Source organism: Bos mutus, chromosome 15 (genome assembly GCF_027580195.1).
Source record: "Bos mutus isolate GX-2022 chromosome 15, NWIPB_WYAK_1.1, whole genome shotgun sequence".
Classification (NCBI taxonomy): Eukaryota; Metazoa; Chordata; class Mammalia; order Artiodactyla; family Bovidae; genus Bos; species Bos mutus.
The window spans coordinates 6,740,306-7,028,663 of record NC_091631.1 but is presented as its reverse complement, the minus strand read 5'-3'; the positions used below and the strand labels follow the sequence as shown (position 1 = coordinate 7,028,663).

The 288,358-nt window shown below is 48.8% G+C and overlaps 2 protein-coding genes across 7 annotated transcripts; one reads left to right on the top strand and one right to left on the bottom strand.

Moving 5' to 3' along the window:
* The first annotated feature begins 64,727 nt into the window (after positions 1-64,727).
* On the top strand, positions 64,728-160,344 carry PRDM11 (PR/SET domain 11). Of its 6 annotated transcripts, none has more exons than XM_070383504.1 (8): positions 64,728-64,848; positions 104,832-104,956; positions 105,304-105,407; positions 105,986-106,248; positions 130,398-130,465; positions 145,640-145,827; positions 149,763-150,389; positions 151,390-160,344. In XM_070383504.1, the coding sequence occupies exons 2-8, from the start codon at positions 104,838-104,840 to the stop codon at positions 153,552-153,554; spliced, it is 3,534 nt and encodes a 1,177-aa protein (XP_070239605.1). In that variant the 5' UTR covers positions 64,728-64,848; positions 104,832-104,837; the 3' UTR covers positions 153,555-160,344. The 6 variants fall into 6 exon arrangements, with proteins under 6 accessions (XP_070239605.1, XP_070239603.1, XP_070239607.1 ...); XM_070383502.1 differs by lacking the exon at positions 64,728-64,848 and adding an exon at positions 64,861-65,167; XM_070383505.1 differs by lacking the exon at positions 64,728-64,848 and adding an exon at positions 72,005-72,114.
* A 6,110-nt stretch (positions 160,345-166,454) lies between these two features.
* SYT13 (synaptotagmin 13) lies at positions 166,455-208,592 on the bottom strand. Its single transcript, XM_070383148.1, has 6 exons — positions 208,316-208,592; positions 181,481-181,706; positions 178,436-178,570; positions 176,649-176,950; positions 172,141-172,270; positions 166,455-170,339 (listed from the first exon to the last, which is right to left on the bottom strand). Exons 1-6 carry the CDS (start codon positions 208,496-208,498, stop codon positions 170,035-170,037), a joined length of 1,281 nt encoding a protein of 426 aa, XP_070239249.1. The 5' UTR covers positions 208,499-208,592; the 3' UTR covers positions 166,455-170,034.
* Between the last annotated feature and the right edge of the window lie 79,766 nt (positions 208,593-288,358).

The following is a 288,358-nucleotide window of genomic DNA, read 5'->3' as shown; positions in this document are numbered from 1 at the left end:
ATCACACATTTCTGACCTGCCTCCATTTCCTCACCTACGGGACAGAATCCTAATAACACTGCTCTCATTAGGGCTATTGTGAGGAATAAAGAAGACAAAGTCGGCAGAGTGCTTCCAGGATCACCACGTATGGGCGTCAAGTTGGGCACTGCACAAACGCAAGGGAGTTGAGCAGTGCCCAGTTGCACAGTTGTGCTTGGCAGCCTTGCTTAGCACGGTGCCTGAGAAAAGATCGCCGCTCCGTAAAAGTGAGCTCTCAGTTCCTGGGAAGCACCCACCACAGGCAGAGAAGAGGATGATAGAAAATACTCTCTGGTCCTTCTCTTCCCTGGGGCCCCAGACCGCCCTGAGGCTGACTCCTCAGTAGTGCTCCCTCCTGCAGCTTCCTGAGAGAGCACTGTCCTGGAGTCTCCAGGAAAGCTGTGCAGAGAGGAAGCAGAAGGGGACGATGAGGAGTGGCTGATGCTCAAAGCGGACACAGGTTGCCCAGGTCAGCTACAGAGGCAGTGGGTTCAGAGGTCGCCAAGCTCTGTCCAGTGGTCCTCAGCCCTCTCAGAGGCGCTGGGGAGAGAGGCTCAGAACAGAGGGGCTGATGGGTGCCCCGAGATCTCGGAAGAGGGGATGGAGGTCAGAAGTTTCCTTTGGAGTCAGGAGCTCTCCTCGGCACAGTGGCCAGAAGCAGAGGTGAAGTCACCCGCTAGTGGGTTCCGTGGTAGGAGCCTGAGGCCAAGCAGGTGCTGAGCGCGCCGCATCTCTGAAAGGCTGGGAAGGCTTAGACTGTTCTCTGTGTGAGTCAGTGGGAGGCAAAATTCAACTGACTATAAGAAAGACTAGGAGACAGTGTTTCCAGGGGATGTGCTGCTCTGAAAGGTGGTGAGTTCTCCATCTCTGCAGGTATGCTAGCAGAGATGCTGAAGAGGGGATGAAGCATCAGGTGAGTGGTTGGCCTAGGTGGTTTTCCAGAGCTGAGGTTCGAGTATCATTCTAATGTCTCCAACCTCCAAGCTCCTCAGCCAGCAAATCAGCCGATGCTCTGAGCAAAGCCTGGGCAGCCCAGGTCAAGGGCGAGTATCAGGCGTCTTGCTTTCAGATGCTGCAGGAGGGAAACCACAGAAGAGGGCTCAGCAGGAAGGGCAGGGAGGCAGCGGGCCACTGGCATTGGGCCCGGCTGCACTTGGACCTGGGCAGTGCCAGCTCCCTCCCCGGGCGCCCGAAGCCTTCCAGGGTTCAGAGCTTTACAAGCCTTGGCTCTGGCTGAGAAAGCACCAGCTTTGGTCAGAGGAGCAAGGTTTAAAGGACCTATTCCCACCCCCCAACTCCGGCACACAGCCCACGGCTCTCAGCCTCACTCTCTCCTCCAGGGATGCTTGCGGCCCTTCAGTGGCTCCCAGCATTAAAAGTAACTCCAAACCCTTTGGCCTGCCAGAGCCCCCGTGACTCTCTGACCATGCACTTTCTCCCCTCTTCCTTCGCAGCACACACACTCCCAAGCCACACTGTTCCCTCTGCCTGGAACATACTTTCCCAAGACCACCACAAGCTGGTCTCCCTCACTTTATTCAGGTCTTTGCTCAAGTGTCAGCCACTCAGAGAGGCCTTTCCCGTCCCTAGAGCCCCTCCCTGGCTCTCTTGCACTTTCACCAGCTATACTTTCCCTGCGAGGATCTTTCACCACCAGACATGACACGTTAATTTGCTTATGGTCTGGCCTCTACTAAGACATACCCTTCAAGATGCCAGGAAACTGCATTCCTTCACTGACGTTTCCCCAGAACCTGAAACAGGGCCTCTACTATACCCAGTGGGTCTCATAAGTACTTGGAGGAAGGTAGGAAAAAAGGAAGGAAGGAAGGCAGAGAGGAAGGGATGGAGGGAGGAAGGAAAGAAATTGCTTCCTCTTTTTGACAAATGTCTACTTGTTCCTCAAAATCTAGGTTAAATGCCACCTCCTTCAAGAAGCCTTCTTTGACTGCACTGGTAGACTGCTCTCTCTGTGTTCCCCAAAATTCAGTGCAAGAAACCCGATTAAATCACTGGTTGCCTACAATGATAAGGACAGCTGTTACTTCTGGTGCAGCTACTGCATGCCAGCTGTCCTCTGCACTTCACATTGGTCAGCTTGACCTCCTCCGCCACCTTCCCTGGCCCTGCCTTACCTGGCCCTTCTCTTGCTCTCCTACCACTCCTTCTTAGCCTTCTCTGCTCTGTGGTCTCCCCATCCTCACCTGAAGGTGGGCTGTGGGACACCCCAGCGCCCTGGGTCCAGCCCTCTGCACTTACTGCCATGATGACCTCTACCTGGACATGTCTTTCCACGCCTCCTACACGCAGGCAACTCAGCACATGCCTCCCTGTCCCTGACTTCTCATCTGATGCCTCAAGCTGTGGATTTGGCATCTCCGCTTCGACATCTAATGGGCATCTCACTCTTGGTTCTCTCAAAACCCTGTACCAGCCCCTAGGCCTTTCCCATCTTCATGGAAGATGGCACCACCCAACCAGTTCTCAAGTTAAAACAGAAACTCTCTCTTTTCTCCATGTCAACATCCAATCACAAGGCTAGTCCTGCTGGCTGAATAAATCTCAAAGCCTACCTTTCCTTGCCGGTTGTACTGGACATCACGGCCCAAGCTCCCACCCTCTCAGGCCTGTATTGCTGCAGCAGCCTCCTAGCTGGCTTCCCTGCCACCACCCAGCACCCCTGAAATTCATCCCCCAAACACCACCACAGTACTACTTACGAAGCTGAACACTGATCTGACGCGCCTGCAGAAAGCCCTCCAGAGCAACCACATCCCACTGCACTGTGATCAGAATGAAATCCACATGCCCCACGGGGCCCAACAAGACCCCATTCGATGTCGCCTGCCACCTCCACCAGGATGCAGTGAGCCCAGGGCTCCTCTGACCTCAGCGGAGCAAAGCTGGTTCACCTCTCAGGACTCTGTCTGGGCCGCCCCTCATTGCCTGGCTGGACTCTGCTCATGCCTTAGGTCCCATCAAAGGCTGCCGCCTCGAAGAACCCTTCCCTGCCTACTAGGACAGCACCTCCCACTCACATCTGCTGCGACACCTGCTGGGCCCTGGGGTTACCATTCAAACCTGAAACTGACTCATTAACGTGCCCGTCTGTTCTGTCTGCCCAGGATGCGTGCATTCTGAGCCTGAGGTCTTTGTCCCACTCACCCTTACCTGCAGGTGCATACCCTGCCCATTACAGGTACTCGCTGAAGAGCACGCTGTGCCTAGCTGGCCAGCTGAATAACTGACCTGTTAGTCTACACAATCCTCGCTGCAGCCTCAAGAGGCAGGCACCCCCACTGAACAGGTGAGAAAAGTCCCAGAGGGCTTCCTAACTGGCCTGAAGAGCTCATAAGTGGGAGAGCAGGTGTGGGATGCCGGGTTCATCTAGCTTCACTCTGCACCCTACACCATCAGGCCACGCTGCCCTGGGCTGGATTTTATTTTTTTATAAGCCTGCATTCTCCACTAGCTGAAGAGGAAGGAATCTGGCACCCGCTGCTCAGAAACAGAACAATTCAGTCGAGTCTATTTCCTGGTGTCTGACTGGCACGGGCGTAGCAAAGTGCAGCAAGGAGCTAGCTGCGCGGGTCTCTCTGAGCAAGAAGCTCTTGTCTGATTGTTTCTGGCAAAGCCCTCCGGAAGGGCTGGGGAGGCAGAGGAGCGGATAGTGTAGGATCAGCAATTCCCAGGCACGAAGAGGCTAATCACAGATAATCACGGTCCCAAAGGGTGGGTTCAGCCCAATTATGGGCCAGAACAACTAATGACAGCTGGTTCAGGAGGGTGGCAGGCCCAGCAGCAATGCTCGGCCCTGCCCCCACTCACCGCGAGGCTCCCTGGGTTGGGCTGCTCCCCACCATGGGGTGGGGACTTGGAGACCTCTTTGCACTCTGGGACTGGGGCCTCCCCAGCTGTAGAAACAGCCTGAAGCGTGGCTGGCAGAATCCACCCTCAGCTGTGCTCCGCCCTGAGGCCCGTGCCTCAGAGCCAGCAGCCGGGCTGACTCACCACGAGCCCTGGGGCCTCTCTACGCCTCTATATCCAGGCAGCCAGAGGAAGCGATCAGAAATTGACCAAAAAACTGATGCTAAGCCCCAGCACAGTTCTGCAAATCTCCGTGTTTCAGATGAGAAAATGGAGGCTCAGAGAGGTTACACGACTCGCCCGAAGTTGCCCAGCTAGTGAGTTCAAGGGACCAGCTTCAGACCCAGGTCTCCCTAAGCTGAGGCTGTCACCCTTCTGAGCCAGATGCCATTAGTTGTCTTGGACACATTCTTTTCAAGATCCAGAATTCTGAAGAAAAAAAAAAGGTTTTGGGTTAAGGAGTTCTTATAGTGCATGACTTGAACAGATGTCAAAGTGCAGAACACTGACCCCCATCTGGATGGGTTAACACGACCCAGTTCCTAGTCAGACTGCAGACGGTGTGGATGTTGTGGGCAAAGCAACTCCTGCTGTTGGAAACTGCCTGCCAGCATGGGCTGTCACTACACCAGGCTGCACGCATAAGAGGCTGAAGGCAGGGGCCGCCCATTGTCACCTCCCAGAGGCAGAGCCAGGGTCCCCGACAGAGGAGAGAATGGCTGGGAGCGGAGGTGGGAGACAGACGACAGGTGGGGTGAGGGGGGAGCCTGCTTTTTCTGCTGGAAGGGCATTGAGTACAAAATAAACTGTCTTTTAACCCCCTTCCCTGTCTGGCTCAGGTACAGTTGTTGACAGAGCCATTTGACACCAGGGCTATCTGACACCATTCCCTTCTGTGTTTCCCCACACGGATCCTAACAACGGGCATATTTACATATTACCTCTAAAAATTGTTCCCAAAATATCACCCACTCCAGGCTCTCTTTCTCCCTCCCCACCCTTCCCCATATCTTGTGAGCTGTGGCTGGGAGCATGGGTGGGAGAAGAGAATGGGAGACAGACGACAGAAGGGGTGAGGGGGAGCCCGCTTATTTTCCTCAAGGTAGCCACAGCTAGGGCCGTGACCTTGATTGGCCAGCTGGGAGGACAAGGGGAGTGGTGGACGATGTGAAGACGATATACTGCCTCCCAGTCCGCTGGGGACCAGGGCTCAGCTGGGTGACACCTTTAGGACACCTGTAGTGTCAGAGCGGAGGCAGTCCTGGGGGGCAGGGGTACCCCGGGAAAGGCTGGAGTGTTCTGGAACCTGCTTGGGCCCTGTGTGCCTGGAGGTTTTGGTAGGAGTGAGGGTGGGGGGTGGTTGTTTACTGTTGGAGTGGTCAGGGGATTGCCTGGAGTGACCTTGAGAGTTTAAACAAATCAGGGCCCCAGTTTGAACTTCTCTGCTGTTGGGAGAAGCTGAGAAGGAAACAAGAAGTGGGGGAAAAAAAAGTCATCCATGTCCTTTAAGGCTGAGCGTGGGACCCAGAGAACTGAGTTACGAAATGTATGCTTGATGGACTTGTACCAAACTTGGGCTTAGAGAGTGCCACACTCAGGATGAAAGAAAGACAGGGAGGGAGGGCAAAGGAAGGAAGAAAGGAAGTGGAGTGGGGCAGGGGGGCATCTGCTAAGTGCCTTTGGTCTCCTTTTCCAGAGAACCATTTCCAGATGACCTCCAAGGAGCACTTCCAAGAGAGGTCACGGACCCTTGAAGGCTGTATGATGTCGTCAGAACAGGCACTTAGCTGTCAAGTGTCAGAGTGGAAAGAGCATCCCACCAGAACCCCAGGCTCCAGTATGAGTAAACCCACCCCACCCTCAAACTTCCATGTCCTGGCGTGCGATTGGTAAGAGGGGAGGCCAGGACTTGCTGGGCAGGCTTTCACAGAGTCTGAGGGAGGTGAGCCCCAGATACTCCTACCCAGAGCTGGAGTAGCCAGGGAGTGGAAGGGCCAGGAACATCCTCACCCAAAGACAGTCCCCCAACCTGCTCCATGGGGTCCCAATCCCCACCCTTCCACCCAAGCCCCACTGCCAGGCTTCTCTACTAAACCAGTTGGGTCATCCACAAATATTGGACTCCCTGCAGTAAACATCATTAGTTTTTGACAGGTGGAGGGAGGGGAGGGCTCATCTCCTTCTCCTCCACAACCTGGTTACCAGGCAGTCAATTACAATAAAAGCAAGCCTCACACCAAATTTAGCCACACAGGCACTCATTTATTAGCAAGCATAATTATATATTACCAAGAGGGCCCCCAAACTTCTGTTTTAGATCTCTGTAAAGTCTTAGCTCTTGTCCTGCTAGAAGTTTCTTGAATGAAAGATTTACCCTAGGCAGATGCGATAGTATTAGTGCTGAATTCAGCTGCGATTCTAGAAGCAGGTCACGCACAAGAGCAGATGGAAATTCTGAACCTAGAGCACATCCCTGATGGCTCAGATGGTAAAAGCGTCTGCCTGCAATGTGGGAGAGCTGGGTTTGATCCCTGGGTCGGGAAGATTAGGAAATGGCAACCTGCTCCAGTACTCTTGCCTGGAAAATCCCATGGACGGAGGAGCCTGGTGGGCTACAGTCCATGGGGTTGCAAAGACTCAGACATGACTGAGTGACTTCACTTCACTTTCAGAACACAACCTGTAGACTGTAGGACCCACTGGATTCTAAGACCTTGTTCTACAAGAGTAACAGTGCCTGGATCGTACCCCCAGCCAATCAACACACTGCTTACACACTGCATTCACCAATGAAAAGTCATTCTATACCCATTATGCAAATGAGCAAGCCCCTGGTGCCGACTGGCGATAAAAGACAACTGAAATGCTCGTGTAATAGTTGCCCCTGTGAATCGTGGACTTTCTTTTGAATACTAACCACTCATCCTGGGAGCATGTACTCCTATTTGCTTCAGCTGACTATCCTTGAGTGTAGATTAAAAGTAGCCTAAAAGACATGTCACAGTGTCTATCTGAAGCATTTTGAAGTAAATTACAGGCAACTAAATGCCATTTAAAGGAGAGTGAGAGCTACAAAGACAAAGATGTGGCTTTGGAAGCAAGCCTTGGGAATAGGGGATGTGCCCTTCCCCTAAGGCAGGCACAGAGCCACAGTGTGCAATTTAAAGAAGATTCCTTTAAGCCTCGGACCATGACTGTGAACCAGGCCTGATGAATGTTCATTTAATTTTTGTGGCGATTTCACAAGTGGCTTTTGTGCCCAAAAAAGACTACTGAGAAATTTATTTCGAGTTTAAATAACTATGGCTCAATTTATTAAACTGACAAGTTCTTAACCCCAGCTCTCTCTTAAGCTTTTAAATCTGCTTACAAACCTTTCTTTGTTTATACTGAGCAGATTTTAGCCACTGCTTCTAAGAAGTCTTTGAATGATATTTGGTCCTGTTTATAAATGGAAGTAATTAATTAGACATGTCTCAAACAATTCATATTGTATTTATAAATGGGGTACTTGGTGTGAGTAGCTTCCCTTGGAGGGGTAGTGACTGAAGGAGATGTGGGATGGGGGGTAGGGGACCTTCTGGGGTTCTAGCAAAGCTAGATTTCTTGACTTGATTCAGGCTCACTTTATGATCTGGGGACTTTTCTGAGTGTATGGTTTATCTCAAAAGAGTTCTTACAGTCATCTGTTAGATTTCTTTTTTAATTCATTTGCCTGTTTTTAGCAAAATCTCCCTAGGTACTCAACTAATTCTTTTACAGCTAGTCAATTAAATGTGCATGTGTGGTGAACCTACAATTCTCTTAAATACTCTATTTCTGAGCTTAGTAAGATTTCAACCTAAATTCACACATCAAAGTTAATTATTCAATTACATTTTTAAATTAAAATGATTAGACTCTCATTTTAATGGGCCAAATTGTTTTCTTTTAAAGATTTTATTGGTGTGGACCTTTTCTTAAGTATTTACTGAATTTCTTACAATATTGCTTCTGTTTTTTATGTTTGGGTTTTTTTTTTTTTTTTTTTTTTTTTGGCCATGAGGCATGTGGGAATCTTAGCTACTGGAGCAGGGACTGAACCCACACCTTCTGCATTGGAAGACATAGTCTCAGCCACTGGACAACCAGGAAAGTCCCGGGCCAAATTATCTTAGCATTACAAGTAGTAAGCAAATAACAGAAAAATAAAATACTATGGTTTTGATTCCCATAAGCCTGTCTAAATGTAACCCTAATTCTTCTGGAGTTCAAAAATGTCCAGCCATGAAAAAAAAAAAAAAACCACTATCCCAGTTAACTGGGGTTGCCTACCCCAAAGCGGGCAGTTATGAGCCAGATAATTGAGGTTGCTTAGGGCAGCATATTTCTCCTGAGATGTTGGTTGAGTTCTTGTTGCCCCAAGGCCTCTCCAAACCCTGTCTCCAGGTTCTCTGTCACGGATTTCAAGAATACAAAACACCAAGGGCTTATCTCTGCAGGTCCCTGGCCGAATCTCCGGATTCTGGCAATATATACACTCCTCTATTCATCTGTCTGTGCCTACAGGAGGTTGATGGCTTGCATACATTTGATTGTATCTTCATGTATTTACATGGGCTTCCCTTGTGGCTCAGCTGGTAAAGAATCCGCCTGCAATGCGGGAGACCTGGGTTCGATCCCTGGGTTGGGAAGATCCCCTGGAGAAGGGAAAGTCTACTCACTCCAGTATTCTGGCCTGGAGAATTCCATGGACTGTATAGTCTATAGGGCCCAAAAGCGTCAGGCACAACTGAGCAACCTTCATTCATGCATTCATGTATTTACACTTTTAAATCAAGATTTGTGAAGTGGATGGAATCTTCTTTCTTTTGCCCTCTTAGGTGTCCCTGGTGGCTCAGGCAGTAATGAATCCTCCTGCGATGCAGGAGACCCGAGTTTGGTCCCTGGGTCAGGAAGATCCACTGGAGGAGGAAATGGCAACCCACTCTAGTATTCTTGCCTTGGAAATCCCATAGACACAGGAGCTTGGTGGCTATCGTCCAAGGGGTTGCAGAGTCAGACAAGAACACTTTCTTTCTTTCTGCTTTTTCTTAGGATGCCACAACTCTTAAAGATATTTACATAAAATGCTATTGGATTGAATTTTCTCTTCTGCTTGGCCATGACAAAATCACTTTTCTGAGGGCGGTGGAGAGAGGAGAGGGAAGTAGGGGAGGGGGAAGGATCCTAACGCCCCACAGCTCAGATCAGTCTGCTCCAGCCATCACACAGCTTCTGCTCCTCCTCTCTGCTGGCTAGAATCCATCTTGAGCTGCTCTTCCTTGCTCCAGCCTTGTGCAGAGGAAACTTCCCTCCGGAATCCAGCTCCTGGCAGGCTCACCGGACAGGCCCCAGAGGCCCCAGGTCCGTATACACTGCAAACTTCTCAGAAGTGTCAGTGAGCTGCTCATTCCATGAGACCCTGCAGGTCCACGACAGCTGAAGACATCCAGACAGGCTCTCCCTGGACGCCTCCCCTCTTGCCTTTCCAGGGGAACTTCTACGTGACCACATGCTCACAAGGCTCCTTCTCCTTATTCACTCCTCCAGTTTCCAGCAAGACAGGCAGAGAGACAGCTCTGCTAAAGTTAAGAAAACAGAAGGCCGCCAATAGCGTGTGTGGCTTCAGTCTGAAGAACAGCCAACACGCTGATCAAGTGTTTAGTAAGCGCTGTGCTACAGGCACTTGCTCATTTTCTCTCTCCTTTTTTAAAATTTTGTATTGGCGCATAGCTGATTAACAATGTTGAGACAGTTTCAGGTGAATAGGGAGGGGACCCAGCTATGCATACACATGTACCCATTCTCCCCCAAACTCCCCTCCCATCCCCTCCCACCATACAGCGTTGAGCAGAGTTCCCTGTGCTCTACAGCAGGTTCCTGTCGGCTATCCATTTTAACATGGTAGTGTGCACATGTCCATCCCAAACTCCCCGGCTATCCTCACAAGAACCCTACAGTGTCAGTTCATTAGTCCTTTTTATGGAGGAGGGAGCTAAAGCACAGAGAGGCTAAGTAATTTGTCCCAGATCACACAGCCAGTGAATAGCAGACCACAATTGGAACATGGGTCTCCACTTTCAAACACTGCACACATAACCACATAACCCCTAAACTGTATGCTGCCCAGTTAGGGGAGGGACCAGGCTTAGACCAGGACCAAGTTGCTTGGGGAGAAGCCAGCTGCTACTGAACAAAATGGAATGCCCCAACTGTCTTCAGGGAGTAGATATGGCCGAGAAGGAGAAGGATCAGAAAAGAATCAGAGGGAAACATTAAGGAGAGGAGCTGGGGAGGAGCCAGGAGGCTCCTGGGAAGACCACAGGAGCATCCCACGTTCTGGGCACTGGACTTGCCCCTTCATCCTGGGATTCCTTGACCTCATGCATGCAGTCTTTGATAGAAGTAAGCTTCTCTTTGCTTTTGTACTCTATGCAATCCCTCAAAAAGCAAATATTGTGATTAACAATGAATAAAAGCAAAGGAGAAAACCAGGGCTCTGTTTATGAACCGCATATCGCACACCCCATCCTTGAGTGCCCACCCAGACATCCCCTCCCATGAGTCAGAATTACTGCACCCAATCCTCCTCCCAATGATGCCTGAGATCTGCCCATTCTGCAGATGGGGACACTGACATGAAAGTGATGCAGCTGGCTTTCCCTGGAAGTTTGAGACCCAAATCACAGGGTTTCTAACCATTATCTGATATTGCCTGTTGGGATGATGTCAGACCTCCAGCTGAGTATCTATTCAGATGACCAAGAAGCCAGAGTGTTTGCCCGGTGTCAGGCAAACTTGGTTTGGGTCTGCCGTTTTCCAGGTAGTATCTACGGGGGAGAGCCTCAGTTGGGGGCGGGGAGGAAGACTGACTCAGAGAGGGGTGTTGACTTACCCAAGGCCACACAGCACGTCCGCAGTGGCCTCAGGTCTAGAACTCAAGTCCTGTGTGAGTCCCTGCCTCTCTCCTGCCCCGCTCCACCCCGGCGCCCACGCCACACTCTGAGACAGTTTAGCCCGGGCCGGCTGAGCCAAGCGTGTGCCGCCTGGATTTAGACGAGCGCATCTCGCTCTGCCGGGCGTGCGGCTTAGCGATTGTTCTAAAGCCGTGTGTGGGCTTCTCCACTCCCCCAGTCTTCTATTTCTTTCTACGCCCCCAAATGGTCTCCCTCCCCTCCTCCCCCTCCAGCACCCAGCACAGCGAGCTACACTCAGCAGGTGTTCCACGAACGCTTGCCGAGGGAATGAGACATCGGACCATCTGCAGGGGCCAGAGTGGGTGTCGGGCTCCCCGCCCCCACCCAGCGCCAGCTCCAGCACCCAGCCTGGGCGTCCCTCCGCAGGTGAGCCTCTTGGGTCCCAAGCTGCCAAGGGGATGGATGGGAAAGACTGAGACTTCTAGAGGGAAGGGGCGGTGGGTGGGGCTTCAGTGTGTCCAGAAGGTCAGAGGATGCTCTGGGTCAGGAAACCTCCACACCCTCGAGCCTCGCCCCCGCCCCCCCGCCCCCCCCCCCCAGCTCTGACCTGCAGCAGGGCCCTCGGGTGCCACCCACGTCCCCTGCCCGCAAGCCTCAGAAGAAGAGGCGCACAGACCCCTCCCCAGCGGGCGGCTCCTGACGCAGGCTGCCCAGGGGAGGGGAGTTGATACACAGCTAAAACTGCCCCACTTTGAATTTAGAAATTGCGGGGAACGTGTGAGCAGTGTGGGCAGCTGGGGAAAAAGGAGAGAAGGCTCAGGCTTGCTCATCGGGACCAGCGGAGCCCCTGGAGTCCCCCCGGGGGAGGGAGGTGATGGGGCACGGATGGTACTAAGGATCCCCGGGTACCGAGGCTCCCCACCTCTGCTGTCCCTGGAGCCCGAGGCTCTTCCCGCCTGCGTGTGCGGGATCGTGTGGGGAACGGGCTCACAGGCAGTTTCCTGGGCACCAGCCCTCAGAATCTGGTGGAGAAGGTCTTGGGGGAGGTCCAGGGATTTGCGTTTTCAATGAACCTCCTTTACTCCCGCCATCCCGGTGACTCCGGTGCACTGTGCTTTGAACTCCACCTGGGAAGCACTTCTTTGGGTTTCTCCCTAAAAGCTGGAAGCCCCTGTGCTTATCTGGAAGAGGTTCTGATTGTAAAGTGAGAGGCTCCATTCATTTGCCCGAGGCCCCTCTTACCCAGGTCACTTGGTTCCAGCGTGTCTCTGAAGGCTGGTGCTGGCTACTGGAGTGGACCCCTCTGGGTCCTCGGATGGGGGCTTGGCCCCTCTCCTCAAGGGCCAGCGGAGGGGATACACATTCTTCCCTGAGAAGTCCCAGACCCCTGGCTGGAGCTGGAGCTTTTGCTACTGCTGCTAAGTCGCTTCAGTCGTGTCCGACTCTGTTCGACCCCAGAGACGGCAGCCCACCAGGCTCTGCCGTCCCTGGGATTCTCCAGGCAAGAACACTGGAGTGGGTTGCCATTTCCTTCTCCAATGCATGAAAGTGAAAAGTGAAAGGGAAGTCGCTCAGTTGTGTCCAACTCTTAGCGACCCCATGGACTGCAGCCCACCAGACTTCTCCATCCATGGGATTTTCCAGGCAAGAGTACTGGAGTGGGGTGCCATTGCCTTCTCCAGGAGCTTCTGAGAAGGGTCAAAATAATGGGGCCAGGAAAATGTGCTCAGATGCGAGCTGCAATCAGATGGAGAGGAGCCACCGTGCAGGAGAGGAGGGGGTACTGGCCGGCCCCCAGCCCCAGTGCTGCTCCCCTGGGGTGATGGTCGCAGCCGGCAGGGCTGGGAGGGCCTGGAAATCAGCTAGCCGCTTCACAGATGGAGACTAAGGTTCCAGAAGTTTCCATCTTGAGCACTTACAGGATTCTGTCTGCAAGCACATTCCTATAACTCATTGTGATGCAACCAGTTCTGGTCTCAGATTAGGAAACAATGAACTCCAGCTCTATGTCACTGAGACCCCAGGCAGGGACTTCTCTTGACCCGAACTTAGTTTTTCCCATCGACAGTGAGGAGATTGAGTTAAATCAGGTAAAGCAAGCACTGGTGGACAGTGGCTGCCTGGAGTACGGTCTTCAGAAACACTGGGGTGTGTGGGGCCGAGGGGAGACAGTCGCACCCTTGCAGAGTGTGTGCCTGGTACTGTCCTCAGCATTTTGCATCCATTAGCTCATCATAGAAAAAGCAAGAGAGTTCCAGAAAAACATCTATTTCTGCTTTATTGACTATGCCAAAGCCTTTGACTGTGTGGATCACAATAAACTGTGGAAAATTCTGAAAGAGATGGGAATACCAGACCACCTGATCTGCCTCTTGAGAAACCTGTATGCAGGTCAGGAAGCAACAGAACTGGACATGGAACAACAGACTGGTTCCAAATAGGAAAAGGAGTATGTCAAGGCTGTATATTGTCACCCTGCTTATTTAACTTCTATGCAGAGTACATCATGAGAAATGCTGGGCTGGAAGAAGCACGAGCTGGAATCAAGATTGCCGGGAGAAATATCAATAACCTCAGATATGCAGATGACACCACCCTTATGGCAGAAAGTGAAGAGCAACTAAAGAGCCTCTTGATGAAAGTGAAAGTGGAGACTGAAAAAGTTGGCTTAAAGCTCAACATTCAGAAAACGAAGATCATGGCATCTGGTCCCATCACTTCATGGCAAATAGATGGGGAAACAGTGGAAACAGTGTCAGACTTTTTTTTTTCTGGGCTCCAAAATCACTGCAGATGGTGACTGCAGCCATGAAATTAAAAGACGCTTACTCCTTGGAAGGAAAGTTATGACCAACCTAGATAGCATATTCAAAAGCAGAAACATTACTTTGCCAACAAAGGTCCGTCTAGTCAAGGCTATGGTTTTTCCAGTGGTCATGTATGGATGTGAGAGTTGGACTGTGAAGAAAGCTGAGTGCCGAAGAATTGATGCTTTTGAACTGTGGTGTTGGAGAAGACTCTTGAGAGTCCCTTGGACTGCAAGGAGATCCAACCAGTCCATTCTGAAGGAGATCAGCCCTGGGATTTCCTTGGAAGGAATGATGCTAAAGCTGAAACTCCAGTACTTTGGCCACCTCATGTGAAGAGTTGACTCATTGGAAAAGACTCTGATGCTGGGAGGGATTGGGGCAGGAGGAGAAGGGGACGACAGAGGATGAGATGGCTGGATGGCATCACTGACTCAATGGACGGGAGTCTGAGTGAACTCTGGGAGTTGGTGATGGACAGGGAGGCCTGGCGTGCTGCGATTCATGGGGTCGCTAAGAGTTGGACACGACTGAGCAACTGAACTGAACTGAACTGAGCTCACTCCCCTACAGTGCCACTACAAAGGAGGTTTCCCTCCTGTCCCCACTTTACAGATGAGGAAACTGAGGCACAGAAAGGCTAGGAGGCTTGTCCCAGGACTCACTGAGCTTGTGGGAGCTGGGATTTGACCCTATGTCATCTGATCCTCGAGCCTCTGCCCTTTTGTACCACACTGTGCTTCCTCAAACACAACACACAGAGGAGTGTCCGCCCTGCGCACGGCAGGGGTGCAAGAACCGGCACACGGTTCTGCAGGCACACTTCCTGTCTGTGGTCTGTCACCCATAAAAGCACACACAGGAAGCAAATGAAAACGCCACACAGCAGCCCATGGAGAACCGGGGCCCAGGGCCGGCACTCGGTCCTCACGTTTGAGCTCACTGCCCTTCTCCACGCCTCCCGAGATCTACCAGCATTTGGGTCCAAAGTCAAAGTGTGAACGTCTTAGTCGCTCACTCAACTCTTTGCGACCCCATGGCTTATAGCCTGCCAGGCTCCTCTGTCCATGAGATTTCCCAGGCAAGAATACTGGGGTGGGTAGCCATGTGCCCTTCTCCAGAGGATCTTCCTGACCCAAGGATCGAAGCCGGGTCTCCTGCATTACAGGCAGATTCTTTACCACCTGAGCCACCAGGGAAGTCTAAGTCAAAGGGTGCTGCCATCTTTTGAAAAAATACTTGCCGTTCCCACCTCTAGGCCTTGGCACATGCTGAGCTCTTCCTCGAAAACACCTTTCCTTCTTTGGAGCGTGTCTCAATAGCACCTTCTCCCCTGAAGCTCTTTGAGATTCACCTCCAATCAAAAAAGAAGCTACCCTTGGTCTGCAGAGCCAGGTGGGGGCCTAAGTCATACCCAGTCTCCTCCCTTGCCCTGGGCCATTGCTTCCAGGCTCTGCTCTGGCAGCGTGATCTCTGCTGCGTAATAGATGCTCAATAAGAGACAGAGACACTAAATGGAACTGTAGCCTTCAGAATTCTGGCATGCTTGCCACCTCATTCTCTCAAGCTCTTTTCTTAAATAGAAAAGAAAAAAAAAATATTCTAGGCCTGTCCATGAATAAGGATCTACAGTCACATTCATCACAAGAACCTGATCCTTTCTCTCCCAGAGTCTGTCTGTGGACCAGCTTCCTTTGTCAGCCAGTTTGGGTTTTTTGGTCTACATTTGGCCGTAAAACTGGCAGGTCAGTGCAGCCACACAGGTCTGAACTTCCTACCACCCTGGGCCTGGGTGTGGGGTGAGGAAGAGACTATGGAAAATGCTCCACTGCCCTCCAGGAACTGCCAGGCTAAACAGTCAAGCTGGGCACACAAAATCCATGTCCATCAATACTAGGGCGGAGGGGCACGTGGCCAGGGCCCCTGCGGAAGGAAGTGCCAGGAGCCTTCTCCCTTTCCTCATGGCTGGTTTTCCTAGCACTCCTACCTGGTTAAAATAGCCCTCTTCTCCACAGGGCCTTGCTGGGAGGGTGGACAGAGGGAGGGGGCAGGAAGCAGCAAAGATGGGGATTCCAGCAAACCAGGCTGCACCAGCACCTGGAGGAGAGGCGGGGCCCACCAAGCAGGGAGCCCCAGGCAGGGGTCCGCAGCAGACCTTGGCTGCCCAGGAAAGTCGCTCCAGGAAAGACGCTTGTTGCCAGGCTCAGCTGGGATGGCACCTCCTCTGGGAAGCCTGCTCTGACCCTCAGCTGCATCAGGGCCCCCCTTCGTGCTCCCACATCCCCTGGGTCCCTCTGTCATGGTGTTGATTGCACACTTCCTGGACTGTTTATTGCAGAGCTTCCCTGAGAAAGTCGGGCACTCCTAGAGGGAGGAGGCTTGTCAGATCATGGGCAACCAAAAGGGGCCAGCAGAGTTAGCATCCGTGAGTGAAGGAATGAATGAATGGAGTAGACCCTGGGGATGGGTCTCTGCTGGGAACACCCCTGTGTTCTTGCTGTTTGCACTTGACATCTGACATTCACAAGTTCTGTCTATTCCTCTCCCTCCTACTTCATCTTTCAAACTCTGATGCAACGGTGTATCTACAGACACACACACAGGCACACATCTCCATGCCAACCACAGATACATACATGTTATACACACATAGACTTATCCATAGATTCTAGTCAAAGAACACTTGCACACAGTAATACGATAATACCCATACATCACACACAATAATAATACACACACGTACACACAGCAAGCAACACTGACATTCTTACATGTCTGCACACATACCCTGCAAATAAGACCCATCACACAAATGCAGATGTATTCATGGACATGCTGACACACCCACACCCCCTAAGGACACACGCTCTGAATTATGTGCTCAGCTTCTCTTCCGTCTAAGGATATCTATGCCTTTCCTCTCCAACAGATCTTGCTTTACAATGAACAAAGTACTTTCCTTTGTTCAGCCACCTGCCAACCTTTACTGAGAACCTGTTCTGTGCCAGGTACTATATATAAAGATAAACAGGGCTCAGACCTGCCTTCAGGAGGCTCCCAGTCTAGTGGAGGAAACAGACACAGAGGCAAGCACAAGCTGGTGTGATCATTCGATTCAGGAACTATTGCTTGAGTACTCACTGTGACCTAGACTTGTCTGGGTTTTGGGAATACAGAAATCAGTAAGGTCTAGTCTCCCTGGCCTCAAGGAAGTTCCAGGGACTTCCTTGGAGGCCAAGTGGTTAAGATTCTACACTTTCAATACAAGGGGTGTGTGTTTCATCCCGGGTTGGGAGACTAAGATCCCACATACCATTCGGTGTGGTCAAAAATAAAATAAACAAAAAGGAAAAAAAAAAGGAAGTTCCAGGCTGGAGGGGAAAGAGATGGTCAAAGATATAGGTATAATATCTCACTATAAAGTACACAGAACAGTGGCATCCCAGAAGGAAGAGATTAACTCGTCTGTTGAAAGAGAATCAGGGAGGGTTTCACAGAGAAGGTGGCACTGGGCTTTGTAGGATAAAGAAGAGTTCACGTAATGATCCTGGAGCAGGTTGGCATTCAATGCAGAACAAAGCAGAGACCTCAGAGGAGTCGATCAACAGTTCTGTGGGTCTGGATGGTAATGAGGTGTGTGTGTGTTTGAGAATGGGGTGAGAGGGACTGGGGAGGTCTAAGGTAAAAGATGAGACTGAAAAGATCAACAGAGACAAAGACCAACATCTCCATTTTACAGCTGAGGAAGCCAAGGCTCAAGGACCCCTGTTAGACTCTTTCCTGCCCTTAGGGCCTGCTTCCAACCCCGCTGCCCATTCTCTCCAGATGAGACCAGCTGCTTGTTCTTGCTGGTAGCTGCACAAGTTAAAAGCTCAGAGCAGGTGGGAGGCTTTATTATTGGTTGTGATGATTATTCTCTAAAGTCCAGCTTGGCAGGGTTTCCGCCTCAAATAATTAGCAGCCCAGCAGGCCCCGGCCTGAGGCTATTTGGGCCTTTGAAGCTAAGCTGCCCTCGGCTGGGCCCGGTCCCCTGCCCTGCAGCTGGTTGGGGGCTGTGGGCCTCCTTGGTCCACAGTCAGCTGCGTCCAGGAGTCGGAAACCATCCCCCCTCCCCGTTCGGGGATCCTCATTCTCCCCTGACACCCATGTCGGTTTATTCTGTGATGTGTCCACTCCAGCCGCCCTCTCATTAAGCCGACCACCCCCTCCCATCACCAGTTCTTTCTCGTGGGGTGATTAGCAGTTCCCTGCATCCCTGAGGTTTCTCCTCCCCTCAGTCTGCGCTGGTGGAAGGGGCTGAGTCATTTTCTGATATGAATGTTGCCTGAGGATATGGTCCACCCCTCCCCTGCCCCGCCCCGCCCCCCCAGAGCTGGGTGTTCTCAGCTAAGCCACTTGACCTCTCTGAGACTCAGTCTCCTCCTCTGTAAATGGGGGTGTCCACCCACCTGGGTGACGAGGTACAGGGGGCTCACGCTTGGACAAGTCTCTCGCCCACTCTGTGCCTCAGTATCCCCTCACTTGTGAAACGTGGGGCAGGGGTGAAGCCAGAGATGAAAAATGTGGGGTGCCGCAGGAACCAAGTCAACCAGCCGTTTCTTTTAACCAACATCTCGTTTTCCAAAAGTTCCACCTCAAGGGTGTACCCCAGGGTGACCCCGCCATCTCTCCCTGTCTCACTCCCGAGCACCTTCCTGGCCTCTGAAGTCACCTGAGGTGGAGCACTGGGGCTAGCCAGTCTCGGAGCTGTCCTGAAGCCCCTCTCTGGGTTTCTGTGGCCCTGGGTTCCCGGGGCAGCCCAGGGAGAGACACCTGGGCTGGTGCAGGAGGCCCGGTATTCCTAGCCAGCCACCCAGGGCAGGATGCTCACCCATGGGCACTGCTTCCCCATCCAGACCCTCCTCCTCCCCCCTGGACCTCTGCCCTAGCCTCCTCACACTCTGCTCTCCCAGCCCGAGACCACCCTGCTTCTATCCCGGCTTGTGTCAGTGGCATTGCTTGTGAAAAAAACCTAGACTTGACCATCTGGTTTTTTTTTTTTTTTTTTGCTGGACATCACCATCAATTCACCCCAACTCTCTGCCTGGCATTCCAGGCCCCCACAATCTAGCCCCGCCTACCTTCCCAGCCTCATCACCCTGCCCTCCGCCCTCACTCTCCACTGCCTAGGTGCCGTCCTCCGCGTACATCCAGATCCCTGTACTGTGCATAGTCTGATCTTTCTACCTGGAACTCCTTCCCTGCCTTCATCACTTGTCACGCGGGAAAGCCTCCTCCCACGTTGCCTCCTCTGGGAAGCTGTCCCTGACTGCACTCAGGGGGAGGTAGGGACTGCTCTCTCCAGACATCCCCTCATTTACAACAAAGGCCAGGGGAGAGAGGTGCTCTCAGTATTAGCCCCTACTTATTGCACTGTTTTCAATAAATCGCAAACATCTGCTCATGACTAATGCAGCCCCACCTTCAGCAGGAGGACAGCAGCCTGCCCTTTCTGTACCTCCCGGGCTCGGAAAGGAGGCTGGAAGCGGGGCAGAAGGTGATCAGCTAGTGTTCATTTCAGGAACAAACAACAAATCAGTGTGGTCAGCTCTGCCCTCCCCGACCCTAACTTGTATAAAAGGCAAGAGGCCCGAAGATAAACACTCGTAAAGCCCCCCTCTCAGAATAAAGAGCCCTTCCCGCCCCTCATTTGTAAAGACCTCTTCCCTGATGGCTCAGTTGGTAAAGAAGCTGCCTGCAATGCAAGAGACCCCGTTTCGGGAAGATCCACTGGAAAAGGCATAGGCTACCCCCTCCAGTATTCTTGGGCTTCCCTTGTGGCTCAGCTGTAAAGAATTCGCCTGCAATGAGGGAGACCTGGGTTCAATCCCTGGGTTGGGAAGACCCCCTGGAGAAGGGAACAGCTACCCACTCCAGAATTACCCATTCTGGCCTGGAAAATTCCATGGACTACAGTCCATGGGGTCACAAAGAGTCGGACACGACTGAGAGACTTTCACTTCACTTCACTTCATCATTTATTACTGTTGTAGCCACACGTTCTGAGAAACTCAGAAGAACAATGCAGATGGTGGAGGGCCCAAGGCAGAGTCTCCTCTTGGCCAAGGGCCATGACCGACTTTTGTGAAAACCTTGTATACCTTAAGTGTACTGCTCAAGCCCACATCCCCAAATTCCTTAAACCTAGCCTGGAAAGTGTTAAAGGGAGATGCAATCAAGTTACAGCCATGATTCTTAATCGGAAGGGCCAGCTGGTTATATACTGTAGCCTACACCAATGGGTGCCATCCAGATTACAAAGGCGATTGACCTCCTAGGGGAGTATTACATTCTTTTTGGTGACGGGAAATCTTGGTATGGAATCTGGTGTTTATCAGTCCAGGAGGCCAGTTCGGCTGTAGGTATGTTATCCCCATGGCTACCAGGCACATAGTCCAAAGCTCACTGCAAGTGCAAGACGGAGTTTCCTTCTTTTTCAAGATGGAGTCAGCTTGGCCCATTCCTTTCCTTCCTCATAACAAAACACTTCAACATCCTTGCCAGAACCCCTGCAGAGAGCCCGAACCTGTCATCTGTATTCCCTGTGTCACAATTAGGCCCAGGACACTGGCTGGAGACCCCCCACCCCCACTCCAACCTCCCTGGACCCACCACTCGCCCCATCGCCCTCCTCGAGGTGGCTGGCCATCTCTGTGTTTTGTTCAGTGTGAACAGCAGTCCATCCGGGTCTGTATCTCTCTTTGCCTTTCTGTGTTTCTTTCTCTCTTACCCCAGCGACTTACATCTGCCTTTTGTCTCTCCAGGCGCCCACCCTTTTGTGCTGCTCCCCTCCCCCCACCCCTGTCTCTATCTCCTCTCTGTCTCTGGGTCTCTCCCTTTTCCTTTCTCCTGAGCTGTCTGTCTTGTCTGCCTTTCTCTCCATAATTAGCCTCGCTCCTAGCTTTTACTCACAAGCCCCATGGGGGGAGAGGGGGGGCAGCAAGACCAGGAGGACGCTGTCTTCCCAGCAAGCAGAAAATGGGCCAATTAAAGCCACAAGGCTGCTCAGGCAGCAGAACCAGGAGGAAGCAAAAATAGCCCCAGGCGGGCCTAGCTGGAAAGATAAACAGAGAAAGAGGGAGAAAGGGCAGAATGAAGGCAGAGTCCCGAGTCCCCGGGATTCTTGGCTAGACCAGAGATGGGAGGGGGCGGCCCCTTCCCACCCAAACCCGGGCTGCCGGTTGAGCTTAGGCTGCCGCCTGCCCCACATCCCGGCCTCCTTCTCCAGCGCTGCTGGAAGCTTCCTCCCGCCAGGAGGCAGCCTCCCAGGGCCTCCTCCTGAGTGTGACTGTCCCACTTCACACTTCCCAGTGGTGGCAGCCACGGCCGGCCTTCAGGATGCCGGGAGCTGGGAGGCGGGAGGCGGATGCCCGGCTGAGGCCTGTCTCCTGCCCTCCATCCCCAGGAAAAGCAGGGCCTGCTCTGCCCGGGGCTGCCAAGCTGGGGTCGGAGCGGATGTAGAATGAAGACCACAGTCTGTCTTCTCAGGGGCTCACAGGTCAGCGGGGGAGGCGGGTAAACAGGCAGCAATGACACGTGCGGTCATGTAGGAGTGGGCCCGCGCGTGCGTGTGTGTGTGTGTGTGTGTGTGTGTGTGTATGCGCGCGCGCGCGCGGCCGCCCGCCCGCACATGCTAGCCTCCTCTATAAACTCAAGGAAGTGCCGCGAGGTCTCCAAGGAATCCTTATCTGCCCAGCCCAGGGTGGGCGGTGGGGGCTGCGGACCGGCTCAGACAGGTGAAAACCCGAGGACCATCGGAGGAAATGTAGGAAACCCCACAAGGCCTAAGACTGGGGGGAGGAAGGCTGTCTGCGGGGCGTGGGGTGTGGGGCTGCCTGGAGTCCAGGAAAAGGAGCTTCGAGCTTGTGACTGGCTCTAGGCAGAGAAGGGCACCGTGGCGTGTGCCTGCCTGGCGGGTAGGGTGGACGAGGCTGGAGGCCGTGGAGCAGGCCGGGCGCTACTGCAGCCCCGGGAGGGCAGCAGGCCCCTCAGGCAGTGCAAATGCTCAAGCGGCCTTGTTGGGTGAGTGAGTTCCTCGAATCACTCGTTCCTCGGCCGACCTCCAAGGCTGAGGCTGTGGTCTGGCCCCAAGACCCCTCGCTAACTGTCTCCTTGCTTCTCCTCTTCTTCTCAGTTCCTGCACACACGCGTGCACACACACACACACACACACACCCCGCCGATCGGATTCCCTAGACATGGCTGGATTTTTTCCAGCTCTGTACCTCTGCTCATTTGATTGCTTCCTTCTGGAATGCTCTTCCGTCATATTCACAAATCAAATCCTGTCTATCCATCAAGATTCAGTTCAAATGACTCCTACTCCAAGCAGCCTTCCCTCCTCAGGAAACATTATCTAGGCCTCTCTTAGAGCACAGGCCACTTTGTAATCCTGTAGAGTGTGTGTGTGTGTGTGTGTGTGTGTGTGTCGCGCGCACACCTACTCTGTGAACTCAGAGCATCAGCAGAACTGAAATCCAGGTCTGATTCAACAGTTCTCAGAACTGGCCCTGGCCCAGAGAGAGAGGTCTCCGTGAAAGTTCAATGAAGGAAGGGAGGAGGAAGGGAGGGAAGAAGGGAGGGGAGGGGACCCATTTATTGGGTCACCATATGTGTGAGGCTTGAATTGCTTTAGCTTCTGGTGGGTGATCCGTTTCTCTGCTGTGCCTTGCATTCCCAGCCTAGGTTCTAACTTGCTGACTCTGACCTATATTCTGATGTTAACATCAGAGATCCTGATTTTCTTTTTTTTTCTAAGACTTACTACAACTCCAACCTCCTTGTTTCTGCCTAGTCACAGAAACATATGGCTGGATGGATATACAGATGATTGGATGGAGTGAATAACCAAATTAATGACCAAGGAGAAATCATTTAAGAATGATAAACTACAAGTGATGTGATACCAGCATTTGGTGGATACCAATCAAATTCCAGCCATTTAGACGTTCACGTACCTGGCACTAACTAGACACCTACGATGATCATGGGAGACCCTAGAGGTCAGATAAACACGGTGCCTAACCCCACAGAGCTGACAGTCTAGCAAAGGAGAGAGAAATTGCCAAGAGGACATAGCAGGATAAGCATTATGATAGAGAATGTGTGGGAGGCTGTCCAAGCGAAGAGAAGAGGCATGCATCACTCACTCATTCAGGAGTATCAGGGAAGGCTTCCTGGAAGAAGTGACATCTAAGCTGTACAAGGAAACACTGATGAATAGTGGGTAAGGAGGGTAAGCGAGCCTGGCAGAGGGAACAGTGTGTATAAAGGGCCAGAAGGAAAGCGTACAGGGCAGATTTCGTTTGGGAAACTAGAGCATGCCAATCAGACTGAAGCATAGACACTGGGGCAGCAGAGGAGCAAAGAAGGGCTGTGAATTCCAAATCTGTCTTAAGAGTGGGGGATCCTCTGAAAAGTTCCAAGCAGGGAAGGATCTGACCAGGGATACAGGAAGACTATGAATTCAATAATGTCTCTCGAAATTCCTTCTGTTAATACAGAAAGATTATGTTCTTCTGATGTCTGCCCGTAAATAACATTGCACTAAATCAATAAATCATCTGGGAAGTTAAAAAACAGGAAATCTTGTACTGCTTTTCTTGGCAATGAGAAAACCAAGAAAACAAAAACAGAATTCACCTCCTACCCCCAAATTTGAAATTTCTCATTGACCAAGCCTAACTTGCTCTATTTAAGTTCTATCTAAAAATGACTTCATTTCATACTTCTAACCCAAAAGGTTAAAAGTTCAGAAATTAAAGCTTATGTCTGTTAAAATAACATCAAGCCTCATTGAAGAAAAATAACCGGAATGCCAAAGTGCATTCTTTTGGCTAAATAAAACATTTTCTGGCTTGGATTCAGTTCAGGAACCATTCGTTCTCAAATGTTCACAATAGCTGTGATTAACCTGTTGAGAGGTGTGTGTATAGTTCACATCTAAATAAATGACTGCTTCAAATAGCTTAGGCAAATACAATGGTAAAAGTAGCAGTTGATTTTCAGATGTAGCTGCAAAGGTAAACAGAAAACAGAAAAGAAATCACTGTGTAAAAATATAGTAGGTGGCTGTCAATAGGAAATGTAACACCCGTCTCACCTGTAGTCAGCACACTTCACTCACCCAGGACAGCGTGGCCACCCAGGACCAGGCGTGTAGGATAGTGCCTCCTTTAGACACCATGGGTAAGGAAAGCTGTGTTCAGAAGGTCATTTTTAGACCTGAAGAAGGAAAAGGGGCTTGTCATTAGAAGCGCCAAAGAAGGGATGGCCCAGGCAGAAGGAATAGCAGGTGCCAAGGCCCCAGGGCAGGAAAAGATTTAATGGAAACCTGATGCGAAGAGTTTACTCACTGGAAAAGATCCCGATACTGGGAAAGATTGAGGACAAAAGGAGAAGAGGGCAACAGAGGATGAGATGGTTGGATGGCATCACCAACTCAATGGACTCCAGGAGATGGTGAGGGACAGGGCGTCCTGGCGTGCTGCAGTCCATGGGGTCGCAGAGAGTCACACACGACTTAGCAACTGAACAACAGCAACAACAGAGCGGATGAACTGCCTGGGATCTCCAGGATGTCACTGACCTGCCGGGGGGTGGGGGGCACGCCTTCCCTTCCTGTGCTCCCCAAGCTCTCCTCCCATCTCTCTGGGCAGTGTCTCTTCCTTCCTAAGTCGGGGAATGGGGGTCCCAAGTCTGTCCAGGAGCTGCATCCCCCACCCCCACCTTCTCTCCAGCCTGCCCTCTGGCTGCTGATGCCCTGGCTTTGGGGAGATGAAATTAGCTGCAGGCACATAGATTTAAAAAACAAAACAAAATAAAATAAAAACAAACCCAGCCATTTAAGGACATCAGGTCTCTAAACAGACATTCAAAGGTTTCTCCTCCCTAAGGGAGGTAGCACCAGGGCCCGGGTCAGGGACATGAATGGGTGGGGAGAGTCCTGAATGGGGGGAGAGGGGGGCAGGCAGTTCACTCTGGTCCAGACTCCCTCCCTCCAGGGGATCTTGCCCTCAGGCCCTGAGAACCAGCTTTGAGAATGTTCTGCTGGTCTCAGGCCAAGCAGTGCCCTGAATAAGTCTGTTTATCCTCTGGGCCTTCAACAGGGGCATGGCTTCTGTTTTCCTTTTACACTAACTTTATTTGTACTTTTTATTGTAAAACATTACATACATATAATTTATACAACATACAGATTACTTTTTTAACTGCACGTTCCCGCTGCTTCTGCGTCCCCACTCCCCACTCCCAGCCCATCTTGAGGGAGGGCCCTTGCACTTGGTGCCAAGCCGCTCTCAGCTCCAGAAAGAGGGAGGGGAGCCCGGGGGTGCACCCCTGGGCAGTGATCGCATGTGCAAGGGCGACCACATTGCTTGTTTTAGAGAATAATATACTTACTTATAAAATAATAAACAAATGGAGGCCTGATATTCACCACTAGCCTCAGCGACATTGCCAAGTTCCTCTGAATGCCCCATGTTCCCTGCCCCTGTGCACACCCCCCACCCCCCACCTCATTTGCCCTAGTTACCACTGGGCTGAAGGCTGTGCTATTGAAGCCAGCCAGCCAAAGACCCAGGAACACACTTGTGGTAGGAAAATGTTAGGTTTCTTTAAGCCTGTAGCTGCAAGGGAGCGCAGCCCAGGGAGAGCTCGGGAGTGTCTTGATGAGGGGGCTTTGGAAAAGCCTCTTCATGGTCTGGCCTGGCATTGGATGGTCCCAAAGAGGACTGTGGAAGCTGGTCCAGTCTGGTTACTGAGTAGTCTTCAAAACTTGGCATCTGATCATCTTGAGCTAGGAGGCTGGAGGATGAAAGCAGGGCCAGATTGTCACTGGTGAGGGAGCTGCCCTTGCTCAGAAAGGTGGTGGAGAGGAGAGTGCCACGTCATTTGTGGGGTTGCAGGGTAGCCCTGTCACATCTATGCTGAGCGCAGCTTATGGTTTCTTAAAAATGCCATCCATTTGTCAGCACAGTTTCTCATCAATTAGTAGCAATTATGTCCTTTCTTTTCTTTGTAACATGTAGGTATAATATGTATATTATGTTTTATGTATGGATAAACAAGATGTTCATCACAAGAATCACCATCACCAACACCAACATCATCACCACCTCCATCACAACCATCATCACCACTGTCATCACCGCCTCCATCACCATCTTCACCACCATCATCACCACTTCTATCATCACCTCCATCACCACCATCATCACCCCTCCAAAACCACCTCCATCACCACATTCATCACCACCATCATCACCACCATCATCACACCACCTCCATCACCACCTCCATCACCACCTCCGTCACCACCATCTTCGCTAACACCATCACCACCTCCAAAACCACCTCCATCACCACCATCATCACCACCTCCATCACCACCTCCATCACCACCATCATCACCCCTCCAAAACCACCTCCATCACCACCTCCATCACCACCTCCATCACCACCATCATCAGCACCTCCATCACCACCTCCGTCACCACCATCTTCGCTAACACCATCACCACCTCCAAAACCACCTCCATCACCACATTCATCACCACCATCATCACCACCATCATCACCACCTCCATCACCACCTCCATCACCACCTCCGTCACCACCATCTTCGCTAACACCATCACCACCTCCAAAACCACCTCCATCACCACCATCATCACCCCTCCAAAACCACCTCCATCACCACATTCATCACCACCATCATCACCACCATCATCACCACCTCCATCACCACCTCCATCACCACCATCATCAGCACCTCCATCACCACCTCCGTCACCACCATCTTCGCTAACACCATCACCACCTCCAAAACCACCTCCATCACCACCATCATCAGCACCTCCATCACCACCTCCGTCACCATCTCACCATCACCACCTCCAAACCACCTCCATCACCACCATCATCAGCACCTCCATCACCACCTCTGTCACCACCATCTTCATCACCACCTCCAAAACCACCTCCATCACCACCATCATCAGCACCTCCATCACCACCTCCGTCACCACCATCTTCGCTAACACCATCACCACCTCCAAAACCACCTCCATCACCACATTCATCACCACCATCATCACCACCATCATCACCACCTCCATCACCACCTCCATCACCACCTCCGTCACCACCATCTTCGCTAACACCATCACCACCTCCAAAACCACCTCCATCACCACCATCATCACCCCTCCAAAACCACCTCCATCACCACATCATCACCACCATCATCACCACCATCATCACCACCTCCATCACCACCTCCATCACCACCATCATCAGCACCTCCATCACCACCTCCGTCACCACCATCTTCGCTAACACCATCACCACCTCCAAAACCACCTCCATCACCACCATCATCAGCACCTCCATCACCACCTCCGTCACCACCATCTTCGCTAACACCATCACCACCTCCAAAACCACCTCCATCACCACCATCATCACCACCTCCATCACCACCATCATCACCACCTCCATCACCACCATCATCACCACCTTCATCACCACCATCATCACCACCTCCATCACCAGCATCATCACCACCATCATCTCTACCTCTGTCACCATCATCATCCCCACCTCTATCACCACCTCCAACACCACCTCCATCACCATCACTATCACTGTGTAAAAGCCTTCCCATCTACACAGGCAGCCTGAGTGGGATGTCACATCTGTTATGGAGGTTTCATGTGTGGGGGGGTGCATCTGTGTGTATGATGGAATGGTTGTTGTGGGTGGGGTGGGGGAGGCTATTTAAAGAGTTTGAGGCTGAGCAGCCCTGACAGTCAAGAAGCTGACTATAAAGAACGGGATCCTCCTCACTGAGCAGATACTGTGTTTCTGTCTTCATTTTTCAATCTCAGTAAAGGTTGAGGGGCTGGTCTGCCAAACAGGCGTGGGGACTGAGAGTCAGCCCAGGGCTGGGACTGACAAGAGGCCAGCAATGAGGCTCTAATCCACCATACTCTGGCTCCCAGCAGTTTACTGTGTGGCTTCTAACAACTCTGTCTTGGTCAACCTTAGTTTTCTCATCTCTAAAATGGGAATAATAGTAACCAGCCTCAATGGACTGTGGTGAGGATCAAGTGCCAGGCAAGTGGCTAGCGTGTAGTTGAAACTCAATGAACTTGAGTCCCTTGTCCCCAGCTGTGACAGGTCACCATACTCTCTCCTGACTCCTGATGCTGGACAGGGAACAGGAGGCTCCAGGAAAGCCCAGCAGATGTGACCCCCCCAGCCAGGCTGCTTCTCAGTGTCTTCTGATTTTGTCCCATGACCAGAGGCAGGGAGGACCCTCAGAGAGGAGGGCATGGGCAGTGAGAGGGTGGGGGAGGCCAGGAGAGGGGAGGGAGGAGCCCTGGAAGGGGAAGAAGGAAAAGAGGCAGGAAGAAAGAAAATGTGGGAAGAAGGGAGGGGAAGGGAGTGAAGGGGAAGAAGAAAAGACACTAGGAAGTGGAGAAGATGTCAGAGAAAGGAGAAGGGGAGGGAGTGAGGCAGGAGAAATGGGGGAAAGGGAGGGAGGAGAATGAGCAGGAGGCACCTGATGCTCAGTGTCAAGAGGAGAAAGGCCGCCCAGTCCAGCCACCAGCCCGGGCATAAGCGAGGGGAGGGGGAAGCTAGAGGTGGGGCTGGGCAGGCTGGCCTGACCCCCTGCTTAACAACCCCCGCCCCTCCACCTGCCGCCACAGGGGAATCCTCTCAACCTACCATTTTGTCCACTGGGAACAATAGCGAGCTGTCAGGAGGTGTGCCATCAGCTGCCTCCCCCAGAGGAGATGATGGCAGCGTCTCCCTGTCCTGGGCCTCAGGGCCAGCTGCCAGCCCAGTGGGGGAGGGCCCAGCAGCTGGGCTGCCCTCAGTGTTGGCTCCTCCCTCTTGGTGCCCCTCCCCAACCCTGTAAGTCCTCCAGGCCCCTCTCCCCAAGAGGTTCTCTACACTGGGCTGCTGTTTGCTCAAAATGAGAGAGGGGGCAGGCAGGGGAGGAGTCGTGCAGACAGCACAAGGGTGTCAGGACATGTGTGCTTTGGTCTTTGTCATTATGGCAGAGATGGCCAGCTGTCCCTCACTATCTGTCTTCCCCTTCTTCTGACGAATTGCCACCTTTAATTTGGGGCTGGCTACGTACTATCCTGGTGGATCAGATGGTAAAGAGTCTGCCTGCAATGCAGGACACCTGGGTTCGATCCCCTGGGGAAGAAAACAGCTACCCACTCCAGCATTCTCGCCTGGAAAATCCCATGGGCAGAGGAGCCTGGCGGGCTACAGTTCATGGGGTCACAAAGAGTTGGACATGACTGAGCGAATATCACTTTCACTTTTTTCCTAACTTGTGATATGACATTGGGCAAGTCACCTTCTGCCTCTGGGTCTCAGTTGACTTATTTGAACAAGAGTCTTGCACTATAAAGAACTGATGTTACAGACTACCAGGAGATTCTAGAAAATAGAAAAGTCACCAAGAGCTGAAGGTCCATCAGGACTGGAGAGGGTAACGCAAGGAAGTGCTTCACTAGGGCTTCCAGGCCTTAGCTGCTCGGGCCCTGCCCACCCCTCCCTCCACATCTCCTGTGACCCTCCCCCTTACTGCCTCCGACCCAGCTACACTGGCCTCCTTTCCAGGGCACCAAGCTTGCATCCACCTCAGGACCTTTGCACATGCTGTCCCCTCTGTCTAGAATGCTCTTCCCTCCAGATCTTTATTCAGACTTCTGCTCATTATCTTCTGCTCAGAAAGGTCCATCCCAAATCCCCACCTAACGTTGCCATGTTTCCCTCCCTAGGGCAACAAAGTTTAAAGTCTTTATAGGACTGACTGGTGCCTGAAATGTTCTTGTTCATTATTTGCTTCTGGTTTCTGACTTTCTCAGCAAAATGTGAACTCGTGAGAGCAAGCGCCCACCACATTAACTGCTAGATCATCAGAACCTGAAACAGGGTCTGGCATACATTAAGTGCTCAATGAAAACGCAAAGACTACATATAGGTAAGCTTGGAAGGACAAGAAGGGAATTGGCATTTATCAAGACCCTCCTATGGGCCAGGTGCTGTGCTGGATGCTTCTCGTAAATCATCTCATTCCTTAACACTCTCAGGTAGGACTTGCTGGTTAGTCCCATTTTTCAGATCTACAAACTGAGGTTCTGAGATGATGGTGATTCATTCTCAGGTCCCAGAGCTCTACACACAAGTGCTGCGGTTTGAGCTCAGGTTCCCTGGATAGAGCTCAGTAGGGTTTCATGATTCTGGCCTGGTTACATGCTCTGGGACACACAAGGATCCTCAGAGGTCCCTAATGCCCCCCACCCCATCCCATCCTCTCACCCCACTTGCTAAGTATCTCCCCTTCACCTCCTAGGCAGCTGCTTCACTGGCTCTGATTTTCAGCATCTTTTCTGTTATCTTCTGAGGAGACTGTGCTCTAAGCCTGCGGCATCATAGACATACTGGATTCCACAGAGATGCTTCTCCCAACTCTGACATGTGAAGACTGGTTCCTTCAAGAGGGGAATAAAGCACACTTCCTGCCGGCCCCGCTGCAGGAACTCCTGTCTCATCTTCGTTGCCATCCCTGGCACAGAGGCAGCTGTGTGGTCTTGCTTTCATCTCCTCTGCCCTTTAAGCCTCAGTTTTCTCATCTGGAAAATGGGGATAATGTTGATACCCATCTGGCAGTGTGGTTGAGGAGTAAACGGGATGATGGTAGGGCAAGGGGGTTTGGTTTTAAGGTTTAAATCAAGGACCTTTTCTGTGTCTAAATAAAAACATCTGACCTCCAACCTGTGGGCAACCCCCATACCCCTGACTATGCCTTCCTGATATTATAACACATCAACAGCTCACAAGTTTAAATATCCCCTTCTATCCTGAGTCCTCTCCCTTCCTGGTTATGTGACCTTAAACAACTCCCTTCCCCTAGCTGAGCCTCAGTTTCCTTATATGTAAACTGAAGGAGTTGGATTAGATTCCATTTCAGCTCTAAAATTCTAAAGCTTCTTTATCAAAGAAAAGTATGGGTGGTAATAGCTATCAGGCAATGGCACCCCACTCCAGTACTCTTGCCTGCAAAATCCCAGGGACGGAGGAACCTGGTAGGCTGCAGACCATGGGGTCGTGAAGAGTCAGACACGACTGAGCGACTTCACTTTCACTTTTCCCTTTCATGCATTGGAGAAGGAAATGGCAACCCACTCCAGTGTTCTTGCCTGGAGAATCCCAGGGACTGGGGAGCCTGGTGGGCTGTGGTCCATGGGGTCGCTAAGAGTCGGACACGACTGAGCGACTTCACTTTCACTTTTCACTCTCATACATTGGAGAAGGAAATGGCAACTCACTCCAGTGTTCTTGCCTGGAGAATCCCAGGAACGGTGGTGCCTGGTGGGCTGCCGTCTATGGGGTTGCACAGAGTCGGACACGACTGAAGCGACTTAGCAGCAGCAGCAGCAACAGTGAACATTTATCATTTGCCAGGGAAAACTGTCAGTCCTTTTACCTATATTGTCTAATTTTGTCTTCACAATAACCCTTGAGGAAGGTATTATTATTATTCCCATTTAACAGCTGAGGAAACTGAGGCTCAAGAAAGAGAGAAATCACCCAAGATCCCACAAGGGTGGTGGGACTCTAACTTGGGTGTCTGTCTGAACCATTTTCCTCCACTGTGTGCACAAGATTTGAATTTTATTTTCACCCCATTTTATGACCAGGGCTTTCCTGCTTTGTTTGCTTTTGAGGACATGGCTGTCAGGAGGTTGCCAGGGCTTGGGACAACCCGTAGACGAGACAGGCAGTTTGTAGAGAGTATGGAGTGAACTGGCTGGCAAGTTGGACCACAGCTTGAATTCCAGTCTCTTTATTAGTCCAGGTCTCTGGGTGATACATCTAAGTTCAGAGGTGCCTGCAGTGGTGGTAGGGGATGGGGAAGGGATAGATATGATAGTTCCCCAAGGAATTCTTAAAACAGGGGAAAGAGCTGCATAGGCAACGTCACGTCATTTGCAAAGGTGCCAAGGAAATGTCAGAACAAAATGTGCTGGCTGAGATCTGGAGATGAGAAATCCATTCCTGGCTTCCCTGAAGCAAATCCCTCCACTTCCCAACATCCATCTCAGGCAGAGGAATTAGTCATTTGGCAGTTCTCTTCAGCACCATGGACAGCACCCCCAGATCTGCCTCACATACCCACCAGGCCTCAGAGTGCCAGGCACGGTGACTGGCACCATGGCCAACGGAAGGGACGGTCTTGCTCCCACATCCATGGGAGCCTACCATCTGGTTTCAGGGAGAAGACTTACATCAGAGAAAACCCATTCACACGGTGCTGGGTGCTCACTCATACTGCAAAAGGACCCTCCCAGCCAATGTTGCACTTAACTTCCATTCATGCATTTGGCTGTTATTGAACAGCTGCTGTGTGCCTGGTTCGGCACCAGATACCGAGGAGGAAGATTACAAATGAATAAAGACGGTGCTTGTCCTTGAAAAGCTTGGGGCTAGTGGCGGAGACTGGAAACCAGTGATTATAAGACAGATAAGCAAAATGCCTGCTAACAGCTCACAATAGTGATGAGAATGAGCTAAGTACCGTTCTTAGTACCATTGTACAGGTGGGGAACCAGGTCAGGGGACTTGTCCAAGGTCATAAAGTGATGAAGAGGCAGAGCTGGGATTTGCACCCAGGGGGTCAGGCTCCAGAATCTGTGATTTAAACCACTACCACAGTCGATGAGGTAGTGGCAGGCGGGAGCATTTGGTTAAGCTTAGGAGGAGGCAGTGAAGAATTTCTGGGTGAGATGACACCTGGGCTGAATTTTCCCAGCTGAGGGGAAGTGAGGAAACAGCAGAGGGAATAACACATGTGAAGCCAGAGAAACGTAGCATCCTGTACTGGTTCCTGTGGCTGCAGCAAAGTGGGGTGGGAGCAGGAAAGTGTTGGAAGGAAAGGTTGGACGGGTCCCAGAAGGTGGGACCCTGGGGAGTGTTGTACAGCAAGTTCCCTGCACATGAACCTTCGAGTTGTGAGCTTTCAGCGATGTGGACGTGTGTGTACACGCTCAGTCATGTGAGTTAGTTCACGTGTCTGGTGCACACTGTCACGTGCGTGCGTCTTCTACAAGTGGCTGTGCTTTTGTGTACTTTGCTGCACCGGACTGTATAGAGCACGGCAGTATAGTATCTGTATTTCAAGCCCAGGATATACAGAAGCAAGTATGAAAGCAACAACATAAGCGAATTGTGTTAGTTGGGCCCCTAGGATAACTTTGTTGGACTTAGATAAATTGAACTTAGGAACGTGCTCTTGGAATGGAACTCGTTTGTATGTAGGGGACTTACCGTATTAAGCTAGAGTGTTGGGCTTTAATCTAAACTCTGCAGAGACAGCTAAAGGTTTCAAGGAGTGAAGGCAGGTGATCAGATTTGCCCTCTGGGAAATGGCTGGAGGTGTATTGGGGGGTGGACTGGCCAGGGACCGTGGGTAAGTGGGATGTCCAGCCAGGGGGCTGCTGCAGAACACCAGGTATTTTGCAAGGGGAGGCTGGGGTGGGGGATGGAGTGGATGGTATGACCACACGAGCCCTCGAGGAGGACGTGGTGAAGACCACAGGCTCTGGCCCCATGTCTCTTGGGTTCATAACCAAGGCCAGGAGTGAGGAAGCAGCTGCCGCATAGCCTCCTTCAAGTTCATGTGTCTTACTCATAAGTCCTTCTTGCTCAGGGCCCACTTACTCTTAATTCACATATCATTCTGACAGTCAAGGGCCTGATTCCTAAACCTACAGCAAATTAGAAGTAGAAAGTTTTCCAAGAATAGGTACACTGAGAGCAGTGAAGAATGATACCTGACACTAAGAGGCAAACTTTTTCAAAAATCACAATAGAGATGCATCATTTGGTAGATTTCAAAAACAATACAACTTATGTTAAAGGGTACTCTGTTTAGTAAACTAGGGAAATAGATTATATTTAAAAAAAAAAAACATTTTCATCCAAAGGCTAAAATGAAATTTGAAAGTTTGGTTAAAGGAGCAAACCCTTAGCTGTACAGATCGGCCACTTGCTCCCAGGATCCAGGAAATGAGACCTTTGTGAGCTTTGCATATTCAGAGCGCCTTTCAGAACCCTCTCCTGTCCATCAGCTCACCTGATCCTCACACCCATTCCATGAGGGAGATAAGCAGAGAGGCCACCTCCATGTCACAGATGGAGAAACTCATGCTTGTCTGTCTTTTCACCACCTGTCCAAACAGCTCTTCATCTTTGGGGGTAACACTTGGAGCCCAGGTCTCTGGACTGGCAGCCCAAAACTCCCAGTCAATGGGCCCCATCTGCCTTCCTTTTCCTCCCTCCCCTTCCGGGGTAGTCCACAACCCCCAGCGCCCCCAACCGATACCCCCACCAATACTCGACACCTGCTGCAGCCGGTTGGCTGGTGGGTTGGCTGGTGCGATGCCCTGAGAAGCCGCCCTCTCCTCCCATCTCTGTGGCAACATCACGGGTTCATTTGCATACCCATCAGCCAATCAGCACTCACTTCTCCAGCAGGCAATCCATCTCTGTCGGGTTCCAGCTCCCTCACTGGGACTGAGCTCACGACAACTACAAATGTGACCCTTAAGGTGTGAGGGCTGCACTGTGAGTTCTGCATATGTTCCCTCACTGAACATGCACAGCTGGCTGACGTAGAAACTGTTCTTATTCCCGTTTCTCAGATTAAGAAACATTTGAGGTTTGATAATGTGGCCAAGTTCATGCAGATGACAAGTAGTAGAGAAGGAGTTTGAACCCAAGACTGTCTGACTCTAAATGCTGGGCTCTCCACAGCTCTAGGGTTTCCCACCAGCGGTACAAGTGAGCATTCGCTGGGGCTTGGGTGGGGACCCCCACAACTTCAGTCTGGGAAGGCAGCCTCTCCAGACCCCATTCCACAGCATCCTACAGATTCTTGTTGGTGGGGAGAAGTCCCTGATGAGTCGGCTCCATAGGAGGAGGACACTGGAGAAGAACTTCCAGCCCATGGAGAAGGCCAGGTGGTATGACCAGGTCCTTAAATCTGGGAGGATCCTGTACAGCCTCCAGGGAGCCCTGAGCTGGGGTCTCAAGGCAGTGCTGAGCCAAGGTCTTGTTGCCAAGGTGCTGGGGGACCGGGGCCATTGTACGATGAGCGGGCCCCGAGGGCTCCTTCTGACCTGCCTTCTGCAAGGTTGACTTTCCAGGGGCAAGAGATGGCAAATGCCAGCTGGACACAGATGACATAAGCTGAGCCTTTCAGCATTTCCCCTCGCCTGGCATAGGGCAAAGCAACCCAGCAGGGGCCCAGGCACACCCCTGCCCTCTACCATCCAGCCACCCTCAGAAGGAGGGATAAAAGACCAAGAGCCTCGGGGTGAGACTCCCTCTCACTGAGTCACTGCACAGGGCACACCCGAGATAACCTATTCAGTAACAGTGCAGTCAGGGAAGCCTTCCTGGAGGTAGTGGCCATTGGGGTAGGTTTCTTAAGCTGGCTGATTGGATGGGTAAGTGTAGAGGGGAGACCATGCTGGGTACAGGGAATAACAGAGAGACAAGAGTTTACCTTGTAGAAGGAAAAGACCACCCCTTGAGGTCAAGTAGGCAGATGACTTGAGGGTGTTTGACAGGTTAACCCCTTGTAGCTCAGTTGGTAAAGAATCTGTCTGCAATGCAGGAGACCCAGGTTCAATTCCTGGGTCAGGAAGATCCCCTGCAGAAGGAATGGCAACCCACTCCAGTACTCTTCATGGTCAGAGAAGCCTGGCATGACACAGTCATGGGGTCACAAGAGTCGGACATGACTTAGCGACTAAACCACCGTTACCACCACAGCCTGGGTTGCTTTGCTCGCAGCCCAGGGTTCTAGGAGCCCTAGCTTGCATTTCCACCCTCTTGTTGGTCTTGGTGCCAATGGATTGGGACTGGGTTAGGGTCACCTCTGCCGTGTCTGCGGGGCAGGGCCCAAGATCACCACCAGCGACTTCTCTGCTCTTGACTCCCACTCCCAAAGCTCAGAAACCCTGGCTCGCCAGGCCCAAGGCCTCCAGCTCCTTAGAGGCCAGCCGATTCTGCAGCTGGTCCTTTGCCTCCATCTGGTGGTAAATCTGTGAAATGACAACAGGTGGCCCTTGAGGCTGTTGGGGTGGAGGAGGTAGTCCCTTCTAAAGGGCCACCTGTTGTCAGGCAGAGGGAAACATTTGAGGCAGAGGAAGAGGAGGAAAAGAAGAGGAAGGGTGTGAGAACAGGAAGAAGTAACTGTTTTATAGCCTGTATGGATCACCATGCACTTTGGTGAGAGGCAGACTAATCTTGGTCCCAACCTATAGCAGCTATGCACAGACCCTCCCTGGGCCTCAGTTTATTCATCTGTAAAATGGGTGTAAATAACCCCACCCTTATAGTGTTACCTTTGGTGACGTGTTGACTGAGGAGCTTGAAGGGGCCTTCAAGGGAGCCGGAAATGATCTCTATAACGGTGGTTGTTATGCAGTTTTGAAAGGTCATTTGTTGTCCAGTTGCTCAGTGGTATCCAACTCTTTGCAACCCCTGGACTGCAGCACACCACGCTTCCCTATCCTTCACCACCTCCCAGAGCGTGCTCAAGCTTATGTCCTTTGAGTCGGCAATGCCATCCAACCATCTCGTCCTCTGTTATCCCCTTCTCTTTCTCATAGAGCTGTACATTTAAGGCAGGTTCACTTTAGATAAGTTGTATTTCAATAAAAATACAATATAAACAACAATAACACCAGTCTTACAGGATTTTGGTGAGGACTAAGTGAGATCACGTAGGAAAGGGACTAAGCCTGGAACCTGGCACACACGAAGCAGGCCATGAAGGCTAGCATTATTGTCACCAAAGACTTTCAAGTACAGCTATGTTCCAGTTTTATTGCAGTCCTAAGTTGACTTACATGTTATAGCTGGGGAATTGAGGCTTCGTGAAAAAGTTCTCCAGATTGTCTAATTCCATTTCCTAGATTTTTTCTCCTGGGCCTTGCTCTCAAGCCAGTTTGGGCCGCACAAGGCCCAGGTCATCATAGTTATCTGGGCAGATCCAAGGGCCATTATGCCCAGCAATGCATCAGGTTAAGGTACTGACTGCAGGTTCCCAGAAGACCTGTATTTTCTGGGTCTCAAGGCACCAGAGGGGCCCCTCTCAACAGAGTGGATGAGAAAGAGCCAAGCAGTCCACTGAAGGAACGGGGGAGGAGGGAAAGAACGGGGGAGAAGTGGGAGTATGGGGGAGCGGAGAGAATCAGGGCAGATCTGGGTCTAAATCCAGGCTCTGCTGAGTGATGGAAGATGGGTCGCTTCTCATCCATGGGGATCAGTTTCCTCCTCTGTAAAAAGGGCATAAGAATATAGGCCCTTCCTGGTGCTCGGGATTATTGTGAGAGCAAAGTGACACTGTCGGGGCAAAGACACTTCCGTCCTCCCACTGATCTTGCAGGCGGGGCAAGAATCTTCCCATTTTACAGATGAAGAAACTGAGGCTTACATGCTGCAGACCCTACCCAGCTCCCACCTTAGACCTCAGCCCCAACGTGAGCCATGGCATAAACACAGCCCAGAAAAGTGGAGCGAAGTTCTGGGATTGTGGAGTTCTACGGCCAGTCCAGAAACCTCAGCGCTGCCAATTAAATGGGACGATGTATGCGGCCAAAAGGATGGGTGGGTGGGGCGCCCAGGAACACGTGATGGCCCTTTGATTAATTCAGATCAGGGCAACAGCCTTGGCCTCCACAGCTGCAGTTGAGCCCTTGGAGGAAACTGGGTTCCTGGTCCCAGGAACGGCCTGTCCCAGCAGCCCCGTGTGGCCTTGGCCTGCCATCTGGTGGCCACAGGAAGAATTGCCAGGATGAAGCTTCAGTCGGGCCTTGCCTCCCTCTCCCTCAGGGCTGTGCCAGCCTCTGCTTGCAGGGAGGACGGAGCTCGTGACTCTCCCCAGAAGCCCTCGGCTCTGGTGGGCAGCATCTCTGAGTGCCTGTTGCTGCACCCCCAGGTTACAGAGTAAACAGGACAGGGGTCTCTTCTTGGGTCAGAGTCAGGCATCTCAGACCACAAGGTTGGGTTGGCTCAGGGCAGAACATTCTATCACAATTTCCTTTGGTCAACACAGAGCCCCCGGCACTGCACAGGCTCCTAGTCCACAAACTCAGGTGTCAAGAAATCACCTGTTTCATGTTTTATTCCAAAGTTTCTTCTGAGTTTCTCCTCCTGGGACTGATGGTGGTTTAGCCGCGCAGTCGTGTCTGACTCTGCGACCTTATGGACTGTAGTCTCCCAGGCTTCCCTGTCCATGGGATTTCCCAGGCAAGAATACTGGAGTGGTTTGCCATTTCTTTCTCCAGGAGATCTTCCCAACTCAGGGACTGAACCTGGGTCTCCTGCATGCATTGCAGGAAGATTCTTTACCAACCAAGCCACCGGGGAAATCTTACCCATGGTTGAATAATTCCCACCTAGGATCACACAAAACAGAGGTTTCTGTAGCCCCAAAGATGGAGACAGGGCCTCTGGGGGTTATCACAGGTTGCAGATGCCTGGCCCATGAAGGCAGGAGGCCCTGCGCTCCTGTGTCTACCTGGGTTCAGGAGTGTCTGCCCAGGTTGGCAGCCCCAGGTTGGGGTCCACCTCCATTCGGTGTTCTGTGAAGTCATTCCCTTGGGAGGCCCTGGCATCTCTTGGGGGTACTTCAGGGTACAGGGTACCCTTCCAGCTCCTCTCTTGTCCTGCTTCCTCTGCCCTTTAGCAGGCCAGGGGCAAGAGCTTTTAGCTTTGACTCCTGTCACTTTACGCCTAATTCAGTTAGTATTGCTGTGTTACAAACCAGCCCCAAACTGAGTCATCAGACAGTCACCTATTTATGATCAGAGATTTGGACAGGGCACAGTGGAGACAGCTGTACCTGCTCCATGACACCTGGGGCTTCTGCTGGAAGACTTTGCTTTTAGCTCCTGTCACTTTACACCTGATTCAGTTAGTATTGCTGTGTTACAAACCAGCCCCAAACTGAGTCATCAGACAGTCACCTATTTATGATCAGAGATTTGGACAGGGCACGGTGGAGACAGCTGTACCTGCTCCATGATACCTGGGGCTTCTGCTGGAAGACTTGAAGGCTGGGAATGACTTGATGGCAGAGGCAGGAATCAGCAGAGATGTCTTCGCCCACCGATCAGGTGGCCAGCACTGGCTTTCAGCTGGAACTCTAGGGTGTCCTCTCTATGAGGCCTCTCTGCATGTGTTAGTTTGGACTTTCCCACAATGTGGTGGCTGGATTCCAAGAGTGAGCATCCCAAGGGGCCAAGGCAGACATACACGGCATTATTCAGATCTAACCTCGGAAGCTACACAGCCATCCTTTTTTTTACCCTACCGGTGGAGGCGGTCACAAAGTCTGCCCAGGTCACGGGCCCTACCCCTCAACGGCCGTGGTTTCAGGGTCACCCAGTAAGAACGTCTGGATGGGAGATTCTGTCGTGACTGTCTTTAGAAAGTCCATCTGCCATGTCACCTCACCCAGAGCTGACATTTTCAGAGAACAACCACCGGCCTGTGTATGCCACTGCTGTTCAGTCGCTAAGTTGTGTCCATCTCTTTGTGACCCCAGGGACTGCAGCACACCAGGCTGCCCTGTCCTTTACTGTTTCCCAGAGTTTGCTCAAACTCATGTCCATTGAGTCGGTGATGCCATCCAACCATCTCTGTCACTCCCTTCTCCTCCTGTCCTCAATCTTTCCCAGCATCAGCGTCTTTTCCAATGAATCAGCTCTTTGCATCAGGTGGCCAAAGTATTGGAGCTTCAGCTTCAGCATCAGTCCTTCCAATGAATATTCAGGGTTGATTTCCTTTAGGATTGACTGGTTTGATCTTGCTGTCCAAGGGACTCTCAAGAGTCTTCTCCAGTTCGAAAGCATTGATTCTTTGTCACTCAGCCATCTTTATGGTCCAACTCTCACATCCATACATGACTACTGGAAAAACCATAGCTTTGACTAGATGCAACACTAAACTGCCAGAAGCAAGGCAGGTCAGCACTGGGCTACCTGCTGCTCCTGCGGAGGGGAATGTGAGATAGAGTTCCGAGTGGATGACCGCAAGCAGGAAACCCTGTCCAGAGCAGAGTGCAGGCTCTGGGAATGAGGTCCTAGAGAGGAGAAATGGAGCAGGTCAGTAAAAGTCAAAAGCCAGAACTCTTTCTGTCTCAGGGAGGAAATCAGAGCTGCTGAGTGTGATTGGTTGGTGGGTGGGCCATACCTGGGCTTGTCATTTAGGTCAGCACAGCTGGCAGAAGGTAGTCAGTCACGGGTACCCACCTGGGGAAGGCCTGGGAGCCTCATCTAGGCAGTAACACATACACGTACGCTCCAGGTTAGGAGTGCAGTGCTCCATCAGGCCTGCGCTGGGGCCGCCGGGTGTATCTGGACATCTCAGCAAATAATGCAGCACAGAGGCCAGGCACTGCCGAGATGGCTAGGCATAAGGTCATGGACGCTGGTCTCCACCATCTGTGTGACCTTGGATGGATGACATCTCCAAACCCCACTTTCTCATCTGCAAAATGGGGATAATTCTAAGTCACAGAGCCATGGGCTATTTTAGGGCAAGTTCTAAATCAGTAAGGCAAAAAGCCAATGCTGGCAAAACCATCCTTGAAAACCTCTTAGCTTCCTCCCCACCAACACGTATGCAGGGCTTCCCCGGTAGCTCAGCTGGTAAAGAATCTGCAAGGCTCTGCATCTACAACCGTGTGGAGTGATTCTAAAGAAAACTAAATTTGGAGAACTGATGAGCTAGAACAGGGAGGGGCAAAGGGGAAGCTGGGAACAGATGGCCCAGCTGTCACACCATCTGCCTTTAAGAAAATGTCGAGCCCCTAACTGAGCGCCGGGTGGGGGCCTGGCAGGGTGGAGGCAGAATGCTACCCCTTTAGACCTCAGGAACCTGGATATGTGTTAGTGGATCTGTGTGCTCTTGTTGACATGAAGCTAGGGAATACACATGAAGGCTCGCCGCACTGTTTTTGGTACATAATAGGTGCTCAATAAACGTGGGCTGGATTTGAGTCTTGATCTTGCTGCATCAGATCCATATACGAGGCTTGTTTGCAGCAGGATAGCTGTCTAGGTTGTTAGGATATCAAAACATGTCCCTACCAGTTGGTGAACAGCTGCTGTCCCAGTCCCCCCAGCCCTGAGTGCTCCCCACTGCCCCAGTTGACCTGGTCTCTCTAACCTGGGATTCCCAAATCCCCACTGGATCCAGCACCCTGAGGCGTGAGCCTGGTCCAGGACCCTGCTCAGGTATGAGGCTGGAGTCTGTTCTGTTGGTTGGTCCCATGAGCCTCTAGGGTTAAATGTTTCAGGGGTCACCCTGCCCACGTTCCCACAGCCCTGTGAAAAGCTCTTAGGAGGAGTCAGCAGTGTTTGCTGCACTTCTCAGCTGCCCTGTCCTATAGAGGCCCTGAGGATCCCTCACTCCGCGTGGGCTCTGGCTCCTGCCCTCGGGTAGGGTTCTAGAGGTAGTTATGTCTTCCTGGTGGGCCTGCACATCCAGGGAGCTGAGCATGAGCTAAGCTGGAGCCCAGCCAGGGCCCACCAGCTCAGCTGTCTTTGAAGCCCTCAAGCCCAGTTCCTCTCGGGCCTGCCCTGCAGCTGTGTGGAGACCCAGGCCCAGGGCCCCTCAGACTGTGGGTCCCCAGGCCTCGTCTCCCCAGAATGTCTGCTTGTGCAAGGGTGAAGAAGTTTGCCCAGCAGCGCAGGCAGCCAGCCCAAAGCAGCTGACACAAGTGCGAGATTTCTTCGAAGTCTCGGGTCTTCTTTCAAAATTACAGATTCGGCATTCTGCTCCATGATGTTTCCATTTTCGTGAAAATCTAAAAATAGAGCTTCCACTGAACAAAACTGACTCTCCAGGAAGATGACAGGCTCATCCTGTGACTCTGTAGACACCCAGCTCACTGCCATGGGCCTCTGGGCACTCACGTCTGGAAATTTGAGAAGGTTGCCCCCCCACCCCCCGCATGTCTCAGGTAGACTAAATCTCTGACTTTCCACCTCTGTAAAAGGAGTACACAGACACCCTTTCTGAGCCACCGCCCATTTCGGCCTTTCTGAAACTGTAGTCAACCCTGACCAGTGCCCTATAGCCATCAGGAGAGATATCTCTTTCTGCTTCGGATGGACAGAGGCTGGGCAGTGCCAGGGCCCTGGTTCCCACCCTGCTTGGGGGTGGAAGCAGCACAGCCAGGGAAGGGGAAGCCCAGAGACAAGGCATTCACCCTCCTGGATCCAACAGCTCCTTGGCCGTCCCAGGGTGCTGTGCTTAGTCGCTTCAGTCATGTCCGACTCTTTGCGACCCCATGGACTGTAGTCTGCCATGGAGATTCTCCAGGCAAGAATACTGGAGTGCGTTGCCATGCCCTCCTCCAGGGGACTTTCCCAACCCAAGGATCGAACCCAGGGATGGAACCCAGCTGTCCCGCATTGCCCTGGCTGTCCCTGGGTGGCGCCCATAGGTTCCCCTTGTTTCAATTAAGCTAGTAAGAGCTAAGCTTAATCACTTGCAGAGTCCTGTCAGTCAACCTTCCCTAGGGAGGAGACCACTCGCGGTGGGTCGGGGTGGGGGTGGGGGGCTTTTTCCCTTTCCTCAAACACTTGGAGGCCATCATAGGGAAGGGGGAATGTGGGCCAGAACTGGGGTCGAGACATGGGAGATGGAATGAGGCAGATGAAGGGTGGAAGGAGGAAGTGCTTTCTGAGTCAGATCCTTCCAGAGACAGCAGGACTGGCTTCAACAGAGAGCGAGCTGAAGACCCCCTGCTAGGGAAGGGTGGAGCAATCCAGGCGTGAGATGGGGACAGGTGGACTACAAGCCTATAAAGTTGCTTCCTCTCCTGAGTCTCTGATTCTACGCTACTCTCTAAGCCCTGTCCAAGGATGTCACCTCCCTGCTCCAGCAACCAGGCCTGCTCAAAGTCACCTCTCAGCTGGAAGCATGGGGCGGGCCGGGGGTGGACAGGTGGGTGCTCGGGGCCTGTGAGCCTGTTCTTGGCCCAGGTGTGGTAACTGGCTGTCCACATGTCAGAATTCTAGAACAGGAAAACTCAATGACCCAAAGTGGTGCCTGTCTGAATCTCTCCCTTATTTCAGTGGTTTATGTCCTCTGCCTGCAAACATCCCTGAGGGGCAGGGCAGACGATCTTGGCAAGGCCAAGAATTTCCTGGCCCTTATTCTAGGGGCAGCTTCTTCCCCAGGAAAGATGAGCACTTCGGAGAGGAGACCAGAGCCACGTAGTGGAGGCCAAGTGTTGGAGCCAGAAAAGTACAGGCCTGAGTAAGACGGAAGTACTGACATCCCCTCCTCTCGTGCCAACCCTGACTGGAATCACCAAAAAACATACATTGTGCAGGGCAGGTGGCGGCGGGGGGGGGGGGGTGATGCCAGGGGAAGGGCAGTGAGGACCGCGGGAGGATTAGAAAGGAAAAGAGGTTCACATTCTGCATTTTGAGGCGTTTCTGCACGCCGTGCTGTGCTTAGTCTCTCAGTCGTGTCTGATTCTTTGCGACCCCATGGACTGTAGCCCTCCAGGCTCCTCTGGCCATGAGGTTCTCCACACAAGGATACTGGAGTGGGTTGCCATGCCCGCCTCCCAACCCAAGGCTGGAACCCAGGTCCCCCACATTGCAGGCGGATTCTTTACCACCTGGGGCCCCGGGGGAGCCCTCTACACACCGTAGTGTAGTACCATTAGTCACTCAGTCGCGTCCAACTCTGCGACCCCGTGGACTGTGGCCTGCCAGGCTCCTTTGTCCATGGGATTCTCCAGGCAAGAATCCTGGAGTGGGCTGCCATGCCCTTCTCCACTACGTACTGTAGATGAGGGCAATTTGGGAAAAGCCCCTGAACCCTAGGTGCTCCCTGACCCCAAGCATCTGCTGGGCTAGTGCTCCCTGAACTGTGGGGTGGCAGCACCCAGGCATAGCACAGGTCACATTGCTCTGGTCGCCCGGGCACAACGACCTCACCGGCCCAGTCAAAGTGTCTCAGATCCGCAATGCACTGGCCGCGCATCCTAGCCCAGCGCACCTCATGAACCAGTGGGCGCCTTCAGTCCGAGCTTGGGCGCTGGTTTACACGGGTATTACTTCGGTTCTCCAGCAGAGGGAAGTACTGTGCTCCAAGGAAGAGGCGCTTTTTTCTGAAGAGCAGGGAAACCATTATGTTCTTTAGGCAGCCGGAATCTTGAAAGGACAACCCTCCAGACTCAAACCTGAAAGTCAGATTCTTTTTTCTATTTACAGAGCACTAATTTTAATCAAAGCAATACCTCACTTTTTAAAAGTGTGAAAATGGTCTCTAAGACTCAACAAAAGCCAGCAGCTCCTCTTCTCATCCACACCCCACCTTCAACCACTTCAAATGCTTTCAACCTTTCTTCTGTTAATCTCCAGATTTCTAAAGAACCGGTTCTTGATTTCCTAGTTTTAGACATCATCTTTGACGACTATGATGGAAGATGAGATTTATCTTTCTTAAGCTCAACATTCAGAAAACTAAGATCATGGCATCTGGTCCCATCACTTCATGGCAAATAGATGGGGAAACAGTGGAAACAGTGGCTGGCTTTATTTTTCTGGGCTCCAAAATCACTGCAGATGGTGATTGCAGCCATGAAATTAAAAGATGCTTACTCCTTGGGAGGAAAGTTATGACCAACCTAGACAGCATAATAAAAAGCAGAGATATTACTTTGTCAACAAAGGTCCGTCTAGTCAAGGCTATGGTTTTTCCAGTAGTCATGTACGGATGTGTGAGTTGGACTACAAAGAAAGCTGAGCGCCAAAGAATTGATGCTTTTGAACTGTGGTGTTGGAAAAGACTCTTGAGAGTCCCTTAGACTGCAAGGAGATCCAGCCAGTCCATCCTAAAGGAGATCAGTCCTGGGTGTTCATTGGAAGGTCTGATGTTGAAGCTGAAACTCCAATACTTTGGCCACCTGATGCGAAGAGCTGAACTCATTTGAAAAGACTCTGATGCTGGGAAAGATTGAGGGCAGGAGGAGAGGGCGACGACAGAGGATGAGATGGTTGGATGGCATCACCGGCTCAGTGGACATGGGTTTGGGTGGACTCCGGGAGTTGGTGATGGACAGGGAGGCCTGGCATGCTGCAGTTCATGGGGTCACAAAGATTCGGACATGACTGAGTGACTGAACTGAACTGAACTGAACTGAATCTCCTCAAGCTCTCCTCTCTCAAACATACGCACACATACTTTCTCCTCTTTCCCAGCATGTTTTTCTCTCTGTTGTTGTTATTCAGTCAGTAAGTCGTGTCCAACTCTTTGCCACCTCCACAGACTGCAGCTCACCAGACTTCCCTGTCCTCCACTGTCTCCTGGAGTTTGCTCAAGCTCATGTCCATTGAGTCAGTGATGCCATTCAACCATCTCATCCTCTGTTGTCCCCTTCTCTTCCTGCCCTCAATCTTTCCCAGCATCAGGATCTTTTCCAGTGAGTCGGCTTTTTGCATCAGGTAGCCAAAGTATTGGAGTCTCAACTTCAGCATTAGTCCTTCCAATGAATATTCAAGGTTAATTTCCTTTAGGATTGACTGGTTTGATCTCCTTACTGTCCACAAGACTGTCAAGTCTTCTCCAGCACCACAGTTTGAAAGCATCAGTTCTTGGGCGTTCAGCCTTCTTTATGGTCCAACTCTCACATCCATACATGATTACAGAAAAAAACCTAGCTTTGACTATACTGACCGTTGTCAGTGAAGTAACGTCCCTGCTTTTTAATGCACTGTCTAGGTTTGCCATAGTTTTCCTTCTAAGGAGCAAGCGTCTTAGTTTCATGGATGCGCTCACTGTCCACAGTGATTCTGGAGCCCTAGAAAAGAAAATCTGCTACTGTTTCCACTTTTTCCCCATCTATTTGGCATGAATTGATGGGACCAGATGCCATGATCTTAGTTTTTTGAATGTTGAGTTTTAAGTCAACTTTTTCAATTTCTTCTTTCACCCTCAAGAGGCTTTTTAGTTCCTTTTCACTTTCTGCCAAAAGGGTGGTGTCATCTGCATATCTGAGGTTATTGATATTTCTCCTGGCAATGTTGATTCAGGCTTGTGCTTCATCCAGCCCGGCATTTCGCATGATGTACTCTGCATATAAGTTAAATAAGCAGGGTGACAATACACAGCTTTGACATACTCCTTTCCCAATTTTGAACCAGCCCATGGTTCCATTCCTTGTTCTAACTGTTGCTTTCTGACCTGCATACAGATTTCTCAAGAGGCAGGTCAGGTGGTCTGGTATCCCCGTCTCTTTAAGAGTTTTCCGCAGTTTGTTGTCATTCACACAATCCAAGACTTTAGCAAAGTCAATGAAGCAGAAGGAGATGTTTTTCTGGAATCCTCTTGCTTTTTCTATGATCCAATAGATGATTTGTCTCTCCATTTTGTGTTAAATCAATATTCTGGATATTTACTTGCCTCTTTGCCTGTAATATTTCTGCCATCTCTACACAGATGGAATGCCTTATTTACCATCATGATTTTCCACCCTACATTTCTTCTGACCAAGACACTCATTTCATAGCGAAAGAGTGGCAGTGGGCTTTGGCCCCTCACCATGTACTCCATCGTCTGGAAACCGGGAGCCTAACTGGTAAATGGAAGGACCTTCAAAAGACTCGGGTAATGCTACTTGAGAGAGAACATCCTGAAAGGCTGAGGTTCTGCCTTAACAGCAGGCAGAATGTGCTTCCATTCAGCAATCAATGTGAGGCGTTTCCCCACCCCGGTCCACAGTAACTGGGCCAGGAAACACTGAGCGGAAGTCGCTTTCCCACCACTGTACCTAATAATCACTTGCAGAATTTCTGCTTCTTGTCCCCATGACTTTGAACTCTGCTGATTTGGAAATCTTTGCTCCCAAGGGAAAAACTAAGGAGGAAGAAGCCCATTTCCTTAGGGATCAGCGACCCAGCTATGTGGGATGCCGTCAGCAGCCAGCCAGCACCCTCAGCTCAGAAGTCTCAGTGACAGCCATGCAGAGCACCCTCTTTGAGCTCCAGAGATGCCAGCCCTGGCCGTGCAGCAATCCCTCCAAAGAGATCTGAATCCCAGCCCTGGGCTCACCTCCTCCAAAAAGATCCCTTCCCTTCCCCATCTACCCTGAGGCGGGTAGATGTTTCCCCAGGGACCATCTCTGTGTTTCCTCAGAGTTTCTGCTCTGTCCTCCAGGACCTGTTTAACCAATTCTCTCTGTATTTCTCATTCTGTCATAAACGAGTGTGGTTTCTGTTTCATGGCTGGATCCCAACTGATACAGCCATGAGTAAGTCAATATGGTAAATCCAACTTTTAATGCTTGGGGTTTAAAAAGGAGACAAATTATCCTCCAATTCTTATAAAAATGTTTCTTTTCTTTGCCGAATACGTAAGTACTTTGCGATGAACTTTACAAAATGTGAGTAGAATCTAGATGAAGAAAATTACAAAATGTAGTTTTGTAGTGAGCAACAGAAAACAGGACCTGAACCAATGAAAGCACATATTATTATAGGCAGAAAGTATCAATATTATCGAGATATCAATAATAACCCATAGTAAGTAAGTGTTAGTTGCTTAGTCGTCCCTGGCTCTTTGCGACCCCATGGACTGCAGCCCATCAGGCTCCTCTATCCATGGGATTTTCCAGGCAAGGGTACTGGAGTGGGTGGCCATTGCCTTCTCCAGGGGATCTTCCCAACCCAGAGATCAAACCTAGGTCTCCTGCACTGCAGGCAGATTCTTTACCAACTGAGCTACGAGGGAAGCCCCATATAAATCTACAAATGTAATGAAATTCCAGTAAACATCCTACTGGGCCTTTTTTTTTAAGTACAACAAAGTAAGTCTAAAGTTTACCTGGAAGAATAACTCATCAGCGCTCAAGAAAATATTCTGCAAAGGGGAAGCATGACTGCCAGGTATTAAAATGTCTTACAAAAACTCAGCCAATAAAACAGTGTGATTTGGTTCTATATCCAGTAATGGTGAAATGGCTTTCATTGAATTAAACATTCCTTCAGGTAATAATTAAATACTCTGAACAAAGTGTTTTAAAAATTATTTCATTAGAGATTGAAAAATAATGAATCCAGAGTTGTATATCCAGGAAAAAATATATCCTTTAAACATGGGAAATAGATAGTTCAAATAAATAAAAACTGGGAGAACTCATTGTCAGCAGAGCTGCTTGCTCTACTAGAAATACCAAAGGAAGTTCTTCAGGCTAAAGGGATATTATCCTTAAAGGAAATATGTTTACAGGAAGGAATGGATTCCTCAGATGGTAAACATGTAAGTATTTATTGAAGAAAAAACATATTTTATTCTCTTAATTTATTTAAAAGGCATAAAACCACCATGAACAAGTGGATTTTAAAAATCAAATACTTTAAAAATAGAAACAATGAAAATGTCAAGATATATACACTGAAAACTATAAATCATTGTTGAGAGAAATTAAATAAGATATAAAAATGGATAGACACTCCATATTTATTGATTGGAAGACTCAATACCATTTCTCTCTTAATACCAGTATCTCTCCTAACTGAGATTGAGGGCCATTTCAATCAAACTCCCAGAAAGACGTTGAAAATCTGATTCTAAAATACACAGGGGAATGCAGAGAAACCAGAACAGCCAACATGGTCTTGAAGAAGAACAAAATTGGGGGATTCATACAACTAGATATTACAACTTAAATATAAAGCTACAGTGATTAAGAAATCTGTGTGATTTGGCACAAGGATAAGCAAATAGAAGAATTAAGTAGGACAGAGTCAGCAACAGACCCACATTTATATGGTCAATTGATTTTTGACAATGGGCCACTGCATTTCAGGGGATAAAGTCTGCCTTTAGAATAAATGTTCTAACGTTCCTAAACCATTTGGCTCTCCATATGGGTAAAAATGAGCCTTGATGTATACCTCATATTGTACAAAATTAATTTGAAACAGATCATGGATCTAAGTGCGAAAGACAAAACAGCAAGGCTTTTAGATGAAAACATGGAAGAATATCTTTATGACCTTGGGATGGGCAAATTCCTAACGAGAATGTAACACATGAACCATAAAATAGACTTCATTGAAACGGAGAACTCTGTTCATTAAAAGACACCAGGAGAGTGAAAAAGCAAGTTGCCACATATGGAAGAAGATATTCACAACAGAAATTTATCTGAAAAGTAAATAAAACACCGCCCCCCGCCCCCCGCCAAAATCAGTTAAACACTGGACACAGAACTTAAGCATTTTACAAGACAGGCTCTCCAAATGGCCAGGAAACACACTAGACGGTCCTCAATGTCATTATTCATCAGGAAAAAACCAATATAAAGCCACAAGGAGACACGACTACACATCTAAAATGAGTAAAAACAAAGCTCGACAATACTAAATGTCGTCAGTTATGTGGAACATTTGGGACTCTCTTATACATTGGTTTGGGGAAAGTAAATTGATATGATTAGTTTAGAGAACTCTGAAAATTTTGCACAAAGTTAAACATATACTTACCCTATCATCAAGCACGTTGAATCCTAGGTAACTATGCAAGAGGTATTAGTTTGCGTCCATCAAAAAAGGCACAAAAACATTTACAGCAGCTTTGTTCAAAATAGCCAAGAACTGGACAAAAGTTAAATGCCCATCAGCAGTGAAATGGATCACTGGTGTATCCATACACGTGAACATTGCACACCAATCAGAGGGGCAAACGTCTGTGTTTTCAACAGCATGGGTGAATCTCCGATGTAATGATAATCACAAGGAGTAGACATCAGAATCCACATACTCCAAAGTTCTAGTTGCCTGCAGTTCAAACTGGCAAAACTTACTTGTGATAGAAGCTGAGCGTGGTTGTCTCTCTGGGGCTAGAAATGTCCTATTTCTTGACTCGGGTGTTGGTTATATGGAGGGTACAATTTGTGAGCAAAAATTGGATTTATGCAATTTTCTATGTGTATGTTATACATCGGTGAAAATTTAAAAGATAGAAAAATTAAAAGATAGCACACTACTAAGGAAAGTCAGTTATAATGGGAGGGGGGGAAATGAGCATATTCATACTCTGTTGGTATAATTAAAAATCAATGCAAAGTTTTGGAAGGAAATTTAAGGAAAATCTTAATATTACATATACTATTAATATTTATTCATGAATTCTTCCCTGAGAAAATTATCCCTAAACCAAGTAAATACCCAACGATGTCATCAAAAGGTGCCATCAAAATCATTACACCATCATTTACCATGATAAAAAAGAATTATTAACACCTAAATATCTCACAATACAATGCAGCTATTAAAAGTCCTATTAGGGGCAAAAAATTACTGACTTGTGAAAATGTTCATGGCATATTGCTCAATGAGAAGAGCATGCGCAAAATAATACATACAACATGATGCTATTTACGACAGTTAGAACGCTTTTCAGCTGCAAAGAGAAAACCCCCGCCTAAAACTTGTTCCAACAATAAGGGCAATTTATTACCTCACCTTACAGGAGTCCAAAAATAAGGGTTGGCTCGTTAAGTTGTTCAATAATGTTTCCAGGACCTGAGTTTCTTCCTGGGTGTTGGTTTTTATTCTCAGCCTAGTCCCTTCTTGCTTGGCAAATGGTTACGGTAGCTTCCAGAATTTCCCCCTCACAGAGCCAAGTCTAGGTGGAAAGAGGACCATCACCTCCTGTGGATCTCTTAGAACAAGAGAAACATTTCCTCAAAGTCGTCCCTGCTGTATCTCTCTGGCCAAACTGTATCACACGTCCATGCCTAAACCAATCATGGGAGAGGGACAGGAGAATGGGTTCTCATTACTCAAAGAAAATTCTAAAAGTTATTTTTAAAATAATACTTTAAAAATGAAAATGACCTTGAGAATTATTTAACTACTTCCCTAGAACTTTGTAGACTGGAAAGATATGCTTCTAAAAAGTAGAATGATGGTTTAAGAAGCTGCAGTCATTTCCTATTTTTATTTCCATTTTGCTCCATGACCTTCTCACAATCTGCCCCTGGGCTATTCAAAATCTGGCTTCATAGTGGTGCTCTAGTGGGAAGAACTTCTAAGTACATTGAGGTCAATCTCTTACAGGAAACCCAGAAAGAGAACAACTTACCAAGCTTGTTCAACTTACCAAGGTCACCCAGCTAACTGTGGAGAAGCTCCTAAACACAGCAGTGAATGCTTTGGAAATCCCCTGATGGACACACAGCTCCAGTTCCTGAAGTCATCCAGGAGGCAGCAAAGGCTGAGCAGGAGTTAGACACACCAAAGGCTCAGCCATCTTACTGGGGAGAGAGGAGTAATAGCCTGTCTAGGGATGGGCTACCCGCTCCTCCAAACCACCCCCAAATTAAAGGTAAATTTCTCTCTGTAGTATCATCTCTCTGCTGTACCTTTGACCTTGCCTTCTTCACTGGCTCCAGTCCCATGGGCTGGAAACATGCCCAGATTTCTCCCATCCTTAAACCAAAAACAAAACCTTTAACCCTGCCCTTTCTCTCCACTGCATTTTATCTAAATAGCTCAAAAGATTAATCTACATGTCTTTTTTTTTTCTTCTAATTTCTCACATTCAATTTTCTCAGCTCATTCTTATCTGCTGTCTTCCCTGGCATACCATTGAAATTTCTCTTGCCAAGGACAGTGACCTCCTATCATGAAATCTGAGGATCTCCTTAAGTTCTATCTTACTGCATGTCTTTTTTGCATTTAACTCTATTGGTTACTTTCTCTTTCTGAATGCTCTACCCTTTTTGTTCTCAGGATATCTTATTCTATGTAGTCCTCATAACTTTCTGTCCACAACTTTTTTTTTCATGGGAAAGGAAATGGATAAAGATATATTCCTGGTGACATTGTTTGAACACCTGGATCCTGCCTTGCCTGAAGCCCACACTAGATTTTTTTTTTTTTTTTAGTTACACTAGCCAACATGTTTTTCTTTTCCTCAAACTAGTTTTAGTTGGGTTTTTGAGGCTGGCCAATGGAGCTGAACACAGCAGTGAAATCTCCTCCTTTGATAACTCCTTTCCTTCTGCTACTGGTACTGGCAGCACTAACTATAGTACTAACTACATACACATTCTCAAAGAGCACATAGCTGAGGCTAGGAGTATAATTAATGAGGAGCCATCTAAGAACTGGCAACTTCTCAGGTGCTCCACACAAAGAAACTGGTCTCAGCACACACCCCAATTCTAAGGTCTCATTTGATGCAGGTAGCATGTTAAGTCAAATGGGTATTTGCCACCTGAACACTCCCACAACCACCAAAACTAAGATGGGAATCCTATATCTGCAATACTTTGCAAACATTCAATACATTATTGGCTTTGATATTTCTCAAATCATCTTTGAATTCCTAGAGTAAAATATGTCAAGTAATTCCTTTGATATATTATTGCATTCTTCCCTGGTGTCTCAGACACTAAAGCATCTGCCTACAATGTAGGAGACCCAGATTCAATCCCTGGGTCGGGAGGATCTCCTGAAAAAGAAAATGGCAACCCATGCCAGTATTCTTGCCTGGAAAATCCCATGGACGTGGGAACCTGGTAGGCTACAGTCCATGGAGTCACAGAGTTGCACGCAACTGAGCGACTTCACTTTCGCTGTTGTTGCATTCAAATTGCTCGTATTGAACAGACTTGTGTTTGCCAACGGGGCATGGGTGGCAGAGGGAAGGACTGGGAGTCTGGGGTTAGCAGATGCAAACTATTATATATATAGGATGGATAAACAACAAGGTCCTACTGTATAGAAAAGGGGACCATGGATTATATCAACATTCTGTGATAAAGCATTTGGAAAAGAATACGAGGAAGAATATGTATATATCTGAATTACTTTTCTGTACGGCAGAAATTAACACAACATTGTAAATCAACTATATTTCAATAACATTTTTACAAATTGCTCATGTTATTGACTTTGGTATGAGTGGGTTTTCTTAGTTTTGGAATCAGGTTTGTGTTAACCTCAATAACTTTTTGTTTCCATTTGCTTCTTTTTTGTAACAGCTGGAGATTATTTATCAATGCAATATGCTCATGAATCTTAAAGAACATAGGAGCAGATTGTTTAAAGTTTTCTTCTGTTCCCTGTATTAACTCTTCTTCAGCATGGGCCATTTGGTCTGACTATTCAGTTTAGACTATGGATTCTCTTCACACATCAAAGGAGTTTTCACTATCCGTTCCTGTTTAAAACAAAAGACTGGAATGATCACCATCAGTAGCTGACGTGAGCTCCCTCAACAATTGTGTAGGCAAGTCGTCGTTTGATGTCTATATGTGGCCAGGGGTATAAGGAGACTTAGGTGAGCTGTGCCCCAACTGTATGGCACAAAGGCTGGCAGAGCTCCCTCCAGGAAGCTTGAGCTAGGAAGCACACTGACACCACGAAGGGAAACACAGCAGCTATTAATGTAATTATGGCTGTATGATTACATAAGAGGGTGATGTAGAAAAAAACAGGTACCAATTCTGACATACCAAAAAAAAAGGCATTGATACACTTCAATTTTCATTCCTCATATAAACCCCTACTAAAATAGGAATAGGAGGACATTCCCAAAGGATAAGAAAGAGATTATCAGAAACCTGTAGGCTTCCCAGATGGCGCTAGTAGTAAAGAACCCGCCTGCCAATACAGGAGACACAGAAGACTTGGGTTCGACCCCTGGGTCGGAAAGATCCCCTGGAGGAGGAAATGGAAACCCACTCCAGTATTCTTGCCTGGAGGATCCCACGGACAGAGGAGCCTGGAGGGCTACAGTCTATAGGGTCGCAAAGAGTCTGACACCACTGAAGCAACTTAGCACACGGCACTCATAGAAAACATAAAAGCAGGTGAAAACCTGGCATCAGTAACAAAACACTGTCTCCATCCTAATCATCATTGTTTGAAGCTAATGTGATAATATAAGAAAATTGACTGCTGCTGCTGCTGCTGAGTCGCTTCAGTAGTGTCCCACTCTGTGCGACCCTACAGACGGCAGCCCACCAGGCTCCCCCGTCCCGGGGATTCTCCAGGCAAGAACACTGGAGTGGGTTGCCTAAAATTCACAAATGTTTATAAGAATGAGTCAAAATAATTATTTGCATGAGATCTTGTTTATCAAAAAATTCAAGAGCATCAACTCAAAACTGTTATAAATATTATGTGATGGCTAGTCAGAATATACATTTATACAAGTCAGTGGCTTTCCAATGTAACAGCAAGGACAAATTAGGAAGTAAAAGCAATTGTGGAGATCTTACCCACAAGAGCAGCAAATGCTATAAAATATCTGGGAATAAGCAAGCAGTATGTTAGGTTTATAAGAAGCAAATTATAAAGCCTGCCTGAAGATTGTAAAAGAAGATTTGAATACAAAGGAGAAATGGGCCACATCCCTGAAGGAAAACTCTATATTGTAGAAATGTCAATTCTCCTCCAATTATTCTATCAGTTGAATGGCATTTCACCAAAATCCTGATGGCTTCCTCCCCTAAACCCATCATCCCGCTCTAAACTTGGGAAAGGCATCAGATAAACGATGGTAGAGAGGCATTCTACAGAATGCCTGACCAATGCTCCTCGAAACTGAGGCCATCAAAGAGAAGGAAAGCCAGAGCAACTGTCACACTCAGGAGCAGCCCAGGGAGATGTAGTCTCCTGGGTGGGATCCTGGAACAGAAGAATGGCTCTAGGCAAAAAGTAATGGCATCTCAACAAACTATGAACTTCAGTTAATAATGATGTATCGACGTTGGTTCAGGAATTGCAACCAGTGTGCCACACTGATGGAAGGTGCCAACAGGAGAAACTGACTGAGGAATATATGGAAACGCTCTGATTTTTTTGTAAATCTAAAACTGTTTTCAAAAAATAAAACCTATGTTCTAAAAATAAAAAATCCCAATGAGATATTTTTGAGGGGGTGGAAAGAAGGAGAAACTTTCAACTTTAAAGTTTACTTGAAATGATACCTGGATGATGACAAATTTTCTATTTACAATTAATGAGTGCCTACCAATTAAGGTGAAGTGCAGAGAGTTTCCACCTCCTCTCATCTTGAAGATCAGCCCAAACCAAAAGTAGAAAGAAAAAAAAAAGCAACACTAAATCCACCTTGCATGAGAAGAGGATGCATCGGAAACCTAAGATCTCTAGGTGAGCAGATGGGAGGCAGCTGGAGGAAGAGACACAGAACCAGAGGAGCAAGAACCAAATCTGAGTGTCCGGTGGAGGCCACGGGAAAGCAGGAAGCCACTTTGTTCACCACCACTGAACGGCTCGGGAATAGAAAGGAACAGGTCCCTAAGAAAGTCATGGTGAAGCCTGTGGCTGAAAACAAAGGGAAATTTTTTCAAAACCTTATGCAAGATGCAGTGAGACCGCAAGATCACCGGTCCCAAGCACACCCATGGCAGCCAAGAGGCTATTCTTTTCCTGTTTCTGAAGACTGCTAGAGATTCCTTTTCTAAAGAAATGGACACAGAAAATCTAACTTGGTTTCAGCAGGCACTGAGGAAGGTGGAAAGGTGCTGAATTGAAAACAGATGAGTAAGGAGACATCAGAGACCTCCAGCTTCCTCCTCATTCAGGTCCCAAACTACAGAGAGGTCCCTCTGCTCTGGCATCACTTTGAAGTCAGCCCAGGACTGGACTTACTGCCTCCAACTCCCACCCATGTCCCCTGCACATAAGTCCCCTGGTAGCAGGGTGGAGGAACATTCTTTATAAATGCAGAGAAGACTTGTGCCACCAGGGGCATCAGCCAACTTCAGCTACCAGTAAGCCCTGTGCACAAATCCCACCCTCCCGACACCTCCCAGAGGACACTCGGAGCTTCACTCTTAAATATGAAAGACAGCCAAGGATCATTGGACATTTGAAGACAATCCTACTGTGAAAGAGAATACAATAAATAGGAGAGAAAGAAGTTGAAGAAAGCAGCTAATTCACAGAATAGGAGGGGGAAGAGGATATTTCTAAAAAAAAACACATTGCCTCCATTAAAAAGAAAAGAAGCTATAAGAAACAAAGAACAAGAAATCTTGTTTCTTGATGGAAATTCAGACTATGAAAGATGAATACACACACACACACACACACACACATATATATACACACACACATATATATATATATACTGGCCTCACCCCACACAGCATGCAGGATCTTAGTTCCCAGATCAGGGATCTAACCCATGCCCCCTGCAGTGGAAGCAGGGAGTCTTAACCACTGGGCTGCCAGGGAAGTCCCCAGGCTGAAATTTTTTAAGAAAAAGGTTAAGTATTGAAAGACAAGGTCATGGAAATCTCCCAGAAAGTACACACACACAAAAAAAAAACCCCCAAAAACCTGTGGTATATCAATGGAGTGAAATGCTACTCAATACCAAAAATGGACAAACTGCTGGCTCAAGCAACATAAATGAATCTCAAAACATCCTGAACAAAGAGTTGTAAAAACAAATAAATAATGTAGTAAAAACCAAGAATATGTGGCAGAGACTCCAGGCAGCGCATAAAGCCTATAGTATTCACTATCTGACTCTTCAGAAAGATTTCTGATCCGTCATGTAAGAAAAAAAGTGTAGGAAAAACAAAAGGCTCTGATAGGTAATCTAAAAGGTTTGAGGGTGTTGAAAATTGTAGTGAAAGGCATTCTACAATGTTAGAATAAACCCTTAGATGTTAAAAAAAACTAAGCAAATGCAAAAAAAAAAAAATGGGTCCATTATGAACTCTAGGAAAAACAGAAAGCTGTAAAATCAAGGCAATTTACTAACAGTGTGTTCTTGGCTTAGCAATTCACAACACTGATACACTCATTACAATGAAGACCCTGTGCAGGGACACAAGTCACCATGAAGATGTTAGCAGACTGAGCCCAGGGTGCGGGGCGGGGGGGTGGGGGGCGGGCATCCGCGAATCGGGAGTGTGAATGAGTGGAAGACTCATCTTCCATGTCAGGAAATCGACAGACAACGTTTGAGATTACTTACTCAACAGCTAGCAATATAAACATATAATTTGGAATGTGAAGGCAAATATCATCTAGGAGTTAAAATCTCTGCCTCTGGGAATTAGATCAAGTTAGTTAAAGTGGAGGCTGTGTCCTGTCTAATACTAAAATATACTATAAAGCTATAGCAATGTGAACAGTTTGGTACTGTGCAAATAATCAATGATACATAATAGAGAAGAAGTAGGCTTGTGTGTGATACGGAAATTTAACATGGGATACAGATGGCACTGTAGAACAATGAGAAATGGATGAATGACCCAATAATTGGTGTTAGGACAACTACTTATTCACTAAGGAAAAAAAAATTCGATCTCCATCTTACACTCTGCACCAAAATAAATTCCAGATGGGCCACATTTTTTTTTTTAATGTTAAAATTAGAAGAAAATCTAAGAGAATATTTTTACAATTTCCTGAAGGAGAAAGTCTTTCTGACAGCAGAAAACCAAACCCTTTAAATTTCCATACAGAAAAAAACATCATAAATACATTTACAAATGTTTCTGAATTGAGAAAATAGTGATAAAATTTCAAAGACTTTTGTTATCCTTAATATGTAAATTACATTTATGAATCAATAAAAAAGACACAAGATCCCAACCTTAGACAAAGGATGTGATCAAGCAATTCACAAATGAGACACCACGATTAATAAACACATGAAAATATGCTCATCCTGCTATTAATACCATGTGATTTAAAGAAACAATGAGACAGATATCTCTCACATCAAATTACTGAAGATTAAGCAGATGGATGATGCTCAGTGTAAGGGTTTAGAGAATCAAGCAGGCTCTCACAAAGCCAATGAGAACTGACATTGGTACCACTTTTCTGGAGGGCACTTTGGCAAAATTTTTCAGGATGTGAAGCCTGGCACATGCTTTGTCCACTTCTGGAAATTATTTCAAAGGAATAATGAGAGAAGCACATAAAACATACGTCTAAGTGTGTCTGGAGGCTGAGGGCCGAAGAATTGTTGCTTTCAAATTATGGTGCTGGAGACGACTCTTGAGAGTCCATTGGACAGCAAGGAGATCAAACCAGTCAATCCTTAAGGATATCAACCCTGAATATCCATTGGAAGGACTGATGTTGAAATTGAAGCTCCAATACTTTGGCCACCTGATGCGAAGAACATCTTTTCACTGGAAAAGACCTTGGTGCTGGGAAAGATTGAGGGCAGGAGGAGAAAGGGGGCAACAGAGGATGAGATGGATGGATGGCATCACCGACTCAATGGGCATGAGTTTGAGCAAGCTCCAGAAGATAGTGAAGGACAGGGAAGCCTGGTCTGCTGCAGTTTATGGGGTGGCAAAGAGTCAGACGGGAATTAGCTACTGAATAACAACAAAGACCTCTTCCACCAGTTTCCCTGGAGCACAGACTTGCCTCACTCTCCACCCTGAATTCCCTTCAGGGCATGTTGAAGGTCAGAGCTGCAGCAGCACAGGGATCAATCTCTGCAGAGGCAGATGGCAAATGCCCTTGTTGTTCAGTCACTCAAGAGTCTTCTCCAGCACCACAATTTGAAGGCATCAGTTTTTCGGTGCTCAGCTTTCTTTATGGTCCAATAATCTGTACATGACTACTGGAAAAACAATAGCTTTGACTATACGGACCTTTGTTGGCAAAGTGACGTCTCTTCCTTTCCTTCCAAGGAGCAAGCATCTTTTAATTTTGTGGCTGCAAAATTTGGAGCCCAAGAAAACACAATCTGTCACTGCTTTTACTTTCCCTCTCCTATTTGCCATGAAGTGATGGGACTGATCTTAATTTTTTGAATGCTGAGTTTTCAGCCAGCTTTTTCACTCTCCTCTTTCACCCTCATCAAGAGACTCTTTAGTTTCTCGTCACTTTCTGCCATTAGAGTGATATCATCTGAATATCTGAGGTTGCTGATATTTCTCCTGGCAATCTTGATTCCAGCTTGTGATTCATCCAGCCCAGCGTTTCACATGATGTACTCTGCATATAAGTTAAATAAACAGGGTGACAACATGCAGCCTTGATGTACTCCTTTCCCAATTTTGAACCAGTCAGTTCTTCCAGGTAAGGTTCTAACTGTTGCTTCTTGACCAGCATACAGGTTTCTTTGGAGACAGGTAAGGTGGTCTGGTATTCCCAGCTCTTTAAGAATTTTAAATGCCCTTGAAAAGCAGCAATTTGTAGTTGACGGCAGAATACAGTAGAAGGAATAGTATGCCACTCTGAGGTTAGGTTATAAAAGATGATGACTTTCTTCTGCCTCTCTCTCTCTGATCATTCACTCCAAGGAAGACCAGCTGCCGTATCAGGAGCAGTGATACTGAGACGCCCAAATCAAGAATCTAAGCTCTCTCTTCAACAATCACAGGAATGGGGTGATCAACTTGCCCTGGTTTGCCTGGAGCCAACCTGCTTTTAAAGCTGAAAATCCCATATCCTGGGAATCTTCCTCATTCCCGGCCAAACTTGCATCATGGTTTATCCTACATGTGAGGGAGTTTGGAAGTGGACTCGCCAGCCCCAGGCAAGCCTTCAGCCCAGCTGACAACCTGGCAAGCCCCAGCTGACAACCCGACTGCAACCTCACGAGCAATTCTGGGCCAGAACCACCCAGTTAAGCTGCTTCCAGGATTCCTGGTTCTCAGAGACCGTGAGGTAGGGAAGATCCACTGGAGAAGGGAATGGCTCTCCACTCCAGTATTCTTGCCTGTAGAATTCCATGGACAGAGCTACAGCCCATGGGGTTGCAAAGAGTGGGACATGACTTAACTGAACAAAAACATTGATTTAAGCAACAGGGAACCTATTGAAAGGAGTTCAGGTAGCTCGTGACCCTCTGAAAAGTTGAAGAACCAAGTGCAGGGTGCGCAGAGACAGAGTCACAGCCAAGACCATGCCACAGAGCCCGTGCAGACGCTGCCCGATACTGCCAAGAGGCACTATAGCTTGTACCACCAGCCCCTGCAGCCCTTCCATATCCAGCTACAGGCACTCCTGCCCTCGAGAACTGACTCTAGTGCACCCCGACTCTCACCAGAAAGGACCGTCCATGGTCCCTGTCTCTACATGTCACTAGATTCCAGTCCAAAGGTGGGGGATCTCATCTAATTGGCTGAGGCTCCATCATATGTCTGTACCTTACCTTTGAGCTTCTACAACAAAATACCACTGGCAACTTAGAAACCACAGAAAATTATGCCTCACAGTTCTGGAGGCTGGAAGTCCAAGATCAGATTGGGTCTAGTGAGAATCTGCTTCCTGCTTCTTGAATGGCGGTCTTCTGTTTGTGTTCTATGGTGGGAAGGTCAGGGGAGCTCTCGAGTCTCTTTTCTAAGGGTGCAAATCTTATTTATAAGGACCCCACCTTCATGACCTATGCATCCCCTGAAAGGGAATTTTTGATGTTTTCAGATTCTCTAGTGGGCATGGGGGCGGACACACCCTGGGTCTCTCCAGGGCTCAGAAGGGTGGGAATTTCCCCAGTCACTGGAAGGGATGTCAGACACTAGGTAGCCAGATAAAAGACAGGTCCACATCAACCTCATAAGCAGGAGGGACAGTTAAATAACATGGTTTATGAACATACCTACTGACTCATCTGGCACTTGGTCAGTGTTAGTAGCCACATGGCAGCCAAGGTGATGGTGTGAAAACATAAGTGAGGCCCTGCGTTTCCCCAGCTGTAAAGCATCGATGGCTGCTGCTGATGTTCAAATAATCCAAACCATGGAAAAGCGTCGCCTAGATCCAACCCCTTCTTCTGCTCGTCTCCTTCCCCGTCTCTCCTTCTACACTATGCTCTACACTAGCCTTGGGCCACCCCATACAACAAGCTTAGCTAGCTTCTGCTTCAGGGCCTTTCCCCAGGCTGTGTCCTCTGCTGAGGGGACTCGACTACTCAACCGTGCATGGGGCTGACTCCTTCCCACTGATCAAGACTCCCATGAGATGCCACATCTCTGAGACCTTCCCTGTCCAAGGTTCTAAAGCTGCTCTTTCACCTTCAACCTGCATCCTAATCATCTCACCTTGCCGGGCACGTGGTAGACAGCCCATGAGGGGCAGTAGCTTCTGTAGAAAAGAGGAGTCTATTTCCTGCCAAAACTCAGCAGGAGGTACGAATGAGGGATAGCTTGGTGGGGGCGGGGGCGGGGGTAGGGGATAGAGGTTTGTGCTTCCTGGGCAGTTGACAGGAGAGGCAAGCTGTTTGTCAGCAGAACCAAAAAATAGCCATGATGATCTGACCCAGGGCATTTGATCTTAGTCATCAGCAGCTGAGCGAGGAATCCCTTGGTTATAAGCCAGTCCCTCCTCCCTTCCAAGAGAGGAATCCCTCAGCTGTTGGGCGAGTGGACAAGACAAGACCAAAAGAGAACCATGCCTGGCTTAACACAAGGCCCATGGAATCCAACTCCCTTCAGCAACTCTTCCAAATGTGGATTTATTTTAAATATTTATTTCTTGCCATTAAAGGTGGGGGGGAATCTTTAATAAAAGGCAGAGAAAACAAAGCTGAGTTAGTAGGATTAGAAGTGGGAAAGGAGGAATGAGGAGGGAGCAACTGCCAAAGTTGTTGGGGACGGGGGTGGAATCTGGCCCTGAGCTTCCTGGCAACCTGCGTAAAAAGGGAAACCTGATCAGTTATGCAGCTCTTCTTGTTAGCAAGGGAGATGCTTGCCAGCTCCTCGAGGGAAATGCAGTTGATCTTTGGTCTGTTTTTTACAGGCACTAAATCCTGAATGAAATTTCTCCCTCAAGGCTTTCAGAAGGGTCATTGACTGATGCAATAAACACTGGTCCTTGCTTCACAGCAAATGTGGAAGTGAATCTCTAGTGATCCAGGGGGCATTTAAATCGCAGCTCGTTGCATAAATGTTTTACTTGGGTATCAGTAGCAGATGAGAAAGGTCTCAGATTGGCTTTTCTTTCTGAAGATCTGAGCTTCATTCACTTAGAACATGTCAGTGTCCTCACAGGGACCTGGAAGTGACTGGGATTGTTGGTAAATTTTTTGTAGGGGGCAATCATGAAGAGCCTGACATCCCATCGCACAGTTCTGGTCAGCTCCTATTGTGTGAAATGCACAAAGGAGAAACCAGGGAAATATTTTACCAACTGTTAGGCTAAAAAGTTGTCTTATGGAGAAGGACGACAAACCAATGTCGTCCAAGGGTGGAGAGCATGGAGCAATGGAGTCAGACACATCTGGCTGTGAATCTAGCTGTGCGGCTTCGGGCAAGTTTCTTAACCTCTCTGAGCATGGTGTCCCTGTCTGCAATAACAGCAATGATGCCGATTGCCTTGGATTACTGAGAGGGTCAAATGGTAAGGTCCCTGAAAGTGTGTGTCACGTGCCCTATTCATGTCAACCCCCTTCGTACCGCCTGACCCCCAACTAGTTCTCAGGGGATCTGAGTGGAGCTCCTCTTCATCCTTACTTCTGTGTTTCAGGCCCAACTCAGCCCACAGAGGGAAGAGGCTGAGGCACAGTCTCAAAGGCCTACCTTATCCAGACCTCTTGTCTACAGTGATTACCTTCGGGCCCTGGGATAATCACTTTAGGTAATTACCACTTTCTGCCCTCTGACCCCAGGCATTTGTCCCAGCCCTTGCCTGCCTTGGGCTCCCAGAGAGTCTCCCAGTCTTGTTTCAGATGCCTTCCCAAGCTGTGGTGTTGATCACGTGGCTACAGGGCACTTCTTGAGGGAACAAGGTAGGACCCCTGGTGCAAATTCTGTGTCGCACAGGAAAAAGCTGGAGCTCAGACAGAAGAGTCACGCGCCCCAGGTTCCATGGCAGGGGGTGGCAGGGCGGACCTCAGACCTGGGTCTCTGAACCATGCAGACTCTCTGTGCCCACCAAGCGTGACGACTGGAGACTCCTGGCCTGCAGTGCCCAAGGACCCAGCCTCACTCCAGAGCTGGAGCCTGGAGACCGACTGTTCCTGGCAAAGAGAAGCCAGACTGGGCCAAATGGATGGGGAGATTTAAATAGAAAACCAGCACCACATGGAAAAATTCCCTCTTTGCCTCACTCCTCAGCTCTTTCTCTCAAAGACCATTCTGCTTTTTGGAGGCCGTGACCACCTTCTCTCTTTATCCTCTTGGCTTTCTGGCCTCATCTGGGCTCCTCTGCCCCACCCACTCTTGAGTCATCATAGCTGGCCACATGTTACACACCCTGCCGCTTTGAGACCTGCAGGTCTCTGCCAGTGCTGTTCGCCTGTCTGGAATGCCATCCTATTGCTGGTGGAAATTCCAACCCCGTCAGGGCCGACCTGACACCCTTTCCTTGGTGAATCCTTCTCAAAAGGAATACATGGCTTCCTCCTTGGTGTCCTTTCCTCTCTCTGCCCAAGCACCTGGCCTCCAGTATAAAGCTGTGAATTAATTATTGAATTAATCTGAGTTAACTACCAGTTTCTCCATCTCCTGGCCAGACCAAGACCTCTTAAAAGGACCAGGTCTAACTAACCTCAGTACTCCCCAGTACCCAACACTCTGCCTGGCACTGAGCAGAAAGACACTCAGAAAACTTTTTATAGTTATATTGAAAGTCATATAATTCTGATGTTAATTATCATTACTTGAGCATCTACTGTGAGCAGTCTGGTGCTAGGCTCTTTAAACAGTTTCATGGCTCCTCACATGGAGCTGGCAATGAGGGTTGTTATTCCTGTGTCCCACTTTGCAGATAGGAAACTGAGGCTCAGAGAAGGGAAGTCCTTTACTCAAGATCACACAGGAAGTACAAGATGAAGGACTTCAAGAAGGTGTGTTTGTGATGCCAGACTCAAGGGAAACAGAAGACGTGGTACATACAGAGCTTCTCCCCTCAACCCCCAACTTCCAGACTCCAAGAGCTAGGAGCATGTCCTGGGGTCTGACCATGGATGCCATCTGGGACTCAGGCTCCCAGCCAGCAGGTAAACTGACAGGGACCTCCATCCCCGAGAGGACATCTCCCCGGGGCGGTACCCACTGGAGACCTCCTGCGCCAAGACTTTCAGGGCTTCCACGGATGTCTGAAGGTCGGGAAGCCCCTCCCTAAGCAGCGCCCCGCCCCGGCGCGGTCCTGAGGTCAAATTCCTCCTGACAACCTTCTACTAGAGGTTACACCTCGGTTTTAGAGCCAGAGCAGCATAGCCTCCCCTGACAGGAGAGATCTGGCACTTGGGCCCCTTGCCTTGCAGACAACGCCAGAAGAACACTGTTATTTTGGGAGTAGTTGTCTTGGTTACGCCATCCCGCGGTGTTCTCTGCTGCATCCTAACCCGTCAGGTTTCCAAGCGTGGAGTAAAGCCTTTCAAGCTTTTAAACACCGTCTTTATGAATATTCCGCCCGCTCTTTTCTTTGCTACCTTGTTGCTCTGCGATGTTGAATCCCATTTCACAGATGAAGAAATTGAGGACCTAAGCAAGCGATTTCGGTTTAAACACCTTTACCAAGACAGCCCGGGACCAGCAAGTCCGGTTCTCAGGATCTCAATCCCGGTAAAAAAAATTCCGATTTGAAGAACACGTGCGGCTCGCGACGTGAAAACCGCTGCCCCACGTAAATAGTTAAACGTTTCAAATGAACCCCCAGCCCTCTTCCCCCAGCTTGCAGCGGGATGCACCTGGCGTTTGGAATTCCGAATGGCTGGGCATTCAAAGGGTTAAACCGGATCAAGAGGGGGCCAGTTGCGGGCAGTGGAGCCAAGAAAGGGTTAAAAATATCAACACGTTTACTCCCCAGTTTGGTTCACAAGGGGCAGCAACAGGAGTGGGGGAGCCAGGGAGCCCCCTCAAGGAATGACTTTTTAAAATTCTAGAACTTTTAATTCCGACCAAAAACAAAAAAAAAGTGTCCCAGTTCGAAAGTTCTTTTAACCTTTTCTTTTTTCCAATTTTTTTTTTTTTTCTCGATTTCTCCCGGGCTGGTTTATAAAAGTCGCCCTGTCCTTTTGGGTTCGAGGAACCAGGTTCCCCCACCCCGCTCCCCTCCAGGCAGGGCGCGGGGCGGGGGCGCCGAGAGGACCCCGGCAGTTTTCTCCCGGGGCCGGGTTGGGACGCGCGGCTGGTGAGTCCCGGCTCCGGGCCCCTGAATTGGGGGGTCCGCGTCTGCCCCAAACGCCGCTTTCTTCCGTTTTCCATGTCATTTCCTGTACTAATAAGATGGTGGTCAAAGCAGGGGAGGAGAGCAGCAGCGAGTCGCCGCCGCCGCCGCCGCCGCCGCGCCGAGGCTGGCGCTGAAACTTTGCCGGGGCCCAGCGCGCCCGCAGCGCGGCCGCTCCCGCCGCGGGGGCCGCCAGCCGGGGCCGCGCCGCCTCCGCCGAGCCGCCCGCCCGGGCCCGCCCGCGCCGCCCGGGCCCCGCGGCTGCCGCGGCGCTCCCGGGAAGGTGAGTCAGCCCCGGTAGCCACTGTGGCCATTGAAAATGGCTTCGGAAAGCGCTCGGCAGTTTGCCAGCGCGCGCGCGCGCACGCGGGGGGCCGCCGGGGCAGGGGCTGCGAGCGGCCGCGGGGCCGGAGGGCGGCCGGGGGTGCAGCGCCCGCGGCGCGGGGGGGTCCGGGCGGCGCAGGAGCGGGGTGGTGGCGGTGGGGGTGCGGCTCGCCCCGGCCCGAGGTGGGTTAACCCTTCGGCAGGTAGCTGCCGCCGCCGCCGCCGCCGCCGGCGCGGGACTCGGGGGCCGCCCCTCCGCCTCCTTCCTCCCCGCCCGCGCCCCGCTCGCTCGCTTGCCTGCCTTGTTACAATGTAGCCTTTGCTCTGCGCCGGCGTGCCGCCCGCTGACGGACGTGGCCGCCGACCAATGGCAGCGGCCGCCCGGGCCCGGGGCGTTCGGCCTGAGAACGCTGAGACACCGGCGGGGCGGGGCGAGGCGCCGCAGGCTAGACTGCTCGTCGCGGCCGCCGCAGCCGCTGCTGGCCTAGTTCTCAGGGGGCGGCGCGCTTTGGGCTCGGCCACGGGGGTTGCGGCGGACGTGGGAGGCATGAGTCCTGCCGGGGTGCGGTGGGGGGCCCTCTTTCCAACGGGGTGCACGATTTCCCGGTAAATATGGTCGCGCCGGGGGCATTTCTTTTAGCACGTTTCGTATCCCAGGTGCGGTGTAGACTCTTCGGGAAATCTCTCCGGAGTGTACCCCCCATTCCCACCCCCCACCCCCGCAATCCCCAAGGTAGTCTCCTCTGCAGGCACTTGGAGGCCGATGACCTTTCTCCGGTCAAGGCCAGCACGCCCCAGGCAAGTGGCTGCAAGGAGAATACAGATTGTCTTGAGCGCTGGTCGGTGCCGGTGGAAAAGTTGCTCGTGTCTTGTACGGGGTGTTGTTGGGCGATAGGGGCTTAGACCACCCCCGGGATGGGCTGGGACTTCAGGGAGAAAAATGTTAAACCTCTCTTCTTTCTCAGATGCTTGTTTCATGTGGAGTAAGGCTGTTGTATATAATTTAGAGTGGCTGAAAAGAAACACACCCAGCTCTTTGTCCGCGGGGACAGGGGGAAGAATGAGACAGGGCTCTTGATGCCTGTAAACCTATAAACTGGGGGTTCTGTCTGTGCTGTAGCAAAAGAATTTTCCATGAAGCATGATGCCTGTGGCACCCAAGCTGTCCTTCGCCCTCATTTTCCCTTGAGAGAAAGGAAGGGGTTGGGGCTATGAGGTCCATGGGGCAGATGTAACTCTTCTTCCCTGGGGAGTGGGGCATGATTTTTGCTCATTGACTTTCTCAGAGGTGGGTGAGCAGAGTTCTGTGTAGGCACGTGTCTGTAAACCTTCCTCTCTGGAATAGAGCCCAGGCCGGTTGCTTTAGTTTAATGAAACAGGGCTTCTCCATTGGAGTCCTCCTTCCCCTTCATACTGACCTGGGACTTTGGACTTGGCACGATTGCCTTTGACCTCTCTGGATCTTGCTCCTCCATCCCTAAAGTAGGGCCAACAAAGCCTGTCTGGGCAGGCAGTTGTGAGATGGAATGAGACAGCACAGAGACAGTGCCTAGCCCATAGCCCACAGTGAGTTAAGAAGTATTTTTCTTCCTGGGATTATTGCAGAACACTCTCCAGGGAATATCAGAATTGCCCAACAAGCTCCACCCAGGTCCATTCAGTCCCAAATTTGCTGGGGCCTCCAAGGGGCAACTGAGGCAGAGTCTATGCTGCCTACCCTAATGACGTGCTCAGAGGTGAGGGGCTCCCCTCACTGGTCCCAGGAGTCCTTCACCAGCCCTCACAGCTATCACTTACATACTACTCTGACCTGAGTTACAGTTCTGTCCTCTTGACCCTTTGCATTGATATGTTTCAAAAATTTGTTGTCTTTGGTGTCAAGTAAGACTTCTGAATGTTTCCTCACCTGGACTTAAATGGGGGAGGGGTTTCCCCTGGTTCTAAGTTCTTGGCAAGTGTGAAGGAAGTGAAGACCACTGGACGAGTAGGCAGGAGTCATTCCTGTTTATTCAGCTGCCTCCTCAGCTCGTTCTCTTGACTATCTCATAGTTATGACCCACACACAGAGTCCGAGGCTGTTCCATCATTTTCATCCCTAAACCACCTCCAGGGCTCTCATCTTGTCCAAGGCTGCCACCATCTTGCTAGTCCCTAAGGCAGAAACCTTGGTGTCTCCATTCCCACACTGCAATCCACTGTATCTCCAGATCTAGGGAACTTCAGCCGATTAAATTGACTCCATCCACATCTTCTCTGTCTTCTCTTCCTGAGCGTCTTGGTCAAGCACCACTGTCTATTCCCAAGACAATAGCACGAGCCTCCTAACTCCACCTGTGACCCTCCCCTCCACATCAGTCTTAGGGTGGCAGAGTGATCTGTTCCCAAGAAGATCACAGCAGACTCCCCATTTCCGCATAAAGCATTGAAAAGTCTTCACAGTACTTGTGGGGTAAAGAACCAAACTGTTCCCATGGTTTAGAAGCTTCTGAGTGATGTGGGCCTATCCTTTCCTTGGCCTCGTCTTCCATCTTCCCTGCATCTCTCTGATCTCTCCGGCACATGTCGGTCCCTCCTTCTGGAATACTGAAACAGTTGTGATCTAATGAATGAGTTAAGGTTGGGGGACAGCAAGATGGAGTGAGTGTCTGGTGGTGCTTAATGCCACACCCTAAATATTTCCAGTTCCTCCAGGCAGGCGCGTGTAGCACTGACTGCAGCTCCCCTTGTGCTGGCTGGGCCATGAGTTGTGAACTACAGTGGCCCATGCCACTTCTGATCCAGAGCATCTGGTTGCTGGTGTTGAGACCCTCCTAAGTGCTCTTTTCCTGAGGTGTGGCAACTGGCAGGAGGTAGGGTTGGTGGCTGCTTCTGCTGGCCTGGGTCCCTGTGTCGCTCCCTGAGTGGAACCCCCTTGGTGCCTCATAATGGACGTGCAGCATCAGTGATGGTTAAGCCTTTGTTGTTTCAAACTACTTAGATTTGGGGTTGTTTATTACTGCAGCATAACCTAGCCTGTCCTGACTGATACAGACTGGGGGAGCATTCTAGGCAGAGATACATACACACACACACACACAGGCTTAGAAAAGCTCATCCTCAGTGGCCAGGGTGATCTATTTGACATAAATCTGAGTCTGTCAACCCCTGCCCGAAAAGCCTTCTGGAATACTTCAGTTGCCCTTAGACACTGTGGGGACACCATCTTGAATCCCTCCATTCATCATGTTCAGCCGAACGTAGTACTTTACTCATGTTTCCCTGCCCTGGTGATGTGTTCCATTGCATCTGTGTGGGTCTCCTCATCCTTCATCTTTCAGCTTCAGCATCACCTGTTCAGGGAAGCCCTCCCTGGTTAGGTCAAGCCCTCCACGGCAATCTCTCATGGCCCATGTGCCTTTCCTTTATAGCACTCGTCTTAGTGGTGGTTTTATATTTATTGGTGCATTTACAGATTGCAGGCTTCCCTGGTGGCTCAGTGGTGAAGAACCCACCTGACAATGCAGGAGACTCAGATTCAACCCCAGGGTTGGGAAGATCCCCTGGAGAAGGAAATGCAACCCACTCCAGTATTCTTGCCTAGGAAATCCCATGGACAGGGGAGCTTGGCGGGCTACAGTCCATGGGGTCACAAAACACACAATTTAGCGACTGAAGAACAACAACGTTGATTGAGTCTTACTCTTTGATCAGACCATAAGCTCTGTGAGGGTAGGGCCTGGTTTGGTGTGCACGTGCTGCTGTGTCTCCATTGTCTGTGCACGTGAGTTGCTCAGTAACTATCTTCTGATGAATCTCTGAGCGTTGGCTGCAGGCTCATGGTGTGCTGGGAGCTAAGGACAGGATTCCTTATAAACGTTGCTTCCCTGGGGTGTGGGCAGGTAGTCCAGCAGGAAGGAGGTGTCAGGTGTGGCAGGCACAGTGGCCCTTAGAGTATGGATACCAAGCTTTCCATATTTACAGATGTTCATACCCCCAGAAGGACTGTGTTTCTGGGATGTATGAGAGAAAATTCCAGGAGGGCCAAGAGGGTGAGATTTAGCGGATCGTTGAGGTCTCTGATCTGGAGAGTATATGATTTAGTGAAGGAACTGCACACTAAGAGATCCAGGGCTGATGAAAATGAAGGTCACGGTGATGAAGGCAGCTAATATTTACTGAATGCTTACTGTGTCCTAGGGTATGGTCCTAAGCATGTCACATACCATATGCAGAAAACAGAGATAGGTATTATTATTATTTCCATTTCACAGATGGGGAAACTGAGGCTCCAAGAGGTGATGGAAAGTATCCAGGGCTACCCAATGATGTAGCCAGAATTGGAACCCTGGATCTGATGCCATCTCTCTAGGATGCCCTCTTAGAGTGAGGGCAGAGAACTCCAGACCCATCAAGGAGAAGCCGCTTTGGAAAAGTCACATGGGGCTATAAGGTTTCCCAGAGGTAACCCACCTGACATCGCGTTTGAGCAAAAAGGTTCTTGGCTCAGAGGTGCCTGGTAGCCTTGGTGCCAGAGCTCGTCTAGAACCGTCTGGTGCCTCCTCCATCCCTGTTAGGGCCTAGGAGTCCTTAGAGGCCCCAGAGCCCTGTATTCTTAGAGTGGGCCTGGGAGGGACTTCCCTACAGCTGGTCCAGGGCTGCACTGGAAAAATAAGCCGTGCAGAAAGAAAAAAAAACAATGAAGGAAAAAGAAAAATGTGCTGTTATTTTTAAAAAGCCTGTTTCATATTGCAGATTTATATCTGCGTTGAAAAGGCCAGCATTCACAGAGGCGGTCATTTGTGGTGGCATGCCCAGGGCGAGGGCTCTGTAAGGGGGGAGGCCTGGGGCATCCTTCGTTTCTGCCTTCATTCATCAGGTGGTCAGTGCACAGAACCGCACTGTGCTGTGCTTAGGGGTGCAATGCGAAAGCCAGTCCTATCCCTCCAGAACTCACTGATCCGTCTGGGGAGGTGGGCAGTTAACCATGCAGTTTCAGGTTACAGCAGAAGCGGACAAGAGAGTGGGCCATGGACTCTAAGTCAAGGAAAGCTTCCCTGAGGAGAAGGCCTTTCAGCTGGGTTTTGAAGGATGAGTAGAAGTTGGAGAGAAAGGAAGGCATTCCTGCATGGAGTGTGACTTGTCCGAAGGCATGTGCACACAGAAGGGCTTGGGGAGGCTCTGGTAGTTCATTTGGCTGAAGGGTGCAGGAAAGGGAGGAGGTGAAGGGAGATGAAACTGGAAAGAAAGAATAGTGATGATAAAAGTAATATGACTAACACACCAGTTCTGATCCTGCCTCAGGTCCTTTGCACTGGTGTTCCCACTGCCATAACACTCTTACCCACTGGTAGAGTGGGTGCTCTCCATGGTAGGCTCCCTCACCTGCATTGGGATTTGCTCAAATGTCACCCTCTCGTGGGCACTTGTTTAAAATCGCACCCCCTGTCCCCTTATCCCACTGTTTCCCTGCCTTTTTTTTTCTCCATAGTGCACAGCATGTACAACACACCTTGGATTTTACTTATGTTGGTTTTGTCTGCCTCCCTTAATTATACTATAAGTTCCCAGAGTGGGGAGTTTTGTCAGTTTTGTTCAGGGCTGCATGAGCGGTGCATGGCACATAGTAAGGCCTCGTATTTGTGGAATGAATGAATGAGTTGAGCACTTACTATTAATGGATGCAAAGTCCTTCATGACGTGTTTCCTATTTCATCTTCCCAGCAGCACCCTGACATTGGTGCTGTTATTTCCCTTTAGGAGCCCGAGGCTCAGAGAGGTGGACTAACCTGCCCAAGGTTTCCCATTTGGTTGGCAGCAGCGTTGGGATTTGAACCCAGGTTTTCTGGCTGCTGAACCATCCCACCTAACACGGAGACTCTATCCCAGCCAGATTGTAAAAGGTTATGACCGCTCTGCAGAGGAGTTTATACTCTGTCTGTGGGGCCTCTGGGAGCCACAGAAAGTTTTATTAGGAGAAAGCTGACATGGAGAGCAGGCCCAGGTCCCAGTCGTCAACAGCAGCGGCAGCTTGGGTGTGAGGCTGGAGGCAGGGAGGCCAGTTGGGAGGCTGTTACAGTGTCAGGGTAGGAGAGGGTGAGGATGAGGGCATGGTGGAGGCCATTCCAAAAGGGAGGGTGGGGTCGGGGGGAGAGGACTTGCCCCTCCGCACTGAGAGTCAGTGCAGTTAGGTTGGAGCACAGTTCTGGGGACTGAAGGCTTCCTGGAGTGTGTCTGACTTCACTTCTGAGTAGCCATGGCACCTCCAGATAAGATGCGGCAGAGTCCCTTGGACTGGCCTCTTGGCAGCGGGGTGGGATGGAGAGGGAGTGTGTGGGCGGGGCGCCCTGGAGGGGGCGTGGCCTCAGGTCCAGCCCTGCCCCTGCTCTCGGCAGCTGGGAGATGGCGGTAAGAGGCTGCCCCTTGTGCGTCTGCCTGTCTCCTCATCCGCACAGTCGGGATGATAATGGTGCTGGCCTCACAGGGCTCCCCGGGAAGCAGCACCGAGTACCGGTGCGGCACAGGGCCAGCTCTGGGGGCCAGCTCCGTGGATGTGAGATCGGAACCACAGGGGCGGCATCTCCCAGGGCACTGACATAATCTTGTGCCGGACAGCACTGCCCGGAGATGGGAGGGTGCATAGTCACAGGGGTCTCGACTTAAAGGTGACCTAACCATACCTTCAGACACACTCCCCCAGCGGGCTTGTGTTCAAAGCCAAACATGCTTGGGCCTCAGTCTCCCTTGCTGTAAACAGAGACGGTCATGTCAGTCCTGTATTACCTGCTGTGGAAAAAAACTCCTTCCTCCGTGTTTTTTCAGGACCACATTTTAAGAGGACCATGTATCGAGCATCAGGGCACTTGACATCGGCCCCATAAGGTCTCTTCCTCATCCATTTCTGGATGAGGAAACTTGGGTTCAGAGAGGGTAAGTGACTAGCTTCAGATCACACAGCCGTCATCTGATCTTTCCAAACGCCTGAAGAAACCCACCTTAATGAAGGAGGTTTCCTTGTGTTATGTGATAGTTCCTTGCAGGGCCCCTGGGTGCTTTCAACCCAGGATTTGATTATAAGCTCTTGGCTTCCCTGGTGGCTCAGACAGTCAAGAATCTGCCTATAATGTGGGAGACCTGGGTTTGAACTCTGGGTTGGGAAGATCCCCTGGAGGAGGGAAAGGCTGCCCACTCCAGTATTCTGGCCTGGAGAATTCCATGGCCAAAGGAGTCTGGGGTTACTACAGTCCCTGGGGTCACAAGGAGTCGGACACGACTGAGTGACTTTCAGTTTCACAATTTCCCTGCAGGACCCCTGGGTGCTTTCAACCCAGAGTTTGATAAGCCCTTGGTTTCGGGACCCTCTCCCCACCTGGAACCTCACGAATCAAATCTTACTGGTATATCTGGACCAACTAAGAGTCTCCAGTGAAACGACTCTGGGTGAGGGGAGCAAAGGTGAAGGACAGAGGGCCGCTCGCTGCCTTGCTCCCCAGTACCAGCCCCAGATCAGGGTGGATGCTGACGGATGGGAGCCCTGTTTGCAAAGTGAGGTGCCCCTAGGCCTCTGGAGCCTTCGGCACCTTCTAGGGCTTTCCCTGACACCCCTCTCCCACGTCCCCCAACCTGACCTATAAGGGCAACCCAGACCTCTCCCCAACTTCACACTACTCCCACATCCTTTATCGTTAGCCTCTGAGGTGAGCAGAACCACTCTCGTAACGCCCAGTTTATAGTTGAGAAAACTGAGGCTCAGAGACAGGAAGTGGCTTGCTGGAGGTCCTGCAACTTAGGGAGCGACCAAGCTAACATTCTAACTCCAAATCTAGCATCTCTTCCTCTGCACCCCAGGCCTCCACTTCCTGGAATCAGAGCACAAGGGGGGCCTCTGAGAGCGTTTGGCCCAGTCCTTCCCAAAGGGCAGACTGTCCAGCCCCTGCCTACATATCTGCGGTGGCTGGAGCTCGCCCCGTTCTGGGGGGACCGAGGCAGCAGACCCCAGACGATGTGCGTGAAGGAATGGGGGTGGTCAGCGATGTGCTGACTGGTAGACTGCTTCTTCCAGGCAGGGTTGGGGGCGAGAGGGATCAGCAGGCAGGCTATCAGCTTGTCTTGGGCTGGGCTGCTGTGGACGTCACTGAGCAAGTATATATGGAACCACCCCCACGATGTCAGCTTCCCCAGAGCAGCTTCTCTCACTATCTCGTACTTTCCCCAAGGAAAAGTGCTGAGGGCCGGGGAGGGATCCTGCTGCCCGATGCCCAGGGGATGGACATGGCCGGCTTGGGAGGCTCCGGGACGGCTGCGGGGCGTGGGGAGCGGCCCACCCGACCCACAGCCTCAGCAGGGAGTGAGCCTCTCGTAGGGGCAGCCGACTGGGACCTGGCCGGGCTGGACTCTGCATTGTCGTGGCCCAAGGTACAGGGCGGGTGGGCTCTGGGTGGGTGAGGGAGGAGTTGAAGGCTGGGACCCCACTCAGCCACACAACCCAGCACTTCACTGCTCCAACCCCAGCAAATGGGGCTTTTCCTGGGGTGGGTCAAGGCCCTTCCTCAGACCAGCTGTGTCCCAGAGGAAAAGTCAGAGGGGGCTGATATCTGGGGAGGAGGTGAAGAGATTCAGAGGCTGAAGGTGTCAAGGCAGAAGTCCCTTAGCCTGGGGTGGGGGGAGGGCAGGGCAATGGGATCTGCAGAGGGAATCAGCCAACTCAGCAACTGAGCAGAATTTACCCCCAAGAGGAGATGTTGGGTCTTGCAAAGGGAGGATGAGCAGAAAGGGAAGATCCAGGTCAGAATTTTGGACTGGGCGATCCCAGGTGTTTTATAAACATCGTGCGGGCATGCGTGCAAAGTTGCTTCAGTCATGTTCGGACTCTTTGTAACCCCACGGACTGGAGCCCGCCAGGCTCCTCTGTCCATGGGGTTTCCCAGGCAAGAATACTGAAGTGAGTTGCCGTGCCTTTCTCCAGGGAATCTTCCCGACCCAGGGATCGAACCCACATCTCCTGCGGCTCCTGCGTTGTAGGGAGATTCTTTACCACTGAGCCACTGGGGAAGCCCTTTATAAACATCAGTGACAGCCAAACTTGAATAAAGCTAATCGGTGTATATGGGCCCTGCCTGTAGCAGAGTGCTGCCCAAATCATCTTATCAGCCTCAGTTTACAGAGCAAATATCGAGGCCCAGAGACGTGAGGTGACTTACCCAAGGTCACACAGCTATTAAAGGCTGAACCAGGATTTGCATCCTGGTTAGGTCTGATTCCAGAGGCCGAGCTCTTCATCCCTGTGAGGGGCTGCCTCACTGTTCCTGCAGTGGGCACTGCCGTCAGGAGCCTGTGCTGGAAGGGACAGTGGACTGGAGGGCTTGCAGATTCCAGAAGTGTGCCCTGTGATGCCAGGCAGTAAGAGAAAGAACAGCCTGGACCAGGCATCAGGCCAGTTACCCTCTCTGTGTGTCTACGGGCTCACCTGAGAATGGGGGTGCCTGGCGCAGGTGCTGCCCCTGTTCCTGGGTTGCTGGGACCTTCCCTTGCAGCATTTGGGTCAGCACTTGTTCAGGGAGCACCCCTTTGGGCTCTGGAGGTCCAAACATAAACGTAATTTGAATGGGCCCTGAACTGGAAGCACCAGGGGCAGAGTCCCCCAGGGCCAGGGAGAGGGTGGTCCGCAAACCACTGCCCATCCGTGAGTTTCCTGTTACTGGTCCGTAGCACGGTAGGTTCAGACCTTAGAGTAAGTGTTGGGAAACTCATATCGGCAGCTTGACTTGCATCATTTCTTATTGTAATTTACAAAAGCATCAGTTGGCAACAGATTGGAAAACTTAAAAAAAAAAAGCCTCTTTACCATAAATAGCTTGAGCAGCTCTGGCCCAGATCCTAACTGTGATTGAAGGTAGGAAGTGCCCTGCTGCTCAGAGACAAGGTGGGAAAAGGAGCAAGTATTCTGCCTTGGTGGCGGGGGAGGGGAGAGGGGCGTTAGGCTTCCCAGAAGTGCTGTTGGGCTGGACCTTGAAGGAGGAGTAGGAGTTTGCCAGGTGGAGGAAGAGGGAAGGACGTTGTTGGTGCCGGGAACAGTATGTGCAAAGGCAGGTGACGTGCGGTTCTGAGGGTTCTGGGCATGGCAGGTGATCAGAGTGTTTGGAGAAGAGGTGGTGGATGGGCCCTGGAGAAGCAGGTCAGGGCCAGACCAGGAAAGCCTTGACTGCTCAGCTAAGGAGTTAAGACCTCAAGACTGCCCCGGGGTCAGAGGTCGCGTGGTGGGGGATAAGATCACGGCTGCGCGGGCACTTTAAGGCCCGAAGGGGCCATCTGTGCCGAAGTTCCCTTTGGTCTTCGGCCTTGAGGGAGGCTGCCTCGTGGTCCCCAGAGGGGTGAGTGGCTGGTAAGCAGACTCCAGAGTTTGCCTGGTACCTAGTTGCTCTGGGAGTCAGTCCGGGCTGGACAAGCAGGCTGTTCTCCGGTGTGAGGGGCGGTCCTTCCCAGGCTGTCCTGGTCAGTGGGTGGGTGTCTGGTGTGGTTGGATGGCCGTGGCGGAACCTTTTTGTACCCCCCCCACCCCGCCCTAAGCTGCCAGCGCTGCGAGCTAACGGGGTGTGTCGGCCGCCTGAAGGAGTCCAGGGCCGCATTTGGGAGGGGGAAGGCCTGAGGCCCCGGGCTGAGTTTGGGGGCTTGGCCAGGCCCCAGGAGCCTGGTACGTGAGGAGCCTGGGGTTCGCTTAAGAGGGGAGCCGTGGACGAAAGCCTGAAGCTGCTTCCTGCACGAACCCTTTCTGATGCTTTTGAGGCCTGAGGGCTGGACGCTTGATGGAAGTGGCAAGGCAGGATTGCTGTTCCCACGAGGTCAGCACCCAGGAGCAGTAGGCGCGGTGGCGGGGCAGCAGAGTTCCTGCTGTGGCCCAGCTTCCTGTTCCTAGAGGAGGCAACTGCTCTGTCCCGGGGCCCCTGGGAACAGACCACGGTGCTCCTGGGCCTGCATGTGGCCACAGGTCCTCCCCATCACGTTGCTGCAGGGAGGACCTCTCCCGTCCGCCCCACCTACTCTCTCCTCCTCGGGGCCCTGTGCAGGGTGGCCCAGGCTCTGGCTCCCTCCCTGCAGCTCCCTGTTGGTGGTGGGCCCCACGCAGCAGGCCTGTCTGGCTGCCGTTCAGCGGGGAGTCCAGCAGGCGTTTGCAGGAGTCACGCGGGGTGCTCTGGTTTTGACTGTGGTCTTGGTGGTGCTGGAAGAGATTTCCCTGGTGGCTCAGACAGCAAAAGTATCTGCCTGCAGTGCAGGAGACCCGGGTTCAATCCCTGGGTCGGGAAGATCCCCTGGAGAAGGAAATGGCAACCCACTACAGTATTCTTGCCTGGGAAATCCCATGGACAGAGGAGCCTGGTGGGCTACAGTCCGTGGGGTCGCAAAGAGTAGGACACGACTGAGCAACTTCACTCACTCTGGTGGTACTTGGAGGCTTGCCTCTCCCGAGGCAGGAAAGGGTGACTCTGGGGCAGCTGGACTCCCCTCCTCCCGCTCTCCAGGCTTTGTCCCGCTGCCCCGGCCTCTCTCAGAGCTGGCGCTTCTCTGTGAGCAGTGGGTGGCACCATCTTGCTTCTTGGCCGCCCCTCTCCTCATAGGCGCCCCTCTGAGCCTGTTCTTCATGGGCTGTGTGGCCTTCCTTCCCAGGTGCTCCAAGGCCGGCCCTCTGCTCCAGCGTCCTCTGGCAGGGACTGAGCCCTGCTGTTTCTCCCTCCGGCCTCCCTGTAGCCCTGTCACCTGCCCCAGCTCTGGCTCCCTGGGCTGGTGAGGCCAGGACTTGCTGGCCCATCTCCCAGGGTTCCCTTCCCAAGTTTCAGGTGGAAACCAGGACTCCCCCCGGCACTTCTCGGCGGCTCCCTGATTGCCCTGGCTCTCGGTCAAGGACACTGGCCAAGAAAGGCTCTTTTGCCCCTTTGGATGGACTCACGCCTGTCTTGCAGCAAGTGTGGCTGCTTTTGGCCCTCAGATGTGGCCGCCTCCTTTTCTCATCCGTGGTACGGATGAGGCCTTGTGTTTTGTGGGGAGTCTGTACGGTTCACAAAGGAGCTACATGGATGATGTCTCATTTCATCTTCACGGTAGGCTTGGGAGGTGGATACTGTGAGCCCGTTTTGTGGATGAGGGAGTTGAGACTCCATAGGGTTCAGTCACTTTGCCACGGTCTTGTAGGAAGTCAGGGGCAGAGCTGGAACTTGGACCCATACCTCGCGGCTCTTTTCCTTTTTCTAAAAATATGTGTTTATTTACTTGGCTGTGGCATGTGGGATCTTTAGTTGCGGCATGTGGGATCTAGTTCCCTGACCAGGGATCAAACCCCCGGGCCCCCTGCATTCGAAGCATGGAGTGTTAGCCACTGGACCACAGGGGAGTGGATCCTGGCTCTTTTCTTGGCCCTGTAGCTGTCCTGAAGGTGAGAGCGGCACTGATCTCGGCTTGTTAGTGTCAGGAGCTAGGTGCCTGACCAGGACTAGGGCTCTGCGGGCTGGGGCTCAGGCTGTTGGATTAGGCAGGGCTCTTCGTGTGGCCTGGTGGCCTGGGCCCTTGTCTGGGCTCAGTTTACAGTCAGGTGCGTTCAGCCTGTAAGTCACTTTCTCCTTCCTTCCTGAATTCCTGCCCCCCAGTGTGAGGTCTTCCCAAAGACATGGCCCCGATCCTGGGAGTCTAAGCCTGATACCAGACATGCTGGCCGGGGGCTGAGGGTTGTTGGGACAGAGGGGCCGGGACGGCATTATTGGGGCAAGGAGAACGGGGCGGGGGGGGGAGCTGGTGGCAGGAGGTGGACTCGGAAGCTGGCCTGTGGGCCTCTGACACACCGGTGTCCCTGTGAGGGTCCCCAACTCCTGGCCTCTCCCTCCTCCAGGGCCTGAGATTCCGTGCTGCTTTAAAAACATTCACAGTGCGGGGACAGTAAGGGCTTTTCTCCTCCTCCTCTGGTGAGGCTGTGAGGTTCAGAAGGGCTGGACCCCTCCATCCTTGTGGTAAATCCTTCCACCCCAATGCATGGGCTTGCACACGTCCAGGGACCAGTAGCTCACTGTTCCCAAGACATCTCCTTGTATTTTTATTATGTTGTTTTACTAAATTTCAATTATATAAAGAATATACAGAAAAATTTTTGCTATAAAAAAATCAAGTATTATTTAAAAAGTGAAACATGATTTTCCTCGATAACCGTAGCATTCTAGCCTCCTCCGCAGGGCTTATCATCGCTGTTATTACTTTGGTCTAGATCTCCGTCTGTACGTTGCACACAGAGCCTATGGGAACATGTACCATTATAGCACGTGTATACGCATGTACATACATATGTATGTATGTACATTTCAACAAGTGGTTTCATCTGCAAATTGCTTTTCTCATTTAACTTTGGATCTAGTCATAGTTTTATGTAGTGAGCTTACCATAATTTTTTTCTTTTATCTTTTTTTTTTTTAAACTGATACACAATAGTGTATCACTGTAAATCATTGTAAATCAACAAGTAGTAAATCGTTGGAAAAGACCCCGATGCTGGGAAAGATTGAAGGCAGGAGGAGAAGGGGATGACAAAGGATGAGATGGTTGGATGGCATCACCAACTCGATGGACATGGGTTTGAGTAAGCTCTGGGAGTTGGTGATGGACAGGGAGGCCTGGCGTGCTGCAGTCCATGGGGTCGCAAAGCGTGGGACACAACTGAGAGACTGAACTGAACTGAATACAGTAGTGTGTCAGTGGAGAGGATTATCATTTATCTAGCCATTCTCTTACTGCTGTACATTTAGCTTAATTCTAATTTTATTCTTGTGCTGCCGCTGGGTTATGGGAGCCAGTTGCATTTTTAAAAAATTGCTGTGCAATATTTAAAGTCTGTCCACTGAGGCTTTGCCCAGAACCAAATGTCTCCCTGAGGATCTCCAGCTATTCCTTCATCTCTTCTTTAGCCAGAGAGAAAATCTGCTGCCTTGCCCTCTGCCAGTCCCCAGAGGGCTGGAAACAACAGCCATGGCCCCTGGAGTCTTTCCTCTTTCACACTTGGGTTTTTCTACCCTTACTCAAAAGGTGTGTTTTTCAGTGTCTCCTCCTGGCTGTTGTGATAAGTAAACTTTGGAATCCAAGTGCCTTGGTTCAGATCCTGGTGTTTCTGGGAAATTGACTTAACCCCTCTGTGCCTAGTTTCATCCTTTGTGAAACAGATCACGGCGGCGTGTGTAGCACTTCCATGAGGACCAAGTGAACTAACACGTATAATGTGCACGATGCTGGTAACAGTCCCAAGAATGTTATTATCCTGGGCTCTCTTGTCTGTGTTAGCTCCAGACCCACCTCTGAGGGCAGAGGGCCCGTGTTCCCGTGGGCCGCCTGGGATGGCTCCAGCCTTTGCAACAGCTTCAGCCCGCTGTCCACTGATTTCCCAGAGGAGGCTGCTGCCTGGGAAGGCAGCGGACGATCAGATTTCTGCCTGGCTCGGCCCTGTCGGTTCTGGATGGAGGCCTGCGGGGAGGGAAGGAGGTCAGCCTGACCCTCTGCTTGGTGATGGTGGCCAGGAACCTGGTAATGTAACCCCATACCTTGGGCAGATTTGCCGACTCTCAATGGGGCCTGTTGTGGCCAGGGATTTGATCTCCCTTGGCCTGCAGGGTGAGCAGGAGAAGAAAGCCGCCCAGGGCCAAGCTCTCCCCTGAGAGCCCTGGGGCCCCTCTGGACCACACTGGCTGGTCCAAGCTTGGATTTACCTTTCAGCCCCTGGGGTAAATCTCTGCAGCTCATCATCTAGTTAGTGCTGGAAAGGATGGCCCCTTTGCTCTTTTTCTCACACCTCCATCCCTCTTCCCCTCCTTTTAGGTTTGAAACCACCTTTATGCCACCATCTAACCAGCTCTGCACAGCCACGCTCTGAAGTAGGAAGCCTGATCAAGGCCACTTCACAGATGTGCAGACAGAGGCCCAGAGATGTCAAGTGACTTTCCCAAGGCTGCACAGTTAGGCGCTGGCAGGGTTAAGGGAATATACCCAGGCCAACTGGCTCCTCGTTCAGTTCTTTTTCATGAGGCCACCCAGTGTGATAGTTTGGCAGAAGGTGCCCAGTGGGGCAGCCCTGCCTGTCCTCTTGCCCTCTGGTCCGTGGCATGTGTGGTCAGTGAGCACAGAGGGTTGGAATTATTTCCTGAGAGGCGAGAAGCACCCACGCTGGCCCGGGGCCCGGCCCTTTCCCAGCACCAGCCGCAAACGCTCTCAGCAGCCAGAGGTGGCAGGACAGAGAGTGGCTGCTTCAGCTGAGGCCGTGTGCCCCTGCAGGGGAAGCAGCTTTCTCTCTGGGCCTGTCCTGTGGTGTGGGCGGGGGTCTGCAGCCACCCTGGGGACCCTGGGTGCTTCTCCGGGGAGGCGGGAGAGTAGCCATCATGGGATGCGTTTTAAGACTGGAGGAAGCGAGGCTCTGAAAGGCACAGGGGGCTAGTCTGAACTGGCGGCTGGCAGAGGGGAAACTGGAACCCACTCCCTGATTCTCCCCGTAGACCTTCCGCAGTCATGCTGCAGGTCACACCGAGGACACTGAGCTGGCCCAGCTTTGAGTTAAGAGCACGGATGCTGGTGTCAGAAGAGGAAGATGGGCTGGGTCCTGGCTCCACAGGAACGGTTCATGTTTACTGAGCACTTACTATGTGGCAGGTGCTATGCTGTCTTGACTCATAATATCTCACTCCATCCTCGGAATAGCCTCAGGAGATAGACACCATTATTATCTGCATTTAGTGGGGAACCGGCACAGAGAGGTGGCTTCCCGTGGTCGTATCGGCAGTGGGGTGGGGGTGGGGGCTGAAGCTGAGACTGCACTCCCAGCAGAGGGGCTCAGAGTTGCCCGTTGGACCACGACAAGCCTCTCACAGCCGGGAGAGCGACACCCGCCTGTCTTATCCTGGTAGCTGAGCCATGGCGGACCTCGGTGTGCATCTGTTGGGAATAATTGTGTGAATAGATGTGAGGCTTTGGACAAGTGACTCGGCCTCTCTGAGTGGCAGGAAAGTAAGGGGCCACCTTTTCTCCAGCGTCGAAGGGAAGAGTACCACATGGAGGTGTTTCAAAGTGCTGAGGTCAGGGCTGGTCCATGGCAGCTGCAGTCCCTCTGGGCAGATGGTGCCTCCAAGTGGCTCTGAACCATCCTGGGAGTTGGGGTGCGGCTCTGAGCTGTCTCACTGGGGGGGATGGAGGCAAGTTCTGTCTGCATGGGTGCCTGTGGGGTGTCACCCGTGGCTGGCATTGGGCTTCCTCTGGGCAGAGCCTGGGGCCAGAAGGGCGGAGGGTGAGCCCTGTGAGCGGGTGCGTGCAGACCCCTGCATTCCTCTAGGTCGCTCACAGCCAGCTGGGTAGCTCCCTCCCTCGTTTTTCTTGTCATTTCCCCGTGCCTGTCTTTCATCTAGGCTCCGGGAGGCGAGGTGACTCACCCAGGTTCCCACAGGTGTGGAGCATGATTCCAGGCCTCACCCACCGCCTTCTGAGGGCCCCCTCCAGCTCTTCACTGTGGGTTTCAAAAGTGGGGCAGGTGCCTGGGGCAGAGGCAGATCAAGGGCCCCTGGAGGTCTCCTGCATGGCAGGAGCCCGCATTCTGGTATGCTCCCTTGGTGGGCAGCTCTGACGGTAGGCTCTCTGCAGGGGGACTCCGGGGATGCCGGGGTCCATCCCAGGATCTGCCGTAGATCTGCTGGGTGGCCCTGAGTAAGCTGCTGCCCTTCTCTGGGCCTGGGCGTACAGCCATGTGAAGTGGGACCATAGGGCTCACTGCTGTTCTGCCCTTCCCTTTTAGGGGTATGGTTTATGCCTTAGCACCCAGACTGGCATTTTCTCAACCCCTTTTGAAGACACTAGGCTACTGGGGACTCTCAGCCTTGCCAGTTGGGGGACAACTGGACTTGGAATCAAGGACCAGGTTCTGGTCCCAGACAGTCCTGGGACTGTGAGACGCACATGGCAGCGCGGGGTGGGGCTTGCCAAGGAACTCCACTGGCTGCACTCCCCCGGGTGGGCCCTGGGAAACGGGTTCGGCAGACAGCACCCCCGCATGGGAGGCAAGCACTGATTCTGGAGGCTGCAAGATCTGGGTTTGAATACAAGCTTTCCCACTCACCTCTGGCCACCCACTTGGCCTTTCTGAGCCTCAGTTTCCTCACTGGTGAAACAGGAGGTGACGTGGTCCCCCTAAGTTGAGGTTAGGATGACATGCAGGCATGTCTCCCCAGCTACCTGCTGACACTTAGTTGGTTCCCCAGTGGCATGCACGGATCTGTCGAAGGGTTGGAAAATTGGGGGGAGGGGGGTCAGAGAAAGTTCCGGAAGCCTCTGGAGGCTGAGTCCAGAAATAGAAGACCCCAGAGGCAGAGGCTGCTGAGGGCCAGGCTGGCCTCCGCCAGCCCCCAGGAGGCCACAGTGAGCTGGCAGCGGGGGCCTCCCCTCCCTCCCGGGGCTGCTGGCTGCATAAATTACTCGGCAGCCTCTGGGCTAATTTTACCTTCTTGGTTTTCATGAATCATTTCCCATCCGGGGGCGTGTGCGAGGAATGGAAACGGCTCTGCCAGCTGGGTGCCCGGGCGCCAGCCACAGCGAGGCGCCTGTGCGGAGCCCTGCCTGCGTGCTCAGAAGCAAGGACTGGACACCCTGGAATCCCCCAAAGGGCCCCCGAGGGCCGGCTCCTTCCAGCTGTGTCCCTGGGCCTTTGGGTTATGATTTTGCAGGCCTTGGAGCTGAAACTTGGGCTGAATCTAAATGAATTTAGAATCACATGATTGTACTGTGATGGACATTTGGGTCTATTTTGACCCTTAGCGGTGGAGTGATTCAGCAGAGAGACCCCTGTGACCTGCTGGGGTGCTTCTCTGTGGCCCAGCTCTGGAAGTTTGCAGGAATTTTCATAGTCACAGAATACCAGAGCTGGTCGGCTCTGGCTGAAAGTCCAGCCTAACCACCTTGGGTAAACTGAGGCTCAGAAAGAGGAAGGAATTTAGCTCAGGAAAGTGACTTGTGGAAGAAGTCAGGCTAATGGCTGTTTACTGACTGCTCACCATTTTGCTCACAACACCTCTCTTTGAGTATTATTATCCCCATTTTATGGAGGGGTAACTGGAGGCCCAGAAGGTGAAATAAACTCCCCAGACGGCACAGCTGTATGTGGCAGAGCCATAGTTTGTGGAGCCCGAGTTTTTCCTGACTTCTACACCAAGCTGCCTCTTGGAGTGGGTTTATAAGCTCACTGTGAGTGCTCCTGGAAAGCCCCAGCTCACCCTCACGTTTTCTTCTTCCCTTCACCAAATGTGTATTGAGCCCCTGCTGAGAGCCGTTCTGGGCCATTCCTGGGTGCAGCCAGGCTGGACAGAGGCTGGCGCCGGTGAGGCCCCTCCCCAGCACCCCATCTCACCCGAGGCTGAGTTCCCAGAGGACAGCGTCTACACAGCACTTTGGTCTCTGCCACACACTCAGCGGCCCAGCCCAGGCAGGAGGGACACGGGTCCGCCGGAGGTGTGGAAAGTAAGTGCCCTGCCCATTTGGCCACCACCACCCAGCCCTGGCAAATTGTTGCCATGTGGGACCCCCTGCCTGGCATTGCGAACGCTTCCGATTTTCCAGAGAAGCTGCACATCCGTGTTTTCACACGAAATCTTCTGTTTCTTTAGAGCTGGCACCCAAAGCAAAAATAAAAATTGGAAGAAAGTCAGCCATCCGTTTGTAAGCTGTGGATCCATACTTCTGCTGCCTCTCTCTAAGCCTGTCTCTGGTTAGAGCAAGGTCTTGTTCTAATCATTCCTCAGGGGCCACCTCTCTGAGGAGGTCCCTTCACTCCCTGCCATGGAAGACCCTACCCCACCTGCAATTGCCGTTTATCACCCTCAGCACTGGACTGCCACCCTGGAGTAGTGGAGAGGGGCGTGGGCTTTGACCTGGAGAGTCTCTAGATAGTTGCTTTACATCCTTGTTCAAGCTACTTAACTTCCTGAGCCTCCATTTTTTTAAATTTGAAAAAACAACTACAGTAAAATTGAACTCAGAAGATTGTTGAAAGGAGTAAATACAATCAGACAGAAACCCCAGTTAAGCAGAATTAGGCAGAAGTGGAATTTATGGGCCTAGCAAAGTGAGAAGTTCATGCGTGTCCACAGCTTCAGGCACAGTTGGATCCAGGGCTCACACAGCGTCATCAGGACTCGGCCTGTCTGTCTGACTCTGCTTTCTTCTGTACTGGCTCCACTCACAGGCAGGCTGCTGGACTCGGTGGCACAGTGGCTGGCTGCCAGCAGATCAGTGCTTATGTTCTATTCTTTCAGCGCCTCCTCTTCTCAGCAGGTTCCTCCAAAGCCCCCAGACTGCAGCTCTTGATTAGCTGGGCCCTTTTCCCTTCCCTGCACCGTTCACTCTGCTGGGCAGATACATCTGCTGTGGATCAGTCCTCGGGCCAATCAATCAGAGTGAAGCATTTCAAAACGGGGGCTCTCCTTTTCGAAAAGGACACCCGGGGGCTTGGTGCCAGAAGGGGGAATGGATGCCAGCAGGGAAGCCTACAGACATTCTTTCCGGGCTGCAAGCCTCATGAGGGCAGGGACCTAGTTCAGCCCGGGTTCCCAGCACCTAGGACAGTGCCTGGCACTCCACAGCATGCAAAGGTCAGGAGTGAATGAATGGATCTCCTCCACAGCACGTGTAGGACCCCAGGCACAGCCTGGCATCAGCCACATCCATACCCCTCCTGCTCCTTCCTGGAAAACCAGGATGAAGGTCTTGCATCCTTGGTCCTTGCGATGTTTACCCCTGTGGAGTGTAAGTGCCTCCTCAGTGTGGAGCTTGTCAGCCCAGCCCAGGAAGCCCCAGAACACCGGTTGGTGCAACTTGACATACAGTCATTATAATAATTAGTAATCGCAGCACCTGCCTTCACAGGTGTGCTCTGAAATCAGCTCACTCTTTATTTACTTCTTTACTGTCTGTGTCCAGATCATTTATGCTTTTTACCGTTGCAAGCTTGAGCTGCTGCTAGAGACTCAGTTTCCTCAAGGGTAAGACAGGGATAGAATCCACCCTGCAGGATTGCGGAGAGGGTTAAGTGAGATAAAAAAAACGTGGAGCTTCTGGGCCAAGTCCTGGCACAATGGAGGTGCTCGAGAAGAGCCAGGTTCCCTTTGAATACCCTCAAATCCAGGTCCTAGTGTGTGAATAAACCCACATGTGTAAGCCGTTTCATGGGAATGTGGGAAGATAGTTAATTCTTCACAAGTGGCCACTAATGGTGCACTCATACACATAAATCACACCTGTACACATATTCAGTTAGGAAAGAACCCTGATCTCTTGGCATAGAGGCTACATGTGGCCAAGACTCCGTGGATCAGCCAGACAATTTATTACCCCCAGCACAAGAATCAGCAGACTCATCAGCACGGTGGCACCAGTTATTCTGCCCCCAGGTCTCACGGGGCAATATGATGGGCCCAGGTGGGCACTGTAGGTTACGCCGCACTGGAAGGACTCAGGGCTGAGGACCTGGCACCTTTTGTAGCCAGCAGTAATCAAGTCAGTTCCCCTTCTCTGGGGAGCGAGCAGTTGTGTGGTACTTGTGCTGTGTTGCCACGACTGGCTTAGTTACCTGTGTGACTAGCTACGGAAACGGCTTAGGGTGGGAGGGTGGTGCGGGCTTACAGTATGACAGACTCCGCAGGGGATGCTCAGGGCCCACGGTGGACCGCCCCTCCCATCACACACACACACACACACACACACACACACACACACACACACACACACACACACACACACACACACACACACACACACACACACACACACACACACACACACACACACACACACACACACGCCTTACTTGTCCCAGGATGGAAGGGTGGCCTGGCTACCTGGTTCCCTGTTAGAGGTATCCGTGCGTGCTCAGGGATGATATACACCATGGCTTCCAGCCTCTGGCAATGTAGATTAGTGCTTCTCAGACTCCACTGGGCATACAGGTCACTTGGGGAGCCCCCTGTTTTAAAGCAGACTCTGATTTGGGAGGTCTGGGGGTGGAGTCCCGGACTCCGCATTTCAAACAAGCGCCAGGTAATGGCCCTACTGCAGGTCTGTGGACCACACCTGGAGAAGGAGGGATTTAGGTGACTTGTGAGGTGTCTTGTAATTCTGAAATTCTGGGCAGAATTGGGTAAATAAACTGGGTAAGTGAACAGCCAGAGAATGGCAGGGCGAGATGGAATAGGGAGGAAAGGAGGGAGCAGAAGGGGACGGCAGGAGAAGTAAAGGCTGGGGTCACGCCCACCGGCCCCGCTGGCCCTGCAGCCCGCTCCCTCCACAGCCTTTCCCCCTCCCCGGTCTCGTGGTGCAGACAGTGGTGCCCCTTTCCTTGCGGCCAGAACAGCACACGGTGTTTCATCAGGGTCCTACCCGGTGGTGTAGAGGCTTTAGGGATCGGTGGAGGAGTGTAGCAGCGAGGATGCCAAGGACACCACCGTGGAGAGGGGCAGGGAGAACAGAGCTGGGGGAGGGGCTGCCACGAGCAGGCTGGGTGGTGGTGGGTTTGCATCTCCCAGAGTCTTACTCTGGGAGGTCTTGAGCAAGTCACTGCCTCTGGGCCTCCATTTCCTCGTCTAGAAAGGAGGGCTTTGGGCCGGGTTTCCCTGGTGGCTCAGATGGTCAAGAATCTGCCTGCAGTGCAGGAGACCTGGGTTCGGTCCCTGAGTGGGGAAGATCCCCTGGAGAAGGGAATGGCTACCCACTCCAGTATTCTGACCTGGAGAATTCCATGGACAAAGGACCCTGGTGGGCTACAATTCCTAGAATCCGAGAAGAGTTGAACAGGACTGAGTGACTAACACTTTTGAAGCCTGGGTGCATCCTTTCAGCTCTGACAATCCGTAGGAGGCAGTGAGATGTGAGAGCCAGCACTGGCTCTTAAGAGCCACAGGTGGGACCTAGGGGCAGATTGCTTACAGACTCTCTGCCTTCTGCATTAGCATCATAGAGGTAAGGAGCTGGGGACACCAGAGGACACGTTGGGTCTCCAGCATCTGTCTGCCGCCCAGCCAGCAATCAATGCAGAACATTAAATGGATGTACATATCCAGGCCTTTGCCCATCAAGACCTTGCCTTCCTCCCACTTTGGCCCCTGGTGGCTCAGCCCAGAGGCCCTATGCTGCTTGTAGCCTGACCCCCCCAGCACACACACCCCCTTCTCCCCCAGCCTTATTTGGCTGTGGTTAACTTGGTGCTTGGAATCCTGGGGCCAACTGGGTCTCAGGGAATGGACTTCAGGGTCCCCTTCCATGGGGACAGAGGGGGTCAGAAGGAGTCCCCCACCCCTGTCCACCCTCTGTCTATCAGCAGATACCGCCTCCCGTTCTGCACCACTTGCTGCCATGCTGGAAGTGGCGGGGGTTAGGGCAGCCTGGGACTAATTTTTTAGGCTATAAATACTGATGTGTACTCTGAAACATTTTACTATGCAGAAAAGATAGAAGAATATAATAAACTTCCATGCGTCTGTCAGCCAGCCTCAACAGTTAGTAGCTCTTAGGCATTACTAGGGCTTCCCTGGTGGCTCAGCAGTAAAGAATCCACTTGCAATGCAGGAGACCTGGGTTCAATCCTTGGGTCAGGAAGATCCCCTGGTGGAGGGCATGACAACCCACTCTAGTATTCTTGCCTGAAAAAATCCCATGGACAGAGGAGCCTGGTGGGTTACAGTCCACCCCATGGGGTCACAAACAGTCGGACAGGACTGAGTGACTAAGCATGCACACATGCGTTACTGAGCTATTTTTTTAAGTTAGAAATGCATGGATCTGGTGTACAACTCAGAAGTAAGTCCCGTTCCCCGCTTGAGCCCTCAGTCTCAGGAGCAGTGGCTGTCATAGCCTAGAGCCATTCTGTGCATGCATGAGCACAGATAAATGCATATGCTCTCCTAATTTTATTAAAATGGGGCATGTTTATTTTATAAAACACACATTAATGTAGCTTTCTCATTTTGTATCAGACCCCATTCTGGGTAGATAACAAATATTAATTCATTTAATCCTCATAGTGCTATTAATATCCTCAGGCACAGAGAGGTTAAGGAACTCCTATGACATCACGCTCATTTAGACTGAAGGCAGGAGGAGAAAGGGACGACAGAGGATGAGATGGTTGGATGGCACCACCAACTCAATGGACATGAGGTTGAGTTAACTCCAGGAGTTGGTGATGGACAGGGAAGCCTGGCATGCTGCAGTCCATGGGGTCACAAAGATTCAGACGTGACTGAGTGACTGAACTGAACTGATGACATCACACAGGGGTTGACCTCATTGGGAGTTAAACCTGGGCAGCTTGGTCTCAACCACCATTTTTTTTTTACTGCCTCTCAAATTATATATATAGTCTTCTTTACCTCGGGATTTTGTTTTCACTACGAATTATGTAATCCATCCAACAAATGTGTGCTTAACTTTGCACTAGGCATTCTTCTAGTGGCAGAGGATATAACAATGAACAAAACAGACACACGTCTCTGACCTTCTGGATTTTACATTCTAGTCAGGGAGACAGCCAGCCAGTAATAGAGATAAGTACTGCATATATTTGATGGTGAATGGTGCTCTGGAGGAAAATGAAGCAAGGAAAGAGGGGTAGAAAGCGTAAGGGAACCGCAATTTTATACAAGCGACCGGAGGATGTGATATTGAGCAAAGGGCTGAGGGCATGAAGGGCTGAGCCCTGCGGGTCCCTGGGGGGAAGAGCATGCCAGGCAGAGGGAACAGCCTGTGCAAAAGCTTGAGACGAAATGTGCCTTGCTGCAGGCTGTGCAGGGCAGCCTTTGGGGCTGTGGTGAGAGTGAAGTGGCCTGGGAGGAGATGAGGTCCAGAGTGAGTTGGGGGTGGGTACCGATTGGGTCTGGCTGGCATGCCCCTGAGGAGCTTTGCTGTTTGCTCCGTGTGAGATGGGGCTCCAAGGAGGGTTTTGAGTGGGGGACCATTTGATCTGACTTAGGTGGTCACAGGTTCATCCGGCTGTGGGGTGGAGAATGGACAGTAGGGGCGGAGTGGAAGCAGGGGGTGGAGTTTGTTCCATTGCTTCCTCCTTTGAAGAAACTGCCTGTAGCGTGGATACACTCTCATTTACTTAACCAACCTCCAGATGGACACAGTGGTTGGTCCTTGCCATTCCAGACAGTGCTGCAATGAATACCCTTACCCATGTGTCTTGGAGAAATTCTGAGAAGTGGAATTGCAAGACCAATGGTCATGGGTATTTTTTGAAAGGTCCCCAGTGCCAAATTGCCTTCCCTAGAGGTCCAGTTTATGCTCCCAGCAGCAGTGCATTAGAGAGAGCTCAGGTTAGAGCATCCGGTAAGATCTTGGGCTTGGCGTGCTAAGTTGCTTCAGTCAATTCCAATGCTTTGCGACCCCATGGACTGTACCCTGTCAGGCTTCTCGGTCCAGGGGATTTCCCAGGCAGGAATACTGGAGTGGGTTGCCATGCTCTCCTCCAGGAGATCTTTCTGACCCAGGGATGGAATGACGTCTCTTACGTCTCCTGCTTTGGCAGGTGGGTTCTTTACCTCTAGTGCCACGTGGGAAACTTAGGGAGAGGGTGGCTGGGGGTGCCAGCCTGATTGGACCTGCGGATGGGGGTGGAGCCTGTACCTTTGGTGGGACAGGGTACCAGTGAGGATGGCCAGGGCTGCAGGTAACAGAGACCCCATCCTAGTCAGGCTTGAGTGAAAACATGTGACGGGAAGTGCAGAAGTAGGGGAGATTTTAGGACCATTTGATTTAATACCTTAACCAGGTTGATTAAAGTCTCCACCTCAGGGATGCTTTCCAATACCAAACAAACCACGCTCTGTCCTCTGATTCTTTGGCACCAAGTGAAACGAACGATCCAGAATAAACACAGAATCCCACAGGTTGGGGACCCACTCCCTCATGATTGTCCCCACTCCGAATGCCACTTGCAATTCCTGGGCCACTCATGCAATACTTATGACCAACATAAATCAGGGATTTCCACGACCTCCTCCCCAGATGCTGTAACTCCCAAGAACAATTTGCAGAACTCAGGAAGGTGCTTTACTTACTATTTTTGGTTTACTGTAAAGGATACAACTCAGGAAGAGCCAAATGGAAGAGCGAGGCATGGGGAGAGGGGTGTGGAGCCTCCATGCCCTCCAGGCATGCCACCCTCCCAGCACCTGGTGTGGTCACCAACCAGGAGGCTCTCTGAATCATAAGGATTTTTGTAGGGGACTTCCCCGGCGGTCCAGTAGTTAAGATCTCACCTCCCAACGCAGGGGTTGTAGGTTCAGTCACCAGTCAGGGAGCTAGGATCCCACATGCCTCATGGCCAAAAAAACCAAAACATAGAAATAATATTGTAACAAATTCAATGAAGAGTTTAAAAGTGGTCCACATAAAAACATCTTTAAAAAATAGAATTTTTATAGAGTTCGATCTTTGCCTCCTCTTACCCTTCTCCCCGATCCCTACATCGTGGATGGGACTGAAAGTTATGACTCGAGTTTCTTGGTCTTTCTGGTGATCAGCCCCATCTTAAGTCCATCAAGGGACCCCATTCTATGTTACCTCATTAGCATCGACTCAGGTGTGATAGCAAGGGGCTCCTTGTGACTAACAAGACACTCTTAGTGGGAAATGCCAAGGGTTTTAGGAGCTCAGGTCTTTAAGACAAAGACCAAATATGTTTATTACTATACCACACCTCTCCACTACTTGCTGTGCTAGCTTCATCCTAGGGGGGATTCCTGCTGGGGTCTTCTGCAGGATGTGCCTGCCATTTGCAATAATGGCTTCGTGCTTTCTCCAGAGGGTAGGACAGTCATTCCCATGAGGGAGGTGCAGCATCTGAGCAAAATCTGGTTTCATTAGTGGGAGGAGAGGGGGATCCAGGTAAGCCACCAACAGTAAGAAGCCAGCTCATTAAATAGGTGCCATCCTTCACCAGCTTCTCCACTTGACTCATGAACCTTGACACTGTTTCTTCCAACTCCTTATCAAAGTCTTACCATGAAGGAGTCAACATATTACCTCCAAAAGATTCTTCAGGAGGAACCACCTTGGGAGTACGTGTTCCACAGCCCCCAACCAGCTGCACCGCTGGTGCTCAGTGAAAACTGATGTGTAGATAAAGTCCTGAAGCCAGATCTGTTGTGACTGAGACAGGAGCCTCGACTGGCTGGACCTCAGTTCCTCCAATTGCAAAATCAGAGGCTGGATGGGGTTAGAGGTCTCCCCTTGGGAACTCCTTGCCCTGAGAGCCCCTGCAGAGTTTTTTCTTTGTTTTTATCAACATATAGAAAAGTAAAAGTGTGACAATGTATTTTCACAAACTTAGAAAATGGGACCAATACTCAGATAGGACCAGTCCTCAGATAGACATAGGGCGTGACAAGCATCCTAGAACTGCCTTTCCTGGCCCTTTCTAATTGTTTGCAAGGATAACCAGTTACACCTTTAGTTTTGACTATTTTTAAATTTTATATAAATCGAGCCGCAAAGCATGCACTCTCTGGGGTCACGTTTCTTTCTAAGCATCATGACTCATCTACTCTACAGCGTGCAGTTGTGGCCCAGTTTCATTTCTGCATAGTATTCTATCCACCAAGCTAGTTTTTGAACATAGAGAAGTATAATGAAAATCGCATGGCTCTGTGTAATCAGCAGGACAAGTGACTGAACCATGTTAAATTTCTTTGCTTTTGCTTAGAATGATAGCAATGAACCTATGTGTTCACCCAAGTTCTCACATAACCTATAAGAACATTAGGAAAAGGAATGAATTATTACAGAGTCCATGCAATATGTTTCATGGACAAAACCTTTCAAATGGGAATATAGAAATTAAAACAGAGGTGCTTTGTGGTAACAATATTGGGGCCTTTATTGCTCAATTGGGCGATTGATCGATTCATTGATCCAGTGTGTATCAAGTGGCACATATACGACACTTACATGCCTATCTTTAATCTAGATTCCTCCTTCCTCCCAAAAAGTTGGTTGTGCATGCTTGAGTGCTAAGTCACTTCAGTCGTGTCTGACTCTTTGCGACACCATGGACCTAGCCTGCCAGGCTCCTCTGTCCATGGGATTCTACAGGCAAGAGTACTGGAGTGGGTTGCCATGCCCTCCTCCAGGGGATCTTCCCAACCCAGGGACTGAACCTGTGTCTCTTAGGTGTCCAGCGTTGCAGACAGGCTCTTTACCACTAGCACCGCTGGAAGCCCTAAATAGTTGGTTAGGTCTCAGCATCTAATGACAAGTGGATAAAGATAGAAGAACATTAGTTATCATCTTCTCTGGCAGTTTCTCAACTAAATGAGTAAAAAGAGTTCTTTTACAATTTTTTTAAGTGATGTAGGCAAAAAAGAATGAAAACTCTTTAATGTAAGATCCGAAACTAATCACTAATGATATCCCAAAATATATCCTCCCAGACCTGTGTTGCAAATCCAGTATAGCTAAATACACATTTTACATGCAATTGTTTTGTATCTATCTTTTCACAACTTTCATTTAAAAAATAGACTTTATTTTTTAGAGTAGTTTTACGTTCACTGGAAAATCGAGCAGAAAGTGGAGAGTTTTCCTACGCTCCCTGCCCCCCACCCCTTCCCCACTGTGGACAGCAGTGTCAGTCTTAGGACTAGCCCAGACTCCAAGAGTTGGAAGTGTTTTTTGGACCCATCAGTCCTCAGCTACGTGGCTGGTCCAGGGGCCACCCCAGCAGGCATTCAACTGTTGGTTATACAGTTAAACCCAGAGGCATGTACATTTGTTACGACTGCTGAACCCACACTGACATCATTATCATGCAGAGGCCACAGTTTACATTAAGGCTCACCGGTTTATGCATTCTGTGGGTTTGGACAAATGGATAATGACATGTATCCACCATTATAGTATCGTCCAGGGTGGTTTCACTGCCTTAAAAATCCTCTGTGCTCTACTTATTCACCCCTCCCACCCTCCAACCCCTGGCAACCACGGATCTTTTTGCTGTCTCCATAGTTTTGCCTTTTCCAGAAAGTCATAAGTTGGAATCATACAAGATGTAGCTTTTTCCGACTCGCTTCTTTTACTTCATAACTTTCATTTTTCTTTTAACAGTATATTGAGCATGTGTTTCCATGTCAATAAGTATTCTTCTCAAGCGTTGTTAGTTGCTAATATTTCCTTGTATGTTGTGTATTAACTTCTGTGTTTGAGGTTTAAGTTATTTCCTTTTTTTTTTTTTTACTACTAAAAATAGTGTTGCAGAGGACAGCCTTGTGGGTAAATCTTTGCACACAGCTTAATCATGTCCTTTAGATAAATTATTCGATTTGAGATTGCTCCTACAAAGGTTTTGCTCATTTCAAGGCACTGCCAAATTGCCCTCCAGAAAGGGTACATCAGTTTCTATTCCAGCTGCTAGAGTATGTGGGGTATTTCCCCACATACTTGCCAACTCTGACTGGTATTGAGATTTTTAACCTTTGCCAGTTTAATAAAGGAGAGATGGTATTTATTTGTTTTAATTTATATTTATTTGAGTATTAAAGTTTTGTGGTTTTCCATAAAGCATACTGGCCATTTGTCTTTTTTTTTTCCTTTCTTTTACAACTTTTCCATTTTTTTCTATTGGAATAATCATCTTTATAGCATAGGTTTATTAAAAGTGTTTTTCTATTAAGGGTATTGACTGCTTGTAAAGGCCTTCTTTTAATGTCAAAAAAGGTCACCAACATCACCACCTAATGTGCTGTGGCTGTTTTTTTTTTTTTTTTTTTTCATTTAGTCATTAAGTCATGTCCAACTCTTTGGGACTCCATGGACTGTAGCCCACCAGTCTCCTCCGTCCATGGGATTTTCCAGGCAAGAATACTGGAGTGGGTTGCCATTTCCTTCTCCAGGGGATCTTCCTGACCCAGGGATCAAACCCGCGGCTCCAGCTGCATCTTCTGCATTGCAGGCAGATTCTTTACTGCCGAACCACTGGGGAAGCCCCATACCTAATGTGTGCTACACTTTTAAAATAATGAATAAAATGGATAAGAAGAATATGTATAGAGTACTTATTTCTATGCCAGGCACTGTGCTGTGTAAAACAGCCCTGTGAGATAGGATCTGATATTTGTCCCATTGGACAGATGCGGAAACACAGGCAGGAGTGGGTAGGAATTTTCTCAAGGTTACACAGCTTGTGAATGGCTGTGCTGGTATCAACTGAGTAACAGCACATGTAGTGGCAGAGCTTCTGTGAGTCAATAACACTTTTAAATAAATTTACCTTTTGTTCGTCACAAAAGTATCTACGTATTAATACATTTGCAAATTCATCTGATGTATAGGCGCTAGGTGTATAATTTGTTTTTTCTATAGGCAGTGCTTGCTGGACATATACATCCAACAACTCCCTGTAATAATTTCATGCTTTTTCCTGCTTACCCCCCACGGTCTACGATTAAGAACCATGTCAGACCTTTTATTTTTCAGGAGATGGAAACTGAGACTCAGGGCCAGGCAGGACCTCGCTCAGGGACCCCTAAAAAGTTTATGGCACAGTCAGGACTGAGACCCAGGGCTTGGGACCCAGCCCATGTCACTGTGTGACTCGGGTAGCCCCCTTACTACACGTCCCTTTGTCATCAGAGGAGACAATGCAGGATGCTTCGGGGGTGCGAGGCCCGCCAGATTCTCATGGTGCCAGCTTCTAGGGTACCCCAGTGGGTACAGACTCCCAGTCCCTCTGGCCACACTTGCTGCCGGGCATTCCAGGCCCTTGGCATCCTGCCAAGGGTGAAAACGGAGCTGCAGGCTCCTGAGCTGCATTCTGTCCCCTCCTCTTGGGCCTGCATCTCATTGCTGGGTTTGCAACATGCCTAATCTCCGCGTGTGCAGACTCCGAGGAGCCAGCTGAGAGGGAGCATTGCCAGCAGCTTGGGAGTCCTCCACGAGGCCTGCCGACCACCCCTCCCCCAGGTCCCTCCCCAGGCAAGCAGAGCCAGAACAATCCGCAGAAACGGTTGCTGGAGCTTCACCTGGCTCCGGCCTTACAGTGCCTGCTGACATGGACCCAGTGAAGGACGTACGCCTGTGCTTTCCCTCTCTTCCCAAGGAAGTCCATTCAGTCCTGTCATATCCCATCTTCTCCCTCCCTGCCCCCATGGCCCTTGTTACAGATACAGAGGATTGTAATACATGTGAGTCACATAAGTGAGGCTTAATTCCGCTTCTCCCGGGAGCTGGACCCCTCCAAGAACGAGGAGAACGCAATTGTGTAGTTAGTCAATAGGTATCAGTAGTGAGTGTTATGTAACCCGTTGTGTTTCCCCTTTTGCCTTTGCTGCCAGGAGGCTCAGAACTGAATGGAAAACTAGATCACCAACCATCTTACAACAGATTCTGGGTATAACTAGCATCATTCCTTCTCCACGAGGTCTCTGGTTGTTCAGTTGTCCTGCTGAGTATGGATTTATGTTATAAATCATCACAATTTTTTAAAAAAAAATGGGATGAAGGTGGGATATAAATGAAAAATAAGACCTGAAAGGAAGTGGTCCATAGACATCTCACTTTGAGACTCAAATGAATGCTTTTCTCATAAAAGGATGGTCTCCGCAGGGCCATTTCAGACTTACAGAAGTGTCTGTGGGCCATGTCCCTCCATCTCTCTCTTGGTCTCTCTCTCTCTCTTTCCATCTTTTTTTCTCTGATTTCCTCTCCTCTCCCTCTTCCCCTCCAGCCTTCATTCTCTTACTATTGCCTACTTCTCCCTCCTTTCCTTTCCCCCTTTGTCTCTATAACCTCCCTCCCCTGTCTCCTCCCTCTTCCTGCTCACTCCCTTGCCTCTGGCAGCCAGTTTACTGTTCAGTTCAGTTCAGGTCAGTTCAGTGGCTCAGCCACTCAGTCCTGTCCGACTCTTTGCGACCCCATGAATCGCAGCACGCCAGGCCTCCCTGTCCATTACCAACTCCCGGAGTTTACTCAAACTCATATCCATCGAGTCAGTGATGCCATCCAGCCATCTCATCCTCTCTCGTCCCCTTTTCCTCCTGTCCCCAATCCCTCCCAGCATCAGAGTCTTTTCCAATGAGTCAACTCTTTGCATGAGGTGGCCAAAGTACTGGAGTTTCAGCTTTAGCATCATTCCTTCCAAAGAACACCCAGGGCTGATCTCCTTTAGAACGGACTGGTTGGTCTCCTTGCAGTCCAAGGGACTCTCAAGAGTCTTTTCCAACACCACAGTTCAAAAGCATCAATTCTTCGGCGCTCAGCTTTCTTCACAGTCCAACTCTCACATCCATACATGACCACTGGAAAAACCATAGCCTTGACTAGACGAACCTTTGTTGGCAAAGTAATGTCTCTGCTTTTGAATATGCCACCTAGGTTGGTCATAACTTTCCTTCCAAGGAGTAAGCGTCTTTTAATTTCATGGCTGCAGTCACCATCTGCAGTGATTTTGGAGCCCAAAAAGATAAAGTCTGACACTGTTTCCACTGTTTCCCCATTTCCCATGAAGTGATGGGACCAGATGCTATGATCTTCGTTTTCTGAATGTTGAGCTTTAAGCCAACTTTTTCACTCTCCACTTTCACTTTCATCAAGAGGCTTTTTAGTTCCTCTTCACTTTCTGCCATAAGGGTGGTGTCATCTGCATATCTGAGGTGATTTATATTTCTCCTGGCAATCTTGATTCCAGCTTGTGCTTCTCCCAGCCCAGTGTTTCTCATGATGTACTCTGCATAGAAGTTAGATAAGCAGGATGACAATATACAGCCTTGACGTACTCCTTTTCCTATTTGGAACCAGTCTGTTGTTCCATGTCCAGTTCTAACTGTTGCTTCCTGACCTGCATACAGATTTCTCAAGAGACAGGTCAGGTGGTCTGGTATCGCCATCTCTTTAAAAGAATTTTCCAGTTTATTGTGATCCACACAGTCAAAGGCTGTGGCATAGTCAATAAAGCAGAAATAGATGTTTTTCTGGAACTCTCTTGCTTTTTCCATGATACAGCAGATGTTGGCAATTTGATCTCTGGTTCCTGTGCCTTTTCTAAAACTAGCTTAAACATCTGGAAGTTCACCGTTCACGTATTGCTGAAGCCTGGCTTGGAGAATTTTGAGCATTACTTTACTAGCGTGAGACAGTGCCAAAGAATTGTGGGATCACAATAAACTGTGGAAAATTCTTCAAGAGATGGGAATACCAGACCACCTGATCTGCCTCTGAGAAATTTGTATGCAGGTCAGGAAGCAAATAGTTAGAACTGGACATGGAACAACAGACTGGTTCCAAATAGGAAAAGGAGTACGTCAAGGCTGTATATTGTCACCCTGCTTATTTAACTTATATGCAGAGTACATCATGAGAAACCCTGGGCTGGAAGAAACACAAGCTGGAATCAAGATTGCCAGGAGAAATATAAATCACCTCAGATATGCAGATGACACCACCCTTATGGCAGAAAGTGAAGAGGAACTAAAAAGCCTCTTGATGAAAGTGAAAGTGGAGAGTGAAAAAGTTGGCTTAAAGCTCAACATTCAGAAAACGAAGATCATGGCATCTGGTCCCATCATTTCATGGGAAATAGATGGGGAAACAGTGGAAACAGTGTCAGACTTTATTTTTCTGGGCTCCAAAATCACTGCAGATGGTGACTGCAGCCATGAAATTAAAAGACGCTAACTCCTTGGAAGGAAAGTTATGACCAACCTAGATAGCATATTCAAAAGCAGAGACATTACTTTGCCAACAAAGGTTCGTCCAGTCAAGGCTATGGTTTTTCCAGTGGTCATGTATGGATGTGAGAGTTGGACTGTGAAGAAGGCTGAGCACTGAAAAATTGATGCTTTTGAACTGTGGTGTTAGAGAAGACTCTTGAGAGTCCCTTGGACTGCAAGGAGATCCAACCAGACCATTCTGAAGGTAGATCAGTACTGGGTGTCCTTGGGAAGGAATGATGTTAAAGCTGAAAGTCCAGTACTTTGGCCACCTCATGCAAAGAGCTGACTCATTGGAAAAGACTCTGATGCTGGGAGGGATTGGGGGCAGGAGGAAAAAGGGAGGACAAAGGATGAGATGGCTGGATGGCATCATTGACTCGATAGACATGAGTTTGGGTGAACTCCGGGAGTTGGTGATGGACAGGGAGGCCTGGCGTGCTGCGATTCATGGGGTCGCAGAGTCGGACATGACTGAGCGACTGATCTGATCTGATCTGATTACTAGCGTGTGAGATGAGTGCAATTGTGCAGAAGTTTGAGCATTCTTTGGCATTGCCTTTCTTTGGGATTGGAATGAAAACTGACCTTTTCCAGTCCTGTGGCCACTGCTGTTTTCCAAATTTGCTGGCATATTGAGTGCCACACTTTCACAGCATCATCTTTCAGGATTTTAAATAGCTCAACTGGAATTCCATCACTTCCACTAGCTTTGTTCGTAGTGATGTTTTCTAAGGCCCACTTGACTTCACATTCCAGGATGTCTGGCTCTAGGTGAGTGATCACACCATCGTGATTATCTTGGTCGTGAACATCTTTTTTGTACAGCTCTTCTGTGTATTCCTGCCACCTCTTCTTAATATCTTCTGCTTCTGTTAGGTCCATACCATTTCTCTCCTTTATCGAGCCCATCTTTGCATGAAATGTTCCCTTGGTATCTCTAATTTTCTTGAAGAGATCTCTAGTCTTTCCCATTTTGTTGTTTTCCTCTATTTCTTTGCATTGATTGCTGAGGAAGGCTTTCTTATCTCTTCTTGCTATTCTTTGGAACTCTGCATTCAGATGCTTATATCTTTCCTTTTCTCCTTTGCTTTTCACTTCTCTTCTTTTCACAGCTATATGTAAGCCCTCCCCAGACAGCCATTTTGCTTTTTTGCATTCCTTTTCCATGGGGATGGTCTCGATCCCTGTCTCCTGTATAATGTCATGAACCTCCGTCCATAGTTCATCAAGCAGTCTATCTATCAGATCTAGGCCCTTAAATCTATTTCTCACTTCCACTATATAATTCTAAGGGATTTGATTTAGGTCATACCTGAATGGTCTAGTGGTTTTCCCTTCTTTCTTCAATTTCAGTCTGAATTTGGCTCATGAGTAGCTCATGATCTGAGCCACAGTCAGCTTCCAGTCTTGTTTTTGTTGACTGTATAGAGCTTTTCCATCTTTGGCTGCAAAGAATATAATCAGTCTGATTTCGGTGTTGACCATCTGGTGATGTCCATGTGTAGAGTCTTCTCTTGTGTTGTTGGAAGAGGGTGTTTGTTATGACCAGTGCGTTCTCTTGGAAAAATTCTATTAGCCTTTGCCCTGCTTCATTCTGTATTCCAAGGCCAAATTTGCCTGTTACTCCAGGTTTTTCTTGATTTCCTACTTTTGCATTCCAGTCCCCTATAATGAAAAGGACATCTTTTTTGGGTGTTAGTTCTAAAAGGTCTTGTAGGTCTTCATAGAACTGTTCAACTTCAGCTTCTTCAGCATTACTGGTTGGGGAATAGACTTGGATTACTGTGATATTGAATGGTTTGCCTTGGAAACGAACAGAGATCATTCTGTCATTTTTGAGATTGCATCCAAGTACTGCATTTCAGACTCTTTTGTTGACCATGATGGCTACTCCATTTCTTCTAAGGTATTCCTGCCCACAGTTGTAGATATAATGGTCATCTGATTTAAATTCACCCATTTCAGTCCATTTTAGTTTGGTGATTCCTAGAAGTCGACGTTCACTCTTGCCATCTCCTGTTTGACCACTTCCAATTTGCCTTGATTCATGGACCTAACATTCCAGGTTCCTATGCAATATTGCTCTTTACAGCATCGGACCTTGCTTCTATCACCAGTCACATCCACAGCTGGGTATTGTTTTTGCTTTGTCTCCATCCCTTCATTCTTTCTGGAGTTATTTCTCCACTGATCTCCAGTAGCATATTGGGCACCTACTGACCTGGGGGGTTCCTCTTTCAGTATCCTATCATTTTGCCTTTTCATACTGTTCATGGGGTTCTCAAGACAAGAATACTGAAGTGGTTTGCCATTCCCTTCTCCAGTGGACCACCTTCTGTCAGACCTCTCCACCATGACCCACCTGTCTTGGGTGGTCCCACAGGGCATGGCTTAGTTTCATTGAGTTAGACAAAGCTGTGGTCCTAGTGTGATTAGATTGACTAGTTTTCTATGAGTATGGTTTCAGTGTGTCTGCCCTCTGATGCCCTCTTGCAACACCTGTCGTCTTACTTGGGGTTCTCTTACCTTGAACGAGGGGAATCTCCTCACTGCCACCCCTCTTGACCTTGAATGTGGAGTAGCTGGAGTTTACTGTTAACATCTCTTATAAACCCTCAGCACTTGGCTCTTTCCAGGGCCCTGACCCCGTCTTTGTCTCATTGATTTCTCTGGGCAATTTTGATTATTTCCATTTTGCCAAGGAAGACACTCGGAGAAGGCAGTGGCACCCCACTCCAATACTCTTGCCTGGAAAATCCCATGGATGGAGGAGTCTGGTAGGCTGCAGTCCATGGGGTCGCTGAGAGTCAGACATGACTGAGCAACTTCACTTTCACTTTTCACTTTCATGCATTGGAGAAGGAAATGGCAACCCACTCCAGTGTTCTTGCCTGGAGAATCCCAGGGATGGGGGAGCCTGGTGGGCTGCCATCCATGGGGTTGCACAGAGTCGGACACGACTGAAGTGACTTAGCAGCAACAAGGAAGACACTAAGGCCTAGGGCATTGAAGTCACGTGCCTGTGGTTGCACAGTTTGTGCTTTACACTTATCAAATCCGAGCTCCAGGCCTCAGGAATCTAATTCCCTCACACTCTCACTTTCCCTCACTGCCTCTAGATACCAGCCTCACCCACCTTGTCTAGTAGAGGTCATGAGAAAGTGCCCCAAGAAGAGGGTTCAAAACAATATCCCACCCACCCTGTCACCCCCTTGACATCTCTTATAGGGTTGAGATTCTCAATGGGGACCGAAGGACATATTAGTGGAGGTGGGGTGAGTTATGACATGGTTCATTTGTCCATTTATTCCCTAGACAAATATTTATTGAGAATACGCTGTGTTGCTAGGCCAGGCTGAGACCAGGTAAGGAAAGCCAGTGTAAAATTTAAGGAGGCACTCAGTCTCAGGTACCAATCCTGCAAGTGCATGACCCTGAGAATGAGAGCTTCCTTAACATTTATTTTCTAGTGTCTTGCTTGTCTTTCACTTATTTCTGCTGGGATGTCAGACACTGTTACAAGTGCTGACCATTCAGTGGTGAGCAAAAAGGCCTGCACTCTGCCCTTGGCGAGCTTCTAATCTATTATGGGAAACAGATATCAATCAAACAATCATGTTAAAAAGAGACTGTTCTAAGGATGACAGGGGCCATGAGTAAAGGGACATAGGGCTAGAGAGGATATTATGGGGGGTGGCAGTGAGAGCTGAAGGATGGGTAGGAGTTTTCCAGGTGAAATGCAGATGGAATACAAAGCAAATTCACAGGCTCCCTGGCAAGGTGGAGCATGGGGTACAGGTGGAGGATGCCATACAGGTGTAGCCGGGGGTGGGCCGAGGGGCTAGAACAGGAGAGCTCAATGCAAAATGGTCCCCACCAGTCAGTTCCTAATAGAGTGCTAGAGTTTGCAAATGACTGATTTAAATCCAATCCAATGGAGAGAATTCAAGGCCACTCCTTCATGACATCACTCATACCCACCTGCCCAACGAGCTTTCTACAGTTGATGTGCAGAGATGGTGACCATATCCCTCCAATTTCGTCTCCGTCCATTTAACACAGAGATGTTTGTGATAGAACCTAATACTTGCCACATTTTCCCAATGAAGAAATGGGAGCACAGAGAAGTTAGAAAACCCACTGTCTTAGCTCAGGCTGTTATAACAAAATGTCATAAACTGGTGTCTTAAACAGCAAACATTTATTTCTCACAGTTCAGGAGGCTGGGAAGTCCAAGATCTAGGTGCTGGCTCATTTGGTTCCTGGTGAAGGCTCTCTTCTTGGCTTGCAGACAGTTACCTTCCCACTGCCCTTACCTGGTGCAGAGAGAGAGAAGGAGGGAGCGAGAGGAAGAGCACTCTGGTGTCTCTTCCTCTTCTTAAAGGGCACCAACCCTATTAGATTGGGGCCCCATCCATATGATCTCATTTAAACTTATCACCTCCTTACAGGCCCTCTCTCCAAATATAGGCACGTTGAAGAACATTGAGTCCTTAACACCTGCTCAGGGTCCCACAGCCAGTCACAGGGGTTTGAACACAGGCAGCAGAGAAGGCAATGGCACCCCACTCCAGTACTCTTGCCTGGAAAATCCCATGGATGGAGGAGCCTGGTAGGCTGCAGTCCATGGGGTGACTAAGAGTCGGGCACGGCTGAGCGACTTCACTTTCAGTTTCATGCATTGGAGAAGGAAATGGCAACCCACTCCAGTGTTCTTGCCTGGAGAATCCCAGGGACGGGAGCCTGCCGTCTATGGGGTCGCACAGAGTCGGACACGACTGAAGTGACTTAGCAGCAGCAGCAGCGGTGGATGCTGGGGGCCCAGACTCCTAAACTCTAGACTAACTGGCTCAGAATGTGTTGTGTGTGCATGTTGTCCATCCAGTTGAGAAGTGAGCCTCAGAGCAGGGGTATTCAGGGATCCCTTGAAATTGCATTGGGTTCACCCTGCAGTCCAGAACCCACCTGGGATTGGTGATTTCAATGATCCTTCTGGAAGAATGGGCTGAGGTTGTGGCATAGAAGTGAACCAGTCCAGACAAGACGTTTACCTTTGGGGGTCCTCCTGTTTCCAATGAACTCAGAGGAGGCCCCAGGCTCCAGTGAGGACGTCACCACGAATGGCTTGTGTGACCTTGGGCGAGTCACTTGACACACTTCCAGCCCCAGGTTCCTGCCTCGGTGACCACCGCCCCACCTCCCCCCACAACCCCTGCCACCATCACTGGCGGCTGGGGGCCATTTGGTTGGCCAGCCAAGATCCTGGCGTGAGGCCCTTCGCAGATGCGGGTCGCCACCCGATGCCGCGCAGGTGGGGAAGGGGCGGGCTTGCGGTGCGTGGCTGGCAACTTGAGAGTGTCGGCGGCGTCTCTCTGGCCGTGCCGTAGGCCGTGCAGAGTGGGCTGCGGAGGCTGGGGGTGGGGGGGACCCGCGGCGGGCCACGAGGCGCTCTCGTCCTCCCCAGACGCCCCGCCGGGCGCCCCCCAGCCCGCGTGGGGGCCGAGCCCCGCGGGAGGGGCTGGAATCCCTCCCAGGCGGGGAGTGGCGGGGGGGGCCCTCCCGAGCGCCCGCTTCCTCCCTCTCCCCGCGCGCCCCCCTCCCGGCCGCCAGCCAGCTACGTGCCCCCGGGGCCGGCAAGAAGCCACATGCCCCCGCAAGGAATGCCGGGCCCGGCGGGCGGGCGGGGGGCGGGCGCCGGGCAGGGCCGGGCCGGCCCGGGAGCGCCCCGCCGCGAAGGTTGGTGAGAGGCGGCGGAGGGCGAGCCCGCGCCCTTCCCGGTCCCCAGCGCCGCCCCTGCGCCCGGCCGGTGCGCCGCGCGGGCCAAATCGCAGCGTCTCACACTTTCCCCGCCGGACCCGTTGGTGGGACGACCCGCGAGCTCCGGGGGCGGGGGTGCCCGGGGGACCGGGGGTGGTGGGGGGAGGCTGGGGCGGGGCGGTTCGGCCGGACCCGGGCCGCCCGCGCCCCCCTCCCCGCGGCCCCCCTCCAACACGTCCCCGCCGGCTCGGAGAAGGGGGCAGGCCGGCACGTCTCCCCACACCCCTCCCCGCTGCCGGCGGCTTTGGGGCCCCGGTGGGGAGCAGGGGGCTGATTAGCAGAGGAGCAGGGGTGTGGCCAGCGGGGCCCCGGGTAGTGAGTCACACACGCTGCTCGCCCAGTCCCGGGGCCGAGCGCGCTCGCAGCCCGAGCTGAGCGCTGCCCTGACCCGAAGAGTGTCCCCGGGCTTGGCATGAGGACCCTGGGGTGCCAAGGGAGGGGCTGAAGCCCAGCGCGGTGGTGGAGGAGGGCGGTAAGCTGCGGGCTAGGGAGACTCCCCTAGAGAGAGCTGGGTGGGGCTTGGAGTCAGGGCCGCCCACGCGGGGACCCCCCCACCCCCTCAAACCAGGCCCCGCCTGTACCTGCTCTGAGCTGGCAAAGCGTGCCTGGCTGCATTCCCTGGCAGCCCTGGGTGAGGGGCTCTGCAGCCAGGCGCTCAGGGCCCATTTCATCTGCCTGCCCCGCTTTGGCCCCCACTGGACTTGAGCGGATCCCCCCTGTTTCCCCACGCTGCAAAGTTTTGTGCGGAGGCTCCTATGGGTCCCTCATACCCTTTGCCCTCTGGGCTTGGGGTCCAGGCTGTGCTTCGAAGCCCTGCCTCCTGGCCTGAGCTCCTCCCGGCCCCTGACCCCATGGGGCTGGTGGCTCCAGTCGTCCCCAGGACCAGCCCGGGGTAGAAATGGCATTTCCTCTTGGCCCGGCTACAGCTGTTTTTGTTGTCTGTGTTCTCAAGCGCTTCCTCTAGGGATGGCAGGGAGGGTAACCAGACTCCATGGGACCCCCCGCTTGCCCTCTCGCCACTCACCCCTCTTCCCCTGTCTCTTTGATCCTCTTCCTGCGCTCGTCCTGCCTTCGCGCCCCCAGGACAGAATGACTGAGAACATGAAGGAGTGCTTGGCACAGACCAAGGCGGCGGTGGGGGAGATGGTGACAGTGGTGAAGACGGAGGTCTGCTCTCCGCTCCGGGACCAGGAGTGTGGCCAGCCCTGGTGAGGCCCCAGTGTGGGGACAGGCGAGGGAGGAGGGGGGCATCGCCCGGCTGGGTTGATTGGAGACCCTGGGAAGAGAGCTCTCTCTTGCCTTCCTCTGGGCAACTCCTAGGACCAGGGGTGGGCACGGGCTCTAGAAAAACCCAAGCAGTGACCCAAGAAGGCCTGAACCCAGGTCTCAGGACCCCTGTCTTTCTACTATCTGCTGCATCAGACGAGCAGGCTGCCTGGGGTTCCTCTACCTGCCCCATCCTTGTGGCCTTTGGGCCAAGTTCTTGGCTTCTCTGCCCACCAGCCTCTCACTCTGATGGCTTTGTGCTTTCTCTACTGGCCCCTGTCCTGGCCAGCTCTAGGAGATCAGACCCCTCGGTCATGGAAGTGGAGCCCAGGAAACTGAAGGGAAAACGTGACCTCATCATGCCCAAAAGCTTCCAGCAAGTGGACTTCTGGTGTAAGTGGAGCTTGGGGCTATTCCTGACCACGCTGACCATCGCCCCCACCCCCACCCCATCTCTGCTTAGGGGATTTGCAGAGGCAACTCTGACGATAGGCACTCACCTATTGTGTACATAAGACACAGGTCCTTGCCTCAGTGAATCCTCACCCTTACCGCTGAGCTGTCTATTATTTGGTCCCATTCTCCAGGGGAGGACACTGGTAGGTTTGGTGAGGGTTAAGGATCTCCTGGCTCAGCTCCCCCGGCTCACAGATGCACACCCATCTGACTCCAGTCATGGGCTTTCTTCTGTTGTTTCAAATTTGAAACAAAGGGGGCTAGTGGCTTCCTTGGCATTGACAGGTGTGCCCCTTGAGTCGCCAGGGAGGCGGGTGGGGTATGGCTACTGAAGATGCAGGGGCCTGTGGCTCTGGGGGTGGAGCCAGGGCTGGGACTCGTGAGTCTCACGCTGTGTGCTTGCCACTGGTCTACACTGTGCTCAGGGTGGGTTTCTCATCAGCCCCTCAGCCACCTCATGGGGCTCTCTCCCTCTGCAACAACTGAAGCGCTCTTTCCTCTTTCCATCCCTGCAGTCTGTGAGTCCTGCCAGGAGTACTTTGTGGATGAGTGCCCAAACCACGGTCCCCCAGTGTTTGTGTCTGACACGCCGGTGCCCGTGGGCATCCCAGACCGGGCCGCCCTCACCATCCCCCAGGGCATGGAGGTGGTCAAGGAAGCCAGTGGGGAGAATGATGTGCGTTGCATAAATGAGGTCATCCCCAAGGGCCGCATCTTCGGCCCCTATGAGGGGCAGATCTCCACCCAGGACAAATCAGCTGGCTTCTTCTCGTGGCTGGTGAGTGTCTCCTGGGCTGTGCCTCGGTAAAGGGTGCCGCGAACATGGAAGGAAACCAGCAGGGGGAGCCATATGCTGGCCCAGCCTGGTCCCAGAGCTTTTCTGCCATCACTGCTGGACAAGTGGATGATGGATCTTGCTGTCCCTTTGCCCCTGTGACCCTTGGTGGCTGAGGGCCATTCGGAGGAGCCGCCTCTGTCAGTAGTCTGCAGAATCGTCAGTGGAGCGATTTCTCCCTGAATCCTCCGGTGTGTTTCTGGAGGACCATTGTATGACATTTACAAAGGGTTTCCCCAAGCCCTCCTCTGGAGTGGATGACCTGGGGCTGGGGGCTGTGGGGATGCAGAGCATGACATTCAGCTAAAAAAGCAGTAAAATCCAGAGCTGGAGGTAAAGCCTCCAACAAGACAGGCACAGTCTCTGCCCTCAGTGAGTGGACCGTCTGGTGGGGGGAGCGGGCAGTGAACAAATACATTCACATATGACACTTGCGGCTTAAGAGAGAATACAAGATGTTCTAGGGAGACAGCAGCGTTCACAGTGCTCTGGAATTTGGGGCCTGGAGCCCGCGTTCATTATGTCAGCCAGGTTTGCTAGTTACTATCTAATGTGACCTTGGACCAGTCATTGAACCTCTCTGCGACAGGATAATCGTAACTGATGGTGAAGATGAAATGCGTCGACGCTGCAAAGTTCTTAGAATCGTGCTCGCCTCTAGCAAGCGTGCAGTGAATATCAGCTATTGCTGTTATTGTTCTTGGCCTACTTAAGGGGTTTGGGCAAGAGTTCCTTTGATCTGAGACTTAAAGAATGAGTAGCAGTTAGTCACAGGGGGATGAAAAATTGCTCCCTGTAGACAGAAGAGCTGAGAGAGAGGGACCCCAGGAAGTCTGGTAGGACAGCAGCAGTGAGCCTGAGAGGCAGAGAGGCAAGAATCAGCCGGGGAGGGAGCTGGGGCCAGATCACGCTGCGTTCCATAGACCGTGAAAGTACGCCCTTCATCCTGCGGGCCAGGTAAGCCATCGGAACATTTCAGACAGAAGTGTGACCTGGAAGGTTGCAGAATGGAGAAGTGGGATTCTGGGTCAAAGGCTGGAGTGGAGATTCACATAAGGAAAGATAGCAGCTTAAATTCAGGTGCTAGAGGTGGGGACATTTGAGAGACATTTAAAGAGGAAAATTCCTAAGATTTGTTGATGGACAGGATGTAAAGATGAAGAAGAGGGATTTTCAGATTTGAAAAGGAATTTCAGGCATCAAACTTGGACAGAGATGAGGGGGACATGGGACAAGTAGGAAAATCATTCCTTAACCATTTATGAGGGTCTCCTGTGTTCCAAGTACTGGGCTGACTCTGGGGACACAATGGTGGACCAGATCAGACATGAGTGCTGCCCTCATAGAGTTTACCGTGGGAAGATGAACTAAAGAATAAGATAAGTAAATGTAAAATGATGACTCTGAAAGGTAATGAAGAGACAGGGAGGCTAGGAGAAAAGTGATCAACAAAGGGATTTGATGTGGCCAGAAGTCAGGTAAGGCTTCCTAATAGCTGAGCTGTGATTGAAGGAAGAGAATTCCTACCGAGTGACGATCATGAGGACTGTCAGGATGGACGGGGCAGTATGAGCAACAGTCCTGTGGCAAGAGAGACCGTGGCGTGTGTGCCCACCTGGAAGGCCACTGCGCTTGGAGTGCCGAAAACCCAGGGATCTGGAAGAGACAGACGTGGCCATGTAGGTCCCAGCAGGCCAGACTGGGACTTCTGTTCTCCATTTTAAGAACAATGAGGGACTTTCATTTATGTTTTAAAAAGGTGAGTCTGACTGCAGGCTGCAGAACTGATGGGGTAGGGGCATTGGTCAAGAATGGACATCCAGGGGGCTTCCCTGGTGGTCCAGTGGTTAAGATTCTGCCTTCCAGTGCAGGGGGGCCTGAGTTCAATCCCTGGTCAGGGAATTAAGATGCCACATATTGAGCATTGTGGCCAATAAATAGATAAAAGAATGAGCATCTGCACCCCAGTCAGAGGGATGTGGTCATTCTCTAAGTCAGCGATGGTGGAGGCTTGGGCTTGGGTGGGCAGAGACATAGAGACAAGTGAACTGCTTTGTGGATATTTCCAAGGTGAGGGAGATCTGACTTGGAAAGAGACTGGCCTAAGTAAGGGAGAGGGAAGTATCAAGAACAACTCCTGCGGTGTTCTTCTGCCTCCAGGTCAGGAATGGTGTCTTTCTGTGAGAAATGGAGAACACCAGAAGGAGACTGGGTTGAGGGGAAGATCCTGATTTTGGTTTTGGGGGCTTGTTGAGCTTGGAGTGATGTCAAGATATCCAAGTGGTGATACCAACTAGGAAGTTAGATTATGGGTTGGGATCTTGGAAAGGAGATCTAGAAATGTCACTTCCTGAGTCACCTGTGCCTAAGTGGTCAGTGGGGCCAGAGGGCTGGAGGGCAGCACCCAGGGAGAACGGGCTGAGTGGGAGGTGGAGAAGCCTACGGGCTAAGCTTTGAGGAACTTCAACAGTGAACGGTCCAGAAGGGGAGCTTGATCTGCACGGGAGACACAGCAAGAGCTGCCTGAGAGGTGGGATGGCCGGAATGTCCAGCAGTGTCCAACTGGGCTGAGAAGCCAAGTGAGGAAAGGGCTCAAAAGTACCCACTGGACTTAGTGCCGGGGAAGTCACTGGTGATTTTAGCAAGAGCTGATACTATAAGACCACGGTTGCCAACCTGGGGCAATTTATACCTCCTCACCCCTTTCTGGGATATTTGTAAATATCTGGAGACATTTTTTGGCCATCACAACTTGGGATCTAGAAGGAAGAGGCCAGCAAAAGTGAAAGTCACTCAGTTGTGTCCGACTCTTTGCAACCCCATGGATTGTAGCCCACCAGGCTCCTCTGTTCATGGGATTCTCCAGACAAGAATACTAAAGTGGATTGCCATTTCCTTCTCCAAGGGATCTTCCCGACCCAGGGATCGAACCTGGGTCTCCTGCATTGCAGGCAGATTCTTTACTGTCTGAGCTACCAGGGAAGCCGGGGATGTTGCTAAACCTTTGATAATACACAGGGCAGCCTCCTACAACAAAGAGTGGTGTGGCCTCGCTTGTCAATAGATGGGAGTTGAGAAATCCTGAAGAAGAGTAATGAAATAAGAACCTCATTAGAATGGAGGTGACTGGTTTAGTCACCTTTCAGAAGTTTGATGAGAAGTAAGAAGTGGAGGAGAGACATAGGAAGGGTGATGGCTAAGGGAAGACTGGGGTTAAGGAGGTTTTTGTATTTTTTAAAGTGGGGTGCCCTTTATTCAGACACATGCATCTGAGTTGGCTTCTAAGTCTCAGACACAGGTTAACTTTACTTAGGTTTCCTTGGTTATATTTTAAGTTAATTATTTTTGACTGTGTTGTTCACTGGGTGAATGAATGAACCACATTCACTGCTGCATGTGGGCTTTCTCTAGTTGGGGCGAGCGAGGGCTATTCTCTAGTTGCGATGCACAGGCTTCTCATGACGGTGGCTTGTGGGACACAGGCTCTAGGTGCGTTGGCTTCGTGGTTGTGGTGCACGGGCTTAGTTGCTAGTGACGTGTGGGATCTTCCTGGGCCAGGGATCAAACCCATGTTCCCTGCATTGGTAGATGGATTCTTATCCATTGGATCACCATGGAAGTCCCTAAGGGAGTTTGTTAATGAGACTTTAACTTCCTTAAAAAACCCAGTGGAGGAAGTCTGTCTGAATATACAGTAGAAATAGGCATGATGGGTAAGCTTTTATGTTGCCTGAGAGGGTTCACATGGAGACATTTGATGTGGAGAGGTGGTAGGTCAATGTTTTTTCTGTCCCTTGAGGACTGTCTTAGAGATTTGGAGCTGATGAAGGGAGTTAGCTATAGTTGATCAAATGATGATTCTCCAAAGATGGCCAGGTTCTTCCCCTGGACCCTGTGAATGTGTTATCTTATATGGTAAAAGGGACTGCGCATGTGATCAAGTTAAGGATTTTGAGATGGAGAAATTGTCTTGGGTTACATGGGTGGTACCAGTGCAGTTACAAGCGTCTTTATAAGAGGAGGGCAGGAGAGGCAGCGTCAGAAAGAAGACACTGGAAGATGCTGTCCTGCTGGCCATGAAGATAGGGAAGGAGCCAGGAGCCAAGGCACGCAGGCGCCTCCAGAAACTAGGAAAGGCCAGGAAACAGATTCTTCCCTCATGCCTTTTGAAAAACACTCAGCCCTGCCAACACCTGATTTTAGGATTCCTTACTTCCAGAAAAGCAAAACACATTTGATTGTTTTAGCCATTGTGTTTGTGGCCATTTGTTATAGCAGTCAGTTCAGTTCAGTTCAGTCACTCAGTCGTGTCCGACTCTTTGCGACCCCATGAATTGCAGCACGCCAGGCCTCCATGTCCATCACCAACTCCTGGAGTTCACCCAGACTCACGTCCACTGAGTCAGTGATGCCATCCAGCCATCTCATCCTCTGTCGTCCCCTTCTCCTGCCCCCAATCCCTCCCAGCATCAGAGTCTTTTCCAATGAGTCAACTCTTTGCATGAGGTGGCCAAAGTACTGGAGTTTCAGCTTTAGCATCATTCCTTCCAAAGAACACCCAGGGCTGATCTCCTTTAGAACAGACTGGTTGGATCTCCTTGCAGTCCAAGGGACTCTCAAGAGTCTTCTCCAACATCACAGTTCAAAAGCATCAATTCTTCGGCACTCAGCTTTCTTCACAGTCCAACTTTCATATCCATACATGACCACAGGAAAAACCATAGCCTTGACTAGACGGACCTTTGTTGGCAAAGTAATGTCTCTGCTTTTGAATATGCTATCTAGGTTGGTCATAGCTTTCCTTCCAAGGAGTAAGCATCTTTTAATTTCATGACTGCAATCACCATCTGCAGTGATTTTGGAGACCCAAAAAATAAAGTCTGACACTGTTTCCACTGTTTCCCCATCTATTTCCCATGAAGTGATGGGACCAGATGCCATAATCTTCGTTTTCTGAATGTTGAGCTTTAAGCCAACTTTTTCACTCTGCTCTTTCATTTTCATCAAGAGGCTCTTTAGTTCCTCTTCACTTTCTGCCATGAGGCTGGTGTCATCTGCGTAGCTGAGGTGACTGATATTTCTTCCATTGTAGCAGTAGTGGGACTCTAATCCAGTGAACTTATGTGTTTGGGAGGGGATGGCTGCTAAAGTATGTGGAGAGGTGGAGAGAGGTATCTTGAGACAGAGGAGAAAGTGAGTTCAGGCTGGGGTTGGGGGAGAGGTGGAGGTGCCCAGGAGATGCCCAGATGGAGCTGTCCCAAGGCACATTGGTGTGTGTGGGTCTGCAGCCTAGGGGGGAAAGCCAAGCATATAAACTTATGCAGCCGAAGCCCTGGAAAGGGATGGGCAGAGGGCGAGAAGCTTGAGGCTCGAGAGCCCATTGGCTCTCGGGGCACACAGGTCCTGGTATTCTTGGCAGGGACGGTTGCTGCCACCTTGCTGTGGATTGAGGTGTGAGTAGGAGGAGAGGAGGGGAAGCCAGCAAGGATGATCAGCTTGTTTTCAAAGTCTGGCTGCTCATTGATCAATTATTATATGCCAGGTGTTTACCTCATTCTTCCTCAAGATGGTCCCGCAGGTGGAGGTGGCTGCCCTTCAGATGGAGGGTGCTGGGACTGAAGAGGTTCAGTAAGCGACCCCCAGCTCCTGTAGATAGTACCTGGCAGACCTTGGGTTCCTTCAAAGATAGGATGTGTGATGCCTGGGGCTTTAAGGAGTTCCTTCGTGGGAAGACATGTGTGGTTGTGTGATTAAATTCAATTATTCAATTCAGCCTCATAGAGCAACTCCCATGTACTAGGTACTGCACAGGAAGCTCTAGAGGTAACAGAAATGCACGAAGTTTGCTCTCTGCTCTTACAGAGTCTGTGGTCCCGCCATGGGCAGCAGGGGCCAAGGGAGATGAGGCGGGAGGCCTGTTCCCAGCCCAGGGCGTTGCTGGTAGTCGTGGTGTGCAGTAGACAGGAGGGGCGGGGAGAAGAGGAGTCGGTTTTGGCTGGGCAGATTGGGGATGGGTTTTGAAGGATGGGTAGGAGTTCAGTAGAGGAGGCCGATGCCTTCTCAGCCTGTGGGAAAGTCTCAGGGGAGAAAATCTCATACCCAGGGAAGGGCTAGGGGAGATCCCTTTCTTTCCCACCAGAGTCTACTCCTGGGACGTCCCAGCCAGGCAAGCTTGGGATCTCTAAAGCAGGCATCTTCCCCAGGTTCATGGCCTGGCATGGGTCTTGGGTCTAAAGAAAAGGGAGAATAGCAAGGTCTGGAGTTTGCAGCCTGGTCCTAGACCAGCTCTTCCTGTCAAGGGTGGGCGTGGCCCTCAGTTAGGGGCGTGGCCAGAGGCAGCTATGTTGCTTCCTTGGAGGTTCCTCCCAAGGGCCTCTGAGCTGTGCCACCGGCATGGGTGTAGGGACGGTGTGGCTGGAGGTCACCATACCACATGGAGACTTTGACTTTTGTGATCCAGGGACACGAGAGGTGTTGAAGGCCTGGAGAGAACAGAAGTACAAAATGGCTTGAGCAGTGCCTGTGTGGGTGGGTGTGTGTGTTCTCAACTGGGGCCTCAGCTGGGGCAAAGCAGGAATGAGGAACAGCTTGCTCAAACGATGGGTTGGCTCAGTGGTGTGAGAAAGGACAAATGGCCTGAACCATGGCCCCAATTTTGGACCAGGATCTAGAAGCCCCACTTCCTGAGTAAACTGCATTCACGTGTCAGATCCTGTCCCAAAGCCATACTTGATCTTGTCTGTTCTTGACCTTCTGCCTGCCTTCCAAAGCCCTGGCCTCCATCCAACACAACACATTTCCTCCCATAACTCAGTATGTAGAGTCTCAGTGGAAGCAATGGTGGTGCTCTAAGGATAACCATAGCCGTTTATGTTTATTGAGGGCCCACTATGTATCTGGCTCTGTGCTCGACACTTCACATCATGATCCTATTTGATCCTAGCGATGCCCTTGTGAAGCAGGTATTAGTCTAACCATTACTCTGCTGAGAAGCCTGAGGCCTGGAGAGGAGAAGTCATTCTGCACACAGCTGAACAGCTACTGAGTAACTGAGCTGAGAGTCGAACCTGAGCAGTCTGACTCTAGAACCCACTCTCTCATTCAGCCTCCTGGTCCTCTCCTCCTCCCATACTTGTCTGGCCTATTCCTGCCTCCTGGCCTCGGTTGACTTTCTTCCTCTCATCCTTCCAGCCCAGTACAAGGTTCCTTTCCATCTCACCTCAGCGTGGAGGCAAGCTGGTCCCATTGGCTACAGTGTGATGGAGGTGTGGGGCCTAGATTGAGATGAACCAAATGGCCATCTCCACTTTCTATCTCTCCTTCAAGGCCTGACCTCCTCGGGGGGAGTTTTATTTATTATTTTCGGCTGCACTGGGTCTTCGTTGCTGCTCCAGGCCTCTGTAGTTGCCGGGAGCAGGAGCCACTCTTGGTTGCAGCGTGCGGGCTTATTGTGGTGGCTTATTGTGTAGCACGGACTCTAGGTGCCCAGGCTTCAGTAGTTACAGCGCACAGGCTCAGTAGTTTCAGCGTGTGGGCTCCTGGGCATGCTGGCATCAGTAGCTGTAGTACATAGGCTCAGTAGTCGTGGCACATGGGCCCAGGTGCTGTGCAGTATGTGGAATCCTCCCGTACTAGGGATCAAACCTATGTCCTCTGCACGGGGGTGGGCTCCCATCCACTGCACCACCAGGAAGTCCCTAGGAAGGAGTTTTGCCTTCACTTCTGGATGTTTGGAAAAGAAATGCCCCTTCCTCTACTTTCTCATCTCCCTGGAAATATACAGACTCCATAAATCATTGCCAGGCTTGCCAGGCTGCCCTCAGACACTACAGGCCGGAGACGATGCTGCAGGCATGAGGTGCCTGGGGAGTACCAGGCAGTCATGTGGTTTCGGAAAGAGGCAGAAGAAAGAGGAGTCCAGCACAGGGTTTCTATTTAAATGTTTCACTGAGGCCCAGTCTGGTTCCAGAAGGGATTTAGGGCAGCCTAGCAGGATCTATAAAATATAACACGATAGCATATTAAAACTGGGAGAGAGAGAAGAAAGAAAAACAAGGGTGGAGATCCTAAATGGAGCCAGGAATGAGGCTAAAAATGCATACCATGATGACCTGTGTGTGCACTTTTAGCTATAGAGGTTCCAAATTTGGCGGCCACTGGGAAGAGGCAAGCTGACTCGGCTACCAGTGCTTTCTGGCCATAGCGTAAGAAGTTGCAGGTAGCTCCCGAGGAGGCCTGCTTCTCCGGGTGGATCCTGGGCGGGAGGCTTCCCAGGGCCCCTTTTAAAGAGGACACCGTGCGGTGGGATCGCTCCCCTACTGTCAGCTGGTCTCTCCGCCTGCCAGATTCCTACTGTTCTAGGGAGAAGCAGACGTGAAATGTGACTTCGGGGTTTTCCATTTCAGCTTCCATCATAAAGTGGAGATTTATTTTAAAACTTAAAAGATTGGGTGTGCAAAGGCTTGTGACACGCCCTCCAGAACAGAATCTGAAAACCCCCGGGTTGATGGGAGAGATGAAGTGTGAGCAGATGGTTGCAACAGCGCAAGACGTCAGGGGAGGCAGGCAGGTCTGACCGGGCTTGGGGGTGGGCAGGGCTCAGAGAAGGGAAGAGAAGAGTAACGGGCTGGTCCAGGAACGGAAGAATGCACATTTGAAGCAGGTCGGGCTTCTGGGTGTGTTTGAGAATCTGAGCAACTGAGTTTCATGCTTATTTACTCTTTATTCTGAAATTTCAAGCTCTGCAAAAGCATAAGAATTGTATGATCAGGAGCCACACACCCTGCATCTAGCCCCGCCTGTTGCTAACATTTTATAACAATTGCTTCAGTCTCTCTCTATATGTCCTGACTTCCCTGGTGGCTCAGATGGTAAAGAATCTGCCTGCAGTGCAGGAGACCCAGGTTCGATCCCTGGGTCGGGAAGCTCCCCTGGAGAAGGGAATGGCAACCCACTCCAGTATTCTTGCCTGGACAGAGGAGCCTGGTGGGCTACAGTCTATGGGACTGCAAAGAGTCAGACACAACTGAATGACTAAGCACCACACAGCACAGCATAGCTACCTCCAGGCGCACACACACACACACACACACATTCTTTTTTTTTTTTCCTGAACTATTTGAGACCTAGTTCCAGGTATCAGGCTTCGTGGCCATGCAGCGTCTGTCACCATTATCCAGCTCTGCAGTTGTACTGTGAAAGCATTCACAGACAGTACATGAATGAGCAAGTGTCGCTGGGTTCCAATAAAACTTTATTTATAAACACTGATGTGAATTCTGTATAATTTCAAATGAAATTTGAATTTATATAAGTTCTAAAAATCATACAAATGAAATTATATGGAAAAGGTTTCAGTTATGAAAAACAAGCAGAACCATGCTTAACTCACAGGCTGTGAAAACAGATGAGGGGTTGGATTTGACCTGCCAGCGGTAGTTTGTTGATCCCTGTCCTATGTAATCAGAGTATAGTTATTATACTCAGGATACAGTACTGTCTCAACTATAGTCCTTATTCAGATTTTCCCAATTGCCCTGAGTGGTGGCCCGGATAGTCTTTCCGCCATTCAGGACCCACTCAAGCATCACACATCGCATTTGGTTGTCACGTCTCACTAGTCTGCTTTATTCTGAAACAGCTGCCCAGATTGTGTTTCTCGTTCACAGTATTGCTACTTTGGAAGAGTTCAGGACAGTTCTTTGCAGACCCTTCCACAGTTTAGATTTGCCCGATTGTTTCCTCCCGATCGATTCAGGTTATAGATTTTTGGCACTGGGTATGTTGTGTCTCTCACTGCAGTTAGCGAGAGCCTGTGATGTCCGTTTGTCTTCCCTTTAACTCAGTGCTTTCAGCAACTATTGGTGATTCTTGCCTATATCAATTATTTTTCATGGCTTGAAAGGATTTTTAATCATTCCTTCTACACTTACGACTGAATATTCTTCTGTTTCGAAGAAGTGCTCAACTTTCTCCCCCACCCCATCCCTTAAGGTTATTTTTACTACCAGTATGGACTCACGGATGTTTTTTTCCTTCATTGTGCTATGGTCCATTCCTCTCATTATGCGTTTTGAGCTTTAAATTGCCCTAGAGTTGGCCAGCAAAAACCCATTCAGACTGGCTTCTTGTCCTTTTACTGTTTCCTTACTTTCTCATGCAAAGTTTTGTGTTTTTTTTTTTTTTTTTGCCCCAACACAGGGCATGCAGGATCTTTAGTTCCCTGACCAGGAATTGAACTTTGCCCCCTGCAGCGGAAGCACAGCATTGTAACCATTGGACTGCCAGGAAAGTCCCAAAGAAGATGTTCTAGTCATCTCTCTTAGGAGCTCAAACGTGATTTAGTGAGAAATAGTCTCTAGAAACCAAATCTCTGGCACTAGATGTGCACATTGCTCCTGGGGTGTCCTTGCTTCTAAGCCTGAACTAGGTTTTGAGGGGTGAGTTAAAGTGAGTGGCCAGTAGAGTCAGGAACCGAGGGAACACGGAGTCACAAGCAGTGGGGATAGCATGTACAAGGGTCCAAGGGCACGTGTATAATGTTGAGGTGGGGATGGTAATAGGGCACAGGGTGCCCTGTAATAGGGTGATAGAGGTACAAGGTGTGCTGAGATGGAAAAGTGAAGATGATGCTGGAAAACAGTTGCTTTGCTCACGTTCTAAGATGTTATGGATCTTAGAACACTGTTGAATGACAGTGTCAGCTTTTCTAGGAATGAAAATATGGGCCTCAACCCTAAGGCTCCTCTTAATGTCAGAAGCATTAAATGGCATGACTTGTATAACTTTTGTAAATGCTGGTAGTTTTGTTATTAAATCATGAACCAAACCAAAAATATCCCCACTCTCCACAAAAATACTCTAGTTAACTAGTTTTGGCTGGAACTGTCTCTAATTCTTAAAATCTACTATATGGAACAAAAATAAAACATGAAAAACTATTCTGAATTTTCAATATAAACCAACTGCTAACTTGACCTTCAACTTTCCTTGCCTCCTCAGCACTTCTACTGCAATTGTTTCTCACTTGGGTTATATTGGAGGCTTCCCTGGTGGCTCAGACGGTAAAGCGTCTGCCTGCAATGCGGGAGACCCGGGTTCGATTCCTGGGTGGGGAAGATCCCTTGGAGGAGGAAATGGCAATCCACTCCAGCACTCTTGCCTGGAGAATCCCAGGGACGGGGGAGCCTGGTGGGCTGCCGTCTATGGGGTCGCACAGAGTCGGACACGACTGAGCGACTCAGCAGCAGCAGCAGGAGCTTCCATACTGGTTTCCATAGTGGCTGCAGCAATTTACGTTCCTGAAACAGCGCTCAGGGGTTCCCTTTGGTCCTCATCCTGGTCAGCGCTTGGTATTTCTTGTCTTTTTGATGAAAACCATTCTGACAGGTGTGCAGTGATATCTCATTGTGGTTTTAATTTGCATTTCCATGATGATTGGTGATGCTGAACGTTTTTTCAAGGACGTGTTGGTCAGGTGTCTGACTTTTATCGTTTCAGTTCAGTTAAGTTGCTCAGTCATGTCTGACTTTTGCGTTTATCATTTATGGAGTCCCAATTATTTATGATTATATTAATTTTACTCTAAAGTTACTTTAAAAGGTTTAAACATAGAAACTAAATAAATACAACATTTCACACAGCTTTTAAACAACTATTAAACCAAGACAAACTTACGAATATAAAATGAACAGAACTACACAAACCAACGTAATTCAAATGAACAAAATCAGTGTCCTGTGTTGGATCATGTGTTACTGAAACTAAATCGCAGTTTATAGGGTGAATACGACAGTGACGACTTCGACACAGAATCTTCTGAGTTTGGGGTGCCTCTCTGCTTTTGTGTGCCATGGGACACTTTTATTTTCTTTATTTGTTTGTCTCTATTTAAAACACGGGGTGATGTTTTGTTAATACAACTGCCGCAGTGTTTCTTCGTCTTTGCCAGGATGCATTATTTACATATTAAAGTTTGTTCTTTTGTCATTACCTCATGGCAAGTAGTAACAGTTGTACAGTCAGTCAGCTGTTACAGTGTAACAAGCTACCTCCAAATGCAGTGCAATAGAATGAGGGTCTGTAAATGTTTGTGTAAACGGCCAGATAGTAAGTCTTTTAGGCTTTGTGGCCCATATGTGTCTGTCACACTACTCAACTCTGCCATCCATCAGTGTGAGAGCAACCAGAGGTGTGTGTATTCTAAGACTTTGTTTATGGAGGCTGAAATTTGAATTCCATGTAATTTTCACATGATAAAATAGTCTTCTTTTGAGTTATTTTCAACCATCTAGAAATGTACAAACCATTCTCAGATGGTGGGCTATACAGAACAGGTGGCGGGCTGGATTTAGCCCGCAGGCGCCGGCATATAGAACAGCAATCGTTTATCCTTGCTGGGGTATCTGCTGGTTGATTGCAGCTCCTCACTGATTCTGGTGTGTCCGCTGGTTGCCGGTGGTTGGGCTGGTTTAGCTGCGCTCCTCAGTGCTGCTCAGCCTCCAGGCACAGGGTGAACCCGGCTCTTCACCGAGGGCCAGGTCTGCTCCAAGTGTGTCTGTTCTGGGCCCAGACTCCAGGGACTCCTGGGAAGCTCTTCTTCTGTGGAGGCAGAGGCCCTGCAGGCAGGGCCTCACAAGCCCATGTCAAGCCTGTGTTTGCATCTTGCTTATTACCATCCCATTGGCCAAACAAGTCAGATGACCGAACCCAAAGTCAAGGAGTGAAGAATTAGAGGCCACCTGTAAGACAGAGTGTAGTGCAGAGTCTCATGGCCAGGGTAACAGGGAAGGGCAAGAGCTGGACCAATTCAGTCTCCCACATGTGCCAACTTGGAGAAGGAAATGGCAACCCACTCCAGTTATCTTGCCTGGAGAATCCTGTGGATGGAGGAGCCTGGTGGGCTGCTGTCCATGGGGTTGCACAAGTCAGACACGACTGAAGCGACTTAGCAGCAGCAGCAGGTGCCAACTCAGTCACAAGCCCAGAGCTGCTGCTGTTCTGTTGCTCAGGCGTGCCTCACTCCTCTCGACCCCGTGGACTGACTGCAGCCCGTCGGATTCATCTGTCCATAGGATTCTCCAGGCAAGAATACTGGAATGGGTAGCCATTTCCTTCTCCAGGGGATCTTCCTGACCCAGGGATCGAACCTTCATCTCCTGCATTGACAGGTAGATTCTTTACTGTCTGAACCACAAGGGAAGCCTGTGTCTGTTGGTTCAGTCATGTCCCACTTTTCACGACCCCATGGACGGACTGCAGCCCACCAGGCTCCTCTGTCCATGGTATTTCCCAGGCCAGAATACTGAGTTGGGTTGCCATTTCCTTCTCCAGGGGATCTTCCTGACCCAGGGATCAAACCTGCATGTCCTGCATTGACAGGCAGATTCTTTACCACTGACCCCTTGGGAAGCTTTCCGATCTGTAGCGTGAGGTACACAGTTTGTTTCCAGCTGATTTCTCTCTGGCAACATGCCCATTCTTTTAAAAATAATATTGACTGATTGATTTGTTTTTGGTTGCACTGGCTCTTTGTTGCTCGTGCGGGTTTTCTCTAGTTGAGGAGAGCGGGGCTGCTCTTCGGGTGAGGTGTGTGGACTTCCCATTGCGGTGGTTTCTCTTGTTGCGGAGTGCGGGCTCTAGGCTGCATGGGCTTCAGTAATTGCAGCTCGAGGGCTCTAGAGCGCGGGCTCAGTAATTGTGGTGCAGAGGCTTAACTGCTACAAGGCACGTGGAATCCACCACGACCAGGGATCGAACCCATGTCCCCTGCATTGACAGGCAGGCTGCCATCCATTGTACCACCAGGGAAGTCCAACATGCCCATTCTTATTTGCATTTTTGCTGCCCCCGAGATGGGCAGATTCTCCTGGCTCTCTCCCTAACCCTTGCCCTGAGACCCTCATGTCAGGCATAATGAGGAGACCAGTCTCCTCACACTAGTCCTCAAGTCCTGGCCCGAGGACTCATTTCACCAGTTTCTCCAACAGCCAGATTTATTACCGCAGAGAGTGAGGCCGAGTGTGTGCAGGGTAGGGGGTGGTCCTTTCTGCGGCTGGATCCAGGGCCAGTTCCCTTTCCAGGCAGAGCAGAGGGACTTGGAAAGGGAAGAGGTGTCTGCATTGGTGACAGGGCTCTGGAATCTCTTTCCTCCCACTTGAGGGAAGTGTGTCTTTGGGCTAGTCACCGTTCTCTCTGAGCTCCATTTCTCTGATCCATCAAATGGAGACCCCACCCCCAGTCTAGGGGAACATCCCCCATGAATTGTGAGTGTTCATGCTTGTGGCATGCCCGGTGCATAGCAGGTGATGAGCCCGTTGCAGCCTGATTATCTCTAGTTAGCTTCATGTGGGTCTCAGGACTGACTGGGGGTGATGAGTGAGATTACAGATGTGGAATTTGTGGTTGTGTGTAAGCATACCTCATTTCCCAGGTCCCCAGGGCCTTATGAAATTTGATAATTAGAATAATAAAAGGCAGCATGTAAAGTTTTTCCTCAGAATTGATGGGGATTGGTGCCAGGGACCTCCATTGATACCCAAATCCATGGATGCTCAAGTCCTTTATATAAAATGGTGCAGTGTTTGCAAATGACCTACACGTACCTTCCTGTGTACTTTAAACAGTGTATTTATTTATTTGGCTGTGCCAGGTCTTTTGTGGCATGTGGCAGTCTCTTTAGTTGCAGCATGTGGGATCTAGTTCCCTGACCAGGGATCGAACCAGGTACGTAGATAGGGCCGACTGTACTAATTCCGTTGTTGGTTAAATGGTGGTGGGGAGGTGTGGGGATGGCTTAGATCGTGGTTCTTGAGCCTCCTTAGTCACCGAGGAGGTTATTCTCATATACCAATATTCATAAAATGCTGTACACGTTTTAGGGAATTCATCGACACCAAGTCAGGAATCCATGGCTTGAATAATCTCAGAGGCCCCTTTAAAAGTTCTTCATTCTGTGTTTCTGGGCGTAGCAGAGGTCAGAGTTCAAGTTCACGTCTAGGTTAGCCTCTTTGCATGCTGCTAAGTTGCTTCAGTCGTGTCCAACTCTTTGAGACCCTGTGTGCTGTAGCTGGCCAGGCTTCTCTGTCCGTGGGATTCTCCAGGCAAGAATACTGGAGTGGGTTGCTATGCCCTCCTCCAGGGGATCTTTCCAACCCAGGGACTGAACCCGCATCTCCTATGGTCCTGCGTTGGCAGGCAGGTTCTTTACCACTAGCACCACCTGGGAATGTCACCCTCTCAGTTTGCCATTCTGGGAAGTGACTGAAGGCACTGTGATGCCGTCAACCTCCTGGGCCTGTGGGAGGAGCATCTGTGTGAAAGAGCTTTGTCAACTGTCGATGGCTTCACAAATCATTTTTGTAACTGCTTTGCCCTGAGAGGAGCTGCAGAGCTGAAAATCCGAATTCTTTATGGAATCAATGGGTTCCTGGAAAGTTGCAAGCAAATCAGGTTTTTAAAAATCCAATCTCTGCAGCATCTGGTTATGGAACCATTTAGAGGAACCCAGCAGTGAATCGTCAATGGTGGCAGACGTTCTGCAGCAAAGCAGATTGTTCTTCCCTATTAAACTGCCCATCTTTCTGTAGCAGATTTGCTCAAACCAGCAGCAAAGCCAGGAGTTCAGAGAGGACCCCAGGACGTTCCTGATTAATTCTCATAAGGTCATCCGGGGAAGCCTGGGCTGACATCTGTCACGCGGCCGAGTGCTCAAGAGCATGGGCTATACCTACAGAGTCTGAACTCCAGCTGCCCCACACATTTCCTTTGTGGCCTCAGGCAAGCTGCCTACTGGCTCTAAACCTCAGTTTCCTAGTCTGTAAAATGGGAATAATAGTTGTAGTTACCTTCATTGAGTTGTGAGAATTCATGAAACAGGGTACCAGAGTACTTGGCACAGTGAAGTTGCTCCATCAATGGCAGTGGGTAATGTTTTAAGGCTGATATCTTTGTTATTACCATGGTCAGAAGTAACATTCTAGTCTACATGGACCCATGCCTGTCCCAGGGAGGCAAACCTCATGTTTTTTATATTATTTTCTGAGGGTATGCCCATGTAGAATCACAAAATTCTTAAACAGAATTTTATAGGTCATTTAGGACAGACTTCCACTCAGTGGGAAAATTCTTTTTTCAGTTCTCCTGATAGTGGGTTGTCCTGCTGCTACTGCTGCTAAATCGCTTCAGTCGTGTCCGACTCTGTGCGACCCCGTAGATGGCAGCCTAAACACCCCCAGTGACAAGAAACTCACCTCCTCACAAGGCTGCTTGTACTATTGCAGGACTATTCTGCATGTTAGAACATGTATGTTAGGACTGTTCTGCATGCACATTCTTCATGCCTAGTTCAGGCCTCCATCCCTCAAGTGGTCCTGGTTTTGCCTGCCCTCCCCTACATGAGGGTCCTTCCTACATTTTATGATGTGTCTGCTTACTCCAGCCTCTTCTTCTCCAGCCTAAGGGACCCTCTTCCAAAGGACTAAGGGACCGCCCTTCTCTGGTCAGACCCAGGTTGTCAGAGTCCTTCTCACATCACAGTGTTCAGAGCCTGGGCTGGTCTAAGAAGTGCTGAGTTCAGAGTGGCCAAGGAGTTGACCTTGAGGGATAAGGCAAGGGAGGGTGCTGGTACCCAGTCTCCTGGGGCCTGGTCCTGAGCATGTCTCTGGCCCAGCTGGCCCTTCCTGGACCATCTCAGTCCCAGGACTTGAGGTCTACAGCCTGCTCTCCACTTGGATGATGGGGGCTCATCAGTAGCATGTGATGTGCTCTGAACACCCTCTGTGATCCTGCTCGCCCCCTGCTTCCTCCACTAGAACTCCCTCACCCTATTCTTCTCCAAGACTTCAGCTAAGATTCCACACCTCCCAAGAAAGTCCTCGATGACCACCAGTTACAGGGCTCCAGCTCTGTGCTCCCATGTTCCACAGAATTCCCCACCGTAGTTCTGACCGCAGGACAGCACAGTGGCCTCTTTCCATGTCCGCTGGACTGTGAGTTTTGTGAGAGCAAAGACACTGCATTCCCAAATCACCATTTTATCCCCGGAGCCTGTCCTTGTAGCTGCTCCCTGGGTGATGTTTGTTAAATGAATGAATCCTTGATTGGAGAAAAGCCTGACTGATGGAAAAGAAAGATATGTCAAGAAGCATCCCTCAGCAAACCTGGGATCTGAACCTAGCAACAGAGATCTTAGGGAGCTCCAGAGTCCCTCACAGCTCCCCACCCAGGACTCTCAGCCCAGCTGAGGCTGCAAAAAGTCTGATTATAACTGCTTGTTGTAATACATTTAGCTATACAACAATAATGCATATAGTTTTACAGCTATATGTTGTAATACATGGAGTTTTACGCAAACCTCCCACCACCCAGAATGAATCATAACTGACATTTGGTCCCCTTAATAAACATAATCATGACTGTTTATGGAGTGCCTTCCACATCAATCATTATGGCAGGGCTGCAAGGTTGGTTTCCCCATTTTACAGATGAGGATACTGAAGGCTGGCCAGTGAAGTCACCTGCTCAAGGCCACTTAGCTTGTCAGTGGTGATGCTGAAGTTCCAGCCGATGCCTCAGGCTCCATGGCTCTCACTTCCCACTAGGCATTCTTGCAGCTGGCTTCTGGACCTACAGACACTTCTGTTTCTCCCCCGGAGAGAAAGGAGCAATCAGAAAGTGCTAATGAAGGATGATTAATATTATGATAACGTACATGGTTCCATGAGATTCTTGGGAAGGTCGCTGAAGACTGGGGTGTCATCTGGGGAGACTGGCAGGGGAGGGGAGACCTGGCCTGCATGTTTTCTCTTTTTGTCCATTAATTTTAAACCACGGAGACAGTAAAGTCTCAAAAATAGACAAAGCAAAAGCTGCATCCTCCTTCCCTCTATCTCCCCTCTAGAGGTAATCAGATATGAGAGTTTGAAGTGTATCTCCCAGGCTTTCTGTGCACAGATAAACACACAGAGTGATGTGCTGGCAGATAGTTAACAACCTGCTGGCGATGGTTGTGGTGGGGAATACATGTGCCAGTTTCCTTGGTGTCAAGGCTCCCCGCATGTCTGGTTTCAGACCGCCAACATGAAGGCACTAAATGAGCAGATGGGAAGAGCTGTCTTTAATTAATGACAATTAATCTATAGTATTTCTACTTTACAGATGCCAACATCCTCAAGAACATCCACATTGTGAAATGTAGTAAAGTAATTAGAAAGCTTTGGGCATTTGTTACCTATTAAAAATTAGAATATACTGAATTGTAAGTTCATATAATTTAATTTTTAATAATGACTGTGTTTCACAGCTGGTTCATGAGACTGGAAAATTTCACAGTCAGTTCTCAGTAACCAGGACAAGCCAGTTCTAGCCACTCTTTTCCTTTCCACTCGAGTATGAACCCTATACAATTTTTTTTTCCCCTTTAGCTTGCTTGTTATTTAAAAGGCTCTTCATCAGATCATTCATTCAACTAGGACTCTACTGCATGCCATGGCCTGTGTTAGGGACCAGGGCCAGGCCACCGTCATGAGCAGATAGCCATGTGCTTGGTCTTCATCAGCTTTCGGTGTAATGAAGGAGCAGTCACCGCATTGACAAGTAGACACACCCTGCAGTTAGGCCTCTCAAAGGAAGCAGCAGGACCATGTTTACAGACAGTGTGAGAAGGGCGGGCGTGTGGAGGTCAGGGTGTGGAAGGGGAGAACCTCCTTGAGGTTCAGATCAGGAAAAGCTTCTTCCGAGGAGCAGACAGAAACCAAGACCCCAAAGATAAGATGGGACCAGCCACGCGAAACCTGTTGGGAAAGAGTTGCCCTAGGATAACACATTCATGTGGGTGCCATTTCTGTAAACTTTACAAACATGCACAGCAATTCTGTGTGTTATTTTTTAAGAAAAAGTCCTGGAATAGTAAGAATCAAGAAGGCTCCCTTCCAGCCTCAACAGGATGGTAGTTACCCTTGGAAGGAGGGTGGGAAAGACAGTGAGTTGGAGGCAGAGATGGTCTTCAATGACATCTGTGTATTTTCCTGATGTTAGGGGAGACCGAGGTCTGGGACAGAATTGGCTGGTGGTCGTTTTTGCTGGCTCTTGCTGATGGATACAGAGCGATCAATTGCATTGCTCTTTATAATTTCTCAACACCTGAACTATTTCATGGTTATTATTTTTTAAAGAGTCGCTGCAGAAGAGTGAATGGGGGAGAGGCCTGAGAGAGTTGGGAGGTAGGCAGGGACCACGTTGTAAAGAGTTGAAGATGATGACCTTAAGTATGATTTTTGCTTTAAGTACAGTGAATGCCTTCTTGAGCTGGTGGGCGGCATGTTCTAAAGTTTACATTAATAGGGTTCTCTGGCTGCTATGAGGAGAATCAGAGGAGAGTTAAGAAAGGCACTGGGAGGTTAGTTGGGATCTCTTGTCGTTGTCTTGAGGAGAGCTGATGATGGCTGGAAGCAGTGGAGACAGGAGCAGTTTTGAAATCAGGTTCAGATGACATGCTGAGGGATTAGATACAGGGGATCAAGAGAGGGAGGCATGACCCCTTTGTTCATAGTACCACTGTTTACAATAGCCAGGCCACAGAAGCAACCTAAAAGTCCACTGAGAGATGAAGAAGTAAAGTAAATATGTATGTAGTATATACATATTGACACAATGGAATATTACTCAGCCACAAAAAAGAATGAAATAATGCTATTTGCCGCAACATGGATGGACCTAGAGATTATCATGCTAAGTGAAGTAAGTCAGAAAGAGAAATACAAATATCATATGATACTACTTATACGAGGAAATATGACACAATGAACATATCTACGAAATAAAAACAGACTCATAGAGAACAGGCTTGTGATTTCCAAGGAGGAGGGGATGGAGGAGGGAGGGACTGGGAGTTTTGGATTCGCAGCTGCAAACTATTACCTATAGGATGGATAAGCAACAAGGTCCTACAGTATATGGCACAGAGAACTATATTTGATATCCTGTGATAGACCATAATAGAAAAGAATATGAAAACAGATATATATATATCTGTGTGTGTATATATATGACTCTCTGCTGTGCAGAAGAAATTAGATACAACATTGCAAATCGACTGTACTTCAATACATTAAAAAAAAATAGGGAGGCATGAAGGATGAATTTTTTTAACAGCTTTGTGGAGATATAGTTCACGTACTATACACTTCATTCATTTAAAGTGTACAGTTCACTGGGGTTTGGTGGGGATGGCTTTCTTTCTGAAACCTGAGTGGATGGTGGCTCCAAATGCTGTGAAGGAGAAAAAGGGAGGAATAGGCTGGGGGTAGGGCCTGAGGTGAGTTTGAACTGCCAGTAAGACATCACGTCGTGTGGGAAATTAAATATTCATGCCTGGGGCTTGAGATGAAAATCTGTGAGTAGTGAACAAATTGAGAGTGTGGGAATAGATGTAAATACCCAAAGAAAGAGTATAGTTAGAGAAGGTGTGTGTGGAGGAGGCGGTGAGGCTTCCAGTCCAGATGGACGGAGAGTTCATGCTTTGAGCCCCCTCCCCCCAGATAAAAGGAAGGAGAAGAAAAGAGAGAAGCATAAAGTGACTGCCGGGCTGAAAACAAAGGCCCATAGAGCTGTCATCTGGTACAGGCAGAGACAGCCGTCAGTTTTAGCTCCTGAGGGGCACTAAGAAATAGAAGTGTTTGTGTGAGGTGGAGAGGGGTGCCAGGTTGACTGCTTAAAATGAGAAAAAGCAAGCAATAGGCAGACAGACTCCTATTCAAGATGAGCCTCTGGACCCAACCTCCAAAACTAATGACAATTAATGTTACAAAGAGAGCCTTCAAAAACAATGACAATTGAATTCACTCTAATTAAAATATAAAAACAGTATTTTTTTGAAAATGAATTTAAAACAACTGTTTAGGGTCTGTCAGGAATAGGTTTGACTGTGAGATTCAAAATAACAGTGGCTCATGCAAAACAGGAATTGTGTTCTTCTATGAATAAATTCTGAGCCTGTATTAAGTCCTCAGGAATCTAGCTTGATCCAGCTAGTCACTGTCTCAATGCTTGGATTATAGCCTCATAGTCCAAGGTGATAGCTAGAGCTCCAGCCATTACATCTGCATTCCAGGCCATAGGATGGTAAAAGGGTATATATCAGCTGACTTTTAAAGAAGTTTTCAGGAAGATGATGCATGACACTTCCACCTCCACTCTACTGGCCAGAACTTGGCCAGAGGAGAAGTCAAGAAATGTATTCTGTTATTACAGATAGCTAGGCACTCAGTTATAATCCAGGGGTTCTGTTACTATGGATGAAAGGGATAATATATCATTAACACTCACAGCTTTGGGATCTTCAAAGAAAGAGTAAGGATAACATCCATTAAGAAGAATAAGACTGGCATTTTTTGTTTGAATTTAAAACCTCTCTCTTAGAAAGATGGTGTTAAGAGAGTGAATAAACAAGCCACAGACTAGAAGAAAGTCTTTGTAAGTCATATTCTGATAAAGGAATTATATCCAAAATGCATTAAAAAACAAACAAACTCTTGTGCGCGTGTGCTAAGTTGCTTATTGTGTCTCTTTGTGACTCTGGACCGCCAGGCTTCTCTGTCCATGGGATTCTCTAGGCAATAATAGTGGAGTGGGTTGCCATGCCTTCCTCCAGGGAATCTTCCCAGCCCAGAGATCCAACCCACGTGTCTTATGTGTCCTGCATTGGCAGGTGGGTTTTTTAACACTAGCGCCACCTGGGAAGTCCATTTCAAACTCTCAGAATTCAACCGTAAGAAAAAAAAAAGTCCACTATTTTAAAAATGGGCAAAAGATTTGAATAGACACTTCACCAAACAAGATATGCAGGTGACAAATGAGTGCACAAAAAGATGCTCAAGTGTCATTAGTCATCAGAAGAATGCAAATTAAAACCACAATGAATACTGCCTCATACCTGTCAAAATGGCTAAAACAGAAAAGCCAGTTCATCCAAGTATTGGCAAGGATCTGGATCAACTGGAAATCCCACATACGACTGAGGGGAATATAAAACAGTGTAACCATTTTGGAAAACAGTTCAGCAGTTTCTTAAAAGTTGAACGTATTCTGACCATGTGTCCCAGCAATTCCACTTCTACGTATTTGCCCAACAGAAATAAGTGTATGTATTTATACAAACACCGGTGTAGAGAAGGGATGTGTGGACAAAGTGGGGAAGGGGAGAGAGGGACGAACGGGGAGATCAGGATTGACATACGTACACTGCCATGTGTAAAGCGGCCAGCAGTGGAGGCTGCTGGACAGCACGGGGAGTGCATCTCAGGGCTCTGCGATGACCTAGAGGGGTGGGTGGGGGATGGGAGGAGCGTGCAAGAGGGAGAGAATATATGTATACATATAGCTGACTCACTTCATCGTGCAGCAGAAACTAACAGAATATTGTAAAGCAATTGTACTCCAATAAAAGAAAAAGATTTGCTAGTGATGTCTTTTAGCAGCGTTATTTGTAATAGCCAAAACTAGCCACAACCCAAAAGTCCCGCAATAGGTAGACTAAAAAAATAATGACGCATCCGAGCGATGGAATACCACTCACCAGTACAAAGAAATGAACTCTGGTACACACACCAGGAGGGACGAATCTCAAAATAACTGTGCAGAGTGAAAGAAGGCAGACATGCCTTCCATTTGGTTCTATTTGTATAAAGTTATGGACCACATCTATGGGGCTGCACAGAGTCAGACGCGACTGAAGCGACACAGCAGCAGCAGCAGCAGCAGCATGGACCGTGCAAAGTAATTTGTAGTGACAGAAAGCAGCTCTCTGGCTGCCTGTGGAACTGCGAATGGGAGATATGGAGAGAGGCAAGAGCTGGGGATCACAGAGGCCATAAAGTAGTTCTTAGGGATGATGGATATGTTTATTATCTTGACTATGATATATACATTTGTCAAAATTTATCATGACATACTGTATGTTAATTATATTTCAATAAAGCTGTTAGAAAAAGAAAGAAGGAGCACAGCATTATGAAACAAAATAAGAAAAGATGAGTGTGAAAAAGAACTAATAGAAATAGAAATTTCTGGGAATGAAAAATATTATTTGCATTAAACATCTTTTAAAAAGGAAGGAAAGAAAGGAAAGACATCAATAGTCATAAACTCTGGAATGAACATGGTCAAAGAGAGAATGAGTGAGTTGAAAGAGCATCCCAAGAAATTTTCTGAGAACATCACCCAGAAAGACATAGAGGGAAAATTATGAAAGAGTAGTTGTAAGACCTGGAGAATAGACTGGGTTCCGACCATATGTGTTTAATGGCACTTCTGCAAGAAGAGACTAGAGAAAATGACTGAGAAGCTGTACTCAAAAGCGTAATAGCTCAGAATTTTCCAGAGTTGAAAAGGAGGTATAAATCCTAATCGAGTAATATGCTTGACAACTAATGAAAATTTTAAAAAGTAAATCTCCACTTTAAAACCACATAGTGAACTGCAGAACATCAAGCATAAAGAGGAAGGCTTAGAATTTGCTGTAGACGGATTACCCACAAAAGAACAGCAGAGACTAATAGTAAGTTGCTTAAGAGCCTATGGCAGCCTTTTTGGCAGTCTTTATTTTCTGAAAGAAAATAAACTTCATCTGTCTAGAATTCCATATCCAGCTGAACTGTGATTCAAAAATGGTGATGAAATAAAGACAGTTTTATGGAAGATGAAGGGGTCCACCCCGAACCCTGAGGTTCTTGAATATTTAGAGATTGGGGAGAGGAAGGACCCGCTGGAATCACGTGTGCCCGGTCATCTGGTGTCAGCCTCTATCTCCCGCAGAAACCGTGGAGAGAGAGGAACGCCTGAATTCAACTGCTGTTGCAATGTGATGTTCTTGGCAATGCCGCTTGTTGGCATGTGCTGGGTATTCCTTCAAGGCAGAGAAGGGAGATGGGATCCCTGCCCAGCTCCGGGTCGGTCCTGCAGCAATGGGGGCTTAGTAGGGAGGCCACAGGGAGGGTTCTGGGTGGTGGCCTTGGGCCCTGGTCTGGGGAGGAGGCTGGGGACGCGAGAGCCCACCCCTCAAAGATGCCCATTTCAAGACTGTCTCTTTCTTCCAGATTGTGGACAAAAACAACCGCTACAAGTCCATAGATGGGTCAGATGAGACTAAAGCCAACTGGATGAGGTGAGTCCTGCTCTCTGCTGCTTTCCCAAGAGCCTTGTCCAAACTCTGGAAAGGAGGCCAAGGGAGCACGTTGGCCCTTTAGAGTCTCCAGTGGTGGAAGTCCCTGAAGGCCCTGGGACTGCTCTTGGCAGGAACATGTCTAGCTCCGGGGGACCAATCCTCTGACTCCCCCAGGCTTCCATCAGAGGGTCTGGAGGAGGCCTGTGGCAGACCAGCTGTTTACGGGGACACACATGTCAGTGTCTCTGGAGGCCCCAGGCCCCAGCCTGCTGGCATTCTCGCGTGGAGGTGGGGGTGTCCCTGGACTGTGACACCTCTCGCAGGCAAACTCCGGCTGGATGGGGTGCAGGACACATCAAAGTGCAACTCCCAGCCATTGTTTAAAAGGCCCCCAGGGAAAAGGGCGCAGTCCCTAGATTAGTTTTTGATTGTTAGAGTGATTTTGTCCATTGCTGGGGACAGAAGTTTGCACCAGAAGGATCCTTCACCGCCAGCCAGAGTGAGCAGGAGACTGGCCCAGGGCCACCCCGAGGCAGCTGCGCTGAGCTTTCCTTTGGGTTCTATGCTGCTGGCTTGTGTGGTGTGCCTGGGAGTTGGGAGGCATCAGCGGGCAGTATGGGAGGTCAGTCTTGCCTCATTGCCTCCTTGGTGGCCTGTCTCTGGGATTCAGGAGCTGTGAAGAGGTTAGTAGCTGGGTTGCGAGCTGGGTCTTGGAGGCCTGAACCCGAGGCAGTACCGCACCATGGATCGGGCCCTCTGTCAGTGTCTGTGCCCCGTAGGGCTGGGGGCTGGAGGGTAGAGGAGAGATCATGCTTGGAGGGAGGGCAGTTAGGGCCTCCCTGAGGGGAGTCTGCTGGATTTAAACCCTGAGACTTGCCAAGCAAATGCAGAGAAACTGGTTTGAGGTGGGGAGGCTGCGGTGAGTTGTCTGGTCCCCTTTCCCTGGGCCCCACTGCCCACGGGTCTCCCACCTGAGGCCGGCTGGCAGCCGGGCAGCTGTGGACACTCTCCGGGACACTTAAGGATTCGCCCCCTGATTTGTCGGAGCTGCTGTCCTCATTGTGATTGAACAGGTGCAGAAGCGGAACCGCTGAGAACAGGCAGGCCCAGTCTTGTGCCATGGGGACCTGCCCCGTTTCACACAGTCAGGTCAGCTGTGCCCTGAAAGTGGCTCCAAGAAGGTGGGTGGACATCTCTGGCTGCCCTCTTCTCCCCGATCACTGGGTTCAGGCCAGATGAGCACGTGCAACTCAGCCCTTATTCCTGAGCACCTGCGGTGAGTCAGAGCCTGTACGGGGCGTCCTAGATAGATGGGCCCAGCCCTGCTCCCCGGCCCTCCCAGGACTCACACCTTCTGCTGTGGAAACTGCTTTTTCTAATGAGGCTGTTCCAAGGAAGTGAGGGCGATGTGCTGTGGGGACTCAGATGAAAGCGAGGGTGGGGAGGGCCTTTGAGCTGGGCCTTCAGGGGAGGCATTTGAGGGCACTTGTAAGCAAAGACTCAGAAGTGGGGAGTGGCGACCAGGTGTCCAGCGGGCGATCAGATGGGCTGCATGGCCCAGACCCCTGGCCCGTGGCTCTGGCCTGGCTTTAGGCAAGCAAAGGAAAGTGTGTGTGAGTGTGATCCGCGTCAGGCCTTTCTGCACTGAAGTTTTGGCCAGGAGAGCTGATTCAGTTCCGCTCTTCCATGTATCTCTGATCTTTCCGTTTGGGGACAAGGCTTTGCCATCACTGCAGAGAAGGGGATTCATCACCTGTGCTAACTAAGTGGTCATCTGGCGCTCCCACAATTCTGACTTCATCGGGCTGGGACTGAGCCCAGGGCGTCGGCAGTTTGTAAAGCTCTCCAGAGTGATTCTGATGCACTGCTGGGGTTGAGAACCACTGCTCTGCTCTGATCTTCATGCTCCAGTGGTAAAGTGAGGCCCGGAGCAGAGCAGGGTCAAGATGATGTGGTCAGCGGCAGAACAGGACTGGAATCCATCTCTGAGCGTCTGGGCCAGTGTTCTCTCTGTGCATGAGGGGCCAGGCCAAGCCTGGCTTCCGGGGCCTCAGGTGGGTGGGTTCTGCTATTGCTGCCTTGCTGGCCTGGCATCTGTCCTGTTCCTGCTCCAGGAACCATTCTGATTCAAGATGGTGCCAGGGTGGCCCACAGCTGGAGGGCCCTCATCTCATTAGAGACTCAAGGGGTAGGCTGGGGTTGGGTCTGTGGTTTATTGACGGGGAGATGGCCCTCGGGTGGTTCCTGGGTTGAGGGGAAAGCCAATTCATCCTGGGACCCTCTTGTTCCCCCTTAATGTACGGCTTCCATTTGTACAGCTCCTAATTTGAGGACACGTTCACTAGCTTAAGGGCTTGCAGAAGATCGAATGGAGTTGGTTAATTTTCTCAAAACCTAAGTTTAGGCTGGGAATAGAATGGACACCCACTTGTTGACTCTATGGCAGCCCCATAGTGGGTGCTGTGCATTCATGAGATCGGTGGTCCACAGCCCTGCAGGGGCTCTTTTTGTCTCCTGGAAGCAGTGTGTTGAGATGTTTTTGGTTGTCACAACTCTGTGGGTGAATGCTGCTGGTTTCTATCGAGCAGAAGCCAAGAATGCTGGTAAATATCCTACATTGTCCAGAATGCCCTCTCTCCTACCAACAAAGAATTTCTGATCCTAAATGCCAGTAGTGGTGAGATTAAGAAGTCCTGAACAGATTCCTTGTGGCAGCCCTTGGAGGTGGCACCGGGGAGACGGGGGTGGGGGCGGGGGACAAGGTTTGCATAGGAGACTCAGCTTCTAATCCAAAGTCTGTCTGAGTGCAAGGCCCAGGCCCTGGCCACTGTCTTGGGCGGGTGACAAAGCCTCCACCTTCTTCTTCTGCCACTGGGGCTGTGGTATTCTGGGTGGGTGGAGTGGGGAGACAAGGGCTGAAGGATCTTTGCGCCCTGTCCCTTGCTGTGGCTTTGGCAGCAGCCGGAGGGAATGAATCAGACTCTGGGTCTCCCATCATACTCTGGGATGCTCTCTTGGGCAGATCTTTGGGACCATGGACATAAGATAAAGGGTGGACAGAACCACACTGTGGGAAAGAATGAGTCGCAGAGCCAGAGCAGGTGCCAAGCCAGGGGGTTAAGGGCTGTGCTGTGCCCATGACCGAGGACCCTCTGTGCAGATGGAAGCCAAGGGCCTTCCTGGTCTCCATCAAAGTGGACCCTGTCTCCCCATGGATGCTCAGGGTCTCCTCACGTCCTACCCATGAGCTGCCAAAAAGGAGCTGCTGCCAGCACTGCAGTGGAGTGGTGGTCAGAACAGGGAGGAGCCTGCCCACACCCAAAGGTGGGGACCTGGGAGACTAGGAAGGGGAAGAGACCCACGGGGTTGCAGAACAAGCTTTCTGTGACCACGCCTTAATCGTGGGCGTCACCAGCAAGGCCACACCCCTCGGAAGCCCACTGTAAATAGTCTCCCTGTTGAAAGAATCTTCCTGCAAGCCCCTGGGTTTGCAGGTCTGTGCAACATCTCTGAGTTCAGGCTGTGGCCTCGTCCTAACCCCAGTAAGGATCCTTCATGCCTGTTGAGGGCTTTAAAGCTCTTTACATCAGCGTGCTTGTCCCTCCTCAGTAACAACCCCTGGTTCTAGGACGGGGAGAAGGGGGCCAGGGGAGGCTGCCGAGCTGCCTGCCCTGGCTCCTCGCAGCTAGTCAGAGGCCAGGCGGGACCCGAAACGGAAGGCGTCCGGCTCCGTCCGCGCTCCCGTCGCGCGCGCCGCGGCTCCTGCTGCCCCGCAAGCAGCAGTGCGAGGGCCCTGGTGCCAGGAGCTGGGTGTGGTGGTGGTGAGCGGGCGAGGGCGCCCGGACGCCTCCTGGCTCCTCGGCTGGGGGCCGGCACTTAGGAAGGAGGAGGCCTGCCGCCTTGACGGTCATTTACCCCATTGTGCTTTGTGGGATATTCAACCCAAGGAACGTGGCGCCCCTGGCCGAGCGTAAGAGGAAGCCCAAGTTCTCCAAGGAGGAGCTGGACATTCTGGTCACTGAGGTGACCCACCACGAAGCGGTTCTCTTTGGGAGGGAGACCATGCGGCTGTCCCATGCCGACAGGGACAAGATTTGGGAAGGCATAGCTCGGAAAATCACCTCCGTCAGCCAGGTTCCGCGCTCCGTCAAGGACATTAAACACAGATGGGATGACATGAAACGGAGGACCAAGGACAAGCTGGCCTTCATGCAGCAGTCCCTGTCGGGCCCCGGAGCCGGGGGCCGAGCCCCTGCTATCGTGCTCACTGCCCACGAGAGGGCAATCGAGTCGGCGCTGCTAACGGCCCGGTCCGGGCACGGCTTCCCCAGGGTGGAACTTGACGGCACGGACAGCCCTTCCACCAGCTGTGAGTACCTCCCCCCTGCTCCCCTCCCCGCGCCCCCTGCCCCCCTCCCCGCGCCCCCCTTGCCTGCCTCCCGCTCACTCCTGGCGATGTCCCCCGCACCTGCCTTCTCTCTCTCTCTGCTGTTCCTTTCTGCCTCGCCCAGCCCTTCCATCCTTCCTTCCTTCCTTCTCCCACTTCCGTCCTCTCCCCGCCTCTTTCCCTTCATTCATTCTAGAATATGTCCTGAACATGATGCTGGGAGCTGGGAAGACAGAGTTGATTCTAAAACCTCCCCCAGCCCTGCTCTTGGGAAGTTCCTTAGACTCTTGAGAATAAGAAACCTTTCATTAAACAGTTGCACGAGGAAATGAGTAAAGAAGGATCAGTAGATGAATACAGGAAGTCCTGAGAACAGAGTTGACTTGGTGGGCTTAAGACCTGTCTTCCCCCAAGGGCTGGGAGCTGGGCTGACTCTCGCCTTCCTGAAACTCAGACTAAGTTTTTGAAGCAAGCACCCGCATTTTCCTGCTGGGTTCAGCCCTGCAGATTAGAGAGCAGCCGGTGGTGGTCTGAGAGCAGGAGTGGACTGGCTGGGAAAGGCCCCCCACCCCCCACCCCAGGGAGAGACAGTTGAATGGAGATGAAGGGTGGGGAAGAGTTAACCCGACGGGTGTGCGTGGGGCGCAGCGCAGGGGAGGGGAGGAGGGCCTCACAGGCAGAACAGCATGTACGAGGCCCCGCATCAGGAAGGCGCTTGGCACGTTCCAGGAACAGAGAGGAGCCAGGGAAGCCCCGTGCAGCAGGAGAAGGGGGAGGGGCGTCGGAGGAAGCCGGCCAAGTCCCGGGCCCCCGAAAGCTCAGGCCTGTCTGTGTGCCTGTTCCCAGGGTCTTTGTTTCTGTGATATTTCCGCGGGGCCTCTGTGGTGCCTTGCTGGCTTCTTTTCTCTGTGTCCTCTGCCTCTTTCTGCCTGCCCCAAGGCTGTCTCTAAAATCCCTCTCTCTGCGCTCTGGTTCCTCTCCCCATGACCCCTCCACCTCTTCTTCTCCCTCAGCAAGTATCTTCCTCTTTCCCCCTCTGCTAAGAAGCAGAGGCTCAGGATGAACGCTGATGCCAGGGGCTGGATGGGTGTGGAATTTCCCGGCCTAGACGGGGCGGCTGTCCTTTGGGGCTGTAGTTCTTGGCGCTCACCAGAAGGGGGAGCACTCGAGACCCCCACCCCCCCCTCACCCCTACTCCTTGCTGGGGCTGCCACCCCCTTTCAGCTCTGCTTCTGCACACATCTGTCCCCACCTGCGGTCCCAGCTGGAGGCCGTCCGGCTTCCCAGTGACCAGCAGGGCAGGAGGGCTCCAAGGATGCCAGCCAGGCCAGCCCAGGGGAAGATGGTTCACAGAGACCCAGCCTTCCCTTCCCAGGCCCCCTACTGCAGGGAACGTGCTAATTTCCTGTCTGGCCTGGGAGGGCTCCTGACAGGGGGCTACTCAAGAGTCAGCTATTAAGAACTAAGGACGAAGGAGGACACCCTCCGGTCTGACCTCCGTGTGGTCCAGATGAAGCTAAGCTTCCTCTGAAACTAAGCTTCAGACGCAGAGGTAGTCTCAGGACTAGATTCAGAATAGGGATTCAAACCTGGGTCTGCCAGGTCCCCGAGAATCCCAGCTCCCAAGTTTCAGGACGATGCTACCAAATTATGAGAAAAAGAAGGGGGCTATCTAGGTGAAGTCTGTTTCTTAAATTCTGTCTTGCTCATCCTTCTGTCTCCCCGAGACTGAAGGTAATGAGGTTACCAAATGTGACATGAGCTGGGCAGGGGGCCCAGGACCCCTCCACCGCAGGCGGGACGGGCCCTCCTTTTCCCAGCTGCTGCGGCACTTGGCCAGGGGCTGGGTGGGACGAGGCCCTGAAAGGGAGGGAAACGACGTCACCACAGTACATCCTGGTCCTTCCAGCGCCCCTCTCCCACAAAGTGGGAGTCCACCAAGTGGGGGTCTACAAGGCACTCGGCTCTCTCCCATGCTGGCCCTAAGGAGACGGTAGGACCCTTGGGAGGCACGCAGCCCAAGATCCGGTCACCTTCCCTGGGGTGGTTCTGAATTCAGCCCCCCACCCTGCGTACAGGCAGAGAGATGAGCCTGTCTGAAGGGTCAGCCTGTATGTTTTTCGCTCTTGCTGTGGGAATTTGCTCAACACAACCTTGGTCATGAGAGCCGCCGAGATCTGAGTGTGCAGGGCTGGGCCCCTCGCTGGGACGGGCCGCATGGAGCGGTCTGTCTGATGCTCCCTGTGGGCCATCGGGTGTTCCTGGGTAGATGGGATGTGTCTGCTCCGGGAGCCCGCCTGGAGGCACCGAGGGAGCAGCCGGGCTGGTCGTCCGGGTAGATGTGCTCCGCCCTGCCTGGGCTTGTCTGTCCCAGCACCGCCATCCCTTGCCTCCTTTCTCCAGTCTTGTCAGCTTCCCCACCATGACCAAAAGTGGCACATTCCAGCAAGGCCACAAGGTGGCCCCAAGCAACGCAGAAACGGCCGCGTGGGGGCTGGACCTCGGGGGCAGTGGCCAAGAGCATCACAGCACCATCCTGGCAGTGTAGGGCTTTCTTCTGTCCTCTTGTGTAGTCTTCTTAACAGCCCTGCTAGATGGGCAAGAGGTCGGGGAGGTAGGTAGAGCAGTTGTTATCTTTGCTTTGAGAAACTGAGCTGCAGAGAGAGGAAGTGAGCCCGTGGGTTGACATGCCGTCCCTGGGACCGTGGTCGCTCTAGAGTGTCGCTGTGCCTGGGATAGGAAGGGGGCCTGAGGTCTGGGGGGGTTTGTGCTCACCTGTCTCCCTGGGGTGCTTGGCCCAAACACCCTGGGGGCCTAGGGAGCAGATACTTTTCCACGGCTGGATGGGGAGCGAGCAGAGGCCAAACTAGGCAGAGGGGTATCGGGGTGTGGGGTGGGGGAAGCTGGTAACTTTGCCGGTGGGGGGGTGTGTCCAAGCCCAGAGCTGCCGTCTTTCTCCCGGTTGTAATCATTCGCCCTTCTTTGTTTTTTTATCCCCCAAGATGATGAAGACGAGGAGACCCCCGGGCCCTCGAGGCAGCCACTGCGGGTGCCCCTGCGGCCTTCGCCAGAGGAAGAGGCCTGCCTGGCCAGGCCCACCCTGCTCCGTTCCTCCTCCTCCTCCGACCAGTCCGAGACCGTGGGCCCCAAGCCGGAGGCCCTGCCCCGGCCCTCGCCCCAGGCTGCCTGCAGGACCCCTCGGCCGCACCCCGGCCCGCCCAGCGCGGGCCTGGACTGGCAGCTCCTCCATGCCCACGCCCAGCAGACTGAGGTGTTTCAGCAGTTCTGCCAGGAGCTGGTGGCCGCACACCGGGACCTCGCAAGCAGCATGCAGGCCATCGGCCAGGCTATGGCCGAGCTGAGCGGCCGCGTCAGCCAGGCGTGCCAGACGCTGATGGAGATCCGGGATGGGGTTCAGGCGTCTCAGCGGGGGCCTGCCGGGGCCACCCCCGTGGGCCCCAGCCCCCCAGCCGAGGCTCGCCCAGTGGAGCCCCCAGAGGCGCCCCCGGTACCAGCTCCAGCACGGACTACCAGGTCTCGGAAGAGAAAGCACAATTTCTAAGCCGGCCAGTTGCACTGGGAGGAAGAAAGCTGGAGGAGGGGCGTCTGGCCTTGAGACGGGGGAGCAGTCTCTCGTGTCTACCATCGATGACCTTGTAGGGTGCTGGGGGGACTGTCATCTCCTCACTGAATACAGGTTGGCTGCCCTGGGCTCAGCCCGACTCCCTCATCTTTGGCAGGTGCTCAAGATGCAGGAAAAACTGCCTGCTCAATGCTTGCTTGTCCTGGAAGGTCAGCCTCCTCTTGGTCTGCATCCCGCGGCAGCAGGCCTTGCAGGGAAGGGAGCTGCAAGAGCATCTCAATGGAATCCTGCTCTCCATCCTCAGGGCTGCTGTACCAGCCTCCCAGGCCCTGATTCTGCTGCTTTCGGGGGGCTGGGGAGGGGGGCAGCGAGGCCTGCGGAGGGGCCGGCAGAGCTCAGCCCCTCCAGGAGGGGTCTGCCCTCCCCTCCCCCAGGGCTCTGAGCCCCTGCCTTGGCCTTCTGCTTGCCCTCCGTGCGTATGCGCGCGCACGCGCGCGTGTGCTCAGCTGCCGTGCTTGCCTTTTGTGGGGCGGGGAGGAGAGCCAGATGACGTCAGAGCAAAGGGAAGACACGACCTGGTGATCGTAGAGCACTTTACGCTTCTCCGAGCGTGTGAGCTCGGTGGGTCCTCAGGACAGAGCGGGAGAGGCAGCTGAGTCGGGGGTTACGGTCATCATTACCACCATCCTCATCTGCATTTCATAGATGACAAATGAAACAGTATCGTCTATTCGGGAGTGAGGGCAGAACCGGAAGTCGAACCTGTGGATTTTTCCAGCTCCCCTGTCAGAGGCCAAATCTAGACTTGGGACGGGTATTACTCCTTTCCTGCCCCTGCCAAGCCCTCTGGGCTTTGAGTGGGAGGCAACAGCAGCATTTAGGATGTGAGTCCACCCCCGGCCTCCCACCTACCCCTTCCTCCACCCCACCCCCACCCCCCGACCCCCACCCCACCCCCAACCCCGACACTAAGGCTGACAGCCAGTGGCTGGGAAGAAGTAGGGTCCAAATCTCAGGATCTAGAAGGCAACCCCTCCCCTGGCTTCTAAAAGAACCCAGAACCCAGCAGGGCTCCTGTCCCATTCCAGGTTCTAGCATGCCGTGCCTCCGCTTGCTTGGGCTGCCTATGCATTAGCTACACACATCTCAAAGCTTTGTGTTTGGTTTTGGAGTGTGGGGAAAGAGCCGGGTTCTTCGAGTTAGGGAGGGAGTTGGGGGTGGGGGGTGTGGCAGTTGCAAGCTTAGCTCTGACATGGGTGCAGCTCAGCTCTGTGTCCTCTTTGCTCCCTGGCCTGAGGCTGCCATATATCCCCAGCCGTCCACCCTTCCACACCAGCCTCCTAGAGCCAGGGGGCTGGGAGGATCGCTGTGCCCAGTGCCCGCCATGGCCGTTCCTGGAGTGCTGCTTCTAAACCCAGCCCGAGCTTTGCCCCGTGTTGGGAGAATGGAGGGCAACTGCAGTGTCCTGGGCTCCTTCTCCCATTCTGTGGTTCTTTGGGGGTTCCCGATCCCCAAAAGTGAACACTCCCCTGTCTGACAGCCTGATGGCTTGACTATATTGCCTGGCATTGCCCCACCCTCTGATGCTGGAATCAAAGATTGCCTTCCCAAGTATTTTTGTTAAGATGGCAATAAAAAGAATTGATCTCACACTTGGAACACACTTGGTCTCCAGCATCTTTCTTTGGTGTATATTCTCTTTCTTCGCTTCCTGTGAAAACCTCAAGGCCCCCGAAGCAAGGGTTAGATGACCAAGGGAAAACATGTTGGTGAGAGGGGCTTGAGTGCCCCTGGCATTCTCCAGGTCCCATCAGCTCTCAGACACCCTGTGTTCAGCACCCTTAAAGGAAAGGAAAGGAATTGATAGGCTGAGGGAGGCAAAGCATCCACATAAGAAATTGTTTTCACTGTGTTTAATTTCTCTGCTCATCAAAAGTGAGATGTTGCTCAATGAATTTTACCTTTTGTCTCCTAAAAGTGTGTTAGGGGTCCTGGGGGAGAAAGCCCCACCATTTCTGGCAGGAAACTCTGGAAGGGTCAGGGGCTGTCCATTTGCTAGGGTACCTCAGAGCCCCCTCTGAGACACTCATTTTTTTTGCTCACCTGCCCATTGATCTGGGTGTCTGACTGGCACAGGTAAAGCCCTTCTCACCCAGCTCTGAGGCTTCTCATGAAGTGACTTCCTCTGGCTCCCCTGGGGAGTTTCTTCAGCAGGAAAGGGACCCCCTGACCTATGCATTGCCCTGGCTTATTTCCAGTCACAGGGAGAGATTCTCCCAGGCAGGAAATGCCCAGGTCCTGACCAAGGATCCATCCACTTTCTGGAAGATTCCAGCCTGTCTTTGATCTCTTGGAATCTAGGTCCTCCTTTACCATTTTTGACCAAAAAGCAGGGTCATGGAAATGAAGACTATCCAATCTCCAGGAGATGCAAAGATGCTGTGAAACCAGGCCTGGGGGTCTTTCCCACCAAGGTCAAGGTGCTAAGTGGTGACTGGCTGGCCTCTCCCTCTGGCCCTGGGGAGAGAAGAGGGCATGTAGGAAGCAGAAGGGACACAGAGATGCAGAGACTTGTCGACTTCAGATGGAAAGGTTTTCCGCTTCTTTTTCTTGGCTTCAGTGGGAATGTGGGGCTAGCAAGTTAAACAGGAAGGAGAAACTGGTGCCAGTGGATGGAAATGAATGAGCAGCCAGTTTCAGCTTTTAGATGGGGACATCGCTCCTAAGAGTCTGAGGCGTCCAGCCGTGCCGAGGGAGGGCTGGCTGGGTGGTGTTCTCTTAAAGTCTAGGTGAGGATCTAGGGGGTGAATGCCTAACCCAAAGACCTTCCCAGCCCAGAATACAGAGCAGAATACAGAGCCCAGCCTCTCCTTAGTCATTCCTTTCCTATCTCTGCCTCGGGGACTGGGCTGCTTCCTTTCCATCATAGACAGAGCCCCTGGGTGGGAGAGTCTGAGCCTGGCCTTCATCTATCCCTGCCGACAAAATAGATGCCCTGTAGATTGTTTTCTCTCTTGAGTTGAAACTGATAGTTCATTTCCTGAGCCAGTTAGAAAATATGGTGCACTTGATAAGACTCAGTGGGTGAGGTCTGAAAAGTGTTGTCTTAGAGCTTATCTAGCCAATACCCAAAGTCAGCAGAGTTGAGAGTAAAAACAATCCATTGTCATCATGAAAGTTTCAGTCCAGAACCACCCCACCACCATCACCACCACCACCACCCACCCCCTTGATTGCTTCAAAGGGTTTGAAAAACTGTCAGATAAGCCCTAGTGTTCACAGATCAGCCTATGCTGTGCATTTTCTATCATCCTTCTGACATACTCTGTGCTTCCAGCCAACGAGGTAGTGACTGGAAACAACAAATAGATTTTCACTCCCTGGAAGCCTTCGGTTCCAGGAAGGGCCCTTGTTCACCTGCAGCCGTGTAATGGAACAGGCGTGCTTCTGCATACAGGGGTTGTTGAGTGGGGACAGAGGGATTCTAGGCGTGGATCCAGCCGTTTGGGTGTTACCGCAAAATACTTAAAAGTGGGAGACCTGGCTAGAAATAGTTGATGTTGGGACTTAGCTGGCTCCATTTAGCTTTACTTCAAAAATGATTTAACATAAACATCTTTTCATGGGAATGGATTGTTTATGATTCACTGAGAGCTCCCATGTGTATCTTATTTCAAATGCCAACTTTCAGAATCACCAAGTACAACAGGATGCTGAACCAGTTTTGATCTTTGAAGATACTTTGTGATCTATACAAAGTTTTGGAGTCCTCTTCCTAAATATTTTAATAATTTATTTAATTGAAATATAGTTCATTTACAGTGTTGTGTTGATTTCTACTGTACAGCAAAGTCATCCAGTTATACCTACATATGTATGTGTATGTATAGCTATATATATTCTTTTTCATATTCTTTGCCATTATGGTTTATCACAGGATATCGATTATAGTTCCCTGTGTTAAACAGTGGGCTTCCCTAGTGGCTCAGCTGGTAAAGAATCCGCCTGCAATGCAGGAGACCGGGGTTCGATCCCTAGGTTGGGAAGATCCCCTGAAGAAGGGAAAGGCTCAGTAGGACCTCTCTTCCCCTAAGTATTGATTCTTGTTGGGTTCAGAAAGTGTGAAGAGGTAGAAAGGGAAATGGACTTGAATCTTTCTAAACCTGACATCTTCACCAGGTTGCTCTTTGGAATAAATGCCTAATCGTTTCGTGTTCCTCATCTACTTTTTTCTCTTCAAGTTGAATGTCAGAGAAAATAATTCTATCTTTTAGAGCCGGATAGCTATTTAGAAACTGGAAAAAGGAAAGATTGTGTACTTTTCCCCTTGGGCTCTGTGATTCAAGTGATTCTTGTTAGAACAAAACATGAATGAATGGTTTGCCTTCTGGGTCAGGGAGTGGAGAAGTTTGATCTGCCTCAGTTCTGCTCTGTGCTGACCACTAGGCTGATTAATTTTGGATGTCAGATCCCAGGCTTTTGCTAAAATGGGGACTGGGAAAAGAGTTTGCACATTTAGAAGAAATCTCACGTATGAAGAAAAAATAGACTCCTACAGTTGGGGAGTTGAGATTATATGTGAGGGGCGCTATGCCTGGGGTACCACAGATGTGGATTCCCAAAGCCGCTGGCCACCATGACTGTCCCCACTGACAGCCTGTACTGGAATTGGCATTTGTACTGGAATTGGCTTTTTTAGGGGGTGGGGGAGAGGGATTAACAGTAATAATTGCTTATTGAGGAAGACTTGGAAAGTACAGAAAATTATAAAGAAGTAGAACCATCTATAAAGGCTAATCACTGTTAAAACATTGGTGTATTTCAAGTGGTTTACCAGGCTTGTTTTTAAAGCATGATTAGAACCACAATACATCAGTCCTGTTGTTTCCACTTTGCATTATATTGGGACCGTTTTTCCATGTCATAAAAGATTCTTTGAAAAGATTTTTCTGTAGATGAGTAACATTCCAGCATACAAATATACCACGGTTTATTAAATCGTTTCTCTGGTTTTAGACATTTAGATACTTTTGCACTATTACAAGCAGTGAAACAAGTCAGCATTGTGGTGTGCAGAGTTTGCATTCTTGATTCACATCCTAACATTTTGGATATTTTTTTTCCTTAATTTTACAGAAACTGTGGGAAAATCCACATAACATAAAATTTACCATTTTAAGTGTAAAGTTCAGTGGTATTAAGTACATTCACAGTGTTGGGCAAACAGCACCAGCATCCGTCTCCAGAACCCTTTTCATCTTCCCCAACTGAACTCTGTACCCATCGAACACTAACTCCCTATTGCCCCCTCCCCCAGCCCCTGGCAAACACTATTCTACTTTCTGTCTCTGTGAATTTGACTACTCACAGAAGTGGAATCATATACTATTTGTTGTTTTGTGGCCGGCTTATTTCACTTAGTAGGTGTCTTCAAGAATCGTTCATGTTGTAGCGTGGATCAGAATTTCCTTCCTTTTTATGGCTATTATTCCACTGGGTGTCTATACCGCATCTTGCTTATCCATTCATCCATCAGTGGACACTTGGGTTACTTCCACATTTTGACTGTTGTTGCATAATGCTGCTGTGAACGTGAATGAACAAATACTTGTTGAAGTCCGTGTTGCCAACTTGCTTCCCAAAGGGTTGTGCCAGTTTATTCTCCACCATTAGAATGGGAAACCCTAGTCTTGCCACCTTTACCAGTACAGAGCTGATCACTTAAAAAATTATGTGTGCCAACGATACAATGTGCTACTTCGCGCCTCTTTTCTTATCAGTGATGCTGAATACTTTCATTTATTCATCATCCATTTGGATTTTTTTCTGTGAACTACAGTTTCCCTCAGACTGTTCCAAGTGCAGTTCTCTGGGCTGGGCCAGTCAGAGAGACTCTGATTTGTTCCCTAGCTTTTAAGACAAATCATAGCATAAGGAAAAGAAGGGGGTTTTGGGGGGGAGGGGAAGATACTTGCTTTACAATGTTGCATTAGTTTGAGCTGTACAGTGAAGTGGATCAGCCATATGTGTACATACATCTCCTCCCTCTTGGACCTCCCTTTTTTGACTGCAAATTTCCTAGGCACTTGGATAGCGCAGAACCCTAAAACGCCAAATAATGTCCTCTTGTCCATTTGATCTGTACATCTTCACCTGCCTGAAAATGTTGCATCACCTCACCTTTTGGAGGTGAGTGAGGTGGCAGGTTGGATATTGGGGATGTCATTTCAGAGCGAATGGGTGAGAGCTGCAAATTCTAAGGGTTCGACAGAACTTTGAAGGTTTTCTGGGCATTGCTAAGTTGGTGCTTTACATGCCCACAAAGGAGCCATGAGTTCTAGCAGGAAAAGCATAGACCTCAGTGCTCTATTTCCCATTTATTAGCGTGTGACCTTAAGCAAGTGACTTAGCCTCTCTGCGTCTCAGTTTCCTTACCTGAAAATGACTTAGATTAAGTGGTTGCTCACCTTCCCTTGCCCCTTATTTACCTACCTCTCCTGTCTCCCCTGGGCATCCTTTTTTTTTTCTTTTAAGACTTTGATCTTTAGGATTCATTCATTGATCCTGCAGGCACCCTTGTCACATGGTTCCTTCTGCTAGGCTTTGTGACGTACCGGAAACAATTCAAGGGCCTCACCCTTACCACCATCAGAAACCTGCGGGTATCTGGGAGCCCCTGACGTATAAAGATAGTGAAGAGGGGGACTCCCTGGCAGTCCAGTGGTTAAAACTTTGCCTTCCAATGCCAGGGGTGCAGGTTTGATTCCCACTTGGGGAGCTAAGTTCCCACATGCCTTGTGGCCAAAAAACACATAAAATAGAGGCAGTTTTGTAACAAATTCAATAAAGACTTAAAAAAAAAAAAGTTAGTGAAAAATAGTTTTCTAGTCACCTGTCTATCTGGGGTTGAATCTTATGTTTACCAGAACCTAGGAGGTGGGCAGGGCAGGTGTCATTTCCAGTTTCGGCAAACAGATTCTTAGAGGTACAGAGGCTTGCTTGAAGTCACACCAGACAGCGAGACTAGGGACTGGCTCCAGCTGGGGAGCCTGTCCTCGAAGGGCAGCTTCCCTGTAGGGTTTGGCAGATGCCCACATGCTCGTGGACGTCCAGCCACCGGCACCTGCACAGCACTGTGCCTGGTACCAGCAGGCACTCACCAAAGAGTGGCCCGCGCCTTCTCACCTGTCCCCCTCGCCCCCAGGTACGTGGTCATCTCCCGGGAGGAGAGGGAGCAGAACCTGCTGGCCTTCCAGCACAGCGAGCGCATCTACTTCCGGGCCTGCCGGGACATCCGGCCGGGGGAGCGGCTGCGCGTCTGGTACAGCGAGGACTACATGAAGCGCCTGCACAGCATGTCCCAGGAGACCATCCACCGCAACCTGGCCCGAGGTGAGTGTCCACACGTGGGGGTGGGCCACGCCCGCCGCCGAGCCCTAGCGAGGCCAGAAATGCTTCTGTAGGTGCTTCTAGGAAATCCAATGGGAAATACTGTATACGTGGGAGACCCAGAGGAACTCAGGGAAACTGATGGGCTAGATTGGAGCAGCTGCTCTGGGATGGACCAGTGGCACCCCAGCGTGTCCTCCTCCCCCAGACAGGGTCAGGAGCCCTATTACAGATGTTTCAGAGCATGAGGGAGCGAGACGAGTCTTCAGTGCCAATGATATAATCAAAATCGATTCTGTTTCCCCAACTCAGATTGATGGAAGGATGTTGTAAACTGCCGCTGGCTCGATAATAGCAGCAATAACAGGTGGTACTTACTAAGTACTTCATATGTGCTAGACGTGTTTTCTACAGTGTCCCATGTAATCCTTCCCATTAGCACCTGCTCTGTGAATGTGTGGTGAGAATTAGATGAATAATATACACGCTAATGGTAGCATGTGGATTATTCTCTCCATCTTACAAGTATAGACCCTGAGCAGCAGATAAATATAGTGACTCACTCATCAGATAAATACAGTGCTCAGCAGAGGCAGAGCCAGGCTCCTAACCCACGTCTGTCTCAGTCCAGGGTCTAAGCTCTAACCTACAGTGTCGTCTGGCCTCCCGGACAAAACCAGTTTCTTCCCTGCTTCCTCCTCCTCTCCTTCCTAGCTGTTCTAATGATACGCTATGAAAGAGCAATTTCTCTTAGAAGAAGAAGGTTGGAGAGAGGTGGGAAGGTGAGTTTATGTATGGATCATAGCCTGGTGGGTGGGTGTCCATCCAGGCTCCATTTAAATGAATCATTTGAAAGTGGTTTAAACTATTCGCCAGCTCCTAGCCCCTGGCCTCTTTTGGTCCATCCTCAGCCACGCCAGCACAAATGGGTGAGCCCAGGTCATTTTTCCAACGGGACCTTCCTTGAACTAAAACCACATATCCAAAGACCCAGAGTCCATCTGGCCCTGGGAACCAAACCTACACCCAAGCCTCACTATATCATGTTTCTGACCAACCTACTTATTGTAAATAAAGCTTCATTTGGACTATGAAGAGAAATGATAAAAAAAGGAGTGAGAAGGACCCATTGGAATGACGCTATCTTCAAAATCAAAACAGAGCAAAGCAAATTGTGAACACTGAGAACACAGCTGCTACCTGACTTGGTAAAAGGTATCTGGTGATTGGATGGGCAGTGAGAAGAGACCCAATAGATACGCTCATCTCTTGTCTTCTTTGGAGCTGGGTGTTGGGCACATATTTGCCAATTACACTTGGGAAGGCATGTTTCCATGACATGATTGCAATGATTTCCATTTGATCTCCGGAGATGCCATGATGAAAATGTCTGGAACAGATTAGGTGCTCAATAAATCTTTGTTGAATGGATAAAAGAAGAAATGAATGAAGACTGTCAGGAAATTTCCAAAAGAATCTTATAATCAGAAGAAGAGAAAACCAAGCTGTATCTGAGGACACAGGTTCCATCCCTTGGCCAGGATCTTCTTGAATTCTTCTGGATCTGCAATATCTTTTTTCCCCAGTGTCTTCTCCAAAGCACCACAAGCTATATCATCCTCAGAGAGCCCTGAGACCCAAGGAGAATGCTCAGAGAAAGGCTTGAGCTTTCAGGAGTGGTTCAAAGGAGCGTGGCAGACAGACTTGAAATCTGTCTGCCTGGCAGACAGACTTGAAATCTGTCTGCCAAGATGTGTGCAGATACAGGAGGATGGAATGTTGATTCCTGGCCAGGCTGAGAAGTAGGAAATAGGGAGGGAACTGAAGCCTCCATGGGCAGGGTCAGAGCAGAGGGTGGACTTGGCCCTGACGCCCTTGGGAGCAGCCATGGGGCTCAGTGTCCTTTAGATGTGTCCATGTAGCCTGTAGCTTTGGCGGTCTCTGATAGTTAGTGGTGTCTGAGATCTGTGCACCTGTCCTGCTCTGGAGGGGGGAATCCCCCACGCTCAACCAATTAAGGTCTTACATGGAAGGAGACTTCTTTGTAATTGGAGGTTGGAGCCCTGCTAAAGTCCAGAGCTTGAATTATTAGTCCTTATTAAGTAGGAACTCTAGTTGGTGGCTCAAGTGGTTGGTGGCTCCTGCCAAAGCAGGAGGTGCAAGAGATGCGGGTTCGATCCCAGGTTGGGAAGATCCCCTGGGGAAGGAAATGGCAACCTGCTCCAGTATTCTTGCCTGGGAAATCCCATGGACAGAGGAGACTGGCAGGCTACAAGTTGGATACAACTGAGCAACTGAGCAGCATTAAGTAGGAATATTAGTTGGAGGCCAGAACTGCTTCCTAAAGAGCATAAATTATTCCTTTGTGGTTATCTTTTAAGAACAGAATGCATCTAGACATGTATTCAAAGACTTTATTTATTGGTCTACTTTGGGTCATTGATTTACTTTGTGGTATTTCCCCCATGTTTTGTGGAGGCTTTAGAATCAATTTCATAATGTTTAAAGGTCTTCTTTGACCCACAGATTTTTTGGGGGGAGCCTTGACCCCAAAGAAATCTCCTGCTCATCCCAGAAAATTCGAATAACCTTGTCCTTGAGCAGGCAGCATCCACACATCTATAGCAATTTGTGCAACTGTATTAGCCATTTTGAAGAATCAGGCTAACATAATGTATTGTTGGGGAGTTCACCAAGGTCTTTGACATCATTTACATGATAGAAATAGAAGAGGAAACGTCAGAATTGTCAGATAAGGAAACACAGCGGCTGTATTTTGAGCGTGCGTTGTGTCCACGCATCCTTCTTTATCATGCTAGAGGCTGTCATCTTGGAGCCCCCCGCAGCTGTCGGTGTCCCTGACTTCCCTTTTCTTCCTGCCTTGGTGATCAGTGAGACGCACAGAGGTTCAGGCCATGCTTCCTCACATCATCCTATCTTCTGGTTACTGGAAGAATTAGAAAGGACAGTTGCTATAAGATGGACTTTGCCCTAAGGGATAGTCAGGGAGGAGGAAGAAGTGGGACTCGGTGCTTTGTGTACCTTTTACCAACTTGGGCTTCCCTGGTGGTTCAGACAGTAAAGAATCTGCCTGTAATGCAAGAGACACGGGTTTGATCCCTGGATCAGGAAGATCCCTGGAGAAGGAAATGACAACCCACTCCAGTATTCTTGCCGGGAGAATTCCATGGACAAAGGAGCCTGGCAGACTACAGTTCATGGGATCCCAAAGAGTCAGATGTGACTGAGTGACTAACACACTGTCAAGTGGAAGTGGCCGTCTTCCAATTGCTAAGACGAGGGGAAGCCTGTAGGCACGAGAGCTCCTTATGCACTTCGCTGAGCTACGTTACCACCCACTCAGCTTATCACGTGGGACGTCATCTTTTAGGATGACAGGATGGCGAGTTCCTTAACTGCCAAATCCCCACGCCTACAGCATTTGCTCAACTTATAAACATACCTGGGTTTGATCTCTGGGTTGGGAAGATCCCCTGGAGAAGGGACCGGCTTACTCACTCCAGTATTCTTGCCTGGAGAATCCCGTGGACTCTATAGTCCGTGGGGTCGCAGAGAGTCAGACATAACTGAGCGACTTTCACTTTCACTTTTTGATACATAAGGCTACATTGAAACTGCCTCTTTAAAAGGAGTTCTCGCCACTTTTTGGGGTCCTTTGACTCCAGACCCTGTGATCCATTTCTGTTTCTTTCTATCACGTAAATGATGTCAAAGACCTTGGTGAAGTCCCCACCCGTATGTTAGGTTAGCCCGATTCTTCACTGAGTAATCTGCCCCAGTTTTGCCACACCTGCTGCACAAGGCCGGGCCCAGAGGGATGCGTCAAGCGACTTCCTGACAGGAGCACTTTGTTTTCTGTTGGTTTCTCCTCTTCGGGGCTTTTCCCCACTTCCTCACACCCTGGTTTTCCTTCCTAGGAGAGAAGAGGTTGCAGAAGGAGAAGTCTGAGCAGGCTCTGGATAACCCAGAAGACCTGAGGGGTCCCCTTCAGCTCCCTGTGTTGAGACAGGGCAAAAGTCCCTACAAGCGTGGCTTTGACGAGGGGGACGTGCACCCCCAGGCCAAGAAGAAGAAGATTGACCTCATTTTCAAGGATGTGCTAGAGGCCTCACTGGAATCCGCAAAGGTAGAAGCCCACCAGCTCGCACTGAGCACTTCCCTGGTCATCAGGAAGGTCCCCAAGCGCCAGAATGACGCCTACGGTCAGTGTGCAATGACGATGTCGCACGGCGTGCAGAATGCCAGTCGGACCCAGGGGGACGGGGACTGGAAGATCCCCCAAGGGGCTTCCAAGGAGGCAGGCCCCCTGGAGGACGAAGAGGAGGAGCCTTCGTCGTTCAAGGCCGACAGTCCCGCTGAGGCCTCCCTTGCGTCCGACCCTCCCGAGCTGCCCACCACCTCCTTTTGCCCTAACTGTATTCGCCTAAAGAAGAAGGTCCGGGAACTCCAGGCCGAACTAGACATGCTTAAGTCTGGCACGCTTCCTGAGCCCCCCACCTTGCCAGCGCAGGTCCTGGAGCTCCCCGAGTTCTCAGACCCCGCAGGTAAGTTGGTGTGGGTGAAATTGTTGTCCGAGGGAGGAACGTGCGGTGGACAGTGTGGAGGGGGGCCAGGCGCTCCCTGGGGGTGCCCCCCTCAGGGAGAGGCCTGGGAACTCAGAGGTGGGCACCGGTCGCAGTCCACGCCCTCAGCTGCCTCCGACAGGCCGCCCTGCAGCTCCCGTGGGGGCTTCGTGTCTTGCCCTTGTATCCTCCTCGTCAATAAAGGAAATTCCGCTGCAGGAGGGGGTGTGTGCTGTGTTCTTGACCCGTTGCCTTTCTCCGGTGTCTTACCCCAAAGCCCGACTTCTAAACTCAATCTTTCTCTTCTCTCCCATTCCCAGGCAGGGTGTCCCATGGGGGAGAGCCCCTGGCCTTCCTGATGGGAATGCAGGGCAGTGACCTCCCCTTGCCCATTTCTCTTCGCTCCTGGATCTTTTAAGGCTGCCCAACCACGAGGAAAGCCTCTCACTACACAGCTGAATTAGAGATTTACACAGCACTTCCTTTTTAACCACACCCCTTAGCTCAGGTGTTGCAGCTCTTCCAAGCCTGTGTCTTAACTGCATTCTGATCCCCAACTCGCTTGGGGCCCCAGCTGCCTTCATTTGAGGGCACCTTAGCGGTGGGACAAACAAGTCCCATGTCCTCATGGTCCCGCTGTGAAACCTGGGATGTGCTCTATTCCTCCACGGGCTCGGCTCTCCTAGTTTTCCTCTTTGGTGGATACAGAACATTTAAGTTCCCTGAGCTCATGCTCGTGGAGAGTGAGGGCAGGCAGCCTGGAGCGTGGTGGTGGCCACCGGGGCTAATCCACAAAGAGGACGAGACGTGCATGGATGACAAGGATGCTTATAAATGAGTTCCAGGCTGGAATTCAGTCTGTTTCACAGAATATGACACCTGCCTTCTGGACCTTATTTCCTTCATTTTGGAAACATCTACGTGTTTGTTTGTTTTCTCTTCCCAGCAGATGTAACGGGTTCCTTTCCCATTTGTCTTCCAGCCTCAGAGAGCATGGTCTCCGGCCCGGCCATCATGGAGGACGACGACCAGGAGGTCGATTCCGCAGACGAGTCCGTCTCCAACGATATTATGACGGCCACCGACGAGCCCTCCAAGATGTCCTCGGCCACCGGGCGCCGGATTCGGCGCTTCAAGCAGGAGTGGCTGAAGAAGTTCTGGTTCCTGCGGTACTCCCCGACCCTCAACGAGATGTGGTGCCACGTCTGCCGCCAGTACACGGTGCAGTCCTCACGCACCTCCGCCTTCATCATCGGCTCCAAGCAGTTCAAGATCCACACCATCAAGCTGCACAGCCAGAGCAACCTGCACAAGAAGTGCCTGCAGCTCTACAAGCTCCGCATGCACCCCGAGAAGACGGAGGAGATGTGTCGCAACATGACCCTGCTCTTCAACACCGCCTACCACCTGGCCCTGGAGGGCCGGCCCTACCTGGACTTCCGGCCGCTGGCAGAGCTGCTGCGGAAATGCGAGCTCAAGGTGGTGGACCAGTACATGAACGAGGGAGACTGCCAGATCCTCATCCATCACATCGCCCGGGCGCTGCGCGAAGACCTGGTGGAGCGCATCCGCCAGTCGCCATGCCTCAGCATCATCTTGGACGGGCAGAGCGATGACCTGCTGGCTGACACGGTGGCGGTCTATGTCCAGTACACCAGCAGCGACGGGCCCCCAGCCACGGAGTTCCTGTCCCTGCAGGAGCTGGGGTTCTCCAGCACAGAGAGCTATCTGCAGGCACTGGACCGGGCCTTTTCCGCCTTGGGCATCCGCTTGCAGGACGAGAAGCCCACCGTGGGCTTGGGCATAGACGGGGCCAACGTCACAGCCAGCCTACGGGCCAGCATGTTCATGACGATCCGCAAGACGCTGCCCTGGCTGCTGTGCCTGCCCTTCATGGTACATCGGCCCCACCTAGAGATCTTGGACGCCATCAGCGGGAAGGAGCTCCCCTGCCTGGAGGAGCTGGAGAACAACCTGAAGCAGCTGCTCAGTTTCTACCGCTATTCGCCGCGCCTCATGTGCGAGCTGCGGTCCACGGCGTCTACGCTGTGCGAGGAGACCGAGTTCCTGGGGGACATCCGGGCCGTGCGGTGGATCATCGGCGAGCAGAACGTCCTCAACGCCCTCATCAAGGACTACCTGGAGGTGGTCGCCCACCTCAAGGACGTCAGCAGCCAGACCCAGCGGGCAGACGCCTCGGCCATCGCCCTGGCTCTGCTGCAGTTCCTCATGGACTACCAGTCCATCAAGCTCATCTACTTCCTCCTGGACGTGATCGCTGTGCTCTCGCGCCTGGCCTACGTCTTCCAGGGCGAGTACCTCCTGGTCTCCCAGGTGGACGACAAGATCGAGGAGGCCATCCAGGAGATCAGCCGGCTGGCCGACTCCCCTGGGGAATACCTGCAGGAGTTCGAGGAGAACTTCCGGGAGAGCTTCAACGGGATCGCCATGAAGAACCTCAGGGTGGCTGAAGCCAAGTTCCAGTCCATCCGCGAGAAGATCTGCCAGAAGACCCAGGTGATCCTAGCTCAGAGGTTTGATTCCCGCAGCCGGATCTTTGTGAAGGCCTGCCAGGTGTTCGACCTGGCCGCCTGGCCCCGGAGCAGCGACGAGCTCCTGAGCTACGGCAAGGAGGACATGGTTCAGATATTTGATCACCTGGAGGCCATCCCCACCTTCTCCCGGGATGTCTGCAGGGAAGGGCTGGACCCCCGGGGGAGTCTGCTGATGGAGTGGCGGGAACTCAAGGCTGATTACTATACCAAAAACGGCTTCAAAGACCTGATCGGCCACATTTGCAAGTACAAGCAGCGGTTTCCGCTCTTGAACAAGATCATCCAGGTCCTCAAAGTCCTCCCCACCTCCACCGCTTGCTGCGAGAAAGGCCGAAACGCCCTGCAGCGAGTTCGCAAAAACCACCGCTCCCGCCTGACTCTGGAGCAGCTCAGCGACCTGTTGACCATTGCTGTCAACGGCCCTCCCATCGCCAACTTCGATGCCAAGCGAGCCCTGGACAGCTGGTTCGAGGAGAAGTCTGGCAACAGCTACGCGCTGTCCGCTGAGGTCCTCAGCAGGATGTCTGCCCTGGAGCAGAAGCCGGTGCTGCAGACTGTGGACCACGGGTCAGAGTTTTATCCGGATATTTAGGAAGCTGGCGTTGCAGAGTTCACTAAGCTGTTGAATATTTTTTTAATCTATACTCATAAGCTTTGATATATTATATAAATATATATTATATTATATATATCTATAAAACCCACACTGAAAAAAAAATTTTAAAAACCAAGGTGACACATCCACCAGAAGCTACTGGGAGTTTTCAGATTGGAATAATGTCGGAAACTGACTCTTGTCTACAAAATTTGGCAGCTGTAACACACGTGGAAACTCATTTTCACTCACAGAAGCATGTGCTGGGGCTACACGGGCTCCCACCTGACTGTCAACCAACTCGCATAAGCTAAAATGACGGGTCTGTCATCGCCTTTAGGTAGCTCATTTTGTTTATGTTCTTGTTTGGGGGTTGAGGGGTTTGGGTTTGGGTGTATGTTCTTGCCTTTTTTATTTTTTCTTGTTTGGTTTTACGAGGGGGATCTCTTGGCCTCTTGGCTGACACGCTGGTCCGGCAGAATCAGACCTCTGATCTTTGGATAGGGTGAGCTGTGTATCCGGATCAGGGTGTTCGACCTTTTCCCCCTCCCACCCGGCTTGAGAGGTTTTCATTCATTCCCTGATGAGCGTTCCTTCACTGTCTCTGAATCAGAAGTGTCGGTCAGACTGTGACACCTGCCAGTCCCCACCTGTGTCACCTCTCCCGTCCCTGGGCTGTTGAGTCCCTCCTTCCAGTCCCCTGATGCTAAACATTTTACCTGTTGTATCGAAGGCAAAACTGCCTCACAACGGAGCTTGAAATCCTGGGGCAAAGGGAGGACGTGAGCCCTTTGCATTCCTGTTTTTTACCTGGTGTGGGAGACCATAACAGAATTCCATTCAGATCCAGGGAATGTGGGGGAAATGCAGAGCCAAGAAGTCCAGACCCCAGTAGGGCAACGATTTTTGGCTAAAAACACATAAAATGAAAAGTGTGTATTCAATTTACATGAATTATTTATACTCTGTCTTTATAATCGTATAATGTGTTTGAGGGTATATTATTTTTTCCTTTAATAATTGAGAAATGCCTGCTAGAGTTCAGTGGCAGGAGATGTCAATGCAAGTTGTGCCCTGGGTTATGCATAACTCTGTGAGAGTCTCTAGAGATTGGGTTCTTCTTTTGCAATAAGGCTGATGACAAGCCCTGAAGCCTGGCAGGGAGGTAGTGGAAAAGTGGGGAATGCGTCTATGCCTGCAAACGCTTCCTTTTTTGAACAGGGTAGAGATGTCCTCAAAGAAAGGAATAAACGAGAAGTCAGACAGGACTCTCAAGGCATCAGCCTACACAAACACACACACACACACACACACACACACACACACAGCTGAGATATAAGCTTTAGAAATAGCCACTTGCCTACTCCCTGAGGCAAGTAGTGGTTTCATCTAGAGGAGTCTTGATCAATGCTCTTTTGTTCATTTAATTACCAGTATACCTCGCAAGGGAGTTTTTTTTAAACAAATGTGCGTGAGCTGTTAAAAACTTCTGTCCGTGTTTCCACATCTGAAGTATGCATATCTGATCTGCAGAGGTCCTGCGCTGTGGATGCAGGTTATATTTGGGGGAAGGGAGGAAGACCTGCATTGTCTATAGTCTGTCTATAGGAGCCACCCCTCTCATTTGGCAGAGGGTGGGCAAAGGACGGGATGATCTGGCCACAGGCAAGGCCTCGGTGTCCCCAGCCTGCTCGGCTCAGACGTTAGAAAACTGTGGTGGCTCCCTCCCTTCTTGGTTTATCTTGTCTCTGAGGCCTCATGCCACCGATGAGAGCCGGAGGGGAACTGTCAGCGACACTGAACACGTCACCCCTTCTTCCTTGTCCCGCCAGACCTTCACCCCCCACAGACCCCCTCCCCCTACCCCCATGGTCTTGGTGCTATGATAACTTTAGAATCATTGCTGCTAGTCAATAGCTTTTCATTATATAAATATATTATATATATTATATATTATTTTTGAAACTTTTTTTGTTTTCAACAGTGATGTAGCATGTTAAAACAAAACCAACTGGTTTTCTCCGACTATCCCACTGCCAGGCCTCATATGCTGCCTTCTTCAACAAATCAATGCACCCCTGCCTGGTGACATTCACCCCTCACCCCCGCTCCCCAGTCTCACACGCTTTCCCACCCTCCTCTGAACAAGGAGAGAGTTAGCAGGAGCCTTCAAGGAAAGACCCAAAGCCCTTTCTCCAGCTTTGAAATTCCCAACCTCATGCACGTCACTTTAAGCCGATGTCTTCTCCTGCCATCCCCCTCGTCCGATCAGGGTCAGTATCTGTGGTCAAGTGCAAAGCACAAGGGTCCACCTTTCCCTCCTCGACTTCCTCTTCACCACGCACCCAATCTACCAGGTCTGTGGGAGAGCTCCCTCTGGACATCACACGGACCAAGATGGGTCGAGGGGGAGCAGAGATGACTGGCAAGGTGGGCCTCCATAGGGATCAGAAACAGCAGTCGGGATCCTTTCTTCTAGCCAACAGATGCCTTACGTCTCCCCCTGCCCACCCCTGTGCCTCCCCACCCACTACATCAGGAGACGGGGAGTCATCCCCTAGACCACCACTCATCTGAAAACCAGGAGGAAAGACTCTCTGATGGCCACCTGAGTACTGTGGCAGGGCCACAACCGTTTGCTCTCAGGAGGCCATGGCCAAAATTAGCTCAAATTTTTATCCAGAGGGGAAAGAATCCTTTGGGCCAATGCCAGTGTCTACCTTACCGTTTCAGAGGAGTGGGAGCCGGCCACCCAGGCTGCACACCTCGGAGAGGTTGGGCTCTCTGGAGATTCCTGAAGTTTGGGAAGGCATCTCGAAAACTTCAGGTGCTCATGGCAGTCTGAAGGCCACTTTGCCTGGGGACAGGGAGCAATTTGGGTGACACACCACTACAATTGATACAGAGTCTTTACCCTCAGAAGTTCCAGTGTTTCTATCCTGTGAATGCTGCGTGCAATTACCCATGGTTTTCACCCCAGGCGTTTCCACTCTCTGCCTCCGAGAAGGACTCCTGGGGTGTGGGGACTCTTGGGGTCTGCCCACATGCTTGGGCAGTCTAACCTCTCGTTGATGAGTATTAAAAGCTGTGGCCAGGTGATCCTTGTATGCTGATAGACAAGAGACAGAGCCCTTAAATTCAACCCCTGGCTTACGAGTGACAACCATTGACTTAGAAAAAATGTTCGTGTCTCTGGAGTCAAGCTTGTCCTCATTGGGTTGACCAATTAGTGTTTTTCTTCGGTTCATGGAGTGGGTGGGAAATGAGATCAGGTCTGTGGCCGATGGTGCCAAGCAGATACATCACAGAGCTTGGGAGCCAGAAACCCTTGTGATTAAACATGGTCTGCTTTTTCTCAATGGAGGGAAAAAACAAAAAGACCCATTGCCATCTTGTATCTGTCTGTGAAATGTGAGGCAGCCCAGCCCTGTCTACAACTCTTGCCGCTTCCCAATTTCCAAGTTTCAGCTGCCTGGGCGGGTATTACAGTCTGGGCACCCCCGACACCAACTACTTTGTTTGTTTGTTTCTTCTTGGATGGCCGCTGGGCACGTCTAGTGCTGGGCAGACCCTCATTTCCTCATCCTCACTGAAGGATGGGCAGAGGCTCTGTCTCCTGGATCCCTGGTTTGTTGCATTCAGTGCTGAGCCCTGAATCCAGGGCGGTTGGAGGTCTCCACCCTGGTCCCCACTTAGTGTTTCCATGTTGAGTTGGCTTGCTGAGCCCCCTCTCCTTGACTTGCTTATGTTGCCCCTTTGACTTGGAGAAAGGGCCTTGTAATTATTTAAGGTGATGTTTAAATATTTTCCATTTGTTTTGAAGTGTTGCCAAGAAGGAAAAAATAGGCAAAAGTGTGTCGAGTGCTGAAAATGATCTCAGAGAGGCTGAAGTAGACCAGGCTGTGGAGTGGGCGCTGTTTTGGCTGTTTATTGGAGCCTCATGGGGTCCAGAAAGTGGCTTGGGGGTTGAAACAACTTCTCGATTCCTTCCCCTTTGTTTTCTCACCTGTGGGAACAGGAATTCTGTATCCAGAGCTCGTTGTGGCTTCCGGTCTGATTTCCAAGTAGAATTCATGTTCTTTCTTGGTCCCTACATCCAGTTTGGACAGAAGGCTCAGGCCCTCATCCCCTCTCACCCTTTCAAGCAGCAGGCCAGCCTGGGACAGCCAAAGCAGGGAGGTCAGACCTCCTTAGATGAGAAAGGCATGTTCACAAGGCAGGTGAGCTTGGGACAGCCCCATTTCCACCGCCAGCCTCTCCGGGGGAGGCGGTGCTGGCTCATGGCTTCTAGGCTGGCTTCCTCCTCCAGTCTTGAGGAGGGAAGATTATGTCCAGGGATCCGCAGGGGCCCTTCTCCTGCTTGGAGGAAGGCCTCTCTCTGCTCTCTGTGGACAAGGTGCTTTAGCTGAGTGTCTGGAGCTGTAATATTTTAAGAAACCTTTGAGGTGATCTTTGTGTGTTAGCCAGAGGGAGAAAAAGTGCCCTTTCGGGAGGAAAAATGGTACGGCCCTCCTCTTTCATCTGGCCCTCCCCACCCTGACCCCATCCCTTCAAGTGGTATCGCCCTGGAAATACCTATGCAATCCAGTCTCCCTAGGAGAGTGCATGGAAGCAGGGGTCTGTGCAGTGTAGAATACAAATGCTACAGCATATATATTGTATATATGGACATATGCAGTACGTATACCCACAGAGTAAGAGATGAAATCACGTCTATATATCTATAAATAATATCCTATATATTTATACATTTCTATGTTTTAAATAGATATAAAAAATAGAGTCTATAGAGAGCTGGGAGAGCACCGGGAAAGGCTGTCGCTGTGTTGTGAGAAGACGGAGGACATGGAGCCTTTGCAGGGGCGCCCAGGGCAGCTGAGCAGGCGGGGTTTGCTGGGAATGGGGCCTCCTACCCGGAGTGTTGGAGAGGAGAGTAGCCAGGCCCTGGCCCTCTCCCGTGCACTTTTCTCTCCTTTCCCGCACGCAGGCTTAGTCTGAGGTCGAAAGGAGATCCTCACCCGCTGGGCTCCCTCCAAAGTGTCCCCTTTGGCCCCCAACAAGCCTCCGCTTGGGTGGTCCCTGCTGCCCGGCAGTAGGGTGTGGCCTCTGACCCCCTGGGAGAGGGACACTGCACAATCTCCCCCGATGCCGCCCCCTCGCAGGAACGGGCAGCACTGGTGGCGATAGGAGAGCTGCGAATTGGACCGAGACGGGTCCAGGAGAGATGCCGCTGCCCCACCTCCCCACTTTAGACGCTTTTTGCTGCCCCCCACCCCCGCCCTGGAGGCCAAGCCTCTGAAGTACAGCCGTCCTGGCCTCCCTCACCCACTCTTTCATCGCCTGCCAGGGCAGCATCACCAGTCAGCGCTGCCCACCATCCAGAGGCTTTCCGGCCAGGGCAGGGGGGGTGTCAACTAATGGGAAAGGGTGAGAGAGACATATCCGCACACTCATAAATTCAGTGGCAACGCAAGTTCAGAAGCGGGGCTTTGGCCCAGCCCACTTTGCACAGCGGCTGCTCCTGGCTGCACTCGGGACAGCGCCCCCTACCCCTCTCCCGTGCCCAGTGACCCCTGGCCCCACCTGCGCCGCCGTTAACAGGCAGGTCTAGTTCACATACACTGTTCTGATTCTGTGACTCGAGGCAGAGGCTGAGCCAGACGCCCCAAGCTCATCCAAGCTCATCCACTTCCGCCGGGGAGGGCGCCTCCCTCGGCTTGGCCCAGCCCCCGCTCCTGGATGGCCGGGACGTCTGGGGGCCCGAGGGGGCACCGGAGCCACCGGCCGCGTGACGAAGGGCCTGTGCAGCCCTGACGGGATCAGAAATCCGTTTCACTTCCAGGTTCTTTCCCCGCCGGGGAGGTAGAGGAGGAAGGGCCGATGGGGCCACAGAGGATGGGAGATAGAGGGTGGCCACACCCTCTGCCCTCTAAGTCAGCCTCTGCCTTTTTGCCTCGTCTCCCGTCTCCCAGCCTCCTCTGACCTCCGTCCTACACTTCCATACCATTTACCAACGTACCTCAGTCTCCAGAAGAGCACCCCCCCATACCCGCAGTCTGGGGCAGGGGGTGTCTGTTCTGCCAATGCCCACCTCTTCTCCACTCCACGTCCACCCTGGTCTCCTTGAGCCACCGCTAGCTGCCAACCGGGTCTCCGAACACCCTCCAGTGCCTGGCTCAAGAGAGACCAGGCCCGGCCAGAGCCTTCCTCCTGCTGCAGGGGGTCAGACCCGTGGCCAGGGGATGGGCATCCTCGGGTAGCAATCCCACAATGCACTGTACCTCAGAGAGAGAGCATCCTTGGGGCATCAAGGGCGCCGGGCCCTCCATCCAGAGGAGGACGGCCGGTCACTACACTGCTCCCCAAAAGACAAGGGCCAGGCTGCCCTCGGGGCACCCTCAGTTTCTTCACTTTTGTCTCTCTGGAAGAGCCAGCAGTCTGATTCCGTCTTTTTCAGCCCCGTTGTCTCTCTCCTCCTCTCCACCCCCACGCTGCTGAACCGTTTCATTTCAATCACAGAGGAAAATAAAGTGGGGATGGGGGGAAATACCTAGGAGTCTATTATCACATACATATTAATATGTTAATACTTTCTTTCTTAAAAAAAAAAAAACCCTCGATGTTATTATTTTGCAGACTACGCTTTATAGTACCTGTGTGACGGGACCTAGAACACTGGATACAAATAGAGCTATGTTGGTTTATCATAATATGTACGCAGAAACTTTCCTTTTGTCATATTATCCTTGTAATGTAAGAAGATTGTTAATAAAAGCATTTAAATTTATTCACTGAGGTTGGATCTCTGCCTTCTTGTCTTTCTCCCAGCCCGTGCCCAGGGTGATTCAGAATGAGTCCCATGCTTGGGTGTCAGGTGAGACTGCCTGCCTGCTCCCTGGTCAGAAGCAACTGGGAGAGGCCTTCTAAGTCCTATTCCTGGTGTTCTTACTTTTCCACTATTCAAGGCCACTTCCAGCTGGTAACCTACACACCTCACCCATCCGTCTGGCCAAAAAGAGGTGTCACCAAAACCGTTTAAAATAAATCTCTCGCCCCCACACACATTTACCCCACAAAATTCTCAAAAGTATTGCAGATGAGACAGGCAGGCAGGCAGGCAAAGGCGCTTCAGTCGTGTCTGACTCTGTGTGACACTATGGACGGCTGCAGCCTGCCAAACTCCTCTGTCCGTGGGATTCTCCAGGCAAGAATACTGGAGTGGGTTGCCATGCCCTCCTGCAGGGGATCTTGGATGAACAGTGTTCTAATTCTCCATCCAACTACCTGCATGATTCTCCACTGGCAAACTCCGCCCCCAGGGAGGGTCCTTCCCAACACTTTGCTAATGGCACTGGTACGGGGATGGGTGATAAGTGATGTTGGCCCAAATGGCCCAAATGTCTTAGAAGGAAGACGGGCATACATTGCAGAAAGACGTAGAAAAGTGTCTGTCGTGCTTCCTCCCAGGTGCTGAGCCCTCCTCTCAGCTCCTGCCCGCTCCAGCCCAGCCTCTGGTCACGGGCCATCCCTCTCCTCTCTTCTGAACCTCTACCTGCTCAGTGCCTGCCATCGTCCCTCCAGCCTGTGTCCCCCCCAGCCCCTCGGTGACTCAGAGCTTCCTGTTGTGAAGGCCATTCCAGTCTCCGCGGACGTTCGGTTCTCTTCTTTTCCCAGGGCAGAGGGCAGAAAGAGCAAACAGGTATAGCTGTCCACATCTAATCAGCCCAGGTGAACTGGGGTCGGCCCCGCCCCACCGCTGGCCGTTGGATCTGACCTACATTTGCAGCTGGGAGGCAAGGGAAAGATAAATCTTCCATTGGCCCTGAGCTGGGACTCCCCAAAGCAAGGCCTGGAGGATGTGGCAAGGGGGGAGGCCCAGTTCACTTCCTCTCCTCCCTCTCCACAGCTGCCCCCAGCTTCCCTCTCCAAGGTTCAAAAGACAAGTTGAGTTCACCCCAGAGAGAAGACTTAGGGAACTGGCCTGAAGACCCATTGCTGCGTGACAGTTTCAACAGTGACCCTTTGAAAACACAGATCCAGTTGTGGTGTCTTCCTGGTTCAGGAGCCTCTAAAGGTTTCCCATCGCTCCCATCCCAAAGTCCTGATCACAACCCATCAGTCTGCATGGTCCAGCCCCGAGCCTCCCAGCCTCCTGCTTCCTTCTCTGCCCGTGCTCCCTGGCCTCCTGTCTGTTGCCCCAAGCTCACGGGGCTCCCTGCCATTGCAGGACCTCCCAGCTCACTGTGCCCCCTGCCTGAGATGGTTTTCCCCAGGACGGTTGCCTGGCTGAGCTCTTTTCGTCTTTTAAGTGTCAGATAAAATGTCTCTTTTTCAGGGGCTCTTTCCTGACCACACCCTCTAAATAGCCACCTTGAGGCATTATTCATCTTTCCTCCTGATATTTTCATTCACAGCTCTTATCTCCAGTTTTCAACTATGTAACTGACATGTGTGTGTGTGTGTGTGTATTCTGTGTCTGGTCTTCCTCCTTTAGACCATGAAGTCCACAGTAGAAAAGTAGAGACTTTTTAATACCACTGTGTGCGGTTGCTGTCACATTCTCACATAATAGGCACCTAATCAGTGTTCAGAAGCTCCAATACTTTGGCTACCTGACGCGAAGAACTGACTTATTGGGAAAGACCCTGATGCTGGGAAAGATTGAAGGCAGGAGGAGAAGGGGATGACAGAGGATGAGATGGTTGGATGGCATCATGGACTCAATGGACATGAGTTTGAGCAAGCTCCGGGATGGACAGGGAAGCCTGGCGTGCTACAGTCCATGGGGTCGTCAAGAGTTGGACACGACTGAGCAACTGAACTGAATTGAATCCGTGTTTATTGAAGGGATGAATGAATGAGTGTAAATTTCACTCGCCTGATGAAAGTGCTGTCCCAGCAATGCTGTGTTGGTCACAGTCGAGACCTCAGAAGCTTCCACTTTGCCTGTCTCTGTCCCAGTTTCCTCACTTGACGAGGGGACCCCTGCACCTGGCCCCTGGCAACATCTGGCCCCAACCCAGCCCTTTCTCTACAGAGCTGAGGTGGTGCCTGAAGCACTTACTTGAGTTCTCTTCCACTTGCACTTGTCCTTTGGACAATGTCCCACGCCCCTCGGACAGGTGCTCCCGGGTCCTCTTAGGGAAGAGAATCTTTCCAGCTCCCTCCAGCATGGCAACTGTCTGAGTTCGTGGTTTCAGATGGCCTTTTTAAATGACTGCCTATGCATCTGTGACTTTTCCAGTAAAGACTCTGGTCACAGGCTCTAAACCACAGCCTGGACTTTAGGGTTAGAGCGGTGGTGTTGTTCAGCTGCTAAGTCATGTCTGATTCTTTGTGACCCCTTGGACTGAAGCACACCAGGCTTCCCTGTCCTTTGCAGTCTCCCAGAGTTTGTTCAAATTCATGTCCATTGAGTCGGTGATGCTACCCAACAATCTTATCCTCTGTTGCCCCCTTCTCTTCTTGCCCTCAATCTTTTCCAGTGTCAAGGTCTCTTGCAATGAGCTGGCTCTTCACATCAGATGGCTAAAAGATTGGAGCTTCAACTTCAGCATCAGTCCTTCCAATGAATATTCAGGGTTGATTTCCTTTAGGATTGATTGACTGGTTTGATCTCCTTGCAGTCCAAGGGACTCTCAAGGGTCATCAACACCATAATTCAAAAGCTTCAGTTCTTTAGCCCTCAGCCTTTGTTATGGTCCAACTGTCACATCCATACCTGACTACTGAAAAAACTATAGCTTTGACTATATGGAACTTTGTCGGCAAAGTGATGTCTCTGCTTTTTAATATGCTGTCTAAGATTGTCATAGTTTTGAGTGGTACCAGCTTCAAATTTCCCCCTCTGCCTCTTAACAAGCTGCGAGACTTTGGACAAGTCACTTCTCTGAGTCTGCACCTTCAGGGCTCAGCACAGAGCAGAGACTTACAACATGATGACCAGGGTCATTATCATCATTACTGTTACCTTTCACATCAGGATGAAGTAGATGCTAGGAAGCCTAGGTTTCCCTTTTTTTCACCTAGAATTCCAGGGCTAGCCTGGCTGAGGGATTGCCTGTTACTTTTTAATACAGAGCCACCAATACCTATCTCACAGCCGGAGTGGCAACCTCTGCCTCAACCCTCTTTTCCTTCTCAGTCTGGAGAGATAACTTCAGGGCACCCTCTTCTGGTCGACAGCTCAATTCACCTGACACTTGAGGGCAAAGAGACCACAAAGAGGGTTGGTTTGTTTTTGGTGGGAAAATCAGGTTTCTCCTGGCTTGTTCCTGGTTTGAATCCCTGCGTTCCTAAAACAGGATTTCTGCCATCATCCACTTGTCCTGAGACACCAAGGAAGAACGTTGGGAAACTGGGATGGGAAGCCAGGTTCCAGCCTAGTCTGCCTTGGGAAGAGACGTCACCCGGTTGAGGACAAGCCACTACTAGACTGCTTTCTTTGGCAATGTCTCACTTCCAGTCCTAAGTCTGGCTTCTTCCCACCTCCTCCCAGGTAGGCACCTGTCTCCGTCTCTGGCTTCAGGATGATGCTGAGGGCCCTGCCAGGGACTAACTGTGCTGGCTGCTCTTTAGGAGATGAGGGATGGGTGCAGAGGGCAGTTCTCCAAGGCTGGTACCAAGAAAAGCCCCACCCCCTAAATCCATCCACAGCCACATCCTATGGCTCTCCCCTTGCCAGGCATCTGCCCAGGGTGGTAGAGAGAACAGATGCTAGGGTTCTGAGCTCTTGAAATGGTGTTGCTTCTAGTTGACTCTAAGAAACAGAAACTCTTGTGTGGAAAAATCACCACTGGCTCCATTAGCAATTAAGCACATGAGAAGAGTATGACTCAGAGCCTCAGGTAACGTCACATACTGTCTGGAAGAGCAAGCGGCTGTCAGGAAACCTGGCCCAGGGCAGGGAAGGCAGGTATCCATGCACGTGGGTTCAGTTCATTTTACACATGAGATTGGGGGCCAAGGATACACATGAGGTCTCAATTACCAAATCATAAAACATTAAATTTCGAAGAGTGACCATTTTGTCCGAATTTATTTTATAGACGTGGGCATAAGCCCAGAGGCAAGTGACTTACCCAGAGCCATGAAGGGGGCAGTGACAGAGACCAGCTGGATTGCCCAGCTCCTAAATGCAGTGCTCTAGACTTGAGTAATTTCATAGGCTGGAGCAGAGTTTGTTATTTAAGGTGGTTCAGTGGAAAGCCCATATAAAATCATCCCTAAACTCTCTTCTTGCCTCTTCCATTTCTAATTTTGGTAATTCCAGATTCTCAAATCTTAGTTTTGGGCTTCAGAGGCCATTTGGGTTTGATCCCTGGGTTGAAAAGATTCCCTGGAGAAAGAAATGGCAACCCACTCCAGTATTCTTGACTGGAAAATTCCATAGACAGAGGAGACTTGGAGGCTACAATCCATGGGGTTGCAAAGAGTCAGACAGGACTGAGTGACTGAGCATATCAGGGGCCATATTCACAGTTACCTGTCAAACACAGTCTACACAATATTTGGCTACATGGGATAAGAGCCACTTTTCCTTTTAATATGGAAATAAAAATCCTGGCTGCCATTAAAATATAACAAATATATATAATATAAAATAAGGAATTACATGTACAGACTTGGAAAGTGAAGCCTTTCTTTATGGCTCATTTATCCTTTTTAAGAGGGCTTCCCAGGAGGCGCTAGTGGTAAAGAATATGCCTGCCAACGCCAGAGATGCAAGAGAGGTGGATTCGATCCCTGGGCCAGGAAGATCCCCTGGAGTAGAAAATGGCAATCTGCTTTAGTATTCTTGCCTGGAAAATTCCATGGTCAGAGGAGCCTGGCAGGCTACAGTGTATGGGGCCACAGAGAGTCGGACACGACCGAGTGATTAAGCAGCAGCATCCTTTTTCAGAGCCTTTGGTTTTAATTCCACATAACCTGCCTGATTTCCTACTGACCTGAAAATTCAGGCCCTTCCCCTGGCTTGATGTCTGAGCCTCTTCCTCATGAAGGCAGGGTGGCAGCAGCCACAAGGAGGCCCTAAGATGATAGGACTCTGAAGATCCCTTGTCCCTGCTCGCCACCTGGAGCACAGGTGAATGCTCGGGCATTGCCCTGTCTCTTCCAGTGATGGGGGTATTTCTTTGGGTGTATGTTAGAGAAACAGTTTCCACCCTTCCTTCTCAAGAATAAAGTTCAAGCTCCAGGAGGCCTTGCCTGAGAACATTCACAGCAGCAGTTCCTCCAACACACAAAAAAAGAGAGAAATATTTAAACATATGTCAATAGGGGAATGTGATTGTGGCCTATTCATGCAATGGAAAATAACACAGCAGCAAAAAGTAAAGGAACTAGAGCTACATAAATCTGCATCAAGGAAGCTCAAAATTTTAACGTGGAGCAAAAATAATGTGATACAATTTGAAATTAAAAACACAAACTACTCTACGAGGTTTACACATACATGTAGTAAAAACAGAAAGGTTTGGGTGAGAAACCCCAGGTTCAGGATGGTGATGTCCTGAGTGAGAGGCTAAGGGGATTTCAACTATATTTGTCAAGTTTTATAAAACTTGGCAGGAGTTCACGTGTGTTTATCGGATTATTTTTCTGCATTGCCTATGTCTAAAGGTTTTTATTTATTATTTTTTTATGCTTCATCTTTTAAAAAATATTTGTCCATTCACCGATGGCTGCACTGGGTCTTCTGCATGGGCTTCTCACTGTGGTGACTTCTCCTGCTGTGGAGCACAGCTTCTAGGTGTGCGGGCTTCAGCATCTGTGGTGCGAGGGGTCATTAGGAAGTCGATTCATAACCACTGGACTCCCAGGGAAATCCATGTCCCGAGTATTAAGAAACAGGAACTCGAACACACACATGCACACACTAGGCAGCTGGCCCTGTTAGAAGTTATTTATTAACCACTGAGAGGTTTTTACTCCAAAGTATGACACCAGACATATGAGTACAACATCTCATGCGTCTTTTTGTGCTTCGGTTCGTGACCACAGAATAGACACGGCACTGACAACAGGAAACACAGGCAGCAAAAACAAATCACAAGGACTAGGTCTTTTTTGGTGGTCCTCACCTCCAACTGGCGTAGGCTGCAGTCGCCTGCTGCCCAGGACTCCTTTATATCCCAGAGGAGCTGCCCCAGAGGACTGCTCTCCCATCCAGCTCTCTCTATACAGCGTTGACTGGAGGAGATTCACCATTACTCAATCTACACCAAGAGTCGTATCTCAAATTGAAATGGGCAGACTCGGGCAAGGTCTTGATCAATAGGCACTCAACAAATACATACGGACTTGATGTAAGAAGTGAGTCGCAAGATGAATGAGATTAGACTCTCAGTTTTCTACCCCATCGCTGTATCTGTGACAAAGCCAGATCACCTTGTGGGCAACAGCCCAGTCGGAGACGGTTTCTCCCTTTATTTTCACCTCTGCTTCATGCACTTAGAAAATGCTCCCTGGCAAAGGACCAAGTGTTTCTTTTAAAGAAAAGATCGGACGCATTCGCACAGACCCAATTACTCTAATCTGGTAGTCAATTGCAAAAGTATCTGGTACAAGGTAAGCGGATGCAAAGATTACTGAAGTTTTTTCATCTGCAAGTCTGATATCTCTGGGAATTTAAAACTCACTGAGATGGAGTTCTGGTGGGAAACATAGCTTTTATATTCTCATCTATATATCCTCATCCTTATAGCTCACTATGTTAATTATTTACATAAAGTAAAATTAAAGGGAAAGTCACTCAGCCGTGTCCGACTCTTTGCAACCCCATGGACTGTAGCCCACCAGGCTCCTCTGTCCATGGGATTCTCCAGTCAAGAATACTGGAGTGGGTTGCCATTCCCTTCTCCAGGGGATCTTCCCAACCCAGTGATTGAACCTGGTCTCTGTCACTGCAGGCAAATTCTTTACCATCTGAGCCACCAGGGAAGCCCAATTATTTACATAGTGAGCTATAAATTGTCATTAGGTGAATGGTAATACTCAACATTATGAATTTCTAGACCAGCTGCTGAGGTTTCTGATGACCTTACCATTGAGAACTCAACTAGGACTCGGATTTGCATTCAAGTTAGATAAAAATGTATATTTTTCCTCCTACTCCTTTACCCACCCTTCATTCACTAATTCATTCAACACATTTTTATTAAGGGTCGATGAGTCAACTGTATTCTAGGTGCTTGGAATACACCAGTGCACACAACAGGCAACCCCCCCTGCAAAACCTGTCTTATCTCTGTTTAGTGAGATGAAGGCTGACACCGAACATGTCAGGCAGAGACACTTGACTCCTTTCAAGGACACCCGTTTTGTCTGGATTCTGGAAAACAAAACCTTTGACACCAAAGAAATGAATGCCTCATGATAGATGGCTGTGGGTGGACCTGATACTCTGGCATCAGGGGCCCCGAGAGCTCACTGCAAACATCCTTTGGTGTGACTGTATGGCAGGCTCGTGGACTTAGAAGGAAGTAAAACCCACCTTTCCTGATGTTAAGTCTAGGATCCAGACTCCTCTGGATCAGAGTAGCAGTTGTCACCAAGAACTGAGTGCTGGTCAGCTTATGCAGGGGAGGCTTTGCTCTGTTTCGGCATGCCAACCAAAAAAGGGAGGCCAAAGTGGTGAGAGGGCTCTCGAAAGATGTGTTGTGGGAAGTCCGTGACACACGCCTTGCCTAAAAAACACTTGGCAGGAGGTGGCCAGACTTAATGGGAGAAATGTCCGATTACATGAAAGATCTTCTCATTTGTGAGCAATGAGATATTGTTTCTGTTCCTTCAGGGGATCGGCAGAAGTTATCTCTAAATGCTTTCCTACTGCTGTCCAGAAAGGAAAAGTGGTTGACAAAAGATGACACGTCTCTGCTCAAACTCTCAGGCAGAGACCAAGAATGACTTGACTTGTTACAGGACTGAAGGAAAGGAATTCTCTTCTAGATCAGGGGCCCAGGGTGACCTCTGAAGGCCCAGAGTTTGGCTGTCAGTATTAAAAAGTCCAGATGCAGAGTCCGTGGTTCTAGAAATGTCTGGCACTTGCCAGGGATGCTCAGCTGCCAACAGGAAACTTAAAAATGATCTGCTGGTGGCTTCGGAGTTTGTTTCTAGTGAGGGGTGCCTATGGCATGGGAGTACAATTTCATCTATTGCATCATTCACAGAGACCAAGCTGCCACACCATTAGGCTGCTTTTATGGATGGTCAGCAACAGAACCCAGAAATCCTGGTACCCAGGCAAATATTACATCCACTCGAGCAAGGCTCATAATATTATACTTAATGATGTGGACAGCTATTTGGAATAATCAGGTAGCAATGTGAATCCTAGCTGCTGATTATTTACTAATTAGTGTGATAGGTCCTAAACACAGCGACAGAGGCACACTCTGAAAGATCTCCTATCCTCCTCCCCTTCCACAGACCCGGACTAAATTAACGTGCGCCCCGGATGGAATTCCTTCTCACGCGGCTGGTAGGCTGAGAAGGAAGGAGTCTGACTCAGAGGGTCACTTTGGTGATGCTGGTGGACATGACAACTAGTGCCCAATAACCAATGGGGGAATCCCACCTACTCCTGGTCAGGGAAGGGCTCCCCAAGTATAACATACACTGATTTTGAGATGAAACAATACACTTATTCAATAGAAAGCACAAAATTCAGTCCAAGAGCAGGATCCAAAAAAAGCGCAAACGAGAACGTTAAGAATTCAAATGATTAAAATGAAAAACGGAGGCTCCTAAATTTCACACTGTGGTTAAAATGTCCAGCAATTGGCACTGGCTGCCCCGGGAGTTGGGGGCCCGACAAGGACTGTGAAACCGAGTTGGGGGTTTTGCGAAAGGGATTTCTCCAAATGCAGTGCTTCAGCCTCTTCATCCGAACCACTCTGTGCTTGTTAAAGACGCAGGCTCCTGGGGTCCAGCCAGGATGATGGATTTGGAATGTCTAAAGCAGGGTCCGGGAATCTGCTGGTGATTCTTCACACACTGTTTGGGAACTGCTGGGTTAGTGCCTTGGGTCAGTAGCACGATTTCATGTCGGCTGATTTTCCATCCCACCCTGACCATCTCTAATTCTTTTGAGATGATCCAGGATACAGCATTTCCGTCATCCTTTTTGACACGCTTATTTTTAAAAAGCCACATTCTTTGCATCTGTGATTTCCCCAATTCAGCTTTCTGTGCATCTGACACCCACTGCAAAACCTGCACACGGATCATATTTGATAAGCGTCTCTTTCAATAACACAGATCAGCAAAATGTGTTCCTTCTGACCCACATGTCCTGTCTCCGTCCTTGCTCATTAAGAAATAGGAGTGTGATGGGAGAGGAAGAGGATCCTGGTCTCTGCACACACGTCTCTCTTCTGGTGTCAGAATGCGGATGGGGCACAAGAGGAGGGGACAGAGGGTAGTGGGGTGGGGGGTGCAGACTGTACCCCAAGAGGGCGGCGGCTTGGGTGGCTGCCTAGAGGTGCAGCTGATGCCACATGGCGATCTGCCGGCGTGGGTTCTTCAGCATCTCCTCCCAGTGGCTGCGCTCGGAGCCTGAGGCATGCAGGCCCAGGCTGCAGTGGCCGAGCACGCAGCTCTGCCCCTCAGCGCCCAGGCCCAGCACGTCCAGCTCCACACTGGAGGCCCGCAGCAGGTCATCCGGCAGCTCGAACATGATCATCTCGTTCCACACGGGGTTGATCTTGTGCTTGGCTCGTTTTGTCTGCTTCTTCTTCAGCTTCCGAGCCTGGTGCTTTAAGGTCACCTTGACAGAGACATCTGGGGAGGGACGGAGGAAAGAGACAGAGAGAGGGGACAGGAGTGAGCTTCTGGGGTCTGGGGCGGGGAGAGCTGGGGTGGAGCTGCCTCTTGGGGATGGAGAGACAGGGTCTCTGGCTCTAGATCCTCACTGAGGCTTCTGCTCCACCATCCCTTTCCCCCTACCTCATGGGACATGTATTTATTCAACAGAGGGATACAGCAAAAGCTCCTGCCTGGATTATGGAAACCAGATCAGAGCACAGTACCTATGGCTGGTCATTGGGTGGCCCATGATAGGGTCATGCTGAAGCACCGCTAGGAAACCTTTCTCAAGAGCCCCTCTGAATGCCTTCATGTCCCATATCAAACCAGGCCCAGGATGATGGTTCAGACATCCTGCAGCTTGATTTTAAACTCAGACCAGGAACACTATGCTATCCCTACATTTTCATCCGCTTAGTTCTTCATCCAAGCATTTTCGTCTCTTCCTGAGATAGCAGGTCTCCTGCTGGTTGACTGAGCTTTTCTCTTCTGTTCTTTTGCAAGTTTTACTGGAGGATCCCACCCCACGTGGAGGGTGAGGGCAGCCTGCCTTGACCCCAGTAGAGCTGCCCGGCTCTCAACCCCCACCCCAGAAGTCAGGCAGCAGGTTACTAGACAAGCTTTCACATAGCATCTTGAGGCTCTAGACTGGGATCGTGTTTTCATCAGTCAGGATTTCCAAAGCTAATGTGAGAATAATTGTTACTCTATATTTATTGCTATAATTATCACCCCCAGGTGGTTACTTTGCTATTTCAACAGAGATATTTGAGTGATAAAGTGTTGAGCTGTAATTGTCCTGACAGGAGCTATAAAAATTAAAAAAACAAAACAGCAGGAGGCAAAGAATTGTCTAGAGGGGATGAGGCAAAGGCATTGAGTTCTGACCTCTGGCTCAGGGATCTGTCAGCCAGACCAACTTGGGTGATTTTTCATTCGTCAAAAATCTCTTGCCCAAAGGTCCTGACTGCAGAGGCAATTCTTTATTTGCTTCCTGCTATAAATATCTATGTATTTATATCCTGCTCTGAGCACTTGGCTCCCAGTCCGGGTGTCACACGGCTGACCAATGCTGCTTTCTTTCCTGCTCTGACCAGAGAGGCTGTTTGGTCCTTAAGCCTTGGGGCCTGTGCTGGAGTATCCAGAGGGAAAAGCCAAGGCTTCCGGGGCATTGAAGAGATGTTTATTTGCGTATATGGGGCAGAGACGCCTCCTCAGCCTGTGCGCCCACACGCCTTCTGCCGTCACCCACACCCAGCTGGTGTGGGGATGGCAGGTCGACAAAGGCTGGGAAGAGAGAGGAGTCTAGGGTGGGTGTGGGGAGCAGAGTGGTGCTAGCTGAGACTGGAGAAGGGAAATCCCACCACCTGCCCAGAAGATGTGCCCAGCCAGGTCTGGGTGACAAAGTGGGGCCAAGCTTCCCCTACAGCCCAGATTCTCCACTCCCTGGCTACAGTCTGATCCTGGGCTTCCTGTGAACCGTGGATCAGGCTGTTCTTCTCACAATGGATCTGCAAGGTGGGAGCCCTAGGAAGCTGACCCCTGGGCGCTAACGGGTAGGACTGGCCCGGGAGTTAATGGACATGACTTTAGGGAAGTGAGGGTGTCCTTCAGAACTGGTTTGTGAGCTTGGGGGTGGAGGACACAGCTGAGGCTGACTCTACAAAGGTACTCACGTTCCAGGGCCCTGCTCACCCATCCCCACTGCCTCCAAGCGTCACCTCCATCTGTGCACATCCCTAGAGGGGCCCTGGCTCCCCTCTCACACGTCACTCACCCTTCCCCAGGAGCTCCTTGGACTGGTTAGAGTGGAGGTTCTTGGCCTTAATCAGCACAACTAGGAGGCGGTTGGCGGCCGGGAGGTAGCTGATGGAGAGAAGGACCTCTCCTGTCCCCGCAGACGGCTCCTGAAACAGAATCGGGGAGGCAGGAGGGCAGCTTCACTTAGGGATGCCCTCTGGCCCCGTCACTATCGCTGAGGCTGGGGTCACCCTGGAGTTGTATCCAGGAGGCATCGTGGAAATCACTTACCCATCAGGGCTGCAGAAGGGAGGAGGGCATAGAGAGATCCTACGCCAGCATGTGTTTCAATATGAGTTTCTTTCATTCGCCACAATCGTGATTTTCCAAACAGCTCGTATTCAAACCCAACGTACCAAACACATCAAAGAGATGCCATTCAGGATGCGGGCAGGACAGAGGGCCAGGACTTCCTCTCAGTTCATCACCTGTGACCCCCTCAGGCATCTTTGCACAGAACCCTAGAGTTCTAGTTTGAAAACCACTGCATTGACTGATCAGGTTCCTGGAGCAGCGGGATGTTGCAAGGCATTACTCTGGAAAAGAATCCCTTCCAGCCCCTGCAGGGTTGAGAGATGTGATGTGATCACATCAATAATGTGACGCACTAATGCTGAGCAGGGCTTGGCTTGGCCTACAGAACGACCAACCATGTCAACAAAGGCCAGGCATACGGTGGGAGCTAACATGCCACAGACACTCCCAGGAACTGCGCTTTGCTGAAGCCTCCAAGAAGCATCCAGCGTGTCCAGCCGCCTGCCCCTCCCCCACCCCCACCGTCTGCATGCCCCTCCCCCACCCCCCACCGTCTGCAGCTTTACAGAGTCTCTCCATTGAGATTCCTGCAAGAGTTTGTTTGGAATTTCAACAAATCCACTGAGGGCAAAAAATAAGCGAGAGTCCCCACAGGAGGCAGGTCATAGTCTAAGGGTAGAGAGAAGTGTATGGACTCCAGAATCTAACCAGCTGGGTCTCAAGTCTGATCTCACCATTTACTAGCCATGTGACCTCGGGCAAGTTATTTCACTTTCCCAAACCTTCATTTCCCCATCTGTAAGATGGGAACCATAATATCTCCACCCAATAGGGTGGTGAAAATTAAATGAGGAATTATTTAACGGCTTAGAACAGTGGCTGGTGCACACGACGGCATCTTTACCCTTGCTTTGATGATTATCATCAGTTATCAAGAAAGGATAGTCACTACTTCTTGAGAATATTAATTGGGAACAATGTTTCCGGGTGAAGGGGAGACAGGGTTTGGGGAGTAAAGCTGGAGGATGGAGGAGCTGGCCAGCCCTCTGCTTGGGTCATACATTCGGAAAACATGTCTTCAGTATGACCGCAACAATTCAATTAGCCCTAGGTGGCTGGTCGTGTGATGGAATGTTTCTGGGAGTTGCCAGGAACTTTGGTAGCGGCATTAAGGGTAGCAGCTAACACAACACACTCTGCTAGGTGCAGTTACGATACCTATCCACTGAGGCTGTCATCCGCACAAAGGTATTCCCAGCACCTGGTTCACAGCTGACACATGATACATGTCGTGAGAAGGAAGGGCGAGGCATCCAACGGTAAGAGGGATACTGACCTGGTTCCCATTTTAAGTCTGAGTGCCTGATGCTCAGAGTGGGCTTCACTGCCTGAGCTCACGTAACCAGTGCGTGCGTGTGTGTGTGTGTGTGTTAGTCACTCAGTCGTGTCCGACTCTTTGTGACCCCATGGACTGTAGCCCGCCAGGTTCCTCTGTCCATGGAATTCTCCAAGCAAGAATACTGGAGTGGGTAGCCATTCCTTTCTCCAGGGGATCTTCCCGACCCAGGGAATGAACCCAGGTCTCCTGCACTGCAGGCAGACTCTTAATGGTCTAAGCCACCAGGGAAGCCCCATGAAGCCAGTTAAGTAGTGAAACTGAGCCTCGAATGGGGGGTCTGGTCTGATGGCAAAGCCCAAGTCCTAAACCTGTGGTCCTCCAGCATCCTCGACGGACAAACCTCTCCTTTCACAGTGAAGGAGCTGAGCTCAGGCGCCTGTCCAGGCACCCAGCGGGGTGTTGCTGACCTGGGATGAGCACCAGGCTTCTGCTTCAATGGCACTTCTTGGAGGTCCATCCACAGGTGTTGGCCTGGGCTTTGGCCACATGGTGCCCAAGTGAGAGGAGCCTGGACCCCGCAACCTGTGAAGGGCTCTGCAGCTCTGTGCAGGGTGCCCAAAGCCCCAGACGAGCCCAGGTGGCGACACCACAGCCACCTGCCCCCTCGGCTCTGCTGTTGAAAGTACCTGCCGACAAAAAAGAACCCTCTTTCTTTCGCCATCCTCTCCCTGTCTTTTCCTGCTCCCCATCTTTCTCGCGGGCTCTCAGGGAATCGCTCCAGCTGTCCTTGGGGTGGGCCACCCCGTGGTCCCCGGTGACACACATGCCGCTTTTGGCTGGCCATCTCCCGGTGAGAACTGGGGCACGGCCGGCACTTCCTTTAACCCATTCTGACCAAGACAGGAAAAACACGTGGGCTACAGCAGCTGATGGCTCCACCCACTTTGTTCAAATCAGCCCGTAGGATCTGCTCTGGATGGTCAGGCAGAGGGGCTCCGTAGCCGGGCCTTGGGGCTCTCCCTTACCACTTACACCGAGAGCAGCGCCTCTGACTTCTGACTCCATGCTGCCCTCTGACATTGTTCTTATCTGTGGCAAACAGGCCAGGGGTCCAAGTGCATGCAGGAGTGTATTTGTGGAACAGTGACGGCTACAGTGAGTGCGATGATCGAGATGAGTGAGTCACGAGGGTGGGTCTTTGTCCTCATCTCCTGAGCTCTCAGCTTCGGGCACACTGCCTGGCACGTGGTGGAAACCAGACAAGACCTTTGTGGAATGAATGGGTAAGTTTTCTTCTAGGGGAAAGGGGAGAGGCAGGCTAGGTGCCTGAGACTTCTACCTGTTGGACTGCCACCCTTTGCGGGCAGCACCAAACACTCCAGAGGCCTGGAGGGGGAGGCCCTCCGTCTCCTGAGGAAGCTGGGTTACCAGCTGAAGAAACCCACGTGTTGGGCGCCTCTTCCCAGGGGCCCCGGCTGTGATTCCACACAAGTCCCAAACTGCACACTAATTACAGAGTGTGCTGGGGAACAGCCTGGTTTCAGCTGAGAGTGGCTGTCAATGTTTATCAATTTTCTGAGCCTGGGAAAGAGAGGAAAAGGAGGCAAAGAAGAGATCGCAGCAGATGGGGAGCGAAAGCATACTCTCCCCCGGCGGTGTCCACCAGGAAAGGCGCCTGCTGACCACAGCTCCTGTGCTTCCGGGCACTTATGTCTCACGGTGGCAACAGGACAACGCGGGCTTTACCAGCAGACTGACCTGGCCTCAAGGCCGAGCATGCCAGGTTCCAGCTGGGCAACCCCACACTGGTTACTGAGCTTCTCTAAGCCACACTGCTCTTGCCTATCAACGCATACTCCTGTAATCAGTCCTGCTTTGCTCATTAGGGGCAGAACTTAGGTAAAGTTTCAAGCATAGCAACTGATAGATGGTAAGCGCTCAAAAATTACTACTCTTCTTCCTATTTTTATTACTCATGGGAGTCGGCAAACTTTTTCTATAAAGGGCCAGATAGTAACTATTTTAGGCTTGGCAGGCTATATAGCCTCCAGAGAAGGCACTGACCAGCTGGTTGAGAGACTGGCCATCCAGAAGGGTCCCTCTAGGCACCATCATGGCGGGCCCTTGGATGAGGGCGTAAATAACCACACACTGCCCCACAGCCCTGACCCTCCTTGACCTGCTCACTGCCCTGGCCTGTGGGGATTGGTGGTTGGCTCTCCAAGGAACCTCTCTGGACAGCGCGACATCTCAGCAGATGCTTGTTTTCCACTCACGGCTTCGGCAGCCGGGGAGGGGTGGGGAGACCCAACCTGGGTCCCTAGCCATGGTCACTCCTTCAGAGCCCAGCAGAAATGGCACTGCACACCAGGCCTTCTAGAACTCTCTGTCCCAGAGCACTTCAGTTTGGCCCCTCTTAGACGTCTTGTGTCAGACATCCTCAGTATCACAGCCACCACCATCATCGCCGTCTTTTGTGCCAGTTTCTCCCTCGGGCCTGTACTCTCTACGAATAGAGGTGCTCCTCTCCCCTGCAGTGCCTGGCACGCAGCAGATGCAACAGGGAGTGTGAATGGTTCTAGATGGGGATAAACATCGTCAGCACCAGAGTCAGGGCGCTCACAGTGAGATCTTTTCCATGATGGTGAGGCCAGGGGTAGGGGTGTCTGTGCCTGGCAAGCTAGAAGCAAGACTAGACCCCAGGAATCCCCAAATCCTGGGCTATCAGTTTCCTCTAACCGCCCCCCGCCCACCCTATTCAAGACTCCACCTCACTTTTACACCCCGCCTCCCTGCCCAGACTCCCATCCCCAGGCTGGGAAGGTCTCCAAGCTCGTTTCATGAGCACTGGCCCAGTCATGCCCTGCCACCCCAGGGAGAGGCGACCCTACCTTCACTGAAGTCTTCAGCTCGCCCCACTGGGCAGCCCCCAGGGGCACGGACACCCCATCCAGGCCGAGGCGCAGCTCCCCGACCACACTGTGGCGGGAGAAGCGGTCACAGGTCCTCAGGGTCAGTGTCAAGGTCGCTGTGGGGAGCTCCTCCTCGGCCAAGGGGAGCACCAGGCCTTCCTCCCACATGGTGTGCAACTCCCGCTTCTTGAGGGCCGTCTGGGCCTCCACGGAGCCCATGCTGTTGGCCACGCTGCCCTGGACATAGCAGTCACAGCCTCCATCGTGGTCGCTGGTCACAGCTACAGCCAGGGAGAAACAGGCACAGACGTGGGGGGCTTGTCAGGGACAAGGGGAGGTGAGAAGCATGGCCCTGCTGTGAGCTGCAGGATCTGCCTTCGCGGCCATGACCTTGGGGGTCTGAAAGAGACCCCACTGGGGCTGGCTGACCGCACTGGCTTTGTGAGATAGCCTTTGGGGAAGCCGTTCGGAAATAGGAGATCCTTCTCATTATTCCGAGACTTCTCCAAGGGGCTTGGGCCCACAAACTGCTGATGATTTTTATTAGGGTTGCTGTGGATACCGTAACTCACTTGTTCTCTATTTTAAATATTTATCACATAACCACTTGTGATGTGAATCGCTGGGCCACAACCTCATGAGTGTTGTTTTATGTTCTGAACCTCAGTGTTTTTAATGCTTTCCCAGTGGAGCTTTCCAGTTTGCACCTGGAGAGCTTTCATGACTGGTTCCTCAGTGACAATGTGTGAAGTGGTATCTAGTGTTACCCAGAACGAGAAGATAAAGAACAGAGGCCAGTGTCCTAATAGAAAGAAACCTGAACTGAGCTTCAGGGAAACTGGCCTTGTCCTGACTCTGGCACCAAATAGCCAGAGTGATCTTAGACAAGTCACTTGATGTTGTTAGACTTTAGTTTTCAAAACTGTAAAATGGGACTATTGTTAAGACAAAACGTAAGAAAGTCTATGAAATGCTAAAAAAAAAAAAATCATGAAAGAAAACTAAAAGGAAAAATACTCCATCAAAAAAGCAAAATTAAATACAAAACTCCAGTTTTTCTTGTTCCCAGCTTCTAGTTTCCAGGCATCACAGAGTAGCCCATTTTTAGCCCCATGTCCTTTGCAAAGTCTTAGCTTTGTTTGCCCATGGTAAAATGAATTATCAGGGTAAGGAGACCAGGCACGATCTGATCCCATAGGAAAGACTGCTGGGTTCTAGGACTACAGAAGCTTTGCTGACCATTCAGAACACCCTCTGTGTCCAGCGCAAAGCCCTGTTCAATGTCAAAGGCATCTGTGACAGAGATGACTAGCTGTTTACCAAAACAAACAAACAAACAAAAAACCCATTCTTTTAAGTGGGAACCCACTAAGCCACTTTTCCCAGCCTTCCTTACAGTCAGCCGTCCTGTGACTTGGTTTCAGCCAATGGGAAGTAAGCATACGTAGGATACAGTTTCTAAGGAACAGCTGTGCCCTCTTCCTGTTCTCCCCATCTTTCCACCTGCTGGGAATAGGCCACAAGGAGGCCTCAGAGAGAAAGAGTCTGGTTCCTGAATCACTGTTTGGAGGAAAGATGGCCACCAACTGGGAATCCCCAGTTTGGACTGGTATATGAGAGAGAGGAAAAACCCCTGTGTATCTGAGGATCGCAGGCCTCAGGGGCTTGTTTGTTGTAGAGTGCTCCTCTAGCCCCCAGTGCTCCCTGCAGCCACAGATGCTCAGGCAGACCACACAGAAGGCGGTGAAAGTCGGCTAAGAGCATACCTTCCAGACGAGTCACAAATAGTTCGGCCTTCTGCCTGTCATAGTCCAGGCAGTAGTGAAGTTTGGGAGCTTGGTTCCAACTGGCAGCCTTCTCTGGGTTCCAGGTCTCCATGACACAGACATCCTCCACCACACCTATCAAGAAGGTAAAGTCATTACTGACACCCACACTGGGATCCTGTTTTCTAGCCCATAATTTTCCATCTCTGCCAGCTAGGCCACGAACCCAAACCAAAATCTTCCTAACTGGGTGCAAAAGCATGGTGGCACCACCTGCGGTCCTGGGCATCAGCTTTCCAGGGACCATCACAGCCCAGTGGGCAAGACCTGGGCTTTGGTGTCACACATGAGCTGCTACATAACAGTTATGGGATCCCGGACAAGTTACTTGACTTCATTGAACCTCGGTTTCCTCATCTTTAGAATGGGAGTGACAGCGGTTCCTTGAGCATTAAATGAAATAAAGTGAGAAAAGCCCTTAGCTCAGGGCCTGGCCCCTGGTGAGTTTTCAGCAGGGGAAACTGTCACAGCGTATGTGGCTCCAGTCAGCCTGTGTCAGGCAAACCCTTCCCCAGCCCATCTCCAGCTCCACCTCTCTACAGAGTCCAGTCCATGCTCCCCAGGAGTTCATGGCTGGAAATAAATGTCAAACAATGAGTCAAGCTTAGGGAGAGTAGAGTGGACTTTAGTTCACTCTAAACCATGTTCAGTGATTACTTGCTGAATAAATGAATGACCTTATCTTTAATTCAGTTAGTAAAACTACAGCTATCACTCACTCTTCCCCTAACTTGGACTGTAGCCAAACATCTGAAAGAGTCTCATTAGTCAAGCATAATTCAAGGATAAAAGGATTCAGCAGCTGCAGCAGACTTCACTTGAAATAAATTGGAATTAATTTTTTTTTAATTTTCAGAATTAATTTAAAGGGTAAAAACATAGAGGAGTATTTAATTTTCAAAATGGTTCATTATCGGGTTCCTGCGAGTAGTGAAGAATCTCCCTGGTGTGTCTAAGCAAGGAATGAATTGACCAGGATGTGAACAGCCATGTGGAAAGCCAGACACACAAGCACTCAGGACCCAGGTGGCTTGGACAACGGCAGCGGGGTCAGCGCCAGACGGGGCTGGCCTGGCACCCAGCGCTGTCAGCTCTCAGACTGCCTCAGCCTTCAAACTCCAAACCAAACCAAGACCAAACCAAAGCCAGCACCCTGGGAAATGCAGGAGTGGATGCAGCTTCAAGAATCAGGACCCTGAGCCCGACAAAGGGCCAGTGAGGATCTTTGCTTGTAGGAGCGGACTGAATTCGGCACATCATGGGGACATGATCCAGTTAACGCTGGACTGATCCAGCGTTCTCCTCCCTTGCACCCTCTAGCTTCTGCTCAGTACTTGCTGAGCCAATTCACCCTTGCTAGATTGGAATCCCACCCCAGTACTCTTGCCTGGAAAATCCCATGGGCGGAGGAGCCTGGTAGGCTGCAGTTCATTGGGTCGCTAAGAGTCAGACACGACTGAGCGACTTCACTTTCACTTTTCATTTTCATGCATTGGAGAAGGAAATGGCAACCCACTCCAGTATTCTTGCCTGGAGAATCCCAGGGAGAGGAGCCTAGTGGGCTGCCGTCTATGGGGTCGCACAGAGTCGGACACGACTGAAGCGACTTAGCAGCAGCAGCAGCAGCAGATTGGAATCAGGATTCCACTGATGAATCAGTGGAATCAGAACTTGGTTGTTGCCTTCTGCAGTGGGGAAAGGAATGAGGAACCGGAAAGGGAAGACAAATGTGCTCTGAATCCTTCAGTTCCAGACTCTGAAGTGCTCTGCTACTGTCCTTGGTGGACAGTGCGCATGCCTGGCTTTATCCCAACTTTAAGAAATCTGGTGTGTGTTTGTTAGTCACTCAGTCACATCCGACTCTTTGTGAGCCCTCCAGGCCCTCTGTCCATGGGATTTCTCCAGGCAAGGACACTGGGGCTCCCAAGACAATGGAGCCATCCTGTGAGTCTGATTCTGATAACCACTCCCAAGGTCCTCCTGCAAATTGTTCCCCACCCACCTTGAGAGCTCAGCTTAGCTCTCAAGTCCTCGATGGGTCTATTTTAATTTAAAATGTGGGCTGGCAAACCTGGAGGCTAAAGGCAAACCAGGATTCCTTTCTGCCTCAGGTACTACCTGAATTTGTTCTTGAAGAAATGCCAGCATAATCACTGTGGTCCTGGGCCGGGTTGGAGGAGGGGCCACCTGTTCACTGGCCAGCGCGTGGGTGCTGGCCCCCGACCAAGAGATGCCTTAGGAGTCAGGTCAGCGTCAGAGCAGGTTTCTACCATCCCCCTCTCTAACCACACAGAACAAAACCCCAAACCACATAACAATCCATTCTCCTGGCTGGATTTTTTTTTATCTCCTTATAAAAGTCTGTGTGCTCTGTTCCTTTGGGTTAGGGACTGTCTCTGTTTCCATATCTGCCCCAGGGCCCAGCACAGCGCCTTACACGAAAAGGCGTTCCATTCTTGATGTTGATGAGAAGGAGAATGGAAATAATAATATTAACGATGCTTTGATTATATCCTTGTGCCAGGCTCTGATCTAAACACTTCATATGCATCGTTATATTTACATTTTACAACAGCCTTACTGGGCAGGTGATAGTGCCATCTTATTTTATACCCAGGGAAACTGAGGCCCAGAAAGATGATCGATATGACCAGGGTCACACAGTGGGTACATAAAAGGGGAGAGAATTAAACACATGACTCTGAATGAAGCCCATAGTTTAACCACAACTCTTTATCCCTTCTTTGTAGTTGTACACACAGCTTGGAAGGGACTCTCCATTTCCCAGTGGAAAGCTGGAGGCCTTGCAAAGACACAATGTGGGAACACGTGGGGAATAACGGAGTGTAATTCCAAAGCCTGGTGCCCTCTGCTTGCCCAGTGTCCAACGCTGCGGACACGGGCTGGCCACACCCACCAGCTAGAGATGCTTTCCAACCCTGCTGGGTATCGTCCACACAAGAGTGAGGGGCAGGAGAGCCCTACCATTCTGAGGAAGGACGAACAGCTCCTCTGTGACCTGCCTCTTGAGGCGGCTGTCATTTGGGGCCTGGGGGCTGGCCGGTGCAGCGGGCTCTGCCGTGGTCTTCAGCGTGTAGTCGGCATAGTTGATGACCTCAGGGGCCGTCACGGCTGGCCTGGGTCCATAGATGTCTGGGAACTTCAGGAGGGCTCGGGGCTGGACGGGCTCTGTGGACTTTTTGACGTTAAACTGCAAACACAAATCACTCCAGTTAGTCCACAAGAGGTCCTCCTACCTGTTTCCACCACAGAAGGGAGAGGAGATGACCTGAGCTTTCAGCGGAGGCAGAGGAAAGGCTGGGGTTCCTTTCTGCTCCGAGGAACATGACCTGGGGAGGCAAAATATCACCGCCAAGTGCAGCATAATCTCCACCAACGTGAATCACGCCGGGGCCTGCCGAGATGTCAGCCCTGTCAGTCCAGCCCCTGGGCATCCGTGGCCCGGGCGCCCTGCTGCTGTGTCCAAAGGAGTTCCCCAGGCCTGTCATGGTTACCCTCCCCCACTGCTCTCATCTGCCTTTGTTTTCTCTTCTCCTTGTCTTCCTCTCTTATTCCTTCTCCCCCTCCCCTTTGGCACTCAATGACTCAGAAATGAATGTGGTCCCACCACACTTAGAACCAGATCTAAACTCCCTTGGGTAAGTGCTTGCCCAGCCTGGCTGTGTTCACCTTTCTGACATCACCCCCAAACCCCTCTCCAGCCACTGAGCAACCTGCTTCTCAAACAGGCTGAACTCTTTCTGGGTCTGACTTCTGGCTCCCAACTCCTCCCTGCCAAACCACCCACCTCCACCTCCACAGGCTCTAAATTAAGTCCCTCCTCCAAGTCTGTCCCTTCCTACCACCTCATTCTGCGCTTTGCTTTAGAGCATGGCTTTCACCCTGTACTGTCTCCATCACTGCCTGGCCTGTTGTGGTCAGTCTCTCCCACTAGTGCACAATCTCCATAAGCACAGGGATTACGTCTTGCCTTGCTCCTGCAGCATCTGCTCGTGGGGAACACGCAATACATACTTATGGCTAGGGCTCCCATGTCCAGTTGTGTGGTTTGTGCACTGTGCAAAGATGCCCAGATAAGGACCAAAATGCGATTTGTGCTCCACTTGCCTGGCTATGTGCCCTGGGGTAGGGCTTAGTTCCACCTGGAGGAAAGGGCATCTTTTCTTGACGTACCTGCTTGTCAAGCCTTAAGTAAGCAAAGCTCCCTCATACAGGAGTGGAATCTTCTATCTTTGCCTCCACTGGGGACTGAGATTTCTCTTATTTGACAGATTCAAAGTTACATAAAAGGCGGCAATACTGGGGACCTGCCCAGTCCCCAGGAAATAGGAAATGATAACCAGATCTAGAGCTTGAAACGCTGGCACACTGGGTGGGCCGCCCACAGAACAGCCCTCAGACCGAGGCAGGGCCCAGCAGGGCCCCCAAGCAGCTGCCTGCTCCAGGCTCTCCTCCCGCCCCTCTGCTCTCTGTGGCTGGGGGAAGGGCTGGCCAGGGGTCAAGGTGGCTCTGCACAGTGGCAGGAGTGACTCGGAGATTGGGAAGTCCCTGCAGTCCTGGAGCGGGGCAGAGGTTTCACTGTTTCAAAGCTCATGTTTAGTGCTTGCCCTCTGTACATTTCATTACCCCAGGACAACTCCTGGACACTCTGACCTGATTGAAACTTTGTTCCCAGATAGTCCTGGGGAAGGCTGGAACTTGATAATAGTGGGCATTCCTAACTATCCTCACTGATTGGACAATGGACGGAGTCCATGAGAAGGTGCTAAAGAGACGAGACACAACACCCACTTCGTGCGGATACCTGAGGGCTGCTGTCCCCGCACTGCATTATGCATCCATCAGAGCTCCCTAAGGGGCTCAAAGGGGATAGAACACCTCATCCTCCCTTGGGAACACTGCCCAGTAGGCTGTAATATAGCCCAAACACATCTACCCTGATCTCTGCCGAGTGCATCAGGCACGCATGAGCTGGAAAAGCACTTGCTGACTTCCACGGACGAAGGTTTCCTGGGGCCAGACAGTGAGGGCAGGGACAGGATTGAACCTAGACCAGCCTAGACCCAAAGCCCACTGCCCCAGTGGCTTCCCACCTTTTTCTCTGCCTTCAAGCCTTTACCAGACAGCACCCACCCATCAGAGACGCTTGTCACGATCACACATTTCCACAAATCACCCTGGGAGGAGTTGTATGCTTTGCAAAGTCAGGTCCCCTTTGCACCTTCACCCCATCGAGAGTGCCACTGGGCATCCAGGGACCTGGCTTCTAGTACTGACCTAACTGTCTGAGTTGAGCAACTTTGGGCAGATCATTTCGCCTCTCAATTATATCACTCAAGGAAGAGGTGATTTCAAGGCTTGTTTCACTCCCACATGCTGAGCATGTGGAAGACACAGTTCTTTATTCGCAAATGAGTTGGGGAGACCACCAGAAACAGAGAGTAAGTAACAGTGTGTTTGGCAGGTGGGACAGAGGCAGGCAGCAGACAGCCTGTGTGAGTAACAGATGGGAGAGAGCAGATGACACCTCCAAGGAAGCAAGCAGAGCCATCCTGGGAGCCAGGGCGTGAGCTAGACCTGAAAGGAGAGGGCGTCTGGAAGGTGGAAGGAGGAGTGGGGAGGAAGGCCAGGCCCCAGAAGGAGAAACGCAGAGAAATGACTGATGTCCCCATGTCTTTCTGTCCTCCACAAAGTCGTGCCCACCTCTAACATTGCATCCAAGTCTGAGTTATGCTAACTGTTCCCTTTCACAATAAGGAAAGGGAGGATGGAGGAAATTCAAGGTCATACAACTGAAGAGGGGTATACCAACAAGCCTCCGCATATTTTCACTTCAAGTTTGTGTCATTTCCACTGCCTTGCAGCTGCTTCTCAAAAAAAAAAAAAAATCCCTGTTTGTTTTGGATGCTGGATTCTCAGTGGCAACTGCAGCATCCCACAGCTTCCCACAGCAACTGGACCACATCCTCTTCTCAGAGTCGTCCTCTTCTGTCACTTGTTGGGGCCAGAACTGAGGCTGTCGGGCTGGTCTGGGGAACATGTTCACATTTTATATTTTGTTTTACCTTAGTTCAGTCATTTTAAAAAAGGGTTGTGTGTGTGCAAGCCAAGTTGCTTCAGTCGTGTCTGACTCTTTGAGACCCCATGGAATGTAGCCCGCCAGGCTCCTCTGTCCACGGGATTCTCCAGGCAAGAATACTGGAGTGGGTTGCCATGCCCTTCTCAGAAAAGGGTTGTGTTGATTAATTCCCAATTTGGTCAAATCAGGCTGACTGCATTTTTAAGAGGGGAAATGGTCATTGGGCTCAGTTCTGAGTGAGGGTCAGTCTGTCACCCCCAGCCCCTGCAGAGCCTGGGCTCGCATTCCTCCCTACTGAGTGGGTCTCACTTTGTGTGGCCCCTGAGGACCTCAGGAGCCTGTATCTGGCTGGGTTTTTCTTGGGTGCCCGTCAACATTGATCCCCTCTTTCCTCCCACTTCCCTCCAGGTCACCCGGCTCTTTTGGGTCCCACCCCAGTTCCAGGGCAAGGGTGGGGAGGGGGTACTGTTTGGTCTGATTATATTTGTTCTCGGCATCACCTTGGGGACTGTCCTGGGGAAACCACCCAGACAGAATGAAAGGACTTGCTTTCCACGGCAATAGAAGAGATGCTCTCCCCCGCTGAATAGGAAGCACGTGGCCCTGACTGGCGACTGCAAGGTGAGCCAGTCTTAGGACAGAGCCGCCAAGGTGGACTGCAGGGTGGACAGAAGGAAGCTGTGTCTTTGATGACAGTGTCACTAAGCCACCAACTCAACCAAGCCTGGAAGCTGTCTTACCGCTGCACTTCCGGTTACATGAACAATATTGTTCTTATTGTTGAAGCCCCTTTGGATTGAGGTCTTTGTGAATTGTGGCCAAAAGCATCCTGAATAGATGCCATGCATTTTTATCGAGCAACACAGGAGATCATGACCTTGATGTAGAGAAACTGCCTAGACGCAAACCTCTCCCCAGACCCCTGTGCGTCCAGCCAAAGGCATCCTCACTGACTGCTGCTTCTTGCTCAGCGTTGGTAAGATCCTGCACAGCCATGGCTGCCTTTGGTGAAGAATGATTTATTGCCCTAGACCCCACAGAGAGCAGAGCCTGCTGACCACTCCATGAGCCTCTCCAAGTGGTGAAAGCAGCCTCTGATGACCTATCTCCTTCCCGTGTACAATCTTATTTATTGCATTTTGAAACCCTGGTTCCACCGCATCTTACAAATGCATCTGTTTCCACTTAAATAGCTTAAACATCAATGCCCAGGAAGCAGAAAAGAGGTTTGGGCGCTGAGGGAGGGAGCCTGGAAAAGGATTAGAGGTGGAGGGCAAGAATGCTTGGGAGGAAAGAGGTGGTCGGGGAGCAGATGCCAAGGAAGGACCTGAGCTCAAGCCTTACGCTGTGGATGTTGGCGGGGCAGTCTTTCAAAGTGGGTTCCTCTTCTAAGCATCCCTTGGCCCAGAGAAGAGGGCTTGGAAATAGGGAGGCAGGGAGAATCAGGGAGGTTTCCAGTGGAGGCAGGCGTTCAACAACTAGGGAATGCCCAGCTGTGCTCAGCACAGCAGGTACAGAGATGGAGAGACACCCCCATTGTGGCATCAGCCCCTTGTGATGTGTCTCCTTGGCTTCTCCCTCCTCACCTGTCTCTGGAGCTGTGGGCCGCTTACTCCTTCCCACATGGCCAGATCTTCATGGTCACTGACCAGCTCCATGTGGGCATAGCCCCAAAGTGCCTCATGTCACGTCCGTGCCACACCCCTCTTGCCGCCTGCCTTGGGGCTTCTCGTGGCTTCTGAGGTCTGAGACACCCAGGGACACAGTGCGTGCACCCAGAGGCAACCCCGATGTGTCAAGGATTAAAGCTCCATGGGGGAACTCGGCCACCGAGGGCTCCCCCCTTCCTCCTCACTACTCCTCCCACAGGTGTCCAGCAGCCTTTCGGAAGGTGACACCTGGAGATCCAGCAGTCGCCCTTGGAACTGGCTGGTGGCCAGCTCTGTCACACTCCCTGTGTGCGCGCCCCTCCCCACCTCCCTCCTACATCCCTGGACGGCACTTGCTAATTAACAGAGGCTCAGCAGGCTCAGCTTTCCCGTCATCCAGGCTAAGACAGATGGCAGGGAGAGGAGGGACGAACCTTCATTTAATGAACAAATATTTATTGATCCCCTATGACAGGCCAGGTCCTCTGTTAAGTGGCAGGAACACAGAAGCAAACAAGACAGATGCTGTCCTTTCCTATGGGGCTCATGTTGAAAAAAAAAAAAAGGAGATTAATTATGAAGTTAATGATCTGTAAACAAACATTTAACCTTACTAGAGATGTTAGGTGACCCCTTTTGTGACATGATTAATTTTTTCACCTAAAGACTGTTTTATTAATTCGAGTTTTTGTGCTGGGACGTCTATCTTAAAGCATCACAGCATTCAGGAAGTTACTGGTGAGGGAAACAGACCCAGATAGAAATGGAAGCAGATGGCTTCACCCTTTATATTTGAACTTTTAAAAAAAGAGATGGCAGAGAGGAGAGAGTTGAACATAGAGTACTCAGATGAGGTCAAACATGGGGCACTGTGGCTGGGGTCTGCAGCTCAGCACAGCAAAGCCCCCCTCAGGGGGGAGCTGGGTCAGAGGCCAGGGACCTGACAATCTCTGTCATTCTGGGCTCTAAAACTGGTAATTATGTATACTAACATGTGTAAAAGCGTTTGAAATATAGCCTGGTCATCAGAGTTGATGCTCTAAAATAAGATGGCTTGGTTGATCTTGGATCTGTTTAACCTCTCTGTGCCCCTGGTTTCTTATCTGTAAAAGAAGGGGGTGTTAGCAATAGCATCTGTCTCCGAGGCTGTATTGAGGAGTAGAAAAGACATCTGGGTGTCAAGCTCTTAGCACACAAGCGGGCATGGCAAGCCCTTGGAAACACTGGAGATACTTATTTGACTCTGGCATCTCTGCAACGTGGATTCATGCATTGGGACCAGTCCATCAACATTTTTTAACTTCATCTGTGATGAGATATGTGTGTGTCAGTTGCTCAGTCGTATCCGACTCTTTGCAACCCTATGGACTGTAGCTCACCAGGCTCCTCTGTCCATGGAATTCTCCAGGCAAGGACACAGGAGTGGATAGCTATTCCCTTTTCCAGGGATCTTCCTGACCCAACGATCTAACCCAGATCTCTGGCATTGCAGGCAGACTCTTTACCGTCTGAGCCATCAAGGAAGCCCTTGTGATGAAACAAGCAGGTGTAAAAACAAAACAGCTCCCTCCCCCAGATGGCTTGAGAAGCTCTGGTCTAGCTCTGGTCTGCATGAAGCTTCTCACACCAGGGCTGCTGGAGCAAGTGCTACAGTGGCTCCCAGGGACCCTCACCTGCCAGAGGTCTCACCTTTGTGTCATTCTTTACCCTTGATTATTGGCTGACCCTTGTGAATTGCTTCTGATGAATAAAATATGCAAACAGGATGGAATATCTCTTCTGACACTGCTGCTGCTGCTGCTGCTGCTGCTAAGTCGTGTCAGTCGTGTCCGACTCTGTGCGACCCCATAGACGGCAGCCCATCAGGTTCCCCTGTCCCTGGGATTCTCCAGGCAACAACACTGGAGTGGGTTGCCATTTCCTTCTCCAATGCATGAAAGTGAAAAGTGAAAGTGAAGTCACTCAGTCGTGTCCGACTCTTAGTGACCCCATGGACTGCACCCTACCAGGCTCCTCCGTCCATGGGATTTTCCAGGCAAGAGTACTGGAGTGGGTCGCCAGTGCCTTCTGACACTAGGTTACAAAAAATCCGATTTTACTAGTTCAAAGTTGGTTTTTTTTAATTGAAGTATAGTTGGTTTATAGGATTGTGTTAGTTTCCTATACTATGCAGGAGAACCTTGCTTATTTTTAACTAATTAATTTAATTGGAGGATAACTACTTTACAATATTGTGATGGTTTTTGCCATACATCAACATGAATCAGGTATACATGTGTCCCCCACATCCTGAAACTCCCTCCCACCTCCCTCCCCAACCCTACCCCTCTGGGTTGTCCCAGAGCACTGGTTTTGGGTGCCCTGCTTCATGCATCGAACTTGCACTGGTCATCTATTTTACATCTGGTAATATGCATGTTTCAGTGCAATTCTCTCAAATCATCCCACCCTCACCTTCCTCCACAGAGTCCAAAAGTCTGTTCTTTACATCTGTGTCCCTTTTGCTGCCCTGTGTGTTTTATATACAGTAGCTTGGATCTGCTAACCCCAAACTCTCAATTCACCCCTCCCCAACCCCTTTCCCCTTTGATAACCATAAATTTGTTTTCTATGTCTGTGAGTCTGTTTCGGCTTTTCATTTCTATCAGATTTTAGATTTTGCATATAAGTGATATCATATAGTATTTGTCCTTCTCTCTCTGACTTACTTCACTTAGTATGATATTCTCTAGGTTCATCCATGTTGCTGCAAATGGCATTATTTCATTCTTTTTATGGAGGAGGAGTACCACATCTTTATCCATCCATCTGTCGCCGGACATTCAGGTTGCTTCCATGTCTTGGCTACTATGAACAACAACTAGTAGTTTCTTAAAACTTACACATACATGTACCCTCTGACCCAAGGAAGGTAAAAATATTTGTTGACAAAAAGACTTACTCATGAATACTGATAGCAACTTGAATCATACTAGCCAAAACCAGAAATCAGGCAAGTGGCCATCAACAGGACAATGGCTAGATGCCTTATGGCATGTTCTTACAATGGAATATTCCTCAAAAGTAAAGAAATGAATTGTCAATACACTCAACAACAGGGGAAAAAACCACAAAAACATGATGAACAAAAGAAGTCATAATACATATTCATCTATACTATGTGATTTCATTTATATCAATGGTTCGCAACTCAGGGAACATCTGCAATGTTTGGAGATATTTTTTGTTTGTCACAACTGGGGGTGGAGGTTGTTACCAGTTAAGAGGCCAGAAAGCTGCTAGCTATCATCCTACATTCCCCAGGACAGCTCCCCACAACAAAGAATTATCTCACCGCAAAGTAAACAGTGCCAAGGTTGAGAAACACTGATGGAAATTAACCTCTAGAACAGGTGAAACTAATCAATGAGGATAGACCTTAGAACAGTGGTTCTGATTGCTTCTAGGGAGAATTGAGTGGTAAGAGGCACAGCAGAAGTGTGGGTTACAGACTAGAGGATATATATTTGTCAACACTGATCATCATAAACTAGCAACTTCAGATGCTTGCATTTCACTGTATGACGACTGCATCGCAATAAAATTTAGATAGAGATACACACACACACACCACACCACACCTCTAGCCCACCTGCTGAATTAGGCTTTCTGGTGTCTGGATCAGTGTTTCTCAAACTTCACTTCCAAAGCAACACCAAAGGCAGACAAAGGTAACACATGCTCCAGGGAATGGGAAGTCTAGAACAATTGGATCTCTTTATTGAAATCTCTCGTTCTATCTTAAAGTTCGTGTGACTTTTTGTATTTGGCTCCATATAAATGTCTCAGTATTAAAATATTTTGAATTACCACAAGAAAGGACACAAAAAATTTTCTTGTTTATTTTGTGATGTGGAATATTTTCCATAACACTGGCTAGTACCACATTCCCTCTGCTCCTCAAGACACGCGCACACACACACACACACACACACACACGCAGAGGCCCTAGAGGAGAAGCAGGACTCTTCCTCTCTCTGTATGTTGGACAACATACAATAAATCAAGCTGAAAGCTAACTGAGAATAAGTCATTTTGTCTCCAGGAAAGGAACAACTCGAAGAAGCGCAGTCTGTGTGAATGGCCCTCCATCCAAGTTTCCCTTCCAATCATAGAGATAACTCCCCTAAAGAGAATTTGGGGTACAGCTGTAGAAGCTCTTAACCAACCCAGAGGTTTGATCCCTTTTGCCCATTCTCTCTGTAAAGCATCCTTACACACCCCTACACCGGACTGCACCTTCCCGGGCCACTTGTTCATGACCTTGTATTAGTCAGGGAAGACCAACTGCTTTGTAACAAACAACACCCAACCTCACCTCAGTGGATGAACACAATGAAAACTGGTTTCTCTAGTCTTCAAGAATCTGTTCGCTCTTCTACAAACTCAGAGTCCTCCAAGCCCCTTCCATCTTGTGGTTCTGCCCACCTGTGCCCTGTACCATTCAGATATGAACTCCACAAATCCTCGTAATCACCCTATCAGGAAGTGCTGCTATGACCAATCCCATTTTACATATGAGGACACACAGCCAGCTGGTGAGCAGTAAAGGTGAGACTCAACCCAGGCTGGCCCCCGCCAGAGCTCTCTGTTTAACTGTTCCGCTGTGCCTGCAGCCCTTTACCACCGCGTCACACGGAATCACCGTTTGTTCACCCACACTTTAGTGCCCCTTAGACTGATGCCTGGACCACTGCCCGGCCGCACCACTCTTTACTCCACCCCTGCGTGCCTTTAGTCAGAGGCAGAGGGTTGAGCACTGTGCCACACTTCAACCCATAGAAATGGCACCTGGGGGAATGTAAAATTCAGATGCCCGGGTTCCTTCCCCGCTTTGTCTCAAAAGTCCTAGGTGGATCCTAAAGAATCTGTGCATCTAAGAATCTCCCTAAAGTGACTATGATGCAGGTGGTCCCTGAAGCTCACATGGGAACCCTCTGGTTTGGGGGAGGTCAGAGAATTCCAGGCAAGGTCGAGAGATAAGGTGAGCTGCTCACAGGTATGACCTCCCTCTCAGTCAAGTTCTCTCGGCTTCCAACAGACAGTTATTTGTCTGGTAGACAGCTCCTGGGGAGCTGCTCGTACCAGGATCTCCAGTTCTTGGCTACTTATGGGTGAATCCACAGGGTCAGGTCCTGGCGGAAGGGTTTATTTCAACTTGCAAATTCGAAATTCTCTTTGAAGAAGCAGCTTGTCTTCCAGTCCAGGCGCCTTGCAGTGTTTCCATGGTAACCCAGCCACCACACATCTTTTGTTATCCCTTCCAACACCTCTTCTTCTGTTTATTATAGATCTGTGCCTTCTTAAATCCCCTTCCCTTGAGACTCACCCCCTGCTGGTCTCTTTCCCTTCCGTGATTATTTTAAATTCTAAAAAGGCCAGTCTGTGATTGACTTAGCACACTCCCTGCCCCATAGCCGGATCTAAGGCAACACACTAGGGGGTTTATTGTGGGGTAGACTTGCCAGCTAGGCTTATCTATCAGCCAGGTAAACGCACCTCGCCCAAACCAGCAGGAATGAACCACAACTGGGAATAACAGAAAACCCTTTCTCTGCTGCTAGTGATTCACCAGGGCCTCCGTGATAGCTCAGGTGGTAAAAAGTCTGCCTGCAATGCAGGAGACCTGGGTTCAATCCTGGGGTCAGGAAGATTCCCTGGAGAAGGGAATGGCTACTTACTCCAGTATTCTTGCCTGGATAATTCCATGGACAGAGGAGACTGATGGGGTACAGTCCGTGCAGTAACAAAAGAGTCAGACACGACTGAGTGACCAACACTTCCACTTTTTACTTTCAGTCATTCATTCATTCGTTCAACATTTAGTAAATCTCCAGATACTTATCAGCTTCAGGAATAACACTGTCCTATCATTCTCTCGTGGCTTGGGCATTTCCAGTGGAGTGGGAACAAGAAACCAGTTAGCGCAAAAAAGCAATCTCAGGTAAGAAGTCCTTTCAAGACAGGGACAGATGGTGATGAGGTTGTGTCCACTAGGAATATGAAATCAAGAAAGGCTTCCTGAGCTAAAATTTGAGGGGAGGAGACCAGCTAAATATGAGATAGAGTACATAGGAGCCCATCAAACATTACCTGGGGGAAGAGTTACAGGGTGGAGTTGGGGGAGTGAAAACAGGATTTCACGACGATTCAGAGACTCTGATTTTGGTTGCTGCACCCCCCCAGCCCCAAATCCAAGGCAGCATTCTGACAAGTGGAGAAGTGGCAGAAGGGCTTTTTGGGTCAAGGCAGCAGCTTGAAAGTCTGCAGTGTGTTCAGAGGGCCACGGGTACCACCAAAGCCTTAAGCCCCATGAGAAGAGGAGGGACAACGAGTGCTCTCAGTATCCCCACACTTCTGGAGGACACAGAATTCAAACTGATTTTTAAAATAATAATTCCACCGGGCTGCCACAGAGTGGCAAGATCCCGCCCAGAGAACCTTGTAGGTGGTGTCTGCATTGATTCCATCCGTCACATCACAAAACCGGACAGGACAATACAGCTGCCACCTCTCCACCTCTTCCTCTGCACCAGATGCTCTGCAAAACGCAACAGACTTTACTGTATTTGATCCTCACACAACCCTAGAGATGAGCGCCTACTGTTTTCTCTTTTTCTGTACGGGCTTCCCTGGTGGCTCAGTGGTAAAGCATCATACTAGATCAAATCAGAAAATGAAAGTGGTTTCTAAACAATCAAGCTGTGAGCAAACAGAGGGCTCAACATGTGGGCCCTGACCTTTGCCAATTTGTACACACTCTTCCTGACTCGCTGACTCCCCCTCTCTTATTATTTATTAAGGTTGGTAACAGTAGCTAACGTTGACTGAGCACCTTATCCACAGGGTTGTGGCAAGAGCAGATGGCGCATTCAAAGCAGGTAATTGAGGGGAATTTCATAAAGCAGATATTGACAAAGGTGTGGAAGGTTAAGGAAACTAACAAGTCATTGGAAATATCCTGGGGCCAGGAGCAACTGGGCAATGTTCACATGCCTAGAACTGGCCCCTGGGACAAGGGCACAGGGAATAGACAATGGGGTACATTTGGGTGGGATTGGGGGTGGGGGTGCAGGGAGAAGGATCTGGAAAGTGGTTCTGGATGCTTTCCGGCCCAGCACTAATGTTCTGGGCACTGTCCTATCCAAATTAGCTGACTGAATCCTCATGACAATCCAGTGTCAGTGACAGTTAACAGATGGTCACATTGAGGCACAGAAAGGTTAAGTCACTAACCCACCGTCACACAGGAAGTGAGGGGCAGGTTGGAACTGAAACCCAAAGCCCAAGTGCTTCATCCCCTCCATACATCTTGTATGTGAAGTTCAGCCATTTAAAAGAATCATTATAAGGACAACTTGATTATTCATACTATTTATTAATGCATTAACCATTTCACGTGCTGCTGCAATTAGTGCGTCCTCCCAAGGCCACCCGTGGGAGTCACAGGAACCCCATTTCTTTCCAGCGGTAGTGTCAGCCAGAGCCACCCCTTCTCCTCTCCTCCTGAGGAGCCGAGGCCCTGGTGTGCCTCCTTGGGGCGGTCCGTGCAGTTGACATTGCCCAGATCTTAGGCCACAGCCCAGAGTAAGGAAAGCACACCAGTGGTGTTGACTCTGCTTTCCAGACTCTAAGCCACTGGGACAGCCAGGCTCCCAGCTCAGGGGAGCCAGGCCCCTGCCTGATCCTCCTGTGGGCTACAGAGGTTACAGGTTCAAGGCACTCCTCTTTTAGTCTCTTGTTTTCCTACAATAAAGAATTCCAGAAACACCGTATGACACTTGACTGCTAGAACGGACATGCAACAATGGACTGGTTCAAATTTGGGAAAGGAGTATGACAAGGCTGTACATCATCACCCTGCTTATTCAACTCACATGCAGAGCACATCATGTGAAATTCTGGGCTGGATGAAGCACAAGCTGGAATCAAGATTGCCGGGAGAAGTATCAACAACCTCAGATATGCAGATGACACCATCCTTATGGCAAAAGCAAAGAAGAACTAAAGAAAACCTTTTATCTCTTGATGAAAGTGAAAGAGGAGAGTGGAAAAGCTGGCTTAAAACTCAATATTCAAAAAACTAATATCATGGCATTCAGTCCCATCACTTCATGGCAAATAGATGGGAAAACAATGCAAACAGTGAGAGACTTTATTTTCCTGGGCTCCAAAATCACTGCAGATGGTGACTGCAACCATGAAATTAAAAGATGCCTGCTCCTTGGAAGAAAAGCTATGGCCAACCTAGAGAGCACATTAAAAAGCAGAGACATGACTTTGCCAACAAAGGTCTGTCTAGTCAAAGCTATGGTTTTTCCAATAGTGATGTATGGATGTGAGAGTTGGACTATAAAGAAAGCTGAGCACTGAAGAATTGATGCTTTTGAACTGTGGTGTTGGAAAAGACTCTTGAGAGTCTCTTGGACTGCAAGGAGATCCAACCAGTCCTGAATATTCATTGGAAGGACTGATGTTGAAGCTGAAACTCCAATACTTTGGCCACCTGATGCGAAGAACTGACTCCTTAGAAAAGACTGATGCTGGGAAAGATTGAAGGCAGGAGGAGAAGGGGACAACAGAGGATGAGATGGTTGGATGGCATCACTGACATGATGGACATGGGTTTGAGTAGGCTCTGGGAGTTGGTGATGGACAGGGAAGCCTGACATGCTGGAGCCCATGGGGTCGCAAAGAGTCGGACACAACTGAGCGACTGAACTGAACTGACCTGATGTGACTGCTGACTTACCCAGCTGCTGACCCATCTGGCCTTCTGAATGTAGCCATCCCTTAGGATTTCTGGTGGATTGGTTCCAGGAACCCTTCAGACATGAAACCCACAGATAAGCAAGTCCCTCATATAAAATGCCATAGAAGAGTCGGCCTTTCAGATCCGTGGATGTGGAGAGCTAGCTGAAACAACTTTAAGTCCGTCAATTACTTACTCAAATTCTGTGCCCTGACCCTGCCCCCTATAGGCCTTGTGAAGGAAGGAGGGGATGGTTCTGGCACCTTTGACCCTGGTGGGCATATTGCCTTCAGGGTGCCCATGGCCAGCCGCGGGACCAGCCCTTCTCAGCTGTTCTTCCAAACCCAAGGAATCTTCAGACCTCGGAGGCCTCTACTCTTTCTCCTCTTTCTGCAGTTTGCAACTTTCCTGATTCAGTTACCTGGGCCATGATGTCAAGAGCACCCTTTCAAAGTCTAAAGATCTCCCTCACCTCCCCATTCTTTCCCTGATCTCTCGAGGTCAATCAATGGATGGTGTCTGCATCCAGTAGCTGGGCACCACAGAAGAGTCACGCGACAGGGCAGATGGTTCCATAATAAAGTCATGGTCACCAACCTTAAACTCAGTACTTCCCAGAAATCTTACTGTTTCCTTAACTACTCCTTCAAGCTCACATTTTGGAATTTCTCTATCTCCTCTGACTGCCTTCATAGAGGAAAAAGGAAACCAAGAGAACAAAAGACGCTTCAGTTCAGTTCAGTTCAGTTCAGTCACACAGTAGTGTCCGACTCTTGTGACCCCACGGGCTGCAACACACCAGGCTTCCCTGTCCATCACCAGCTCTCAGAGCTTACTCAAACTCGTGTCCATCCAGTCGGTGATGCCACCCAACCATCTCATCCTCTATTGTCCCCTTCTCCTCCTGCCTTCAATCTTCCCCAGCATCAGTGTCTTTTCCAATGAGTCAGTTCTTCCCATCAGGTGGCCAAAGTATTAGAGTTTCAGCTTCAGCATCAATCCTTCCAATGAATATTCAGGATTGATTTCCTTTAGGATGGACTAGTTGGACACTTAGCGTCCTGTTAACAGACCCATGGAAATGCCTTTCTTCTCCGCACTGATGCTGTGGCCCATCCAGTGTCTTGTGACACTGCGGGAGGTGTTCCCCTCTCTCCCTCCCTCCAGGATCAGTCCTTCCATCCCAGCCTTGTGCCACTGTTCCCACACATGAGAGCCTTACCCTAGCTATTTTCGGTCTGTTTCTCTCCCTTTCTCTTGAACATTCATTCTTCTCTTTCAACTGGCTCCTTCCCATCAGATTCCAACGGTGCTCCATAATTTTTTGACCTCTGTCTTTCACTCAGCCAGGCCCTAGCCCTCTCCACCCCTTGGCAGCCATGCAACTCAGAAGAACTGCCTGTACTTGGTACTGTCATCCTCCATCACCTTCCGCCCCTCTACACCCCTTTCCCAGAGGCCCCATCAGCCCACTGAAGGTCACTGTTGATCTCCAAGGTCACTGAGGATCTTTATTGTTTCATTCTATGGGGTTTTTCAGCCTTATCTTACTTGACTTTTCAGTGACTCCCTTCTTCTTCAAAAGTTTTTCTCTTGTCATTATTAGTATTTTGATATCACATTCTCCAGGTTTTCTCCTTCCTCTCTGGCCACCCCTCCTTGTTTCATGAAACACTGGCATTCCTCAGGACTTGTTCCCAGGGCCTTTTCCCCTCTCATTCTGATTTCTAACCAGGTGGTCTCAGCCATGCTCATGGCTGGGCTTTCTACTCCCAAATATACATCCCCCCCAGAGGGTGAGCTCCAGACCTGCAGAACCACTTCATGGAGATAGCACAAAGGTTCCTCACACTCCCCTGCACAAAAGTGAACTCATGACTTAAAATATACGGCCTCATCCTTGTCTCACCACGTGGTACCACCACCCTAAGTGAAACCCTTAGCTCTCGTCCCCAACTCCAACTCCTCCCTCTTCCTGAAGCCTACAGCCAACTCAGAGGCAAAGCCAGTCAATTTATCTCCTAAACACCTCTCCAAACTATTGCCACAATGACAGTGGTCCAAGCCATCATGGTCTCTGTCCAGAGTTTCCCTGGTCTCCTCACTTCTAGTCTTCTCCCATCCAAGATGATGCTGCGCCTTAAATCCAACTATGTCACATCTCACTTAAGACCTTTCAGTAGTTTCCATTGCTCTTGGGAAAATAGCCCAACACTTCTGTTGGCCCAGAGGTCCTGTATGGTGCTGTCTGGCCGGACCTGCCTTGCTCACTTGCAATCATTCTCTCCTGTGCCCTTGGAGCTGTACCCACTTTAGCCTTCCTTCAGTCCCTCCTTAGTGATATTTCTTTTTGCCACAGGGCCTTTGCACATACCCTATGCCGAGAATACTTCAAGTCCTCAACTCCAGTACCTTTACTTAGTAAATGACACTAACTTTACGCCACAGGGGTGTGCAAGACAGTTCATTTGGGGTATGGGAAGAAAATAACAGAATTTCATTTTATAATTTATTTTTACATTACTGTTTTAAAAGGTCCATTTTGTGTATGTTTTATCATGTACATGATATAACAGTAGGGCAACATGTACGTATAATGTATAAACATACATATGCTTTGCAAAGAATTGAGTATGTGTGTATAAAGGGTATATAGTTTAGGCTCAAAATTCTTTACTAAGTCTCCAAATATGTTAAGATCAGAGCACTAATGAGTTATCACTTCTTGAGAGAACTCTTACCTACCTTACCGCACCTAATAGCATTAGATTTATATCCATTTGTACGACCCTGTGATGAAGCTCTCTACCCCGAGGACATGAGCTTCAGGAAGTCAAGGGTGTTGTCTGCCTGGTCACTTTAGTGTCCCTAGTTCGGACACGACTGAAGCGACTTAGCAGCAGCAGTGTTAATTCAGGGTCTTGCATATAATAGGTGATGAAGAAGTCTTTCGTTTTGGTTTGTTTTGATTTGTTGTGCTTGGTTTTTATTGATATACTGGAGTACCGTTGATTAGGGCTTCCCTGTTGGCTCTGTGGTAAAGAATCCCCCTGCCAATGCAGGAGACACACGTTTGATCTCTGGGTTGTGAAGATTCCCTGGAGAAAGAAACGGCAACCCATTTCAGTATTCTGGCCTGAGAAATCCCATGGACAGGGGAACCTGGCGGGCTACAGTCCATGGGGTCACAAAAGAGTCAGACATGACTTAGCGGCTAAACAACAACAGCTGACTAGCAACCTCGTGTTAGTTTCAGGCATACAGCAAAGCAGTTCAGTTACACACAGTCGTGTATCTATTCTTTTTCAAACTCTTTTCCCATTTACATTATTACAGAGTGAGGAAGTATTTTTTGAATGAATGAATATCCTAGGATTCAGTTATATCTAAAGGATTCAGAGATACCTAAACAAATATCCTAAAGGATTCAGAGATACCTAAAATATACTGAATAGAGAGACCAGGCACTGAATGTGTTGGGTGTGTTCAAAAGTATTGTCTCATTTAGTGTTTAATATTACCGTGGAGAACCTTATTGCTATCACCTCTGTTTTGTTGGTGAAGAAAGCAGGATTCAGAATGGCCAAGGTCATTTAGCTGGAAAACACTGGAAGTTGAATTCAGGTTTAGGGGCTTTCCTGATGGTCCACTGTTTAAGAGTCTGCCTTGCAATGCAGGGACACTGGTTTGATCTGGAAAGATCCCATATGCCACAAAGCAGCAAAGCCTGTGCACCACAGCTGCTGAGCCTGTGTGCCCAGAGCCCATGCAATGCGCCCTGCAATAGGAGAAGCCATCACAAGGAGAAGCCCATGTACCACAAGAGAGTAACCCTGCTCGCCGCAACTAGAGAAAGCCCACGTGCAGCAATGAAGACTCAGTGCAGCCGTAAGATAAATAAAATTGTAAAAAGAAAATAAATTCAGGTTTAGAGTCTAAGTCTAATTTGCTTCCTATTACATCTCAGCGATTTGATCAAGAAGCGAGCATTTTCGTTCTAAGAGGCAATTTCCTCTCTTACATGGTCTCAAAGACTAGATTGTTTTTACTTAAACTCATTCTGGTGAATATCCAAATACACACAAGTCTACCAAGTAGTGGTTACCAATGAGATACCTACGCTCTTCTTCGCTCCTTTTCATCCTCTGATCCTTTGTCTCTCTGAGTTTGGTAATGAGGCTGTTACAGGAAGAGCAATAGTCATGTCGCTACTTAATGGATTCAACCTACTCGCGAGGTAGGCAACTTATTAGATCATGCATCTGCAGGGAATATGCCCCAAAGCCCCGAGACCACGCTGATGTTTTCCCATGCAGTTTCGTCTCTTCTCGTGCCATTGCTGCCTTCACTGTATGTCTTTCTGGGAGCCTCGCCCTTTCTTTGTGAATTGACTGTGCTGGAAACAAAAACACAATCTAAGGTGCTTGGGGGGTGCACTGTGAGAAAGGATGGGGGTTCGGATATGAAACACAGGAGTTTAGAGCTCACTGAAGGTATTCTCAGCTTCATTCTGCAACTGTTTCCTAATAAGTCATCTAGTTGCCCAACCAAACCACTCTTCCCCAACCTCCTCATCTTCAAATGCAGTTCTCTTGAAAACATCATTCTTTATTTCTTTTTTTTTTTTGGCCGCACCTCATGGGAAGGATCTCAGTTCCCCCACCAGGGACTGAACTCAGGCATAGCACTAAAATAATCTAATCCTATCCACTAGACCACCAGGGAACTCATGAAAGTATCAATCTTAATTCTGTTTGAAAAGCAGACTTCACTATCCTGCCTCCATAACTCACACCCCTTTCATCAGGCTACTTTTAGCAGCAAGTTCAAAACTGTGTGGTTTATAATGATTTTCCAAGTAAAATGTGCTCCCCTGGGGTATTATCTCATTGGTCTTTGCAACAGAAGATTTTTAAAACTGTTTCCAATGTCAGCTGTGTGAACCGATGCTTGAAGGGCAGGAAGACTCCACGCCCTCCAGGCTTGTCTTGATGCCCTGCCTTGTCACTGGGGGTGAGCACAGAGATTCTTCCACAAGCTCAGCGCCTTCTCCTGCTTTTATTTCTGTGCTTGTGATTTTTACGTTGGCTGCAAGCAGAGGCAGTGGCCCCAGGAGTCTCCTTCCCATTCATCTATCCGTCCATCCAATGACTCATGCAGTCAGTCATTCAGTGTTTCTCCTCACTTCTCTTGCTCTCTGCCATCCTGCTCAGTTTTTCTATGAAGGAAAAGTACGTCTTGAATTAACGAGAGGAGGGTGGGCAGAGCCAATGAAATATATCAAAGTGCCCTAGGGTCTCCGCCAGATGGGTTAAGACTCAATTTCACAGATTTTCCATGGGACGCTCTTTCCCTTTTCTCTCATTTGCATATGCATGTATACATATTCACATCCATGTGTGCACGTATTCATATATGCAACCACCCCTCATTCTTTGACTCTAATCTGTTCATGGAAACAAGCCTGCCGGGCCAGTGAATTTCAGAGAGCAGTCACTTGCATTCCACTGTTTTAAATGGGAAAAATTAAAATGCATTCCAAGTCCACCCCAAACATCAGTCAGGTTCCCAAAATATCACTATAAATCACTGCAACACCCTTAAACACCATGTAAAACTCTCCTAGGAATGTTCTATAATATGAATCAATTAAAACACCCTTTTCTTAATTAGCACTTAGGGAACTCCTCGGTGGGAAGGTCTATTTTTGTGCAGTGAATAGACATGGTAAGCGATCAAGGCTCCTCCTCCTGGCATCACATTGGCCCAGTGATGCCCACGTGAAGAAATGTCGCTGAGAAGTAGTAAATGCCACCTCAACTAGACCTGAGTTTCTAGAGCCCCCAGGAACCTAGGTGAAGCAGATGGGGACCCTTGAGGGACTAAAGTTTTGGGGGGAAAGGATAAGGAAGGTGACGATGATAACACGCACGGGGATCATCCACACAGAGTCTGCTTTCTCCTTCTGACTCTGGGGTGGCCGGCCACTTTTCAGCTTGCCTCCTTTCTTTGTCTTCTGGGTCTGCAGCTTCCCCATCCTACCGGTCTCTCCCCTTCCTTCTGCCTCCCCCTTAAGCCCATCTGATTTCTAGTTCAGGTGTTTCTCCCACTGTGCTCTGTTGGTCTCTCTCTTTCTCTTCCTGTACTCCAGGCACATGAGAGGAATCTGGGCCAGTATCTGAAAATCTAAAAATGTCGAAAGATGCAGCAGCATTTTCTGCTGGAGTGAACAAAAGGTGCTGTTGAGCCGTCAGTCACATGAAGAGAGGAGCCATGAGCCTGAATTATCTACATGCTGAACCAGAGGAGAAACTAGAGAGGGAATAAGATGGGGCAGGTCTGGGACCTGTCACTGAGAAGGACCAATGGACACAGACCAAAGGTCCGCAGTATGTTTCAAAGAGCCTAGTGCTTCCAGTGGGCATGTGTTCATCTCCCTGAAATAATCCATGCTGATTTCTTGATGCAAAATTCATACTGTCTTCCCTGTTACTAAGCAACCAGCCCAAACATGTTTACTGTGTAAATTTCTCTGGAGGGCCTGGGGCCGCACCCAGTGCTCGAAGCATGAAGGATGCAAGAGGCACAGAAGCCAGCCAAAGCTTTGGGAAAGGTTTTAAACTGACCTGCAAAGATCCATATATTGTAGACACTTTTAGGCCATACCTGGGGAAATGCAGTGGCTCAAGTAAAATTTTGACTATTTTTTTCCTGCTAATCTCCAGCCTAGTGGTCAAAGATGTGGACTCTGGAGCCCGACTTCCTAAATGTGATTCCCAGTTCTGCTACGGAATAAGTTGCTACAGAGTAAGTTCCATGTGTAAAATGGATGCAATAAGTATGCATATATCAGGGCTATTGTGGGGATAAAATTAATATGATTAAAGAGCTTACAATAGTGCCTGGCACACAAGAACTCAATAAACCTTAGCTATACTATGACTATTCTTTATTACTCTATGGAAACGGATATACTTTTTGTTTGTTTATATCAATAGGAGAGTTTATCAGCTGGGAGATCAGCTAAGAAATCAACTCTTTAAAAGGATTGAGAATCCAAGGTCAGGCCTTCCGGCAGTCCAGGGTCAAATCAGTTCCAGGAGCGGGGTTAGCAATTCATGTTGACCTCCTGTGATCACTGAAGTACCAGGAGACCTCGTCAGGGCAGCCAACAAGAACTGGAGACAAGCCCTACTTTGGGGCAAAGTTGGAGGTGCCTATCCTAAGCGTCTCCCATGGCCCCCTGAACCTCACCTGTGATATGCTTAATGACAACTGCTGGCTTCATTGTCTGCTTCCTTGCTTACAAGGAAGAGCATACACCTGTCTTTTTACTGCTATGGCCCAGTGCCTAGAATATGTTCATTAACCTTTAATGAGTGAATTTAATAGTTGCTGAAATGTAGTGCTGGGGCTCTGATCCATCCTCTCTGCCAAGTCTACATTCAGACAAGTACTCTGAGAAGACGTTGCTCCAGGGGTCTAAGGAAGAGGAAAACAGGCAGAAGCATTAATCAGGCTGCGCTGATGTTCCCCAGGCCCTGGTCTGAGGGAGGAGGCAGCTGCAGGAGTAGCAGCAGAAAGCAGACAGGGCCGGGGGGTGGTGAATAACAGACCACAAAAAGGAGGGCCGTGTCTTGATGACAGCCCCCAAATCCTCCTATTAAAAAACACTGGCTTGATACTAAAACAATATTCATAAACATTACATCACAACTTGACAGATAAGAACTTTACTGAATTATAACTACATTCAGAAAATACACAAATCATAAATGTAGAGCTGTATATGCTTTCTTTCATAAAGTGGACACAGCTGTGTAATCAGTACCATGTCAAGAGGCAGAGCTTATAAACAGAAGCTTCCCCACTCTGCCCCAGGCATTACCTGTCCCCAGTGGAAACCCCAGACATAAATGGGCTTGATTTCAAATCTAGTGGAAATGGAATCTTAACCATGTGCATTCCTTTGTACCTTTACTCTCTTCTTCAGATGTTCTGATATGATTTAAATCAAAATATACATTGACCGTCACGTGCCTATTATCTACTGGATATCGTCAGAGGTACAAGGAAAATGAAACACAGTTCTTAATCTCAGAGAGGGGGAAAGACTCTACTATACATATGTTGCTTGATAAAAATACAGCACATATTTAAATTATTTCTTAAAAACATCGAATCTATTAGGTGTTTGCTCTGGTCAAAATGTTTATGCCCCCTGAAAAATTCATATGTTAAAACCTAACCTGAAAGGTGATGCTATTAAGAGGTAGGGCATTGGGGAGAGCAGCTGTGAGGGTGAAGCCTTCATAAGAGGGATTAGTGTCCCCATAAAAGTGACAGAAGAGAGCTTCCTGCCCCTTCTACCCCGTGAAAGGTGAAAGTGGAAGTCACTCAGTCGTGTCCGACTCATTGCGACCCCACGGACTATACGGTCCATGGAGTTCTCCAGGCCAGAATTCTGGAGTGGGTAGCAGTTCTCTTCTCCAGGGGATCTTCCCAACCCAAGGATCGAACTCAGGTCTTAAGCATTGCAGGTGGATTCTTTACCAGCTGAGCCATCAGGGAAGTGCAAGAATACTGGAGTGGGTAGACTACCAGCAGATCTACTCTCCAGCAGATCCTCCTGACCCAGGAATTGAACCAGCCGGGGTCTCTTGCATTGCAGGTGGATTCTTTACCAGCTGAGCTACTGGGGAACCAGGTGAGGTTACAGCCAAAAGTCTAGGAAGCAGGTCTTCACCAGACACTGGGTTGGCCAGAGCTTTGATCTTGGACTTCCCAGCTTCTAGCTCCATGAGAAATAAATTTTTGTTTATAAGCTACCCACTCTGTGGTATTTTGTTATAATAACCTGAATGAACTAACACAGTGTTCCATCAAAAGTCACTTTGCTTCTCAACTCTGCTGGAAAGAAGGTAGGATTTTAGAGTTTGGTAGTAAGTAGCAGTAGGAGCTGGGAGATGTGGATACAAGAGACCTGGGGACCACTGCTGGGGGGCCCTAGGAGGAAGCCTTTGACCGCTAGGGGACAGCAGCAGGGTTACTCTGGGAACCTCTGAGATGCATCTGAGAAGATTCACATAAGGGGACAACAAGATAAGCGCCAGATGGGAAGAAAAATCACACATTGAAACTAAAGCTTTCTGAGAACAGAACCCAAGTCACGCTGAGGCATCAGGGGCACCAAGCTGTGGGGAAGGACAGCTCCCCTGCTTGCTCAGTAGTCATGTAGGTTCACCAAAAGGAGGGCTTCATCTGCAAGGACCCAGAAATGCAGTGAGTGGCAGCCTGTGCAGACAAGCATGAAAAGGAAATTCTGGGGGACGGAACCAATGGGTCTTGCTGCCTGTCACTAATAGGTTCAGCAGCAGCAGTGAATTAAAATGATCACATACACATATCCCACATCTGACCCTCCTCTGTCTCGTGGCTCAAGCATTCGGCCATCACTGCATAATAACCAAGCTTTGAAAGCTGGGCTGATAACAGAAAACGAGGTCCCAGGTGATCCCAGGTCACAAGGATGGTGTAGTGAGACTGAATCCCTCTCCCCCTCCATAAAGGATGGCACACAACGGGGCGGAGGGGGTGAGGGATTGTGTAAGAAGGCAGGAAAAGGGTCCACGATGTACATTTCGGAAAAACCAAGAAAAAGAATGAATTGAAGCCAGCTGGAGGCGTGAACAGCAGTGAGAGTTTGCACCTTGGCCACCTCCCACTCAGCAGAGACATTGGATGAGTTTCTACGGTTGTTTAGAGAAGCCTATGGTACCTCCTCTGAGTGCTTGAAAAAAAGCAGCAAATAAAAGACACAGGACTACAACAGTCCACCTAATAAAATCAATCTTGGAAATAGCTACACATGTGCCTCTTTATTCTTTCATTAAATAAAAGGATCTCGCGGGAGATTTAATAAGTGCATAATTTAGAATTAGGGATGAGCATAAACACTATCGAAAAGCTGTGAGGTACTCTGAAACTACCCGTGATTTCCCTTGAGGACCAAGTCACAGGTATTGTTCATATTCCTGTGACGTGTTGTTTATACTCCTATTTACAGAAAATGCTAAGTTTCAGGTAGAGGCTCATGAAAATGGAGTTTTTTCCTCTCCAAGACCATGAACCCCTTCCATTTTTAGCTACAGACTCCCTGTTGGGATCTGTGGATCTCAGGTGAAGAACCTGCAAGGAAAACTTCAAGTTCTTTTCAAAAGCACTATAAACTTTAACTTCAGCTGACCACTCATGGCCAGAAATTAGATTGCCCAGGCATAGCTAAGAAATCCAAGGAGTTTTTTCCAGCAACCACAACCAGCAACTTACAGAGACACCCCAGTTCTCCTGGTTACAGGAATCCAGAACCCTCTTCCCCAGCCCCAGTGCCCTCTCTGTTTAAGAAGCATCTTCTGAGAACCTTCCTTACCAGACTCTTCTCCTCTTTGTCGACATGTGCCAAGCCCCTCGCCCTGCTGCCATCTGCCCTACCACCACCTCCCTTTACTTTTTTTGAAATGTCAACATGCTGTCTTTTTTCTCTGTGTACTTTATCTGGGTCAGCGGCTGAATCAGTCTGAGCACAACGGTAGCCAAACCAACATTGTGAGATCTCAACTGCATCACGTTCACACCTACAGATTCACATCCAGGTGCCCAAATCCTCATCACTGAGGGAACCAAGTGAGGGATGTGAATGGATGGGTCTCACGTATCAACAGGGGCTTCCCAGGTGGCTCAGCATCAAAGAATCTGCCTGCAAGGCAGGAGACACTGTTTCGATCCCTGGGTCGGGAAGATGCCCTGGAGAAAGAAATGGAAACCCGCTCTAGTATTCTTCCCTAAACCATCCCATGGACAGAATTAGCCTGGCAGGCTACAGTCCATGGGGTCACAAAGAATCGGACATGACTGAGTGACTGAGCACGCACATATCAACAAGCATTTATTGTGACCCTGTGAGCCAGCTCTGGGTTGCAAAATATATCTACATTTGAAGAAATAACTCAGACAATAATCTCCAATGGCTGGGCATGGGATGCCTTAATATTAGTCAATAATTTCTCATTGGGCACTTACTAGGTTTCAGACACTGAGTAGGTGCTGGGAATGAATATTGTAAGTAAGCAGATACGAAAAATCACATCCAACTGTCACAAACGCTACAAACAGAAATAAGAAGGCATAGTATGGAGGGTATAATGGGGGAGGGGGGCTTTGTTACATGTGGCCACGGGCAGAATCGTCCCCCTGAAGAGGTGAAATGCAAACAGAAGGAGACCCACAGGATGAGGAGGAGCCATCTCTGTGAAAAGTCAGAGGAAAATGGGAGGGGTTGGCATCTTCAAGAAGGATAAAAACCCAGGGGAGCTGAGACCGTCCGTGATGGGGGGCACTCGCATGAGCTTGGCTGGAGAGGCAAACGCGGGCCACACCAGACAGGCAAGACCGTGGGGTGGAGTGGCTCACAGCATGGACTCCAGAACCAGACCAGCTTAGAATCAGGCTCGGGAACTTCTCGGGCTGTGTGGCCCTGGGCAAACTCACCCACCCTCTCTGAACCTTAGCCGCATTATCTACGTCTATAATTGAGTGGCTAATTGCATTAGGTGTACAGCACTTAGAGCCCAGCCCCGGGCAAGTGCCAGGCTACGGTGTGCTGTGGTCTGTTCAAAAGCTCAGTGAGAAGCTGGGGAGGATTTCAAGCCCGGGAGACGCAGGATCTGGTTTGTCTTTAACAGATCATTGGCCGCTGCTTGGGCTACTGGTCCTCAAGAAGACAAAGAACTGGAAGTGATCCCGGAGGTCATTTGCACCAACAGTGGTCCCAGTGATTCTTTCTGGGAAGGGGCGGGGGTGGGGGGCAGACAATGCCTGAAGAGCTGCCACGGAGAAAGGCAGAAGAATGAATGGCTGTCCCTCAAGTGTGCCGAGTGGGAGTGGAGGTTGAGGCCTCCATGTTTGGAGAAGAGCTTGTCCAGCAGCCCCCAACCACGGACCCCGCACAGGCCCCGTGGGGAGCCCGCTGCTCCCATTTCAGACAGCCCTGGATCCCACATGCCCCTGCCCAGCTGACCCCGGATCCTGCCGGCACCAATGTCACTTTGCTGGGATCCCAAGTCCCTCAAGGACAGCAGCCATTTCCTTCCCCTCTCACAGTGACTGACAGGGCCCCCGCAGCTGGGCCTGAGCTTTTGAATAATTGATTGGCAAAAGGAAGGCGGGGGCACAGCTCTGTAGTGCCGGTCCTGGAACTCTGAACCCTGGAAGGAATCAAGGGGGCCCAGGGAAGTCGTTAAGTCACCTCCCTCTTCCCCAGGGGGGGCCTGCCTTCCTCCAGTCTCTCTGGCCAGACCCTCCCTCCCAGGTCTGCAGAGGACTTAGCCTCTGCCACTTTGGGGATATGTCCTGGACTTCACAGCCCATGTAGGGCAGTCCTCCCAAACCTTTCTCAGACCCCCTTCGGCTGCAGTGTACAATGGGGACCCCACCCATTTTCTGCCCAGAGAGGCCCTGGGGGACGAGCTCATGTGGAGATAAAAGCCCTCCCGTCTCCAGAGACATCTGCAGCCACATCGGTGGGGAGTGGAGGGTTGGAGGGGGGCTCAGAGCTACTCCCTCAGGCTGGCTGGAGCTGAGGGCTGCTAGGGGGGGTGAGGGTCGCCCAAGCCCTCCATACTCACCTGCCTCTCCAGACCCCAGCACCCCCAGCCCAACCGCCCCTGCCCCGCTCCCACTGCAGCCCCCGGCTGCCACCCCCTCTCTCCCTTCTCAGCTCGGTCAGTGAGCTCCCCTGCGCCAGCGGCACAACGGGCCCACTCTGTTCTGTATCACCCTTTCTCTTCTCCCCAAATCCTGGGGCTTCTCCTTCTCGGTCATTCCCCTCTTCCTCTCCCCTAAGCCTCGCAGCCCCCTGCCCCAAACCCTCAGAGCCTCCCTGTCTTATTACTCACCCCTCCAACTCGCCTCCCAGCTCCGATTTCTATCTAAGCCCCCTTTCCCACTCACTCCCATGCTTGCACCTTAGGCTTGCTGGCCCCTTTCCTCCTGTACCCTAGCCGCCACCACCCCACCCCCCAGGCCTTTGGGACCCCCCGCCCCCGCCCCAGGGCCTCTGAACACATCCGCTGTCCAAACACGTCCGCTGTCCCCACTCCCAGCCGGGCTCTGTCGCGCAAAGAAGAACGCCAACCATTCCTTCCCATCCACTCCCCCCGCCGCAGCCGCCAGGGAGACCCCCCACCCAAGCCCCGGGGAAGCCGAGGCCCACGGCCGCTCACCTGTTGGGCGGCCCGCAGCACGCTGGGCTTCGCCTTCTCCGGGTCGGGCTCCAGGTCTCGCTGCAACACTCCCTTCTTGGGGTGCATGTGCCGGCACAGGCAGGTGACCCCGCACAGCGCGAGGATGCTGGTGGCCGTGCCCAGCGTGGCGCCCAGCGCGATCACCGGCACCGACAGCACCATGGTGCCCCGCTTCCCCGCACCGGGCTCGGTCCCGCCGCCGCGTGCCTCCCCGGCCTGGGGTCCAGGCGCGCCAGCCGCTCTCCAACCGCCGCCGCCGGAGGGGCGGAGGGGCGGAGGGGCGGGCAGGGAGGGCGGCCCGAGGACGTCAGAGCGGGAGGCTGGACCCGGAGCTGGCTGGTGCGGCAGCGTCAGCCCAGCACGTGACCCGACCCCCCACCCCGGCCCAAGGTGGATCCGCTCAGGTGGAAGGAACCTGAGCGCATCGTCCTCTCGTCTCGAGTCATCCTTCACGCTTTAGCTTTAAGTAGGACTCTTGGGTTCACTTGGGTTCAAGAACAGGAGCTCGCCAAGGTCACACTGTGCGTTAGGTTAGCCGGCAAACCAGGACTCAAACCTTGGCCTGCAGCTCTGTCTGGATAGGGGGTCGTTTTATCAGACTACTAACTGGTGCAGAGAGCCCTCTCCGTGGAAAAGACCCTGATGCTGCTGGGAAAGATTGAAGGCAAAAGGAGAAGGGGGCAGCAGCGGATTACACGGTTAGATAGCATCATCAACTCAATGGACATGAATTTGAGCAAAGTCTGGGAGATAGGGAAGGACAGGGAAGCCTGGTATGCTGCAGTCCATGGGTTTGCAGAGTCTGATACGACTTAAGGGCGGAACAAAAAAGCTTTGTTCATCCTCTGGCCAAGGAGGCTTTGGAAAATCGAGGCCTGCATGAGCTTTTTCAAACACAAAAAGCTGGAGATTTCCCATCTCCCAAACTTGCCATGTGTTTACTTCCAGGGAGAGGGACTGGCGACCAGGGAGAGGGCATTGATGCTGTGTCTGGGGTTGAGACTATACCTCTCTTGTCCTGGAGAGGATGATTGCAATGATTCTTTTCACATCTGTCTGCACTTCCTTAGCCGTGAGATTGGCATGTATTCTCATCTCCATTTACAGATGAGGAAGCCTAGACTCAGAGAGGATGTAGGGCAGGTTGAAAAATCCAAACTCAAGTCTGCAGGTTTCAAGTCCACATGCCACCCTAAAGGAAAGGACTTACCATAGAAGGATAAAGAGTATCAAATGCAGCAGCTAGGATTCCATGCTTCGATCCAGAGAAAGAAATTTAGTGTGCTTAGAGTGAGGGAAAATTAGAATTCCAGGCATGAGGAGGGTTGTCTCAGATCACAAACAGGGCTTTCCAGTGATTTTCATTATGTGGAAAGTTTCATTTAATTCAGCGAGCATTTGCTGGGTGTTGGTGGTGATTTCGTTCCAAACAGGGCTCTAGGCTTCCCATGAGGCTGATGACTCCCAAACCTATGATCATTCTAGCCAGACCTTTTCTGTCAAGACGCAGACGTGACCAACATCTGATACCTCCCAGTGTTTGTCATCCACTTCTGCACAATAGACCCGTAACTCTATCAGAGGGCTTCCCAGGTGCCTCAGAGGGTAGAGAATCTGCCTGCAGTGCAGGAGACGTGGGAGACATAAGTTCAGTCTCTGAGTTGGGAAGATCCCCTGGAGAAGGAAACCACTCCACTATTCTTGCTTGGAGAATCCCATGATTCTGGTGAGCTACAGTTCACGGGGACGCAAAGAGTCGGACGTGACTGAAGCAACTCAGCATGTAGCGGCTTAGAACAATTCTTCTGTGACTTCTCGTGTGGTTTGTGTGTTGACTGGGCTCAGCTGGGCAGTTTTGCTGCTCAACATGGTATCTCCTGGGACAACGGTCAGCTGGGCTGCAACACCCAAGATGGCATACCTCACGGCAAGTGGTTGGTACTGGCTATTGCTCAGGGCACAACTGGGCTGTGTATGGAGCACTTGGGTTCTTCCTTATGCGACTGGAGCTTCTCACAGCATCGCAGCCAGCTTCCAAGAGGAAAGAAGCAGAAATTGCCAGTTCTCTTAAGGCCTGGGTTTATCAGTCCTTGAATGTCATTTCTTTGGTTAAAGCAATCGTCTCCTTCTAATCCTTTCTCTCAGTTCAGTTCAGTCGCTCAGTCATGTCCGACTCTTTTTGACCCCATGGATTGCAGCACATCAGGCCACCCTGTCCAACTCCCCGAGTTCACTCAAACTCATGTCCATTGAGTCGGTGATGCCATCCAACCAACTCATTTCTCTGCAGGGCATCAAAAGGGATGTTTGTGAAATGCAGAGCTGATCTTGTCACTCACACACATAGAAGCTTCCACAGTTTCTCCAGTAATAAACTCGAGAGACTCCAGTTGAATCCAGAGCCCTTTCTGATGTCATCCCAGCCCTCTACACACTTCCCAACCTTCCCTGGAGCCCCAGACACTCCTGGGGACAATTGGATTCAGTCAGCAAGTGAATATCTTTAGAGCTTCCATACTGTCACCCATTGGTATGTTCAGCAGGCCCTCAGTAACTGTTGAAAGGGTGAATGGTTCAACATCTCATGTAGGACTTCCAGTGGCTTGAAAGGAACCCCATTTGCTAAATGAGCTCCATTTGATTAAATGGACTCTTCTGTAAGTATTTATTTTGTACCTGCTGTATGCCCAGGCATATTTTCCTACAGAGATTCATTTGCTGCCATCTGTGGGGCTGAAGTGCTTTATTCCCGGGTGATAGACTTAGCATTCTCTCTCAAAAGAGCTTCCCTGGGAGGCTTTCTTGGCTTTTGAGCCTGGCGATGCAAAATGTCCTGGGGAAATAAGAGGTTTAATTAATGCTTTCAGTCTGGACTTCCCATGCCTGAGCTGCTCCCCTGGGAGACCCTCAATGCCACCTAACAAGATCTGGGGTGGGGGTGAGGAAAAGGATGAAGAACACTTACTATCAGACATTTTCTGATGGGGATCAGACATCTGTCATGTGGTCCCTTGTTACTATGGTTACTGAGATGTTAGCAGCTGCAGTGACCTTCATTTTTAACAGGAAGAGGGACTCCAGTCCAAGAAGAACAGAGTGCCTTTTGCCTCTTTCACACACAGTGAACCCATGGCAGAGCTCAGCTAGACCTCTGGAGATTTGAAACCCAGTTAAGTCATTAGGGCCCTGGGTCACCTTGGCTACATCTCATCAAAGATGTGACTTTTGCTTCTTGGTTACTGATACCCAGGCAGCAGCCTTTAATGACAACTCTCTAAGAAAAGGCATTAGTGGGATCCTTTGAAAAATGAGATCATCACTATTGAGAAAGGCAGTTGACAGAGTGGAACACTAAGACAGTCTGAGCATGAGGTTTGCAAATAATTGGAATGCTGGGGCCACCAGAATGCCAAGTGCAGACAGAGCAGGATGTTCGGGTTGGGAAGCGGTGGTGGTTGGGGCGGGGGTGACTTCTGGAGGGCCGAGGAGTAGATCTCTGAAGATTCCCCAGCCTCTTGATGAAATGCCATTGTTATTTTGATGCATATTTTACTTGTTGGATGTTGAATTTTGTTAAGTATTCTGAGTAATTGCTTTGAATTTTTAAGATATTAAAATGCTTTTGGGGAAAGGATTTCAAATATAGGAGGTACTCTTATTTAGCAAACATTTATGATGTCTGCCTATAGTGCTGGGCAGGAGGGAAGAAACTTACAAGCAGGACAACTGAATTTTAGCATCAGAAGGATTTCAGAGATCACTGTGTGGAATTCCCTCATTTTACTAAGAGGAGGCCTGGAGGCTGGAGAGATTGTGGCTGGTTGCAGGGTAGAAGGAGTTAATGGCAGAGCTGGGAAGGTGTTTTCCATCAGGGTAGATTAGATTTTGCTGCAGTAACAAGTAACGTCAAACCTCTGAGATTAACTCAATAAAAGTATATCTTGCTTCTATCACAGTTCAAGGAAGGCCAGAGAACCTGGGTGAGCAGCTCATCTCTAATCAGGAATCTGGGCTTTTTCTGTCTTGAGACTCCTTTGCTTTCAGCCATGGAGACAGAGGAAAGAGAGGGGATTGAAGACCATCTGTGACCTTTCCGAGGCCATGGATGAAAACAGTACCTACCTTTCACCCCGTTGATCAGTCAGAATTTGATAGCATGACATCTCATAATATGACAGAGGAGATTGGGAAGTACAGAGGAGAAGCATAAACAAAAGTAGTCTTGGCCCAGGAGCCAGAGCTTAGGACTTCTTCTCTAGTGCTTTCATTCTCTCGAGAAAGTTTTTGAGTTTCTACCACGTGCCAGGCACTGTGCTCAGTGAAGGAGCTATTTTCGCTGTTTAGTTGCTAAGCTGTGTCCAGCTCTTTGCGACCCCGTGAACTGCAGCACGCCAGGCTTCCCTGACCTTCACTATCTCCCAGAGTTTGCTCAAACTCATGTCCATTGAGTTGGTGATGCAATTTAACCATCTTATCCTCTGCCACCCCGTTCTCCTTTTGCCTTCAATCTTTTCCAGCATCAGGGTTTTTTTTTCCCCAATAAATTGGCTCTTCGCATCAAGTGGTCAAAGTATTGGAGCTTCAGTTTTAGCATCAGTCCTTCCAATGAATATTCAGAGTTGATTTTCTTAAGGATTGACTGGTTTGATTTCCTTTCAGTCCAAAGAGTCTTTACCAGCACCATAATTCAAAAGTATTCAATTTTTTGGCACTCAGCCTTCTTTATGGACCAACTCTCACATCCTTACATGACTACTAGAAAAACCATAGCTTTGACTAGATGGACCTTTGTCGACAAAATGATGTCTCTGCTTTTTAACATGCTGTCTAGGTTTGTCATTGCTTTCCTTCCAAAGACTGAGCGTCTTTTAATTTCGTGGCTGCAGTCACCGTCCATAGTGATTTTGGAGCCCAAGGAAATAAAACACGTCACCGTTCATGCTTTTTCCCCTTCTATTTGCCATGAAGTGATGGGACCAGATGTCATGATGTTAGTTTTTTAAATATTGAGTTTCAAGCCAGCTTGAAGATTCAGGGGATCTTCCTAGCCCAGGTATTAAACCCGTGTCTCTTGCATCTCCTGCATTGGCAGGCAGATTCTTTACCACTAGGACCACCTGGGAAACCCATGAAAGAGAAAAGTTAGGGGGCAAAAACCTAATTTTGGCATGGTCCCTCTCACCATGGAGTTTGCATTCCCCCAGGGAAGACAGACAGTAATCATTCCTCACACAAGTACATGTGAAATGACAACTGTGATACAAGCTAAGAAGGAAAGGTTCAAGGTCTAGATGTGACTTATTCTGAGATACCAGTGACGGCTTCCCAGAGGAAACAGTGGGCTTCCCTGGTGGCTCAGACAGTAATGAATCCGCCTGCAATGTGGGAGACCTGGGTTCGATCACTGAGTTGGGAAGGTCCCTTAGAGGAGGGCATGGCAACCCACTCCAGTATTCTTGCCTGGAGAATCCCCATGGACAGAGGAGCCTGGTGGGCCACAGTCCATGGGGTTGCAAAGAGTCAGACACGACTGAGTGACTAAGCACAGAGGAAGCAGTGATCTAAAAGACTAAAGCTCATGCAGCAAAGAAGGAAAAAGAGTGTTCTGGGCAGAGAAAGAGTACAGGCAAGGCCCCTGTGACGGAGCTGCATGCTGGGCGAGAGTCAGCAGTGTGCTGGTCAACCAACTCTGGAGGAGGAGGGAATTGATTTTTCACATTTGTTGATTTCTCTGGTGTAAATACTCCTATCGTGGTCAGTTTCCAGCCGCCAACAAATTCCCGAGCATTCACTAGTAGGAGCGGTTCCAGCACACAACTGGCCCAAGCTCTGTGTGAGATGAGACTAAAGGGAGAGACGGGGGCTGGGGCACCCGGCTTGTGGGTCATGACGGAGTGTGTTCTCAGGCGGGGCAGCGGGATATAGTCCAACCTATGCTTGAAGAAAGCTCCTCTGGTTGCCGTATTGCAAACAGATTGGAGGGGGACAAAGTGGACGCTGGTGGATTGGACAGGGGGCCACAGTGGGCATGCAGGGGAGGGCTGCCAAGCTTCTGTCATGACATATAATCATGTGATGGGCTGAGGTTCTAATCCTTTGTCTTTATGGACACTAGACAGCGATGATCCAATGGCAGATAGTTTTTAAAACTTCAAGCTTTCTGAGCCTTGATTTCCATATCTGTAGAGTGGACACAATCATCTCCACTTCATGAAGATATTGTGAGGATCTAAAGCATCAGTTCAGTTCAGTCGCTCAGTCGTGTCCAACTCTTTGCGACCCCATGAATTGCAGCAAGCCAGGCCTCCCTGTCCATCACCAACTCCTGGAGTTCACTCAAACTCACGTCCATCGAGTCAGTGATGCCATGCAGCCATCTCATCCTCTGTCGTCCACTTCTGCTCCTGCCCCCAATCCCTCCCAGCCTCACAGTCTTTTCCAATGAGTCAACTCTTCACATGAGGTGGCCAAAGTACTGGAGTTTCAGCTTTAGCATCATTCCTTCCAAAGAAATCCCAGGGCTGATCTCCTTCAGAATGGACTGGTTGGATCTCCTTGCAGTCCAAGGGACTCTCAAGAATCTTATCCAACACCACAGTTCAAAAGCATCAATTCTTCAGCACTCAGCCTTCTTCACAGTCCAACTCTCACATCCATACATGACCACTGGAAAAATCATAGCCTTGACTAGACGGACCTTTGTTGGCAAAGTAATGTCTCTGCTTTTGAATATGCTATCTAGGTTAGTCATAACTTTCCTTCCAAGGAGTAAGCATCTTTTAATTTCATGGCTGCAGTCACCATCTGCAGTGATTTTGGAGCTCAAAAAGCATAGTGCTGTATAAATAATAGAGGATACTCAATGAATATTAAGAATTAAAATGATTCTATTTGCTCCAGACCCTTTAATTTCTCAATAAAGCAGCTTAGCTTAGTGAAAGGGTAGCTATTGAAGTCACACAGGTATGTATTATTCTATCTTGGTTGCTTATGAACTGAGAGACCCTGGATAGATGAGTCAGCTTAGCTTGCTTGAGCTTTACTTTTTTTCATTTATATAATGAGTGTAGTATATTTGCAAAGGTGGCTGCAATTATTCCCTTTCCTGTGTTCACCATTCTTTGCAATATTATGGCTTTCCAAAAACTGGAGGTCTCTTGCTTCACTTCTTCATCAGGGCTGGCCTTGTGACTTAATTTTGCTGACAGACTGGTGGAAACATGTGCTGATTCTGAGCCTAGGCCTAAGGAGACCTTGCATGCTTCTGCTCTTTGTCGTGGGATCCTGACCAGCCAGCATGTGAAGCCCAGGCTGACCTGTTGGAGGATGAGAGAGCAAGTGGCCCAGGCGTCCGCATGACCACAGCCCACCCAGAAGATGAGCCGTGCAGCTGACGGCAGCTCACCGCAGACGCATGACGGAGCCCGGCTAACACTAGAAGAACCACCCAACTGAGCCCAGTCAGAGTGCCAGCCCACAGAATTAAGAGCTGAAGGAAGGTTTGGAGTCCTTTTAAGCCACTGACTTTTGGAGTGTTTGCTACACATCCAGAGCTTCGAGTGTAGATGATATTCTGTGCCTCACAGGGTTGCTAGGAGGGTTTGGAAAGCACCCAGCGCAGAGCCTGGTGCACCGAAGTCATATGACTGGTTTCGATCATTACTCCTGCCTCCCTAAGACATCCTCACTGAGAACTTTCAGTAATGCCTGGTGAGTGCACTAGCCATTAAAATCCTATAAGAGTCAATCCTGGGGACCTTAACACTTAACATGGTGATAGCTTCCTGATCCAGCCTCCACAGAACCAACTTTCCAGATTACTCCAGTGTCTCCAGTCCAATTGCTGTGTTCATCTCCAAATCTTTTCATGCCAGTTGTTCTCCATATTTATATGTATATAATATGTCAACTAACGAGATAGAGGGGCTTCCTGGGTGGCTCACTGGTAAAGAATCTACCTGCCAATGCAGGAGACACAGGAAATTCGGGTTCAATCCCTGGGTCTGGAAGATCCTCTGGAGAAGAAAATGGAAACCCACTCCAGTATTCTTGCCTGGAAAATTCCACGGACAGAGGAGCCTGGCGGACAACAGTCCATGGGGTCACAAAGAGTTGGAAATGACTTAGCAACTAAACAACAGTGAGATAGAAGCAGAGTTAGTTCTATAAAAACAAAGGTGAGTACTTTGGAAAGACCCATACAGATAAGCTGCTTTCAGGACTTCCATTAGAATAAGTACTAGCAGGTTACCTGCAAAGGGCTGAGGGAAATTATAAAATTCTAGGATTCTGCCATCAAATTGTTAGGCAAGTGTATTTAAGCTCTTCCTCTGCCGTAAAGAAAGTGAGCCTAGAGGTCACAGGCAATGCAGGCGAAGCATCGTGATATATACAAAAGGAAACTGTTAACGTTTATGAACTACTTCCTGCATGTCAGGCAGGGCTCTGAGCATTTTATCTGTACTAACACATTTCAGAAACTTTAAGAAAGATTTCACAAAGCTCTGGTCAGTAAGATATGGGAAAAATAATGAAAACTATGATTTACATTAAAACAGAATCCTTAAGGAGTGTGTGTCATTTTTAACTTTTTATTGAAGCATAACCTAAGGGCTTGGAATGAAAACTGACCTTTTCCAGTCCTGTGGCCACTGCTGAGTTTTCCAGATTTGCTGGCATATTGAGTGTAGCACTTTCACAGCATCATCTTCTAGGATTTGAAATAGCTCAACTGGAATTCCATCACCTCCACTAGCTATGTTCAGTTCAGTCGCTCAGTCGTGTCTGACTCTTTGCGACCCCATGAATCGCAGCACACCAGGCCTCCCTGTCCATCACCAACTCCCGGAGTTCACTCAAACTCACGTCCATCGAGTAGGTGATGCCGTCCAGTCATCTCATCCTCTGTCGTCCCCTTTTCCTCCTGACCCCAATCCCTCCCAGCATCAGAGTCTTTTCCAATGAGTCAACTCTTCGCATGAGGTGGCCAAAGTACTGGAGTTTCAGCCTTAGCATCAGTCCTTCCAAAGAAATCCCAGGGCTGATCTCCTTCAGAATGGACTGGTTGGATCTCCTTGCAGTCCAAGGGACTCTCAAGAGTCTTCTCCAACACCACAGTTCAAAAGCATCAATTCTTTGGCACTCAGCCTTCTTCACAGTCCAACTCTCACTTCCAAACATGACCACTGGAAAAACCATAGCCTTGACTAGACAGAGCTTGGTTGGCAAAGTAATGTCTCTGCTTTTGAATATGCTGTCTAGGTTGGTCATAACTTTCCTTCCAGGGAGTAAGCGTCTTTTAATTTCATGGCTGCAGTCACCATCTGCAGTGATTTTGTAGCCCCCAAAAATAAAGTCTGACACTGTTTCCACTGTTTCCCCATCTATTTCCCATGAAGTGATGCTAGCTATGTTAGTAGTGATCAAATCAGTACAGATCCAAAATCACTGCAGATGGTGACTGCAACCATGAAATTAAAAGATGCTTGCTCCTTGGAAGAAAAGCTATGACCAACCTAGACAGCATATTAAAAAGCAGAGACATGACTTTACCAACAAAGGTCTGTCTAGTCAAGGCTATGGTTTTTCCAGTAATCATGTATGGATGTGAGAGTTGAACTATAATGAAAGCTGAGCACCGAAGAATTGATGCTTTTGAGCTGTGGTGCTGGAGAAGACTCTTGAGAATCCATTGGACAGCAAGGAGATCCAACCAGTCAATCCTAGAGGAAATCAGTCCTGAATATTCATTGGAAAGACTGATGCTGATTCCAATACTTTGGCTGCCTGATGCGAAGAACCGACTCATTGGAAAAGACCCTGATGCTGGGAAAGATTGAAGGCAGAAGGAGAAGGGGACGGCAGAGGATGAGATGGTTGGATGGCATCATGACACGATGGACATGAGTTTGAGTAAGCTCTGGAAGTTGTTGATGGACAGGGAAGCCTGGCATGCTGCAGTCCATGGGGTCACAAAGAGTCAGACGCAACTGAGCGACTGAACTGAACTGAACCTATGGGCAAGAAGTGCACAGATTATAATTTAGCTCATTTTGCAAAAAGGACACATCTGTTCTATCTAGCACTCAGATAAAAAAACAGAGCAATGTTCACCTCCCAGGAATTCTTTATGCATTGTTGTCTAAAATTTCCCATTCTTAACGAGCATTTTTAGATGGACAGAGCAGTCCCGGTTTCCATAGTGTAAGAACAAGCTTCCAGGGGAAAGGAAGCTTCCAGGGGAAAGGAAGCTTCCAGACAAGAGGACGTGTCTGTGCTGTCCACCAATGGGAGGATGCTGCCACCTAGAGGAGACAAGAGGAAATGGACTCTCCCCTCCAGGTCTTCACTGTGGGAGGAGCTGTGGCCAGACAGTCCTCTGTGGTGGTCTGGGCCAGTGGTCAGGCTGGAAGGTAGTACTGTGTAGTGGTCAAGTCAGAGGATGGCACAAGCTACCCCAGAGTGATTCTGGTCCCACCAGGGAACCAGCTGAGTGGGCAGTGGCAAAGCACCTTGTGTGCTAAGTCGCTTCAGTCCTGTCCGACTCTTTGCGACCCTATCACCAGGCTCCTCTGTCCATGGGATTCTGCAGGCAAGAATACTGGAGTGGGTTACCATTTCCTCCTCCAGGGAGACCTTCCGGAACCAGGGACCGAACTTGTGTCTCTTGTGTCTCCTGCAATGGTAAGAGAGCGGGTACTTTACCCCTAGAGTCATATCTGGGTGAGTCTCTGTTTTTGCCATCTATACATGGAGAGAATTAAGTAATATAACAGGTAGGAAGTGCTTGGCCCCAAGCCTGGTTCATAGCGTAAGACTGTTGGAAATTATGACTCTCGTGCTGAGAGGCTAGGGCCGAATGTAAAACTAGAGGTCATATGGTGGAGAAGAAGCACTGCTTATTGTTGTTACTGAAAAACACCTCTTGGATTTACCCAGTGGTTAAAAATCTACCTGCCAATGCAGGGGACATGGGTCCGATCCCTACTCCAGGAAGATCCCACATGCCTCAGGGCAACTGAGCCCCGCTCCACAACCACTCAACCTGCGCTCTAGAGCCAGTGTTCCTCAACAAGAGAAGCCACCACAGGGAGAAGCCTGCATACCACAGCTAGGGAGCAGCCTTTGCTTCCTGCCACTAGAGAAAGCCCGCATGCAGCCACAAAGACCCAGCACAGCCCCAAATGAATACGTTTTTAAAAAGAAAGAAAAATATTTCCCCACATGAAGTTTTATGTAGAAATTGAACTTGTAAACAAAACACAAGATGCTCTGGATGAAGAAGGAGCAGAGAGAAGAATCGTGTGGGTTCCCCCATCCCCACATCACACAGCAGCACCTCTGAGGAGCTTCCAAGTGGCTCAAAGGCACCCATGAAGCCACTGATGTTGGTTGACACCCTCATTTCACAGCCGGGGACACCGAGGGCCAGACAAGAGAAGGGACTCCTTCGAGTCACCAGACTTTGTAACTGAGGTGGGCTGAGCCTCCAGACCTTGTGACTCCACATCCAGTGTTCCCCTCAGGCTCTCTGCTGACCGCACAAACCATTCACAGATTTGTTTCTTGGCTGATGGTGAAGGGCCTAAGGGGCCCTCTCAAAGAATGGTCTCCTTTCCCCTCATTCAAATCATGGTGGACTTCCAGGCGGAGGTGGAGTAGGAGGACGTGGGGAGGTGTTTTGGGGAAGACTTCATGCCATACTGGAGAAGAAATCTCAGAGGCAAAGTCAAGTCAAGTTGGTGAATTTGAGGAGCTCTGTATGCAAAGCCAGGTGTCAAAGAGGTAAAACCCCAGAGAAGGTTTAGGGAATTATTGTGAAACAAAATCGATTCATCAGTGAAAAGTACTTTGAAGGTGGCTAAGTGCTAAACTTTGGCCACCTCATGCGAAGAGTTGACTCATTGGAAAAGACTCTGATGCTGGGAGGGATTGGGGGCAGGAGGAGAAGGGGATGACAGAGGATGAGATGGCTGGATGGCATCACTGACTCGATGGACGTGAGTCTGGGTGAACTCCGGGAGATGGTGATGGACAGGGAGGCCTGGCGTGCTGCGATTCATGGGGTCGCAAAGAGTCGGACAGGACTGAGTGACTGAACTGAACTGAAGTGCTAAACAAACAAGATGTTTATTATCATCAATGTTATCATGACACCTTATATGAATCAATAGGCCTGGAAGGGATCCTAATTAGGTAAGGAATTGATGCTGTGAGTAAAACACCACCAATGAAAATAACAAAATGCGAATTTCTGGGCCCCATTTCTACCAGGGAGGCTGATCCAGGGTCACTGGTGTCTCCCTGTGTTAAAGATGAATGAGATCTCTACCTTCCATCACTGCTCATAAAGAAAATCCATCATCCTCTTCTGCTCACAGAATTGAGTTATTTATTGATTGCTGATAACACTAATTACATTCGATGCCTTACCTTCAAAATTTGAAGTGCTCATAATTAGCAAATATATGTCAGGAATGAATGAAGGTGACATTCACTCTTTTCTGTAAGTACAATGAGAATGGCATCTCTTTCTTTTGTAAATAATCTCACTTGATACAATGTAAAATTAAGATCATTCTTGAAAATACCAATCTTGGTTTCTGTGTACTATGGCAACTGGTGGATGTGACTGATAATCTCCAAAGATGACCATCAATTTCTTCCCTCTCTGTAACTCCTTGCTTCCTCGTATGGAGATGGAGAAGCTGCTTCCCTCACCTTTGATGTGGGCCAACCTTGGTGATTTTCTGGACAACAGAATCCACAGAAGGGATGCTCTGAGACTTTCAAGACTAAGTCATAGGAAACCTCCCAGCTTCCGCCTCTTGGAATGCTCACTGGAGATGCTCCCTCTACGAGCCCTTTCCAAATTCTGGGAAGGCCAAGTACATGGGAAAGCCTTGTATAGAAGCTCCAGTCAACAGCCTAGCTGAGCTCCCAGCCCACAGCCCACACAGGCTGTGATGAGTGAGCCACGTGGGATGTCCAGCTCAGTTGAGCCTTCAGACGACAGCAGCCCCAGCCACGACCTGAATGAACGCAACTGTCTGAAAGATCCTAAGTGAGATCTGCTCATCTGAGTCCAATCAACCGCTGAGACATGAGAGCTAATTACAAAGTACCGTTTCAGGCCACTGAGATCTGGGACTCTTTGTCACATCACAATAGATAATCTGAACGTGTCAATATTTGTGAACCTACTGCCAGTGTATTCTGTCTCCTGTTCACATAAATCTTTCTGCAGAAGTATAATTCAAACAGAAGGATTAAAAAAAAAATCTCCTGAGACTTCAGAGCTTTTTTTCCCATGTCCTGTGAAAATAATCTTCAAAGAGAAACCTGTAATTTGGTGCAACCATTCTCCTTGATGATAATGCTGCAATGGACATCTCTGTATTCATAAAGAGCATAAATGCTTGTAAGATGCTCTGTCAAATCAGGACAGGACTGTTGGACTTTCTTCTCCCACTTATATAATGGGACAGAAATACAAGCCTGTGACTCTGCTAGATTTCTTATTTTAATAAATGAATAGTCTGTCATTTAAATTAACATGGGAAATGCATGTTTTCCAGTGAACTCCTCAGGGGGCACTGGTGTGGGTGATCCAGGGACCATAGTTTGAGAAACATCGGAGTGCTCCTGTGCCTGGGGAGGCGAGCAGAGCAGGGCCCTGGTTTCTTCCTGGTTGTTTTCCTGCATCCGCTCCACCAGCTTTCTGGCTCCATCAGTGTGCACCGCCTCTATCCCTGCCTGCGTCTATCTCCCACCCGTTTTCTACCTGCCCTGAAGGAAAGCCACCGGTTTTCAGGAATCAAGAACCAGGTTCTCTCTGCTCTCCTGGGGGTTCCACCTCGCACACTCTGGCCAGAAAGCTTCCCCCTTGCCCACTTCCCTGCCCGCTGCCACTACTGCCCTTGGCTCCGTTCTGGGCATCTCACAGTGCCCTCCACCCACAGCCACCTGCCCCTCAGGAGCTCCATCTGCTAACCTCAGGGGCCGAGAGGTACCCAGCGTGGGCGAGCTGGCACCCTCTCTGTGGGTATCGTAGCAGGAAATGGCAGCAAAGTCACTTCCCTCGCCCAGCCCCCAATTGCCTTAATCAAACCCATAGGGCTTTATTTTAAAAAAAGAAAAGTGATATTTATAGTTAAATAAATAGGATTCCTCAGTAATGAGTGTGTATCTGTTCACAGTGCCCTCATTTTCTTTCTTTTTTTTAAAATTGTTTTCTAGGATATAATTGATGTTTAAAAACCACACATATTTAATGGGCCTTTGTAAAGTTAAATGAATTAACACAAGCAAAGGGCTTAGAACAGCAGTCATTGCATTTGAAGCATCTGGGGAATACTAGTTGTTATTTGTATTGTTGTCATTATTATTAATCAGAGCTTCTCTGAAGATAGCAGTAAACGTGGAGTTTCTTGGAAGTCTCTATAGTTTTACCCTAAGAAAGTATGTGATTCTGCATTCTCATCCACCATGGATTTTTTATTGGCCTTGAAATAATGTGTTTTAAATGAGCCCAGGAGGTGAAACAAAAATTAGTCCCAGATTTCTTCTATGGCTTCTGTCATTGCTGGTCCAGCATAGAAATGGGAAATACTCACCTTTAAGTCGCTCATCTCTCCCTCATCTCTCCCTCTAGTTTGCCCTGGGCTTCCCCGTCCTGATCTGGTCACAGCTCCTTGACAACCTGAGGGTGCGGGCTGGGCCAACGCACTGCTGTTCACAGAATGTATATGGTTAACAGGGCCACGTCCGGACTCAGACGGCTGGGTTCACATCTCAGCTACTCTACTAATAGCTGTGGCCAGTTGCTCCACTTCTTTTAAGCCTCAATTTTCTCGTCTGTAATATGGGGTGAGGATGGTAAATACCAGAATTATCATGTTGTAAGAAATGAGTCAGGTAACTCTGCACCACAGTGCCCAGCTACAAATAGTGTTAGCTCTAGTTAGGTGGTGTCCTGATGGCAAATCCTGGGATTTAGAAGCTGTTTAAGATCCACTCTGTGGTGAACCTTGTGTTAGATGTGTTTTTAGGGGTGTGTGTGCGTGTGTGTGTGTGTGTGCGCATGTGTGTGTGTGTGTGTGAGATGTGTGTGCCTCTCCAATTCAGTGGTTCCCATTTGGGAGCAATTTTGCCTTCCAGGAGACACTTGGCAATGTCCGGAGACATTTTTGGTGGTCACTGTTGGGAGAAGGGGAGTGGCTACGTGTAAAGGATAAGAATGCTGCTAAACATCTCACAAGGCACAGGACTGTCCCCATTCCCCGACAAAAAAATCATCTGGTAAAATGTCAATTCACATATGTCCTGGCACAGACGGTAAAGAATCTGCCTGCAATGCAGGAGACCCGGGTTCGATCCCTGGGTCGGGAAGATTTCCTGGAGATGGGCGTGGCAACCCACTCCAGCATTCTTGCCTGGAGAATTCCATCGATAGAGGAGCCTGGCGGGCTACAGTCCATGGGGTTGCAAAGAGTCGGACACGACTGAGCGACTAACACCTTCAAATGTCATTAGTGCTGAGGTTAGAAATCCCTGTTCTGGTTAAAATATAAGCTTCGTAAGGACAGGGGCTGCCTCTCTGCCCATTGATGTATCCCCAGACTGCAGCAAAGCACTTGGTCCTCAATAAGTCTCTGCTTAGTGGATGATTGGCACGAGTGAATGATGATCATGGTTCTCAGTGGGTAGAGGTGTCTGTGGGACTGGTGAGCACGTGGTTTGGCTGTAGCCTGCTCCCCTGCCTGAGAAGTCATCAAACCTGGCAGAAAGGGTCCCAAGCCCAGAGGGTAGTAGAAGGGTAGGTTAGGGTGAGCCCTGGGATGCAGGTCTCTCTGGGAGCTGGCTGGTGGATCATGGGTTCATGCAGTCTACACCAAGCATAGCATTCAGGAAAGTCATCAGAAAACTCTCACACAGCAGCCATCAGAGCAGAGATTCACCTCGGAGCCTCCTGGAGGCAGGGCCCATGGTTTGCAGGCCCCCGGAACACCTCAGTCGGGTTATTTTGCCATCAGCAGTGTTGAGTGGTCCTGATGGGGGCTGGAGGTGGTGCTAGTGTTGCCTGAAAAGCACTTAGGACAAATCCTCTAGGATCTGCTGATTTCAGCAATCTCCCTGTTTCTTTAGTGATCACTTCCTGCCCTGAAAAGTGCTACCTCCCAGCATTTCTGCAAGTTTGAGAAGGGAATCCACATCAGCGAATTCCAGCAACCCTCTCGCTCTAGGCCCAGCATCCCTTGTGCAGAGACAAGCGGGCGGAGGCCCCAACCTGTCCTGTTCACATCCCGCGCTCCTTCCCGCAGAGCAGGGAGCCCCCGTGCATGGTGAGGGCACAAGACAGAGACTAGGGGTGCTGTCCTTCGAAACTGTATCTTCTTGAGCCTCCTTTCAGGTCCACATGACAGTGGCTGACAGAGAGACCTTGGAAGTGAGTCCAGAGCATCGTCCGGCCAAGTAGTGACCGAAGGCTTTTCATGCTGGTAACAGGATCTCGCTTGATCTTTTCCAGGAGTGCAGCTCTGAACTGGTAAATACTTTCAGGCTTCGGGAATTGCAAAGTAAGCTTTGTGATCAAAAGCTTACTTAAAAAAATGTATTTAAAAAAAATGTAGGTATAATATTTGATTTTAAATTTAACAGAAGAAACTGAGGTTATGCGAAATAAGTTTCTGATCAGATAACTGCTCTTCTCTACAAGGTATTAATTTAAGAGATTCTTTTAAGGTGAAAAAGCAGAGCATGGAAAAATTAGATTAGAGCTATTATAGTGTTTTTTTAAACTCCATGTTTTAATTTGAAGCAGAAGAGGTTGACACCCACAAGGCTCCGTGAGACGTTGTTCAGCAAATCCTTCACTCTTTCTCTCCTCACAGCTGGACGACACTCCCCAGTGTCCTTGGTGATCGAGTTGATCCTGCGCTTTAGGTGACGCCCTACGGGCAAGAGTGCTGTGGGTCAGCGTCATGGCCTGTGAAGACAGCAGTGGGCGGCCCTCCATGCTCCTCCCCGTCCCACTGACTGGATGCGTGCAAACCCAGCCACCTGGCCCAGCTGACTGCCAGGGTGCAGACACCTGGAGCCCTCAATCACCAATTAAGGCAGAGCTGCTGCCAATCAGGAAACAACTATTTGAAACTTCTATCACGTTTGAGCCTTTATATATTCCAGATGTGTTTGTTAAGGTAGTTAACATGACCTTAACCAGTCCTCTTGTTCTATAATTAAATTGGTACAATAATCACCATAGTTTTTCCAATATGTGGTTTTTTTTTTTTATATTGACTGTTGGTTTTATTCACAAATTGGAGAAGGAAATGGCAACCCACTCCAGTGTTCTTGCTTGGAGAGCCCCATGAACAGAGGAGCCTGGCAGGCTGCAGGCCATGGGGTCTCAAAGAGTCAGACACGACTGAGCGACTAACACTTTATTCACAAATAAATCCTTTCAGGAAAACCCCTAATAATAATGGCTAAAATTTATTGGGCTCTTACTATGTGACAGACACTATGCTAATTACTTACATGTACTAATCCATGTAATTTTTGCAATAGTCGTACTATGTATGAATGCCATCCCCATTATATAGATGAGTAAACCAAGGCACAGCGAGGTTATGTAAAACAATACAGCTGAAAATTCCAGAGCTGGATTTCACCAGTTTAGGCAGTTTGGCTCTGAGTTCATTTTCTTCCCCTCAGTATCAAACATTTTAGGGAGTTAGATTCCTTAAGTTCTTGTGGGGTTCATTGCCTTATTTACTTATTTATCAAACTGCTTGTAATACCCTATTATGTGGTACCAAATTCCACGAACATATAAAGTCTCAACTCTGTTTTTCTAGGTATCTTCCTCTTAGAATCATCCGGCTCTTTTTCTAACAAGATTAATTGCTCTCTAGGCCTGCTCTGAGGAGGAGGCAATGGCACCCCATTCCAGTACTCTTGCCTGGAAAATCCCATGGACGGAGGAGCCTGGTGGGCTGCAGTCCATGGGGTTGCTGACGGTCGGACACAACTGAGCGACTTCACTTTCACTTCCATGCATTGGAGAAGGAAATGGCAACCCACTCCAGTGTTCTTGCCTGGAGAATCCCAGGGATGGGGGAGCCTGGTGGGCTGCCATCTCTGGGGTCGCACAGAGTCGGACAAGACTGAAGTGACTTAGCAGCAGCAGCAGCAGCCGGCCTGTTCTGTTAGCTGGAATTCTGGAACTTCTCTCTATCACACTCCTAGGTTGTATGCCACATTTTTCTCTTTCTTTGGTGCAAGAAAGAGGACTCCATTTGCTGGAGCACATCCTGAAGAACTTTCTCAGAAAGTGACTGTGAGAGACAAATGTTCTTAGTATTGGTAAATCCGAAAATGTCTCTTTTCTGAACTTCAGACTGTAGTCAGTGCTGCGGCCGCTTGGGCGTAGAGATGTGGACTGGACGCTGTTTGGTCTCTTGCTTTCAGGAGCGTGCCCATACTGTTCCTGCTGCCCAGTTTCTGGGCCAGTCTGAGTCTCGCTCCTTTAACAGCGATCTTTGTTCTTGTTGTTTCTCTTTAAAAAGTCCTACTGTTTAGAAGACCTGCTCTTTATGCTTGGGGTTTGTTTCACCACGGTGGATGTGGGCACCTTTCTATTCATTGTTCTGGGCATACTGTGGACCCATCTGTCTAAATACCCGATCCTGAGTGCTTAGTCATGTCTGACTCATGCAGACCCCGTGGACTGGAGCCCACCAGGCTCCTCTGTCCATGGGATTCTTCAGGCAAGAACACTGGAGTGGGTTGCCATTCCCTTCTCCAGGGGATCTTCCCTACCTCGGAATTGAACCTGGGTCTCATGCATTGTAGGCAGATTCTTTACCATCTGAGCCATCAGGGAAGCCCATGTGGTCCTTAGCTCTGAGAAGTACTTTTGTTCATTTTCCCAATTCTTTTTTTGGAATTCCAATTAGTTAGATGTTACACTTTCTAGATCAGTCTTTCATGTTTCGTATTTTTCTCATATTTTCTATCCTTTTCTCTTTTTCTTTTACCATCTGGAAATTCCCTTGTCTTTATAAATCAAACTTTTAATTCATTTTTAATTGTGGCAATGGGCCTTTCACTTTTCAAGAACTCTGTTATCTTTATAGCAACTCTTGCTTTTCTTGGTTGCAACACCTTCACAAATTTTTCTGCAGAAATTCTGAAAACTATTGTTTATCACCTGTACTAACTCTATTTCCTTTAGATTTAACTTTACCATTTATTTATCTTATGCTTCCAGTATGGCTGTTAGCATAACTGATGCCACCTCGGGCCCTTACAGTTTCTCCTGACCTTTCACTGACTCTACCCATCACTTCTCTGTCATTAAGAGCTTTGGTTAATAATCATTAAGACCAGGTGGCCTCTATGCTCTGTTAGTCCCCAGTGATGAAAACTTTTCCTGACGTATTATTCCCAGCACCCAGGAGATTAGTTACCCATTTCTAAATCTTGACTTAGGAATGCATGTCCTGTTTCCGAGCATCTACCCCCATGCTGCTGCTGCTGCTGCTAAGTCACATCAGTCGTGTCCGACTCTGTGCGACCCCATAAACGGCAGCCCACCAGGCTCCCCCGTCCCTGGGATTCTCCAGGCAAGAACACTAGAGTGGGTTGCCATTTCCTTCTCCAATGCATGAAAGTGAAAAGTGAAAGTGAAGTCACTCAGTCGTGTCCGACTGTCAGCGACCCCATGGACTGCAGCCCTTCAGGCTCCTCCGTCCATGGGACTCTCCAGGCAAGAGGACTGGAGTGGGGTGCCACTGCCTTCTCCATACCCTAGGTTAACTATGAAATTGTCCCGGGAGCCGCTGGCAGTGTGGAGTGAGGCTGGAAGTGCTTCTGGATCACTGGCTGCCCAAGCCAGAGCGCACCGTGTGAGCAGGTTCAGTTCAGTTCAGTTCAGTTCAGTCGCTCAGTCATGTCCGACTCTGTGACCCCATGAATCGCAGCACGCCAGGCCTCCCTGTCCATCACCAACTCCCGGAGTTCACCCAGACTCACGTCCATCGAGTCAGTGATGCCATCCAGCCATCTCATCCTCTGTCGTCCCCTTCTCCTCCTGTCCCCAATCCCTCCCAGCATCAGAGTCTTTTCCAATGAGTCAACTCTTCGCATGAGGTGAGCAGGTTACCCTACAGTAAATCGATTCATTGACTCTGTGGAGCTGCCTGACTCATTTTTTCACCTCCTCAGTTTGATGAACACTTTTCCTTCCCTCCATCCTTTCTTCCCTCAGGGACTTCTACTGAGACCAAAAGAAAAAAGAAGCTCTTTCTGATGGGATCTGTGGCTGTAACAATAATGGAAATCAGTCCTTGCCAGGTGCCACCTTTTAGAGGTTTGAGACACAAGTCCGCAAGGGAAAGTAGAATCCAGAGATGTTGGGAAATACTAATTCCTGGATTCAGCTGTGCCTGAAGTCAGCCTAATCTTTGGTTTAATGAGTCACTGATTTTTGTTTCCTTTGTCTTATCCAGTTTGAAAAAAATTCTATTATTTGCAACCAACAGAGCTCCAAATTACATAACTAACCAGTTACCTACTGACCTTTGGCAAGTCCTTTCAAGTTTTAAAACTCAATGTCCTCATCTGTAAGGTGAGGGTTGGGATCCTGGCCTCCCTTGAGGGTTGTGATGAGGCTCGAGTGAGAGGCTGAGTTTGATCACCCTTTAAAACTGTAGAATGCTCTGTGTGCTCAGTCACTTCAGTTGTGTCCGACTCTGTGTTCCCGTGGATCATAGCCCCTCTGTCCATGGGAATTTCCTGGTAAGAATACTGGAGTGGGTTGCCATGCCCTCCTCCAGGGGATCTTCCCAAACCAGGGATCCAACCCAAGTCTCTTGCATTGCAGGCAGATTCTTTACCTGCTGAGCCATCGGGGCTCCATTGGGGAAACCCCATAAAATGGTATAAATGCACATAATTATTATTGTGGGAATTCTGGTATTTGAGATATTCCCATTTCTGTCACTTGGGAACCACATAAATGACCAAGAACTGTCCCCGATCAAGCTGGGGCCTAGAGATGAGTATTCTGTGCCACAGAGTGGGCTCTGGACAGGACACACAGACTCTGACCCCTGGCCTGGTGTGGGTATCGTCCCTAGACTGTGATCTAGTCTGCTAGGGACTGGTAGCTCAGCTGGTAAAGATCCCCTGGAGAAGGGATAGGATACCCACTCCAGTATTCTTGGGCTTCCCTGGTGGCTCAGACGATAAAGAATCCACCTGCAATGCGGGAGCCCTGGGTTCGATCCCTGGGTTGGAAAGATCCCCTGGAGGAGGGCATGGCAACCCACTCCAGTATTCTTGCCTGGAGAGTCCCATGGACAGAGGAGCCTGGCGGGCTACAGTCCAAGGGGTCACAAAGAGTCGGACACACTGAGTGACTAAGTCATTACAACATCCTTACAATTGATATTGTAATGATTCACGCTTTTATTTAGTCCCTTTGTTGGGGTCGGTTTTTCTTTATTTTTCCTCCAGCCAAAAGAATCACTAAATCTTTATTTCTTTGGAAAACTAAAACCAAACCAAAGTAAGCGGACTTGGTCTTCTGGCTGGTTCCCACTGTGAGGAAGGAGCCCTGGGCTGGCGTGTTTGGCAGGGGCGCTTCTCCAGGACAGAGCTGGAACGGATGGGTTTCTTAATGTTTGTTTAGTGCTCTGGGCCTGTGAAGGGCCCTGGGGTCTCTTACTGGGTTTGTTACTGATGTTTAGTGAGCCGTAAAACCCTGATTTCCTGCCTGCACTCCCAGCCATAAAATAACCGTTTGCTACAGCCTGTAAACACCCCTTGGTCAGCAGGCCCGGCTCCCAAGGTCTGAGGAGCTGGTTCACCAACATCCTGCAGGGGCCTGCTGATAGCATTTCCTGCCTTTCTGCTCCGCCCTGCTGGCTCCTCTGACTTGCTCCCCAGATGTGGACTCACAGTCCTGGTTTTGCCAGCCTTGCCCTTCAGGACAGGCAGGGCTCTGTGTTGGGAGCAGAGGTCTCAAGGGACTGCTGTGTCTGACCCTGAACGTGTAGCCTCAGCCCTCTCTGCTCGCCACACAGAACTCAGGTGGGCTCGTCTCAGGGCCAGGGGCCAGCTGAAGCCACCGCCCCCAGGGAAGCCTCAGCCTCTATGAGGCCCTGCTCAGACTGCACTGAGGGCTTCACATTAGGAAGGTCTACTGGCCTGAAAGGTCTCAGAAGCCTGGCCCACACCTTCACCTTCTGTCTCGGGGTCCCTGCCTCTAGCTGCAGGACCGGACCAAGGGTTGTATCCCCACCGTACACACACCTCGACTCTGCAGCTGCTATGGCCGCCATTGGCAGACTCTCCTGAGAGTGAGGGCATTTGGTCCAATTCCCTCCAGAGACTGGGAGAAGTGATGGGGGAGGCTGGGTCTGGCTCCTTCCAGCCTGAGGAGAAATTCCCACATCTGAGCACCGTCCAAGAGGACAGTCGACCTTGTGGGCAGTGAGTCCCCTGTCATTTTGAGAGAAAAGGGACACAACACTCATCTTACTCTAGTTGAAGCCAAACAGGAAAACCATTAACTCACCCACCCAACTCACGGAACGGCAGAGGCTGGGTTATCCTGTCTGCGGACCCAGGGTCTCCACATTTTGTCCTGACCTCCCATTCCTTCAAAATCCTCCGACGGGTCCGGAGGCCAATCCTGAAGCTGTGATTTAACAGGAAAGAGCGGTCTTCTCTTTTCAACAGCCACGTGTAAAACCCTAGGGACGGTGCCTGGTTGGCCTAGGTTGGGTGGTGCGCCCACCCCTTGTGCCAGTCACAGAGTCTGAGGTGGGGGACGGGTGAGGGTCCCTCTCTTCAGGAGAAACATGCTGAGTGGCGCCAATCTGAGCTCAGAGGGAAGTGTGCACACCCGTACCAGACAAGGGGGGAACTCAAGCACTAGGCAAGTGCTCTAAGTGCCTCTGGAAGGAGCTGTGAGGGAATTTCTTCTGGGGGAAGAGTTGGCCTAGACATGCGGTAAGCCCTTCTCAGCTGCTCTCTGGACATCACGTCTCATGCTCTGTGGGAGGGTCATCCTCCCTGTCACTCCAGAGACTGCCAAGGCAGTGCGGGGCACGGGGAGGGAGCCTGTGCATAAATGACTAGTGTGCTCTCCACCGTGTAAAACCTGGGAGCTTTCACAGCTGTGAGTCTGGAGACGTCCTCAGAGGTCAGTCTGTGTTTGCTGCGGGCATACACCTGGTCCCAAGGAGCCGTGAGCTTGGACCGGGTCCCCGCTCTGCAGAAGCAGATCTGCCTATGGGTACAGGACTGCCTCCCCGTGCAGCTCCGGGCCTCCACCCGCATCGTGGAGCAAAGGTGTGAACTTGCCCTGTGTTGTGGGTCAGGCACACAGCTCCTGCCACTCTCTGCGTGGACCCTGCTCAGCAGAGCCCCAGCCTTTCAGTTTCATTCCCAAGGCCACTCAAGGTGATGCCTGTGGGGGTCCTGTAGGGCCTCCTTATGCGCTAAAGCCAATGTGACAGAGTGAACACTTTCTCTGGCTCGCCACCCCTTGTGCTGGCCAGTGGGTGAGCTTTTCACGAGGCCGAGGTGGGCAGACGGATAATTAAACAGATACAGACAGGGGCAGTGGTTGTCTCAGGGCACATCCCCCTCTCCTCGTGGAAAAGAAGCGTGTTGCACACACAAACCTTTAAGCTGCATTTGTGAATCCTGGAAATGGATCCATGACTGTCTGCTAGCTGGACGTGATGCCTGTGGAGGGCATCCTTGTACCATCTCATCAAGGAGTTGGTATGGTATGGTTTTCTCCCAACAGGACAGCGAGCTGCCTGGGCAGGCTTTCTTCACATACACACTCCTTCCCCAAGCACAGGTGCCAGAGTGCTAGGACCGTTCTAAACCTCTGCCTCTGCAGTGGCCTTAAACAGCACCAAGAGCTCCTGCAGGACCAGGAGCAGGCAGTGAGAAGAGCTGGGTGGCCGTAGGTCTCCTATGGGACCCTAACCTCAGCTCCGGCTGACCGCCCAGGCTTCTGGAACCTCCTTTGACTCTGACACCTGGCACTTTTTCCTCTCTTACTCTCAAGTTCAGCTCTGCCTCCCGTGGAAGTGGGCATCCAGCATTCTATGTGTTGAGGGGTAGGGGAGCAGACTCTCTCTAATCACTTCCCCATGGGCAGGTGGGTGGGTTTTTCCCTTCTTTGCTTCCTTCCCTCCCTCCTTCTTTTCTTCTTATGGAAACATAATTTACATGCAGTAAAATCCCCACTTTTGGTGTGTGGCTCTATACGTTTTGATAAAGGCACACAATTGTGTGGACCTTCTCACAATCAGGATAGAGAACATCTCTATCACCCCAAAATGTTCCTCGCCCTGTGCCCCTTTGTAATCAACAAGCTCACCCCCCTCAACCCCAATATGTGGCAACCGCTGTCTAGTTTCCATCCTTCTATAGTTCTGCCTTGCCCAGGATGTCATGAATGGAATCATGCAGAATGGAGCCCTCTGGGTCTGGCTTCTTTCTCTTCGCAAAATGTATTTGAGATGTACCCATGTTGTCGCATACAGCAGCGGCTTGTCCCTTTGATTTTATTTATTGGACATGTGTACCACAGATCGTGTGACTGTTCATCCGCTCCCCTGTTAAAGGAAATCTGGGTTGTTTCCAGCACTAAGCTATGATGTCTAAAACATTCTTGCACAGGCTTTTGTATGAACACAAGCTTTCATTTCTCTTGGGTGGTATGGCAGGTGCATGTTGAACTGTATGAGAAACTGCCAAGCTGTTTTCCAGAGTGGCTGTACCAGTTTACATGCCCACCATCAGTGGAGGAAGGTTCTGGATGCTCAGCGTTCTGGCTGGCACTTGGTCTTGTCAACAGAGTGAACTTCTCAAGATGCAGCTCTGATTATGTGAGAATGATTTAATGTCTTTTTATTGCTTTTAGGCTGAAGATCTTTACATGTCCTAGGAGACCTTGCCTGGACTTGCTGTCTCCTCTCCGGCTTCCTCTGGCTCTATACCCTGCACTCCAGGCCCCCTTCTCTTCCCCTAGCATCTATCTCCAGGTGCTTCCTCCTACCTGGAGCCCTCTGCCTCGAATCCTTTACCCTGATCTTTGTTGGGTGAATGCCTTCTCAACCTTCACATCTCAGCTCCCATGCCCCTCCTCAGCTAAATTTCCTGACCCCCAACCTATATGTGGGCGACCTGGTGGGCTTTCTCATAACACACTGTGACTTTCCCATCATAGCACTTAACACAATCTGGAAACGCAGATTTATTTCTGTGACCATTAGATTAAGGCCCACCTCAGCCTCTAGCCTGTCACCCTGTCGGCAGGAACTGTGTCCATTTCACTTTCTATTGTTTCTCCACTTTCTTGGTCACATAGTGAGTAGTCAATAAATACGCCTCATAATTCAAATAGTGACTGATGAGATTCCCTATAGCTGGGATGGGCCTGCAAAGGACTTCAAACAATTTGTGACTTCCGGCAGGTGTCTGAGCTTTGTGATGTGACACAAGTCTCTCCCACCGTCCCAGGGCTCGTACTGGCCACTGTCCTATGCCTCAAACACCGAAGCCAGATGAAGAGTGTGTGCTTCATTCTCCTGGCTGGATCCTCCATCCTGCCCAAGGTGGAACCAGCCATCCGGCGGCATGCTCTCCACGCCCTTCATGGTGGGCCCGATCTCTGGCATTTACAAGTTGCTTTGCTCATTTTCTCAGATTCTGTGTTTTATGTTCTTCATTTTTTTTTAATCATGAAATATTTTGACATAGCAAAAAATAGTACAGAGGAGCATATAATGTACATCTATGTTCCCACCGGCCTGGATAAAAGAGAAACCATTCCTAATACAAATAAAGCCCTCTGCTCTCTCCAACCCTTATTTTCTCTCTAAAGGAAATCTGGAAAGTCTGGAATTTGGTGGTTATTATTTTCATGTGTGTTGTTGTATTTTTCCTACATATGTGACTATCCATAAACCATTTATAGTGTTTTTCAAATTTTAAGACTCTATATAAATATTATTGCATTGTATGTATTTTTACGAACTCTGGCTTCTTCCCAATTTTATGTTTGTGAGATTTACCCATGCCGTATTTATAGCCTTGGCTCATTTATTTTTACTGCTGTGAAATATGTGATTTTTTTCCTACGTACCATCAGTTCTTTGTTCTCTCACTGACAAGCAGTGAAGCTGTTTCCAGTTTTTGCTCTAATAAATAATGCTGACTTGAGCATTCTTGTCTGTCTTCTTTCTGCACAAGAGTTTCTCAAGAATGCACTTGGGTGGACAGTAACGTCGTAAGATTTGCACTCCTTGTTATTGAGAAACCCTGTCTGATAGATTGCACCCGTGGCCACAAATGGGATTTTCCACGATTCTTCACCTTTGCCATCACAGAGTGTTATCTGACTCTTCATTTTTATTAATAATGGAAGGAAAATGGAAACCCATAACGCGATTTAATTTGTATTTCCCTAATGACCAGTGAGATGATCATCTTTCTAGCAAGGCCTTTCATACTTCATCTGAGAAATGTCTCTTCACGGATTCCGCCCATGTGACTGTTGCATTGTTTGTCTTTTTGTTATAGCTTCACAGAAGCTGCTCGTGCGTCACTGACCCTCTTTCTGTGTCTGTCATCTGTGTGACACTTCCCCTCTCCCAATGAGTGATCACCTTTTTACTTTGTTGGTGGTGACTTCTGGCAGGCAAATATTTTTCATGTTAAGACGGTCCAATTTTTTTTTTCATGGCTTGTACGTTTTGTGAATTTTTTAAGAAGGGCTTCCCTATCTGAAGTAATAAATATATTACTATATTTCTATGTATTTTAAAATATATGATCTATCAGTTCAGTTCAGTTCAGTCGCTCAGTGGTGTCCGACTCTTTGCGAAGCCATGAATCACAGCAAGCCATGGCTCCCTGCCCATCACCAACTTCCGGAGTTCACCCAAACTCATGTCCATCAAGTTGCTGATGCCATCCAGCCATCTCATCCTCTGTTGTCCACTTCTCATGCCCCCAATCCCTCCCAGCATCAAAGTCTTTTCCAATGAGGCAGCTCTTTACATGAGGTGGCGAAAGTATTGGAGTTTCAGCTTTAGCATCATTCCTTCCAAAGAACACCCAGGACTGATCTCCTTCAGAATGGACTGGTTGGATCTCCTTGCAGTCCAAGGGACTCTCAAGAGTCTTCTCCAACACCACAGTTCAAAAGCATCAATTCTTCAGCACTTAGCTTTCTTCACAGTCCAAATTTCACATCCATATATGACCACTGGAAAAACCATAGCCTTGACTAGACGGACCTTTGCTGGCAAAGTAATGTCTTTGATTTTGAATATGCTATCTAGGTTGGTCATAACTTTCCTTCCAAGGAGTAAGCGTCTTTTAATTTCATGGCTGCAGTCACCATCTGCAGTGATTTTGGAGCCCAAAAAAATAAAGTCTGACACTGTTTCCACTGTTTCCCCATCTACTTCCCATGAAATGATGGGACCAGATGCCATGATCTTTGTCTTCTGAATGCTGAGCTTTAAGCCAACTTTTTCACTCTCCTCTTTCACTTTCATCAAGAGGCTTTTTAGTTCCTCTTCACTTTCTGCCATAAGGGTGGTGTCATCTGCATATCTGAGGTTATTGATATTTCTCCCGGCAATCTTGATTCCAGCTGTGCTTCTTCCAGCCCAACGTTTCTCATGATGTACTCTGCATATAAGCTAAATAAACAGGGTGACAATATACAGCCTTGATGTACTCCTTTTCCTGGTCTTGACAGTCAGCTCCTGGTTGACAAGCTAGTCAACAAAAACAAGATCGGGAGCTGACTGTGGCTCAGATCATGAACTCCTTATTGCCAAATTCAGACTTAAATTGAAGAAAGTAGGGAAAATCACTAGACCATTCAGGTATGACCTAAATCAAATACCTTATGATTATGCAGTAGAAGTGAGAAATAGATTTAAGGGACTAGATCTGATAGATAGAGTGCCTGATGAACTATGGACGGAGGTTTGTGACATTTTACAGGAAACAGGGATCAAGACCATCCCCATGGAAAAGAAATGCAAAAAAGCAAAATGGCTGTCTGAGGAGGCCTTACAAATAGCTGTGAAAAGAAGAGAAGCAAAAAGCAAAGGAGAAAAGGAAAGATATAAGCATCTGAATGCAGAGTTCCAAAGAAAAGCAAGGAGAGATAGGAAAGCCTTCCTCGGTGATCAATGCAAAGAAATAGAGGAAAACAACAGAATGGGAAAGACTAGAGATCTCTTCAAGAAAATTAGAGATACCATGGGAACATTTCGTGCAAAGATGGGCTCAATAAAGGACAGAAATGGTATGGACCTAACAGAAGCAGAAGATATTAAGAAGAGGTGGCAAGAATACACAGAAGAACTGTACAAAAAAGATCTTCACAACCCAGATAATCACAATGGTGTGATCACTGACCTAGAGCCAGACATTCTGGAATGTGAAGTCACGTGGGCCTTAGAAAGCATCACTACAAACAAAGCTAGTGGAGGTGATGGAATTCTAGTTGAGCTATTTAAAATCCTGAAAGACGATGCTGTGAAAGTGCTGCCCTCAATATGCCAGCAAATTTGGAAAACAGCGTGGCCACAGGACTGGAAAAGGTCAGTTTTCATTCCAATCCCAAAGAAAGGCAATGCCAAAGAAGGCTCAAACTACTGCACAATTGCACTCATCTCACACACTAGTAAAGTAATGCTCAAAATTCTCCAAGCCAGGCTTGAGCAATACGTGAACCGTGAACTTCCAGATGTTCAAGCTGCTTTTAGAAAAGGTAGAGGAACCAGAGATCAAATTGCCAACATCCACTGGATCATCAAAAAAGCAAGAGAGTTCCAGAAAAACATCTATTTCTGCTTTATTGACTATGCCAAAGCCTTTGACTGTGTGGATCACAACAAACTGTGGAAAATTCTTCAAGAGATGGGAATACCAGACCACTTGACCTGCCTCTTGAGAAATCTGTATGCAGGTCAAGAAGCAACAGTTAGAACTGGACATGGAACAACAGACTGGTTCCAAATAGGAAAAGGAGTTCATCAAGGCTGTATATTGTCACACTGCTTATTTAACTTATATGCAGAGTACATCATGAGAAACGCTGGACTGGAAGAAGCACAGCTGGAATCAAGATTGCCGGGAGAAATATCAATAACCTCAGATATGCAGATGACACCACCCTTATGGCAGAAAGTGAAGAGGAACTAAAAAGCCTCTTGATGAAAGTGAAAGAGGAGAGTGAAAAAGTTGGCTTAAAGCTCAACATTCAGAAGACAAAGATCATGGCATCTGGTCCCATCACTTCATGGGAAGTAGATGGGGAAACAGTGGAAACAGTGTCAGACTTTATTTTTTTGGGCTCCAAAATCACTGCAGATGGTGACTGCAGCCATGAAATTAAAAGACGCTTACTCCTTGGAAGGAAAGTTATGACCAACCTAGATAGCATATTCAAAATCAAAGACATTACTTTGCCAGCAAAGGTCCGTCTAGTCAAGGCTATGGTTTTTCCAGTGGTCATATATGGATGGGAAAGTTGGACTGTGAAGAAAGCTAAGTGCTAAAGAATTGATACTTTTGAACTGTGGTGTTGGAGAAGACTCTTGAGAGTCCCTTGGACTGCAAGGAGATCCAACCAGTCCATTCTGAAGGAGATGAGCCCTGGGATTTCTTTGGAAGGACTGATGCTAAGGCTGAAACTCTGAGTGAATTCCGGGAGTTGGTGATGGACAGGGAGGCCTGGCGTGCTGCAATTCATGGCATGGCAAAGAGTCAGACACGACTGAGCAACTGAACTGAACTGATAGAGCTTCTCCATCTTTGGCTACAAAGAATATAATTAATCTGATTTGGGTGTTGACCATCTGGTGATGTCCATGTGTAGAGTCTTCTCTTGTGTTGTTGGAAGAGGGTATTTGCTATGACCAGTGCATTCTCTTGGCAAAACTCTATTAGCCTTTGCCCTGCTTCATTCCATATCCCAAGGCCAAATTTGCCTGTTACCCCAGGTGTTTCTTGACTTCCTACTTTTGCATTCCAGTCCCCTATAATGAAAATGACATCTTTTTTGGGTGTTAGATCTATCAGATCAGATCAGATCAGTCGCTCAGTTGTGTCCGACTCTTTGCAACCCCATGAATCGCAGCATGTCAGGCCTCCCTGTCCATCACTGACTCCCAGAGTTAGCTCAGACTCACAGATCGAGTCAGTGATGCCATCCAGCCGTCTCATCCTCTGTCGTCCCCTTCTCCTCTTGCCCCCAATCCCTCCCAGCATCAGAGTCTTTTCCAGTGAGTCAACTCTTCGCATGAGGTGGCCAAAGTACTGGAGTTTCAGCCTTAGCATCATTCCTTCCAAAGAAATCCCAGGGCTGATCTCCTTCAGAATGGACTGGTTGGATCTCCTTGCACTCCAAGGGACTCTCAAGAGTCTTCTCCCACACTACAGTTCAAAAGCATCAATTCTTCGGCGCTCAGCCTTCTTCACAGTCCAGCTCTCACATCCATACATGACCACAGGAAAAACTATAGCCGTGACGGAGACGAACCTTTGTTGGCAAGGTAATGTCTCTGCTTTTGAATATGCTATCTAGGTTGGTCATAACTTTCCTTCCAAGGAGTAAGCGTCTTTTAATTTCATGGCTGCAGTCACCATCTGCAGTGATTTTGGAGCCCAGAAAAATAAAGTCTGGCACTGTTTCCACTGTTTCCTCATCTATTTCCCATGATGTGATGGGACCAGATGCCATGATCTTTGTCTTCTGAATGTTGAGCTTTAAGCCAACTTTTTCACTCTCCTCTTTCACTTTCATCAAGAGGCTTTTTAGTTCCTCTTCACTTTCTGCCATAAGGTTGGTGTCATCTGCGTATCTGAGGTTATTGATATTTCTCCCGGCAATCTTGATTCCAGCTTGTGTTTCTTCCAGTCCAGCGTTTCTCATGATGTACTCTGCATATAAGTTAAATAAACAGGGTGACAATATACAGCCTTGATGAACTCCTTTTCCTATTTGGAACCAGTCTGTTGTTCCATGTCCAGTTCTAACTGTTGCTTCCTGACCTGCATACAAATTCCTCAAGAGGCAGATCAGGTGGTCTGGTATTCCCATCTCTTGAAGAATTTTCCACAGTTTGTTCTGATCCACACAGTCAAAGGCTTTGGCATAGGCAGTGAATCAGAAGTAGATTTTTTATTTGGAATTCCCTTGCTTTTTCTGTGATCCAACGGATGTTGGCAATTTGATCTCTGGTTCCTCTACCTTTTCTAAAACCAGCTTGAACCTCAGCAAGTTCACGGTTCACATATTGCTGGAGCCTGGCTTGGAGAATTTTGAGCATTACTTTACTAGCGTGTGAGATGAGTGCAATTGTGCGGTAGTTTGAGCATTCTTTGGCATTGCCTTTCTTTCATATATACCTATAAATATTTTATTCTAGAAGTTTTCCCCCCATATTTAAGTCATTTGTTCACCAGGCTTTACTTGTGTGCTTGATCAGAAGCGGAATCAAATTTTATTTTTTCCATCAAAATAATCTATTAATTGACTAGACCATCCTTTTCATATTGATTTACAGTGCAACCTCTGCCAAGTATAAAGTTTCCACATTCGTGTGGGAATATAAAGTGTCCATATTTGTTTCTGGGTTCACTCTTCTGTTCCACTGGTTCACGTTTCTATCTTGCACCCACATCGCACTATCTTAATTACACTGACCGTATATTAAGCATTGCTTCCCTTGTGGCTCAGATGGTGAAGAATCCACCTGCAGTGTGGGAGACCTGGGTTCAATCCCTGGGTTGGGAAGATCCCCTGGAGAAGGGAAAGGCTACCCACTCTGGTATTCTGGTCTGGAGAATTCCATGGACTGTATAGTCCATGGGGTTGCAGAATCACTCTTAACACCTGTCAGGACAAAGGTCACTAACTTCAAAATTGTCTTGGTTGTTCTTGCTCTCCCATATGTATTTTTAGAATCCATTTGTCAAGTGCAGTGAAAAACCCTTTTGGAGACTTTGACTGGATTGAATTGAGTTTAGAAATTAATTTGGAAGAAACTGACATATTTATGATGTTGAATCTTACCATCTCCAAACACAGCTTATCTCTCCTTTGCCATGTCCTTCTTTAATGGATTTTTAATAAAGTTTCACTGATTGCTACATAAAGCAACTAGTAAATCTTTTTGCTAAATTTATTTTTGCTTACTTATTTTTGTTGCTAGTATAAATGGAATCTTTCTTAAATTACTTTTTCTAGCTCTGTGGTGCTAGGATGTACAATGCATTTTATTTTCGCTGATTGATCTTATATGCAGCAATCATGGGCAAACTCTCTTAGTTCTAATAATTTGTCTGTAGAGTCTCTTGGGTTTTCTATGTAGATAATTTTGTTTCTTCCTGTTCAATCTTTACTTCATTTCTTTTTTCTTTTATTACTGTGTGACTAGAGACTTCAATTCAATATTTAAGACAGGAATAGCAGATTTTCTGCTCTACTGATGCAATTTATTTTCAGGTTAAAAGTCTATTTGGATTTTGTATTGTTTTTTTCTTTCTTTATGTTCTGTTTTACACATTTTCTATAATTGGTAGGCATTCCATTCATTTTTCCTTTTATTGTCTTTCGAAAAAAATTAAAGAGCCTAGAAAAGTTAAAATAACAATCCAGGAAGTACCCTTGGGCCTTCTCACCTGGATTCACCGGTTGTTTTGTTGAACTGGCTCCATCTCTCTCTGTAGAGATACCACACACGCTCATGTGCACACACACACACACACACCACTTTTCTTTTACTGATTATTTTCATAAAATGTGTGTTAGATATTTTCACTGAAAACCAATTGAAAAATTATTGACATGAATTAAAGATGTAAATATTGCAACTATGTCAATTTTCCCCAAATTTATCCAAAGACAGTGAAAAAGTGTTTAACTCTGTTATCAGGAAATGCAAAATAAAATGCAATAAGAAACTATAACTCACTTATCAGAATGACCAAAGTTTAAAAGATAGACGATATCTACCAGAGTAAAAAGAACATTTTTATATTGCTGGTGGAATAAATTGGTAGAACTACTATGGAAAACCAGAAGTATCTACTGAAGTTGGACATGCACTCAAATTCACACACAAACACACGTGCACACACATACACACACACTTCCTTTTTACCAAACCAACTAAGAGTGAGCTATAAACATCATGGTGGAGTGAAAAAAAGTCAGTCAGTCACTCAGTCATGTCTGACTCTGCCACCGCATGAACTGCGGCCTGTATTCAACCCTGAACACTTAAGCGTGCATCTCCCAAGAATCTTCCTATTCAGCCTCATCACTATTACCACACTTAAGAACATCAGTATTATATCAATAACTTCATCCAACATTCAGTCCATATACTGCTGCTGCTGCTGCTAAGTCGCTTCAGTCGTGTCTGACTCTGTGTGACCCCATAGACAGCAGCCCACTAGGCTCCTCTGTCCCTGGGATTCTCCAGGCAAGAACACTGGAGTGGGTTGCCATTTCCTTCTCCAATGCACGAAAGTGAAAAGTGAAAGAGAAGTCGCTCAGTCGTGCCTGACTCTTAGCGACCCCATGGACTGCAGCCTACCAGGCTCCTCTGTCCATGGGATTTTCCAGGCAAGAGTACTGGAGTGGGACGCCATTGCCTTCTCCGCAGTCCATATACAAACTTCTCCAATTATCCTCATAACTTTTTAAAAATCTGAAATTCAGTCAAATTTCCCCCATTTGGTTTGCCTATGTATCTCTAGTCTCCCTGAATCTAGAGCTGTTTTCCTAACTCCCCCGGTTCTTATTTGATTTGTTTCAGTGATCATCACACTGTGAACTTCATCCAAGCTATTGCACCTAGCAAGAACTCATTTATTCTTTTGGCTGTGTGATATTCCAGTGAGTGAATGCTCCACAAATTATTTACTCATTTACATGGTGGGCATTTGGGTAGTTTCTGGTATTTTCCTGTTGTTATTAGCATTGCTAGTAATATGCTTGTACATGTCTCTTGGTGAACATGCACATTTACCCAGGAAGGAATTTGGGGGTCTTTGGATGGGTGCATAACTGACCCCATCTTGGGTCCTTAGTTTCTCCTGGCTTTGTGCTGACCCTACCTGGGACTGTATTGTGCAGTAAATCACTTCTCTGCTGTCAACAGCTTTGTAGCTAATAGATATTCTTTAATAATCACTAGGACTAGATGGCTTCTATGCTCGGTTAGTCCCCAGTGATGAAAACCTTCCCTGATGTATTGTCAGCACCCAGGAGACTAGTTACCCATTTGTAAATCTTGACTTGGGAATGCATGCTCTGTTTCCAAGCACCTACCAGTGTGAAAGCTAAAGCTCCAATACTTGGCCACTTGATGAAAAGAGCCAATTCATTGGAAAAGACCCTGATGCTGGGAATGACTGAGGGCAGGAGGAGAAGGGGGTGACAGAGGATAAGATGGTTAGATAGCATCACCAGCTCAGAGGACATGAGTTTGAACTAATTCCAGGTGATAGTGGAGGAGGACCGAGAACCCTGGTGTGCTGTAGTCCATGAAGTCACAAAGAGTCAGACATGACTTAGTCACTGAAAAATAACAAAAACAACCCTTATACCCTTGGTTAACTATAAAACTGCCCCAGCAGCCCTTTGACAGTATGGAGTGCAGGTGAACTGCTGCCTGCCCGATCCAGATTCCACTATGTGAGTTACCCTATAATGAACTGATCTGTTGACTCTATGGAGCTGCCTGCCTCCTTTTTCTATTTCAAGATGTCTTCTCAGTTGGGTGAACATTTTTCCTTCAATCCATCTTCCAACATCCATCATTAAGTATAATGTTCTCTGTAGATTTTTTTTGTAGCTACCCTCTATCAAATTGAGAAGTTCTTTCTATGCCTAGGTTGCTAAGAGCTCTATTTTTTTTATTGTGATTGAGTATGAATGTTTATTAAATGATTTTTCATGTATCTATCAAGGAGGTAATATTAACTTTTCACCACTGATCTATCAATATGACAAATTACATGATCAGTTTTGAGATGTTAAAGTAATCTCGCATACCTGGAATCAATCTCTCTTGTCTAAGTGCTGTCTTTCTTATATATTGCTGTATTTGATTTACTATTTCAAATAAGTCAAAGAAATATTATTTTTTACTATTTCAAGTAAATACTATGTTTCTGTATGTATGCTTACACATAAGAATTATGTTAAAGAACTAGAGCTTTTTACGTTTATCTTTATTTTTTGGTTCTGCTGGGTCTCTGCTATGAGCGGGCTTTCTCTGGTTGCGGTGTGTGGGCTCCTCTTTGTTGCGCGCGTGGACTCCTCATCGTGGTGGTCCTGGCACACAGGCTCCGTGGTTTCTGTGCACGGACTTACCTGCTCTGCAGCATGTGGAATCTTCCCAGACCAGGGATCCTCTCCGCACTGGCAGGTGGATTCTTATCCACTGTGCCACCAGAAGTCTCCAATTATTTTTAAACTTCTATCAACTGTATTTTCTACATTTTAAAGTTAAGGTACTGGGGACACAGAGATTGAAGGCTGTAAAACCATCCTCATGTATTTACCCCTTCATCCTTACGTAATGTCCCTCTATCTGGAAATGCTTCTCGTTGTATACTTTCTTTGACACATAGCATTTAAGGTATATAGTCACATGGGTTTTTATCTGGTTCAAATTTGCGTACTGTGGCATTTTCCATTCTTTTCATTTAAACTTTCTGTGTTTAAGGTGGGTTCTAATTCACATACTTTCTGCAGAATTTGACTTCACATGGGGGTCTCTAATGTGACTTCCCTACTGCTTAGGTCTCAGGTTCTGTATCCTGCCCTTGGCACCTCCTGGACTGTTAAAACTCAGGCTTTAGTCATCAGGAATAAAAAGATGTCTTCTACAAAATTATTTTTAATTCACTTCATTGAATGAGGTAGCGTTGACATTTAAATAGCTGTACATATTTAATGTATACAACTTGATTAGTTTGAAAATAAGTACACATCTGAGAAACCATCATCACAATCTATGCCATAAACATATCCATCATTGTTGAACGTTTCCTTCTACCCTCTATATTATTAAATCTTTGTGATAAGAACACAACATTAGATATACCAAACTTTTAAATATACAGTACAGTATTGCTAACTATTGGGCTTCCCTTGTGGCTCAGTGGTAAAGAATCCGCCTGCCAATGCAGGAAACTTGGGTTCGATTCCTGGGTTGGGAAGATCCCCTGGAGAAGGAAATGGCAAACTACTCCAGTATTCTTGCCTGGGAAATCCCATGGACAGAGGAGCCTGGTGAGCTACAGTCCATGGGATCGCAAAGAATTGGATATGACTTAAGGATTAAACAACAACAACTCTGCTAACTATAGACATTATAAGGTGTATAGATTTCTAGGGCTTATTCACTGTGTATAACTGAAACTTTATACCCTTTGACTAATAACCCCACTCCACTCCCAGCCCCTGGCAACCTCCGTGATAGTGTTTGCTTCTATGAGTTTGACCATTTTAGATTCTCCATGTAAGTAGCATCTTAAAGTTTTTGTCCTTCTGTGTCTTATTTCACTTAACATAATGCCCTCCAGGTTTATTCATGTTGTCATAAGTGGCAGGATTTCCCACTTTTTAAAGGCTGAATAGCATTCCACTGTATGTGGGTACCACATTTTCTTTGCCTCTTTGTGTGTTGATGGACCTTAGGTGGCCTCCATGACTTGGCAATTGTGAACAATGCTGCAATGAACATGAAGTGCAGGCATCTCTTTAAAATCCTGACTTTATTTCTTGTGGATTTATACCCAGATGTGGGATTGCTGGATCATAGCATAGATCTGTTAGGTAGTTAGAATAGGAAAAAAGGAGTCCAGAATGGCAGTGGCTAAACGACACAGAAGGGGAAAGCCCAAGAAAATAGAACAAAGGAAGGGTCAGAGGACGGGAGTGAGGACCTTGGGCAAAACAACCTCCTGGCTAGCCCAATTTACACAGGGCAGGCTCAGGGGGAGGAGAAAAGAACTTAAAAAGAGGAGCCAAAACTGGGCCAGAGGCTTCTCCTCTCTTCATGTCTTTTGGGTTGGCCAGCCCTCATGCCTCAAGGATGTATTTTCCTTTCTTTCTAAATAAAACTGAGCTGTAACACTGGTCTGTCCGAGGAAATTATGTGGGGCTGTAATACTGGTCCATCCATTGCTTCAAATTTTTGTTGTGACAAGACAAAACCGAGGAAATTGCAAACTCCCCCAACAGTTCTATTCATTTTTAAGAAGGCTTTAAGTAAATACTGACTCCAGCACTTGCTTCCTCTCTGGTTTGCATTTTCTTATTGTTTCTGCCCTCTCGTTGCTTCCCTGACTTCACTGCCAGCTCAGTCATGATTTTAAAAGTATTTTACTTATATTCGCATACATTCTTAGGTCTTTGAGTATTGACAAAGGTTCCTCTGAACACTTGTTCCAAAATATTTCTGAAAATGAAAATCTCTTCTTCACATACTCACCAATAGGGCTGTTTGTCCAATATGTATGAGATCTTTTAAAGTACCATTTTATTTAGAAATACATCCTTCTAGCATAGTATTCATCTTTCAGCTTTGTTAGTAGCATCATTTTTTTCTAACACACCGGCTTTGGGTTCCCTGCGTCATACATGGAACTCCCATTGTCTACTTTACATATGGTAACGTATATGTTTCAATGCTATTCTCTTGTATCAGCCCACACTCTCCTTCCCCAAGTAGCATCATTTTTATGGAGAAAAATCGAACACTAATAAAATTAAATCTGTTCCTCTTTTTCTTTATGGCTTCTGGATGTCATACCTCACCCAGTTAAGCATTTCCCACACCTACATTTTATTTTAATTTTCTAAAGTTTAAGCTGTTACATTAAGCTATTAATTCATCTGGAATTTATTATTATAGACAATGTATAGAAAGGATTTAACTGTATTCAATCCAGGTAGATTGCCAATTATACTGGCACCATTTAGTAAATAAACTATGCAATACATTGAGTTGAAATGCCACCTTTATTATACATTACATTCTCACATATACTTGGATCTATTTTGGGCTTTTGTATTGTGAGCCAATGGTGCATTTGTGTCTTTTGGTGTCAAAATCAGACTTATATTCATTGCAGTGCCCTTAGTTTGAAGTTTTAGTATTTCATATGGCAAGTTCCTTCTCAAAGTAATAGCGAGATTACTTTTCAAAATTATTCTTGGCAATTATTGAATGTTTATTCTTCCATCTAAAATTTTAAATTGTTTTCTCTGTCCCAGGGAATTACATTTTTTCGTTATATTTTCTATTAATTTAGGAAGCATTTTTCTTTCCTTGCCTTTCTTCAAGAAGTTTTTTTTTCTGCCATACACATAGAGTTGAAATTGCAGCATTTGCTCTGTACATGAAACATGCTGACTCTTTTATATGTCATTCCATTTCATTCTCACCATAATCTCTGTGAAAGAATTATTAATATCCACATTTTAGAGTAAGAAAAAGAAGGACAGAGAAAGGCAATAATGTGCCCAGGATCATTAGTGAAGAGTGAGCAGGGGTCCCACCCCGAAATTTTATGTATCATTCTCCCAAGGGGACCTGGGCATCTAAGAGTTCATTTCCAGTGGTTCCTAGGCCCCATTTGCTTATTAGAGCATTTGGATTAGTAAATAAGAAATAGTCAAAAATCCACTTTGTGTGGAATAAGATTTGCTCTTGGGACATTGATATCATCTCATAGCCTGGACCAACTGTCTGCCAGGGTCTAGGCATTTATTCATTCTTTCTGCCACTTACCCAGCAGTCATGTGAAGAGCTGCCTAGTACACGCGACTGCCGACCTTCATATGTCACTGTTGTGGGCACTGTCACATGTCTCATATGTCACTGTTATCAGCACTGTCTGAGACCAAAGAATGAGGCTTTGCCCCAGTGAACTTTCACTATATTTGAGGAGTTGTAAATTGAGAGCTAAAGAGTGAAGCACAGACTAAAACAGCCAACACAGGACTAGCCTCTGTGGTTCCATTGAGTCCTCAGGGCCAATGCCTGGCAGGTATAACATTTTGGAGGATGAAGGAATGAACCAAATCTACAACACAGGAGGCTAAGGAACAAAGGGAATAAAAAGGATCTATTTTCTGTCAATGTAAAACAGTTCTCTCAACTGGAAGAAACCCAGTTAGGAACACACCCAACTGAGATCAGTTCTGTAGAAATCATCTTTGAAATAATGGAGTGGCCTTCTATACCAATGTTATGATGAAAATGAAAGAAAGTGATGGTCTCTGGGCAGAAACAAAAGCTGCACTCTCTCTCTCATTACCTTGTCCAGATTCCTGCCTGAGAAGAGGACACTGCTGTGTGCTGGGGTCCCAGGATAGGAACTGGGGACATGTGGGCTGGTTCCTGCCCTCCTCCAGCAAGTTTGGGTTTCCTCTTCAACATACTGGATGGTTCTGCTCTGGGGTCAGCACCAATGTTTGTTCTGGTTTATCACCTGCCCACTTGACTTATAATGAGTTTATTTTTATAATGAGATAGTATCGTCTAACTTAGGACTATTTTTTCAAAAGTATGATGAGTTTAAAGCTTACAGCAAATTTAGCAATCATCTCATAGTTTCACAAATTAATCCATTGCAAATTATACATTTTAAGATCTTAGTTGATTTTCCACAAAAAAATGAAGGAGGATATTCTGTGGTCAATAAGTTTGGAAATGTCAGATTGAAGAAAATTGAAGAGGCTAGGGCTCTTAACACCATTATTTGCATTTGAATTGCACAGAGGGGGCTAAAGTCAAAATTACTAATTCAACCTGGGAAATTTTTCCTGTCAGTTTCACTATCTTCTTGGGATACGGTGTTCCAAAGGAAACTGGTCCAGTTCAGTCCTCTTCACAGATACAAGATCTGAGCCTAAGAGCAGGGAATAATTTGCTCAAGACTTTCTGTCGATGGGTGGCCAGTTCTGGACTCCTGACCCTCGATCTGGGACTCTCTCAATGAAATCAACCATCCTATCTGATCCAGAGTGGGCTAAATGGTGGACAGAGTTGGCATCTTGGTTTTATGTGAACTAAATAGAAAATCAGGATGACTTTTCAAAATAGAGCAATCCAGAGAAGAAAGGAGGGATCTGCTAGGTTGGATGGTGGGGGTGGGGGCCATGGGTTCACCTCCTCTTTGTGTCAACTCTCCCCCTCAAGAACCCTTTGTGATGCCACAATAGTTCCGTAATGCAGCCCTAGAACTCAGCTCTCCAGTACATTCTCAAGGCCCAGCTGTCTGAGGCTGGTGAAGGACTCTTCTGAGCAGGCTAGTGTCCCATGGCTGAGCCCAAGCCTGGCTTCTTGGAGAATTGATTCTATCTTCTACTTCCTGTGTGGTGGGGGTTCCTCCATCTGTTTCTCTGCTTTCTATAAAGGAATCAATCTTTGCTAATATTGAAGAAAAATGCAGGTACAGGTCAGATAAGGAAAGCCTACTTTCCAGGGAACAGATTGGGCAGGGCAGAGATTAGAGGAGGGACTAGGGCTCTCCCATCCATGGCTCACAGGCTGAGTGTGGCAGGGAGCCTCCACAACAACTCAAGTAGGATGATTCAGTAGCCGTGGATTGGATTCTTGAGAGAGTCTGGAATAGAGTCCCCTAGTCATCAGTGAACCTTGTGCATTGGCTGACTTTCCTTCTCAGAATCTCTAGATACAGTCTTTCCTTTGTGTTAGGGTTGATCTGGAGAGCACTCTTTAGCTTCGAAAAGTCTCCGATCAGACCTTCTGGCAAAGTTCCTGGAGAGGTGGCTCACAGGAGAAGAATCTGGAGACCATCCATGCTGTCCACGCAGGGGACTGAAGGAAGGTGGAGCTAGGCAGTGCGTCTCGCCACTGGGTGGCGCTGTGAGCTGCCGCGGTTGATTCGGGAGGACACGTCTCAGGCTTCCCCTTCCGGGATGACTTCCGGTCTGCATCACAGGAGAGACCGCCAGTGAACATGACTCACCACTGTACCTGAGGGCCTCACTATCAACCCCGTGATCACTGATCATCTTATCCTGTATGCGAATTCCTGGGGCTCTCCAGGTCTAATCGAAAGGAACATTCCTCTGGGCCTCCTTTGCTCCTGCAGCTTCATCAGCTTGCCTGGAAGAAGCCAAGGTGGCCCGGGGGCCCCTTTGTCTTAGGGAAAGGTGGGTCATTGCTCCACCTTCTTTCCTGATCCAATCTTCCCAGCAGATGACACGGAAGGAGAACCTCTAGAGAAGGGGATGTGGAAGAGAGCCTTAGGATGAGGCCTAGAAGGGCCCTGAGAAGTCAGGGATATGACTCCTGACAAGCCCTCCTTGTCCCCATTCTGGCCACACAGCTGTGTATCCATCTTGCAGCCCCAGGGACAAGCCCCTTTGTGAGGGCAGCTTTCTGCAACGGCTGTGGCAAGATCACTGTTGTGGGGCATGTGGCAGAGTGTCCTGCTGCCCTCTGGGGGCCTCCTGATGGGGCTACTCCCACTATGTCCCAGCTCCTCTGCGTTTGCCTTTGCCAACGCTGGCTTCTTCATCCTTGGCCTCCATTTTCTCCTGGAGCCCGAGGAGCCCTTCACGTAGCCTTTGTTCTCACTCGGCCAAAGTCCTCACTCACTCACTGGCTCCTCTCTTCCACCAGCACACTTCTACCTCTGGACCCCACATTCTTCACCTCTACACCTTGACTTTGTTGTCAAAAGCCAACTGCAGGTGCACACTTGGCCCCTAGAGCTTAAGCCCCACCCAGGCCCCCGCCCACCTTCTCAGTTGATCCTCCAACTGCCCTCAGGAGGGTCTCAACCTCTCACCAAATCCTGCATGGAGCTGACTGATTTCATTTGCCTGTCATCACCCACCACCAACTTTCTCCCCAACTGCCAGGCCCCACTTTTTGCCAGGCTGATCTGATGCCATCTTCTCTGTCCCAACAATCCCAGGCAGGGACCACTCGTGTCTTTTGTTATTAGCTTTATTTTATTATTTTCTCCAGTCTTGATGTTCCAGTATCTTGAGTCCTCAACGGCCAGGAAGAAATTACCCCTCCAAAGCGTGACCAGTTCTTCAGTTCAGTTCAGTTCAGTCACTCAGTTGTGTCCTACTCTTTGTGATCCCATGAATTGCAGCATGCCAGCCCTTCCTGTCCATCACCAACTCCCAGAGCTCACCCAAACTCTCATCCATCTAGTCGGTGATGCCATCCAGCCATCTCATCCTCTGTCGTCCCCTTCTCCTCCTGCCCCCAATTCCTCCCAGCATCAGAGTCTTTTCCAGTGAGTCAACCCTTCGCATGAGTACTGGAGTTTCACCTTTAGCATCATTCCTTCCAAAGAACACCCAGGGCTGATCTCCTTTAGAATGGACTGGTTGGATCTCCTTGCACTCCAAGGGACTCTCAAGAGTCTTCTCCAACACCACAGTTCAAAAGCATCAATTCTTCGGCACTCAGCTTTCTTCACAGTCCAACTCTTGCATCCATACATGATCACTGGAAAAACCATAGCCTTGACTAGACAGACCTTTGTTGGCAAAGTAATTTCTCTGCTTTTGAATATGCTATCTAGGTTAGTCATAACTTTCCTTCCAGGGAGTAAGCGTCTTTTAATTTCATGGCTGCAGTCACCATCTGCAGTGATTTTGGAGCCCAGAAAAATAAAGTCTGACACTGCACTGTTTCCGCATCTATTTCCCATGAAGTGATGGGACCAGATGCCATGGTCTTAGTTTTCTGAATGTCTTAGACACAGCAAATGACTTGCCTGTCAGGGTCATGTTTCTTTCATTTGCACCTGCTCAAATGTCTTATTCTTTAAATACTTTTTCATAATGCAGTCACCAAGAAAAAGACAAAAAAAAAAACTAAAAACACTCATGGGCTTGTCAAAGTGAGAGGATCCAGTGGACCCAACCCCAAGACAGGCTTACCCAGTATGTCTTCTCTCCCGAAACTTTGTACAGCTGTAGGGATGGGTAGGGTTACATAAGAAACATGAGAACACTTTGTTGACAGTGAGAAATTTAGAGTATGCAATACTTCTTGGAATTCAATGTTAATAATATCGAGTTGACACAAGAGTTAGCAAATTTACTTGGTCATAGTTTTGAAACCAATAAGCTCTTGTTTCAAAGCCATATCATTCCTCTAAAAGATGTGAACCAGTTGTGTCCACATCAGTCAGTCTAGTTCAGTCGCTCAGTCACGTCCGACTTTGCAACCCCATGGACTGCAGCATGCCAGGCCTCCCTGTCCATCACCAACTCCCAGAGTTTGCTCAAACTCGTGTCCATTGAGTCATTGATGCCATCCAACCATCTCATCCTCTGTCATTTCCTTCTCCTCCCACCTTCAATCTTTCCCAGCATCAGGGTCTTTCTGATGAGTCAGTTCTTCACATCAGGTGGCCAAAGTATTGGAGTTTCAGCTTCAGCATCAGTCCTTCCAAAGAATATTCAGGACTGATTTCCTTTAGGATGGACTGGTTGGATCTCCTTGCATATAACAAGGGAAAAATCTTTGAAGTACTCGTTTCAATTATTGGGGAAAAAATTTTGGTGGTAAAATAAATATAATGGAACTTACCATTCTAACCATTTAAAAAGTATGCAGTTGGGTGGCATTAAGTACATTCACAACGTGGTAAAAACTTCACAACTTGGTTCTAGAACTTATTTCTATTTTCCCTGAAAGGAAACCTCACATCCATTAAGCAGTGACTCCCCACTGCTCCCACCCCTGCAACCCAGCATCTGGCACCTACTCATCTGTCTTCTGTCTCTAGAGACTTTCTTATTCTGGATATTTCATGTAAGTGGAATTATCAATTGTTGGGCCTTTTGTGTTTGGCTTCTTTCACTTGGCACAATGCTTTCAGTGTTACTCCATGTTGCCCACCCCCCCCCATATTAGTACTTCGTTCCTGTTTATGGGTGAACAATCAATTTTCCATTGTTTGGATAGCCTACATTTCTAGTCATTCATAGGATATTTGGGTGGTTTCCACCTATTTGCTATTGTGAGTAACACTGCTATGAAATTTGTATACAGATTTTGTTTGAACACCTGTGCTGAAGAGGCCATTTTTTCTCCCATTAGTCTTGGCACTCTTGTGGAAAATCGGTTTACCATATATGTATTAGTTTATTTCTAGACTTCAAATTCTATCTCATTAATCTATATGTCTATCCTTATGTAAGTACCATACTGCTTTTATTATTCAAATTCTGCAGTAAGTTTTGAAATCAAGAAGTATGAGTCCTCCAGCTCCTTTTTTTTTTTTTTTTTTAGTATTACTGGGGGCCCTTGCAAGTCCATATGAATTTTAGGATAAGGTTTTCCATTTCTGCCAAAAATGCACCCAGGATTTTTGAAAGGAATTTCAGTGAATCTGTAGATCAGTTGGGATGATTTCTATCTTAATGATATTAATTCTTTCAATCCATAGACACATTGTTTTTCCATTTATTTATATTTCCTTTAATATCTTTCAGCATTTTTTTTTTCATTTTTGATGTATAGTAAAGTAAGTAAGTAAAAAGTCACTCAGTCATGTCCGACTCTTTGCGACTCTGTGGACTATAGCCTGTCAGGCTCCCCTGTCCCTGGGATTCTCCAGGCAAGAACACTGGAGTGGGTTGCCATTTCCTTCTCCAATGCATGAAAGTGAAAAGTGAAAGTGAAGTTGCTCAGTCATGTCTGACTCTTAGCAACCCCATGGACTGCAGCCTACTAGGCTCCTCCATCCATGGGATTTTCCAGGCAAGAGTACTGGAGTGGGTGCCATTGCCTTCTCCATTTTGATGTATAAATCTTCCCAAAAATAGATGAGGGAACATTTTAACTCATTACATGAGGCCAACATTATCCTGATATCAAAGCAATCAAATGCATCACACACACACAAAAAACTACAGATCAATATCCCTTATGAATAGAGATGCAAAATTCTCAACAAAATAGCAAACCAAATCCAACAGCATATTAAAAGGACTACATATCATGACCAAATGAGATTTATCCCAGCAATTCCAAGATGATTTAACATATTAAAATCAATATGATACATCATATTGATAGAATAAAGAGAACAACTACATGAATTAATGCCAAAAAGCATTTGATAAAATCAAACACAAAATGCCAAAGACCATTCAAATTACTGTGCAATTGCACTCATTTCACACACTAGCAAGATTATGCTCAAAATCTTTCAAGCTAGGCTTCAACAGTATGTGAACCAAGAACTTCTAGATGTACAAGATGGATTTAGAAAAGAGGAACCAGAGATCAAATTGCCAGCATATGCTGGATTATAGAAAAAGCAAAGGAATTCCAAAAAAAAAAAAAAATCATCTTCTGCTTCATTGACTATATTAAAGCCTTTGACTGTGTGGATCACAACAAACTGTGGAAAATTCTTAAAGAGATGGGAATAACAGACCACATTACCTGCCTCCTGAGAAACCTGTATGCAGGACAAGAAGCAGAAAAACTGGACATGGAACAACAGACTGATTCAAAATTGGGAAAGGAGTATGTCAAGGCTGTATATTGTCACCCTGCTTATTTAACTTATATGCAAAGTACATCATGCAAAATGCTGGGCTGGATGACTCACAAGCTGGAATCAAGGTTTCTGGGAGAAATAGCAACAACCAGATATGAAGATGATACCACTCTAATGGCAGAAGGTAAAGAGTACCTAAAGAGTCTTTTGATGGAGGTGAAAAAAGAGAGTGAAAAATCTGATTAAAAGTCAACACTCAAAAGCTAAGATCACAGCATCCAGTCCAGTCAATTCATGGCAAATAGATGGGGAAAAAGGAAAAGTGGAAACAGTGTTAAATTTCATATTTTTTGGCTCCAAAATCAATGCAGTGACAGAAGCCAGGAAATTAAAAGACATTTGCTCCTTGGAAGAAAAGCTATAACAACCCTAGACAGTGCATTAAAAAGCAGAGACATCACATTGCTGACAAAGGTCTGTACAGTCAAAGCTATGGTTCCAGTAGCCATGTATAGTGTGAGAGTTGGACCATACAGAAAGAAAACTGAGGGCCGAAGAACTGATGCTTTCAAACTGTGGTGCTGGAGAAGACTTTTAGAGTCCCTTGGACTGCAAGGAGATCAAACCAGTCAATCCTAAAGGAAATCAACCCTGAATATTCATTGGAAGGACTGATGCTGAAGCTGAAGCTCCAATACTTTGGCCACCTGATGGGAACAGCTGACTCATTGGAAAAGACCCTGATACTGGGAAAGACTGAGGGCAAGAGGAGAAGGGAACGACAGAGGATGAGATGGTTGGATGGCATCACTGACTCAATGGACATGAGTCTGAGCAAACTCAGGGAGATAATGAGGGACAGGAAAGCTTGGCATGCTGCAGTTCATGGGGTTGCAAAGAGTCAGACACGACTGAGCGACTGAACAACAACAATACAGTTTCCATAATAAAACACCCAACAGCCAGCAATAGAACTCCTCAACCTAATAAACAGCATTTATGAAAAACCCACAGCTAACATCATAATCAGCAGTGAAAGACTGAACGTTTTCCCCCTAAGATCAGGTACAAAGAAAGATGCCTGCTTCCACCAGTTTTTCAGTATTGTAGTGGAAACTGTAGCCAGAGCAATTCTACAAGAAAAATAAATAAAAGTCACTCTAATTGCAAAGAGAAGTAAAAGTTATCTGTGTTCTTTGGGGGGAGGTCTGTTAGTAGCAAGTGCTGTTTCGTGTTCTGTCTTTGTGGTTAAAAGATCATTTCACTGGTTGTACAACTCTAGGTTGATAGTTCTTCTCAGCACTTTTAAGACTATATCCTACTGTCTTCTAACTTCATTAGGGATTGTAGTGGGGTCCAATGGCGGTGTAATTGTCTTTTCCCCTGACATGATTTTCTGTCTCCCCGGCTGCTTTAAGATATTGTTTATCGTTCTGCAGGTTCGCTGCCGCAGATCTAAGGGAGTGGCCATGAGGGTGATCTGTGCCTCTCAACTTCAAAAGAAAATAATTACACTGGGGCAAAGGGGCAGTTTTCCAGAAAAGAGAGCAACCACAGTCATTGTAAACCCAGGGAACACAAGAAACACTTCCTAAAATTATATTTGCCTCTTAACTCGAGAGTCTCCCTCCATCCAGGTAAGCAAACAGCTTCTAAAATGCAGCCAGACCAGCTGAGGTTGGCCTCGGGGGGGTGAGGATCCCAGAAGCCGGTGTGGTAAGGAGAGTGGGGTGTGGACTTTGCTCTCTGTTGAGCTCTTTCATGCAGGGCTGGGGACACTGGGTAAATGTGCTCCACCAGCCCGGCGACAATGACACTGTATTGACATTATCGCTACCTGAACAGCCCTCTGGTAATTGGTGGGGGCGGGGTGGGGTGGGGGCAGTCTCCAGGGGTGAAAGCAAGGTCACACCACAGACACAAAGCGTTATGATTCTGATATCACCTCCAGAAGGTGCTCATGGGCGCCTGGCACAGAGGCCTCCCTACACAAAGCATTATGATTCTGAGCTCACCTCCAGAAGGTGCTCATGGGCGCCTGGCACAGAGGCCTCCCTACACAAAGCATTATGATTCTGATCTCACCTCCAGAAGGTGCTCATGGGCGCCTGGCACAGAGGCCTCCCTACACAAAGCATTATGATTCTGATCTCACCTCCAGAAGGTGCTCATGGGCGCCTGGCACAGAGGCCTCCTACACAAAGCATTATGATTCTGATCTCACCTCCAGAAGGTGCTCATGGGCGCCTGGCACAGAGGCCTCCCTACACAAAGCGTTATGATTCTGATCTCACCTCCAGAAGGTGCTCATGGGCGCCTGGCACAGAGGCCTCCCTACACAAAGCATTATGATTCTGATCTCACCTCCAGAAGGTGCTCATGGGCGCCTGGCACAGAGGCCTCCCCTACACAAAGCATTATGATTCTGATCTCACCTCCAGAAGGTGCTCATGGGCGCCTGGCACAGAGGCCTCCTACACAAAGCATTATGATTCTGATCTCACCTGCAGAAGGTGCTCATGGGCGCCTGGGCACAGAGGCCTCCTACACAAAGCATTATGATTCTGATATCACCTGCAGAAGGTGCTCATGGGCGCCTGGCACAGAGGCCTCCCTACACAAAGCATTATGATTCTGATATCACCTCCAGAAGGTGCTCATGGGCGCCTGGCACAGAGGCCTCCCTACACAAAGCATTATGATTCTGATATCACCTCCAGAAGGTGCTCATGGGCGCCTGGCACAGAGGCCTCCTACACAAAGCATTATGATTCTGATATCACCTCCAGAAGGTGCTCATGGGCGCCTGTGAGGCCTCCTACACAAAGCATTATGATTCTGATCTCACCTCCAGAAGGTGCTCATGGGCGCCTGGCACAGAGGCCTCCCTACACAAAGCATTATGATTCTGATATCACCTGCAGGAGGTGCTCATGGGCGCCTGGCACAGAGGCCTCCCTACACAAAGCATTATGATTCTGATATCACCTGCAGAAGGTGCTCATGGGCGCCTGGCACAGAGGCCTCCCTACACAAAGCATTATGATTCTGATCTCACCTGCAGAAGGTGCTCATGGGCGCCTGGCACAGAGGCCTCCCTACACAAAGCATTATGATTCTGATCTCACCTCCAGAAGGTGCTCATGGGCGCCTGGCACAGAGGCCTCCCTACACAAAGCATTATGATTCTGATCTCACCTCCAGAAGGTGCTCATGGGCGCCTGGCACAGAGGCCTCCCTACACAAAGCATTATGATTCTGATATCACCTCCAGAAGGTGCTCATGGGCGCCTGGCACAGAGGCCTCCCTACACAAAGCATTATGATTCTGATCTCACCTCCAGAAGGTGCTCGTGGGTGCCTGGCACAGAGGCCTCCCTACACAAAGCATTATGATTCTGATATCACCTCCAGAAGGTGCTCACGCCTGGGCACAGAGGCCTCCTACACAAAGCATTATGATTCTGATATCACCTCCAGAAGGTGCTTCATGGGCGCCTGGCACAGAGGCCTCCCTACACAAAGCATTATGATTCTGATATCACCTCCAGAAGGTGCTCATGGGTGCCTGGCACAGAGGCCTCCCTACACAAAGCATTATGATTCTGATATCACCTGCAGAAGGTGCTCATGGGCACCTGGCACAGAGGCCTTCCCCTGTGGATCCCACGTACTGTGGGGGCCTCCCTTCTGCTTCATTTCCAGCCCAGACACAAGTCTAGCTCAGAGCTCAAGTCCTTGTACTGTCCTGGATCTTTCCAGCACCCAAAAGTGCCTTGTCACGCATTATTCTTTGTTTTGGTAGTGGTGGGAAAAGCAACCATCGCCCTTTAGCGCCACCTGTACATCCACATATCACTGAGTCCCTAAAGGGTATTTCCTGCTATGACCCCATTTGAAAGCTGAAAACACTGAGGTTCCAGGCATGTGGCCCTGCAGGGTTGAAACCAGTAGAGCTGTTCTTTCTGTTTCCGCCTCCACAGACCTCTCTGCCCTCCTCAGCCCCTGGCCCATTCTTTTTTCTCTATTTTTCCTTCAACCAGACAAACCCTTGACACTTGAACACACCTGATGATACAACCAGTCCATCCTAAAGGAAATCAGTCCTGAATATTCATTGGAAGGACTGATCCAATATTTTGGCCACCTGATGTAAAGAACTGACTCATTTGAAAAGACCCTGGTGCTGGGAAAGATTGAAGGTGGGAGGAGAAGGGGACGATGGAGGATGATATGGTTGGATGGCACCACTGACTCAGTGGACATGAGTTTGAGCAAGCTCCGGGAGTTGGTGATGGACAGGGAGGCCTGGCGTGCTGCAGTCCATGGGGTCACAGAGGGTCAGACTCGACTGAGTGACTGAACTGAACTGATCTGACCTGGCTCAGCCACGGAACTGACTCTGAGGGTAAAACTAGTATCCTTTCTTTTCAGTGAAAGTCTACCTTGACCTTCCAACCTGATGCCTGACATTACCTAATGAGGCCAAGCTGGCTTTGGCTTGAAGCCAAACAGGATGATGCTACATCCTGATTGCTTTGCCGATTGTTTCTCCCCATTCTGCAAGTGGGCTGTTTTATAACCTGCACTCCTCAGACTCTGATCGGTGATCACCTTAAGCCTCATCTCAGTGAGGCAAATGAAGACTTTGTGATAATCGGTGGTTTCTGCCAAAAACCTGTCTATGACAGAGAGTTGGGGGAATCTGAAAGTGGAAACGAGTTTGGTCAAGTTGGGAAATGTAGCGTGGCAAGTCGGACTGGTAGCCCTAGAGACCTGAGGGAGAGGGTGACCGATATTACTATAGTTGGGTTTCTGTTCGTGGGCTGGACATGTTTCCACAGTTTAACTGCAGACACAGCCTCTAGATGCATGGCAGTAATAGCTCCTATCAATTGAATTCTTACAATGTTCCTGGCTTTGTGTTGAGCAGGTAACATGTATTTGTTGTTTGATTGTCGTGGGGTGAATGGAGGACCCCTCTGAACACATGTCCACATCCTTATCTCCAGAATCCGTGAATAGGACCAAATTTGGAAAAAGGACCTTTGCAGACATAATGGAGTTAAGGATCTCAGGATCATCTCTGATTAACCAGGTGGGCCCTATATCCAATACCAAGAATCTTTATAGAAGACCCAGAGAGAGACAGGTGAGGAAGCCCACGAGAAGACAGGGGCAGAGAGTGGAGTGAGACAGCCCAGACTCACCAGGAGCTGGGAGAGACAAGGACTTTCCCCCAGAGCCTTCGGAAGGAGCACGGCCATGCTGATGCCTTGATTTTGGACTTCTGGCCTCCAGAACTGTGAGAGAATACTTTTCTGTTATAAGCCACCCAGCTTATATGACATGCCCAAGGTCACAACCTGGCTCTTGTGGGATTCCATTTATTTCCGTCAGAAAAATGAGGATGTTGGAATAAAAGGTTGAAACGTATTCCCCCAAGTTTCCCATAAATATGTGAATAAATTGAGGTTATAGCCACAGAGGCTGTAAGAGGCTTTAGCAACATGGCCTCTTGCTGCCCTCGAGTGGTCAGGATGGTGAATGTCACCACATTGTCTCTCGTTTCTAGCTCCGTGTGTGTGTGCCTGTGTGTGTGTACCTCTGTGTGTGTGTGTGTGTGTGCCTGCGTGAGTGTGTGTGTGCGTGTGTGTGTGTGAATCTCTCTCAGTTGTATCTGAGTCTTTGAGACTCCATGGAGTGTAAGCCCACCAGGCTTCTCTGTCCATGGAATTCTCTAGGCAAGAATACTGGAGTGTGTAGCCATTCTCTCTTCCAGGGAAACTTCTCCATCCAGGGATGAAACCCAGGTCTCCTGCATTGTAGGCAGATTCTTTACCATCTAAGCCACCAGGGAAGCCCAGCTCCACCAAGAACCAGTAAAAAGCTGTACACTATAGCAGAATGAAACTTAAGAAATGCCTCTGTGTGCTCTACCAGGGCTCGCCTACAAGAAGAGAGATTATGTCCACTTGATTAGGGCACACCCAGCCACGCAGCGCTGAGCCCTGAAGCAGGAGGGGAGGCGAGGTGCGGCAGGAGGGGCTGGTGGACTGGTCCCCCGCCTGCTTCTGGATAAACCTGGGCGTGGTGCAGCCCTCGTGGAGCTGCCCATTCCTCGTCTGTGAAATGAGCACAATACTTGCCTCACACTACGAGATGAAACGATGTAAAGTGCCTGGCATGTGGCAGGCCCTCAACAAAGGCTAATACTTGATACATTTTGTGTGAAAGAAATGCGATCACCTACATACAGGACAGGGGTTTCCCTGGTGGCTCGGTGGTAAAGAACTCACCTGCTAATGCAGGAGACACATGTTGGCTCCCTGGGTCAGGGAGATCCCTGGAGAAGGACATGGCAGCCCGCTCCAGTCTTCTTGCCTGGGAAACCCCATGCACAGAGGAGCCTGGCGGGCTACAGTCCATGGGGTCACAAAAGAGTCTAACGTGACTTAGCGACTAAACAACCACGACACAAAACAAAATGTCACAGCCTAGGAGAGAGCCATGAATGGTGTGTGAACGAGAAGAAGTGTCTTCTGGGGGAAATCCTGGACTTGTCAGAGCTCTGGGACCTGATTTATTAGCCCTGACACACACTCAGTCCGGGTCACTTCTCTGGACCTCAGCTTTGTCATCTGTGAAATGGAAAGTTGAACAGAATCCAGTAACTGGAAACCCATGGACAGTGACTTAATCCAGTGACCAAATCTGTCCTGACACTTGTTTTCATGCAGCCCTTGAGCTAAAAATGATTTTTACAGTTTAAATGGCTGAAAAACAATCAAAAGAAGAACTGTTTTATGACATGTGAAAAAATATGAAATTCAAATATGTGCCTGAAAATCAAGTTCTGTTGGAATCTAGCCAAGCTCATTTTTTGTGTATTGTCCATGTTTCCTTTCTTGCTAAAACAGCAGAAATGAGGCATTGGCTTGAAAAGCTGAAAATATCTGACCCTTTACAGAAAAAGTTAGCCAACCTCCAACTTAACCAACAAAGCTATTTGAAGCTCAGAATGACAGCATTCTGGGTCTACATCTCAGCAGTTCTCTTGACCTTTGCTTCTGGGCTCATGGTGCCAGCCTCAGTTCCATGAATCACGAGCTACACTCACTACAATAAGTAAGGAGCAGGGAGGAAAGCTCTCCTGCCATGCACTTTTATCCAGGAAGAGAATATTTCCCAGAAACCCTGTGTGTGTGTGTGTGTGTGTGTGTGTGTGTGGAGGGTGTGTTAGTTACTTAGTTGTGCCCATTTCTTTTCGACCCCATGGACTATAGCCTGCCAAGCTCCCCTGTCCATGCGATTCTCCAGGCAAGAATACTGGAGTGGGTAGCTGTTCCCTTCTCCAGAGGAACTTCCTGACCCAGGGATTGAACCCAGGTCTCCTGCATTACGAGCAGATTCTTTACCATCTGCGCCACCCGGGAAGCCCCTCCCAGAAGCCCTCCCAGTTGTTTATAAGAGGACAAGAGCATGGGAGAGCAGAGAGACTAACTGTAAGGACTCAAGTGACTGATGGGGATGGCCTGAACTGAGAGCATGAAGACGGTGAGATGTAGACAGATTCTGGATACTTTCTGGGGGAATTTCTGCTGGACTGATTGGCTAGGGGTAGAAGGCAGAGAAACTGGAGACCAAGGGTGGTACCCACATATTTGGCTTAAACCCCTGGGAAGCTCCTGGGATTATTGCACAAGTTTTACAGAAAAGGTAACTTTTAGAAATGAATCCAAATGTATTTCTTACATAAGAGCTTTGACTGCATGTGTGTGTGTGTGTTTGTGTGTGTGTGTGTATCCTCTCTTACTGGGATGCTCCCGTGCCCAGCAGGTTGGCGAGGGAGCAGAGGGGTAGAGTAGCGCTCAACCACCAGCAGGTTGGCACCGGCTTGCCGCTGTAGCTACTTACTGATCCCGGCCCTCACAGTATGCTCACCACATGCCATGCGCTGTGCAAAGCACTACCGATATTAACAGATGTAATCCTCAGAACAGCCCTAGAAGTCCCTTTATCAATCCTCATTTTATTGATGGGGAAATCTGGGACTCAGAAAAGTGAGGTGATATGCCCAAAATGACAGTGCGGCTGGGTGGCAAAGCCAACATTTGAACTTGGGCCATGGGATTTCAGAGTCTAGGCTTAGTAACAACCCCTTCCAGCCACGGTAAAGGAAGGCAGGGCAGAGTGCTGAGTAGTTTGTCTTCCTTTCAGCATCTCTAAATGTAAAACACTTAAGTGCTGGCACATAGTAAGTGCTCACTAAAGTATAATAATTGCTGTTATTTTTATTAACACCAAGGAACCCGGCAGGCTATGACCCTCTTGAGTGGCCATGTTCTGTAGGAGGTAGAAGATGCAAGTTGGGGGGAAAATTGATTTATATCAGATGCCAAACCATCAAAAATAACTGGCAGGAGAGAAGAAATCAGACAGAGTGTGTAGTGTCTTTATTTCTCTTTATTTGTTGTCACACTGTTACAGTTAAAGAGTGGGGATTTAGCAAGAAAAAGAACACATGTCTGCCCACATTCTTCTAGATTTACATTCTTTTCACTTATTGGAAAGGGAAAAAAAATTGGACCAAATGTTAAAAACATAAAAAAAAAAATCAAAAGGCAAGAAATATGGAGGGAAAAAAAATCAGACTGGCAGCTATGTGGAAATTGAAAAATGCAAATGACATGGAGCTTGTTTCAATTATCTGACGCCCCCATGCTGGAATTGATTACTGCTGTTGGGAGGAGAAAACGGGATGAGAGAATTCTGCAAATGAGATCCTCAAAACTTTGGAAATTCAATCCCAGACACAAAAGTGCTGGAAGGGCAGGTTGAGAGGTGAAGAATGTGAGAATTCCCTCGTGAGGGGAGCTGGCAAGAATCCCTTCCTCTAGGGTTGATGTCCCTGTAGTAACAAGGATTTACCTCCAGGGGGCCATCCAACTTCCTGTACGAGAAAGATGTGGCTCCAGGGCCAGCGGTGGGAAACTGAGAGGCCCTGGTAGACTTGGAACCCCGAAGGCAGGGCAGCTCTGGCTGCCTCAGCAATGCTCTCTCCGTTCAGAAAGGCCTTGAGTACGGTCTTCTGAAGTCAAAACCAAACCATGAAAGAGAAACTGTACAAAAGAAGAAGAAAGCAGCCACTAGGCAGAAGAGAGCCGCACTTTTCAAATCAGTCATTCCAGAAGGAAATTTGTGGTCAGGAATGGTTGCCCATGAGAATTGCTTTTCTGGGAATGACAGAAAATGTCTCATTAAGGAGGAAATGAAGGTGACCCCCTAAATAAGAGGTCAACAAGCTTTTTTGTCAAGGGAAAGTTAGTAAATATTTTAGGCTTTGCAGACAGTTGGGCTCTGTTGCAACAATACTGGCATAGTGTGAGATTGGCCACAGACAATGAGTAAGCAAATGACCATGACCGTGTTCCAATAAACTTATTTATGGACACTAAAATTTGAATTTCACTGTGAAGAGAATAAAAAGACAAGCCACAGACTGGAAGAAAATATTTGCAAAAAGCATCTGATATGCAAAATATACAAAGCATTCTTAAAACTCAACAATGAGAAAATAAACAACCCAATTAGGAAATGAGCAGCAGATCTGGACAGACACCTCACCAAAGAAGACACACAGATGTCAGGTAAGCGTATGGAAAGACGCTCAACATCACAAGTCATCAGGGAACTGCACATTAAAATGACAAGTACCACCACACACCACCTAGAAACGCTAAAATCCCAAACACTGACAAGATCAAATGCTGACAAAGACGTGGAGCCACAGGAACTCTCATACATTGCTGGTGGGAATGCAAAATGGTACAGCTACTTTGGAAGACTGGCAGTTTCTAGCAAAACCAAACATACCCTACCATCCAGCAATCACACTCCTTGGTATTTATCCAAATGAGTTGAACATTTACATCCACGCAAACGGGCATGCAAATGTTTATAACAACCTTATTCTTATTTACCAAAACTTGAAAATGACCAAGATGACCTTCAGTAGGTGAAGGGATAAACAAGTGGTCCATCCAGACAGTGGTGTGTCATTGAGCAATAAAAAGAGATGAGCTAACAGGCCATGAATATATACAAAGGATACTCAAACGTGTGTTACCAAATGAAAGGGGCCAATCTGAAAAGGCTATGCACTGCGTAATTCCAACTGATTGATGTTCTAGAAAAGGCAAAACTATGCAGACAGTGCAAAGGTCAGTAGATGCCACAAATTGGGAAGGAGGAGGAAGGGTGGATAAGTGAAGGCTATGCGTATGTGCAGAGGATTTTTAGGGCAGTGAAGCTATGCTGTGCGATACTGTAATGATGGATACATGTCTTTATATATTCACCAAAATCCATACAATATATACCGCCAGGCGTGCCTGTGTGTTTGTGCCCAGTCATGTCCAACTCTTTGCAACCCCGTGGACTATAGCCCACCAGGCTCCTCTGTCCATGGGACTTCCCAGGCAAGAATACTGGAGTGGCTTGCCATTTCCTTCTCCAAGGAATCTTCCCAAGGAGTGAACACTAATGTAAACTATAGACTTTAGTTATAATAATGTACCAGAACTGGCTTATCCATTGTAACAAATGTACTCCATTAATGCAAGATGACCGAAGGCAATGGAATGGTAGCAGTAGTGGGTATGTGGAAACTCTGTACTTTCTGCTCTTTATTTTCTGTAAACTTAAAACTAGTAAAAAACAAAAACAAAATAAAGCCTATTAAAAAAAGAAAGGAAAATATTGTCAATTTCATATATTCTTATGTGTCAAAATATTCTTTTTTTGATAGTTTGGACCCATTACAAAATGTAAAAAGCACTTTTAGCTTGTTCATACAAAAATAAGATCATATAAAAATAGGTGGATTTGGTGGATTTGGCCAGCAGGTGTTTTGCCAGCCGCTAACCCTGTGAGTAATCATTTTGATAAAACTGAGTCTCCTCTGAGAGCTGAGGTGGGGAGGGGAGACAGAGGGCAGGGGGGAGCTGCTCCTTGACAACCTACTTTATGCATGTTATTCCTGCCACAGTCATGGCCAACCTACAGACTGGAATCACTTCACGCACGCACACACACACACACACACACACACACGGCTTTTGCTGACTCACAGTGACCATGGGAGGCTGGGAGTAGAGTGGCTTAAAGCAGGGATCCCCGAGGCATGTGGCCTGGGTTTGAACTCCAGCCCGCCACTTGCTGGCTCTGTGGCCTCACACTGGTGACTCAGCCTCTTTGTGCAGCGTCTGCTCATCTGTAGGACACAGATGATAGAGGTCAGATCTATTAAATAAGGTGGTTGTGCATATCACATGGTCCATACACGGTTATAGTATCTCTGTCCCCTAGCCCAGTCTTGGCACATATGCAAATATTTTTGGAAGAAAAGGAGAAGAGAGGAAACTATACCAGTCAGCTATTAACACAACAATGCTGCATAACAACCACCCCCAAACTCAGTGGCTAAAAACTAAAGTCCTTTATTCTCATACACGTGGTCAGCAAGTCAGCTGCAACTTGGCTGGGCTGGGCTGGACCCCAGACCCCAGGCTCCTGTTTGTCCAGTTTGCAGTTGGGTTCAGATCTGCTCCATCTCTCTCTCATTTTCTTCGGGCCAGTGGCCACTTGGTGTGGGTGGTCTGCTCTCCATGTCTCATCCTGGTGCCCAAGGGAAAGGGAAGTGGCTATTTGGGGCATGCCATCTTGTAGCAATCAGTGGAGCATAAGAAGACAGGCCCAGTGCAAAAGCCCAGGGCAAGGGTGTGAACATGTCACTTCCACTAGTGTCAAATCATGTCCATTGACCAGAACAAGACTTGTGGCCAGGCCCAAAGCCATGTTTCCCTGTAGGTGACAGAGAGCCAAGATTCCGTATTCCAGAGGTGACATTGTCTGTGAGCCTGGAGGCCTGGATTTCCACAGGTTCAGCAGTTTCACTTTATCTTGAATTTTGCCTAGCATAAGTTTTCCAAGACCCAGTCCAAGAGGCCATGCCAAGCTGCTAGACTTCTTATCACAGGAGGAAAAGAAATTCAGGTTTGTGCCTGAGACAAGACTGAGCTGGTTGTTCTATAATTTGCACTGAGCAAGAAGGAGGGTGTGGCTTTCTGACGCCAAGAAATAAAGCCCTGGGCAGGGCAGGAAGGGTCAGATGGAAAGGACAGAGGAGACTGCAAAGCACAGGCAGGATACCTAAGTGTCCACCAGAGTCTAGACTCTCCACTGTATTTTGCATTAAAAAATAACTTCTAAGGACTTCCCTGGTGATCCAGTGGTTAAGAAGCCCCCTTCCAATGCAGGGGACGTAGGTTTGATCCCTGGTCGAGGAACTAAGATCTCGCATTCTGCAGAGCAACTAAGCCTGTGACTACTGAGACTGAGAGCCACACTAGAGGCTGTGCTCTGCAACGAAAGATCCCACATGATGCAACTAAGACCTGATGCACACAAACAAATGAACAAAATAAAGAAAAATAACTTTTATAGGATTTTCTGACTTCAAAAGCATCACCTCATCTCTGGAGAAAAGTTGGAAAATGCTGGTAAGCAAATAGAAGCAAGAAAATAAAAATGTACCTATGATCCTATCAACAAACAATAACCCCTCTTCACATTGGCTCAGTGTCCATTTGGTCTTTTTCCTAAAGTGCAATGTATTCATATGTTCATTCATAAAAATGGGATCACACACCGCATCCTCAGTGTAACCTTTCCTTTCTTCACGTAGCAGTATATAATCAAAGTCTGTTCACGTCAGCAGTCTATAGTCCTGTTCTTAATGGCTATATAATATTCCATTGTATGAACTGTCAAAAGTTTAAAGAAAATAGAAGCAAAACCAGTGAATCACCAAAGTAGAAATTATTAAAAGTTTATTGTACACACAGCAAACAGATAGTTTGCAAACTGGGAGTACTCAAATCGAAACATGAAATGAGGTTCAGAGGTGCATTGCTATAAGGCAGTTTATACAATGTGGAGGCAGCGACTGTTTATTCTTCACAGTGATTGGTTAAAAATTAGAGTTTTCTTAAATGAAAGGGATTGGTTAGCAGTTAGCTCATTTCAATTTGGGGGAACAATTTAAGTTTCAATTATGATTTTTAGAGGAATAAGCAAGAAGTGACCCAGGGCAAGTTCACCTCATTTGTCTTGCAAAATAAGCTAAATTAAGCTTTGCTTGTGTGACTAAACTGGTTTTGTCTGCTCAGGGAATTTTCAAGTCTGGTCTCTGTGTGTGTTTTCTTTGAACAAAGCATATAATTGCCTTAATTATCAGCCCCTGACTATTGAATTTTTGGGCTTTTCCCGATTTTCATTATTCTAAACACTGTGATGAACATCCTTTTGACTAAGTAGTAACCCGCATTCTCATTCACTTACCTAAGTTACGTTTCTAAAAACAGTTACCTGATCAAAGGACATGCGTCTTTTTAAGGCTTTGATGTACATTGCTTAATTAATCCCAAGAAAAGTAGTCGTAAATTATACCTCAGGGAGGGATATTTACGGGGACCATGCTGATCTTTATAACACAAGATCTAGAGCAAAGCTTTGCACATAGCAGGAGCTTAATAAATATGCATGGATTGTAATTTGAGCGTAATCAATTCAGACTCCCCCAAACACTCTCTCTGTAGTTCTCCTGCTATATTCTGTTAGCTCCCAGAGATAGAGCAAAGATATAATAATGAGAGAAAGGGAAGAAGTCATGAAAAGGAAGAGGAACAGTATCACAGGGGAGTGATGGCCATGGTCATCACACAGCACTTTCATTGCAATACAGATCTTAGTGGTCCAGTTATGAACGTATCTGTTCCAACATACATTAGAGTCTAAATTATTTAAAACAGCCTCATGTAACTATGCTGGGCAAAAATGATGCACATAAGAGTACCGAACTCAGAGGTTAAAGACCATGCGGTTAAGAACCACTGCAGTATCCAACCTTGGAATAAGCGTCATAGAATTTCCACTCAAAAATACACTCTCCCTCCAAATAGCCAACATAACCAGCCTACAGAAAGCACTTCTCAGAAGTGTGGGTGCAAAGAAAGCAGCACTTAGATACAATCTGAGCTCACCCTCAAAGCTTTGATTTCTCGTTTTTAGACTCTTTTCTTTTTCTTTCCTTTTTTAAAACAAATTCTCCAACTAGAGGGCTTGGTTCATTTTGACAGAAGACGATAATCACTGAGAAACAGAAAGAGGTTTGGTTCAGCCTTACAGTAGTTTCCATGTTAAGCCTCACAAATGAAAGTCATATTAAAGTGGATTTATACAAACCCTGACATCAAAGAGAGGAGAATGAAGGAGAAAAATGTATTAAAACATGCAAAAATAATCTTTCTGTAAAACCTGACATTTATGAACATAGCTCAAAGAAATACCTTAAAATTAATCTGTGGATTACAGCAATTTGAAATGTATGGGAAGAATACAAGGATAAAGAGGAGAGGAAAACAAATGAAATGAAGTGTATTGACATTCTGAAGTCTCTTTTCATTTAACAACAAATATTTCCAAAGAACACAAGGCTCACTCAGTTATTAACCATTCATTTTTTTTTACAAGCTACATTCAATTTCAATCATACACAATAATATAAAAAAATCCTCTTTAGGATTACCTGCACAAAATTGCCAAGAAAATAATTATAAGATCATACAACAATTTCAAAGCTGAATGACAAATGTGTGCACCTAGCAGCAGATAAAAATGAAGGAGAAGGTGGGAATGATTAAGTTTTCAATTTCCCCACAAGGACTTGATGTTAATTTCAATTCACTTATGTGCCGCTTTGTAAAGGATTATTAAAGAAAACGGATAACCTGATGTTTTGATGACATGGAGGGAGAGGGAAATGATTTCCTGGAGGGATTGTCACTTAGAAGCGGGGTGAGTTTCTCAGTCACTCAGAGCCTCTGTTTCTCAGACTCTGTGGTCTCAACAGAAAGATTAACCTGAGGATTTCAATAGGCAATGGAATGCAAGTGCCAGGCACAAAATGGGGACTCTTATTGACCTGAGCATAGCAAACATTTATTCTTAAAGTGCCTGTAACAAAGGTCATCAGTAAGTCTAAAATAATATATGTTTCTAAACCTCCTTTTAATTCTTTGACGTCTACAACACTGCTCTGCTCCTGCTAAGTCGCTTCAGTCGTGTCCGACCACCAAGCTCCCCTGTCCCTGGGATTCTCCAGGCAAGGACACTGGAGTGGGTTGCCATTTCCTGCTGCAATGCATGAAAGTGAAAGTGAAGTCACTCAGTCATGTCTGACTCTTAGCGACCCCATGCACTGTAGCCCACCAGGCTCCTCTGTCCATGGGATTTTCCAGGCAAGAGTACTGGAGTGGGGTGCCATTGCACAATCAGTAATAAATCCTGCTCAGAGTATTTGAAAATGGAAGACATCAACAAATAACAGTAATTTTTGTTGAACATGTAACCAGACTCCAATCACTTGCTTTACATTATCTTGAATAAGCTTCACAACGACCCTACAGGATAGGTACTATTATTCATCTTATGTTGCCAATGGAAAATATTGGGATCTATAGAAGTTTAGCAGTTTTCCTAGTGACTGGAAGGGGCAGAGGGGTTAAGAGAATGGGATCTGGAGCCAGGCTGCTTCTGTTTCCGCAATAAGGGGAATTAAAAGAGGTGGGGGTGTATGGTTTTCCAGGGAAGCAGAACCAATAAGACTTATATCCTAAATGTATATGTGTGTGTATATACATATGTACATATATGTGTACATACATATATGTACATACACATACGTGCAATATGCATGCATATATGTGTGCATGAGTGTGTATATATGGAGAGAGAGAGGTTTTATTTTAAGGAATTTGCTCAAATGACTGCGGGGCTTAAAAATGCAACATTTGCAGGACTGGCTGGCAGGCTGGAAATTTGAAGGAGCTGATGTTTCTGTCCTAAGTCAAAGGGCAATCCAGAGGCAGAATTCTTTCCTCTTTGGGGAACGTCAATCTTTTTTCTTCATGGGAAATAGATGGGGAAACAGTGGAAACAGTGTCAGACTTTATTTTTTTGGGCTCCAAAATCACTGCAGATGGTGATTGCAGCCATGAAATTAAAAGACGCTTACTCCTTGGAAGAAAAGTTATGACCAACCTAGATAGCATATTGAAAAGCAGAGACATTACTTTGCCAACAAAGGTCCATCTAGTCAAGACTATGGTTTTTCCAGTGGTCATGTATGAATGTGAGAGTTGGACTGTGAAGAAAGCTGAGTGCCAAAGAATTGATGCTTTTGAACTGTGGTGTTGGAGAAGACTCTTGAGAGTCCTTTGGACTGCAAGGAGATCCAACCAGTCCATTCTGAAGGAGATCAGCCCTGGGATTTCTTTGGAAGGAATGATGCTAAAGCTGAAACTCCAGTCCTTTGGCCACCTCATGTGAAGAGTTGACTCATTGGAAAAGACTCTGAGGCTGGGAGGGATTGTGGGCAAGAGGAGAAGGGGACGACAGAGGATGAGATGGCTGGATGGCATCACTGACTCGATGGACATGAGTCTGAGTGAACTCCAGGAGTTGGTGATGGACAGGGAGGCCTGGTGTGCTGCGATTCATGGGGTTATAAAGAGTTGGACACGACTGAGTGAACTGAACTGAACCGAACTGAATCTTTTTTCTTAAGGCCTTCATCTGATTATATGAAGACCACCCACATTACAGAGGGGAATCAGCTTTAATCAGTCTCCTGACTTGAGTAGTAATCATATCTAAAAAGTTACCTTCACAGCAACAAGCAACTGGGTATTAGAGTCTAGCTTAAGCTCACACATAAAAGTTACCACCACAGGTGGTAAGACTATTACCCGTCTCATCAGGTTTGTGTGTGTGCATGCTAAATCGCTTCAGTTGAGTCTGACTCTTTGCCACCCTATGGACTGTAGCCTCCCAGGCTCCTCTGTCCATGGGATTCTCCAGGCAAGAATACTGGGGTGGGTTGCCATGCCCTTCTCCAGGGGATCTTCCTGAGCCAGGGATTGAACCCATGACTCCTGCGGCTTCTGCATTGCAGGTGGATTCTTTACCTCTGAGTCATGAGGGAAGACCCACCATCAGGTTTGGGCAGGATTAAATGAAATAATGCATGTATAGTACTGGTATGTCCTAAGTACTCAGGACCTTTAGTTCTTATGGACAGAGCCTGGCATGGAGAAAGCAGTTCATAGATGTTATCCGTTGTTATTAAGTGGTAGAATCATATTGAACCTAGGTCATTTGCCTCTAAAGCTCATCGTCAAACTCTCAACCAGAGTGATCTGCTAGTCCCAAGCAGATATAGCTACCAGGGACTTGTCATGTGGCCAGTGTGACTAAAATTTTAATTGAAAAACTAAAGCAGGAAAAAATTTAAAATATGAAAGTGACCTGGGTTCCAGAACATACTGGATTCAATACAATATTCCACCAACACACAGTTACTTTTGTTTGCTTTTTTACTTTTCTTAAATGTGGCTACTAGAAATATTTAAATGACCCACATGCCTTGCATCATATTTTTATTGGGCAATACAGGTCTAAAGTTCTTGCCCTCCTAGTAACACACTGGCCTCTCCTGTGTACCCAAGTCCTACAGAGGACAGGCCAAGCAGACCAAACACTGCCTGTGTGTGTGTGTGTATTAGTCACTCAGCCCTGTCTGACTCTTTGGGATCCCGTGGACTGTGGCCCACCAGGCTCCTCTGTCCATGGGATTCTCCAGGCAAGAATACTGGGGTGGGTGGCCATTCCCTTCTCCAGTTGATCTTCCCGACCCAGGGATCGAACCCAGATCTCCTGCATTGCAGGCAGATTCTTTACTGTTTGACTCACCAGGGAAGTCCTAAACACTGCATCAGCACACCTTAATTTCAGTGAGGCTGCCCAAATTCCTCCTTAAAAAATTTTAACTGCAGCAACAATCATAGAGAAAAAAAATCTGGGTTTTGTTTCAATTAAGAGGTTTGCTCATTAGAAGACACTGTTAAGAGAGTGAAAAGGCAAACGATACATTAGGAAGATATTTGCAATTCATATACCTGACAATGAAGTATTATTGTATTGTTATATATCCAAGATTTATAACAAATTCCTGCAAATCAGTAAAAGAAAGAAATATAACACAAGAGAAAAATGTGTGAGAGATTTGAATAGGTATTTTAAAAAGAGGATGCCAAATGACCAGAAAACTCATGAAATGAGAACGTCAACAATAATGGTTAAAATGAAAGGGACAGAAGACACCAAATGCTGACAAAAATGTGGAACTAATATTCTAACATACTGTGGATGAGCTATAAATGGATATAACCATGTTGGAGGATTTTTTTTTCTTATCCGTGTTTTCCAATTTTCCTACCAAGAGCAAGTATGCTTTCTTCATCCCCACCAAAAAAAAAAAAAAAAAAAAAAGCTGTAAAATTGATCTTTAACTTAAAAAAACAGCTTTTCAAACTATATAAAATAATGAGGCAGGGAGAAGAGAGCCTTGAGCTCTGGTGCGCTGGAAGGAATTGTCAGCAGTTAATTGAGCCGCAGGGAGACTAAGCGTTTCATAGATGACAAAACACAGGCCCTGATCTTTTTAAAGCAGACCCCGTGGGCTCCCAGCAAACTGCAGGACATTCTTTGAGGCCAAGAACCAGAGGGGCCCTGCCAGGGGCTTTGGTGGAGGCAGCGGGGAGTGGCCTGGGTTGTTACTTTCCCATTAAGCCATAAAATAATTCTCTTTGGGAAAAAAATATGTCTGTAATAAATGCCCCATGGAATTAGACCCGATCACTGAAAACTGGAAATTTGCAAAGCTTTGCTTAGGCCTTTGATATCATGGTCTGCCCCACATCTAAGAGTTAAGAGTTATTCTTGCCAGACAGCTGTTTTTGAAGTTCCTCGGAATGTTAAGCAGTGCGTGAGGCCCCATTCAAGCTCTTGATCAGGGAAATGGAGAGATGATCATCGTGAACTTAAAGCTGGGGCTCTGGGATCAGCTGCTGCCTGCCTACAAAACCTGCTGCTTCCAAGCTCTTCTCTGCTCCATGGTTCTGTTCCCAGGGCTTCTTATCTTGGGGGCCACAGACCCCTAACGTGGTTGGGGAAGGGATTCAAGGAGCCTGTGAACCTAGATGGGGAAAAATATGTTAATGCTCACTAGTTTCTGATTGAATTTTGGCACTTTAGTTTGCAAAGTAGACCACAAAGTGTAGTAGTATTACCAGTCTCTGTTGTCCTCCCTAGAAATCACAGATATTTTCATCTCGTATTGCAGTGGTTGCAGACAGGTTGAAATTGTCTCTGCTCAGCTGCACTTCAATACTGGTTAGAAAACCCACTGCCAGAACTTGTTATTTAAGATAACAAAGAAGCATACATATTACTCTATCATAATTGAAAAACAGATTTTGATGACAGTGTTTCAGGATAACTATCATCTTAGATATCAAAAGCATCTAAAAGTATGATTCTGAGGTGCCAGTGGGCTTCACCAGACAGCCAAAGGGGTCCTGGCAGGACAGAGGTTAAGAACCCCTATTGTTAGGGAAACCACACTGACTGAAACCACCCACCGGCGCCAGGCACCACAGCAACCATTGTGTGAGCTATTTTATGACAGAATGCCCTGGTAAGGAACATGAAACTAATAACCCACTACCAACCGGAAGAGTTTGGGAAGGTGTCTGATCACCTTCCAGAATCCTTCATGCTGGCATCCATGTCGGCTGAGCCATGGGCACACCACCATGAAGGACCCTGAGTCAGTGACTGGCCAAAGACAATCTGGAAGCTAATTCTGCTATCTAAAACCCACAGTCATGTATGAATGTAAGAGTTGGACCATGAAAAAGGCTGGGCATGGAAGAATTGATGCCTTTGAACTGTGGTTGTTGAAGAAGACTCTTGAGAGTCCCTTGGACTGCAAGGAGATCCAACCAGTCAATCCTAAAGGAAATCAGTCCTGAATATTCATTGGAAGGACTGATGCTGAAGCTGAAGCTCCAATACTTTGGCCACCTGATGCGAAGAGTCGACTCATTGGAAAAGATGCTCATGCTGGGAAAGATTGAGGGCAGGAGGAGAAGGGGACGATAGAGGATGAGATTGGATGGCATCACTGACTCAATGGACATGAGTTCAAGCAAGCTCCAGGAAATGGTGAAAGACAGGGAAGCCTTGCGTGCTGCAGTCCACGGGGTAGCAAAGAGTCAGACACAACCAAGCGACTGAACAGCAGCAACAACTTAAAACCTGAGACTGCGGACCACGTGGCTGAGCAGTTCTCCTGGGCTCCCTTACCCTGCTGCTCTCCGTGGGCTTCCCAGGTGGTGCTAGTGGCAAAGAACCCACCTGCCAATGCAGGAGATGTGAGAAAGGCGTGTTCAATCCCTGGGTCAGGGAGATCCCCTGGAGGAGGGCATGGCAATCCATTTTAGTAGTCTTGCCTGGAGGATCTCATGGACAGAGGAGCCTGCCAGGCTACAGTCCATAGGGTCACAAAGAGTCAGACACGACTGAGGTGACTTAACACATACACACACAATGCTCTCTGCCTGGGCACCCCTTCCCAATAACGTCTCTTGCTTAGTCAGCTTGTGTGTCTCCTCGGGCAATTCATTTCTGACTTAGACAAGAGCCCACTCGGTCCCTGTAAGGGGTCCCCCTGCCTGCAACACTATCAGGACAGGAAGAGGTGAGATTGGATAGGGCAGGGAGAACCATGTCAAAAGCAGGACAGGCTGCAGAGTCTGGGCTTTGGCTCTGATGGGAAGTTGGATATGGCAAGGAGAGGCCTGACTTGACCAGAGAGAGCCAGGCAAACCAAAGAGGTCCAGAAGAGCAAATAACCCAGAAGAGGGCGGCTCGTGGCAGCACCAGGAAGCACAAGCTGAGCCGGAGGGAAATCTCCCTGCCCGTTAGAGGACCCAGGGTCACTTTATGAAGCTCCAGCTTTGACGTGGGTTTATTCTGCCTTCATCACTCACCTTGGACAACGTACCTAATCGTGGTGAACCTCACTTCTCGTGGAGAACTCAATTCACCCCAACATTTCGTTAATTTATTCATAAATGTAACATTGATTAAAGAAAGTCAGTGTTCTCTTGCCTTCGGCAATTATAATTAGAAGTCTCTTGGAATTATCATAAAAATTTAGGCAGATAGTGAAGTGAATTTGGTTCAGGGATCCTACAAAAGGCCTCTTGAAAGCTTCCAAGCTAACTCAGAGTCTCAGACAAGAAATTCAAACCTGAACTAACCAAGAACTATAGAATCCAAAAATTCTTTTATTTTCAAATATTTTTCCACTGATAAATAGTGCTAAACCTATTAGACTCAGATTTTCATCATAATTAAAAATCTTGATTGTGATAAATCTCATTATGGTTTTAATTTGCATCTCCCTAATTTCTGCTTAATTGACTATGCCAAAGCCTTTGACTGTGTGGATCACAGCAAACTGTGGAAAATTCTGAAAGAGATGGGAATACCAGACCACCTGACCTGCCTCTTGAGAAACCTATATGCAGGTCAGGAAGCAACAGTTAGAACTGGACATGGAACAACAGACTGGTTCCATATAGGAAAAGGAGTACGTCAAGGCTGTATATTGTCACCCTGCTTATTTAACTTCTGTACAGAGTACATCATGAAAAATGCTGGGCTGGAAGAAGCACAAGCTGGAATCAAGATTGCCGGGAGAAATATCAATAACCTCAGATATGCAGATGACACCACCCTTATGGCAGAAAGTGAAGAGGAACTAAAAAGCCTCTTGATCAAAGTGAAAGAAGAGAATGGAAAAAGTTGGCTTAAAGCTCAACATTCAGAAAACGAAGATCATGGCATCTGGTCCCATCACTTCATGGGAAATGGATGGGGAAACAGTGTCAGACTTTGTTTTTTTGGGCTCCAAAATCACTGCAGAAGAAAAGTTACGACCAACCTAGATAGCATACTGAAAAGCAGAGACATTACTTTGCCAACAAAGGTCCATCTAGTCAAGGCTATGGTTTTTCCTGTGGTCATGTATGGATGTGAGAGTTGGACTATGAAGAAAGCTGAGCGCCGAAGAATTGATGCTTTTGAACTGTGGTGTTGGAGAAGACTCTTGAGAGTCCCTTGGACTGCAAGGAGATCCAACCAGTCCATTCTGAAGGAGATCAGCCCTGGGATTTCTTTGGAAGGAATGATGCTAAAGCTGAAACTCCAGTATTTTGGCCACCTCATGCGAAGAGTTGACTCATTGGAAAAGACTCTGATGCTGGGAGGGATTGTGGGCAGGAGGAGAAGGGGACAACAGAGGATGAGATGGCTGGATGGCATCACCGACTCGATGGACGTGAGTCTGAGTGAACTCTGGGAGTTGGTGATGGACAGGAAGGCCTGGCATGCTGCGATTCATGGGGTTGCAAAGAGTCGGACACAGCTGAGCGACTGATCTGAACTGAACTGAATGGTTAATGATGTTGGGGTTTTTTCATGTACCATCTATCTATATGTTCTCTTTGGTGAAATGCTTCTTCATGTCTATTGCCCATTTAGTAGTTGAATTTATTTTATTTTACTGTTTAGTCTGGGATCTGCACAGCTAAAATCCCCTTGTTCCTCTCTGCCTTCTGACTTCAACAATTACACACACCTTCTGCACTGTCCCCAAACCTCTCAGAGACACTATTCTCTTCCTTCAATGATCTCAACACTTTAGCCCAGGTGAGATACACATCGTGAGAGCAGAAGCACCTCTAACTTTCAGGACCGAACGCCCCTACCCATGGCTGCTATGGCCACTTGGTGTGAGTTAGAAAGAAACACTCTTTCCTTAATAGTCATAGTTACCATTCAAAATTAGGATGGCCTTGCAGTCAATAGTACCCTCTGGATTTATGAAATGCAAAACCTGCTCAATGGCACAGATCCTACACTCTACATGCCTGCCCCTTTCCATCTTCCTGTCCCAGGAAGTCCCTGTTGCTACTTGAGATCCATCCATCCACTTGTTTCCTGCATACCTGCTTCTTCTCTCATCCTGTCTTACTAAGGATCTTTCTCATGAGCTACTGTTAGGAAGGGGTCAATTTGTCCTTGGGTTAATCCACACCAAAAGTCTTTGGCTCCTCCTCATTCTCAGCAAAAAAATAAACAAAAATTAATTGATACTCAATCTAAGAAAGAAATGGAAACATTTATTTGAGCCATGCTGAGGAATATAGCCCAAAAGATGGTCTTTCAGAAAGCTCTGAGGACTCTTCCAAAGAGGCGAGTGGGGAGACCAGGATATATATGATTTTGGTGAAGGAGTACAAGCAATGAAGCACACATCTTGGTAGGTTACTGCTATTTGTAAGGAATAGATACCACTGCTAATGGATTTAGCACTTTTCTAAGTATGGGAACATGTGAGAATTCGTGTTCATACAGTTTTCTCTTGAAAATATCTAACCATCCAGAGGCCAATTCTGCCAGTTTTCCCGGAGCATAAAAAGTCGCCTCCCGATCTTAGCCCTGAATTCCTTTCACCGTGTTTTGCAGGTCAGTGACTGCAGTAGCAAATGACTTGATTCTTGCAGAACTTGATGGTGGACAACACTGTTTATTTTACAACCCCCCTCGATTTTGGTCTTAATTTCGATCAAGGTTTTCATGACCAATTTGGCTCTCAGCTCTAGGAATGCCCATTCCCAGGTCAGGCAAGGATTTCATTGATAGGTCATTCTACGTGCTGTTACTGGACTGGATCCTCTTCACAGTAACCCAAAGCCTCCAGATCCCTTGTCTTAGTAGTCTATCACGGTCCAGGAAATGGTTCCCTCTTATTGCTTCTTCTCATATCTAGAGTTACACGTTATAATCATTGATCTTATAGGATCATACACTGGGTCACTTGTTTCAAGTTGCCTAGTCATTTTTATTTTTCTCAGAGACTCAGTCAGGTACCTGGTAGTGCGTGAAACCATAATGTAAAGTAGGCAGAGTACAAGCTCCATACCTAGTGATGTTAAAATGGTCGTAAGTAATGTCATCTTCTAAGGAGTTACATACTTCGCCCTAGAAGAAGAAAAATTGATCTTTATGGTTGAGCAGCTATTTCTGCCGTCAGGGAGGTCTGATTAATGCGTAACGCCAACGCACAATGCACACCAGCAGGGACAAAGATGGCCAACGTGAGCAGGAAAAAAAGTCATTGAAATTTGTCTTGTCCTACCTTAAAATATGAATTTTATCATCAGCAACATATAAACAAGCTTATGTCTCTCCAGTCTTAGAGAGAGAGAAGAAAAGAAAAAATTAACATCCTCCATCTAGGACCTTTCTCATTTCTTTACAGGCCAATTCTTGGATTTGGCCACCTGATGGGAAGAACTGACTCCTTGGAAAAGGTCCTGATGTTGGGAAAGATTGAAGGCAGGAGGATACGGGGACGATAGAGGATGAGATGGTTGGATGGCATCACCAATGCAATGGATGTGAGTTTGAGTAAGCTCTGGGAGTTGGTGATGGACAGGGAAGCCTGGCATGCTGCGGTCCATGGGGTGGCAAAGAGTTGGACACAACTGAGCGACTGAACTGAACTGAGCTTGGAAGGCCTGTCTATGTTGTCTCCATTCTCTCACCACCATCCTCACTTACTCACTTCAAATTGGCCTCCTCCCACTCTTCCAATAAACTTGCTCTAGCTAAATGCCTAGTCATAGTGTCTTTCAACCTTCATCTCACTAAATTTCTCAAGAAAACCGACCCAGCCTACCACACTTCTTTGAAGTGCTCTTCTCTTGCCTTCTGCAGTGTCATACTCTCCTTGGTTTTCTCCTAAGGCTGCCTGCTCTTTCTCCTCTTCTCCTTTAAATAGAGAAGCTCTTGGGAGCTGTTTTGGGACTCTTTCTCAAACAGTATTCTCACCATCAAGCAATCTCTTCCATGCACCTACTCCATCCTTCTCCCCAAACCCAAGATGAAGAGTTCCAGCTCAGGTCTCTTGTCGAGGGGACCCAAACAGGCACATCCCATGACTGTTGATGTTCTGCTCTAGAGGGTCCCACAGGCTCAAGGCTCCCAAACCAAACTACTCCCACACATCTGCTTCCCCTCTTGTGTTCTCTTCCAGTATGTTCAGTTCAGTTCAGTCGCTCAGTCGTGTCCAACTCTTTGCAACCCCATGAACCGCAGCACGCAAGGCCTCCCTGTCTATCACCAACTCCCAGAGCCTACCCAAACCCATGTCTATTGAGTCGGTGATGCCATCCAACCATCTCGTCCTCTGTCGTCCCTTCCTGTCCCCAGTCTTTCCCAGCATCAGGGTCTTTTCAAATGAGTCAGCTCTTCGCATCAGGTGGCCAAAGTATTGGAGTTTCAGCTTCAACATCAGCCCTTCCAATGAAGACCCATGACTGATCTCCTTTAGGATGGACCGGTTGGATCTCCTTGCAGTCCAAGGGACTTTCAAGAGTCTTCTCCAACACCACAGTTCAAAAGCATCAATTCTTCGGTGCTCAGCTTTCTTTATAGTCCAACTCTCACATCCATATATGACCACTGGAAAAACCATAACCTTGACTAGACGGACCTTTGTTGACAAAGTAATGTCTCTGCTTTTTAATTTGTTGTCTAGGTTGGTCATAACTTTCCTTCCAAGGAGTAAGCGTCTTTTAATTTCGTGGCTGCAATCACCATCTACAGTGATTTTGGAGCCCAGAAAAATAAAGTCAGCCACTGTTTCCCCATCTATTTGCCATGAAGTGATGGGACCGGATGCCATGATCTTAGTTTTCAATATTCACCTAGCTATCAGCCCAGAAGCTCAGCAGTCACCCAACCTTTCACATTCCACACACTCAAATCACCCTTGCACCCATTTCAACTTCTTCTCCAAACCTGCTCCTATTCACCACCCCATGGCCCTAGCCCAAGACACCAAACTCCAAGGAGCTTCCAAAGATGCACCTAGACCACCTGGGCCTGTGCAGACCTTGAGCCTTGTGCTCCAAATCCTCCTGAGGGGATGAGTGCTTCTGGGTCTGTCTTAGGAGGTTTGACTGCAAGGAGGGAAAGTGACCAGTGGGTCCTGTTCACTGGGTTCTGGCGCATAGCATACTGCCCTGTACCCAGCATTGTTTCTGTTTGATCACTAAATCATATCCAACTCTTTGTGGACTTCAGTGCTCCAGGCTTCCCTGTCCTTCACTATCTCCTGGAGTTTGCTCAGATTCTTGTCCATTGAGTAGGTGATGCTATCTAACTATCTCACCATCTGCTGCCCTCTCCTCCTCCTGCCTTCAGTCTTTCCCAACTTCAGGATCTTTTCCAATAAGTTGGCTCTTTGCATCAAGTGGCCAAAATATTGGAGCCTCGACTTCAGTATCAGTCCTTCCAATGAATATTCAGGGTTGATCTCCTTTAGGATTGACTGGTTTGATCTCCTTGCTGTCCAACGGACTCTCAAGAGTCTTCTCCAGCACCACAGTTTGAAAGTACCAGTTCTTCAGTGCTCAGCCTTCTTTATGGTCCAACTCTCACATCCATACATGACTACTGGAAAAACCATAGCTTTGACTAGATGGACCGTTGTTGGCAAAGTGATGTCTGTGCTTTTTAAGAGGGTGTCTAGGTTTGTCACAGCTTTTCTTCCAAGGCGCAAGCGTCTTTTAATTTCATGGCTGCAGTCACAGTCAGCAGTGATTTTGGAGCCCAAGAAAATCAAGTTTGTCACTGTTTCTACTTTTCCCCTTTCTATTTGTAATGAAGTGACAGGACCACATGCCATAATCTTAGGTTTTTGAATGTTGAGTTTTAAACCAATTTTTTCACTCTCCTCTTTCACCCTCATCAAGAGGCTTTTTAGTTCCTCTTCCATTTCTGCCATTAAAATTATATCATCTGCATATCTGAGGTTGCTGATATTTCTCCCTGCACTCTTGATTCCAGCTTGTGATTCATCCAGCTCGGCATTTCACATGATGTGCTCTTCATGAAGGTTAAATAAGCAGGGTGACAATACCCAGCCTTGACATATTCCTCTCCCAATTTTGAGTCAGTCTGTTGTTCCTTGTCCAGTTCTAACTGTTGCTTCTTGACTTGCATACAGGTTTATCAGGAGAGAGGTAAGGTGGTCTGGTATTCCCATCTCTTTAAAAATTTTCCACAGTTTGTTGTGATCCACACAGTCAAAGGCTTTAGCGTAGTCAATGAAGCAGAAGTAGATGTTTTTCTCGAGTTCTCTTGGTTTCTCTATACTTGTTAGAATGATGGGATGAGAATGAAAGGGAGCACTACCACCCTCTTCAGGGCAGCCGGAACTCAGCACCTCAGGCTGTGTGGTCCCAACCATCACATGCAAGGCAGTGACCCGGCCCTCCACCCAACCTCCTTTTCTGGCGCTGAGCCTGGACCACTTCCTCTCCTGTTGCCTGGGAGACCCTTTGAAGCCCGCTGGAAGCTGACAACCTCAGAGGCCTCTGCTCCTTTTCTCTTCAGCTCCAACCCTGCCTGATTAAGCAGCCAGGCCAGTGATGAGAGGAGGGGCTGAAAGGAGAGGGTAGAAGTGGGGGAGGGAGTCAGGTTAAGTAAGTTGAAAACTGACCCCAAAGAGATTATCAGGCTGTTGGAAATGGCAGATGCTATATATGGATAGATACAATGATGCCTAGCAGCCGGGTCTTATCTCCATGAAATGTGTGTGTGCACTGGATTCGGCAGCCTGAAAACCATTTTCTTCTCCCTTAAGTGTCATTCATGAAACGGGCACACCTGTGGTAAGCTTTCCTCCTGTCTTTGGGGTCATGTCCAGCAAGAGGAGGGGTCTGTACGGGTTTTCGTTAATGGCAGGCACCATTCTTCACCCCTCTCATCTTTTGCTGAAATGGCAGTGAAAACCCAAGGGGAGAAATCACTGTAAAGAGGATTGAAAAGACTGCAGGAGACTAGAGCCTCCCTGGTGGCTCAGACAGGAAAGCGTCTGCCTGCAACGTGAGAGACCTGAGTTCGATCCCTGGGTGGGGAAGATCTTCTGGAGAAGGAAATGGCAACCCATTCCAGTATTCTTGCCTGGAAAATCCGATGGACAGAGGGGCCTGGTAGGCTACAGTCCATGGGCTAGCAAAGAGTTGGACATGACCGCGCAACTTCACTTTCAGAGCCACTTTTATTTTTTAAGTGAAGAGCTCTTTTACTTGAAGGAACCTAAGGATTTTGGCATCCCAAGAGGTGCTATGGGACTTGAAGGCAGTAGACATTTTGTTATAGATGATAAAATGGTCACCAAATGAGCATTCCCTGCCTTCAAGATCTAGTGAGGATCCATGAGCCTCCTTAGCAATGACCTTGGCGTTGGGACAGGCTGTAAAATTCACTCCTCCTCAGATACTCGTCACATCCTCGCTGACGTTTTACATGGTTCTCGGCCTGATTGTTTGCAGTTTTGTCAGGGTACAGCAGAAGTTCCTAAGTAGCTGAGAAGTTCATGGAATCTCTTCGTTGGCACAACTTACACTATTATTTGTGTTACAGTGTGGGGTAAGGGTGAGCAGACGTTTCTCAAGGCCACTGTTTATGAATGCAGCAAGCTGCCACTTGACTTTAGAAGGTCAAGAGAGAGAGGTTTGAACAATGGGTGAACGTACCATAGACAGGACATTTCGTTTGATAACAGGAATATAGCTTTTGTACTAACAAAGTGCTTTAAAAATTAGTGTGAAATTTTTAGTAATTAGCATATAATTTTAGTTATCAGTTGGTTCGTAACAAACAGATTAATTAGGAACCCCACTCAGTCATTTATCTAAATGAAAAGTTCTGTTATATTGTATTTGTGGGCATTGATCAAAGCTAATGGGAAAAAGAGATTAAGATGAAAATCATGGGATTAAATTTTTAATTAGTTTGCCCCCTGAACAATTGCTTGGTGTGACACAGTGATTGATTGGCTACTTACGCCTGCCCAGGAAGGATGTGGCTCTACTACCAAACCTCTGAACATAAAAGTGTTTTACAAAAGACTGAATATTTGACTCAGTTATCTTTCTCTTTATTTCTGCTTAACAAGGAATTGAAAAGGAAGGCAGCATCTGGGATCTCAAAGTCCTTTGTCTGGTGATACATATAAAGTATGAGATGGAAGTTAGTTCATTAATATAAAAAACTCAACATGTCTAAAATAAAACTTTCTGTTTCCATTTGCCAACCTCTTCTCCTCCCAGGGTTCGTTCCTTTTAACCAGTGGTAATACCACACATTGGTGTGCTCAAAGCAAAAACCCAGGAGTAATCTTGAAATCCTCTTTCTCTCATTCCCCCCCAGGTTGTTCATTAACAAGTTCCATCAGCTTTTCTCCCAAAACATATCCAAAACCCACCTGCTCTTTGCATCTCTACCTTCGTAACTCAAGCACCATCATCCTTTACCTGCTTAACTGCAACCCTTCTTAATCTGGACTCCCTGCTTCTAATCTGATGACACATTTCCTCCAGCACCCACTCAGTCCATCTGCCACATAAGAGTCAAAATATTCGTTTAAAACTTGTATTAGGGATATTCCTGGTGGTCCGGTGGTTAAGAATCTGCCTGCCAATGCAGGGGACACAGGTTCTATCCCTGGTCTGGGAAGATTCCGCATGCTGTGGGGCAACTAAGCCCAAGGGCCACAGCTATGGAGCCTGAGCACCCTGGAGACTGTGCTCCACAACAAGAGGAGCCCCATGGTGAGAAGCCCAAGTGCCACAAAAAAGAGAAGCCCCTGCGCACCACACTAGGGAAAGCCCACGGGCAGCGCCAAGACCCAGGACAGCCAAAAACGACTAATTAAACAGATATACTATATTCTGTAACTCCTCTACCTTGAACCTCTCTTTGTCGTCCCACACTAATTGCCAAGCCCTATAAGACTCTACGTGACCTGGATTTCCTGTGACCACCCTCCTCCTCTCTGTTCACTGTGATTCACCACACTGTCAATCTTCCAAGTCTGGACCTGCCTTGGGGCCTTTGCACGAATTACTCACCTGGAACCCTTGTGGCTCAGCTGGTAAAGAATGTGCCTGCAATGCGGGAGACCTGGATTCGATCCCTGAGTTGGGAAGATCCCCTGCAGAAGGGAAAGGCTACCCACTCCAGTATTCTGGCTTGGAGAATTCCACAGACGGTATAGTTCCTGGGGTCGCAAAGAGTCGGACACGACTGAGAGAGTTTCACTTCTTTTTTTCTAGATGTTTGCAGAGCTGAATCTCTTGGTTTCTATCTAAGTTTAAATGCTATCTCCTCAAATAAGCCACACTTCAGTGGCCCCCTGTGCTCCCTGTCACACCATCCCAACTCCCTTTCATCATGACACTCCTCATTACAGCTGTCTTCTTGTATCTTTCTTCCTTTGTTTATTGACTGCGTGCCAAGTCGCTGCAGTCGTGTCCAACTCTTTGTGACCCTATGGATTGTTTATGGACTAACCCCACCCTAATAATACATAAACAATGAAAGTAAAGATCTTTGTCTTTCTTGTGTGTTACTCTATCTCCAGAGCCCCAAATAGTCTTCAATACATGAAGACTAGGATTAGCCTTCTCTCTTCTGTTCACCTCTTGGTTGAACCCTTTGTCAATCTTTACCCCTCCAAGGCTGCTTGCGGTATATTTTTTGTTTTTAAAGCTGAACTGCAAACTTTATTCAGAACCTCTCCAGCTTCCTACGTTGCATCCCATTTTCACGTCTCCTTGGTCTTTTCCAACTGGTGCCAGTTTCTCATGTTTTCCTCGTCTTTCACGACTTTGACACTTCTGAGGAGCTCTGTTGTTATTTTGTAGACTGTCCTCAGATTGGACTTGTCTGATGTTTTCTCACGGTTAAACGGGGTTTTTGAAGTCTCTGCAAGAAACCTTCACAGAAGTGACGCGTCCTCAGTGTACCGTGCTGGGGGCCCACGATGTCAGCATGTTTCATTCTGGTGATGACAACCGTGACTACTGGGCTTAGGTGTCTGTCGGATCTTCACTGTAAGGTGGAGAACTCCATTTGTAATTAACGTATATCTGGGGGAGAGGCTGTGTGGCTCGCTGGGTGTTATTTGCAACCCGATGTTCCTTCTGTGTGCACATCGGGGCAGGTGGTGTGCTTTTAACAAAACTTTGTTGCTGTAAGAAAGACCTGTGGCTACATCTTGAGAGGGAGAAAGAAAATGGTATTAAGGCAGGTTTCTACTGTGTCTGGATAGGGGTGTACACTGACAACTGAATGGAGTTCAGTTCTTTTGTCCATGAGTTAATTCAGCAAATGTTTGTTAATAAATGCTAACTTTTTTTTCTAGTGACTACAATTTGGCACTGGTATTAGGCTCTACATCTGTCATCTCAGTTCTATTTTAAAAAGTAGATGTTATCACCCATTTTACAGATAAGGATCCTGAAGTTTAAGGAAGCAAGTTGCTCAAAGACATGTGGCAGAACCGGGACTTGAACCCTGGCCTGTCTAACACAAAACCGTGTTATTTCCACGACACCGAGCTCGCCCTTCTACGGGCCAAGCCTCGTGATCAGTGCTGAGGACACTGAAGCACAAGATGCGGGTTCAGGAGGAGCTGCTGTTCCCATGGCAGGGCTTTGGGAGCAGCGCAGAAGGCCTGGGGAGGAACCACTGCTTGGGTGTCATCCTTTTTTTGCCCGAGAATCACTGAGCTGATTTTTCTCAAGTTTTTACTGAGTCAGGGTAGACTTGCCAGGCTGCCTTCAGCACAAATAGTTACCCAGAAAACGGAGCTGACATTGATGGTGTGCTTATTGCTCTCCGTGATTTATCTCAGCCACCCTGTGAAGTGGGTACGTTTTCCTCACTTAGCTCATGAGGAAACCAAGGCTCAGAGTGGATAATATATGCAAAGTCACCAGCTGGTAAGTGGTTAAACTGGAGCTTGATCCCAGATCTGACTGATTTCAAGGTTTTCAGGACCCCTTGGTCCTCCAGGGGGTCCGAATTCCAGCATCCTCGCCACCAATGGGACTATGCCTCTGTCGTCTTCTCGTTTGTAGAAAGGACACTGGTGATCACATTGTGCCTGATGGTCGCTGACAGCAGTGCATTTGCAACAAGCCTTTTTTTGTTCAAGCCGAAAGATCTTTGTGCAGCTTTTGCTTTTTTAAACCACCTCCTCCCACAGTCAATTCATGTCAACAGAAGGAAAATGGAAAGTGATGACTCTGAATCATTTGTGACATATAAAACCTACTTTACAAACAAGCATCTTCCCCAAGAGGTACAGCATAGGGCAAGTCAGGTCTCCCTTCCCCCTGGCATTTGATGAGAGATTCTAGTTCCTCCTAAAGTCAATGCTTGAAAGTGAAGTGAAAGTGAAATTCGCTCAGTTCTGCCCAACTCTTTGCAACCCCATGGACTGTACAGTCCTTGGAATTCTCCAGGTCAGAATATTGGAGTGGGTGGCCATTCCCTTCGCCAGGGGATCTTCCCAACCCAGGGATCAAACCCTGGTCCCCACACTGCAGGCAGATTCTTTACTGTCTGAGCCCCCAGGGAAACCCAAGAATACTGGAGTGGGTAGCCTATCTCTTCTCCAGGTTATCTTCCCCACCCGGGAATCGAACCAGGGTCTCTTGAATTGCAGGCAGATTCTTTACCAGCTGAGCTACCAGGGAAGCCCATAGAGTCAATGCTTAGTAAATAACATTTGCTGCTGCTAATATTTTGTGACCTTCATGTTGCCAGGCATTGGCTGAACTGTCCAGTGAAGGAGGGGATGAAAAGTTCTGTCATTCTCCTGCCTCTTCCATTTTGACATCTCCCTTGGTGTTCTTAGGTGATTGAGCTTTCTATTTTGTTTTTTAAATCAGTTTTGAAAATGGAAAAGCAAAGTGGAGTAGTTGCACTTAGTGGTTGGAAAAGAAAGGAAAACTGATTATTAACAAGGCCAGGGATTGGGATGGGGAGGTCAGTTGACTATCTGGTTTATTAAAATCATTCCATTTTGTCTCTACCACATATAGTTCACTGATTATCTTGACTCCTACCATTCTGGTAGAGGTGATGAGAAAGAATGGCCAAAGGTAATATGATTAGTGGCTGTGAAAAAGAACAGGGCATAAGAAATTGGAAGATGCTCTTGTTTTCCTCATCTTAGTTTGGAATCCCCCAGACTAGACTTAGAATCAAGGATTCAAGTGTTGGTTATTTATTTGGAAGGTGCAGAAACCATAGGCAGGGAATTGGGGAGAATGAGCTGGAAAAGGAAAAAGGTCAATAAAGGCATGTGTTATCAAGCTAGCTGATACTGGTGACTAGGAACTAGAGCTCCAGTGACCCCTGAGATGCAGTGGTCCCAGGTGGCGCCAGTAGTAAAGAATCCGCCGGCCAATGCAGGAGACCCCAAAGACACAGGTTTGATTCCTGCATCAGGAAGCTACCCTGAGTAGGAAATGGCACCCCTCTCCAGTAGTCTTGCCTGGAAAATTCCACAGGTCAGACACGACTGAGCAACTGATCACACACACAGGCACGTGTCAGAATCATCCAGTGCCCCTCATCCCACCCAGGGGAGGAAGCTGGGATATTTATCCATCAGCTGCAGAGTGTCAGGGATTGACATGTTCCCATGAGGTGTGCTGGGCCCCAAAGTGGTTTCCACAGCTTGGGAGAGAGCTCTCAGGCAAAGATGCAAATGCTGGCAGTCAGAAGCCAACCAGTGTTCACTGAAGTGGAAAGGCTGTGAGATGGGCACAAATAACATCCTCTGTGTTCCCTTAAAACAAGTAAAGCATCCAAACTTCCCCCAGGGCTCCCCCTATCATTAAATGCACCTCCATATACCCAGCTTCTGATGCCGAAGACTTTATAATGTTCCTTGATATATTTTTTGGTTTGGATTTTTGTTTTGTTTTGTGTCTGTTTGTTCTTGCCACACATTCAGTCTAACCCCAAATCCTACAAATTCTATCTTCAAAATATATCTTGAATCTTACTACTTCTCGCCGTCTCCATCACCACATTTCACTAGATTTCTGCAATAGCTTCCTAGCCTGAACTCTTGTTTATATGCTCATCCCCCACATGGTAACCAGAGTGATCTTTTAAAACGTAGATCACTTTACTCCCCATCTCAAAACCATCCCCTTTTGACTTTTAGAATGAAACCTGAAGTCCTTACCAAGCTCCACATGATCTGGCTCCTGGCTGCCTCCTTGACTTGAGTTTCCATCCACTCTCCTCCTCACTCACAGTGCTCCGGCCAGACTGATTTTCCAGCTGCATTCCTGCCTCAGGGCCTTTGCATTTGTTCTGTCCACATAAAACTCTCCTCTAGATGGTCGTGTCACTCGATCAGTTTATTCAGGTAGTGGCTCAGATGTCCCCTCTGTAGGGAGCACTTTTTAAAATACTTTATCTAGAAAA

Excerpts from the sequence above, each read along its gene's own strand:
- PRDM11 (XM_070383504.1), top strand. The coding sequence starts at position 104,838 with ATGACTGAGAACATGAAGGAGTGCTTGGCACAGACCAAGGCGGCGGTG. Across the intron at positions 105,408-105,985 it reads CCAGCAAGTGGACTTCTGGT|TCTGTGAGTCCTGCCAGGAG; the intron begins GTAAGTGGAGCT and ends CCATCCCTGCAG. Across the intron at positions 106,249-130,397 it reads CTGGCTTCTTCTCGTGGCTG|ATTGTGGACAAAAACAACCG; the intron begins GTGAGTGTCTCC and ends TCTTTCTTCCAG.
- SYT13 (XM_070383148.1), bottom strand. The coding sequence starts at position 208,498 with ATGGTGCTGTCGGTGCCGGTGATCGCGCTGGGCGCCACGCTGGGCACG. Across the intron at positions 178,571-181,480 it reads GTTCGTCCTTCCTCAGAATG|GTGTGGTGGAGGATGTCTGT; the intron begins GTAGGGCTCTCC and ends CCTTCTTGATAG. Across the intron at positions 172,271-176,648 it reads AGCTGAAGACTTCAGTGAAG|GAGCCGTCTGCGGGGACAGG; the intron begins GTAGGGTCGCCT and ends ATTCTGTTTCAG.